At 39.9% G+C, this 219,447-nt stretch overlaps 3 protein-coding genes, 1 long non-coding RNA gene, 1 other non-coding gene and 1 pseudogene across 10 annotated transcripts; 2 read left to right on the forward strand and 4 right to left on the reverse strand.

The window, feature by feature from the left end:
• Positions 1 to 76,304: 76,304 nt before the first annotated feature.
• LOC109454613 (small ribosomal subunit protein eS4, X isoform) lies at positions 76,305 to 77,084 on the reverse strand (annotated as a pseudogene).
• A 26,221-nt stretch (positions 77,085 to 103,305) lies between these two features.
• Positions 103,306 to 130,427, reverse strand: RIOK1 (RIO kinase 1). 3 transcript variants are annotated; one of them, XR_012497330.1, is made up of 17 exons: positions 129,835 to 130,427; positions 126,585 to 126,804; positions 124,780 to 124,870; positions 123,818 to 123,887; positions 122,596 to 122,638; positions 117,049 to 117,141; positions 115,278 to 115,390; positions 115,091 to 115,171; positions 113,747 to 113,833; positions 113,204 to 113,341; positions 112,686 to 112,789; positions 112,358 to 112,464; positions 109,302 to 109,367; positions 108,261 to 108,444; positions 107,249 to 107,302; positions 105,517 to 105,669; positions 103,306 to 104,174 (listed from the first exon to the last, which is right to left on the reverse strand). XR_012497330.1 is itself a non-coding variant. In XM_019745413.2 (17 exons), the coding sequence occupies exons 1-17, from the start codon at positions 129,903 to 129,905 to the stop codon at positions 104,064 to 104,066; spliced, it is 1,722 nt and encodes a 573-aa protein (XP_019600972.2). In that variant the 5' UTR covers positions 129,906 to 130,163; the 3' UTR covers positions 103,306 to 104,063. The 3 variants fall into 3 exon arrangements, 2 of the variants coding, with proteins under 2 accessions (XP_019600972.2, XP_074191361.1); XM_019745413.2 differs by having other exon boundaries at positions 108,325 to 108,444; positions 129,835 to 130,163; XM_074335260.1 differs by lacking the exon at positions 103,306 to 104,174 and having other exon boundaries at positions 105,516 to 105,669.
• On the reverse strand, positions 104,533 to 104,662 carry LOC141572590 (small nucleolar RNA SNORA11). Its single transcript, XR_012497913.1, has one exon. It is a non-coding gene; the product is annotated as a small nucleolar RNA SNORA11 (small nucleolar RNA).
• A 1,385-nt stretch (positions 130,428 to 131,812) lies between the features above and the next one.
• On the forward strand, positions 131,813 to 168,632 carry CAGE1 (cancer antigen 1). Its single transcript, XM_074335262.1, is given in 15 exon segments — positions 131,813 to 132,620; positions 135,161 to 135,248; positions 138,317 to 138,358; positions 138,361 to 138,612; positions 138,615 to 138,826; positions 140,946 to 141,995; positions 143,999 to 144,145; positions 146,076 to 146,186; positions 148,115 to 148,195; positions 148,419 to 148,526; positions 159,790 to 159,894; positions 160,529 to 160,599; positions 164,163 to 164,231; positions 166,722 to 166,761; positions 168,239 to 168,632. Coding segments are annotated over 15 exon segments (2,550 nt in total). The 5' UTR covers positions 131,813 to 132,488; the 3' UTR covers positions 168,281 to 168,632.
• Positions 134,232 to 138,607, reverse strand: LOC109454625 (uncharacterized). Of its 2 annotated transcripts, none has more exons than XR_012497332.1 (5): positions 138,472 to 138,607; positions 137,823 to 137,878; positions 137,617 to 137,640; positions 136,337 to 136,548; positions 134,232 to 135,875 (listed from the first exon to the last, which is right to left on the reverse strand). It is a non-coding gene; the product is annotated as an uncharacterized LOC109454625 (long non-coding RNA). The 2 variants fall into 2 exon arrangements; XR_012497333.1 differs by having other exon boundaries at positions 137,613 to 137,640.
• A 10,857-nt stretch (positions 168,633 to 179,489) lies between the features above and the next one.
• SSR1 (signal sequence receptor subunit 1) lies at positions 179,490 to 218,956 on the forward strand. 3 transcript variants are annotated; one of them, XM_019745398.2, is made up of 9 exons: positions 179,601 to 179,783; positions 182,673 to 182,785; positions 186,688 to 186,775; positions 188,027 to 188,289; positions 190,230 to 190,306; positions 191,041 to 191,119; positions 192,627 to 192,720; positions 203,409 to 203,472; positions 218,116 to 218,956. In XM_019745398.2, the coding sequence occupies exons 1-9, from the start codon at positions 179,705 to 179,707 to the stop codon at positions 218,138 to 218,140; spliced, it is 882 nt and encodes a 293-aa protein (XP_019600957.1). In that variant the 5' UTR covers positions 179,601 to 179,704; the 3' UTR covers positions 218,141 to 218,956. The 3 variants fall into 3 exon arrangements, with proteins under 3 accessions (XP_074191362.1, XP_019600957.1, XP_019600958.1); XM_074335261.1 differs by lacking the exons at positions 203,409 to 203,472; positions 218,116 to 218,956 and adding an exon at positions 193,003 to 194,782 and having other exon boundaries at positions 179,490 to 179,783; XM_019745399.2 differs by lacking the exon at positions 218,116 to 218,956 and having other exon boundaries at positions 179,603 to 179,783; positions 203,409 to 205,721.
• Positions 218,957 to 219,447: the final 491 nt, after the last annotated feature.

The following is a 219,447-nucleotide window of genomic DNA, read 5'->3' on the forward strand; positions in this document are numbered from 1 at the left end:
CTAGAAATTGCAAACTTCCAGACCCAGACCCAGTTTCCAAATTTTGTAAAAGAACGTTGGGAAAACTTGTCTCTTATGCCCCTGAGCACTTTCTCTTTAGACCCAGCCCTTTAGAAACTCAGCCTTCCTGGGACTTCAGCCTCTGAGAGCAGCAAAGAATCCTGGATAGAGATCATCCACTGGGTACAGACATTTAACCCTGAGCCAGAACATTCCAGCGACTTCTCCCAGGACCCCTCCCAGTTAGTAGCTGTGAACTACACCAGTCTCTATGATTCAGGTTTATTACAGATCCAGTCACACCATCCATAAAAAAGCTGTTTTTTGTGTGTGTTTTTTTATAATTTGGTAAACTTAAATTACTCTTTAATAAACATTTAAAGATCTTTATAATAAATATCTGTCATCTTCCCAAACAATGCCAGTTAACTTTCTTAAACGGTGTATTTCTGAAGTGTTTATGAACTGAAAAGAACAAAAATGGGCCTATGTAATACAAAAATGTATTTTGCCATATAATGTGCACTATAATGTGCCGTATAATGTGCACTTTCTTGCGCAAATTTGTGAGGGAAAAATAAGGATGCGCATTATACCGCAGTAGTACTAATGCTGTATTTATGTAAATGTTTTTAATTCTTGTATTTATGCTTATGAGTTAACAGTGTAACTCTAGAAATCAATACTGATACCCATATGCAAAATAAGCTTAGAATGTGATCATTGGTTTTGTTTAACTTACCACGAGGAAGAGTTCTTGGCCTTCTATGATGCGTAAATATCGTGAATTTGTTACGGGTATACAACATTTCTTGAACTTTGTATCTGTTCTTGTGTTTTGTAATTATTTGTTACATAAAATTTCTTGTACCATAATATGTTAAAAAATAAATGCTAAAATTCCTTTATTATACAAAAACAAGTACCTAAGTGTAAACAAAAATTTGAATTAAAAAAATTAAAACAAAAGATTTTTTTCCCCTGAAAAGTATGGGCCGAAAACATGAGTGCACATTATACTCAGGAACGCATTATACATGGCAAAATATGGTATATCATTTGCATGTTGTAAAGAGTGTGGAGAGACTTTTCTAAATGTTTCCATATTATAGCACCCCTAATTACACCTTACTTTTTAGGCACAAATCTTAGTGTCCTCTTCTATTTCTTCGCAATTGACCACAGAGTTGACCAGCTTAAATCCAAGGAGCCAAACATACGAAGAGATAAACGTTAACCACTGTTAGCACACCCAGTAATTCCCATCATTATCTCAATTTCCTCTCATTTTTAATAAAGGCAAATGTGATAAAGTGTTCAAATGATTACACAAACACTGGTGTATAGACACGAACAGTGTTTCTTCTGAAATTGAATCAATGGCTGCAAGTCAGCCCCAGCACAAATGGCTCAGGATATCTATTGTTTGGAAGGGAGAAAAGCCATTTGGGGGTGTCAGTGCATAATGTATAAAATTTGATTTAGGATGTTTTCCATCTATGCACATCATTTGTTCAGCAAATAGTTATAATCTACAAGACGGAAGGGCCAATGCTAGACTAAGGAAAATACAATGATGAATAAGGCACAGTCACTGTCCTTAAAAACGTTATAGTAAACCTTGAATTTTAAAAATTCAGAATTCCTTTATTCCAGTAACACGTATTAAGAAGATTATGCAATTGCATACTAGAATTCTTGAAAACAACACACATCTATGAACCTCCTCCCATTGATGACAAAAGAAAGCTCCACTCAACCCAGGGGTCCCTTTGGGAGCTCACATTGGGTAGTCACAGACCCAAACACCGCCCAGACTCAAGAGCTGTTCAATCTGTTTACAAAACAGGAAGAGATGAAAAGCACAGCCCACCAATTACACACCTCTGGCTGCCAGTGCCCCCTCGCCTACCTCTTTGCTCCCTGTACTCCTTCAGTTAACCAAATATGCCAGGTCTGGGGAGATGATGACTTTCATTTACTATCTTTGTCTAAGAATGATAAGGGAAGATAAGTGGATAAAATAAACAGAATGACATGATAGATGGAATCCAGACTACACACAGTTGGCTCCTGTCATGAAAGGGCCCACAGTAAAAGCTGCGGGTCAGATGCCATCGTTCTGATCTTAGTGCTACAATTTACTTGGGCAAGAGCTCAACTTCCTCATGTACAAAGTAGAAATAATAATAATTGCCCTGCCAACTTTCCAGATCTGCAATGAGGATCAAATGAGATAAAATATGTGAACATTCTTGAGAACTGTGGAACATTATATAAAGCTAATGTACCACCCAATTAAACCAAAAGCTCTTTGCTGGGTGTGAAATTTTGACCTTTTCCTGTTCCCATCTTATCGCTCATGTGAATCAGTAAAACTCCCTCTTGGAGACATTTAACATTCATTCATTGAAAAAGTAGTTATTAAACTTTGACTATGTTCCACACATCAGGCTCAGTGGGGGTCACATGCACGTGAATGAGGCACAGCTCCTGGCCCGTAGGATATCCAGTCTGCAATAGGAAAACAAATCATTCTAACACAATGTTAGGTATGCTATCATAAAGGTCTGTTAATAGAATCGTGGGAGCACACCAGAGGGTTTTAAAGTAGCTCATTTCTTACAACTAGGTTTTAAAAGTTCAGAATCTGAAGTCTGGCAGAGTCCTCACTAGCTGACTAAGGTCAGCTATTTTTTCCCAGCCACTTGTAGATACCTCCCCTTGTACTGTTAGAGACAGATCACTGACATGTAACTTTCCCTCTGTCTGACCTTAGAAATGACCTTGTGGTTAGGAAACGGCATCAATAATACCCTGAACATTTTTTTTTTTTGAAACTAAACAGAGCACCTTAACTTCAATGAGCTGAAGAGGGATCATTTACTTAAAATCCCATGGGAACGCTCTCATATCGCTTTGTTGGTAAATGATATCTTTTTGCCACAGGAAAGGTTTATAGCCCGTTAATTAAAAGAGCTGTTCTGCCTGCCAGGGGAGTTGTATTTTAATATATCAGAACTACAGAAGCTAGGATTGGAACTCTAATGTGAGATAAGGAGAATGCCTAATGGTTGAAATGATTATTGCTTAAAATGGCAGACAATTTAATTTTTAGTAATTATGTATAGCTTTACTCTTTCTTTCTTACTCTTCTAATTTATTTTTTGTATGAATAAATTATAATCCTCCACAAATAATGAAATATGGATTCTCAATATCACAAAATCAGATTGATCTCTCCTAGTTAAAATAGTTGGAATCATTCAAAGCTTTCATTGAAAAAAGCAGTTTGATAAACCACATAAATTCCACTTCAGAAAAAGAAAAATGTTGGTGAAATATATGCATTAGATCAGAACTATCTTTATTTTCCTTAGTTCAACTGTCCTCCAGAACAGGATGATTTTTCTGTTTGTAGTGGGTTTTTTGTTTTTGCCAGGAAGGGTGGTTAACTATTAAAAAATTAAATTTCAAATATATTTTCTGTCACTGTAGTGATGAGATTTTTTTGTTGTTGTTGCCACTTGTTTTAGTTTCTGCACAAATAATATCTAATAAAATGTTCTATTCTTTTGTGGTTTAAGAGAAGGTGTTTTGACTGCCTTTAATTGGATAACATGGATAACAGGAATTCACCCACAAATTCCTGCCTGATCCTCTTTCACTAAGAACCCAAGTTTGCAAGATAGGGGAGGCTGGATGTTAAGGGTACAGATGATGGAGAGCTCATGTATGAACCACACAGGGGCCACCCTAGGCCAAGAGACTTCTAACCCACCAAGCTAAACAATAACTCACATTAATTTTACTGGGCAAGCCACACAATCAATAAATACAATACAGGAGCCAAGTAAGTTAGCCTATTTTACATAGTCTCCAAGTAATTTTTTAAGCTTATGATTGTGAGGGATTGTTATGATGGGATTGGAACACTTACTTGAACTTCTATCAATATAAAGTCAAGATGCAGATTATTGCTATAAACCCAGTTATCAGCAAACACTGTGTGGCTGTATAATGTGCTAACCAATGTGAAGAAAATTATAATAGCTATTCAGCTTTTATTGCAGGAATTCAAAATTTATATTCCATAGAGAATTTCAGAAATGAAAGCTGCCTTAAAGAACTTTTCTATGAGCTATTTTTAAAACTTTTACAGCCTCAGAACTCTTTCTACAAATGAAAGCCTATAAGGACAGCCAGTAGCTGAAACAGATGATAATGGTGTCAAGCTGGTTGTAAATTGGTGGCAGCCCAGTCCCCACCCTGGACCATGCCTTCTGATGTTCTGTCCCCCACCCCCATCATTTCCCCAACCAAAGCTCCCTATAAACCCAGACCCACATCATAATAAAAGAAAAGGGTGAATCCCACAGAGATTAAGAAACTTCCCTGAGTTACTTAATATCTAAAATATCAGAATTCTGTCTGTTTCTACCTTCATGCCCTCTCTACTATGTCAAAATTCCTGTCCAATCAGACATGAAAGAACACTTTTCTGAGCAATGATTTGGTATCAATTTGAAACCAATAAAGTATTCTACCAATTGTTATTTTCCTACACTAGACACATAGGATGTGAGAAAATGCAGTAACTATAAAGTAATCAGCCTGCTATGCAGAAGTCATACCCCCCAAAACATTATTCTTATTAATTTTAATCATATTTCTATAGGTGAAGTGATTGTCTTTTTTGGCATCCTCAAATTATAGTGTGTGTTTTTCTTTTGTTTTGGTTGTTTTTTTAAAAAAATATAGGTTCAATCACTTAGAAAAAGCGGAATTAGAGCTTCAGGTACAAACAACATAAAATCAGAATGGAAATGAAGCCATAAATCATCTGATATCTAACTTTGGGTAGAGTATAATGCAAAGTGTTACCTAGTCTCTGAACTGACCATCTTTCAAAATGTAGACATTCATAAGCAATAACAATTTCCCACAGCCATTATCACTTTATCACCATGAAGGATTTATTGCACATACATTGTTTCCCTGTTGCAGACAGAAGGGTCAGAATAAGGGTGTTCAAAGAATAAGTTCCTATCTTTAATTCTCTTAACATTTAAATCATCTAAAGCAGAATACAAAATAGGAAACATACACCAACTGGCAGTAAAAAGTGAGCATCTAAATATAATTTAGCAGGAGCTGGGGGAAAAAAAACAAACGGCATCAACTGAGTCTCCTGTGCTAGGGTTGATGCAACAGTTAAATTTTGTCAGAGAGGTGTTAAGGTCATGGATCATAGGGAAGAAACTCTATTCAAACTCCTCACTGTACACAGAGAAAACTGAGGCCATGAGAATTTGCGTTTTTTGCCATGGTCTCAGCCTGTGAGGGGCAAAATCCAGATTAGAGCTAAGAGTTTACTAGCAAATCAAGTAAGAGACTTGCTTAGAAGGTTGAATCTAAAGTTGGGTTATTCCTCCCCATTTTAAAAGTATGTGTGTTTGCTGTAGAATACTCAGAAAGGTAGAAAGGAATGTAGAGAAGCTAAGAAAATTTCATCTATAATAATACCATCCAGACAAGGCAACTGTACTAAGTAAGCATTTTGGGTAGATTTCCTTCCAATTTGCTTTTTTTTTTTAATGAATTTTTTTGCCTCATTGATTAACATCACTTAATACAAATTAGTGTCCAGCTACTTAATTTAGCATTACATCATGAGCAGTTTTCAACCGTATTTAAAATGCCTTGTTAGCATTGCTTTATAGGATGCATACTATTTTGGTTTTTTTAAAAGGCTCTGTCTTTCAAAGTGACAAAGTGCAGATCCTGGAGTTATCCACCCGTGTTCTAGAACTTTTCACATCAACGGCAAATAGCATTCACTGTGACGGGAAATGAAAGAGGGAGGCAGAGCTGGAGCGGTGAACAATCACTTCATGGAAGGCAGTTAGGACAACCTGCAAACCGGTGTATAGGAAAATAATCCCGCCCTGCGTGATTCAGGCGTGTCCTGGTAGTCTTCCCAGCAACCCTTCCGGAGCCCTCAGCGTCGGGCTGCAGACGTCAGAAACCAGTTTCCTCCTGAAACCTTTAGCAACCCAGGGACCGTCCGCGCTTGGGAAGAGACTGCGGCTACTTAACCAGCTCCTCGCGATTTAGCGAACTGACTGAGGGCTCAGGCTCACCTCCCAGTGAGAAAGCTTCCATTCAGCCGCAATTGGATTCAAGAAAAAGCCATGCAAAGCAGGAAGACAGCCTAAACGATTGTTTCTTCCGCTATAAATTAATGCTCATGACAGCAAATCTAACTTGATTCGATTTATGCATTTTTTACTGATTTGCAAAATTTTAATCTGAAACATTTAAGCCATTCTGAACATCAGACAGAAACATTTCAAATGTAGGAAAAGGTTATAGAGCAGTTCCACAGCAGTTTCAACAAACCCGTAAAGCAGTTCTGTCTGGCAGGGGTGGGTGTGGACGGCCACGCATTGGTATTATTCTCGTTAAACCTGTCTGACTGCTCCCTTGAGTTTTAACTGCTTAGCAGTTTGGCTTTGGGTGGAATCAAGAAAAGCGTCTGGAGTTTTTTCCCACCACGGTACTCAGAAGAAATGTCATCTGTCATCTCTCAAACAACCTTTATTTTGCTTTACTGAATAAAGAAAAAATAATCTTATGATTTAAAATAGGAATTACTGTGTTCTTAAAACAAAAATCAATATACTTATTTAATGTATCCTTGAGAAATATATAATACACAAAAGGAGGGCTTTTTTAAGCCTCCTTTTTAACTGCAGAGGGACTTGTCATTACAAGAGGGACTTAATATGAAATACATCCTGACCCCAGTTATTAAAAATAAATGTTAAGAAAATGGGTGTGTTTATATAGACTTGGATGAAGAAAGACAGCAAAATGTAAAGTTATTTTAAAAGACAATTATTAAGCCATATATATAGTGTGGTCAGATTTTTTTTACATTTAGATTATGTTTAAAAGAGACATATAAAAATGATCTTAAGGCATAGAGGCTATCGATGAAAGATAGGTGTATAAGAGACTTATTTGTTAGAGCACACATTTCTAGTAATAGAGCTTTCAAATAAAGGTATGTGATTTTTCAAGAAAAAGGTAGTTTTCATATCTGGTTTTGAAAATGAAAGTGAGATCCCTAACACATGAGTCTTAAAAATCTGACACTTATCATTATGAGAAAAATAATAATTATTCTCTTCATTTGTATAGCACCTTACAGGGGTTTTTTTCATTTTTAAAATTGTGCTAAAAATGTATATAACATAAAATTCACCCTTTCAACTGTTTTTAAGTGTACAATTCAGTGGCATTAAGTACATTTACATTGTCGTGCAACCATCGCCACCATCCATTTTCATTTTCCCAAAATGAAACTGCCCCCATTAAGCAATGATGCCCTCTTTCCCACCCCACCCCTTGGGAACCTTGATTCTACTTTCTGTCTCTATGAATTTGACTATTCTAGGTACCTCATATAAGTTGAATCATACGATATTTGTTATTTTTAGCATCTGGCTTATTTCATTTAGCATAATATCTTTAAGTTTCATCCACATTGTAGCATGCAACAAAATTTTCTTCCTTTTCAAGGCTGAATAACATTCCATAGTAGGCCTACACCACATTTTGTCTAGCCTCTCTTCAGTTAATGGGCATTTGGGTTGTTTCCACCTTTTGGCTATTATGAATAATACTGCTATGTTGTTTTTGTTGTTGTTGTTGTTGTTTAAGATTTTTATTGGGGAAGGGGAACAGGACTTTATTGGGGAACAGTGTGTACTTCCAGGACTTTTTTCCAAGTCAAGTTGTTGTCCTTTCAATCTTAGTTGTGGAGGGTGCTATTCAGCTTCAAGTTGTTGTCCTTTCAGTCTTAGTTGTGGAGGGTGCAGCTCAGCTCCAGGTCTAGTTGTCGTTGTTAGTTGCAGGGGGCGCTGCCCACCATCCCTTGTGGGGACTCGAGGAGTTGAACCGGCAACCTTGTGGTTGAGAGCCCACTGGTCCATGTGGGAATCGAACCGGCAGCCTTCGGAGTTAGGAGCACGGAGCTCCAACTGCCTGAGCCACTGGGCCAGCCGCTATGTTGTTTTTTTAAGTAGTGAAATTATTATAAACTTTTCCTTTCCTTTACAGCTTCCACTCCTCCCAGAGTTAACAACGGTTTTTTTGTTTTTTTGGTTTTTTTTTTGCTTTTGCTTAGGTGCATGTTGTTATTAATTTATCCCCAAAGTCTCTAGTTGACTAAATATTTTCTCAACACAAACATTCACATCAGGTATTCTATTTTATCTGCTTGAAGAAATTCTTCCTGGTGGGGGTTGGGGGATGGGTAAAACAGGTGAAGGGGGTCAAAAGGTACAAACTTCTAGTTGTAAAATAAGTCATGGGATGTAATGTACAGAATGGTGCCTATAGTCAATAATACTGTAGTGCATATTTGAAAGTTGCTAAGAAAATAGATTTTAAAAGTTCTAATCATAAGAAATTTTTTTTTTTGTAATTATGTGTGGTGACAGAATTTAACTAGACTTATTGAGGTGATCATTTTACAATATATACAAATATCGAATCATTATGTTGTACACCTGAAACTAATATAACTTTATATGTCAATTATACCTCAATAAAAAATTAAAATAAAAAAAGGTATTGTAGCTTAAGGAAAGAAGGAAGGGAGGGAGGGAGGGGAGAAGGAAAGAAAGACAGACAAGAAAGAAAGAAAGAAGAAGGAAGGAAGGAAGGAAGGAAGGAAGGAAGGAAGGAAGGAAGGAAGGAAGGAAGGAAGGGAGAGAAGGAAGAAAAAAGAAGGAAAGAAAGACTTCCTTGAATATTCTGACTTTTTCACATCTGAGCTGACTGCTCTCCAGACCTGCTTCTTCATTGTTGATGCAGGAGTTCCCTTCACCTTCACTGTGTTAAACAAAAACTGTCAAGGTATCCTGAAAGAAAGGATTTGTTGAGCTATATTCTAGCCAGCAGAAGGACCAGGTCCTGAGACATGCTGTCTAAACCACCAGCAGCAGGACTAGATGGAAAAGGTAAACATCTGTCATCATGGGGTTGAAGGGATTTTTTTTATACAATTAGTTTGGGAAAGAAATATGCACGTTGTTTTAAATGAATTTATATTGACTATAAATAAAGGGGGCAGGAAAGGGTGAAGGAGGGAAAGTTCTGGGATAGGTCAATAGTCTGTAAGGAAGAAATACTTGATGCTTCTGGATTGGTTGTAGGCAACAGTCTGGAATGTCCATGCATAAGCAGGATGCAATGGCATCTGGTGGTTGGCTATTCTTTCTAGATAATCACTGAAATAGCTTGTCTGGAAGTTGATTCAAAGTTTCAACATACGTTTTCAGGAATGTGAGCATTCTTCTGTTGTTTTCAGCTCTGGTGGCTGCTTAACTTTCCTTTGTCACTTCCTCCCACCCTCCAGCCTGCTGTAATTAAATTTAGAACGTCACAGAATTTTTCTCTTGTCAACTCTAAAGGTTCCCTTTGCCTGCTATGGACCCTCTGTTTTCTGGATCCCATGTCTTTCACTCTCTTGCTTTACTTCCTTATTTTAGGGACACACATCTTCCACCAACTTTACTGAGGAAGAGTACATGGGAGATAAACTTTTTGAGAACTTTATGTCTGAAAGTGCCATTATTGCATCACACACTTAATTGATAATTTGGCTGGGTGTAGGATTCTAGACTGGAAATAACTTTCCCCCAGACTGTTGGAAGTATCACTCTATTGTCTTCTCTTTGCAGAGGTGCTATTGGGAGGTCCAAAGCCACTCTTGTTTGTTGTACATCTTATGAAACCTTCAATAATCAGGATATTCTATCATTTACAGAACAGAAAACTGGGGGTATGGTCAACCTAAATGTCCTTCTTGCTAGTCCAATGCAGGAAAAAAAGAGTATATTATGGACAGCAGAGAGTTGCTGCAGCAAAAATGTCAGCAGTCAGTAAACATGAAAGTTAGAAGAAAAAGAAAGTGGATATTTTTTAAATTTAATAAATATGGTAAATGAATGAATGAATTCCCATTAAGAGTGGGGAAAAAAAGGGCCCTTTTCTTCCTTCCTCCCCTCCCCTTATTTCTTTCTTTTCTTTTCTTTCTTTCCTTCCTTCCTTCCCTCCTTCCTTCCTTTCTTCCTTCTTTTCTTTCTTTCTTTCCCTGTATTTCTTTCCAGCAATGGTTCTTTTATCTTGAAAGAATAACTTCCTCCACAGAGAGACAGACCTCTTTCCTGGAAATGCAACAAAAGCAGGCATCCTATTCTGGCTCCATTTCCCAGGCATCATCTGCTTCCTAGTTAAGTGAGAGTGGAGTGGCAAGGGGGAGGTCCACAAGGCCAGCTCAGGTGACAGAAGAAGGGGGAATGGTCAAGTCTAGCTCTCATCCCACCAGGCTTCATCTCTTCATTACTGGGGGAACCATCCAGCACCTTCTCTCCACCTCCTCTATCAGGCCGCCCTGTCTCCCCACCTCCAATGGACTCCCATTCTACCTCATCCAATTCACCTTTCTCCATGCAAATGAGTCTCCTGTTGGTAATTTGCTTCCCCAGTTCAGTTTTACATTTCATAGTTTAATCCATTTCCATTTCCTACCCTAACTCTAAACTCTGTTTATCTTCCCAAGTCTCTAAGAAAAAAAAAGCCAGCCTGGTCCTCAAATCACCATGACTTTTTGATTCAGTTTATGCCACATGCTCCACACCCATCAATCCAACGCTCCAATTTAAGCTTGTCTCCTCTCCAGCTAAACATTCACCTGCAATGATTTTCAAAAATGTCATCTTATATATTTCAAAAGCATCAGCATGCATGTTGGTAAATGGTTTAAATGGCCACATTAAGAATTCATAGCGAATAGAGAAGACTCAGGGACTGTTGCCCTTTCCTTTGTCTCTCTTTATTTCCATAGTGTGCTGGTCAGGGACTTGACAATGTCCCACCTCGAATGGATTGCCTGTTCTTTTTTCTACTCCATACCACACACCAGAACCAGAATAATGTTCTGAAAATTTCTCTCCTTGTGTCGGTCTTCTCAAAATCTTCACTGACTCCCCACTGTCAGCAGGTAAGATACATACTCCACTCATTCTGTTAGACTCACATTAAGTGTTGCTTCTCCCTGAGACCCTCTGAAGTCACCAAATCCCATGGTTCATTTTTTAAATTCATTCTACCATCGATCCATTATACCCCCCATCTATCATTCAACAAACTTTTCCTTTTTTTTTTTTTTTTTTTTTTTGAGTACCTGTTACAAGCCAGGCATTTAGTTAGATTCTGAGGAAACAAAAATAAATGTCATATTTTCATTACTAGCAGGATTGACAATCTAATAGAACAAATAATAACTACCATTAGTTTGCTCATACCATATAGCAGCTGTAGTACAAAGTGTTTAAAATACGTTGTAATAAATTACCTTAACAGTAACACTGTGAGGGAGGTATTATAATCTCGATTTTATTGACAATAAAACAAAGGCCCAGTAGGATCATGTGATCTGTCCACAGTCATTCTCTCTCCTTGGGCAAGGGAAACAAAAAAATAAACAAATGGGACTATAACAAACTAAAAAATTTTTGCACATCAAAGGAAACCATTAAGGAAATGAAAATACAACATACTGAATGGGAGAAGATGTTTGCCAATGATATATCCAATAGGGGTTAGTATCCAAAATTTATTTAAAAAAACAAAAACAAAAACTTATGCCACTTAAGACCAAAAAAGTAACAGTCCAATTAAAAATGGGCAGAGGAGCTGAATAGACATCTCTCCAAAGAGGACATGCAGATGGCCAGCAGATACATGAATAGATGCTCAACATCTCTAATCGTCAGAGAAATGCAAATAAAAACCACAATGAGACATCACCTCATACCTGTCATCAATAAATCAACAAAGAACTAGTGCTGGGAGTATGTGAAGAAAAGGAAACTCTTGTGCACTGTGGGTGGGATTGCAAATTGGTGCAGCCACTATGGAAAACAGTTTGAAGGTTCTCAAAAAATTGAAAATAGAGCTACCTTATGACCCAGCAATTCTACTTCTGGATAGTTATCCAAAGAAATCCAAAACACTAATTCAAAAAGATATATGCACTCCTATGTTAACTGCAGTGCTGTTTACAATAGCCAAGATATGGAAGCAACCTAAGTGCCCATTAAAAGATGATTGGATAAAATAGATGTGATACCTATATACAATGGAAATTACTCAACCAGAAAAATGAAAAAAATTTTACCATTTGTGACAACATTGATGGACCTGGAAGGTATAATGTTAAGTGAAATAAGTCAAACAGAGAAGAAAGTACCATATGATTTCACTTATTTGTGGAATCTAAAGAACAAAATAAATGAACAAACAAAACAGAAACAGACACACAGATACAAAGAACAAATTGATGGTTGTCAGATAAGAGGGGGTAGGGATGATGGGTGAAAAAGGTAAAGGAATTGGTAGTTTCAAATAGTCAAGGGGATGTAGTCAATAATGTTGTAATAACTATGTATAGTGCCACGTAGGTACTAGACTAATTGGGGGGATCACTTGTAAATTTATAACTGTCTAACCACTGTGCTGTACACTTGAAACTAATATAAAATAATATTGACTGTCAACTGTAATGAAAAAGAAAAAAATATAAAAGGTGGGTGCTTCTCAGCTCACCGAGTATGCAATATAATTACAAGTGTCAATGGGATTTGCAGTAACAGATTTGGTGGGACAAATTAAAATACATTTCAGCAAGTTCATTTTACCTGCCTCTTACCTCTCCATAGTCTAGATCTTAGAGAAATCTAAGTTAACAGGTTTTAGTTCAGTCAAAGCTGGAAATGTACAAAATGTCAACTGATAATAGAATGCTTGGGAGGGGAAAAAGAGAATCACCTCCATGCCCTCTGTTGAACCTTTTATTCTAAGTCTTCTTTTATCTAAAGCAAGGGTGTGTTATTTGGTTAGAGAGTGTCTCTGAATCAACCTGCAAGAAATCATTTGAAGCACAAAATATACGACTATTGCATAACACGAAAAGGTTATTCAATATTTTGTTCGTACATCTACCTAATGCTTCCTTAAAGAGGCCTAAAGATCCTTCTGACATGAGACTTTAAACCATACGCAATATACAAATGTAGACCAAGGTTCTCATGATCACAAAGCTGAAAGGAAAGGGTGCAGCCTAACAGTAAGCTGTTACTCCCAAAAAGAAACAGGCCCACCCCAAAAGGACTGCAACACATTACTGCTACTTCACTGGCAAAAAAGGTTTAATTTAAAAAGTAATGATCGGGATTCATTTAAATCTAACCAATCCAGAGTTTGTACTGATTTATGGTGCAAAAATATTCACAATTCTATTATCTTCATTCCAAAATGTATTTAGAGTTCTTATTATGTACATGGCATAATTAAAAGCAACAATATTCTATTTAAGCAATTAGGTGTTTCTTGTATTTTAAAAGTCAGATCTATAAATACCCTATGCTGGCTTCCAAGTGTTTCTCGATGTGAAGAGCAGGCTTCCCCCTTGGAAAGTCCAGCCTCTAATACAATGCCTAGCACAGAAGACTCCCCAGTAAAAGAGTTAATGAATAGGATGCCTGTGGCTTTAGCAAACAAGTGTATAAACACACTCAATGAAAACTCAGGCGTGAACCACAGGCAAACAATCACAAGGTCACACATTCTAACAGCTGGCTTTACTATTCATTTTCCCCTTCCAGGTCTAAACTTCTTAATAGTCTTTACATCAAAAGTAGAAGTAAAAAGGGGATTCTCCAAGATTGTATGTGCCTTTTGTGTGATAAATAGTAAAATCACAGGGCAGCCAGATGGCTAGATTGATTAGAGCACGAGCTCTGAGCAATAGGGTTTCCGGTTTGATTCCTACATGGGCCAGTGAGCTGCACCCTCCACAACTAGATTGGAGACAACAAGCTGCCTCGGAGCTACCAGAAGGGTGGAGGGTGGACAGATGGCTCAGTTGATTAGAACACGAGCTCTCAACAACAAGGTTGCAGGTTTAAGGGATGGTGGGCTGCGCCCCCTGCAACTAAAAATTGAAAACGGCAACTGGACCTGGAGCTGAGCTGCACCCTCCACAACTAGATTGAAGGACAACGACTTGGAGCTGATGGGCCCTGGATAAACACACTGTTCCCCAACATTCTGCAATAAAAAATAAAAAGTAAAAAAAAAATAGTAAAATCAATTCAAGGCTATGAGTGCAGCAGTGATGAATTCTAGAGAGCAGAATTTGTTGAGGAAGGTTTATGTCTTGTTGAGATTGGTCCACAAATAAACAGAGAAATGCACCATCTACTAAAGAGATATTCACAGTACATCTTGAGTCTTCGGCGGCCAAAACATTAAAACGACTGAAGCCCATCCGTGGGAAAGACATTTTAGCCTTTGAGCTCTATAGCAAGTTAGTTCAATTCACAAAGCACAAGAGAAAATAAATAGCATTCTTCAGAATTATAATTGGTGAAGTAAAAATATTAACAAAGAAGCTCTCTGTCCATTGGAGCAGATTTAAACTGGTTAGCTTTTAAAATTTGAAACGTTCTAAACCAGACAGTATCAGTGCATGGCATTAGAATTAGGGTAACGGTTACCTTAGATGGAGCATGACTAGGAGGGGCCAAAGAGGGGGCTTTCTGGTGCGAAAGCAACCTTCTATTTCTCGACCTGGAGACACAGTGCATACATGTGGGTAAAAATTCATCCAACTGTACTCTTAGGATTTGTATTAATATATATTTATGTATGTATATTATACTTCAACAAAAAGTTTACTGAAAATGCCTATATAGAAATATCAAGGTTACTCCATTGGCAATCGAATCTATATAAAAGAATAAGCAATTTCAAAACTATATGTATTTTCTTTAAGAAGGTGGCTAATGGATAGACTGCTAACAATTAAGAGAAAGAGTACCTATTCATGAGTCAAGTGTTTTGAGCTTCCCAAGGAGATGAGAAACTAGTGCCTCATAATTAAGGGAAATATGGGGCTACACTTACTATCGAGCCAAAACCGATTGGCTAGATAGAAGTCTCGGCCTTGGCAGGTCATACGGTCATCCAACCTATACTTTCCTAATTGTTTTCTTCTCTGGTATCATTAAAGGTCTATTAAGCTACTGGTAAACAATGACTACAGATTAGTGGCCATTAATCAAGGTCCTGGGTCACCTAATAGGGGTGGCTCAGTGGGAGGTTTCTATTGGTCTTACTCAGTACTTGATTGATCATCAGGGATGCCCAGGTCTATTATTACAGCTGCATCACAACCAGACTCTTACTCAGAGGAAATGCTCCCTCCACTCACTCTCCACCTCACACTTATGGATGAAGAAGGCAAACACAGCATAGGAACACAGAGGTCCCATATTCGGACCTACTGGGTCTTCAGATATGACTGCTGCCCTCTTTCATGACTATTTCACCCAAGGCCTCACCTCCCCTAATTTTTGTGGCAGGTTCTGAGAACTATCAGCATCTAAAATCTGCACTGTCAGCTTCTACCCCTGTAGCTTGTTTTCTCCAATCTCAACAATTGGCAGAACTGACAAGTAATTCCTCTCTCCCTGGGGGAAAAAACCGTAAGAGAATTTTTATCATTTTTCATACTCAAAGGTAAAATCATTGTGACATTACATGATGAAGAGGTGGGATTTTCAAGTCAAGTTTATCAGCATTCCACAAAAGTGCATGCCCACTTCAACAGGGACAGTTTCTCCTCTTTTTCTATCCAATGTTGGATTCTGTACAAGATTTCATGAATAAAAAGGAGTCCTGGTGCTTTTACAAAGCTTGAAAACAGAGGCCCCAAGCAGCTCAGTAGTGGCCAGAGAGGAAATGTCCAGCCAGTTCAGTTCTGTAAAGACTCTCCCAGTGCTGTCCCTACAAACACCCAGGTGCTCCCCGCATATCCTCTCCAAGATACCCAGGAGAAAGGGCAGTCCAGCTCAAGAGGCAGTAAGGGGAGAGCCCAGGGAGAAACTGGCCAGATATCATCCAAACTGCTCCTGCAAACATTGAAATTAATGTAAAACAAAAAAATCATCAGGCAAAAACAAAAAAGTGCGGACAAATGGGAAAAGAGAAATAAAGGAAAAAAGTGAAAGTGACCAACCAAGCAATTAAAGACTCACAGAAAACAGAGAAGCCGAAGCCAGGAGAGGCCAGCCAGCCTCTGATGAAGCAGGAGAGAAAGAAGCCAAATCTGACCAACATCATAAACTGAGTCTCCTCCACCATCTCAGTAATGCTCTTCTTGAACAATCCAGAGGAACTGTTTTATCAACTGTCGTGTAAATGCAATTTCTAAGTTCTAGAAATACACTTTTAGGGAATAAGAAACCCATTCTATGCCTTAAAATTTTTTTTTAAGTTGTTTTTTTTTTTTTTTTTTTAATGAGTTCATGGGCTGGTTGTTTATATTTTCAGCACAACCAGAAATTATTGAAATATCATTAAGGGAGGCTTTGATTATAGGCTGGGGGGGGGCAGGTGTGCTGGAATTTTTTAAAATCAGTAACAAGAACCATAACCAAATACCAATTTGAAGTGAAAATCATGCATTTAACTTATTGTAAGCATTTTATATTACTTAACTTTAGTCCCTACTGTCTTTTGGTAGAATTATTTATAAAACCGTTCCCTGGTCTTGGTTTCCCTTGACAGAATTGGGTACTCTCTGTAACATCTTTGTTCACGGTAGCCCAGCTTTTCCTCATAACTTCGTTAATGTGCTATGCAAGAATGGAAAATTTTGAGCGTGTAGTTTGTAGGATATTAAATCATGAATGTATGGCATTTTAGACCTAACAGATTTTCAATGGTATGAGATCATGGTATTTAAGAACCCCTATGTTTTTTCCAGCTTTATTGAGATACACTTGACATGTAACATGTCTGACATGTTTAAGGTGTACAACGTGGTATTTTGACACACATATATATTGCAAAATGATTACCCCAAAGGGTTAATTAACACCTCCATCACCTCATATAATTATCTTTCGTGTGTGTGGTGAGAATATTTAAGATCTGCTCTCTTAGCAACTTTCAAGTACATAATACAGTATTGCTAACTATAGTCACCATGCTGTGTATTAGATTCCCCAGAACTTATTCATCTTATAAGTGGAAGTTTGTACCCTTTGACCAACATCTCCCCACATCCCTCATTCCCTAGGCCCTGGCAACCCCTATTCTACTCTCTGTTTCTCTGAGTTCAGCATTTTCAGATTCCACACATGACTGAGATCATGCAATATTTGTCTCTCTCTGTCTGGCTTACTTCACTTAGCATAATGGCTTCAAAATCCTTTGACAGCTTCTTTAAGAACAATTTGTCCAAATTTTAAACGGGAAAGGCAATAGAATAACTGTTTGGAAAAGAATTATAATTACATTGCATTTTATATTTTCAGTACTTGCATTAAGAATTACATGTAGGGGCCAGCCCGGTGGCTCAGGTGGTTAGAGCGCCATGCTCCTAACTCCGAAGGCTGCTGGTTCAATTCTCACATGGGCCAGTTGGCTCTCAACCGCAAGGTTGCCGGTTCAACTCCTCAAGTCCCGCAAGGGATGGTGGGCAGCGCCCCCTGCAACTAAGATTGAACACGGCACCTTGAGCTGAGCTGCCGCTGAGCTCCCAGATGGCTCAGTTGGTTGGAGTGCGTCCTCTCAACCACAAGGCTGCAGGTTCAACTCCCACAAGGGATGGTGGGCTGTGCCCCCTGCAACTAACAATGGAACCTGGAGCTGAGCTGCACCCTCCACAACTAAGACTGAAAGGACAACAACTTGAAGCTGAACGGCACTCTCCACAACTAAGATTGAAAGGACAACCACAACTAAGATTGAAAGGACAACAACTTGACTTGGATAAAAGTCCTGGAAATACACACTGTTCCCCAATAAAGTCCTGCTCCCCTTCCCCAATAAACAAATAAAATAAAATAAAGAAAGAACTCCCCCCCCAAAAAAGAGAATTACATGTAAATTGATCATCATGTTTACATACTGAACACCAAATAAAACCCAGTGTGGGGGCAGAGCCCCAGAAATTAGTTTCCAGGCTCTCGGCCTCACATAGACAGGTGCTGGCTCAGGTAGTAAATGGCCAACTGTGATTGCATGGCCATCAGCTGTGGCTAGTTGGCCGTCAGCTGTAACCAGTGAGCCATTGGCCACTAATATAACTGCTGTGGCTGTGCTAGAAAGGAGGAAGAAAGAATGGGGGTTAGCAAGAAGATGGCGGCTGGGCTGGCAAGCGTGGATGGCGGTTTGCGGACAGTGTGGATCCAGCCTCCAATGAGAGTATAGTGCCGCCAGAGAGAATATAGTGGTATGACTCCCCCATCTATGGCTCCGTGGGTGTTCCTTTTTGGCCTCACCATGTCCTGCGTTCTTGTATGGGGAGCGGGAGCTGAGACCCCGCAGGCCGCCCCGCACGACAAATGGCGCAGCGAGCAGGGTCTCCCGCACGACAACCAGTAAAACATCAATTAAGGAAGAAAGAAATTCTGAAAATACTAGGTGTGGTAGAAATCGTAGGTAGGTGGACAGGTGCTCCAACCCAGAGAGGTTCTGTGACTTGTCTCACATCACATAGCAAACCTTACAATAGTAAACCCAGACCTGAACCTTGCCTTCAGGTCCCTTGAGACCTTTTCAGCCCATTGCTATTTTCCATCACCCCAGACAGCCTCCCAGAAGTAACTCATCACCCCACAGGCATACATGGCTTGCAAAGCCAAAGAGCCAGAAATGGGTTCAAATCTAGATTTTTCTCATTCACTAGATTGCCTATAGCAATGATTCTTAACACTTGTGGTGTACCAGATCATCTGAAGGAGATTTGAAAAGATAAAGTTGTCAGACTCCTTTTTCAGAGATTCTGACTCATTTGTTCTGGGGTGTGGCCCAGGCATTTTGATTTTTTTAAATCTCCCCAGGTGTTTCTAATGTGCAGCCAATGAGATGAAAATCACTGCTCTATGGCACTGGTTCTCCACCCTGGGTACATATTGGAATCACTTGGAGCACTGAAAGCTACCTGCCTGCATCCCATCTTCGAAGATGCTGATTCACCTGGTCTTGGGTGCAACCTCAGCACAAAAGCTTCCCAGGTGATTCTTAACATGTAGCCAAGGATGAGAACCATCACTCATGGGCTCCCGAAACCACACATCTCTGGTCTAAGTCATATCCCAGGGAAGGTTTTCAGGGTCATGATCATTGCCATTCTTAAAATTCCAGTGCAGTCAGTGTTCAATAAATGCTTGTTGATAGAATTGCCTAATGAAGATCAATGTTAATGGGCAGGTGAGAAGAAAAGGGCACGCTCAAGAAATAATGAGCATTTAACATGAAAATGTCCTTTGAGTGGGTTATACGGTCAGTTAAACAAATATTATGGTAGTTTGTAGATTATTTTACAAGCGCACAAGTGACCCTCTTGGGTAATGAAGACTACCATCCTAAGCCTAGGATATTCTTGTCCCCAAGGATATTTCGAGAATGGGAGTAAGCGGATTCTACCTACCGTAACTATTAGGTTGGTGCAAAACTAATTGCGGTTTTTGCAATTATTTTTAACCTTTTAAACCGCTATTACTTCTGCATCAACCTAATAATTCCTACCACAGATAGAATCACGTTTTACTGAGTCTAATAGCAATTTCAGCACAAGCCTCTGAAAAACAAGGTAATTCTCTTACCAAATGCTGTGGCCAATAGGTGATCACGGGTGGCAATTCAATCCCACAGAAGAGCTATTTTCCTGAATGGATTTCAGTAGGCTAAGAAAGAGAAATGATTTCTCCTTTTAACATTATGTAACAAAAATGTTAAGTGAACAAGTAGGACAGCAAAGCTGCCTGGACTGCAGAACCACACATTTGTAACCAACATGCTGGGAAAAAATTTTATCAAAATATTAAAGGGCTTATCTTCAGATAGTGGGATTATGATGATGTTTATTTTCTCCTTTTCTATGTTTTCTAGATTTTTTAAAATCAAGTGCAGCTATTACTTTGTAATAAGAGAAAAGAACACAACACCTTAAAAAAAATTTAATTGTGCTCAAGCTTGGGGAATGATTGTCAAAAGCATTTCTAAACCTGTTGGCATGTAGGTGAGGAGAAGCAGGTTTGTCCTGCAGTTTGAAAATTCAGCAGGTCCATTTGTGCTTTCATAAGCAGTTGGAAGTTTTGCAATCCTGACTATGTACTTCCCAGGCTCAGCAAAGCTGGTATCAGACAGATGACCCGTGAAGATGAAGATCCTAGTAACCAGGCACTCTGTCCATTTGTTGCCAACCCTGACAAGATAGGAATGAATTAAACACTCTTTCTATTGGATTGCTGCCATTGACTGAGAATGTGAACTTCATGGAGATGTGAAGAGAAAATGCTTGGACAGATTCATGATCTAACATCCCCAGACATGGACACTTGACGAAGTTGGCCTCAACATTTATAAATCAGATGCAAATAAATACGTGATTTGAAAATCAGAAGATGCAAATGACATGTGGGTGAGCCTTTTCGATAAATTCTCGTGTTGAGCTTGTGTGCTTGGTTTACCTGGTAAACCCAGTGAATAAAATGGGCCGTGGGGCCTCCCCAGTAAAACCTCAAATCCAGTAATGAGGTTCTCTTAACTCCATCAAGATTCTCTTTCCTCAGAAACCTCCAAATATTCACCACCATCTACAGACTCCTTTTGAAGAAGCCTGATGTAGTGTCCTTTTCCTATCTATCCATTTCTTCCACCTCTTTCCTGAGTTTTCCAGACTCTTCTGTTGTTTCACAGGTATTCTTCTTTCAGTACTTTCCCGAAACAAAATTCTTTCTCTTAGTATCCTCCACCTGGAAAAGCCCCTCAACAGCCCTTCAATACCCACGCCGTTTCACTGCCCTCAGAAACATTACAGTCGGGAAGTTTTGTTTTCTGCCTGACTAAATGCTGTCTACTATAAATCGAATTATAGACAATTCAAGGGAAGAAATCTACGTATTCATCTTCATATCCCTTCAACAGCATATAGCTATAGAAGGTTATTATCCATTTGTTGAACAAGTGAGTTTTCATTCAGAAAAACAACAGTAGCACTCTATAATGATATCCTATGTTTATGTATATGGAGCCATTTTCAAAGCTTGTGAGACTTGCAGCTCCAAATGCGATTCCCCAAATTGCGGAATTGACATTTCCTGGAAATTTGTTAGAAATGAAGTATCATAGCCTCCTGCTTCCTCCCTCTGCTCCCTCCCCCTACACACACCTACTGAATCAGGGTTTGAGTATTAATAAAATTGCCAAGCAATTCCTTCCTATGACGTTCAAGTTTGAGAAACCTTGGTCTAGAGCAGGGGTGTCCAAACTGCGGCCTGCGGGCCAACTGCGGCCCGCAATCCATTTTTTATTGGCCTGCAGCAAATTCCAAAAATATATTTAGTTTATTTAAATAAACCAGGTGAGGCAATACGTACTTCACCTCGAGTGAGTGGCCCGGCTGTTTGTGTATTTTACCGCATATGGCCCTTGGTGAAAAATGTTGAAAAAAGTTTGGACACCCCTGGCCTAGAATATGGTCTCTCAACCTAGGCTGCACATTGGAACCCTATGGGGATTCTATAAATACAAACGCCTGGGCTCTAACTCCCAAGATCCTGATTAAATCGGTCTGGATGACACTGGGAATTAAAATTCTTTTCTTTTTTTTTTTCCTTTTTAGGAGGGCGCAGCTCACAGTGGCCCATGTGTGGATTGAACCGGCAACCTTGGTGCTATTAGCACCGCGCTCTAACCAAATGAGCTAAGCAGCCACCTCTTGGGAATTAGAATTAGGGGCACTTGAAAGTGGAGCTGGGGTAAGAACCCCTGTGAGTGTCCTTGCTGGAGATCCCCAAAACTCCCACAATATTTTGTTAGCCCAGAGCCTCACCTATATACTAGTGATTTCTCTCCTCTTTCCTACTCAGCCTTCCCTTAAGAGTGTATTGCTTCTCATCTTTCAAAAAATACCTGCTGGTTTCATTTGTCAATACATGTTTATTGAACACCTAGAATTTGCATAAACACAAAACCTGTTCTTAAACCTCCTTTTGCGGTAAATTATCTAAATTCTCTTTCTTAGGCTCTTTCTTCACTAACTCTATTTCCTAATTTTGTAAGCATTGTTTGTGCCACTATAATTATGGCTTGCAGTTTCCAGAACAGAGGAAAAGAAAATTAACTACCTTTTGTCCCACTTTAAAAACAACCTAAGGATTATTTGGAGTCACAGAGACATCAAAAGCTGATTATATTTGAAAAGAAATATAGTTTGTTCTTTAACCTTTATAAATATCCCAATGGCCACTTTATCATCCTCACTGTAACAGCTAACATTCCCAGAGGGCTTGCAATGCGTCTAGTACTGTGCTAACTGACTTACCTATATTACCTCAGTTAATCCACCTACCAACCCTGGGAGATACACGCCATTGTGCCCCATTTTTTGGATGAGAAAATAGCAGCACAAAGAAGTTCAGTAATTTGCCCAACGTCCCACAGCTTGTGTCCTGAAGGCAGGATTGAAACCCAGGCAACAGACACAAAACCTGCTTGAAACTGTTCTGCCGATTGTTCCACTGTGGATGTTGTTTTGAGAAGATATGATGCTGTAGTTTAGGATTCTGTCATAGTTCTCCCAGACGGTTACTCTCTTCCAGCCTTTTTCCCACTTTAATCTGTGGCCCATAAAGCTGTTTCTCAGGTATAATCCACTGTGAAGTTTAAAGGATTTCATGTTTGGACAAATTCCTCCTGAGTGTTGAGCAAGATAAGAAACAAGTTCTGACAACTACAGTGACAGTCTAAATAAAGAAGCCTTGATAGTTTATACAGAAATGTTCTCCTCCTAAGCAAATCCAGTTTTAAATGTTAATGTCTCTGTTGCAAAAAGAAGATAAATAAATGTAATAGATGTAGACTCTGGTCACAGTGTGTGTGTGTGAGAGAGAGAGAGAGAGAGAGAGAGAGAGAGAGAGAGAGAGAGAGAGAGAGAGAGAGAGAGAGAGAATAAAAGTAGAAATGATAAATGTCAAATAGTATACCAAAGCCATTCTTTTTCTTTGGGCTCTTCTACAAGCATCCCATTTTAGCAGCTCTTTTCTTTCATCCTCCTCTCAGCTGGGGAATGTTTTCTGTTAATCCCTTGGTTGCTGTAGAGCAGGGTTCCTTAGCCTCAGCACTACTGACAGTTTAGGCCAAGTACTCTTTCGTCGTGGAGGCTACTCTGTACATTGCAGGATATTTAGCAGCATCCCTGGCCTCTACCCACTGGATGTCACCCCATGAGTTGTGACAACCAAAAATGTCTTCAGACATTGCTACATGTCCCCTGGATGTGGGGAGTAGAGGGGCAAAATCCCCTCCAGGTGAGAAGTGTTGTTCTGAAAATATTCATTGGGATTGTGACATGACACATACATATTTTGCCATTTTTCATCCCTAAATATTGTCTCCAAGAGTTCAAGTCCGCACATAAGATCCCCCTACTATTATTTCTTTGCTTTTCTCCTTGGCTAGCCCTTCTTGAGCCTTCATCCCGTGAACTTCCCAGGCAATTTCCAGAAGGCAGCACACTGGTTGCCTCAGCAGGGGCACAGAGATGGCCTCGGAGGGGCCATGAGTGTGATGCTGGAGTAGGGGTCAGAGGCACGCCCTGCCATTGTTGTTACCTTCACTACAGACCTGGCTTAACTCCTGGGTTCCCTCCTTTGAAGCTTATGTGGAAACACCGTAACACCTCAGTCGTGATTCTAGCACTTCCTCATAGAAACCAAATGTCTAATCTTTGGTGGTATTGATAAACATAAAACATCTCTGCCTTAAAGGTAGTTTGCCTAAGGGTAGAGCGAGACTGATATATTAGCAGAAAAGACAAGTTTAGACTACATGGAATAAATATGCTGACTAAAGACATTAGCTTGCTTTACTGATATGTATGTGGATCTTAATGGTGCATGTATTTTGTGGATATGAATATGTGTGGTGAGAACTTATTGTTTCATTTTTTGGGTGAAGTGGAAAGTGACAAGTTAAACAAGACTGCCCATGGCCAGCTTCTAGCTGACCTTCAACCACGATGCCTGAGGACTCGGCAACAGCAATAGCTACCATTATCGAGCACGTAGTATGTGCCAAACACTGTGTCAGGTACTTTACCAGGGTTGTTCCATTTAAACCTTAAGAAGTATGCATCATTATCATCTCCATTTTATAGATGGCAAAGGCTCAAGTTGGCCGAGTAACTTGGCCAGGTTCATATTTCTAACAAGCCGTGAAACAGGGATTCAAACCCAGAGTTTGTCTCCTTTCCAAGGGGTGTGTGTGTGTGTGTGTGTGTGTGTGTGTGTGCACGTGTGTAGAATTTTTTTTGATTGTGATAAAATACACATAGCATAAAAATTTCCATCTTAACCATTGTAAACATACAGTTTTGTGGCATTAAGTACATTCACATTGTTGTGCCACCGTCACTCCCATCCATCTCCAGGAATTTTTTCATCATCCCAAACTGAAACTTGGTACTCATCAAATAACAACTCCCTACCACTACATCCCCGCCCCCTCCCCCTGGCAACCATCATCCATTTTTTGCCTCTATGAATTTGATTACTCTTGGTACTTCATATGAGTGCAATCATACACGATTTGTCTTTTTGTGGCTGGCTTATTTCACTTAACATAATGTCTTTAAAGTTCATCCATGTTGTAGCGTATGTCAGAATTTCCTTCCTTTTTAAAGCCAAATGATATTTCATTGTATGTATATACCAGATTTTGTTTGTCCATTCACCTATCGATAGATACGTGGGGTGTTTCCATCTTTGGATATTGTGAATAATGCTGCTATGGACATGGGAATATAAATATCTCTTCAAAATCCTGCTTTCAATTCTTGTGGGTATATAATATATCCAGCAATGGGATTGCTGGGTCATGTGGTAATTCCATGTTTAATTTTTGAGGAACCACCACACTGTTTTCCACAGTGGCTGAACCATTTTACATTTCCACCAACAGTACACCAGGGTTCCAATTTCTCCACATCCTCACTAACATGTATTTTTGGTGGTGGGGGAAGGGGATTGATAGTAGCCATCTTGATGGGTGTGAGGTATGTCCCTAAGGTTTGAAAATTTACGTATATGACAAGTCTTTCTTTTCTAGACCTTTTCTTCTTAATTCAATAGCAGTCGCAGGTGCGCACACATATAATGGAAAGATCTTTATCATCGTATGGTAACTCATAAGGATTCGTGTTTATTACACTCCTCACTGCATTCAGCTTGGTTTCTTTAGTAAGCTGGAGAGGAGGTTGGCTGGGAGGGCATGAGTGGATAATGTAAAACCACCTCCCTCTCTCTAACCCTCAGCCTCCTGGGGTGTCAAAGTATGCTTCTCCCTCTTTTCTCTCTTCTACATTTTCAGGGTTCTCTGTAAGCGTTTAGGAAACAGAAAGAAATCACATTTCAAAAGAGATCAGCCTATTTTGGTTCTATTAATTTTAATGGGAATGATCTTTCCGGAAACCTGTTCTAACTTGATCAGGGGAGCTTGGCGTAGCCAAATTCTCCACCTGGCATTCAGAACTTGGACAAAAGGTGTGGCTGCCAAGACAGACAAGACTGACTCACACTTGCTTACAACTCAGCAAGGGCCCAGCCCTAGGTGTGTTCCTTTCTCTTCGTTCCTGTTTTTTCTGTTTCAGGCTCTCAAGCCCTGCTTGCTTCCAGACACCCTAGGAAACGGTGACTGAAATTACATGGCGATGAGTCATCATCTATCTGACTACTCAGATGAAGGCAGGAGCAGCTCTAGAATGACTCCTCATGTTTCTAGACCCAAGTCCCCCACTCTTAGCCATGAGTGCTTCAGAGCAGCTTCAAGTTCAAAGGCCTCCTGACCAGAGCTGCTTACTCAACAGGGAGGAGAGCTCTGAATCGACCAGAGCCAGCTTTAATCAGGATGCTGATGAACTTCAGTGGCAAGTGAGTGCTGTTAATTAGGTTTGGGGTGTATCCTGAAAATTTAAAAAAATCATTCAGTGCTGGAATCATAGAACAGTAGCCTCTTAAGGCTAAAAGGGATTGCAGGTATATAGCATCAAAGAATTTCAGGATTAAAACTATGTGTAGTATCGATCTCATCCAGAGTTGTGCTGAAACTGGCTTGTGTTTGTCTCACCAGAGCCCATTGTTAAATTTTCAGGAAATTTGTGAGCCATTTGAGTTCAAATTGGTAGCTTCAAATGGGCCTTTTATGGGATATTTACACCACAGAAATTGACAAACTCAACAAATCAGGCTTTCCAACAAACCAAGAGCTCGTTGTTTAAAATTTTACCCACACGTCATTGATCTTATCCAAGCCTTTGATTTATAGATGAGAAAATTGAGCCCCTGAGAAGGGAAATGACTTACCTAAGGTTACACTACTAATTAGCGTCAGAATTTGGGACCCACTCTGCCCTCAACAGTGTGTGAATCGTCCAGTGAATGGTTCCCTAGAGCAAAGCCCTGGTACCCAAGGCCCAGCATCCTGCCAAAATATAGGACCATGAACAGGGTATTCCAATAACAGAGAGTGAGAGATAGTTATTTAAATATGAGGTTCTCCAGAAAAAGACATTACCCACTGTAACACCCATCCTGAAAGTCCTTCTAATAGTTTAAGCTGAGTAATGAGCACTATTCTTGTCATACTTATGTGAAGCGTAACAGCGACACTTGGACACAATCATGTATTCGTGTTATCCTAAAAAATAAGAGGCTTGGTAGCCTTTGAGGGAAAAGAAGTGGCATATTTGGTAGCTGTTCATCACAAGAGACAATAGAGCAAGTCTGATGACGTACTCTAAATGATGGATTTTCAGGCTATAAATCTTAGTCAGGCTGTTTACCCTTTGTGATAAATGTGGTTCCAAAACAAAAGCAAATGAACTTTGATGTTTGCACATTTATTCCAGTCTGCTCTTCCTGTCCTTGCACAGATGAACTCAATGCTCTGGTTTAGGACTTTCATAGGATGGCAAAAGTAGAGAAGCCATGGCCAGCTAGTACACAAAGCAGCAGGCAAGGAGAGGACAGATGGAGGAGATGGAAACCCAGACTGGGGTACACATTCCAGACGGGCCTCCAGAGCTGGTGCTCAGAAGGGCGGAGGGGCCCCCACTCCGCAGAGGGCATGAGCCCGGAAGGAACAGAGAGGCCTCTGGTTCTGCCTGGTTGAATCCCCCAACAAGTGATACCTACCAGAGCAGGAACTGGGAGCAACCACATTGCTTGGGATGCAGGAGAAAGGAGGAATCATGATACTTCTGAGGGAGGAGAGAAGAGGTCAAGTGTCTCCAGAGGGGCTGTGGATTCCACCCCCCTCACACTCCCTCTGTAACTCCTTACAGTTGTTCTGGTCACACCTGCCTTTCTAGTAATGTGCTCGCCGTACTCTACCAGGGTCTTCTCATCATGTCCTAAAGGCTCTTTCTCCATCCCAGCCTCCCCAGTCTTGACAATGTTTGCTACATCTGAGTCTGTGAAAACACTGACTCCCACTTTTATACACCCCAATCCCACACTTTGTTCCTGTATCCTTTATAAGCTTTCACAGTTGTTATCTCTTTAACCTATCATTGTACTCTTGACCTTGAGTACAGTCAAGGTCTCACATAAAGAGTGACATAATCACTGACCAGGACAAGAAGTCACTTATGATAGGAAAAGGAAAGAAAAGCCCCAGCTCTGGCTGAGCAGCCCTCGTGTACAAACTTCAAATGCCAGGTGTAAAAGAAGGGGTTCCTATGTGAGGGTTGCAGACAGAAGCCAGTCAAGTGGAAATAGCCAAATCCTTGGAAGGGGGAAGCCCAGACAAAGACCCAAAGAAGCTAGACTACCTCTGAGGACAGTGTGTGGAGGGCCCAGCTCCACTGTGGGACGTCATCGATGAGCCTCACGGAACAACTTGGTTGTGCTAGATTAGAACCGTATACCTTGCAAATCCAATGTTTACTGTGTTCTCTTTTGTCCTGTGTTAATACTTGGAAAATTCTTTTCTTGAAAGTCCCAGCCTATCACAATGGTAGTTAAGGGGAATGGTTGTATCTACTCTTTGGCCAAAATACTAAACAAGTGGCAACATGCTAAATCATCAAGGTTCTAGGTTTCGAAATGAGTTTTCATTTACGCCACCTCCTCTTCCGTACTGCAGAACCTCTCCGCTGCCCTCATTCTCCTTCGACAGCTTCCTGTCTTCCTGGTCACCTGTCACGCTCCTCTTCCTCCTCCCCCACAAATGGGCTGTTTCACAAGGTGGGGCACTCTGCTCCCTTCTGTTCGGTCTCTTCACTCTGCCCTCAACAATGTCATCTGTGGTCAAGACTTCAGTTATAATCTCCATGAGGATGATTTCAAACCTTTATCTCTAGTCTTAACCTTTCTCCAGACAAAGTTTCCATCTTCTTCTGGGCCACATGGCCCAGATAGGTGATTGCTGCTTTAAATCAACATTTCTAAAATGGAATTTATTTTTTTCAACCCAAGCTCAAAATTTTCAAAATGATCTTAGGCAACCTCCCCACCCTCACATCTAGTAAAGCCTATTAATTCTGTGTCCACTGCTCCTTTTACATGACCTTCTTCTTTTCAATACCTGGGTCCTCACCCAATCCAGGCTCCCATGACCTCTCCCCTGCATTATTGCAGAACCCTGCTAACTGGTCTCCCCACTTCCAGCCCCTACCCATTTGAAATAACCTAGATCAAGCCTGACAGGTTTTCCTTTGTCAATCTCAATCCAGGATTTCTATTCCTCTGCCAAAAATGCCTTGCTCTGGCGGCCATTCAAAGTGACCAATGGTGACCTTCATCAACATCTACTATTGCCGCTCCCTGAACACAACCTCGAGCTTCCTTGCCCTCTGTTTCTTCTCCCTAGAATGGTCTCCCTTGCAACATTACCTGCCAAAAGCTTTTTCATCCTAACCCAAAATCCATTTTCAATGACACAGCCTGCTTGGAACTTCTCTGAGACCCCCAACCAGCTGCTCTGCCTCACTCTTGAAGCACGTGAGTGCTGTGGGCTCCCCGTGGCACTTACTCCACGCTGCCCTGCGTCATAACATTGCGTGTGCTTGCTGTGTTTCACCTCCCCCTTTCCCCCACCTCAGCCAGGACCACGATCTCTCATTGTTCAAGCCAGAAACTTAGAAAATCGTCCCGATTTCTTTCTCTCCCTCACCCTGCGCTCGAGTCCTCTCACATCTTTCCCATCTGTCCCCTTCTGTCCATCTCCCCTTGCCCTGCTTTAGTTCGGGCTGTCCCAGGAGCTGGGACAGGACTTTCTACATGGCACTCAGATAGGTAGCCCCCCATCTCCATCCTGCTCACCACCCATGGGACCTCAGGGAGTTTACTTAGCTTCAGCTTTTCTGAGCCTCAGTTCCCTCACCTGCAAAAGGGGATTAAAAAAAAAAAACTCTCTAAAATGTTGCATACACACACAACATATAAAGAGAGAAAGAGGGTAGACACTCGTAAAATTGTACATTTATGATTTTTTTGCTTGAATCAATAAAACAATTTCCTAACCGGCCTCTGGCTGCAGCGACACATGAGTAAAATCCAGTGCTCACTATGCCATCAGTAAGCTCTGCACAAACATGTCATCCCACATGTAACTTTTCTTTTATTGGCAATAGCTCTCAGAATAAAATGTTGTTGGTTGTTTTTTTCTTAGCTTAGCCTGTAAGGACATGAACATAGTGGCCCAGCTGTACCTCCTACTTCTCTGACCTGCCCCCAAGAGAGACAAGCGAGAAGTCCCCCAAAAGCAGTGAGCCCTTCCACATGCCCAAGGCCTATTAATCCTCCCCAACCCACCTCCTCCCCACTCCCCACTGATTTCCATGTCTACTAACTCTCCTCCTCCAAGTTCTTCAAGACACAACTCAGCAGTCACTGCCTCTGAGAAGCTACCCTGGCACCCCCAGATTTAGGGAGCTCTCCTCTGTATTCCAATTGTCCCAGCACTTAGGGTATGTTCCTTTACCACGAACTGACCTAGCTGTCCTCTCTGCTGGACTCAAGGTCCCTGTCTTACTGGACTTGGTGTCCCCCGTGCCCAGCTCTGGACCTCAAATGTATACACAAATAATAATCTTGTACTGAATGACAAAAATGACACCCTTTCCATATATTACAAGCTCATCAAAGGCCAAGGTTAAATCTGCCTTGAATTTCTTCTACCATCTGCCAGTTGGTTTTACACAAAATAGCTTCTCAATTAATATCTGGCTATTTAAGGAACAGCAAGGTGGAGCATGTGGCAAAAGCATAGTGAGCAAAGGGAAGAAGAACAGCAGGACCCGGAAAGGACTGGAGCTTTGAGGCCGTGGTGGAGTGTGGGCTTTGTCGCAAGTGTACTAGGAAGTTATTCGAAGGATGGAAGCAAATGAATATGATCAGATTTATGTGTGTTTTTTTAAAGCCAGACACAAAAGGCCATATATTTTATGATTTTGTGTATATGGAATATTTATCATGCTCAGAACTCCACCCAGGAAACACTGGTCCTCACTTTTCTCGTCTATAAGATGAAGTTAGACCTCTAGGATCACGCCGAGTTCTATGTTTTTTTATTCCTTTTTTGATTCCTTGTTAGTAAAAATGACTTTTCAATAGGCTAATGGAATGGAACCCAACCCGGGAAGGGACTCGTGGTCTCTCTATTTCAGCAGTACTCTGGTATAGTGGGAATGACCCTGGAGGTTTGTGTTCTTCCACTGGTTGGAGCATTGACCATTCCAATGACTTTTCAAAACGTCATTCACTCCTGCAGGCCTTGGTTTTACATCTCTAATGTATGGGAGTTCTAGGAGCTGGCTTCATGGTCCTTCCCACAGAAAGTTCGTGTTCTAGCCCATCTTCACTTTCTGAGGGCAACCTAGACCAGTCTTTGAATACAGGACACACATATTCACTCATAATATAGATTCTAAGAGTATTCATAAAATTCATGTCATTGATGTTTTTCTGTTAAAAAGACTGAGGGAAGTACATGGAATACTATGCCTCTGTGAAAAAAACTGCTGTAGCAGCAAGATGTCCCACGAGTGTTGCTAAGTTAAAAACTTGAGTCACAAAACAATATGTAGAGTGTATCATTTTTATGAGGAAATAATGTATGCACACACATACAAATACCCAAATCTTCTCCTCCCTAAATCTTGCCCCTCTCACTATGCACAACAATCTATCTGGCTTGTCGAGGCAAAAACACAGAAATAAGTCATTCTTGGTTCTTTCCTTTTCTTATGCTTGCCTCTTTTTCTTCATAGGAGATAGGGGGAATGTCACATGGACATTACCCTTGGTAAGTTTTACGATCTAGGAGAAAACGACAATGCACAAAAGAGGATTAGAGAATAAATTGGAATAGATGTTGTAATCACAGAAGAGAGAGCCCTGAGGGTGGGGGTGGTCAGAGAAAAGACATGAAGGAGCTGAGTTAGACTTGAGGAGTGGGTCTGGCTAGCTGAGGGAAGGCTGCAGGGGCAGATGCATGAAGAAAGCAGAGGGAATGAGGGTGGTGTGGGAGGCGAGGGAGGCCGCTGTAGAGGAAGGCCTGACACAGGTGCCTGTGTTAATTTGCTAGGCTGCCATAGCAAACGACCTCAGACAGGAATTTATTTTCTCACAGTTCTGGAGGCTGGAAATCCAGGATTAAAGTGTCAACAGGGTAGGTTTTTCTGAGACCTTTCTCCTTGTCTCGTAGATGGCTCCCTTCTCCCTGTCCTCACATAGTCTTCCCCTTGTGTGTGTCTGGGTCCTGATCTCCTCTTATAAGAGCAACAGTCATACTGAATTAGAGTCTGCGCTTCTGACCTCATTTTCACTTAACCACCTCTTTAAGGCTCTATCTCCAAATACAGTCACATTCTGAGGTACTGGGGCTTAGTACTTCAACACATGAATTTTGAGGGGACATGATTCAGCCCATCACAGTGTCTAATGCCTGAGATGTAGTAGACGGTCAGGAAATGGTTGAAAAATTGAATGAAGGAAGGAAATGCAATAGCTTTATTTGTAGGTACAGTGGGAAATTTGTGAGACACTTACAGTGGGGAAGACCATGGAGAACCTCGAGCACTGGAGAGAGAAGTCCAGATCCAAGTTCCAAGAAACCCTCGAGCAAAAGAACACCGAGATGTTGGTGTTGTTGCAAGCACAGATGTTGGTGTTGTTGCAAGCACGTTAGACGGCATTGGTTTGCCTTATGGTTTGGAGCAGAGGTGAGCCTGGGGGCAGGGTGAGCCAATGAGAGGCTGTTTCTGTCATTCTAGGTGTAGGGTGACAAGGGCCTTGACCAGGGTGGTGGCCACAGAATAAAAGCTGGAGACAGATGGGTGTGCCTGAGGGTTGCTTAACCACCTACACCCAGCTAATGGTCTGTGAGGGCTACATTCCACCTTCACTTTGAGAACAATGAGTCCTCTAGAAACTAGAAAGGCAATCATTAGCAAAGCTGTGTAAGATGAGCTCATAGGTCCTGGAACACCAATAATTCCAGATAATTCCTTTTGATTCAAAGCTGTCTCAGTTGGACCCTACCTTAGCTCTGCACCTGGGTCTTCTCTCCCCTCCAACATGAGTCGGTTACACTCAAACGGATTCTTAGTGGTTCGAGAGGCTTTAAACTCACTCTTTCTTGTTGTGGATTTTGTTGTTATCTCCCCTCATCACACCATTTGCACCTACTAGGATGTCCTCTCTTTTCTTCCCTACCTCTGGAAATCCTACCTGGCTTTTCAAAGTCCTGTTTATGCACTGCCTTTGTTCACATACCCCTTGGTGGCACTACAGCTCATGTGGCACTCTCCCTTGGCTGAATCCTAACTACACATATTTATACTATAAGATACACCGTAATATTAAATAATGTGGGGCGGACGGGTGGCTCAGTTGGGGTGGCTCAGTTGGTTAGAGTGCGAGCTCTGGGCAACAGGGCTGCTGGTTCGATTCCCATGTGGGTCAGCGAGCTGCGCCATCCGCAACTAGAATGAAGTCAATGAGCTGCCACTCAGCTCCCGGGTGGCCAGATGGTTCAGTTGGTTGGAGCGCAGGCTGTCAACCACAAAGTTGCCGGTTCGATTCCTCGACTCCCGCAAGGGATGGTGGGCTGTGCCCCCTGCAAACTAACAATGGCAACTGGACCTGGAGCTGAGCTGCACCCTCCACAACTAAGATTGAAAGGACAACTTGACTTGGAAAAAGTCCTGGAAGTACACACTGTTCCCCAATAAAGTCCTGTTCCCCTTCCCCAACAACAACAACAATAATAATAATAATAGTGTATCATGTCTGTGCTTGAGATGTTTGGAATATTCATATGCCATACAAACTCCCCCATGAGACTAAACTCCTTGAAGTTAGGAATTTAGGATTTCTTATGTATTTGTTACACTGCCAAAGCCGGTGCACATTAGGTACTCAACAAATTAATGCTGAGACAATAGCCAACACCCCAAAGGTCCATATAGGATTTTCCGTTGGCCCAGTGAATGAGCAAAAAGGGCAGAGATAGAATATAAACATGTTCATCTCGACCCATAGAAATAACTGCTGAGTCCCAACCCCTTACTCCCTTAATGCAGCTCAAAAAACATTAGCCCCAAACTGGAAGGGGTTTTTAGACCTCTAAAAGGAGCTTGACACTTATAAATTCAAAGTTGACTTCACCTCATATGCATGTTGATAAAAGGGTTGAGCTGGAACAGGCTCTTGGCAGTCTGCATCCAAAGAGGTGATTAACTTGTCCTGGGGGGCAGGTGGGACCAACACTTGTGATAGGGATCATGCAGAGGGCCTTCGGGGAGCTGGCACCAGGGTGGCCTTTGGGAAGGAAGGCAGGTGTTTGAATGCTCTTTATGAGAAGAAGACAAATAGAGTTGGCAGTTTTGGGGAGAACTATAAAAGCTGATCCTCAAATTCACATAGAATTACAAGGGGACCGTAAATAGACAAAAGAATCTTCAGGGGAAAAAAACAACAAAGTTGGAGGACTCACATTTCACAATTTCAAACTTACCACAAAGCTCCAGTGTGGTACTGCCATAATGATAGACATATAGAGCAATGGAATAGAATTGAGAGTATAGAGATAAACTCATGAGTCTATGGTCATGTGATTTTCAGTAAGTGTGCCAAGTCCAATCAATGGGGGAAAGAAGAGTCTTTTCAACAAATGATGCTGGAAAAACTGGATTTCACATGCAAAAGAATGAAGTTGGGCCCCTATAATATACCATATACAAAAATGAAGTCAAGTGGATAAATGACCCAAGTATAAGCTCTAAAACCATGAAATTCTTAGAAGAAAACACAGGAACAAATATCCATGACCTCAGATTTGGAATGGAGTCTTAGATATGACACCAAAAAGTAAGCAACAAAAGAACAAATGGACAAATTAGATTTCAAAGTTAAAAATTTTTGTGCACCAAAAGACATTATCAAGAAAATAAAAAGATGACCTATAAAATGAAAGAAACGATTTGCAGATCAAATATCTGATAAAGGTTTAGTATCCAGAATACATAAAGAACTCCTAACACTCAACAACAAGACAAATAACCAAATTTAAGAAATGGGCAAAGGACTTAAATAGACATTTTTCCAAAGAAGATGTATAAATGGTCACCAAGTGCATAGAAAGATGTATAAAATCATTAGTCATGGGCGGCCGCATGGCTCAGTTGGTTAGAGCACAAGCTCTTAACAACAGGGTTGCTGGTTCAATTCCTACATGACCCAGTAAGCTGTGCCCTTCAAAATTTGATTGAAGACAACAAGCTGCCGCTGAGCTGCCGAAGGGGCGGTCAGATGGCTCAGTTGGTTAGCGCGAGAGCTCTTAACAAGGTTGCTGGTTCAATTCCCTCATGGGATGGTGGGCTGCACCCCCTGCAACTAAGATGAAAAACGGCAACTGGATTTGAAGCTGAGCTGCTCCCTCCACAACTAGATTGAAGGAGAACGACTTGGAGCTTTTGGGCCCTGGAAAAAACACACCGTTCCCCAATACTGTTCCCCAGTATTCCCCAATTAAAAAAAGAGTTCTGGGGTTAAACCACCTGCATCCCTGCATCAGGATTCTAACTCTGTACGTACCAGCAGTACAGTACAACCTGGAGCATATTACTTAACTTCCCTGCCCTAACTCCCCATATGTAAAATGCAGATAACTGTGCCTATAAAAAAAATAAATAAATCATTAGTCATTATGGAAATGCAAATCAAAACCACAGTGAGATACCACTTCTACTATGATGGCCATTATCAAACAAACAAGCAAACAAAATAAGAAGTGTTGGTGAAGATGTGAAGAAATTGGAACCCTTGTGGAAATGTAAAATGGTACAACCACTGTGGAAAAGAGTTTGGTGTTTCCTCATAAAGTTAAACATATAATTACCATATGACCTAGCAACTCTTCTCCAAAAGAATGGAAAACAAGTGTCCAAAGGGATACTTGTCCACGAATGTTTATTGCAGGATTATTCACAATAGCCAAAAGATTGAAACAATCCAAGTGTCCTTTGAGATGAATGGATAAACAAAATGAGGTATATGCATACAGTAGAATATTATTCAGTCATGAAATTGAAGTTCTAATACAACATGGGTATACCTTAAAAACATTGTGTTAAATGAAATAAGCTAAACAAACAAGGTCAAATATTGTGTGATTCCACTTATAGGAAACACCTAGAATAGTTAAATTCATAGACACAAAGTATAAAAGAGGTTACTAGGGCTGGGGGAAGAGTGAAATGGGGACTTATTGCTTAAGGCTTGCTGGTTTGGGGTGGCGAAAAATTTTGGAAATTGATAGTGGTTATGCCATACAACATTGTGAATGTACTTAATATCACTGAATTGTACACTTAAAAATGGTTAAAATGGCAAATTTTTTGTTATATCTAGTTTACCACAATAAGAAATGTTTTTAATAAAAATGAGAATTGGCAGATGTGAAGAGGAGAAGCCAAGTGTAATGTGGATATGGCGCTGCATGGAGTGGGTCGTTATTGGGAGAGTGGGAGAGGATGGCCAGCTTTTTATTCCAAAGATCTTTTATGTCAGACACCAAAATATGCCTGAAAACAAATTTTTAAACAATCATAGGCAGGGAAGATTTGCTCTAGCAAATACAGAAGCAAAATAGAACCTTGGAGTTAGGAGACTAACCAACAGGCTTTCTGGGCCACCCGAAGACGCCGAGATAATGATTTCTAAAGTGACTTTTTACGCCCAAGTTTTGTAATTCTGGTGGCATGTACTTCCTCTGCCATAATGAAGCTAAAGTCCCATATGAAATATGGGAATCTTATTTTTAAAAAATTATCTCGCTAAGCGAAATAAGTCAGACAGAAAAAGCAGAGAACCATATGATTTCACAAATATGAGGTATATAAACTAAAAACAACAAAAGAACAAGACAAACAAATGCAAAACAAAAACTCATAGACACAGACAATAGTTTAGTGGTTACCAGAGGGTAAGGGGGGAGGGGGATGGTAGATGAGGGTAAGGGGGATCAAATATGTGGTGATGGAAGGAGAACTGACTCTGGGTGGTAAACACACAATGGGATTTATAGATGATGTAATACAGAACTGTACACCTGAAATCTATGTAACTTTACTAACAATTGTCACCCCAATAAACTTGAATTTAAAAAAAAATTATCTCAACTGACAGATGCCTGAAAGCTTGCTTAGCTAGAAGATGTTTTCTCTTCCAGCCTCTCTTCTGAATCAAACAAAAGGCACCGTGGCTTGCATAGCCCTTCTAATTTACTTTTTAAGGCAAAATGTGTCCATTTCCTATCCTCCAGCATTACAAATTCTGTTATAAGAGAAGGCTACATTGAGTCACAGGGATTTGACTTTAAATCTTCATCCTGGGGTATTCAGGGATTTACCGGCTGTACCAGGGTAGTGCTGCCCGACGCCCTCCTAGGACACTGGCTCCAGAGTTCCACTCATCTCTAGAAAGGCACCAGCGTGTGGACCAATGTACTCCACAGTGCTTGGCGTAGCGGGGATTCACAAACTCATTTTGAGCATCCCAGTTCCCTATGAGATGGAGAAAGAAGCATGAGAAGATGACTGTGAAGAGAGAAAAAAAAAAAAGACATCCAATACGTTTAATTTTCAGACAGGGACGTGTTTAAAAGAGAGCACATACCCTGTTTCCCCAAAAATAAGACCTAGCCTGACCATCAGCTGTAACGCGTCTTTTGGAGCAAACATTAATGTGAGACCCGGTCTTATTTTACTATAAGACTGGATATAATATAATATAGTATAATATAATATAATATAATATAATATAATATAATATAATATAATATAATACCAGGTCTTATATTAATGTTTACTCCAAAAGACGCTTTGGAGCTGATGGTCTGGCTAGGTCTTATTTTTGGGGAAACATGGTATGGTCCTTTTTTATTTCAAGCCTCTTTGAATATCTCTGCAATTTCATTTGGATGATTTTAAACCTACAGTTGGATCAGAAATTGATTTTCAGGGATATCCACTACTGAATTGAAGAGTGAGCCACCTGCAAATCAGACATGTCCTCAAATATTTAAACCTCCTAAATGAAATAGGCCTTTGGAAAAGCACAAATTAAAAAATGGGATGAATACGTCCAACTGTTTAAAAATTAAAAGAGAGCCTTTAAAAGCGATATGTACCTCTGTATATGTGACATTAGGATAGATGTGATAGGATGGCTAGTTTGCTTAGTTTTCTTTTATTTTGGTTGCTTTGTCTGTTTAAATTGTACAGTGCAAGATACACCACATAGCTGGTGCTAAATACTAATTGCTAGGAGACAGACAGCTCTTGCAGGCAAGTCAATTCAATTAGCATCACATCTTTAATTACACAGCATATTATATACTTCACATGTATAATTATTTATTTTATGGCATCATGCCATCCTACAGATAAACAAAGACTTTGAGAACATTTACTAGCTTTTCTGGGAGTGTCCCCAAAAGGGTATAATTTTCATTCTAACTAATAACTAAGATGGGAATAACCCTACCAGTAAATTGTTAACCTGTTGAGGTACAATAAGTTCTGAAATTCCCCCTCATGCATTTTTTTCCTCTTAACATAAAATTACAGAAACATTTATCACACCCACATGTACAAGGGATGGTCATAGTGTTGGAAATACAAATATGAATAATCTAGAGATTTTGTTTTCAAGGAACTCACAGTACAGCATAGGGGACTGACATATAAGTAAATCATTAAAATAAAAGTCTGATGAAGGCACAAAAAGAAGGGAGTAGGGAGGGGTTGGAGGGTGGTGATCATCTTCACGAGGGTAGGGAAAAATCAAAAGTGAATACTGAAGAACGAATAGGCATTTTTATGACATACGAAAGTCAGGAGATCATTCCAGAACGAGTGAACAGCATGTGTGTAAAGGTGGGTTTGGACCACTGCTTGCAGATTTATATTGCTGTGAGTTGGTGGAGGGAAATTAGAGGGAAATGAGACTGAAAATGTAGGACCTGAAGTAGAGTAAGGCTTGAGATTTCTATATTTGTTCCTCCTCGAGAAGTAATAATAAAGGAGACACTGCATAGGTAATTCATCTTCATCTTAAAATACACAACATAAATTGGGTTATTGGATTGTAAAATATGACTGAGGTGGATGGAGCGGTCCTAGGAGCAACTGAACCAAGAATCTTAAAGCTCAGCAATACTCTACAGAGAACTAGCCACATCAAAAGAAGACCCTCTCTTGCCACACCACCATCCCCAATTTTTAAAGTGTCAGTTTATCACAAGCAAGCCAGGCAGAACACAGACAATTCAGAAGTGGATGCTGTTGGGGCATTTCCCAACAGGCTGAGTGACATCAAGGCCCAGCTGTCTGCGTGCTGGTGTCCTGAGTCCAGACTAAGAAGCAGTGGAGGCAGAGTAAGGGGTGCAGCAGGTAGGACAGGATGCACAAGGCAAAGCAGTCTGGAGAACTGATCTTTTTCAGGCAATAGAGTCAAGCTCCCGGCTTGGGGTTGGGGGCGTTCTCTATTCTCTAAGGATGGCTGTTGCTGGCAATTCTTATTCCACACATGGCTGCTTCCCTGCCCGTGGCTCTGTTTTCTCTTTTAATGTCATCCAGCATTAGAACATCCTCTATTCAAGCCCTTAGAGTGATGATTCTATGCAAAGCTGCCTGGTGTCTGTCATGGGCCACCAGGGTGCTCTGAGTCTCCCTGCTTCTGTTCCCTCCCCATTTCCTCTGCCGTTTCCTCTCCCCAACCTCCTACCAAAAAAAGATGAGAAATTCCCTCTGACTAAGGCAAAGTTCATCTGAACATTCAACAAGCTATATTCTTTTTGTAAAATAAATATAGTTTTAGTAAATTAGCACAGCATCGAATTGAGGAAGGGAATGAGGAAAGAAGATAATATTTATATACACACTATGTACTTGATTCCACTGTGGTGGGTGCTCTAAGTATATGTCATGCAGGGTATCATGCGGGGTCTCTGTCCCGCTCCCCACATAAGAACACAGGATATGGTGAAGCCAAAAAGGAACACCCACGGAGCCATAGATAGGGAAGTCATACCACTATATTATCGCTGGCGGCTGGGTTGGAGACACAGGAAGCAGAAGCCACACAATCTGCAACCTGCCATCGGCTTCTCTGCCAACCAACGCCTTGCTAGCTGCAATCTGCCGTGCTAACTGCAATCTGTGCTAGCTCAACCACCATCTTCTTGCTAGCCCCCATTTTGCTGCTAGCGTAGCCACGTAGCTATATTAGTGGCCAGTGGCTCACTGGTTATAGCTGACGGCCAACTAGCCACAGCTGATGGCCATCCAATCACAGTTGATGGCCATTTACTACCTAAGCCAACACCTTTCCACGTGAGGGTGAGAGCCTAGAAACTGCACTCCTGGCTCTGTCCCCACAGTATATAATCTCATTTAATCCTGTGAACATTCCTGGGAGAGAGGCTTGTTCAAGCCATTTTACAAGTGTGAATATAGTCACCAAGTCCATGTTCTTGGGAACTCTAGCAACCACCCTTACCCAGCCCAGTTTTGAGCGCAATGGTCTAGCCAAGTATCTAACAGAGGAGATGACTGATAAATGGTAGATGGGCTCCACTGAATCCTTGTCCCTGATCACGTTGATAAAGTCTTTCAACTTGTTTAACTAGTTTTTCAACTAGTTTACCTAGTTTTTCCTGCCCTCTTGCCCCTAGCAATTATCATGCCTTCTTTCAGTACTCAAAACATATTGGTGGAGAACAGAAAGTTCTGCATACTATATTAGGCTCTCTAAAGGAAAGTCAAAATCTTAGGAAATATTGGGGAACAGTGTGTTTTTCTAGGGCCCATCGGCTCCAAGTCATTTTCCTTTTATCTGGCTGTAGAGGGAGCAGCTCACCTCCAAGTCCAGTCACCATTTTCAATCTTTAGTTGCAGGGGGCACAGCCCACCATCCCATGCGGGAATTGAAGTGGCAACCTTGTTGTTAAGAGCTCGCGCTCTAATCAATTGAGCCATTGGGCCACCCCTCCATTGGCTTTTGATTTTAACAAAGTGAACATATAAATTTTGGGGTGAGGGGAAACAATTCGGTCCATAACAGGCAGTGTTTTCTTCACTATAAACTTGAATATACACTTGGTGTGACGGCAGAGCCCCAGAAAGTAGTTTCCAGGCTCTCGGCCTCACATAGACAGGTGCTGGCTCAGGTAGTAAATGGCCATCAACTGTGATTGGATGGCCATCAGCTGTGGCTAGTTGGCCGTCAGCTGTAACCAGTGTGCCATTGGCCACTAATATAACTGCTGTGGCTAGGCTAGCAGAGAGAGAGAGAAGAGAGGGAAGAATTGGGGCTAGCAAGAAGATGGCAGCTGGGCTGGCAAGCGCGGATGGCGGTTTGCGGACAGTGTGGATCCAGCCTCCAGTGAGAGTATAGTGCCGCCAGAGAGAATATAGTGGTATGACTCCCCTACCTATGGCTCCGTGGGTGTTCCTTTTTGGCCTCACCATATCCTGCGTTCTTATGTGGGGAGCGGGAGCAGAGACCCCGCCTGGTCTCCCGCACGACACTTGGTTAAGGGCTTTGAATGATAATTTAAGAAGTACCATCTCTCAAGTGTACGCTGCCCTTCCTTACATCATGATCCTGTGTCACATGGAGTGTCAGGCGGGGTCTCTAGTCCTGCTCCCCACATAAGAACACAGGACATGGTAAGGCCAAAATGGAACACCCACGGAGCCATAGATAGGGGAGTCATACCACTATAGTCTCGCTGGTGGCTGGTGTAGCCACAGCAGTTATATTAGCAGCTGGGTTGGAGACACAGGAGGCAGGAGCCACACTATCCGCAACCTGCGTCCACTTGTCTCTGCCAACCAACCTCACTTGTTAACTGCAATCTGCGCTTGCTAGCTCAGCCACCATCTTCTTGCTAGGCCCCACTTGGTGCTAGCGTAGCCACAGCAGTTATATTAGTGGCCAATGGCTCACTGGTTATAGCTGACAGCCAACTAGCCACAGCTGATGGCCATCCAATCACAGTTGATGGCCATTTACTACCTGAGCCAGCACCTTTCCACGTGAGGCCGAGAGCCTGGAAACTGCACTCCTGGCTCTGTCCCCACATCCTGTTAAGTTTGTCTTCAGCTAAACACGTAAGATTTGAGAGTTCACGCTCTAACAAACTGAGCCATCTGGCCGCCCCTCTGGAAGCTCAGCGGCAGCTCGTTGTCTTCAATCTAGTTGTGGAGGGCGCAACTCACTAGCCCATGTGGGAATCGAACCAGCGACTCTGTTGTTCAGAGCTTGTGCTCTAACCAACTGAGCCATCCAGCCGCCCCAAGTCAAAGTCTTATATGTATTTATTTATACCCCCTTTTCCCACAAAGGATTTAAAGTGATTTACTATAAAAAATACATTAAAATAACATAACTAAATATAAATAAGAATAAAATAACAGGATAATGGATAACATAAACATAAGTAGCCAAAATAAAAGTTAATAGCAGAAGAGGGGAAGAAAAGTCATAAACATGCAGGCTATGAGGAATTATATAGTTGCTATAATTAAGCCTGAATTTTTACTTTTTCCTCACAAGCAGCCAGACTGAAAAGGGAAACTTGGTCAGTTACATAGCTTACTTGTTAAATAAGAAAAGAAACTTCCTCAGGGGAAGCTTAGCTTTCTGGAACACTTAGTTCTAAAATATATACTTTATGCAGTTTCATATTAGCTTCTACCCTCCCCCACCTCGTGATAGAATCCATCCCAATCACGCATTCCTATAGTAAAAGCAGTAAGTAAAGCAAAGCCTTCTAGTAAAGGTTAGGAGAGAGGTTCTCAAGCTGGGATACACATTTCATATCAGTTATCCATTGCTGTGTAACAAATCACCCCCAAATTTAAAACAAACACCATTTTATTTGCTCACTATACAAGGGTCAGCAAATCGCGCTGAACTCAGCTGGGCAGCTCTACCAAAGCTCAGGCCTCACACTCCAGAGATCCCATTTATCAGCAAATGAGACCCAACTATCAGCAGCAGTTACAAAGTTCCCCAGGTAGTTCTTAGGTATTGTCACCCTGAAGTGCCATTGGCATGGTGCATAACCCTAAATCACAACTGACTGAAGGCAACTCTTCTCAGGTGAGGTAAAGTTAAAGAGGGCTTTAGGAAATAGAAGACCTCGATTAGCCAAAACAGTATTGAAAAAGAAGAACAAAACTGTAGAACTCATACTTGCTGATTTTAAAATCTACAAAAAGTAACTCAGAATGAATCATAGACCTAAATGTAAAAGCTAGAGCTATATAACTCTTAGGGAAAAAAATCTTAGGTTTACACACCATGACCAAGTGTATATCCCAGGAATGCAAGGTCTTTTTAACACCCAAAATTTAACTAATGTAATTCACTATTAATAGAAAAAGGGACAAATGATATGGTCATCTCGATAGCTACAGAAAAAATATTTTGCAAAAATCATTACAAAATCCAATTTACATTCATGATACAATTTCTCAACAAGCTAAGAATAAAAGGAATCTTCTTCAATTAACATTATATTTAATAGTGAAAGACTGAACATGCAATGGAATATTATTCACCTTTAAAAAGGGGAAATATTCTGACACATACTACAACATGGATGAATCTTGAAGACATTATGCTAAATGAAATAATCCAGTCACAAAAGATAAATACTGGATGATTTCAATTATACAAAGTACCTAGAATAGTCTAATTCATAGAGAAGGAAAGCAGAATGGTGGTTGCCAGGGGCTGAGAAGCATGGGGATGGGGTATTACTGTTTAATGGTATAGAATTTCAGTTTGGGAAAATGAAAAAAACTCTTGAGATAGGTGGTGGTGATGGTTGAACAACAATGTGAATGTCGGGCGCCTGTTAGCTCAGTTGGTCAGAGCGCGGTGCTCTTAACAACAAGGTTGCCGGTTTGATCCCCACATGGGCCACTGTGAGCTGTGCCCTCCACAACTACTTGACTTGGAGCTGGTGGGATCTAGAAAAACACACTTAAATAAATAAAAGTTTTTTTAAAAATGTGAATGTACTTAATGCCACTGAACTGTACACTTAAAAGTGGTTAAAGTGATAAATTTTATGTTATGAAATTTTGTATTTCACACAATCAAAAAAATAAGTAAATAAAATAGTGAAAGAAGGAATGCTTTCCCTGTAAGACTGTAAACAAGGCAAAAATATCTGCTCTCACCATTGCTTTTATTCAGCATTGTCTTGGAGTCTCTAGCCAATGAAATAATGCAAGAAAAACAAATAAAAGGTATATGGATTGGAAAGGAAGAAATAAAATGGCCTTTATTCACAGACAACATGATCGTATATATAGAAAATTCTAAGGCATCTCATAAAACTTACTAAATGAATAAACTAGACCAGCAGGGCCACAGGATACAAAACCAATAAACAAAATTAATTGTATTTCAATATACTAACAATGAATAATCCAAAAATGAAATTAAAAAACAATTCCATTTATAATGGTATCCCAAAGAGTAAAATACTTGGGAAGAAATTTAACAAAGAAGTACCAGAAGAGGTAGCACAGTGGCTCAGGCAGTTGGAGCTCTGTGCTCCTAACACCGAAGGCTGCTGGTTCGATTCCCACATGGGCCAATGGGCTCTCAACCACAAGGTTGCCGGTTCGACTCCTCGACTGCCACAAGGGATGGTGGGTTGTGCCTCCTGCAGCTAAGATTGAAACGACAACTTGACTTGGAAAAAGACCTAGAAGTACACACTGTTCCCCAATAAAGTCCTGTTCCCCTGCCCCAAAGGAAAAAAAAAAAAAGAAGTACAAGAACTCTGCCCTAAAAACTGTGTAACATTACTGAAATACTTACCTAAAGATCTGAATAAATGGAGAGACAAACCATGTACCTCAATTAGAAGACTCAGTATTGTTAAGAGGGCAGTCCTCCCTAAATTGATCTAGAGATTCCACACAATCCCTATGAAAATCTCAGCAAGGTTTTTTGTAGAATTTTGAAAACCTGACCTTAAATGTTATACGGGAATGCAAAATACCTAAATGAGCCAAACAATTTTGAAAAAGAACAAAGTTGGAGGACTTTTACTACCTAATTTCAAAACTTACTATAAAGCTATAGTAATCAAGACAATCTATGTAATAGGCAAAGACATATAGATCAGTGGAAGAGAATGGAATGTCCAAAAACAAGCCCTGACGTTTATGATCAATTGAGTTTCAACAAAGATGCCAAAGGGAAAAAAGAAAATATAGTTCTTACTTTGCACTACAAACAAAAATTCATTCATAGACCTAAAGGTAGGAGCTAAATAATTATTATCTATGCTAATGCCAAAAATGAACAAAACAAAAAAAATTCTGACTAAATAGCTCTTTGCTTTATTTCACTTAAGCAAATGACTGGGGCTAAAAGTAGGCCAAACTCTCGAATATTTTACCGATATTTCTTACTAATATCTTACCAATATTTTTTTCTCTGTGACCAGATTTGTCCAGCTGAGTTCCCTGGAAGGAAACCCCATCACAATACCCTGAGGAACATCTGCAATGGAAGAAAAGGCAGTGGAATTTTTAGGTTGCTCACAGGTACTAAAAAATCCTAGGTAAGTTCTGAACTCAAATTTTTGTTTTATAGAAAAATAATTTGTTTTCCACCTAGAGAATTTAATTGAGTTGTGCCAATAATTTCTCAAATTTAGCTGTGATCATTTACCCTAATTTATTTTGAAGACGTGACAAGGAAAAGAAAACCTACCCAGGGCTGTTTGCTACTGGGGTGTTTTTGGCCCTGGAGGACTGAGAGTCTACAGACTTCCAGGTCAGCAGCTGTGTTTTGGAGTTTTACATACTGAGGTGCCCAAGTGTGTCTATCCCACAGCCTGGAACATTGCAGATCAGGGCAGAGCCTACTTAGGGGAAGTGCCTCCAAGGCCAGCTGTCCCTCCATTAATCTTCAGCAGACCTGAGAAATGAATGGACACACCTCTCTCTCAAGGGACAGGCTGTGGGTTTGTCCATGTCTTCTGGATCCCTTCCAGCTTCTCTCGCCATTCAGGAATGGGTGTGGAAAGCAGCAGCTTCTCTTCTCACCAGTGGCAGCAGCATATTCACCCACCTGCTGACACAAGCGGAGACTTGCAGGACCTACTACATTTCACTTCTTTTGTTTAGAGATTTGGGACAAAGAAGAACAGGTCCCTTCCCAGGAGGCTAATAAAAGGGAATTGCTGTAACTTCACTAACAATTATCACCCAATAAACTTTAATTTAAAAAAAAGGGGAATTGTGTTTAAAACAAGGATGTGTACCCAAAACATGACTTTCATCTCCCCTTACTCAGTAAAATTTAAGAATAGCCATGCATGTCTTTTAAAAAATTAACTTCCCTCTTACCAAATGAATTAAACTTAAAAATTCTATTTCAGTTAGTAGTGACTTTTCTTTGTTTTAGAATGTGCCACCCTCTCATCAGATACAGCAGACCTTTTTCTTTTCATGAATAAAAATGTCACAATGAAGAATTACAGCTCTTAGTATTTTTGCCCTCATAATCCACTTTCTACCTGAGAATATCAAGACAAAATTACATGTCACATAATAGGAAAATGTAGATAATAGCTATGTGCTATTAATAGATTCTGGGCAAGCCATTTTCCTCTTCTAGAGAAAATGTGAGCAGGGGTTAGCACACAATCACAATCTTTTTCAGATCTACTATTCCTCGGTTTTATGATAAATAGATTAAAGAAAATGCGTAAGACCATTCCCATTTTGTGACAAAATTAAGCATGGCATGTGATCCCTAATTTTCCAGTGTTACTTCTGAGTATTTCTCCTACCAATGTTCTATGTTTCACCATTTTTTTGAATGAAGCGATGTTCTCATCATCCTGCCCCTTTTTGGTGTTTCCTTTTACTATGTTTTAAAAATAGCACCCTTTCTCAGGTTATAAAATACTATTCATGACATAATTGTAAAATATGAAAACTTATGAAAAAGAAAATCAAATCGTCTATAATCCCTCCAAGAGATAATCACTGTTAATATTTTTGTTGTATTTCTCTTTAGGATTTTTATGTATAACCACATTTTCCCCCAAAAGCTACACAGCAAATAAATCAAAAGCAATTTACCTATTCTCAGTCTATCTCTGTGTGAGTAAAACCACTTAGGTGTGGTCCCTCAGTGCTACCAGCCTGGGTTTTCTGGTCCCTGCCTGTGATCTGTTTCTCCAGGTTCCTCAGCTGGGGCTCCACTTACACAGGACTCCAGGTTCAGGTTCTGACTATTTGCCTCCAATGCTGTTTGACCCCCTTGGACCTTGAGAATGAGATTGTAAAAGCAAAACTCCCCACAACTGTGCACCAATATAACACAAATCAAGTAGGACTTTATTAAAATCTACATTCTTTGTTGTTTTGATGCTTTGGAAATTAGAGTTTTATTCTGCCTTTTTAAAGTGCAGGCATTTCAAAGACACGAGCTACTAGAGAGTAGGAACCGTATTTGTAACTCAGGCCCATGACCTGTAGTACCATGTTTTACTGTGTATAATGTGCACCTTTTTGCCCAAATTTGTGAGGGGAAACATAGGGATGAACATTATACATGGGTAGTACTAATTCCATATCTATATAAATGTTTTTAATTATTGTATTTATGCTTAAGTGTAACTCTAGAAATCAATAACAATATCAGTATGCAAAATAATACCCTGGAGTACGACAATCGATAATGGTTTTGTTGAACCTACACTGAACTTGCAACAACGAAGAGTTCTTGGCCTTCTGTGATGCATAAATATTGTACATTTGTTACCAGTACATAAAATTGATTGTATTTCGTATCTGTTCTTGTGTTTTGTAATTATTTGTTACATACAATTCCTTGTACCATAATATGTTAAAAACTAAATGCTAAAATTCTTTTATAATACACAAAACAAGTACCTTAAACAAATAAAACATTTGAATTAAAAAATCAAAATGAAAGATTTTTTTCCCCCTGAAAGTTTGGGCCAAAAACATGGGCATGCATTTTACACGGGAGCGCATTACACAATGCAAAATATTGTAAGTGCTCAGTAAATACCATGTTTCCCCAAAAATAAGACCTAGCCAGACCATCAGCTCTCATGCGTCTTTTGGAGCAAAAATTAATATAAGACCCGGTATTATATTATATTATATTATATTATATTATATTATATTATATTATATTATATTATATTATATTTCATTACATTACATTAGACCGGGTCTTATTTTAATATAAGCAACTTTTTTTTAAATATAAACAATTTTTGCTCCAAAAGACTCATTAAAGCTAATGGTCCGGCTAGGTCTTATTTTCAGGGAAACACAGTATCACCTGAGTGCTTAAATAACATTTACAGAAGTCTCGTTTCCTGTCTGGGGGACTATAATCAAAGCTTGAGGTTAATAACAGCAACAGTCAGTAATGTGGTCACTTGCTCTTCATCCTTCATCAGCCAGAATTACTGCTCTTTAATTACTTAAACATCTCTGTTCCCTTGCTGGCTCTCACCTTGACCACTGGCCATCTCCTCCTGCAGCCACGGACTTAATCTGCCTTCGTGACTGCTGCTTCCATTGACTCTCCCTGGTTGACTCTGACTCTGACTTTGCTCTCCCACCAAGCATGCTTTGGCCTCCCCCTTCGTTGCCTCACACTCTGTTCTTCTCACCTGCCACCATTTCACCTACTGCCCTAGGCTCCCATCTCCATCTCTGTACTGAAACCATTCTTGACAAGCTCCATGACCACTTTTAAGCCTAGTTTTATCCAACCTCTCCTAGCCATTTGCCACACTTGACCTGGCCCTCCTTGAAATTCTGTCTTTGAAGTACATGATTCCTGCCTCTGAGTTCTTGTACCTCTGGCAGCGCCTTCCCAGCCTGTTTTGCAGAGTCCTCCTCTGTCTGAGCTGTAAATGTGAAAATTCTCTGAGTTTTCCTCCTCAGCTCTCTCGTCTTCTAACCACGCAGATTCACCTTTCTGATCTCACTCATTCCCATTGATGTAGGTGATGTTGGATCTGCTGGCAGTTTCTGAGTGTGGGCCGGGATGGTGTCTCGTGAAGCTGAAGAATGGAAACACCAACCAGGGAGAGGCAAAAAGTTTTAAAAACAGGATAGTTTATTAGACGCAGGAGAAGAGGTTGCCGCTCCCAAGTGGGAGGGGGTCCCGAATGGGGGGTGCCCCATGACTGAGGCAAAAGCGCCTAGTTTTATACCTTCCCTTGCCTGTTTGGGGAAGGGGAGCTGTTTGGAGAAGGGAACTTATTTGAAGAAGGGAACTGGCGCCTTCTAATGAAATACGTCTACCAGGTTTGTTCTGCTTGCCCATCCTGGAGGAATTAGCAAACTAACCCATTCTTTTTCTATCAGATCAGCTCCATTTGTCAGGCCAAAACGAATTTTATGATTAACCTCAAGGCCTACTTACATTATGTCCTGGAGCGAAGGAGTGATTTTAAAACCTGAAGTTTTAGGATATGGCTGTCTTTTCTTTATTTTACCAGGGGCCTCCCTATCTACCTAGCAATCATACTAACTAACCTGTCTCACCATGATTTCTGCACCAACTGTAGATCCTACATGCCACCTGTGAGGGGAATATCAAGTGCCTGCTGAATAATTTCCCTTGAACATCCCTCAAAATCAACATCTGATCCTTTCTGTCTGTAACATCCCATTCCTCCTATAATAATAGGGCCTTTGGAATCGGGTCCCTGCTTACCATCCCTTAATAGTTCCTGTGTTCCCGTCATAACCACCTTCTTTTTGTTCATTCAGAAAGCCCTGACGTCTCCGTCTCCCACCTCCAGGTAGTTGCACCTCCTTCTCCACTCTGCCCCTTCTGTCACCTGGCCATCCCCTGCTCCTCCTTTAGGTCTTAGCTTGGACATAATTTTTAAGGAGGGTTTTCAGAAAGTCTTTCTGAAGCTCCAAATCTCTTGGAATATGCTTCTGGTATATAAGCTCCAAAAATGCTCTGTACCATTTCAGCACTTACACACAAGCTGTGAATACCTTTGTGCTTGCCTGGACTGCCAAGCAGGTGTAAGTGCTGGGAGGCAGGCCCCAAAGTTGCCTTGTTTCTCTTTGAGTCCCCTGCATACAACACAGCACAATGCTAGCACATAGTAATAGATAGATGCTCAGCAAAAACGCTGAGTGAATGTCGCATTAGAGAATGAATGAAGGAATGACTAAATGAATGTGTTTCTCTCTGTGGGGACAGAGGAAGGAGTGTAGTTTCCAGGCTCTCACCCTCACATGGAAAGGTGCTCACTCGGGTAGTAAATGGCCATCAACTGTGATTGGATGGCCATCAGCTGTGGCTAGTTGGCCGTCAGCTGTAACCAGTGAGCCATTCGCCACTAATGTAACTGCCGTGGCTACGCTAGCAGAAAATGGGGGCTAGCAAGAAGATGGTGGCTGAGCTAGCAAGCGCGGATTGCAGTTAGCAAGTGAGGTTGGTTTTCAGAGGAACGGTCAGCGGGTTGCAGATTGTGTGGCTCCTGCTTCCTGTGTCTCCAACTCAGCCAGCAGCAAGACTACAGTGGTCTGACTCCCCTGTCTATGGCTCCGTGGGTGTTCCTTTTAGGCCTCACCATATCCTGCGTTCTTATGTGGGAGTGGGAGCTGAGACCCCCGCATGCCACCCTGCATGACACTCTCTTTTGTCAATGCCCTTTTTTTCATCTCTTGCCAGGATAAAGCAGATTTCTAACAGACGCCCCCCCCACACACACACTCCTATTCAATTTAGTTTCCACATTCACATTCAAGTTAGCTTTCTAAAAATAACCCCTAATCATGTCATGTCCTGGTTTAAAATCAATGGCTGTGCATTTCTCACAGGATAAAATGCAGGCTTTAGCATGGTTTTAAGACCCTTTATGATTTAGCTCCTACTTACCTCCTCTCTCACCACCCCTCCCCCAACCAAACACTAAACCCCAGCTCTACTGACCACTCTTGGCTCTTCCCACAAGCCAGGCTCTAATGTGGCTCTGAGCTTTTGCCCATGCCCTTCCTCCCTCTCCCCTTCTGCCCAGCCCACCCCCACGTGATCTTCGGGACCCAGCTTAGGAATCACTCTTCCAGGAAGCTACTGTGAGTCCCCAGTTCCCTGACAAGTAGAACTTGGGGCCTTTCTGCGGTTCCCATGTCCTTCATCCAGCCTTCAGTCACAGTCCTCCTCAGCCAGTAAGTGTCTGCCAGATGATTCCATCCAATTCTCAAGAGCTCAAGAACAGTCTTTCAATACGTGAGGAAAGTAACAGATGAGTAGTGAGATCATTAACAAAGAGTTATTTGCAAAGTATTTTGAGAACAATTGTGACCTCTGATTATAATCTTGTGTTAATATTTCAGCAGTGACATTACATTGTCTGTGGTGGGAGAAGAAGGGGACCAGTTATGCAGAGCAGGGAGCAGGGAGGGGATAAATATGAGAGGGGCCTCCCAAGACTCAAAATGACACTGACCACAAACAGAAGGATAATTCATTCACTTTCTGTACCTTAAACTTCATCCCACCTTTACAGTGTAACTAACGATCCTACAGATTTTACCACAGTCTTTTATTTATTCCAGTTATCTAAAATTTGGGCATAGATTGTTTTCTGATAAACAGCATTACATTTTTAAATACTGCTATTTAAAAGAACCCAGACACCTCATACCCATTAGGAATACTGGTTGCTGGAAAACAGGTTTGTGTTATACACATATGCCACAGGAAAAAATTCAAGGACGCACTGAGGTAAGCCAAGCAATCAGTGGATTTATTGAAAGAGGACAGTACACTCCAAAATTGGTGGGAGCAGGCAGGCCAGGAGAAGAGAGACTGCACTGAAGAACAAAGAGGCTTAGGAATTACCTTCAAAATGAAGGTGCAAAATATTCGAAATTTAGGGGTGGCATTATAGGCGTTCCCAGGAGGGTCCTCGCTGACCACTCCTTCCTGAGGGGAGGTGGGAGTTTCTTGTCCTTATTTGGCCCTTGACAGAACTGTCATGGTGTCCGAAATGCTAATAATATTATCATTCATTATAATTACCTAAAGTTCACTTTGAGGGGCAAGATGGAATCCTGGATTTGTTCTTGGCCACTGAAATCTAGTTCTGGCCAGTGCAGTAGCAGTACTTTTTCTTAACCTTTTTGCCGCAACCGTTGGAGATATCCGAATAAATATTTCCATCTGCTGACTGCAGATGGAAACTTCCAGAAAGGAAATTTAGGAAAGCTAATATACATTTTTCTATATTTTTGTGTGTGTTTTTTAAGAATGAATAACAATAGGAAATTTGTATGCATAAAAATAATGTCAAAGCAGCTCAAATTGTTATTAAATGCATTAAATAGTCAAAATATCAACTTTTTGTTTTTTTTGTGGGTTTCTGACACATTTTGAAAAAAAGCAAAACTTGAAATCAATCAACGCAGGGAAACTTAAGGATGACCTCATCTCCTCCCTCCTTTGTCTCTCCTTACTTCCTCCTTCCTTTCCTCCCCCCTCTCTCCCTGTGGCCCTATTATTTCTGCTTAGTGTAACATACCCATTAAAACACACACACACACACACACACACACACACACACACACACACACAGAAAATAATGTGTTGGCAAGAAGGGGGAGAAATTGGAACTGAAACAGTATAGCAGTTTCTCAAAAATTAAACATAGAATTACCAGATAATACAGTAATTTCACTGCTGGGTGTACACCCAGAAAGAATGGAAAACGGACTCAAAGAGGTATTTGCCCACCCATGTTCATAGCAGTATTATTCTCAATAGTCATAAAGGTAGAAATAAAGCACCCATGGATGAGTAAATAAACAAAATGTCATCTATACATATAATGGAATATAATATTATTGGGGCTAAGGGAGAAGAGGATGGGGAGTTAGTGTTTAATGAGCACACAGTTTCATTTAGGGACGTTCTGGAGATGGATGGTGGGGATGGTTGCACAACAGTGTGAATGTGCTTAACGCCACAGAACTGTACACTTAGTGGTAAGTACAAGTTAAGATGGTAAGTTTTATGTTATGTGTATTTTCCACAATTGAAAAAAAAGAGTTAGGGGCGTCCGGTTAGCTCAGTTCGTTAGAGTGCGACGCTTGTAACACCAGGGTTGCTGGTTCTATCCCCACATGGGCCAGTGTGAGCTGTGCCCTCCACAACTAGATTGAAGCAACTACTTGATATGGAGCTGATGGGTCCTGGAAAAAGAAAATTAAAATTAAAAATAAAAAAAGTTAGAAAAATTTTAAAAAGAGCTCATAGCTGAGTCCCTTTGTAAAGCAAAAATCTTTTGTATGATGTGAGGAACCACACCTCCTCCCCCACCTAATTTGTTTTGGAAATTCAGATTTATGGGTATTGAATTACCTATTGCCACACATACCTGAGATACTTTTGCTCTGGGAGCTGCCTAATTGCAATCACTTCTTCAAGGAGATTCTGTGACGGTCACTCATTGACAGACATTTTATTTCACGCTTGTGTCTAAAAATTACTTTGAGAGTCAGAGACATTTACTCACCTCCATTACTATGTGCTGACACGTATATGACAACCAACCTGCTGCTTAATAATGTCATTCTGTAATCGCCCCTACCGCAGGGAAACTGGGATAGATGGATACGTATTTTTCCATAACATCACAAAAGTGCAATGAGAAACTCCTGTTTCTCTCAGCAATCAGTGGGAGTGCCAGGCGGGATGAGTAATGGACCTGCCAACCACAAATGAGGCTTCCTCTTACTCATCCATGCACAAAGCTGCTTTATCTCCCTGGTCCCACCCATATGCCCTCCCTGTCCTTTCCTCCAGAGAAGCCTGGGACTGAGATGAAAGTGGGCACACTGTCCCCCAAGTGCAAGGAGGCTGTGAATCAGGAGCCCGCCTGGCCCTTGCAGCATGGGCCCCAATAACGCCTCCTGCCTGGGCCATGCCTTTCTTCTGGGGACCTCAAAGCCCTTAAAAGCATTGACTATGAATCCTCACAGGCCTGAGCTAGGGCTATGGCAAGGTTGGGGAAACTAAGACACAAGGGTGTCACAGTCATGATGAATACCACGCAAGAGGATGGTCCAATGAGAATTCGGGACATCCATGTTATCTTTACTGCCCCCCTCACACACACACCCTTTTTCCTGCTCTTTTCTGGAATCGAATTCATATTTTCAATGGATGGGGAAAGGGAATAACAACCTTGCACAAAATGTAATCCACAAATAGCAACCCAGTACTTTGAGACAGCCCAGAGAATCTATGTTTGCATGGTTTTCAGAAAAGCTTTTCTTCCTGAACTGAGTGTCTCTCCTTTCTGAAAGCTTTATTTCTTACAATGCCAACTTTTTTGTAAGGCAGTCACCTCAGGCTATTATACTTAGTGTTTTCCGAACTTTAATGTGCAGAAAAATCAGTTGGGCCTTATTAAACTGCAGAATCTGATCCAATAGTGCTGGGTGGGGCCTAAGACTCTGGATTTCTAATAAACTCCCAAGGACCACACTCTGAGTAGCAAGTAGTAGCTAGCAGACAGAGAAAGCCACCTGTAGACAATAACCCTTCTTGAAAAAACACTTGGAGCCTATTCATTCCTCCCTTAACAGCAGTTTTCTGGGAGCTTAATTATTCTGAGTCTTTAATTATTCTGCCTCTTTAGAGTCTAATTTGCAAACGGTGCTAATGTTAGCATATCATAGCACTGCAAGGAGGTAAGAAAGTTGTGGTTGTTTAAAGACTATACAAACTAGGGAGATGGTGCTATCTCTGATCATACTTAACATAGTTAATAGACATGCTCCTTTAAAGAATAGTATCGGGTATAATTGTTTGCTCAGCAACATTCCAACACATTAGACTGAAGCAATTGTAAACTTAATAGGAGGTCACTTGGGGTGAAAAGAAAAAATGACTTTCAAACCAACCATACGATGCATGTCAAGTACATAGTCCAGGGGTAGAAGAGGTTTTACTACATATGTTTATCAGTGTCTGACCTGACATTTCACCTCCTCCATGTAATTCATGTTCCCTGCTGTTGTCATGACAACACTGATAAGTAGCTGGGCTTCTCAACACCCATGGAATGCCAGTCACCCAGGCAGTCTAATTTTTAAGTCTTCCAGCCTGTCACCCTATAAGAGGCGGTTGAGGCTCTGGGGCATGATTTCTAAATAATAAGGTGTACTGCAAAGTCTAGGTCCTGCCCAGATGGCAGACTTCAACCCGAGGCTGGCCCTGAACAGGAACCGATCACCATAACAAGAGCTTTGTGTCTGGGCTCCTCTGGCCCAAATATCAAGGATAGGGACAAAGGGTACAGCTGGTAATATCTACTGCCCGCCAGCACCTCCCGTCCTCCCCCACCTCACTCCCCACCCTCTCTACGCCCACGCCGCTGTGTGGGCAAGATGGCTGAGACAGCACTGACCCACAGTCCACCAGCGTGCTTCCATCCAGGTGTGTGGAGGGGGCTGGTGGTGGGGGGGAGGGAGCAGCTCCTCCAGCTCTGGCTTCTGCTACACAGCAGATTTTCATTCTCTTCACAAATTCCTTCAGCCTGACAACATAAGAAACGATTGTACAGGCGCAGTTAATATTCCCTGTGTACTCCTCCCCAACTTTCTCATCCTCTTTCCAGAGCTAACTATTATCATGACCTTGCTATTGCCATTCCGATGTGTATCTTACACTATTACTTCATATGTTATGTCATAATAAAAATACGTTATTGTTTTCCCTGCCTTTATATAAATGGCATCCCACTGTATGTATCTTAAAAACTTGATTTTTTTCAGTAAACGTTATCTTTGTGAGATGTGTCCATGTGGATACATATAACTCTAATTCATTCATTTTAATTTGCTGTATAGCATTCTACCGCATGGATTTAAAACAATTTATTATCCATTCTCCTGTTCATGGGCACTGAAGTCACTTCATTCCCACTCTTAAAAATACGGTTGTAATGCAGGTCTCTGGTCCCGCTCTCGGCGGGTGGACACAGAATATGGTGAGGCCAAAATGAACAACAACGGAGCCATAGATAGGGGAGTCATACCACTATATTCTCGATGGTGGCTGGTCGACACACAAAAGGAAACATCCGCCAGTACTCCAGCAAGGCGTCTTCCTGCAGCCCAGTCTCACTGGCAGCCGGGCAAGACACAGGAAGTAGGATCCACACGATCCGCAATCCACCATCCACGCTAGCTAACCCCACTTGCTAGCTGCAATACGCTGCTCGCTTCTCTGCCAACCATCCAACCTCCTAGCATAGCCACGGCAATATATTAGTGGCCAATGGCCAACCGGTTACAGCTGATGGCCAACTAGTTACAGCTGGTGGCGTCTACTATCCGATCTTTCCATGTGTGGTCGAGAGCCTGAAAACTGCTCTTTGGGACTCCATCCCTACAATGGTTACCATGAACATACTTGTAAAGTCTCTTTGTGCACGTGTCCTAGATTCTTTACCTAGGAGTGGAACTGTTGGGCCACAGTAGACATATCTACAACTTTCCTGGAAGTTGTTATTTGCTGTTCCAAAGTGTAGCAGCTCGTACTCCCACGTGCAGTGGGAGTTCCTACCTCTCCACATCTTTGCCAACACAGAACAGTCAGAGTTTTTACTTTCTGGTAGTCTGGTAGCAAGGAATGGTATCCCCACCCCCTTTTAAGAACAGCCTATAGCTCACATGCCATACAGTCTGCCCACTTAAAGTGTACAATCCAATGGTTTTTAGTGTAGACACACAGTTGTGCCTCCATCACCATAACTGACTGCAGAATATTTTCATTACCCTACAAAGAAACCCAGTTCCCCTTAGCCATCACCCCCATTCCTCCTCCCTTCCCCATGTCCCCAGCCCTAGGCAACCACTGACCTACCTTCTATCCCTGTAGCTTTGTCTATCTATTCTAGACATTTCATAAGTGAAATCATACTTTCATTCTGTTCACAAATTCCGACAACAACAATTCACTTTATGTCTTTCACGTTGGGAAATATTTCAGTAAGTTGTTGGTGCCCATTTTAATTTGAATTTCCCTAATTACTAGTGAGCCTCATAAAGTTTACATATGCTTACTAGCCATTTCTATTCCTCTTTTCAAAATTTCCAGTTGACATTCTTTCATCCATTTTTAAATAGCGTTACTTATCTTCTCCTTGTGTATTTATAGGAGTTAAATATTCTGTATATGAATCCTTTTTTGGTTGTGTATGTTACAGATGTTGTTGGAAGGCAATCCTCCTTGGATTTCTCAGTGCTCCTGCACTGTCCAAACCTTTCAAAGCAACAGATATGGACATGCTACAAAGGTAGAGAAGGCCTCCTTTCTCCCCAGTGCCCTCCCCAGGGCCCTTTACTCGTTATTTTCTAAAGGTGATGAAGGCATAGCCATTTGTTTACTAGCCATTTGTTTACATTCCAAATGGTTATAAAAACCCAGAGACCTGCCTCTCCTTTCCCAGAGAGTGGATTTGTTTACATTAGAGGGCAAAGGTCTCTCCCTCCCTGAGAGTGGGAGGGACAGATGTGCCGAAAGCATGTATGCATGTTCTGAGATCCACGGTTTTGTTGTTGTTGTTTTAATTTTTATTGGGGAATACTGGGGAACTGTGTGTTTCTCCAGGGCCCATCAGCTCCGAGTCCTTGTCCTACAATCTAGTTGTGGAGGGTGCAGCTCAGCTCCAAATCCAGTTGCCGTTTTCAATCTTTAGTTGCAGGGGGTGCAGCCCACCATCCCACCATCCCATGCAGGAATTGAACTGGCAACCTTGTTGTTGAGAGCTCGCCCTCTAACCAGCTGAGCCATCCGGCCGCCCCTGAGATCCACAGTTTTAGAGCTCTTTCCTATGTGACAAGCCCTGTGCATGCTGGGTACATCTGACTCTCACTGTGTTGCCTGTTGGGAATTGGCAGTAAGACCAATATGTGAGGAAATAATTGATCTGTTCTCTGATCCAGAAACTTCATGTTTCCAATAAGGTGTATAGATATACCCAGGGTAAATATATATAGATATAAAAACTTAGATATCTTCTCTTAGTCTGTAGCTTGTCTTTTCCCTTTGTTTATGCTTTTTTTTTTCCATTTTGGTAAAATATACATACATAAAATTTACCATTTCAACCATTTTTTTAGTGTACAAATCAATGGCATCAATGTATTCACAATGTTATGCAACTATCAAGACCATCCATTTCCAGGACTTTTTCGTCTTCCCAAACTGAAACTCTGTCCCCATTTAACACTAACTGCCCATCCTCCACTCCCCCAGCCCACACCGTTCTACTTTCTGTCTCTATGAATTTGACTCCTCTAGGCCCTCATGTAAGTTAAATCATTCAATATTTATTCTTTTGTGGCTGGCTTATTTCAGTTAGCATGATGTCTTCAAGGTTCATTCATGTTGTAGTAGCATGTATCACAATTCCCTTCCTTTTATTTTAATTGCAGTAAAACACACATTACATAAAATTTACCATCTTAACCATTTTTAAGTGTACAGTTGTGTGGAACTAAATAGATTCACATTGTTTTGCTATCATCACCACCAATCATCCACAGAACTCTTTTCATCCTGCCAAACTGAAACTCGGTACCTATTAACAATCACTCCCAATTTCCCCCTCCTCTGAGCTCATTCCTTTTTAAGGCTGAGTAATTTTATATCCATTGTGTATATATAACACATTTTGTTTATCCATCCATCCATTGATAGACACTTGGGTTGTTTCCACCTTTTGGCTGTTGTTAATAAAGCTGCTATGAACATTGGGTATGCAAGTATCTATTTGAGTACCTCCATTTATTCTGTCTTTTGACCAAAAATAATAATAATAATAATAAGTTTTAACAGTTCACTTTTTTACCCTTTCCTTTATCATCTGTGGTATTTGTTTGTTTTTATGTCCCATAAGTATCATTTAAAAAAATTTCCCACACATGCTACAATGGTCAGCCTGGTTTCTGGTTCCCATTGCCCTGTGATCATAATGCTGAGGCTGGTCACCCCCAACTCAGGCTCTAGGCCAACCCCACCCAAATTACAGTAAACAGACTTTATGCTCTGGACCCTGTTATTGGGGTCCCCCATTAGCATTCCTTGGGTCCAACTCCAGTCTAGTGACTCCAGCCTTGTGTCTGGTTCCTCTTGGCTGAGTCCCATCCACGCTCATTGGTCTTCTAATGAATACAGTCTTGTGCCTGAACTCAACCCCAAGGTCCAGGGCCTTGTTGTGTCCTATGCATGAACCACCCACCCCTGCTCAGATTGTTTGAGTTCTAGTCCCTTTTGTAAACCCCTCCCCAGGTCAGTGAGGTCTCAGAGAACCAGTGTCTTGGGGTCACTGCCTCCTCCCCACATCTGTTTAGTCTACAACCAGAGGTGCCTACATTCCTCATGCAAACAAACTGATCATTATTCGTTCTACCTTTTTTCATACAACCTACTATGTGCCAAGCACTGCTTGGATACAGGCAGACAAGACCCATGTCCTCATGGTGCTAACTGGGCAGTTGGGGAACAGGAAATAAATAGGAAAACATGTGAAGACATGAATTACTTAGAACCTATAATAAGGCTCTAAAGGTTATAAACAGGGTGTTGTGCTAGAGAGTAACTTGGCCATGGGGATGCTGCACCTATGGTGATTAGAGACAGCCTCTTGGAGGAGGAGCTAGAGATCTGAGACCTAAAGGAGGTGAAAGAGCTGGAGAAGAAGTATGCTAGACAGAGGCTCACTGCAGCTGCAGGATTCACAGGCCAGGAAGAGAGTCAACACACTGCTGCCTGGGGTGGGCCTCAGCTCCTGAGGCTCAGCTGAGCAGCCCCAACTCTCCAGCTGGGCCCACATCTCCGCAACCAGCTCTGTTACCTCCAGGGCACTCACTGACTGTGTGGCCTGGTCCAGGACCCCTCATCTCCACTTGGACCTCCCAGAATCTCTCCACTGTGGCCCTCAGCCAAGCTGCTGCGGCCATTCCCACTGCCAAGAAACTCATGTGACAAGATGTTAAATAAGCATTTATTGAGTAGCTAACACATGGACAGCCCGAAGTTGCAAAAGTAAATAAGCAAAATAATTCAAATCAGGGTGTTGAAGCAATATTTGCATACTTATAGCAGCACTCTTCACAAAAACCAAAAGGTGGAAAATACCCAAGAGTCCATCGATGGATGAATGGATAAACAAAATGTGGCATATACATACAATAGAATATTAGTCAGACTTTAAAAGGAAGGAAATTCTGGCATGTGGTACAACTTGGATAAACCTTGAAGGTGTGAAAATTAATCAAGAAGACTTCAACCAAGACTGGAGTTGTGAAGGACTGCAGGGGGAGCACCCACACACTACCATTCATCAAAGTTTGCCCCACAGGGGAAGAGATATGCCTTACATCTCCAATGGGAAAATGTTTTCTACTCTACTACCCCAGCAGGAGGACAGAAGATTTTCTCCTCCCCCTGACAACAACCTAGCCAATGAGAGACTGTCACAACCCAGCCAAAAAGAAATGACGTCGAACCTCGGCTTTTTGTCTTGAAGGAATGAATTCAATCAAGAGACAGAATTTTGTGCAGAATAAAAGAGCCAGAAATTTATTAGGAAAAGAAAAGAAAGCCCACTCCAAGACATGGAGCGGGCTGATGCAAGAAAGGGAAGCAGCCCCGCTTTACATTGTGTGAGGGCTTTTATTTCTATGGGTAGAATTGCCTCCCCCTCTCACTTCTTTTATCTCTCTCCCTCTGAGGTGCCTAGTCCTCTGGCATTTAGCAATGCATTTCTTTTATTTAGGGTCCTATGTAAACACCCCCCCACCTTGGTTTTGGGTCATATGTAAACACATCCCTTTGGGGTATGTGAGAACCTGTAATCCTGCTGGGTAACTGCTAGGGTCTTCACCCAAGTAGGAGATGCAGCAAGGGGCTTTCTAACCAAGGCTGAATTTCTCCTGCTGCTCATTTCTGTCTACCTACCTACCCTATCAGACTCTTTGTTTATAATAGCTCCTCCAACTTCCCCTTTCCTCTATAAAAGAATAGTCCATTCCTCTAGATTTGCTTATGGTTTGGCCATATAGCTTGCATGTCCCAAATTACAATTCTCTGCTATTCTTGAATAAACCCATTTTTGTTGGTAAAATAACTGTTTTATTTTTCAGATCAACAGAGAGTACTACACTAAGTGAATTAAGCCAGTCAAAAGCGACAAAAACTGTATGATTTTAACTGTACATAGAGTGGTAAAATTCAGAGACAGAAAGTAGAATGTTGGTTTCCAGGGATTGGGGGAAGAAAGGTATGGGGGTTAGAGTATAATGGGTACAGAGTTTCAGTTTTGCAAAATAAAAAATGTTCTGGCGATGGAAGGTGGTGATGTTTGCACAACAATGTGAATGTATTTAGTGTCACTGAACTGTGAGAACTCCATAAACTCAAACCCCTGCACTAGACACTTGACCAAACGCTAGCATGGCTTCTAACAGCCTAAGGCCTGATCACAGGGAAGACCCACTCCCACCTGGAGAGCCTGTCTGGAAAATCTCAAGGCTGCCAAAAGAATTTACCCTTTGTTCCCAGCCAACGTCTAATTAATCCCTTTCTTAGAACATTTATTTTAAAAAGCTTATAATTATAAATCTTTCCTCTTTTCAAATATGTATGTTTCTGCTACAACCCAGGAGTCTTTCTGAAGGACCTGAAAACCATTCCTTTTAATGTATCATCAAGAAGGCTAGGGCCACTCACCCCCAGTGTCTGGGAAGGGGAAAAGCCTAACTTTGGTAAATGCCAGTTAGAGGACACAACTGGCCTAGCTGCATTTACACTGATCAACCCTTTTCCAGCTTTTTGAAATGTTTCATTCACTTTCCTCCCTGCTTGAAGCCCTGCTCCCACACCCTCCCTTTAAAATGCCCAGTCATTTCTGGCAAATCTGAAAAGAGCTGAGCTGTTTCCCCTACTGCAGTAGTTACTGAATGAAATTTATTTTCCTGCTTTAACTAACATCCAGCTTTGTTTATCTTTGACAATTGTACATTTAAACATGGTTAAGGATATACATTATATGTTATGTGTATTTTACCACAGTTAAAATTTAATAGTCATAGTGGAAACATTTTACTTAAAAAACTAAAACGGACTTTTATTCAAACAGCTTGCATTCTAATGGAAGAAATTTGACATCTGAGAAAGATCATGAAATTGTCATATCTGAGGTACAGAAGAGGGTCTGGGAGTGTTTGGAGGAGAGACAGTCACTCCTAGTGGCAGGGTGGGGAGGAGGACAGAAATCAGGGAAGCTTTCATAGAGATACACGGGAGAAGAGCATTCCAAGAACCCAAGGGGCCAAAGCTCCGAGGTGAGAAAGCAAAGGAATGCTCAGACCACAGCAGGTATTTCCATCTGGTGGGAGCTGGAAAGTTTCAATCTGAGAGGAGCTTGCCAGAAGGAAATTTTGACAGGGAGCAGAGAATCAAATCAGATCTTGGTTTTGCTCTGTAGGCCAAGGGGAGTCACTAATGGTTTTTAAGCAGGTAAAGTGAGGGATCTAACTCACACTAAGGGGATTCAGAGTTTGCAGCCCTAAAACATACATTTGGGGATATTGATTATTTTAAGAAACAAAAGACTCAGAAAGAAATTTTGAACCTCCCCCTTTACCTTCCTAAAGGAATTCAGAGATAAAAAACTGCTTAAAGGAAGAGCTACCACCTCAGCATCAAAATATGAACTAAGCGTGTGGCAGTCGGAAGAATCTAGCAAAGTCTGTTTGTTAGACTCCGTTGTTTCTGGGTGGCGGGCAATAACTGGTTTACCACACTTTTGCTCTTTCTCATCTCCCTGTGGATGGCCTGCTTTCCCTTTGAAGTCCCAGACCCCTGGCTCCCTCTCCTTAGTCCAGAATGACATATAAGCCTCAGCTGCCTGATTCCTTTTCCTGTCGAATATTCTCATGGAACCCCCCATATGTACATGCATAATAAATTTGGTTATTTTTCTCCTTTTAATCTGTCTCATGTTAATTTGATTATTAGACCAGCTGTAAGAACTTAGAAAGGTAAAAGGAAAATTAGTTTTCTTCCCTCACGATACAAAAGGCAGAGGATACCAGAGGTCTGGTGGTGTGTACCAGAGAGAACACAGAGGCTGGGGGGAAATTCTGAGAGCTAACACCATTGTCCAGGTGAGCCAGTAGAGAAAGGAGCATAGAGAGAAAGGCCACGGTGGGGCCCTAACAAATAGCTGATGTGAAACATCCAGAAGGAAGTTGGAGCAAAGGAATGCCCAGGATCAGGGGAGGGCAATGCTAGTTCCAACAGGAAGATAAAATGCAAAAAGAGGAATGTACTGGGGGCAAAAGCTGAGCAGTTCATATTTAAACTGGTTGAGCTAGAGAAGCCAACAGGATATCCATTAGTTTATAATACACGTCTAGTACTGATTCATTGAATAAAAGCTGCTTTAATTGTTAATCTGGAAGGGAGATGTCCATGGTAGGGTTCATTGGGTTAATGATTTGATAACCCTTGCCCAGCTCCCCTCCCTCTAATGAAACTCAATTCCCTGGAAATTGGGTTCATACTCTAGATTGAGTGAGGAGAGAGAGAGAGAGAGAGAGAGAGAGAGAGAGAGATAAAGAGAGAGAGAGAGAGAGAGAGAGAGAGAGAGAGAGAGAAGGAGGAGGAGGAGGAGGAGGAGGAGGAGGAGGAGGAGGAGAAAAGGAAAGGAGGGAGGGAGGGAGGGAGGGAGGGAGGGAGCGAGGAAGGAAGGAAGACAGTAACTCCAGTAACTCTATTTGTAGGAGTTGCATTACCAGTTCCTGGATAGGAGGGTTTGGAGTTTGTGACTAGACTGGTGGTTCCCAAATTTTGATGTAAATGTGAACCCCCTGGGGATCATGTTAAAAAGTAGATTCTGACTGTGTAGGTGAGTGGAGCCTGAAATCCTTTGTTTCCAACAAACTCCCTCCCTGGTAATCTGGGTGCTGCTGCCCTGGGAAGCATATTTGAGTAACAAGAGGCTAGAACACACTACTGAGATGTTGAGAAGGCAGGAGGGGAAGAGAAGGGAAATGACTGGAAACCTACCTACTCAGCCCCAGAAGTCACCTGTGCAGCATCCATCCTGCAAATGCCTCTGAGTCTGAGATTGCCCCGAGGGTAGATGGACAAGTAGTGATAAGGAAAGAACTGGAAGAGCTCTGAAGTCAGGCGGGAAGAGCTCTGAAGTCAGGTGCTGAAACTTACTAGCAATGCAACATTTGGCAAATTATTTCCTTCTAAGATTCCTCAATCTGTGAATGACACAATAAGGGCTACTTCCCAGGATGGGAAATATGAAAGGAGGTAAGAATCAAGCCCGGTTCTTGCCATGACTAAGGATTCTGTCATAGCTAAAAGTGTTTTTCCTTTTAAATCTAAGGGGAGTCTACTCTAAATACCCCTCAATGGACTTTGTTAACAAGGAAAGGGTACATACAGATGAGGTGCTGACTAAGCTAGTGAGCTCTGGAGCCAGCCCATATGGGTTCAGATCTGAGCTCTATCACTTATTCACTGCGTAAAGTGCTCAGACTTCAGAACTAAATGGAGATGATAATAATGGCACATCTTTCGAACCGTTATAATGAGGATTAAATGTGCTAATGCACTGAAAACAATGTCTTGCCATGTAGAAAACCCTCAGTACATGACAGCAGTAGTTGTTATTATTTGTTTCAGATTAGCAAAAGTGATCTTTCATAAGAAAGTAGTCAAAGACCATCTTTGTGCTCCTTGGCTGACCACCACCCTCAATTCTATTCAAGAGGTTGAAGACTCCAAAAGGGAGTTAGAGATTGTAGAGAGAATTTCTTTGGAATAATTCTTGAAGTGCTTTGGCATTTCTCACTCCCTCCCCACAATGGGGTAGGTAGAGGGGGCGGGCACCTCCCCCTTGCTTCAAGACCAGTGGGAGGACCTTCAAGAGGACCAGCTGGGGAGCTTGACCTGTGTCCCCTTAAGTTAATGGGATACAGTGGACTGATGCTGGACTAGGACTTGTGTCTCAGAACCCCTCAAGGCAAGAAGCCATGGCTGACACGGAACAGCTTGCACTTTCGGAGTCTGTGAGCTGTTCACATGGATAAGAGATAGGGCATGTCTAGAGAAAGCTGGCCTGAAGTTGTCACAGAATCTGCCCAAGAAGGTTACCTGGAGAAGCAAGGAGAAGTGAGCGGACAGAAGCTGCCACCACCAGCTGACGGAAATGCCTTCACCTGTGCTAAAGAAAGTTCAGTGAGAGTCCCTCAGGGATCCCTCCTCCAGCATTTTTACAGGTTAAGTATCACTAAAAATCTCATGAAAGTGTTTTTTGAGATAGAATCAACTATAAACATCTGCCAAGCCCAGAGAACTTCGATGCCAGCTCAAGATAGATCTATTCCAGGAAGACTTCTCATTCCCAACACCCTTACTTGTCTAGCCTACTATCTCCTCTCCACCTTGCTTTGATCCTGGAGGGGTCAGAACCCATGGTTAGCAAGCTGTAGGAAGAAGGGTTGAATCTCCAGGTGAGGAAGTAGTGACGTCTCCCCAAATCTCTTTCCTACTAGTGGCAACCCGTCTAAATCATACCAAAACTGTGGGAGAGAAGAGGATTAATTTTCAATGAGATGCAAAGATTTTGAGTTTTGACTGTTACACAAAACTGGACCATTGAATTCCTAAAATGAAACTGATTTGCAAGACTTGAAGTAACTAGAGATTTTTTGTCATCTGAGACTGACCAGACAAGTCACAGGATCTGTCCTAAATTTCTTCTGAGGGGTAAGGAAGAAAGAGTCCAAAGAGTGGGTTTGAACAGGCTGGGGGCAGGGGGAATATAGCTGTTTCTGTTGACAATAGCAATGGTCAGTGTAGCACAAGAGCAGGAAATCAACATCCCCTGAGAGACTGCAGAGCTCCTGGCAGCAGCTTCCATTACGTGGGTGAACAAAACTGACTCCTAAGCCATACACTAACTCCTAAAGGGAATAACTGGGGAAGAGGGGAAATTTAGGAAAATACCAATACTCCAAGTTAATCAATTAGGTGTCAGTTCAGAGCTTTAAAATTTGGGGTACTGTTGTACTTCTGACACATTTATACCCAACCATGGGAGATGTCAGAGGCACACAAGCTACAGGTGATGAACTTCATCTCAATTGTAATTTATAAGAATAGAGACTGTACTGCTCCATAACAAATTACTCCAAACTCAATAATTGAAACAACAATGCACACTAATTATCTCACATAGTTTCTGTGCATCAGGAAGTTGGAAAGAGCTTGGGTGGACAGTTCTGGCTCAGGGTCTCTCATGAGGTTGTAGTTAAGATGTCAACCAGGGTGGTAGTCATCTGAGGCTTGACTGGAGATGGAGGGCCCACTTTCAAGATGGCTCAGTGATATGGCTAGGGCAGAAGGCCTCATGTTTTCACCATGTGAGTCTCCTCAGAAGGCTGCTGGAATGTCCTCACAATATGGTAGCTGACTTACTTTAGAGCAAGGGGTTCGAGAGAGTGAGAAAGAAGCCACCATGCTTTTTGTGACTGTTTGGGAAGCCACACACCATCAAGTGATAGCACTATGTTCAATAGAGGTATCACTAGGTTCAGCTCAAACTGAAGTGGAAGGGAACTAAGCCCCACTTCTTAAAGAGAGAGCGTCAGTGAGTCCGTGGCCACCACGGAGAGTAACTTCTCTCCCATGCAGAGAGAAGAGGGAGACAAAACAGGAAGGAGGACATGCTGAGTGGAAGGGCAAACAGGCCCGTCAATGAAGCTGGGACCCTAAAGCACCAGGTAAGGCAAAGTTATGACGTATGCCAGATTTTGGTGAGGCCCTTAGAGGACGATTTCAAAGTCATGAAGGGACCTCAAATAAATCACTGGCAGGAGTCTTTATAGAAAGAAACTGGGGAGCATAGCTGACAGTATTACAGGACAGAGCTATCAATCAAGGACTTCATGAAATGTTCCAGGGAGGCACCCAGATAACCCAGTGTTCTGGGTCACAAACCCACAGTGATTAGATACTGGTTCAGATGGCAAATAAAAAAGAAAGAATTGTTTTAAATTCTGGATACAAAGAGCAATGAGAGCAGACTAGGCCGACAAATATTAAAACATATTTTAAACTTACAATAATTTTTTCAGTGTGATGATGCTGCATGAATAGATAATAAATCAGAATATAAAATCCACAAAAAGATCAAATGATAAGAATTTAAATATATGATAAAGGCAGCATTTAAAATCTTTGGAGAAAATATGCACTGTTCAGTAGGTTGGTATTGGGAAATCTGCAGAACTAGTTGGTAAAGAAAAAGTTGGGTTGCTATTTCGACAAAATTAATGCCTCAGAGATTTAAATTTTAATAAATAAATAAATAAGTAAATAGGGGCGGGCAGATGGCTCAGTTGGTTAGAGCGTGAGCTCTCAACAGCAAGGTTGCCAGAAAATGGTGACTGAACTTGGAGCTGAGCTGTGCCCTCCACAACTAGATTGAAGGACAACGACTCGGAGGTGATGGGCCCTGGAGAAACACACTGTTCTCCAATAAAAAGATTGTTTTAAATAAATAAATAAATAAAACCACGAAAGTACTATCTAGTAACTAGAATAAAGCATGAGAAAAATATTTTATCATCTTGAAATAGTTTCTAAATATGACTTCCAGAAACCATAGAAGATCTATCAATTCAACCTCATGAAAAAAAAAAAATCTTCATAAGAAAACCTATCAAAGTAAAACAAAGTACGAACTGGGAAAGAAATATTTGCAACTCATATCACAGACAAAGATATAGACAAAGGCTCTTAAAAATTAAAAAGAATCAGACCAAACTCCATAAAATAATGGGTAAAGACAGCTCATAAAAAAGGCTCTTTACATTAAAAAATTTGTCAATCTCTCTGATAATAAGAAAAAGCCAAGTTAAAACCCAGTGAGGTAACTTTTTTCACCATGTAGATTGGCAAGATCAAAATGTGAACCATGTGTTGACAAGTATCTGGGGATGAGTACATTCATATTTTGCTGGTAGGAGGATAAACCAATGCCCAAATTTGTGGAGAGATCTTGAAAATATCTACCAAAATTACAAATGCACTTCTAAGAATTTAACCTACAAATATCGTCATATATGTATGTATTGGGGAAGGGAGAATTCCCCTCCCCCCCTTTAGTTCTTACAGCTGGACAAGTAATAAAATAATAAAAATTGACACAAGACTAGGTTAACAGGAGAAAAACTAATTTAACATGTGTGCATGGGAGAATCACAATACAATGCTCAGATCATAAAATGAGGCTCAAAGAAATGATCGAACCAGGCACCTTTTTATACTATTTAGGTAATTTTAAAAAAAAGAATAAATTTGTGAAAAATTGACAGAACAAAAAAAAAGTGCTCATTTGAAAGGAATCTAAGCAAGGTTGGGTATTCATTAATGAGGAATTTAAACAAAGTGGTAAATTAGAAAAGGTAGTAAGATCTCAATATACAGACTCTGGCTCTGAGTTGTTTAACTCTAGCAATAAGGGGTTTCTTCCAGGTACAGGACACCTTTCACGTGGGGAATTTATTTGCTGCATTCAAGGAGACAGGGAGGGTCAAGTGTCCTCATGGCACTAGCTGCTGGTCAAGTAATTTTAATTCAAAGTAATCAACAACATGCCATTGTGGAATATTTTGGGGTGACCGCTCTTGGGCCCCAAATTGTCACATCACATATGAAGTAATTATTCATTGAAATTCCAAAGAATTGAAAAGATCCAAATGTCCATCAATAGTGGACTTTTTAAATGAAATGTGTACTATTACGCACAAGTTAGAAAATGGCAGAGATCTGCATGTACTGATGTGGGAAAGACTTCAGCCGGATACGTTGTCTAGTGACATAAACAAGGTGCAGAGCTGTGTGAATGTCACTATTTGTTTAAAAGGAGGAGGGACACGAATATTTACATATATATTTGCCTGTGTACACAAAATCTGTGAAAGTCACACAAGAAGCTGGTAACACTGCTTACTTTTGGAGAAGGGAACTGAGTAGCTGGGGGGGGGGGTGAAGGGGAGTGAGAGAAAGACTTCACTTTATTTCATGTTATATCTTTTGAATTTTGAAACATGTGACTAAAATACTATTAATAATTCCAGGATGGGGAAAATTTAAATAAAAACAAAACAAAACAAAAAGAGTAGGTCCCAAATTGAGAAGTGAAATCATGAACATGCAACATTCTTTTCTTATTTTTTAAATTGAGATATAATTCAGATATCATGAAATTCATCATTTTAAAGTGTACAGTTCAGTGGCTTTTAGCATAATATATACAAAAAGGTGTGCAATCATTACCATTGTCTAATTCTGGAGTATTTCATCACTCCAAAGGGAAACCCCATATGTTAGTGGTCACTCCCCAGGTCCCACTAGTCCCAGGTAACCATTAATCTGCTTTCTGTCTCTGTGAATTTGCCTATTCTGGACATTTCATATAAATGAAATCATACACTATGTGATTCTTTGCAGCTGACTTCTTTCACTCAACATAATGTTTTCAATGTTCACCCAGGTAGCAGCAAATGTCAGAACTTCATTTTTTTTAATGGATGAAAAATATTCCATTGTATGGATATTGTCGTGCGGGAGACCCTGCTGGCTGCGCCATTTGTCGTGCGCGGAGGCCTTCTCACCGCGCCATCTTTCAGGCGGGGCGGCCTGCGGGGTCTCTGCTCCCGCTCCCCACACAAGAACACAGGATATGGTGAGGCCGAAAAGGAACACCCATGGAGCCATAGGTAGGGGAGTCATACCACTATGGTCTCACTGGAGGGTGGGCCCACCGTACGCCGACCTGCCGTCCGCTTTTCCGCCAACCGACCGACCAACGACTCTTCTCCACTCTCTCCTCTGTTCCTCTCTCTCGGCTCTCCTCTTCCGCTCTCCTCGGCCCTCCTCTTCCGCTCTCTTAGGCTCTGCTCGGCTCTCCTCCGTAGTCGCAGCAGTTATACCAGCGGCCAATTGGCTAACCGGCCACAGCCAACGGCCAATCAGCCACAGCCGACGGCCATTCACCACCCGAGCCAGCACCCCTCCAAGTGAGGCCGAGAGCCTGTAAACTACTCTCTGGGGCTCTGTCCCCACAGATATATATACCCTTTTTGTTTATCAGTTGATGGACAGTGGGTTGTTTACACTTTTCGGCTATTATGAGTAATGCTGCAGAAATGCAAAATTTTCATCTACATCGATTTCAAGATTTCCTAATACTCAAAATGAGAATTGGGCAGCGTGTATTGCCACATAATGGATATTTTCTGTACACATTTTCAAATACATTTAAAATACATTCTGGTCCAACTATGAAAAAGTCAAATGTTCATTTAAATCCAATCTTTCCTTTTCCATCCCATGCACTGCTCACCCACCTTCCTCATCTCTTCTCGGTTTTTCCTGTCTTCTCTGTCTGATGCCCTGCCCCTCTGTGCAGTCCCAGTCGCCCTTTCTTCCTTTACGGTGCATTTTTCATCCCTGCTCTGTTTGCCAACATGTATAATCATCATTGCCAAATTAATTCATCCTGGAAAATTTTTAAAAGCTGACACACCCCAACTTTCTTTGAATAGTCATTTTTGCCATTAGCTCCTTGCCTGTAGGCCAAGAGGTTTGTTGAAACCCGCCCTGCCCCCCTTCTCCCGCAAATATGAAACTCTGGTATTTTTTAAGCCCAGATTGACTGAGCCCCAGAGACTCTCTTAACAAGAGATTAGGTTTAGCAGCAACTGGACGGCACTTAGCTCCAGATAAGATCTGGAGAAGCACCACAGACGTCTCACACACACACACACACACACACACACACACACACACACACTCCCTCCAGAGAAAACTTTTTGCCTGGAGTTTCCTGAGAGTCAGAGTAAACACGAAAGATAAGAGCTGCTCAGATTCTTCTGCTGCCATCTTGGTTCATCCAGGCTCCAGAGAGAATTCCCTCCGAGTGTGAAGCACAGGCCTTATTTACAAGAGTGGATACTTAGTAGTGAAAGTTCAGAGTTTTAGATCAGTCCTTGCTCAGGAGCTGAGGTCATTCTGTTACAGCCTGAAGGAAAGTTGTTTGGATTTTAAAATTATAAGTGTCATTGTCCTATAAGTGACTGAAACACTCTTTAATGGAATATAGACACATATATTTTTTAACTGTATGTTTGCCTTTATATTCCCACTTGGGAATGGCCAGCAGCCTGTCTCACCTGAATTACTGCAACAGTGTGAATTGCTCTCTCCGCCTCTCCCCTTGCCCGTCCTGTCATCCTACAGTGACACAGGTTGATCTCCTCCCACATTTTTCTGTCAGTCAGACCCATGTTCTAAAGCATTCCATGTTTCCCTGGTACGAGGAGGACAAAGTCCCGATTCTTAGCCTGCTGCATGGACACATACAACGTGCCACCTTTGGGTCCCCATCTATCTGTCACTGCTCTCACACACACCCTCTACTCCAACCAAACAGGTTCACTCTCCTCTGAACACCCCAAGCACATCCCGGCCTTGGCTCAGACCATACTCTCTACTCTCTGTAAGGCTCTTTCTTCCCTTATTCAACAAGTATTTACAAAGCCCCACTATGTACCAAGAGGTGGGACTTCACAGTGGCATGGAGAGTGAGGGCAGCAGACAAGGCATCAGGCAGTTCTAACACAGTGAGAAGACGGGTGGGAGTGGAGAGCAGGACTCTGGAGAAAGAGTCAACCAGCTGAGGGTGGGGGGGATGGGGGAGAATAACATCAGCCACACTCACTGAGTGCTTTCTGTTAGGGACAGCCGGAGGAATGAGTCACGGGAGAACAAGATTGGTCTATTAGAATTTATTTGGTGTGTGTGAGCTGCCGGAGGTCAGGCCAGAGCAGAGGGAAAAGATCATAACCTCCCCAGCAAAGAGGGGTATGGAGTTTTATAGGAGGGGGTAAACGAGGCTGTTCCCCCTTCAATGCTTCAGGGGGTTTTCATTGACAAAGGGTTTCAGGGCATGACCAAGCCCTCCAGCTCCACACCCTGGCCCCAGGTCACCATCTGGACCGCCCAGGCTCACCCAGGCCCACAGATCACAGACCCCTAGGAGCTAAAGCAAGACAGAATCAAGACAAGATGGCTTTTAAGATAAGGTTTCTGCTCCTGGCCTAAATATGGCTTAACACTTTCTACAACTGTTGTAGGTAAAGGTCTCCCCATTCTAGAGAGGCTGAGAGCCAGCAAGTGGCAGAGGGTTACGTGGGGCAGGCCCCTCTGCAACACCCCACTGGGAGGCCCACCTCCTCCACCAGCCTCCCAGGTCAGACAGGCCCAAGTGATGGCTCTGACAACAAAAGCTCTTACCCTTTGCGTTTCATTTAGTAAGTCATGGCATAGGCGCTTGTTCTTTGCAGTGGTTTTAAACTTTGTGTGCATGTTTTATCTTGTCTCCCCAGCTGGCTATGTCCCTGTGGGCAGGCCATAGTTTCATACACATTATTTTGTACAGAGTAGGCAGCCAATAAATATCTGTTGAATGAATAAGTGAATGAATGTACTCATAGCACCTGGTTATCTATCCAAACTATCTGTCCAAAAAATAGCTCCTCAAAACAGAGATAACTGCTCTTTCCTACTTTACCAGGGATGTTGAATAGATTAATTAATTTGTGTCTTTAATAAGACTTGAAATCTTTCGTTGAAAAACTCTAAATCTTGCTGGCTGAAAAAAAAAGCTTATGAAATAAAATATATTTTACCTTGTAATAGGGCCTCAAATACTCTCCTTTATAAGCATAACATCTCACTTAAACTCAAATTCAAACACAAAAGGTGAAGAGCATAGAATAAGGGGAAAAGGCTGATGTCATGTCTCTTTTGTGCGGTGTCTAGAATGATTTCTGAGCGCCGGATGGATGCTGCCCACTCAGAAGAAATGCACAAAGCAATGCCCCACTCAGAGTGGGCCTTTTCCTGAAGGGTGGATGGCTCTGCCCATCCAAAGCTGGGACACCAAAGCTCTGGAGAAGCTTCTCACTCAGCAATTAAATCTGCTGGAGCTACGCCCAGGCCCCGAGCAGCCTTCAGCTTTGTCTCTAGAAGAAAATGCTGCTGAGCACCTACGAAATCTGCAAGGAGATTAAAAATAATTGAACGAGAGCCACAGCTTTGCTCTCCTTGCCTTCCCCTCTGGGCATGTGGCTGCCTGCTCCCAGAATGCCGCGTGCAGCATGGGAGGTGGCCTTCCAGGGAGGACTGGGCATGGTTGTCCACACCCTTCTTTAAAGTCTGTCCTCTCTCTGTTTGAGGGACACTGCCCTCCTTCTGGCCAGGTTTCCTGTCTCCTCCACCGTCTCCCACCCCCATCCTCATTGTTCTACCCGCCTTCAAGGTTGGAAGCCATGTTCTCTTTCATTCTCTGCTCTTCACACTCTGTCCAAGCAACTCCCTTATTCCTATGGTGTCAAATACCCACCCCAAGTGGCAAAACCCCCAAATCTTACATCAATTTACACACTTGCCTGCTGAGAGTGCAAACTCATTATGCCCCAAAGTATTTCATTCCTGATTGTCTCCTGATTTCCCATCTTGATGTGTTGTACCACTGTCTGCCCTGCTACCAGGGGAGCCAGAAACCTGGGAGTCATCGAGACACTCCTCTCTTCTCTGCAGCCACATGTGCTGTGAAGTCCAGTCCTTTTCAAGTCCAAGCCTTTCCATTCCAACTACCAGGGCCTTCATTCAGGACCCGGCTTTGAATCCCTCAACTCCCAGCTCAGGGCTGGCACATAATTAGTTCTTAATACATATGTATTAAATTCATGACTGTAATGAAGAGTAATATGAGAAAACACATGATTTCCATGTTAGAGAAAAAGAAACTATAGGCCCAAGGTGGGGCTATTTACCCCCAGGACAGCAAACCCAGATTTAATTGCAGTTTCAGCCCCTCCCAGGAGTGGAATTTTAAACTGGAATTTCCTGATCAGCGCTGGTGAGGTAATCTGCCTGATAAGACCCTTGTGCCTTCCCCCAGACAGGCCAGACTTGCCTGAAATGATCCTTTCTTCTTCTCTTTTGCTAATAACTTTCTTGTCCTGCCCAGTTTCCTATAAGAACTTTCTATTTTGCACAAATCCTCACAGCATCTCTCTGGGTACTGGATGGGATCTTGCTCTATTCGGGAATCCTCCAATAAAGCCAATCAGGTCTTCTGATTTACTTGGTTGAATTTTGTTTTTTAACACACATGTGGAATTTTATAGAGATGAAATAAGATGCAGAGCTACATACAATTTCTAAAGTTTTAAAATTTCTGAAACCCCAGAAACTTTCAATTTTCTGCCTGAAGTCTAAAATCTCCACCTCACTCTACAAGACTTTTTCCCCAGCATCCTCAGCTAAAACCGCCAAGCAGTAGTGTGTTAAGGGGAAGGAGCCATCAGCTTGGGTGCAGACAATAAGGGGTGGTTTTGGCTATAAAGATTTTAAACAAACCAATTAAAACCCTCTGTTTTTTATTATCACCATGTGCTGGCAATTCTAAACAATGTCAGTGATAAAATTCTACTTGTCCCCCTGCCCACCCAGTAACCCTGTCTTTTTGTGGTTTTTCTTTTCATTGTTGTAAGGGAAGCTATATATGATCTTTAAAGCTCTGTCAATTAAAGAGAGAGACCAGAAAAAGCTCTCAATTGATTCAAAACTACCTTCTCCTCTACCTTCCTTGGCCTGCTTGAAAGATTCTTAACAGGATATGGAGATGAAAGAATTAGGCATTCATCTAAATAAAGACTTTGTAAATTTCCTTTTCTCTTAGGGGTTATGGGGGCTAAAAAAAAAAATTAACAATTTTCCTCCCAACTTCTATGTTCTACTAGCTGGGATAATAATCGAATTAACAGAGATTAACAAGGTAAAATCAAAACTTTAATACATGCCCATGGGGAATTCACATAAGCATGAAAATTCCAAAGACAGTGAGGCAACATTGGGTATGCATAACGTTTTGGACAAAGGAGAAAAAGGCATGGGGGATGGGGTCTTAGATTTCAGAAGTGAGAATGGGCAATTTACAGGTAGTTAAGGAAGACTGGAACGTACATGGCAGGCAAATTCTTGCTGGGCAACTCAGAAACAATGGGACACATTGGGTATCTGGCTAACAGAGTTGGAGTCTTCCTGACTAATCTAGGATGAAGATTTCTTAATTACCCAAGGCTCCCTTCCTAAAGCAGGTAGAGTTCTCTGTCTGAATCTCTCAGGTAGGAAAGGGAAGAGGTTCAAATGTTCTTTGAGTCCTCTGTTTCTTAATAAATAGCTTAAAATCAATATCCCAAAGGCAGCTTCAGAATGGCAAAGTTTTTGGGTTCCCTTCAGGGCTTATACCAATGAAATAAAAGATTTCTAGGCCATTTCTGCAGTATTCCTATAGCCTTAAATACAATAAGCAATTGTTACAAACACGATGTAGTTTTGGGTAAAGATACACCATAAGCACACGCATCTCATTTCACTACCTTCTGAAATGCTAAAAACGAAACAAGTAAAACCCACATAGGGGCAGGGAAAATGAGAGAGAAAACAAATGAAACTTTGGAAGCTGGAAAACAGATGGACCAGTGGGAAATGATTTAGCTGACCTGAGAAAGTTGAATGCTAAACAAATGGGGAAAGCTGAAAACAGCTTGATTTACAGCTCAGAATCCTTAGAAGACGCAGGAAACATGGGTAAAGGAAGTATGCCTTTCATCCTAGGGAGACTAAGGTAAAGGCTGTTTAAGAAGCAGTAAATCCATGTATCCCCTCCCCAACTCCAGGACAGCAGAAGGTGGGAGAGCTATTCTCAGAAGAGGGGAAAGGAGAAGTTCTCTGGGATGCCAGGCACAGTTAGGGGTGAGGAGATTCTACTGAAGGAAGAAATGGTGTGAATGTTTACACACTGAGGAATGAGGCAGTTAAAGTGTCCCGCTATAATAGGCTTCCAGATGTTGGCAGCCAGGCTCTCACTCCAAGCAGGGTGCTGCACTATCCTGGGTATGTGTGTGTATGTGTGTGTGTGTGCATACCTAACCCAGCCAGCCCCAAAGAAAGAACTAAAGATATGGACCTAGCAGTTCCTCGTCAAAGGGCCCATGCAAATCATTCTAAAGTATTGTTCTCGGTCAGCACGACCTATCTGTTCTCAGGGGTCCCAATCAGGGGCTTAATTCCAATTCTTAATTAGGAGCAGGGTTAACTGACATCTAAGGAGAGACTCTAATGTGAAAGAGACCAAAACAAAGAAAGAGGGAAACAACCTGGAGGCAATAGGACGCTGCAGGGAGAAGATAACTTCCAGAACCCACTTTAGCATTAAGAGGAGCTGTCCAGCCTCCAGCCAGGGCCTCAAAAAGGGGTCAAGACACCATTTTATTTTTCATGCTATATTATCTTTAATTAGGGATGAAGACCCTTCCAATCGTGTCACCTAGATCACCCACTGCTCTGTCTAACTGCCTGTCTCTTGTCTCTTTCTTCCGCAGTGGTGAGGCGGATACACTTCCCGCGGGGAAGAGAAATGCAAGATTTGTTGCCTTTACCAACAGCTAAATGTTGGAGAGCAGGTTGGCAAAGCTGTTGCCATTGGCATCTTTCACATGCACCATATCAAAAAAACCACGGTGTCTCTCTTTATGGTGATCACATCAATTCCTCCCAGGTTAGCACCGCCAGTCACCATGCACAGGTTATCAGTGTCAAGCTTGAAGAAATAGTAATTTTGCTGGTCTCCAAATCAATCTGAATGGTGTCATTCACCTTGATGAGGGGTCAGGGTAGTGGAGGGTGCTAGCATCATAGGTCATGAGATGCGGGATTCCTTTTGTGCCCACAAAAGTATTTCTCACTTTGTACAACTTGTACATGGCCTCCTCAGGTGTAATATGATCCAACAGCAAAGCGACCCTTGTTGTCATAGATCAGACAGAAGTTCTCTCTGGTCTTGCTGATACTGATGGCATGCATCAAACCAGCGGGGGAGGTCACATCAGCTTGGACCTTGCCGTCAATCTTAGTAAATGCCTGCACGCAAACTTCTTTACTTCATCTCCTGTTAGGGCATATTCAGTCTGTTCCTTAGGGAGATGATGAGAGGGAGACATTCCCTCAGCTTGTGAGGACCGGTAGACGGATGAGGAGCAAACACATGAGTCCGTTTATCCAATGTTTTGGATCCATTACATGCTTCAGATGCTTGTTGGGATCACGAGCCATGGCTGCAGCATTTTTTAAAAACAGGAGGCAGCATTTTTTAAAAACAATGTTAAGTGATATACAGAGAAGAGTGCCTATTTGTGGGAGGAAGTGGGAGGATATCAAAAAGTTGCATCCAAAGAATAGAAGAGGTGCTATTAGAAATTGAAACTATATCAGAAATTGAAAGTTCACAGTAAAATTGGAAATCTTCCAGGGCAAAAAGACAAAGAGATAAAAAAATAAATAAATAAATAAGTCAAAGAACTGGTGATCCAACGTAGGAGAGAGGTGAAGGGAATCCCATAAGACGGTGAAGGGAGACCCCAGCATAACAGCCATGACAGCATGAGACCCCAGCATGCACCTGCCCAGGGGCAGCCAGCCCAGAGAGCTTTCATGAAGATGAAATCCATAGGATGTTTGATGAAAAAGAACATTCTGGAAAGGGATCTAGACCATAGGCCGAGAGTTTGGGATCAAATTAGTTATAGCCACACAGAAAAGTAAACAATTCTTTTTTAAAAAGATAATTGATAATTGGGAAAAACTAATAGCTGGACAGGAAAGACAGACAACAGCTCAGGCTCTGCTCTGATCAGTAGATAGTCCCACTAGAGTGAATACCGAAACTGACGTAAAATATGACAGTATTGGGAGGAGGGGAAGAAGAAAGGAAGGGTAATGTGTGGGAGGGGGCCAAGGGAGGAACAACAACTGCATCTTCATCTTTCATGGAAGAAAGAAAACATGGAATGCCTTAAACTGAAAAATAAAGCAATAGCAATATAAGACTAGTTAATTAGAGATCTAGAGGTAAACACCAAAAGAATCAGCTAAAAGCACATAGCTGACATGAAGGAAAGAGAAATTGGAGAGGAGGGAGAACGGGAAGTGATTTAGGACTATTTTTTGTGTAACTTGATGATTTAATTGACTTTTGAAAATAAATATATACTGTGTTTTGCCATGTACAATGCGCACCCATGTTTTTTGGCCCAAACTTTCAGGGGAAAAAAACTTTCGTTTTAATTTTTTAATTCAAATTTTTATTTGTTTGCATTTAGGTACTTGTTTTTTGTATTATAAAGGAATCTTAGCATTTATTTTTAAACATATTATGGTACAAGAAATTTTATGTAACAGATAATTACAAAACACAAGAACAGATACGAGGTATAAGAAATTTTATGTATCAGTAACAAATGTATGATATTTACGCATCATAGAAGGCCAAGAACTCTTCTTTGTTGTAAATTCAATGAAACCAGTTATCGTATTCCAGCGTATTATTTTGCATACGGATATCCTTATTGATTTCTAGAGTTACACTTTCAACTCATAAACATAAATAAAAGAATTTAAAACATTTATATTGACATGGAATTATAGTATAATACTATCCATGTATAATGCACATTCTTATTTTTCCCTCACAAATTTGGGCAAAAAAGTGCACATTATACATGGCAAAATAAAGTACATACATTTGATAAAAAGTAAAACAAACAAATATGGGATTTATTTGCAAGAGGAAAAAATGTTTATTCTAAACTAAAGCAACTCATTAATATTATGAACCCTGAGAAGGGCTCCTGGTGGTTAACTGGGCTCAAATTAAAAACAAAAACAAAACCAGAGCCTAGCAGCCGTTTCTAAACAGGGGCTTCTCATGCAAGCTGCACTTTAGGGAGAAGCCTATACTAAACTGCACTGTATTCCTGCCTTTTGAGCCAGCCCTTGTAAAGGAGTTCCTGGAATCCTATTTCAACGAATAGGACTGAGCCTTTCCACATCCAGTTAGAGCTGTGGAACTATATCCCCATCAGCATATTCACTAACCAATCAGAGGGGCTCTATTCTGACTAATCAGAAACTGAATATTAACTGAAGCAGCAAAACTCTCCAATTCTAAAGACATGTTGGGCTGAACTGGGTTGCCTGCAAACCCTGAAGCGTTTAGTCAAGGGCTGTTCACTCCTCAGGTTCTATCCGGGTGCTGAGTCCAGAGCCCATGTCTTCAGGAGGCTGCCTAGCTCAGGACAGGAATACATTCAGAGGGTGTGACATTGTGATTTATAATAAGAAATATATATTTGGTCTTCTTCCCAGTTTCTGGTTCACAGTTCCTCAAACACTTGGTATTTCCTAAGAGTTGAGAGTGATAAAGTTGTCTTTTTTTTTTCCAAGTTTTACTCATACGTTTTATTTTTATTTTTATTTTATTGGGAAACATTGAGGAACAGTGTGTTTCTCCAGGGCCCATCAGCTCCAAGTCATTGTCCTTCAATCTAGCTGTGGAGGGTGCAGCTCAGCTCCAAGTCCAGTGGCCATTTTCAATCTTTAGTTGCAGGGGGCGCAGCCCACCATCCCATGCGGGAATTCAACTGGCAACCCTGTTGTTGAGAGCTTGTGTTCTAACCAACTGAGTCATACGGCCGCCCCTCTGGAAGCTCAGTGGCAGCTTGTTGTCTTCAATCTAGTTGTGGAGGGCGCAGCTCAGCTCCAAGTCCAGTTGCCATTTTTCAATCTTTAGTTGCAGGGGGTACAGCCCATAATCCCATGTGGGAATTGAACCAGCAACCTTGTTGTTGAGAGCTCGTGCTCTGCCCAACTGAGCCATCCAGCCGCCCCTCCGGAAGCTCAGCAGCAGCTCGTTGTCTTCAGTCTAGTTGTGGAGGGTGCAGCTCACTGGCCCATGTGGGAATCAAACCGGCAACCCTGTTGTTCAGAGCTCCCGCTCTAACAAACTGAGCCATCCTGCTGGCCCTAAAGTTATCTTTTGTTATGGGAATGAAGTGATTTTTGGAAGCACCTAAGAATGGGGTCTGGTTGCCAGAAAAACCAAACATGTGATTAGAGAGTTGGAACTCTCAGTACCCCCACCTCATCTTCTGGGAGGGGCGGAGGTTAAATCAATTGCAAATGGCCAATGATTTAATCAATCGTGACTACGCAATGAAGCCTCCATAAAAAGCCAAAAGGAGAGGGTTTGGAGAGCTGCCTAGTTGGTGAACACATGGAGATGCAGAGAGTTGTGTACCTGGAGAAGGCATGGAAGCTCCACATGGAAGGCTTCTCCATACTTTGCCTTATGCATCTTTTCTATCTGGCTGTTCCTGAGTTATATCCTTTTACAATAAACTGGTGACCTAGTAACATATTTCTGAGTTCTGTGAGTCGTTGTAGCCAAATAATCAAGCCCAAAAGGGGCATTGTGGGAATCTCTGATTTGCAGCCCGTTGGTCAGAAGTACAGGTAAGAACCTGGACTTGCAATTGGCATCATGAATCGGAGGGGATCTTTGGAACTTCCAAATTATAGCCCATTGGTCAGAAGAACCTGGGCAGGCAGCTGGCATCTGAAGTGTGTGTGTGTGTGTGTGTGTGTGTGTGTGTGTGTGTGTGTGTGTGTGTAGGGGGTGGGGAACGGACAGTCTTGAAGGACTGAACCCTTAACCTGTAGAATCTGATGCTATCTGCAGGTACTGTCAGAATTAAGTTGAATTCTTGGACACCCTGCTGAACTGGGTCCAGGAACCAAATTTAGAGGGCAATGCAGCACATCCATCCACATGTAAATATGTGCACACTGGACAACACAGTGTCTGATGGCAGAAGCATTGACTCATTTTTAGCATTGTTTATCCATCAGCAACTCTGTTGGAACTTCACACTGACTCTGGGCCACAACATGTTTCAGTTTCTATCCTTCCTCTTCTACCTGCCCAAAATGACTAGCAATAAGAAGTGAGGCAAAACTTTTAGTATAGGAAGTAAATAAATGGGACTTTATTTTAAGTGGAATATAAAATGACTATAATCTCTGTAAACTTTTCAAATAATCCCATCAGGAGGAAATGGTAAATTATACCACCTTTACTTTAAAGTAATATGTCAATAATGCCCACACCAAACCCTTCTGTCTCAGTCTGTTCAGGCTGCTACACCAAATACCACAGACTGGGGGGCTTATAGAGAACAGAAATTTATTTCTCAGAGTTCTGGAGACTGGTAGTCCAAGATCAAGGCACCAATAGATTTAATGTCTGCTGAGAGCCCTCTTCCTGGTTGAGAGACGTCAGTCTTCTCACTGTGTCCTCACAATGAGGGTCCAGGAAACTCTCTGGAGTCTGTCCCCTTTATAAGGCCACTAATCCCATTTCTGAGGGCTCCACTCCCATGACCTAATTACCTCCCAAAGGCTCCAGCTTGTAATACCATCACATTTGGGGATAGGTTTGAACATAGACATTTGGGTGGGTGGGTGATACAAACATTCAGTCTATAGCATGTACCTTAGAAGAGACTTTTATGGATTGATTAATTAACTGAGTCTTACTATCTTCCTCCTCAGTAGTCTAAGAGAACAACAACAACAACAAAAAAAACACACACAAAAAAACATTTCCTTCACCAAACCACTGGCATAGGTTTCCATGAAGACCAAATAGAAAAGGACCACTACCCTAGCGTAACTCTAACACCGGGATAATAATTTCTTTACTTTTCTTTACTATTTTACCACCGCACAGGCTTTTTTACCCCCTTATCCACAATTTCACTTCCTACGGTTTCAGTAACCCATGGTCAACCGAGGTCTGAAAATATTAAATGGAAAATTCCAGAAATAAACAATTCATAAGATTTAAATTGCATACTATTCTGAATAGGGTGATGAAATCTCATGCCATCCAGCTCTGTCCTGCCTGGGAAGTGAATCATCCCTTTGTCCAGCATCTCCACACTGTATAGCCCCCCACCAGTTAGTCAGTTAGGGCCCATCTGGTTATCAGGTTGGTTATCAGAGAGAGTAAGAGAGAGACAACATTCATATAACTTTTATTACAGTATATGGTTATAATTGTTCTATTTTATTGTTAGTTATTCTTGTTAATCTCTTATTGTGCCTAATTTATAAATTAACCTTTATCACAGATATGTATGTATAGGGAAAAATAGTATATATAGGGTTTAGTATAATTGTGTTTCAGATATCCACTGGGGGTCTTGGAATATATCCCCTGCAGATAAGGGGGTATTACTGTATACTAAATAATATAGTAGAGTTTTGCATGATTTTAAACTTTGCATGGATGGGAAATATGTATGATAATCTATCTGTATGTATTTTTTGTATCTTGTTCCTTTTGCTCAATCTTACATATGTGAGATGCATCCACTTTGCTGCATGCATCTCTCTTTACTCATTTTCAGTTGCATAACATTTCATCATATGAATAAGCCTCTCTCCATTCTACTGTTGATGGACACTTAAACTGCTGATAGTTTGGGGTTATGACAAACAGTGGAGCTAGGAACATTCTTGTTTATGGCTCCAGGTGAACATGCACACAAATTTCTCTAGGATGGTGCTACCTGGTAGAACTTTCTGCAACGATGAAAATATTCTACATCTGTGTTGGACAATACAGTGGCCATCCGCCACATGTCGCTACTGAGAATTTGAAATGTGACCAACGTGACTGAGGAACTTAATTTTTATTTCATTTTACTTATTGAAAATTTAAATAGTCACATGTAGCCAAGAGGCTACCATATCGGACAGCACAGGTATAAGGTACATACGTGGAACTGGTGAGTCTTCAGATCATAACTTCAACTCTACTGGATAATGTCAAACCATTTCCAAAGTTCCTGGTCCAGCTACTTATGTGTTTATGTGCAGAAGAAATGTCATAACATTGCCAAGCACCAAGCAGCAGTGGACTTCTTGGGAGAAACATGGCTATTGAGTCCTCAGGAACCTCAAGTGATATGTTAATTTTGGTTTATGAATATCATGTTTTACAACATTTACTAACTTCCTCAGCAGGTTACTAGCAAGTAGCCTTCACCATATTTAACAATGAAATTTGCTGGAATTGTGCTTTATTCACCCACGAAATCAAAGAGGGGACTCAGGTTTTTGGATTAGGAAGATGTTTGAGAGTGATTAGAGAATCACTGGTATAGTTGAAAGAAAACTAATTTTGGATCCAAAAGCCTTGGATTCAAATTCTGATATTGCCTCTTGGTAGTGGTGCAAATTTGAGAAAGCCACAACCCTTTGAGGCTCAGTTTATTCTCTCATTCAACAAACATTCACAAGCAGGCATTGTGTTGATGTTAGAGGTAAAAAGACAAAAAAAGGCTCTTAAGTATCTCACTGTGTATTTGAGGAGAGAGCCATATGAACTATTTATTCAATTATTCATTTATTCAATTACAGTAATGAGTATAAAAATATCTACCTTATAGTAACAATAAGTGAAAAGGCAACGTACAGAACGGGAGAAAACATTTGCAAATAATATATCTGATACAGCATTAATATCCAAAACATATAAGGAACTTCTACAACTCAAAGCAAAAAAAGTAACCTTATCAAAAATGGGCAAAGACTTGAACAGACAATTTTCCAAAGATGACATACAAACATATGAAAAGATGTTCAACATTATTAATCATAAGAGAAGTGCAAATCAAAACCACAATGAGATACCACCTCACACTCATTAGGATGGCTACTATAATATCAAAAGGACAGAAAATAACAAGCGCTGGCAAAGATGTAGAGAAATTGGAATCCTTGTGTACTATTGGTGGGAATGTAAAATGAAACAGCCATTATGGAAAACACTATGGAGGCCTCGCAAAAAAAAAAAAAAAAAAGAAAACTAGAAGTATATAATTATATATCACATAATTATATAGAATTACATAAAGTCGTGTGTAAATATTAATAGAATTATATGATCCAGCTATCCCACTTCTGGATGTATATCCAAGAAAATTGAAAACAGCACCTCAAAGAGATACTTGCACACCCATGTTCATGGCTTTACTATCCACAATAGCCAAAAAGTGGAAGCGACCCAAATGTCCATCGGCAGAAGAATGGATCAAGAAAATGTGGTGTATACATACAATGGAGTATTAGACAGCCTTTTTAAAGGAAATCATGGATGAACATTGAGGACATCATGCTGAGTGAAATAAACCAGTCACAAAAGGGCAAATACTATATGATTCTACTCACATAAAGTATCTGAAGTAGTCAAAAATATGAGAAAGAGAAAGTTGAAAGATGATTGCCTAGGGGCTGGAGAAAGGGGAAGGGGGAAATTAGTGTTTAGCGGGTATAGAGTTTCAGTTTTGCAAGACGAAAAGGTTCTAGAGATCTGTTGCACAATAATCCAAAGACAGTTAACACTACTGAACTGTACAGTTTGAAAGTGGTTAAGATGGCAAATTTAATGTTCTGTGTTTTTGTACCACAATAAAAAATACCTAGATGTCATAAAAATGGTGGTGTGAAGTGAGTCTCTGGAAATCTCCCCTGGAATTTACAACAAATTGAAAAACTATAACTCCACAAAGGACTCCCTGCACAGCAGACAGGCAAGACAAAGAGTCTCACTATCAAATTCACCTAAAGGTGGGTAAATTGCGTGAGTGGGGAGGAGGGAAGGGAGAAGTATGGAGACAGGACCACGGGGGCGCAGGACGCAGACCTAGCTCAGTGCTCTGAGCTCGCTGCATCCGGGAACCACTGCAGCTGTGGGAGAGGGAAGAACTCGGACTTCTAGGACTCCGCTTATGGCCCACAGGACTGAGGGGACAGCATATACCACAGCTGAACCCAATGCTCATGGCAGAGACCTCGGAGCAAAGACTGAGGGAAAAAGGCTGAAAATAGTGGTTTAAGCCCTCACTGCCGAGCAGAGAATAGAAGACTTAGGCACTGAGACTAGCTGCCACCTCCCTACCCTCCCAGAGCTCACCCTGCCCCCACCTGCCCAGTGCTACAAGAGGAACAGTAGCAGTGTCAGATCAAAAGAACAGAATATTTGCAGTTCTGAGAACTGGCGTCCACAGACATGGACTCGCAGCCCAACTAGTTCCGGCAATGGAGAGGGAACCGTGGTAGCAGCACTGGCTGTGTTGGTGGTCACTGCCATTGCTCTGGGACACCTCTCGCAACCCACCCAGCCCCTGTCCCCACCTATCTGGGCAGATCCCTGCAGGAGTAAACAGAGCTGCTGAAACACACGGGCTCTGAATCTGGTGCAGGAAGAGCTTTGGAACTTCAGAAGCTCTCCAAGTCCCCCCATGGAGGCGGCGCCCTATAACCCAGGAGAACTGTTCACAGAGGAGAAGTCTGCCTTCCAGGAAATCCCCCATTATGTGAGAAGCTGGAATAGTGCAAATAAAATATAACACTACAGTGTGAGAGAGAATAAAAGGCTGCAGTCGGACAGAAAATAAAACATTCTATCAACGCCTACTGGAAAACAAATGAAAGACTTCTTTCTATCAACCTGTTGCAGAACCTACTCCTTTAGATGTCTAGGAAGAGAAATAATAAATCATTAACTGCCATGAATAACCAAGGTAACAAAACAGCTCAGGAAGAAAATGAAAAGTCTCCAGAAAATGAACTTAAAGACATGGAAATATGTGACTTAAATGACAAAGAATTCAAGATTGCAGTTCTTAAAAAACTCAACGAGATGCAAGAAAACACAGACAGGCAGTTTAATGAACTCAGAAACACAACCAAAGGACAAAATGAACTTTCCCCCCTCTTTTCCTGCCTCCCCCACCCCACTGTGGTTCAAGCCGTTGTTTCTCAGTCTAGTTGTGTAGGACACAGCTCCCTGGCCCATGCTTATATTATGAGCCTTGCACTCCCCCTGGCTGAGGCAGTCGGTCGCCAGTCATGGGTCAGATGCTCACAGAACCTCACGGCAGCTCTCGCTGGCTGCCGGCCACTCACGATGGCACCACATAGTAGCCACTGGCCACTCATGGCAGCACATGGTAGCACACAACAGCCCACGGCAGCACACAGCAGCCTGCAGCAGCTCACACCAATCTCCGGCTTCTCACAGTAGCCCAGTTCCAAGGAGACCTGTTGTTCACAGTCTTAGCTGCAGAGAGTGCAGCTCACTGACCCATGTGGGAATAGAACTGGCGACCTCAGCATTAGGTGCATGGCGCTCCAACCACCTGAGCCACCGGTCTGGCCCCAAAATGAACATTTTACCAAAGAGATTGAAATTTTAAAAAATAACCAAATAGAATTTCTGGAGATTAAAAACTCAATAAAAGAAATGAAGACTGAAATAGCTATCTTAGGGAGTAGAGTTGAACAGATGGAGGACAGAATCAGTGACATCAAAGATAGAAATCTGGAAATGACACGGATGGAAGAAAGAGACTTGAGACTTAAAAGAAATGAAAGAACTCTACATGAACTTTCTGACTCCATCAGAAAGAGCAATATAAGAATAATGGGCATACCAGAAGGAGAAGAAAGAGAGAAAGAAACAGAGAGTATATTCAAACAAACAGTCAACGAGAACTTCCCAAACTTGTGGAAAGAACTGGATCATCAAATCCAAGAAGCAAATAGAACACCTAATTACCTCAACCCCAACAGGCCTTATCCAAAGCACATTGTATTGAAGGTGTCAAAAATTAACGACAAAGAAAGAATCCTTAAGGCAGCCAGGGAAAAGAAGACCGTAACCTACAAAGGAAAGCCCATTAGATTATCATCAGATTTTTCAGCAGAAACTCTACAAGCCAGGATGGAGTAGAATCAAATATTCAAACTATTGAAAGAGAGAAATTATGAGCCAAGAATAATATATCCAGCAAAGATATCCTTTAGATATGAAGGAGGAATAAAAACCTTTCCAGACATACAGAAGCTGAGGGAATTTTCTAACACACGACCTGCATTACAAGAAATACTGAAGGAGGCTATTTGACCAGCATAAATAAGGATAATTTGTGACAAACAAAACATAAAAGGTGGGAGAGTAAAGGCCTGAACCAAAATACGGGAATGGAGAAAAATAAGCATGCTGAAGAAAATGGAATACTCTAAATATCAAACTTTCCTTTATATAAACTTAATGGTAACCACTCAAAAAAGAAAAAAATCCAGAACTGAAATATATACTGTAATAAAAGAAGAAACAGAGGGAAACATCATAGAATACCACCACACAGAAATAATAGACAACAACAAAAAGGCAAAGAAACAATGGAGACACAGTCTTACAAGAAAACTAAAGATAGAATGATAGGAAAGCCTAATATATCAATAATAACCCTAAATGTAAATGGACTGAACTCACCAATCAAAAGGCACAGAGTAGCAGATTGGATCAAAAAACTAACCCCAACCATATGCTGCCTCCAAGAGACACATCTCAGCTACAAGGACAAACTTAGACTCAAAGTGAAAGGGTGGAAATTGACACTCCAAGCAAATGGTATCCAGAGAAAATCAGATGTAGCCATAATGATATCAGATGAAACAGACTTCAGGATAAAAAAGGTAACATGAGACAAAGATGGACATTTCATAATGATAAAAGGGACTATAGAACAAGAAGATATAAATCATCAATATTTATGTCCCCAATCAGGGAGCACCAAAATATACCAAGGAACTACTAACAGCACTAAAAGGAGAAATTGACCAAACGTAGTTATAATAGGGGACCTAACTATATCACTGACAGCTATGGATAGATCATCCAAACATAAAATAAATAAAGAAATAGCAGCCCTAAATGACACATTAGATGAAATGGACATAACTGACATTTATAAAGCACTTCATCCTAGAACATCAGACTATACATTTTTTTCTGGCGTCCATGAAACATTCTCAAGAATAGACCAAGTATTGGGACATAAAACTAGCCTCAGCAAATTTAAGAAGATTGAAATTATACCAAGCATATTCTCTGATCAAAAGGCTTTGAAATTGGATATCAACTGCAAAAAGAAAGCAGGAAAAAAACACAAATATGAGGAGATTAAACAACATACTTTTAAGGAATGACCAGGTCAAAGAAGAAAGAAGAGGAGAGATCAAAAGATACATAGAAACAAATGAGAATGAAAATACATCCTACCAAAATTTTTGGGATGCAGCAAAAGCAGTTGTAAGAGGGAAATTTATATCATTACAGGCTTATCTCAAGAAACAAGAAAAATCCCAGATAAATAACCTCATGTTACACCTTAAAGAACTAGGAAAAGTAGAACAAATGAAACCCAAGGTCAGCAGAAGAAAATAAATAATAAAAATCAGAGCAGAATTAAATGAAATAGAGAACAAAAAGACAATAGAAAAATTAATGTGACAAAGAGCTTTGAAAAGATTAATAAATTGAAAAACCCTTGGTTAGACTCACTAAGATAAAAAGAGAAAAGACATTAATAAACAAAATTAGAAATGAAAGACAGATGCCACAGAAATACAAAGGATCGTCCAAGAATACTATGAAGGAATATATGCCACCAAATACAATAAGCTAGAAGAAATGGACAAATTCTTAGAAACTTATAGCCTCCCTAGGTTGAATCATGAAGAACTGGAAAATCTAAATAGACCGATAACCAGTAAAGAAATTGAATCAGTCATCTGAAACCTTCCCCAAAGCAAAAGTCCGGGTCCAGATGGCTTCACTAGTGAATTCTACCAAACCTTCAAAGAGTATCTAATACCAATCCTGCTCAAACTCTTCCAAAATATTGAAAAAGAAACAATATTCCCTAACTCATTTTACGATACCAACATTACCCTGATACCAAAACCTGGTAAGGATAACACAAAAATGGAAAACTACAGACCAATATCTCTGATGAATACAGATGCAAAAATCCTAAATAAAATTCTAGCAAATCGAATGCAACAATGCATTAAAAACATTATATATCACGACCAAGTGTGGTTCATCCTAGGGGCACAAGGATGGTTCAACATATGCAAATCTATCAATGTGATACATCACATAAACAAAATAAAGGACAAAAATCATATGATTATATCAATTAATGCAGAAAAGGCATTTGACAAGATACAATATCCATTTATGATTAAAACACTTAATAAAGTAGGTATAGAAGGAAAATACCTTAACATAATGAAGGCCATATATGACAAGCCCTCAGCTAATCTCATAATTAATGGTGAAAAACTGAAGCCCTTTGCTCTACGTTCAGGAACACAACAGGGCTGTCCCCTATCACCTCTGCTTTTCAACATAGTGGTGGAAGTTCTTGCCAGAGCAATCAGGTAAGACAAAGAAATAAAAGGCATCCAAATTGGGAATGAAGAAGTTAAATTGTCACTCTTTGCAGATGACATGATGCTATATATAGAAAACACTAAAGACTCCACCAAAAAGCTATTAGAAACAATAAACGAATACAGTATAGTTGCTGGCTACAAAATCAATGTACAAAATTCCATTGCATTCCTATATACTAACAATGAAATCTCAGAAAAAAAATCCTTTTCCAATTGTAACAAAAAAGAATAAAATACCTAGGAATAAACTTAACCAAGGATGTGAAAGACCTATATGCTGAAAACTACAAGACATTTTTAAAAGAAATTGAAGACACAAAGAAATGGAAAGACATTCCGTGCTCATGGATTGGAAGAATCAACATAGTTAAAATGGCCATATTACCAAGCAATATACAGATTTAATTCAATCCCCATCAAAATCCCAATGGCATTTTTTAAAGAAATAGAACAAAAAATCATCAGATTTGTATAGAACCACAAAAGACCCCGAATAGCCAAAGCAATCCTAAGAAAAAAGAACAATACTGGAGGTATCACACTCCCTGACTTTAGCTTGTACTACAGGGCTACAATAATCAAAACAGCATGGTATTGGCGGAAAAACAGACACACAGACCAATGGAATAGAATTGAGAACCCAGAAATAAACCCACATAAATATGGACAGATAATTTTTGACAAAGAAGCAAAAAACATACAGTGGAGAAAAGATATCCTCTTCAATAAGTGGTGCTGGGAGAACTGGAAAGCCATGTGCAAAAGAATGAAACTGGACTGCTATCTGTCACCATGTACCAAAATTAATTCAAAATGGATCAAAGACCTAAGCATAATACCTGACACAATAAACTGCATAGAAGAAAACATAGGTACTAAACTTATAGACCTTGGGTTCAAAGAGCATTTTATGAATTTGACTCCAAAGGCAAAGGAAGTAAAAGCTAAAATAAATGAATGGGAATATATCAAATTACAAATAGAATTACCAAATGACCCAGAAATCCCTCTCTTGGGTATCTACCCAAAAAATCTGAAAACATTTATCCATAAAGACACATGTGCTCCAATGTTCATTGCAGTTTTATTTACTGTGTCTAAGACATGGAAACAACCAAAATATCCTTCGATAGATGAATAGATAAAGAAGTTGTGGTATATATACACAATGGAAAACTATTTGGTGGTAAGAAAAGATGAAATAGTATCGTTTGTGACAACACGGATGGATCTTGAGATTATAATGCTAAGTGAAATAAGGCAGACGGAAAAAGTAAAGAACCATATGATTTCACTGATATGTGTTATATAAAACTGAAAACAACAAAAAAACAAAACATACAAATGAAGGAACAAAAACTCATAGACATAGACAATAGTTCAGGGGTTACCAGAGGATAAGGGGGGAGAGGGGAGTGGGGCTCTAGAAGAGGGTAAACGGGGGCTAATATATGGTGATGGAAAGAGAACTGACTTTGGATGGTGAACACACAAAGTGAGATATAGATAATGTGTTACAGAATTGTACACCTGAAATCTATGTAACTTTACTAATTGTCACCCAAATAAAATTTAATTCAAAAAGAAAAATAAATACTTATTCCACAGAATTCTTGTGAGAATGAAGAAATTAAATGAGATAACCTGCCAGACGAAATGCTTCACACATGACTGGTGCTCTAACGTTTATTTCATAGTGATCCAGACTCTTATCATCTTCGAGCAACATTATTTCCACAGCTTCCCATCTGGTATCCATGCCATCAACCTTTCTGCCTCCCAATGTAGTGAACACACCACTGTAAAGAAAATGACACTTCCGTTACACCACCTGCCCGAGAGTGGTCACTTACTGCCTGTGCAGAGTACAGCCCATCTGGTGCTCAGTTACATCATTTCAGGGATTCATGAGGATTCAATGACATAATGTATGTAAAGTGTTTGGAATCCTTGGGGACTGGTGGTGGGATTGTAATTGAAATAGCCGTTATGGAAAACAGTAGGGAAGTACATAGTAAGTGCTCACCAAATGGTCATTATCATTTCTCGAATGGTTCTACTGATTAAATCAGTTTCTCCAGTTTCTTCTATTAGTGGGTCCATATTACTTCATGGCGCACACTGTTGGTTGCCTACCCAACGCCATTTCTCTTTTCCCCCTGAAAGAACCCCAAGTTTGTCCAAGTATACAAACATGTGCTTCAGGAGAAGTAGCCCCTCATTCATTCCAAGGGATTTGTCCTCGCCATTCCTGTGCCAGGGACTGCAGTGCAGTGCCATTCCCATGGAGATCTGAAGGGAGACTTCTGGTAGACATATCCTTGGCTGATGAAAAGAAAAACAGTCCTTTGTTCCACCTCTGCATTTTGTCATAAGAATGTGATACACTAATGATGGCAGGAGAGAATACTATAAAGGACCAGGTCCTTGATGAAGACCTTGGACTACTGAATTCACCACCCAGAATGGTCCTACCTCTAAAATTCTGTGTGAGAAAATAGATTTGTCTTGCTCCACGCTCATATTCAGCTGGTACACACTGGACCAACCATATGGGTTGCTAGCATATTGAAATATTCCCGTGCTGCTTTGTTAATAGTTGCTGTCCAGTGCCCCCTGAGTGACTCTATCACCCCCATCTCTTAACCCTTCCCTAGAATTTTCTAGACTTCCCCTATCCCTCCACAATGGGTCAATAAATGCTGGTCATAGCAGAGGCCTCCAAAACCCTACTCCATCACTATGGCCAGGGTTTATTCTGATTGGTTATCACATTAAAAACCATGTCGAAACAGTTATACAATTAAAAAATAATTTTTGTCCTTACTGTTTCAGTCACTCGAGTCAGGGTTTACTATTACTTGCAACCAAAAGCTTGCTAATTGACACTTTTATCCACCCAGTCAGAGCAGCTCTTCTAGGATTGCCCTCTGCCACGGAACTCAGCTTTTCACTCTCATATGCTCCAACCCAAACTCACCCAACCCTCAATCTAGGCTCCAGCCCCACCGAGCCACCCCAATCCGTACAGTTTGCTCTCCTCTCTGTACGTCTGTAGCATCCATTGTCTGTGCCACACAATGTAGCACTTGAAAAGTCTCGCATTATTTCCTAATTCTTTTTTGTGTATGAGCACGCGCGTGTGTGTGTGTGTGTGTGAGATAATCCGTCAGAAAACAGTAACATTAAGGGCAGGAACTAAAGTGTATCCCGTGTAAGTCCCTCAATAGCGTGTCATCAGTAGGCTTAGAATAATATTAATTTCAGAGGGGAAAAGTGAATGGACTATATGGTTACTGTTGATTTTCATTGATTTTCTATTTGTTTTTATTTTCTTTTATTTTTTGGTGGGGAATGGGAGTTGGGAAAAGAATCTAAGGTATGCAAACCTATTTATTGTAAAAATTTACCCCCAGCTCTCAAACCTGCTTGGTGACCTCAGATCCATCTCCCCGTGGTCAAAGCCTCTCTAAGAAAGCAACATGAAAGATACATAGACCAGAGCCCAAGGAAGGCTCTGAATGGTATTTCATTCTGCTGTTCATATTTTCTACTTAAAAAAACCAAACACCACAAAACCCAGAACAGACTCACGGGCGTCTGTGTGGCCTGTGGAGCCCAGGAAGCAGCCCCAGAGCAGCTTGGCGACTCCTGTGGGAGGACAGACAAGCTTCCACAGTCAGACTGCTGCCCACACAACAGGAGCTGAGACTGACCATTGTGTCTACCACTTTCCGTTTTCTCCTAGTCTTCTTGGAATTGTGTGTGACAGAGAGCCTCTAAAGTCCCTTTAAGAAATATTCTAAGAGGTCATTAAAAAGTGGACCTCATTTCCACATCCAGGGCACAGATCCTATGACAGCCTTGCCCTAAGCTGGGGTCAAGGAAATGGGCGGCAGACAGGAGGCGCCTCAAGGCTCCTCCAAGTGCCTGGACCTCCAGAGTTTCCTCACCTGCTTCAAGGAGGTGATCTGAAGAGGGGGGGGAACACTCTAAGAGCAGCCCAAGAGGCCAGACCATCAAATACAAGGCTGCCTGATCCTCACCACTCCCACCCACCTAGGGGGCAGCTCAGGCTGTGTGAGGCTGGCCTCTGCCTGCAGTTTCTGTGACCATCCACAGGCACTGGCTGTGCACATCCCTAAAAGCCACGGGTCCACATGGTTCTGCATCACCCCTGCTCCCACGCACTGGGGGGCCTTCTTCATTGTTCTTTATTGCCTGGAGACAGTGGGTTTCCATGCACAGGGTGGTGCAGGCATTGCCTCAACGTGACTGTAGCTCCAGATGGCAGCATGCAGCACAGCCGACCCACACCCAGCCTCCAACAGGTCCATCCAAAGCACCCCTAATACACCTACTCTGATTCTTCTCCCCCTCAACAGACCTGATTTGGGAAGACAGACTCCCATGCTTGCTGGAATGCTGATACCAGCTGGCACATCGCCCACCATAAGGGCTGAGGGCCCCAGGAAAGAGCCCACTGAGGTTGGGGCGGGGGCTCCCTTGGGCTTGAAGATAGAAGCAGCTGAAATTTCAAACCCAAAATGCAACCGTTCAGAGATTTTTTTTCTGCACTTGCCTTCTTGTAGAGGCTTGTTCTTTCTTTGTTGCAAAAATGTTTTTACATCTTAAGATCTTTGAAGGATTTTTTTTCTTTATCTTTTTTTTTTTCCCCCCAGAACTGCCTTGCCTGCAGCAAGCCTGTTCCAGTCAGAGAGCGAGCTAGATTTCCCCCTGCGTGACACCTTTGGAAACTTTGCCTCACTCTGGAGAGCTGTCGCCAGAGAACCCACTCTTGGTTCCCCATCCCCAGATTTCAAAGGCAGGAGCATTTAAATGCATTGGGAGGCATCCAGGGACTTCCCAAGGCTAAAGGTATTTCCGAGATGCTGGGAGAGAGAGCCCCGCTGATGCCCAGTACTTCACTCCTTTTTTGGCGAGGACACTTTCTTGCCTGTCGGGCTAAAAGCAGCAAGCATGAAATGTGCCCTCGTTCATAAATCTGAAAAGAAGCCCTGATGCTGCTGCAGGAGGGAGGGGGGAATCCTAACCGGAGCTGGGCTTTCCAATAAAAGGAAGACCTATCAACTCTCTACTCTCCACTGAGCTGGCTAACTAGACTCCCCATAAGGGTTCCATGAACCTAAAACAAACAAAACAAAACAAACAAAAAACAACCAAAAAGTAAAAATAAAACCAACCCACTGCTCTACTTGAGAATCCTGATTACAGCTTGGCTTGCATGCCCAGAGGAACTCCGAGTCCCAAAGGGACTCGATGCTCAGCTGATTTCCCCACTGCAGCCCCACAGCTCTGAGTGAGGTGGGCACACACCTAATTGGGAAGGCATCTCCTACTCAGGTGCTACATAAGTGTGGGTGCAACCTTCCTGAGCCAGCTCCACCTTAGCCCGAAGCACATGCTCAGATCCGTGCTTTCCTAATAGGATGGGAAGGTCTGAGAGCTAACCATTTCCTCTCACTGTTCCAAACTAGGGCAGGGCCCGCCCCACATCAAACCTGAGGTTAGGAAGTTTGGCTTTTGGACTTCTCCACCCTCTCCTTTCTGCACATCTCTGTTCACTTCCCACCACACCCCTTTGGGCATTCCACGGCCCTTTGCCTTGTTAAGATTTGCTCAATGGGAATTAGCCATTCACAAATTAGTGTGAATTTATCTCCGATTAAAATAAACCCCTTGTCTGCTCTTAAAAACATTTTCCAGCAGCAGAGTGTTGGTGGTCAAGGTCATTTTCTTGGTGAGCCTCCCTACTTCTACAAGGGTCTGTCCGTGGACTTGACAGACCACTCTCTCTGGATGTCTTGATTTTCACCTTCCAGGTGATCCTGTTTGTAAAATAAAATGTATTCATTTTGGAAAAGGGTAGTAGAGCAATAAAGTGATACTGCAAATGAGCTGGAGTTAAAATTTCCTAGAATTCTTAGGGAAAACCAGCATTAATTGAGCACTTTCTAAGTGTCAGGTTTGAACTTTCATTGACTTCAGATTTGACTTTCATACTATCCTCCTTTCAGAGAAAGGAACAAGTTCAGAAAGTTTGCTTCATCCAGCTAGCAAATACTGGAGGTGGAATTTTAACCAGGTTGTCTGACTTGCAAGTTCAGTGCTTAGGAATGGAAGCGGTCTTAGTAATTACCTGGTCCAACCTCCTCCTTATGGAGATGAGAAGACAAAGGCTTTTGTCTAATGACTTTTCCAAGCTCACTGATCCTAACCTAACAACTCAGGAATTCACCAGGCAACAAGTATATGAGTCTGTAGGTTTTTGCTATAGTAACTTCTCCCTTCCTCCAAATGGCTTTTCTTTTCTTATTGATAGTATTGAATATGCTGTTTACTGAAAACCATTTAAAAATTCCTTATACACAGTGTGTAAATTATAAGTAAAATTAAAGAGGAGTAGCAGACCCTGGACTACAATTCAGGGTTTCTTAATTCAAATCTAGGTCTTTGTGAGTAGTTGCACATGGCCTCCGACTAATACCTGCATAAATATTAGCGAAATTGTAAACGAAATGCCGTGTTTCCCCGAAAATAAGACCTAGCCAGACAAACAGCTCTAATGAGTCTTTTGGAGCAAAAGTTAATATAAGACCTGGTCTTATTTTACTGTAATATAAAACCAGGTATAATATAATATAATGTAATGTAATGTAATGTAATGTAATGTAATGTAATGTAATATAATATAATATAATATAATAATATAATACCGGATCTTATATTAATTTTTGTTCCAAAGGACGCATTAGAGCTGATTGCCCAGCAAGGTCTTATTTTCGGGGAAACACGGTGGGTATCCTGTAGACACTAGAGCAGTCTTGATACGATATTCTAACTTAAAGTATGCTCCTCTGGTCGAGTCAACATTTTCTAAGAAAAATCCTTTGGCCTCGATCCTTCATTTCCACGTCAGGGTACCTATTAGGAACCAAATGAGAAGAATAACCAAGACTTATTTTTTATAAACATTGATTGTGTGCTAAATGACTTATAACCATTATACCTCATACAACCTTACTGTAATGGAGACTATTATCCTACAATATACAAGCAAAAAACCTGCCACACTAGCCTCACTAGCAGCGGACTTTGAAGTCCAATTAGGAAGTGCTGGTGTGCCACAGGGAAACCTCAGGTTAATACGGGTCACTGTTTCCTGGAGCATCAGCATTACTGGATGGTAACTTAAAGCTTCCCAAACAGTTTTTCACGGGAATTTATTATGAAGTGGAATGCGAAATTTCCAGGGACTTCATTTAAAGCTAAAACAAGATTTTTGAAAGAAATGTCGTGCCTAGAGGTGGAGTAGAAGGCAGCTTGGGGCCATGTCTTTCTGTCCCAATGAGAGTACATTTGATAGAAAATTTTGAGGAGCAAACTAACAAAATAATGTTGGGAAAAAGAAGCCCCATTTTCACTCATACAATGTATATACTATCTATACTTAAACCAATCAGAATGGTAATTTTACCTTCACAAATAGTAAATATTCCTGAATATGAAATTTTAAAAGTATCTTGTAGAAGATTGGTTTAGGCAGATTTGAAGGGGAACCTTGCTCATTTCTTCACTTGTACGTTGCTCTAAACTACACACCGCATATTCACATATACAATTGAAAATTTTCTGCCCCACAAAAAAAGTAAAAATAGGTGAATTTAATTTTAATATATTTTATTTGACCCAAGATATGCAAAATATTATTTCAACTTGTAATCAATACTAAAAATTTATAGTAACTTTACTTTTTTTCATACTAAGTCTTCAAAATCCAGTGTGTATTTTATACTTACAAGCTAGACTCGCCACATTGCAAGGGTTCAGTAGTCATGTGACTATGGCAACCATAGTGAAAAGTGCAGCTCTAGAGCTATCAGAAACTTCAACACTCCAACATTCCTTTTTTATAGGTGAGGAAACTGAGGCCCAGAAAGATGAAGTGGGTCTCAGCAACTTAATAACTTGTCAGACTCCCCAGACTCAGGCCCTTTGCAAGTCTAAATTTTTGCGTGGTTGCCTTTTTTCTTGAAGTATTCTGTATTTTAAACTAAAACAAACAACTGATTAAATGAGTTTACAGCTTCTGGAAAACATTATTGGGGACTTATTTCTTCAGGAGTCCTTTAAGAGGACTGATGTAACAATCAACCACCAAACATGCACCTGCTATCCTCAGGCGCAGTTCATGTAACCCTTCTTTAAGGGGCATGTAAAGAGATGAACTTGACTAGTCCTGTGCATCCTGTGCTGTCTTAAAGTTCTGGCAATCAACAGCCTACCCACCATTCATGCAGCTGGCATTACAGGTTGATAATTAGAACTCAAGAGCATACCTCCCTCTAGAGGAGCAAAAATTACTGCAAGGACAACGAACAGAATTCTTAACGCAAAATTAAAATGGCACCCAGGAAGAAAAATCTTGGTTATGACTCTGTATAACGCAAACCTGCCTTGTGTGATAACTGGCACCTTAACCCCATTTATTATATTTTTCATAAACTCTTGTAATTCTAACCTGGTCCGTTGGCCTTTGAAGGGTTTTCTCTAAATCATTGATCTGTTACACCTTCTATTTGCAAAGAAGAATTTTTTAGAAAAACTTTTATTTATTTAAGTGTGTTTTTCCAGGACCCATCAGTTCCAAGTCAAGTAGTTGTTTCAATCTAGTTGTGGAAGGCGCAGCTCACAGTGGCCCATGTCGGGATCGAACCAGCAACCTTGTTAAGAGCACCGTGCTCTAACCAACTGAGCTAACCGGCTGCCCCGCAAAGAAGAAATTTTATGACCATGTGGTCCAATGCCCTCAACCTACAGATGAGAAATTTCCCCCCAAATGAAAGTGGCTTGCTCATCCCTCAGCCGGGAGAGGTATCCTGGGCAAATGGCTCCCCCAGCCCTGGAGCAAGGCTTGGCAGTGCTGACATGCTGGGGCAGCAGGAGACAAGTCCCATCATTACTGCCAGTATCGGTATCATTTAACGCAAGACCAAATACCTATGAACAGTCCTTTCAGTCCCTGGGGCTGGGGTACTATTTTGTGCCCTGTTAAAGGAAAGAATCATGATGATGGATCACTGTGGAGTTTGTCAGCTTCCCACGTAAGCAGAGGCCTTGTTTAAACTCAGAACCATCTCTTAAAATCAGTGTTTCTTAAAAATGTTCAGTCTGTATTTGGGAAGAGATGGCAAAATGGGTGAATCTAAATGTCGGTTTCAATTAATTCATCAGTCAATCCATTTTTGGCTGAGTACTCTGATTAACAGTCAAATGGTTTCACACGGTCAGTCAAAATGACAATCTAGTTTAAAATGCATCCATTGAGTACTGTACTAATGCCAGGGGTCTGACGACAAGAGTGCTACAGCGGCAGGTGGACTACACATAGCTCAGGCAGGTCACCATAAAATGGAGCCACTGGCCACTGAAGGGTAGGGCTAGAGGGCACAGATAAATCTATGTCAACTCCTAGTTTTCTTGTCTATGTAAGGGGCACATCCAATTGACATATTTATTGAGTATTTGCTATGTTTCAGACACCCTTCTAAGGTGCTGGAATACAAAACTGAATGATAAAAATCCCTGCCTTTACAGAGCTTACTTTCTAGTCAGAGGTAGGAAGGTGAGGGAGGACACACACTGCACAGATGATCCTTGAACAATACTAACACGGTGTGTGTGTATATGTGTGTGTGTGTGTGTGTGTGTGTGTGTGTGTGTGTGTGCGGGCAGGGGTGGTGCTTAGGGGCACTGAACCTCCAAGCAATAAAAGGTAACTATGCTGGCCCTCCGCATACGCAGATTCACACTCGTGGATCGAAAATGTGTGAGTAAATTCAATACGTAAGTTAGTTATAGAGCTATAGAAAAATAATGTAAAGGTAATAGGTGTGTAGGCTGTAGGGAAGGGGGCAGACCACAATTCCAGATAGAATGGTCAAGATACGTCCCTGAGGCAACATTACATTTTAAAACAGGGATCAGGTTTGGCAGAACTGAAAATTCTATCAGCATTTGTTCAATACACAAGTTCTCTAACTGCATCCACTAGTACAATCTAAATATTAGAACCAAAAAGACATTTCAAGTGACACCTCGCTAGGCCAATACCAGTAGGCATGACAGCCCTGCCTAGATCTACCTTTCTTGCCCACGTGATTAAACCTTGATGCCTCGGCAAGAAAAGTGACTGAAAAGTAAGAAGATAAAGATAACAGAGATTGTATAATATAGTACTACTATGTGACAAGCCCTGCTTTAAGTACTTAATATACTTTAACTCACTAAAAAAAAAAAAGCTGTTTCTTATAGAAATTTTATACATAGAATTAGAGAAAATAGTAGGAATCCTACATACACATTACCCAGCTTCAGCAACTATTAATGTTCTGCTATTCTTGCTTCAGCTACCACTTTTCTGCGGGCATAGGGACCGGCATGGAGTATTCTAAAGCAATACAGGCCTCCTGTTCACTTCCCACACAAAGACTTTAGTCCACACTCTGAGAGAACAATTTTTTTAATGGCATAATAAAACTGTCATAGCCAATACGATGAACAATTCCCTGCTATCCCCTAATATCCGTCCCACTTCTAATTTTCCCTATTTGCCCATCTTTGCAACTGGTCTGACCTCATCAGGGTCCAAATGAAGTCTACAGCCTTGGAATATGCCTCTTGGACTTTTTACGTTTTATAATAGTTTTCCCTCCCTTTTCCCCTTATAGATGCTCCCTTATTCCGGATTTGGTTGATTTTATCTTTGTAGCATCATTTTTTTCTATTCCTGTGTGCCGTGTATATCTTGTAAACACTGGTTACACCTAGAGGCTACGAAGATTCAGGTGCAACATATTTTGGGGGGGAGGCAAGATACTTTATAGGTGGTTCTGTGTACTTCTTTTTACATCACACCAGGAGCACCCAGGTGCCTGGCTGTTCCACTTTTAATGACTGAGCCGAGCAATGGCGTTAGCCTGATCCACCCCTTAACCGTCTCCCCAAAGCTCTCCCGAGCTCTTCTCAACAGCTCTACCAGGCGGGCACCACCATTATCTCCACAGCAGTTAGACGTTTGCCTACATAATGGAAGCAGATTCTGCAAACCTGAAGCATCCAGCCCACATGGGGCCTGCACCTGAGCTCACAGATGCCCTCCCACCTTTCTAATTCCTGAAGCGCTCCCAGTGCCCATTGGAACTCCTGGTCAGAACCCAGCAAAAAGCCTGTGTCTTCAGCTTCTCCTCTGAGGGTTCCCTTTTCTTACTCCATCTAAACTGTGGCTTTCCTTACAGTACGGTTTCCCTGCCGCCCTCTTCATCTCATGTCATCAGACACTCCTCACTTCCCCTCCGTGCTGCAGGTATCGATGCTACTCCCTCTTCCTGTCCACTTCCTCTCACTCTCTGAAGAGTTAAGCATGTCTCTCACTGACACGCTAAAACGAGGCCTGTCCTAACACAGATGACCATTCCAAAACCCCAGCCTCAGTTCCCTGACCTTCTAGTTTTCAACACACTTGTCTGCTTCCCTACTGCAGCCACCCACACGATGGCGGTACCCTTGACATTACCAAGGGCCACCCTCTGTAAGTACAACTATAAATGACCCATTTTCGGACCTCCAGTCTCTCAGCTATGCACTCTAGCATCCTGACTCCAACAATTCATCGGCCCCAAGGACCTACTACTTTGTCACTGACAAGTTTCTGACCCCCTGAGAGCTATATACAGACTTTATAAAGGCTAAAATTTCATCCAAAGATGACAGTTAATCAGCCTTTAAATAAAACTGTTAAGTAGCACTGATATGAAACATGGAACCCCCTCAGAGATCTAGAGATAGGTCTGCTCACACATGACAGCTAATCAAAGGAGGATGTGGATGACACAGAAAATGATCAAAGACGAAAACCAAAGTTAAGAATTCCACAGATTCAACTCCGGAGGTTTCCACAACACTATCAACCAGGACTAAGACCTCTGGGGAACACAGATGCAAGAAAGGCAGTTTCCTTTGGAAACTAGCTGAAATGATTTGCTACCTGACGTTACAATTTGCCCCTGGAACATTTATAAAAGCCTTCTGTCTGAGGCAACACAAACCCAAAGGATACGGAGTTAAAAACTCCAACCAAAATGTAGGGAACGTGACAACCTAATCCAATTCAAGAGACAAAACATGGAGAGCACTTCTTTATGATCTTTAATGGTTGAAAACCTATCCATTTAATGTGGTCACACAACATCTTTATGAGAAACTACACTTTGAAGAGTAGAATCTGCTCTACCTGCTGATCCTTGCAACTCTTTTATCATCAAACAGTAACCCCCAGGAATCAAAGTAAAGCTCTTGATTGTTCATGGTCTTTATTTACTATGTGTATAGAAAACAAAGAATTAGAAAACCTGTCAAATTTTTGAACATGAAAAGGATTTTTTTTTCTTTTAAAGATTTTTGTTAGGGAATATTGGAGAACAGTGTGATCCAGGGCCCATCAGCTCCAAGTCATTGTCTTTCAATCTAGTTGTGGAGGGCACAGCTCAGCTCCAAGTCCAGTCGCCGTTTTCAGTATTTGGTTGCAGGGGGCACAAGCCCACCATCCTATGTGGGAATTGAACCAGCAACCTTGTTTTTCAGAGCACATGCTCTAACCAACTGAGCCATCCGGCCACCCCTGAAAGATTCTTTAGAAATGTTGCCAGAGTCCATGACACTTGAGATGTCCTTACAATGAATTTTCATCAGCTTCTGAAAGAACTTTTTTCAACTCATTTTCTGAGCCAAAAGGTTAATGAAACCACAGCCACAAAACAGGATAGGCCTACAACCAAGAAACAGCAAGCTGCTTGCACTGAATTCAACAAAATATTCACGAGAAGTGGAGATCTTCTCAAACAACTCTACAAAACTAGGAAGTTTTTCAACCTCTTGAGTCCATCTTCATCAAGTTATAGAGAAACCAATAGAAAACTTGATGTTAGCCCAGAACCATGGATTCACACTTGGTCAGACAGAGGCAACCAGCTGCCATGGTCTTAGCCCTTCACTCCAAGGCCATGGTTAACTGCTGGAGCTCCTGGGCCAGTGAAAGTTCTGCTCCTAAACTGCATTATCAAAGGAAGAGGAAGAACTAGAGCAGCATAGGAAATAACTGATTTTGTGCTTCAAAGAAATTATCTAGATTTCTCATAGAATACTTTTAGAAACACCTGCATTATTTGAAGGGATTAGGAAATCAACAAAATATGATAGAAAATTGATACATCTACAATTGACAAAATTATGTGCCAGCCTTTGGGCCGAGAGACCCAAACCTTCTCTCTTCAAATGGAAAGTAACTGTACCACCAATAATTATGGCCACTAAAACGTCAAGCACTCAAAATTCAATTGCAGCCCATCAGCAGGTAGTCCTGGAAGCGTGCCTAAGAACAGGCTCCTTCTTCCTAGCCTTCTGGGGAGCCAGGCAGTACTGAGCGAAGTAGAGTTTCAGACAAGTTTGGCAAGAATACTACCAGTGCTTACTACATTCCACAGCCGAGGGCCCACAATCCAAACAGGGAAACAGACACATCAGCAAGAGTTATGAGAAAAATGGTCCTCAAATAGAATCCCTGTATAGTAACAAATGTTGGCATTTTACAGGCCACTTCCTCCCAGCAGCAACGTAAATGAGAATGAATTGTCCCTAAATCCTGCCGACACGACTTTTGCCCAAGTGAAATTGATTCCAAACTTAGAATTTTATTAGATTTACCAAAAGATGTAACAGCTCTGAGGAGCTTGAGCACCCGATTCAAATACACCTTGTCAGAGTGAGACCAGACAAACACAAGAACCAGAAGATGCGAAACGTAAAATCCCAAAGTGTACAGATTGCTACGTCTGTTTTGTATTCTCTTTGGTTGTTTGTAGAATATTTTAGAGGGGTGACCACTGCATTTCACTGAAATTGTTTTGTATTTTGAACTTTTTTAAAGTCAGGAAGGGAGGCTATTATGAACCTAATAAATTCGACTTAAAGTTGTAAAAGCTCAGTTAACTCCTGCCCCCCCAACAATAACCCACCAACTCTCAAACAATCAGCTGCAAGCTTCAGTTTAAGGGAAACTAAGTTTATTGACAAAAATTGTTTCTGACGTAGGGGCTAAAACAGGCATTACTAATATAAAGCATATGGTAAAAATAAATAACTTGAGCATTTCTTTCAACATTTTGTGCTGTTACAATCTCACCCTACTCCCTCTCTCACCTGCTCCACCCACATCCCTTCTGAACACAGTAAGTGGCAATTCCAATAGACTCAGTTGGTTAGGTCAGAAAACCTGACATCACGTCAAAGCATACAGAACAAAGCTGTAGTGAATGATTACGGTGACAACCAACTGAATTCTCTTCTAAGTGAAACTCCCTTTTATAGAAACCATGGCCTTTTAATCAAATGACTTCAGATGTGCCTTTGGCATGTACAAATATAGCAAAAACAATTTGCCTAAGTTTGTCCAAAGTGCCTTTGCATTTACATAAAGGTTGTGGATGTTCGTTACATTTAAATATTTACGATGCCTCAAAAACATATTGGAGAAAAAATATATTAAAAAAATTGTACAAAGTTCTTCATTAAAATAGCTTAAATAAATCCTCTGTCAATACCAGACAGAGCCAGTGACTGAATCTGGACAACAGAGCTTAGCGCTTTTTACGTAATTATATGAAAACACTTGAATCAGTCTTCATAGACACCGCCGTAATAACCATTTGGTTAAAATCAATGTCGTATCTTCCAGATGCAGCTTAGAGTGCAGGCAAGGAAAATATGATGAAAAATACTGGACATAATATACTTCTGATTCTATTTGCCCTTTTTCGTCTTGGCTGTCTTCTCCTTTCTTTTTTTCACATGTTTAGGAATTTTGTTTTTTCTTTTCTCTCTCTGGGCTTCCTTGACCATCTTTTTTCTTTCCTGTAAAACAGAAACAAAAATCTGAAATACAGATAGACGAGAAAAATAGACTTATTTGAATAACTTCACACTTATTCTATGAATAGAATTTCAAGTAACACTTATTGTTAATCCAGTCAAGAGGGAAAACGATATTTAAGCAAAATAAATTTTAATTTTTTCTGCAGTTCAGTAGTTTATAAAGCAGCAGGAAGCACTTTTTTTTACTTTATGTCTAAGACCACCCATGGCCCACTCATGCACGGACTAGATAGGCTCCAAGTGGCAACATTTCCCACTAAATACTGCAGCTTTCCTTCTAATATTGAGCCCTGTCCCGTTGGTCCTGCCAGCAGCCATGTAGGGGGGCAGGGGGGACACATGTAGGGTGTTTGTTCATAGGAAGGCCACACGTTTTGTGCCCCTTGTCACAATGACCCTGGATTCCTGTTGGGTGTGTTGTAAACAGAGGAGCCATTTCTTCAGGCCCCCTGCTCTGAGCACACCCAGGAAACATTTTTTTAAAAGATGAGGTTTTCTTTTTATAGGAAAATTCCATTCATTTGGAATATTCATATTATTGCTACAATTAAAGAAAAAGATATATGTAAAAGGATAAAATGAGTGTAACATGAAAAAATAAAAATGACTATGGCTTGGTGGTGGAGTTTCGGGTGAAAACTATCTTTAAGTATCTTAATAAAATTTGAAGATAGCCAAACAGAAATATCCATGAGGATGTGTGCAGCTACTTTTCTTTATAAGTTTCATATTCTAACAGAAATGAAGGGTGGAAAGAGACAAAATATTTATTTCCAGTAGATAAAGAGAAAAAATGTAATAGCAAGTTGGGTCTGTCTCGCCACGGTCTTAAGAGCCACACTTTCCAACACTCAAAGGATTAAGCTACGAATGAAGAATAATAGTTACACAGCTGTCACGTATCTTTCCATCAGTAGTGTCTCTTCTGTCTATAGCTAGGAGTGGAAGAAATAGTCTTAGATGCGGGAAACACTGGGCGGGGCTATAAATCCCCCTGAAATGGCTCTTCAGTACCTCACCTTGGGGCAACTCCAACATCATTTGTACCTGAAGTGAATGACCATCATTCCTAATCAATATACTGAACTTAGCGTGTCCTCTCCCCGTGCACTGCCCAACGAGCCATTTAGAGAAGCCCAGTCTCTAGAGAATGTTACCACCGAAAGCAAAGTTCACACTTAAGAACTGAAACTACAATTAGAGGTACGTATTAATCAATATGATGCTTTCAGCCACCATCATCTAGATACTTGAACAAAGAGAAATGAGTGTGGCTATGCTGCCATGTTAAAGAACAAGGAAATTTGTGTTGTTGGCAAACCTTTTTATCAACCTCAAGGTCAGTGGTGGGTTTCTTGGAGCAGGCATGGTCTCCTTGCTCTTCAGAATCTGTATCAGAACACTCAGCGCTTCCAGCATCTTCTGAATCAGAACAAGTCTTTTCCCTAACTTGATTTTCTAGGAGTGCAGGGACCTTGAAAATATTACAGAACCATGTTATTCTAAACCAATCAGTTATCTATTGTATTAAATGTGTTAATGCCAGAATTCAGATGTCAGCTTGTCAGATATACATTGAAAAAGAACAGCCTGTGCTGAAACATCAAAACGACAGAATCAACATCAGAGAGGAAGGGTGAAAGTAGCCATTCCAATAAGGACCAAGAAGATGCCCAAATGAAGAAACTGGGATGTACCCCGTGACCTAGAGCAATAACAGAACTGTTCTACTCCAGCAAAGGAGGTAGGCTGAGTTGGGATTTGGAAGCACAGTCATGCGCTGCCTAACGACGGGGATATGTTCTGAGAAAGGCAGTCAGGAGATTCTGTCACTATGCAAACATCACAGAGTGCGCTCACACACCCCTAGGAGGTGCGGCCTACTACTGTAATTGTATGTGATGTACTTTTACTTGACTGTTAGCGCAGGGGGTTTGTTTACACCAGCATCCCCACAAACACGTGAGTGATGTGTTGCACTATGACACTGTTACGTCACTAGGCGATAGCACTTTTCATTGTAATCTTATGGGACCACAATCACACATGAGGTCCGTCACTGAAAAGCTGTCATGCGGTGATGACTGTGAAATACAGACAGAAGTAACAAATACTTATTCAGATAACTTCACAGCTGTTTTCCTCTGAATCAAATTTCAAGTAACACTTATTGTTAAGCCGATCAAGAGGAAAGACAATATTTAAACGAAATAAATTTTCACTGTTTTCCTGAAATTTAGCAGTTTTTAAAGCAGCAGGAGTCACTATTTTTAAAAGATGAGGTTGTCCTTTCAAGAAAGGACAAGAAAAAACCAAACATTTGGACAAGAAAAAAACCAAACATTTAAAAGTCAACTGTACAAAAAGATTTCCTATCAGGTTGAAACAAAATATTCATGCTGTGGAATTCAAAGCACAACTGCCCAATAATACCTATTACATATAATTCAGAAATGCAAAATACTGGAATTTTCCTAATTCAATTTTTCCCATAAAAGACACAATAAATTTTCAAAAAACAAACTGTGATCCTTCATGCGTAAGCCTTTAATTAAAAACATTAAAAGGAATAAGAACTACCTTTATGATTACTTAAATTAGAATTAATCCCTGCTGTTCTAAAATGCAAAACAAAACAAGATTGTTTTAAGAAAAAACACTATAGGAATTCAGCACTGCAAGACTGCTAAACTCATGAGACTGGTCTTCATACATACTAGTATGAGACCAGATTCCACTGTTTTTTTAAGTTATTTATAAAAACATCAAGAAGCATATGGTTATCATTAATAACTTCACAAATGAAGACCAGGATACAAAAAGGATCAATGCTTCAGCTACCATAACAGACAATGCAGAGGCAGAATGAAAAGTAAACCATAACTTTCCGTATTTCAGTCTTATGTTTAAAAAGAATGAACACAAAAATGGCATTTCTGAAAATGCCCACAGACTTTGAAAGCATCTCTACTAATAATTATATCATTGTTAATTTAATTCTAATAATACTTTACATTCATTTTATACCCTTACAAGAGTTTTCACATAAATACCTTCTGAACGCCTGACAAATCTTTCTTCAATCCTGTGACGGTTTGGTACAGAATCTTGCAACCAAAAAGAAAACAAAAATCAACAACAAAAAAAAGTAGACAATGAAATAAAACAATCCAATATTAAGAAAGAATGCTGTAGGCTAAATGATATCTTGTGGATTATAAAAATTTATTTCACTGTAACAAAGGAAGTTCACGGCATGGGGGTTATTCTCCCTCACCAAGCCAAGTCTAGCCCACAGGCCGAATCTAACCCACAGCTTGATGTTTTTACTGCTGAACACTCACAATCGATTTGATGATGGAAAATTCTAACTTTGAATCTCAATTAAATGAAAGGTATTCTCCTCCCCCAGATAACTCCATTCTCCTCTCATTAGACCTGTATCATGAAAAGTTACATTCATTATTATTAGTGTTTTTAATTTTATCAATAAAAATTTTGGGGAAATTTTTTTTCTCTTTTTATATAATGACATATATAATAGCCTCAATTTTGCTTCTTGTCCTGCAAAGTCTAAAATATTTACTACTGGCTCTTTAAAAAAACTTTCCAGACCCTGAAATATACCAAAAAATGTATACACATTTTAAGAAAGGAAAAAACTGTGTTAATTGTAGTACTCAATATATACCAATAACAAAAGATGAATACAAGTCACGTTTGACTTCTGCAATTACAAGAGGTGCTCAAACTGGTTACCATCAGCATCCAGACACTTCTGATTACGGCAAACTACTGCTTGAGCATAGATAACATCTCTTAAACTGTGTACATATTTTTTTTTGGCACCCCCGGTATATGTTAATGGATCTAGTATAAGAATCATTTATATGCTAGACTTCTATACAAATCTTCCTTCTTCTGCAATTATAGTCTGTTGTACTCATTTGAATGTGTCATTTCCTTTCATAAATACCAATGATTTCCCTTAGGTCCAATGTGCACAGAGGACATGTTAATGCAAACGGAATCAGCCATCTCAGTAGGTTAGAAGGGAACACTCACGACTGCAGGTTTGGGATGGGAGCTTCTCTGCAAAGCTGCGTGCTGTACAAACCAAGCCACTCACATTGTCTTGTTGGGCATTAATGGCCATGTCCTCTTCCTTCAGTTTCATCATTATATCCACATCCCTCTCATAATTTTTCACTTCATTCAAGGTTCTAGGAATATATGCTCGCTTAAACACCTAACACACACAGAGGAAAAGTAAAATCGAAACTGTTTCCCACATACTTCTCACATTCGCTCAGCATCCTCATGCCCATCGAGTCATAAAACCACCTGTCCTCACCATCTGCAACACTGCCTCTAGCCAGGCTGCTTGCACACGCTGGAGCCCTGTGCCAACAGTACTTCGTTATTAATGATAAAAGACGAAATACAATTTAAGGTTTCCCTTAGCCTAACTTCTCTCCCCTCATCTGATTCCAAAAAAGCTTTTCTGAGTGGGAGAGAAAGGAATGGAGCTGCCTGGCTGTGCCTTACAAAGGAACATGTTCTAACATTTTATAACTGTGCCCTGGTGAAAAAAGGTTCAGAACTGCTGGTGAGTGCAGGATACCTTACATTCATCCATCACACTAATAGCTGTGAGATATTATGGATCATATGGATAGCTTATGGATCATCTTCACAAAAAATACGCTGATTCCCAAGATTAAAATAGTTTTTGTCTTTTTTTAACCAAACAAACATACATATTTAAAATCTACAATGTTACTGGAATCAATATTTAAATCATTTAAAAATTCACATTTGCAAACTAAAACAGGCTCCTCCTTCTTGAATCATATACTCCAACAGGTTCTTTAAAATGTCCCTCTCTAGGACAATGGGCTAATAGGCTGCTGAGTGGAATGATGTAATAGAATGTTGAGTTAAACAACAATTACATAACATAGTACATCTCAAGGAAATATTATCATCGTTTTAAAAAACTGCTTATTAAAATCAAGTTCATGCCCTAACAACAACAACAAAAATTAAAAAAAAATCTCAAAACACAAGTGTTTCCCAAAGCTATGAATACATAATAAATCTTACCTCTTCATCCACATGGTCTTGGCTGGACCTTTCTTCCTTGGTCCTTTGAGATGCTATTTCCATGGCCTTAGAAAGAAAACAAAAATGACTTTCCTTCACATTCAACCTATAGAACCTAACATCCATTTCCCAATTTTAGTATCCATCTGCTCTAATCTTCGTAGGTATGAGCTCTTCACACTTCTGAAAGGACTGGGTATCCTCTCGTGGTCAGATCAGCTCTCCACGTTAGTCCTCAGCAAAAGGGTTGCCATCAACCCCAAAGTAAAAGAATAAATCAAACTCATCTAGTCTCAGGGGATGCCTAGCTCCTTCCTCATAAGTAATACTACTTTTACTAATTTTTAAATTAGCAAAAATATTTACTAAAGGAAAACTGAGACCCAAAGAATGAAAGAACCATTCCCGAATTCCCGAGCAGTCAATGACGGGAATCAAAGAGAAGGTGGACTGCCCTCTAATTGTTAGTATATGGCTCTAATGCTGCTGCAGTACAAACCACCAAAGAGAGCAATCTGAGTAAACAATGACCAGCACGAAGAATGTGACAAAGATTCCATAGGATTCTTTTGGCTTGTTAAACTGTAAAACTGAAGATTTGTTCTCTACTCTATTCAGAATATACAGAAAAAAGGAAAGAATGGTGGTACCAGGTAACTTTTTGTTCTAAGGAAGAATTTAGGAATAAAAATAATGTGATATTTATTCATTCAACTCACATGTGATCACTTACTATTGCCAGGTGCTGATTAGGTACTGGCAGAACATGATTAAAACTCCTCTCCCTTAAGAGTTCATAGTCTAGCAGAGGGTGACAAAATTTCAAACAACAAAACAACAAAAAAACACCTTAATATAGAAACAATACAGAGTGACTACTTCTATTATAGAGCCACATACTATGAAAATACAGTCGGCTCCTTATCTGTGTATCTGCATCTGTGGGCTCTGCACCCCCAGATTCAGCCACCTTAGGATATAAAATATTCGAAAAAGACTGTTAACACCATGTTTCCCTGAAAAGAAGATCTAGCTGGACAATCAACTCTAATGCATCTTTTGGAGCAAAAATTAATATAAGACCTGGTATTATGTATTTTATTTTATATTATATTATATCATATTATATTATTATATGACCCGGTCTTAAATTATAATGAAATAAGACCGGGTCTTATATTAATTTTTGCTCCAAAAGACGCATTATTGCTGATTGTCCAGCTAGGGCTTATTTTCGGGGAAACACGACATTGTTGCTGACGTGCACTATGTAGTTAGGTCTATGATGGCTGCATCTGTGCTGAACACGTACAGACTTTTTTCTTGTCATTATTCCCTAAACAATAGAGTATAACAATTATTTACATAGCATTTATGTAACATTAGGAATTACAAGTAGTTTAGAGATGATTTAAAGGATAAGGGAGGCCTGTGTAGGCTACATGCCATTTTATACAGGAGACTTGAGCATCCTCGGATTTTGGTCTCCATGGGGGCCCTGGAACCAATCTCCCTCAGATACTGATGGATGACTGTACACCTTTGGAAATAATTATCTCTGCCTGATTTCTCCTCGAGAAAGTTTTCTGAACTGAGCTTTAAAGTTCATTAGGTAAAGCAAGATGAAGAAAGGCAGAAATGGGAAGGCAGTCCAGGGAAAGGGGAAAATGTGAAACGGTATGATGAAACCTGAAAACCTGTGTAGGGGCATACATTCATCTGTTCAGTATTCTATGATTCAGAGGTAACAGAAAAAAAATGAACTGGACATCAAAATTAAAAACTTGTGTGCATCAAAGGATGCAATCAACCGAGTGAAAAGGGAGCCTATGGAATGGGAGAAAATATTTGCAAATCATATCTGGGAAGGGATTAATAATATTCAGAATATGTAAAGAAATCCTTTAACTCAACAACAACAAAAAACAATCTGATTAAAAAATGGACAAAAGACTTGAACAGACATTGCTCCAAAGAAGAACATACAAACGGCCAACAAGCACATGAAAAGACGCTCAACTTCACAAATCAAATCTATGGAACACTACCTCTCACCCATCAGGATAGCTACTCAGAAAAAAAACCACCAAAACAAACCAAAAAAACCCCAAAATAAACCAAAACCAGAAAAGAACAAGTGCTTTCAAGGATGTGAGGATGTGGAAAAAGTGGAATCCTTGTGCATTGTTAATGGAAATGTAAAATGGTACAGTCACTAGGGAAAACAGTATGACTATTACTCAAAAAATTAGAAGTAGAATTACTATATGATTTGTACTCCCTTTGTACATAGCAGTATTATTCACAACAGCCAAACGGTGGAAGCAACCCAAATGTCCATCGATGGATGAATGGAAGAAAAAATGTGGTGTATACATACAATGGAATATGATTCAGTCTTCACACAGAAGGAGATTCCGACACATGCTACAACATGAATGAACTTTGAGGCCATTGTGCTTAGTGAAGGAAGTCAGCCAGGAAAAAACAAAGAATGTATGATTCCACTTATATGCTTCCACCTAGAGTAGGCCACATCACAAACACAGAAAGTAGTGTGGGCGGGTGAGGGAGAAATGGGGAGTTTGTACTTAATGGGTAGAGTTAGTTTCACAAGATGAAAAAAGTTCTCTAGATGGAGGGTGGTAATGGCTGCAGAACAATGTGAATGTACTTAATGCCATTGAACTGTACACTTCAAAATGGTAAATTTTATGTTATGTGTATTTTACAATTTTAAAAAGTCTGTGATTCAGAAAGGCCTCTGTGAAACAAGGGAAAGGAATCGATGGCCAAAAGCTAGTAAGTTTCTTACTACACATGCATGAACTTTGACAGTCTATGCAATATGGCCTGATGATTAGCCAAGAAACCTGGCTCTATCACTGGCTTTTCACTGTAGTTTTGATTCCCCATCTGTGAAATCAGAAGAAAAAGGTCTGAGGAAGTTGTCAAAATGAACGAACATTATGCTGAGCTATTTGAGTTCCTAGGAAGTGCTACATAAAGACAAATGACTGTTATTTTCTGTTCTTCCCGTTCCTTGCCCGTCTCACCTTAGACAGATACGCGTCCATGTTCTCCTGTGTGATTGACGGATCTGTGACAAATTCAAAGAGCTCCCGCACAGTCATCACAGCAACACCTCGCTTCAGAAAGAAATCTGTCAGCAGGAAATGTAAGAGAGCTTTACAAGGGAAAAGGTGATTGTCCCGACAATTTTATAGAGAAACAAAGAAATAAAAAGGTACCACTCTCCCAGAAAATGGTATTAAGTATCACTGCATCAGATGATTCAGCGCCAATGTTTTATCTCAACAGTTTAACAGAGTCCAGAATTCACACACAGCAACAAGGTAGTAGAATATTCCAGCTTCCACTCACCGTTGACATTGGTGCAGTCTTTCCTCAAGAACTCCAGGGCATGTGGGTGGTCATGCTCCACAGACTGAGACACGTCGATGATATACACATCCCCACCGCTGTACCTGGGGGCCAGACGTGCGGGGACCGTGACACACATCAGTCATGTGCACGCTTCCACTATGGAACCCAAGGGCCACACATGTGGGGAGGGTGGGATAGCACTACTTCCTACGTTCTTTGTTTAAACAATTCTCTTTTAAGAGCAAGGGAGATAATTAGTAAAATGAACAAGGTGGGGAAGGAGAGGAGGCCACTTTGACTAACAAGGGATGCAAATTCCCCAAGTCCTTTATGATCAGAGTGCTCCATTCAATGACGAAGGTCACCAAAGGCAGGAAACACACCCTATACTATGACCATGTGGAAGCCAACTTTAAAACTTCCAAATTTAGTATGACATCTTGGATTGGGATTTTATTTTTTTAGAGGACATGAAACAACTTATGGGAGGTTCCTAAGGGAGAGAACGTACTCACAGCATGTTAAATTCACTGAGATCTGCATGGACAAGTCTGGCATCCTGGTACATTCTCCTCATGTACTGAATGACCTGCAGGTACAACTCCCGAGCCTTGGATTCCGATAACTGGATGTTTTTCAAGAGTGGCGCTGGCCTAGCATAAAAAGAAAACAGACAACTGAGAGAGACTGACCCAGAACAAGCTTTCTTGTTTCTGCTACATCAGTACATGCACTTCCCTCGTATAACTCATCACTGTACCATCTGGTCCACTACAGATGCACTTTCTAAAAAGTTGTCAACAAACAGGTCCTTTCCCAGCTTCCTGTATAAAATATTCCTCCAAAACAGGGTGAACTTTGTTAATCTGAAGCATTCTGAGACTTGAAAAGGTAGATGAAATTAGTAACTCTATGCACTAATACAATAAGAAAGTCATAAAAAAATCTTCCAAAATGAAAGAAGCCATTTAAATCAGAAATAGTCATATATTGGATAATTCAGAGCACTTAAAACTACAATTTTGAGCACGTAATTATTAGGCCTTCCACATACTCACATGTCATCTTTACCAATGAAACCCATGACAAGAACATGACTTCTTAGCAGGATAGGCTCTGGGCATGGGATCCCCGCTGTGTTTAGCCTATGATTAAAACATAAAAGGACAAATGAAAAGTCGAAACAGCATCTAAAACAAATTACAGCAGCTACAGCACACAAGATTAATATTACTGTTAGGAAACAGCAGCAGGGCCTCTCAATTTTATTACTATATTTCATAAAATCTAAGACACCAGTGTTTTAAGTGGCACCACCAAGAACGACAAAATACTGGCAATTCAACTACAACATCCTGTAGCCTTTAACATCCAACCTAATTCCAGAGATATTGAACTATGAAAAAAAAGTGCATCTTGGAGTTGATGAAATACAGCAGATATGTCCACAATTATCTTTGGAGTTGATCAGCCTGAACAACAGTTAGCAAAAATACCTGGACTCATACCTAATAGCTAACTGAGCACAAGATTTCAGAAGGACTTTCAAAACAAATACCATGTTTCCCAGAAAATAAGACCTAGCCGGACCATCAGCTTTAATGTGTCTTTTGGAGCAAAAATTTATATAAGACCTGGTCTATAAGATGATGATGATATGATATAACATATGATATATATGATATGATATATATAATATAATACTGGATCTTATACTACGTTTTGCTCCTAAAGACGCATTAGAGCTGATGATCTGGCTAGGTCGTATTTTTGGCGAAACACGGTAGTAGCACTTAATACTAAAATATCCAGTGTATGTCACCTATGTACAACATATAAAACATTCAAACATATTTGAAAGAGGGAAAAACAAATCTTCAAATTTTTGAAAAAACTTGATCTCAACTAGGTAAGACGCCTTTACCTGATACAAATGTGTCAGTGCAAACAAAGAATGTATAAATGTGTCCAAAACTGGGCTGAAATAAGAAAAGGAAACCAATAAACAAAGAGTTTAGGACCTAACAAGACTGTCTAAAACTCCAATACCTATTAAGAAATGACAAGAGATTCTCACCATCTGATTAAGTCACTTCCCTGCTTCAAATCCTGTAACAGCTCCTTATTACCCTCAGTATAAATTCTAAATGTTTTCACATGGCTTCCAAGGCTTTTTAAATGACCCAGCCTTGCTGAGTAACTGCGAATTATAGCAGAAGTCTTCTGTCATGGGTTCTTAGCGCAGGTAAGGTAGTCCTCCTCGTCCAGAAATTGGTTACTTCTGCTCACCCAACAGACCTAATAGAACTGAGCAGCCCCCCGCGTCCCTGTCCTTGCAGAGAACACACTGGGATCTGCGGCCAGTGTGCGGGCACAGCCCAGACACACACCCAGACACTCACCTGATCAAGTTCCTCATTTCTTTTTCTGCCCAAGTCTTCACCATTTTTCTGGGGTTTCCTTTACAATAGCCGTGGCGAAATCTTGAACGAGAAAAATATTTGTCATCTGAATCATTCCACTATTCTAGGGTTTATTTTTTAGGATATAGAAATTAAGCCAGTTGAAAATAAAAAAATCTGAGCTCACCTGAATTCCCCACTTACATACTTATCCCGATCTTTGAACACCAAAATAGAAGTTTTATAAATTTTGATTGCTCTGCTCTCTCCATTTGTTGTGCTAGCATGATATACATTAGCCTATGTTAAGTCAGAAACAAAGAAAATTAAGTTTGTGTTTAATAACTACAAACAGTATTTCACTTTTTCAATCTATTTGATTCTAACCTCAAAAGTTAAAAGTCAAGTGAACCGAAGTAAACATAAGGAACACGATCATCTTTTGAATGTGGCTTAAAGTATGAAACATCATACCAAAGAATACAGTAAATAGATCTCCAATTTACATAGATAGTAAAATCCAATTTAAATACACGTGAGAAGTAGTTTTAAACATTTTTTATATCAAGAATATGGAAAATATTTGATGGTATTCTTACTCATACATCTCATGATTTATAAATTGAATTTTACTGAGAACTGCTTCTCATAGAATGAGTTGCTAATTTAAAAACACCATGTTTGGTGGCCGGTTAGCTCAGTTGGTTAGAGTGTGGTGCTGGTAACACCAAGGTTGCTGGTTTGATCTCCGCATGGGCCACTGTGAGCTGCGCCCTTCTTATAAAATAAAATAAGGGGCGGCTGGATGGCTCAGTGGTTGGAGTGTGGTGCTCTTAACAGCAAGGTTGCTGGTTCGTGTCCCACATGGGCCAGTGAACTACGCCCTCCACATCTAAATTGAAACAATGACTTGACTTGGAGCTGAGCTGCGCCCCCCACAACTAGATTTAAAAACAATGACTTGGGGCCGGCCCAGTGGCTCAGGTGGTTAGAGCTCCTAACTCCAAAGGCTGCTGGTTCGATTCCCACATGGGCCAGTGGGCTCTCAACCGCAAGGTTGCCGGTTCAATTCCTCAAGTCCCACAAGGGATGGTGGGCAGTGGCCCCTGCAACTAAGATTGAACATTGCACCTTGAGCTGAGCTACCGCTGAGCTCCCAGATGGCTCAGTTGGTTGAAGCGTGTCCTCTTAACCTCAAGGTTGCCGGTTCGACTCCCGCAAGGGATGGTGGGCTGTGCCCCCTGCAACTAGCAACGGCAACTGGACCTGGAGCTGAGCTGCGCCCTCCACAACTAAGACTGAAGGGACAACAACTTGAAGCTGAATGGCACCCTCCACAACTAAGATTGAAAGGACAACAACTTGACTCAGAAAAAGGGCCTGGAAGTAGACACTGTTCCCCAATAAAGTCCTGTTCCCCTTCCCCAATAAAATCTTAAAAAAATAAATAAATAAACAAATAAATAAAAACGACTTGACATCCTGGAAAAAGTGTTCCTCAATAAAAATAAAATAAGATAAAATAAAAACATCATGTTTGTCTTTCTCCACATCCATATATAAAGAAAAAAAAGAAGAAAAAGACATTCACTGACTCATAGTAACTAGACCTTAATCCCATCCCTATCAGTAATGATCTGATTAGCACGGAGGCCTGCAGTAACCTGACTGTGTAGCTTACTGCGGCGCACAAGTAGCTGGACTCCATGACACAGTAGAGGAATGGGAGTGAAGACAGTTATGTGCACAACTTTCTACCTAGTCATAACTAAGAAAGCCATTTTTACAACACTGATTAAACTGTCCTGACTTGTGATTAGCTTTTTCTTTTCTTTTTAAAGGCACAATTTATTTACCAAGTACCTTAGTTTCATTTGGTATCTAAAATAAGAAAACTAACATGAAAACATTCAGGCATCTAAAACAAAAACCACTCAGGCATCCCAAGAAAAGCTCACTTCCTTTCCTGTGCTAATGCAGCCATTTATCTCTGATATGATTCCTCTAGTCAACATCTTGAATAATATCATTCGTGTTCTGGGATCCAACACCTAAAAAGAAATGTAGAAAATGGAAAGCTCAGAAAGAATAATACCAAATATTTCTCAATTTGTAGTAAAGAAAATGTGAGGTGAAGGCCAAAGGAACCAGAGAGACAATAAACCAACAGGTTCATCAGTCATGGAAATGAAAGGCTCCCAAGTCCAAGGGAAGCAGAAACTGACTCCAGACCAACATTAGCTAATAGGAATATAATACAAACTACATAGGCAATTTTACATTTTTCAGTTATCACATTAAAAGAAGTAAAAGGTAACAGGTACAATTAGTTTTAATGTACTGTATTTAACCCAATACATCTAACGCACTATCATTTCAACATGTAATCAACCTAAAAAAGTTATTAGTGAGAGATTTAACATTCTGTTTTTTACCCTAAGTCTTCAAAATACAGCGTGTAATTACGTTTATAGCACCTGTCAATTCAGAACAGCTCCATTTCAAGTGCTCCATAGCCACTGTATTGGATATGTACCGTATTTTGTCATGTATAATGCACACTTTTCCCCCCTAAATTTGTGAGGGTAAAACAAGGATGCACGTTACACATGGCTAGTACTACTACAATTCTGTTTCCCTGAAAGACTGCACCAAAAACGTGGGTGAGCATTATACACGGCAAAATATGGTAACTTTGAACCGGGGTCAGCATCCTATAGATCTTAAGTCAAATCCAGGCTGCAGACTGTTTTTCTACAGCCTGCAAGCTAAGAATGGTGTTTACAGTTTAAAATACTTAAAAAAAAAAAAAAAAAAAAAAAAGAACTGTGAGCTATAACGCTTAAAGTATTTATTCTGTAGGCCTTTAAAAGAGCTTGCAGTTTCTTGCTATAGATGAGTAAATCAGGGAAGGGGTCTCCTTTAAAGTCAGGGCAGTCAATTTTGAGTAAAAAGGATCCCAAAATCCTCTTTAACAAACAGAAGGCAATGAATGAAAGCCTGCTCCTGTCCATGCCTGAAACTGAAGCAGCCACATATTTACGTGCAATTTCAAGGGATACTCGCAGTAGATCCTCAGGGCTCAGGCAGCCTCTCTAGCTCAGTGGAGTGAGACAGCGTCAAGAAGCGAAATCTAACTACTCTAGAGTCTTCCTTCAATGAGATGATTGCAATCATACCAGAAACTTAAGGTTCACAGAAACAAAACAACCTTAAAAGGCTGCAGGACTGAAACCCAAATGATTAATACAACCATTACAACTGGAGGAAAATGAAAGCTGAGTGAGTGAATGGCCAGTAACTGCCATTCCTTCTCTACCACACAGGTAAGTAGTGGGGGCGGAAGCCCGTTGAGCAGAGCACTTCTGATAGAGCCCAGAGCTTCTACAAAACTGGCAAGTAGCCAAGTTAGGGGCATACAAAGGAGCAGTGTAGCAAAATAGCTTAAACACAAAATATGGATTGCCTTTTCGTTTCGTTGAAGGTTTCTTTCTTTGTGCAGCTCTTTAGTTTGACACAGTCCCATGTGTTTATTTTTGCTTGTTTCCCCTTGCTTGAGGGGAAGTGTCCAAAAAGATATTTCTTAGACTAATGTCAGACAGTTTACTTCCTCTGTTTTCTTCTAGGAGTTTATGGTTTCTGGCCTTACATTTAAGTCTTTAACTTATTTTAAGTTATTTTTATATACTATGCAAGAGCGTGGTCCAGTTTCTTTTTTTGCATATCGTCTGTCCAGTTTTCCCAACACTACTTGTTGAAGAGACTGTTGCTATTCAAATGTATATTTTTACCTCCTTTGTCATAGACTAGCTGACAGTAAACTAGGGTTTATTTCTGGGCTCTCTATTTTGTTCCATTGACCTATGTGTCTGTTTTTACACCAGTATCATGTTATTTTGATCATTATAGACTTGTAGTATTGTTTGGTATCAGGTAGCATGATACCTCCAACTTTGTTCTTCTTTCTCAAGATTGCTTTGGCTATGTGGGTTCTTCTGTGGTTCCATATAAATTTTAGGATTATTTGTTCTAGTTCTAAGAAGAATGAACTTGGGATTTTGATAGGAACTGCGCTGAATCTGTAAATTGCTTTGGGTAGTATAGTCATTTTAACAATATTAATCCTTCCAATCCACGAGCATGGTTTATCCTTCCGTTCATCTGTGTCCTCTTCAATTTCTTTCTTCAACGTCTTATCGTTTTCAGAGTACATACAGGTCTTTTATCTCTTTGGTTAAGTTTATTCCTATGCATTTTATTTTTTTTTTTGATACAATTGTGAGTGGGATTGTTTTGTTCATTTCTCCTTCTGATTGTTGTTTATTAGTGTATAGGAATGTGACAGATGTTAATTTTATATCCTGCTACTTTACCGAATTCTTTTATTAATTCTACTGACTTTTGATTTTCTATATATAGTATCATGTCATCTGCAAACAGTGACAGTACTTCTTCCTTTCCTATTTGGATGCCTTTTATTTCTTTTTCTTATCTGACTGCTGTGGCTAGGACTTCAGTGGGGAGAGTGGGCATCTCTGTATTGTTCCTGATTTTAAAGAAAAAGTTTCAGCTTTTCACCACTGAGTATAATGCTAGCTATGGGCCTGTCAAATATAGCCTTTATTAAGTTGAGGTAAGTTCGTTCTATACCCACTTCATTGAGAGCTTTTACCATAAATGAATGTTGAAATTTTGTCAAATGCTTTTTCTACATCTATTGAGATAATCATATGATTTTAATCCTTGGTTTTGTTGATATGATGAATCACATTAATTGTTTTGCAGATACTGAATGACCCTTGCATCTTTGGTATAAATCCCACTTGATCATGGTGTATAATCCTTTTAATTCTGGCACCTATGTTTATCAGGGATATTGGCCTGTACTTTTCTTTTTCTGTAAAGTTGTTGTCTGGTTTTGGTATCAGGGTAATGCTGGCCTTGCAGAATGAGTTTTGAAGGAAACTTTCAACAAAACAGAAAGGCAACCCATTGAATGGGAGAATATATTTGCAAATGATATATCTGATAAGGGGTTCATATACAAACTATAAAAGAAACTCATACAACTCAATTACAAACAAACAATCAGATCGAAAAATGGGCAGAAAACATGAAAAGACATTTCTCCAAAGAAGACATACAGATGGCCAACAGACATATGAAAAGATGCTCAGTATCACTAATCACCAGGGAAATGCAAATCATAACCACAATGAGATACCACTTCGCAGCAGTCAGAATGGCTATTATAAAAAAGTCAACAAACAAGTATTGGCAAGTATTTGGAAAAAAGGGAACCTATGTGCACTGCTGGTGGGACTGCAAATTGGTACAGACCCTATGGAAAACAGTATGGCGATTCCTTATAAAACTAAAAATGTATATACCACATAACCCAGCAATTCCACTTCTGGGTATTTACCCCCCAAAAAACCGAAGCACTAATTCGAAAAGATATATGCACCCCTATGTTCATTGCAGCATTATTTACAATAGCCAAGATGTGGAAGCAAGCTAGGTGTTCATCGATAGACGAATGGATAAAGATGTTTAAATAGTAGTAATATATAGTATTTATTCCATTGTGGATGGAATATTATGCAGCAATAAAAAAGAATTAAATCTTGCCATTTGTGACAACATAGATGAATCTAGAGGGTATTATGCTAAATGAAGTCAGGCGGAGAAAGACAAATACCATATGGTTTCATTTATATGTGGAATGTAAAAACAAAAGAAAACAAAAACAGGCTCACGGAAACAGAGACCAAAGGGATAATTACCAGAATGGAGGGGGTGGAGAGATGGGTGAAAAGGGGAAGGGGAATATAGCCAATAATACTGTGATGTTTGCACGGTGACAGATGATTCCTAGACTTAGTGGGGTGTCACACTGCAAGGTATAAAAATGTTAAATCACTACAGTGTACACCTGAAGCTAATATAACCAATATAAGATTATGTACCAACTATACTATATACTTAAATAAAAAAATAAAATAGAAATATGATAGAATAAACTTACATATTTATGGTTCATAAAGACAGCTTAAGACTCAAAATGTACACGCTCATTGAAAATAAATTTTGAGGGGTGGCCAGATGGTTCAGTTGGTTAGAGCACGAGCTCTGAACAACAGGGTTGCTAGTTCGATTCCCACATGGGCCAGTGAGCTGCACCCTCCACAACTAGATTGAAGGACAACAACTTGGAGTTGATGGGCCCTGGAGAAACACACTGTTCCCCAATATTCCCCAATAAAATTAAAAAAAGAAAAGAAAAGAAAAGACAGCCTGGTTCCAGGGACATGACCTCCAAAGCTTTTAAAAAAAAAAAAAATAGACAAATTTTGAAAGAGAAAAAGAAAGGATTTCCTGTCTGAGTTATTTGAGGCTCTTTGAAAATTAAAACAGCCTCATCTCTCTGAGCTGGACCACACTTTGTTTTCTCTGAGCTGGACCACACTTTGTTTTCAATCGCAAAAAGAAATCACACAAAATAAACAAATTAGAGGACAATGAAGACACAGATCCCAGATCCCCTCCTGCCCAAATGTGAAATTCTTCAATTGTGCAAATGGTTCTAGAGCTCAGGCTGAGTGTTACTCCCTTGGGGATTGAGGTAAATAGAAGGGGTGCTTATGTCTGAAACCAAGGACCTGTAGGTGAAAGAGGCTACTATTCCAAAATCTGTTTGTGGATATGTGTATGGGTGGGGAGAAGGGAGGTAGAGTGCATAGCAATGTTTTGACCCTTTTAATCACTTTGTTCACATCAGAAATCCGGATTGGGATGGCTGGATAGCTCAGTTGGTTAGAGCACGATGCTCTTAACAACAAGGTTGCCGGTTCAATCCCCACATGGGCCACTGTGAGCTGTGCCCTCCACAACTAGATTGAAACAACTACTTGACTTGGAGCTGATGGGTCCTGGAAAAACACACTTAAATAAATAAAAGTTTAAGAAAAATAAAAAAGAAATCTGGGTCAATGTTAACATCCAATTACAACCCTCTACATGTGGGAAAACTAGGGGCAGATTTTCCCCCATTCTTGAATAGAAAGAATCAAAGAAGCATACTTTCTAAACCAAGTAAGGGATTGCTCATTGAAAATTTTAAGGCATTACGTGTCTCTCTCTCTCACACACACTACCACCAACCCTGCTGTGTGGCAGATACATGATCTGTCGTCTAGGAAAGTTCACAAAATTCCTGCAGATCTTGTTTCAGAGGTCTTATAGTCAATTCTGCTTCCCCCCAGAAGATGAAAGCATAGCATGGTGGCTTCACAGAGGGTGCATGACTCGAATCTGTCTAATAATACTCCTAATATAAAAAAAGCAAAATGTAGATCTCTAAACTCTGTAAGAAGGAGTAATTTTATATAGGAGTCATTTTAGGGAACATAGCATTAAGCAAGAGGGATGAAAGCAAACCACAATTCAAAGAAAAAAGAAATGCTACCTTAAAACAGTAACTTGTAAACACATTTAAATTGTACCTGTTCTACAGTTGCTCTGTCCGCCTTATCTTTGATGCGATACCTAACCAAACACAAAAAAGTATAAGTGACAGTCAAAATTCAGCCAGAGAAGCCAAAATAAAACTTTCTAATGTACATCATTCCAGTCAATTCCTAAGTAGGCAGTTTCTTTAATAAGAGATTTCATGATTTCAATGTATTTTCATCAATCACTGTAACTTCTTTCATTTTCCCTTAATAAGCAATTTAGTTCCCTAGGGCAAAAGGAGCATATCTGCAGCAAGGAAAAAAAAAAAACACCTCTATCCATATTTTGGAAGCATTAAATAAAAAGAACAGCTGGGATAAAGTGAACTATGCTGGAAAAAAAGAAAACATTGAGCCAATAGTGTCCTTAAAAACTTTAATGATTCTATTAGTACAGAATTACAACCATTTATAAGGCTTTCTCTAGAGTCCTTTTCTACAAAGACACAAGACATCACTTCAAGACAGTTACTGAGTTCTGTATTAAAATGCAGACTCTGATTAGCTTCGGCTCATACACTAATTGACTCAATTAACACACTAACCTAAACTAGTAATAAAGATTCAAACACTTCAATGAAATAAATGACTATGGGGTTTCTCAAAAAGCTAGTATCTCTTGGGTATAGCAACAAACCAGAAAAAAAATTGGCTTTTAGTCAGAAGAAAATTTTAAGTTCAGTACTAGCATTGCTACTTGTGTCAATTTCTATAATAATATTGTTAATGTCTTAGTTATTAGCATATAGAAATTAGCCAGATCTTAAAAATGGGTTTTGAGAACAGAGATGTAAATAGAAACTGTTTTCAGTCATATCATTATTTAATTTTAAATTTTCCCTTAAAATTTTAAAAATAGATCCTGGAAGGGAACAATTCTTAATAAATTCTAAAAAGGGAGTTTTTTATGCTGTAAGATATTAACCTTTTAACAGTTTAAACATTTCAACAGAAATTTACAAACACTGTTATCTTCCTGATAGCACATCCATGAATTTCATAAGATTAGTTTTACCATATATTTCTTAGTAAAACTCATTTAATATTTTCAACTTACAAATGCACAAAATACCCTCATTTAAGCTTTAAAAGAAAAAGGTTTAAGTATATAAAAATCCCAAACCATCCTTTGCAAAAGAATTATGACCAAGATGCTAAATTTGTCTAGAATTAGTACCTATCAGCCATGGTTTATAGTTAAAGTATTACTTACATTTCTGCTTCCTTTTGTCTAGATTTTTCCGTGACTTTATTTATGACAGAATCAGTAACATTTAACTTATCTAAAAATAGAAAAAAATCCACAATGTAAACAATATGTAAAACAGAAAGACGTTAACAGTCCTTCTGAATAGGATCCTTCACCCCTCCTCCTCTTCTAATTTTCTAAATGTTTTACTATACATAGAATATATTTTAGCAATGAAAAAACTGTTTGTTTTTAAAGAAACACTAAGTTGTGTTTCCTCAATAACGTGTCACTTTCATCACTATAGTTATAATTTTTGAGCCATAGAAATGTAGACCCAGAAACCCCTCAAAAATACTATATTTGCATATGTTGAATTTCAGACACTTAGTATTTTGTATGACCAATATAGATAATATAACTGCCCAAATTCCAAGTTTAATTCTAAAAACGTCAGTGTCATTCCAAATTATAGGTCCATGATAGGCAATGATAGGGTGTGAGATGCTGTGCTAGGTTTATAACAAGTCAATGTCTACAAGAGAAAGATGACCTTGTATTTCTCAAGAGGTGGTAGCTCAAATTACCATACTGATTCTTTGCATTCAGGAGCTCACTCAATGATTAATGCCTACATAAAAAGTCTCTGGTAAACAAAATGTAATTATATCGAATATCCTAATATTTTCAATATCCTATGAGATAAACCGACTACAAAATCTAATACAATATAGACAGTAACTTGAATGGGTATCTGCAACTTTGTATTTGTACAACAGCCTAGAAAACAGGACTAAAAAGGCATAATTTAAAGTCCTTCCCTTGAAGCAATGCTTTAAATTACTAAGTTTTTATTTTCTCTAAGCATTATTCAGTCAGTAACGCTGAATATATTAATTTCTTGAGCTAAAAAACTTTCACAACACTTCATGGTTTTGGAAAAATTTCCTCATAGCCCAGTCAAGAAATGTATTTTACAAACTCACCTAGATTAATTTTATTCTCAAATTTCCGTAAGACTTTGTCTGCTGGAGTAGACATTTTGGCTGAATTGTAGTTGGAAGGCTGTCGATTTGCCTAGAAGAAATGAGTTCCAGAGTATAAGGCGCTAGTTATAAATACAAACCTAAGGTTCACCATCGCATTTTTTTTTCCCCTTGGTTCATAGCTAACTATTAAAACATCAATACTTAAGAGGAGTACCCTAAGAATCAATCAAATTTGCTCAAGAAATTTTTTTAAAGGCATTTGAAACAGAAGGTTAAAGTTACTGGTGAAAACAAAGAGTCTATATAATCTGGATTTCTTTTTTTTTTAAATCTCTTTACAATGTATTCCTCATTATTACAAATGAATTAAAATTTAATGCATTTTTCTGATTTGGCTGGTTTACAGATCTAAAATTTGAGAATGTTACTATACCCTCAAAGTGTATAATATAGAGCTAAGACCATTAATAAACAGGTTGTAAGAATTTCATTTTGGGCCTAATAGCTCAAGAAAAGGAAAGATTAAGAATGAGGCTTAGCACTCAGACTAGTGCTATACAGAAACTTAAATAGCAAAAAGAGAAGAAAGGGGAGAAGACATCCAGAACCCACAAATATAAGAGAATGGAGTACAGATAAAAAGGGCCTGTAACAATTACTGATTCAATCCTGCTATCTAAGCCTGGAATCTATAGGCTGAGTTGTTTGTTTGCATAAAACTGTTAAATTTTTCTATTAAATATAATTTTTAAAGTAAAATTTGAGTTAAAATAATACATGTTCACAGTAGAAAACACAGGTAAAATTTTAATCACCTATAATTCTAGCACTCAAAGATAATACTTAACACTTAGGCACATATAGCTTTCCCTAGCTTTATTAAAAGAAATTATACTCTTACGTTGAAATTGCTCAATGTCTTACCAATGAATCAATGGAGGAGTTACCAAAACAAGATCACAAGTGTGAAATTTCTTTAGTTATTTTAAAAACGCATGCATTCTAGTCCACGATATAGCTGTTTTAATTTTCAAAGAAACATTTATGATTTTTTCCCCTCCCTATCCTTTTAAGAACATTTATGCTCCAGTAAGAGGCACCACGTTAATCCTACGGCTCTGGAACACTTGGTACTTCAGTGTGAGCAGGCTCTACATGGCTTGTTACCTTGTGCTTAGCACGCTGGTCTAAGATGGTAGATCATGAACATATCTCCATGTCATGAATATAGTCTTCCACTGGAACCCATTTTATGGCTGCATAATATTCCATTGTACAAACCAACCCCATAGTAAATTTAGTCAAGGTTGTTTCCAACATTTCTCTACTAGAAACAATACTGGAGGATCATTCTTGTAACTAAGTCTTGGTACACTCCTAAAAGACTTGCCGAGTCAAAGTGTTTATTTTGTAAGCTTTCAAAGCTTTTATCACATACCAGTTTATCCTCCAAATAACTGTATGTATTTAGTGAACCATCAGTTATATATTTTGTGTCTATGTCAGTTTCAGAAGTGAAAATATGGCATCTCTACATAGTCAATCTGCATTTTTTTAATTACTAATAAAGTTGAACTTTTTCTCCATGTTTCTTAACCATTTGTAGAAAACTGCCTGTCGTGTCCTTTCATATGCAGATTTTTAAGTTCATTATCTTATGACAATTTAAATAACTTTTAAAATTTACTTATTATAACCTGAAGAAAATCTTTCTTACTCAATTCCAGAATTACAAAAAGTCCCTTTATACAAGAAGACATAAGCAAACAACATGAAGATGTACAGAATCGTTTATAAAATACCTGTGGGTTACTCCTTCCAATCGACATACAACCCTTGGTGAGTTTTCCAACTCCATCATCCCAGTCCCAATCATCATCATCATCATAATCTTCCTCCTCCTCCTCCTCCTCCTCCTCCTCCTCATCTTCTATCTCACCTTCACCCATCTTCTCATTATTTTGAAGATCTTCAAACAGAACACCATCTTCCTCTTTGATTGTCTTCAAGTCAATGTTTTCACTAGAAATAACAATGTTTTATCATGTTTACACATACTCTAATTGGACTTACATATGAATCTATTCATGACATAATAGCTTAATCTATGCCAATAAATCTAAACATTTCCCTTATAACATATCTCCCAATAAACTCCATCGTAACACCAAGTTCTCCTGTTTTTCAGAGTTCTGTTCCAGTTGTTTGCTTATTCTCTGGGTCCTATTAAAGAGGTATATCAGGTTGAATCCACCTCTGCCTTCATGAAGTTAGAATTTATACTGTTACTGTTTCTGCTGAATGAACTGACTCTGATCAGTACGCCAGATCTGACTCTAGGAAAACCATTCAGATCTGTGTCAAGAGGGGAGAAAAAAATTTTCTGACAAAACTTGGGAATAAGTCTAAAGCAGCCTTACCTTGAACTCAATACCCCTTTACAACAAAAGGAGTTGTATTCAAGATTTGTGTTACACAAAGAAATCAGATCACCCTTATTCATGAAGGGAAGAAATGGTGACTATAAGCACCACAAATGAGAGAAGGAGGCTGGGTATAATTAAACAGAAGTGGGGATTGTCAAACCTAGAGAACAAGCCCCAAGTAGAGAGAGCACGATAGGGTCTGTTTTTGCCATATGAGAATTCAGACCCAGTGTTACCATATCTTCTTAGTTTTTCAAGAGAAGCCAGAAATCTGGATTTTTGTGTGAAATCTCCCCGTTAACTAGCATATTCAATTTTAACAAAACACTGTGCATACCAAACAAAACATGTCTGCAGGTCAGATTCAACAGAGGTACTACTAGTTTTGACCTCTCATGTGGAGAACAAGGTCAGAAACCATATAAAACAATTGATAATATGCACTACCAGCTTAAAAAATCAGATGTGAGTTTAAGTAAATTCAGATGATCGATCCTGAATTTTTTTTTTAAGTGTGTTTTTCCAGGACCCATCAGCTCCAAGTCAAGTCGTTGTTTCAATCTAGTTGTGGAGGGCGCAGCTCACAGTGGCCCATGTGGGGATCGAATCAGCAACCTCCTTGTTAAGAGCAGCGCGTTCTAACCAACTGAGCTAACCGGCGCCCCAATCCTGACTTACTAATTAGCCATGGCTTACAGGACTCCAAATCTCCATGGACATGGGTGGAAGAGAACAAACAATCATTAGGCAGCTGCTATTTACTAGGATTTTATAAACATAATCCATAAATTAATCATTCATTTGCCAATGACCTAGAGTGGCATGTTAAAGTTATTCCTTCAATTGTACTAGGGCTTCTCAACCTTGGTGGACAATTCTTTGTTGTGGGAGGTTGTCTTGTACCTCATAGGATTTTTAGCAGCATCTCTAGCCTCCACCTACCAGATGCCACTAGTGCATTACCATCCCCAGTTGTGACAAACAAAAATGTCTCCAGAAATTGCCCAAAGTCCCAAGGGCAGGGGGGTGGAGGCAAAATCTATTGGATTACCTTTATAATATCCAGTGATGGATGGTAAACCAGTGTACACTCATTACCATTAACTATGCATCAGTCACATAGGCTGCGTTTCTTTTTTCCCTTAACTTCTTCACTAAGGTCTTTTGCATGCTCATCTGTAAACGTAAGTCTGGAATGCCCTTCTCATTTCTCTGGCTAAATCCTACTTATCCTTCCAGTATTAGCTTACTATCACTTGCTCAGGGAAGTCTTCCCTATTCTTCACCCATTTCTCCTTTATACTACTTTCTAATACAAATCATTTGTCTAATTATTTAATATGTTTCCCCTGCTAGAGTGAATCTCTGTGTCAGAGTGGTTTACTAACATATCCCTACCAACTAACACTAGATCTGACACATCGAAAGCCATCAACATATATTTACTAAAAATCTCCAATTGATTAATAAAATGGCCATGTAATGAAATCTTAATGTAAACATAAAGTAAAAATCATATTTTTTGGGGGGGGAGGGGATTCCAAAATAATTCTGGTTCATTCTGCTTTCAAGTAAAAGTTATCCTTAATTCCTTTTGTTTCATACCTCACATACAATCTACCAGCAAACTGTCACTTCTACCTCCAAAACATATCCCTATGGTCCTATCTCTAACTCTCACCATCTTTGAACTGAATTACTTCATTACTTTGGAACAGCTTCCACTCTTGCCCTCCAAAACCATCCTCTCCACAGCACAGTAATTCCTTTAAATCATAAACCAGATGTCATTCCCCTGCTAAAATCCTTCCTATGGCTTTCTATAAGCCTAGAATAATATCTCAGTTCCTTACCATCATTTGTAAGGCTCTATACGATCTGGCCCCTTCTCACATATATATTGTTTACCCACCAATCTTCTCAAGTACCTCTGCTGTGCTCTAGGCACAATTACCTCTAAATCTTCCTTTTACAGCCAAGAGGGATCTCACAGCTGGGACTCTGCAAGTGCTGTCCCCTCTTCCTGAATGGCTCTTCTCTCTGCTCTTCCCTAGGTTAGCTCATTGTTGTTGTGTTCTGGACTTAACCCCTTCCTGACCAAATCATAACTTGGCCTATCAACTGATTCTAATTATCTGCACAGTATATATTATTACCTGATTTTTGTTTTTTAAATGCCGCTATGTACTTGTCTACCCACCCTCCCAAGTAGAAAGTAAAATTCAATGACAGTAGGGACTTAGTTTATCTTGTTCATCACTATCTCCAGCGCCGAGGACTGAACCTGGCACACATCAGGTGCTCACATATTTTTTGAACGCTGAATGTAATTAAAGCTCAAAAACCTGTTTCCCAACCGCTATCCCCATCTCTGCCTCTCAGCGATGCTAACCAACCAACCTGGGAGCCCTGGACTCCCTAGACAAGTGGCTGTCATTGACTGCCGTAAACTAGGACGAAAGTCACTGCTGGGATGGAGAAAGACGCGAAACGCTGTAAAAAGAGGCCCCGAGTGATGAATTATCAGTCTCCCCCTAAACCACAAACAAGTGTTAACTCCCAAGGGAGCGGTGGCGGAAGAGAGAGCAAAATCCCAACAAAGTCGGTGTACTCAACCGCCGTCTACCTGTCGGAGGAATCCGCGTCGTCGAACTGCCCGGGGACGACCCGACTCATCAGCAGCCGCCGGTAGTCCATGACCGAGAGCGCAGTTTCAGCGCCACCGAAGGCCGCCGGGCCTGCGATGGGACAGGAGCCGCACAGAGACGGTTCTATGTGCGGCCGACCCAACAGCCTCTCCGCAGATGGCCGCCTCGCAAACCACTCAGAAGCCCTCACGCCAAAAGTGAGCGCCACGTGTTTTGATGAATTGGGACCTACAGCCCTCGCACTACGGCCTGCGCTCGACCGGAGGCCCCGCCCCTACCGGAAAGCTTGGCCTACCGGAAGTCCCGCCCCGGTGCCGGGTTGAGAGCTTGGAGCTTGCGCGGGTGTGTACGCGAAAGCGATACGTGAAATGTTAGGCGAACGTGAGAAGCTGTTCTCGCTGAGCCAGTGCTGGCCGTTCCGTCTGGAGTTTTAGTTTCTGCCCCTGGCTTTGTGTTTCCTGCCGCAGAAGGACGCGCCAGCCAGCCCACAGATTGTTTGGCCTGGGGGCTCACACCCACATAATTTCCCAAGTCTGGAAGAGAGACTTCGAAACCCCTTGGCCGAAACCCCTTGGCCGCGCCCGCGGGGAGCGTGGGAGCCCGGGAGGCTTCCCCGCCGAGATTGGCTGGCGCGGGCGGGCGGACGTCACACTGGGACGTTCCAGCGCGCCTGCATCCCAGCTGCGAGTTTTTAAAAGCCATCCGTGGAAAAGGTTGAAAAGTGTGCTCCCTGCCACACAACGCATTGCGCGGGGCGGAAGCACGAAATCCTTATTGTGGATCCACGAAACTGCATGGACCCTGGAAGTGAGCACGCTTTTGCGACTTAAAAGAGTTTGGTGCATTGTTTTGAGGTGAAAATGAGTCAAGTGCTTTTAGAATATTGAAGTTTGTCATACAACTGAAAAGAATCTAAAAACAAAACCTTAGCGTTTTGGCCAGTAACTCCAGGGACACCTCTTTTAACACCCATCTTAAAACAGCTTTAGAGTGTCTCTGGAATATCTCTCGAAACATTTCAATAAATATTTTTAAAATCCAACATAAATCTAGTAAGGGCAGAATGAAAGATGGCAACAGTAAGCCTAACTTAAAATATATGTATAACTGGCAGATTGGGCCGTGTGAACAAAGTTGTAAACGTGTAATTGGAAGTTCTGGGTTCACAGACAAATTTAACAAATAAGGCCTTGCGTTTTTTGCATTTGGAAAACAAAACAAGGATTTTTCAGATCCCCCTCACCACAACACAGACAGCATTTATGTGTTTGCAAAACGGAGAAGGTAAGCGTCAAGTTGGGCCAATCTCCAATCCTGACTAACCTGCTTAGCTCAGTGGCTTTTTAATATCTTATTGAGGATGACGTAAATTTGAAAAAAAAATTCCTCAGTAAATTATTAATTTAATAATTCAATAAAGTAATCCAGGCAAATGGGTAGTGACTATAGATTGAGATGGTTTAATAGAAATAAATCATTGGAGTGCAGGATTTAGTGAATATTTACTCTGGACAATACTGGTCTGTTTGATGTAGGGGGTATGGAAAAACCGTAAGTGGACTTCTCAAAGTATGTATAATCAGTAAATACAAACACATACGCTTGAAATAATGGCTAAGATTAAAACAGTAAAATGAATAGGTGCTGAAATGTGAGATAGAGATTTAGACTAAAGACCTTGTAGGAACTTTTTAAAAAATAGATGAATGGGTAGGTAAGGAAGTTTTAGGAGAGAGAAGCACTTGCCAGGGCAGACTAATGAACTGGTAAGGAACATGATCTATTTGCAAAGAAGTGAGCCTGATCATACTAGAGCAGGAGGACTGGGTAGGTAATGTGGGTTCAGGCTATGGAAGACCTAGAAAGTCAAGCAGAAGAATTTGAAGTCAGTGTGATTGACATGCTTTCCATCTCTATTCCCCTGACAGACTTGAGGGGTCACAAGAATGTGGACCAGTGTGTTGACATAAGGGATGGGAAGAAAGCATGAGTTATAAAAAACATTTTTAAAAGAGAAATGGACAGGACTTGGTAACTGAATAGCTCATGGATAATGAGGTAGAAGGACGCCAAGTTTTGAAACCCGAGTGCCTGAGAGAATGTGGCATAAGGAGGTGAGGGAAAATTAATTTACATTGTTGGATTTAACTTGATAATGAGATATTCGAATAGCGATTGTCAAGTAAATAGAAGTACAGTGTTGATGGAACCTAATAGTAGGTATCAGGTAATATTTTGTGAATATTTTTTGATTAAGTAACTTAGAGATTCCTTCATCTTCTCAGTACCCACATCTTTTAGGTTAATTATTGGATAGTAGCCACACATATTGATTTTCTTTTGTCCGAATTAGTATTACTACCATACAAAGTTACCATGGTATATTCAGACTAAAATTTTTTATTTTTCCAATAACTTGACAAATGACATTTTAAAATTTAGGACAGTGAACTTTGCTGCTTTCTTAATGTGAGGAAGGATGGGGGCCGGGGGGAGTTTTCTGTTTGCATATACTAACAGACATTAAAATTATGTTTTTTAAAGAGGCCTTCCATCACTCAACAGTTAGGAGCAAGGACTATCAGAAAGTTTGGTCATCACTTCAGATATAATACTGTACATTTTGAAGTGAATGCTTTTCATAAAAATTAGAAAGCATGGCCGTAGCAGATGCCATGAATTCAGAAGTTTTTCTCAAGACTTAACTCACTCAAATTCTCCCTTCTAAATAGAAACCAGCAGTACTACTTGAGACTTGCCTCAGGTGTGCAGTGCTTAAAAGTTCTGGGAGGTACAGACGTATTTAGCATTCACATTGTTTTCCATATGAAATTTCTTCAAAATTACGAGGAACAATGAAAGAATCTCTAATGGAATCATAGAAGAGGGGAACACAGGGTCTGGTTTTCCCAGTTCTACTAGTATACAAAGAAGGCTGAGAATTTTACTGACAGAGAGTATTAAAACTGACCCTTCCTGGTCTTCGTGAAGTCCCATGAGTACAGCCAGGGGCCATGGCCGCAACAACTCAGTCACAGAGTCAGGACAAGAACCCAAGGAGCTTGACATCTGGTCTAGAGCATTTTCCACTATGTCAGCATGCAAATGATTCACATGTTCATAATGACATTGACAGTAAATGACTTCCTATCTGCATGAAAATTCCTAGTGCTGTTTGTCACAAAATAAAAGAGATTTTTATGTCCCAGGATCTTCATGAATGTTATTCTAAATATTTGACAATTATTAAGCAAGAGTGTAGGGAAATAATAGGAATCTATTAGGTTTGCCACATAAAATTGCCTTTTTGTAGTTCAAAAACAGACAAATATTGACAATTCGTATGGTTCAGCCCATAAATTCGCACAATCTTTCTAAAAGGCTGTTTAATGCTAGGAAATCCAGAGCTAACTGCACATTTTATTGTTAATTTTGCCCCAGGAAGTATACAAATGAGATATATGCAGAATAATTCATAACATTGGAAACAACCTAAATTTTCATCAGTAGGGGACTAGTTAAATTATTCTATATATATATACAGTGGATATGTAAACCTTAAATATGATAATGCAGATACATATTTGTTGACCTGGAAATATGGTCACATTGCTTCTCACTATGCAGAAGACTTTTTTTTTTTTTTTTTTAAGATTTTATTGGGGAAGGGGAACAGGACTTTATTGGGGAACAGTGTCTACTTCCAGGCCTTTTTTCCAAGTCAAGTTGTTGTCCTTTCAATCTCAGTTGTGGAGGGTGCTGTTCAGCTTCAAGTTGTTCTTTCAGTCTCGGTTGTGGAGGGCACAGCTCAGCTCCAGGTCCAGTTGCCGTTGCTAGTTGCAGGGGGCACAGCCTACCATCCCTTGCGGGAGTCGAACCGGCAGCCTTGTGGTTGAGAGCCCGCGCTCCAACCAACTGAGCCATCTGGGAGGCAGCTCAGCTCAAGGTGCCGTGTTCAACCTTAGTTGCAGGGGGCAGAGCCCACCATCCCTTGCGGGACTCGAGAAGTTGAACTGGCAACCTTGTGGTTGAGAGCCCACTGGCCCATGTGGGAATCAAACCGGCAGCCTTCGGAGTTAGGAGCATGGAGCGCTAACCGCCTGAGCCACCGGGCTGGCCCTGCAGAAGACTTTTGAGTGTTTTTCACTTTCTTTTTTAAACAATGTTCAAGATTCTTTTTTATAATTATAGAAAACTTTTCATTTTGAAAAAATACTTTGGTCATAGTATTATGATGTTAATCAGGGCCCAAGATACTATGTACTGAATTATAAAAAATGAATGTCTTAAATTATTTACGTAAGGAGGTCCTCCCTCCTGGATTTCACTGACCATTTTATTCTTTATAAAAAATTTATAGACCTAAGTAAGAAAGGGCATATTTCAGTTAAACACAGTAATGTTATAGAAGACTAGAGTTAGACGTGATCTCTGAAATTCGATGAGTAGTGGAGTCAGAAGTCTGTCTAAACATCAATGCATGTGAATAATGCTATTTTATTTTTCAAGTATATTATTCTTGATACTTTAAAATCTAATTAGGAGGAGGAATGGTCTGAATTAGCAAGAAGTCTAAAAGACAGATTGTTATAAAATATAACTCAGTTCTTACTGTACTTCAGATACATTCAATAAGTGGAACAATGCTATAAAAAGCATATTGAATAGAGGTTTGTAACCAGCTGACTTTACTGAGAGATATGAACTCTTATAGAGTATCATTTAGGTCCACATATTTGGTATACTACTCATGATTAAACCAATGTGTTCTTTAAACATCTAAAATATTTTTCTTACTATCTTACTTACTTAATAAGCCTATACTATTAATTTACTTAATAAGCCCTTTCATCTTAGATTACATGAAGGTAACTTTGAGAATAAACCCTACATGAATTTTTATATATTTATATTTGAAGAATTAGATTTCACCTCATTACTAGAATCCTGTTTCATATATCTTCAATGTTAAAAGATGAATAACAACTACCCTAATGTTGTATAGAGCAGATTTAACGAACATCAAAGAATTATCAGTAAGAGATATATAGGTTATCACATACCCCTATGTTTATAGGAACATGATTTGACTTACAAAAAAACCCAGAATATTAAAATAGCAAGATACTTGTTTAATAAGGGAAAGTCAGCTATACAGTGGGGAAAGATGGTAGGAAGCACATTCTACCCATGCAACAAAAAATACTAATAAAAATTACATAGCAATGTACATACACTTTTACAAGAGGCTTATGATGTTTGTTTGAGGAATTAATATTAACGTCCCATTGATTATTAATACAGAATGAAATAAAGAATATAAAAAGGGAAAATGAATCCAAACTGACACTTTCCAAAGAAATTTATAGCACACTAGATGATCTGTTAGGTGGTGAGTATCTATCTCTTTGTTAGCAATATACAGAGAAACTAAGACTTTTTTATATTTTGTGATGATGATGATGATGATAACAGCCACGTACTGTGATAAGCATTTTATACACATTATTACTTTTAAGCCACAAACAATCCCATGAAATAGAGCTTTATTTTCCTTTGTAGATAAGGGCTGTTTTAACTTCCATTTTAAAGATGAAAAAAGTGAGGCTCGGAGTAACGAGAACTACAAACTAGAATCAACACATTTGACTATATTAAAATAAAATAAAAACTTCTGTGATCAAATTATAATCAACAAAGTAAAAAAAAGCCACAATCTAAGATACATACCATGTATTAACAAAGGATTAGTATCCAAAATAAAGAACTCCGATAAGAAAAAGACACATATAACACAACAGAAAAACAGGCAACATGTATGTATTAGTTTGCTAGAGCTGCTGTGAAGAAATGCCATACACTGGGTGGCTTCAACAATTCAAATTTATATTCTCAGTTTTTGAGGCTGGAAGTCCAAGATCAAAGTGCCCTCAGAGTTGGTTTCTCCTGAGGCCTCTCACATGCTGCCATCTTGTGTCCTCACATGACCGTTTCTCTGCCTCCTTGGTGTCTCTTCTTCCTGTAAGGACACCAGTCGTAGTGCATTGGGCCTGACCCTTATGATCTCATCTAACCTTAATTGCCTCCTGAAAGGCCCTATCTCTAACTACAGTCACGTTTCAAGATACTGGGGTTGAAGCCTTCAACTTATGAATTTTGAGGAAACACAATTCAATCCATAACAGTATCTAAGAGGCAGAAAAGGAAACCTGCAAGACCATTAAATACCTGAAAGGATGTACATTAAAAAGACCACAAAATACCATTTCATACATAGCAGTTTGATGTGTTGGAGGGATGTAGAGCAAAGGAACTCTTATGCCTCTGGTAGGAGTGTAAATTGGTATAATCACTTTGGAGAGTAATTTTGCGGTAGCTAGTAAAGTTAAAATTAATGTATTTTCTATAATCCAGCGCTACACTTCTGGGTAGATATGTACCCAGAGCCTAGATAAAAATTCTTTTTTTAAGAAAACTTACATTAAGTATTTTATTGTATGCAGCCTTCTTCAGTGTCCAGCTTTTGCATGTGGACATAGAACTTGGGAATACAAGCGTGTGGACGATCTTAGCCTTGGTCTCTTAATAACACATCTTTGCTCTTGGCAATCTTTCCTAATTCTTCCATTGCTGCTCTTCGAGACTCAGCTTTCTTTTGATTTCATGGCTTCAGTCTCCATTTGAATTGATGTCTGAACCAAGATAAGCAAAACCTTTAACAGCAATTCTGACATCTTCATTGTCTATGTTAAAGTTGTGTATTTCTTCATGATTTTTGTCTTCTCGATGTTCAAGTGCAGTTTTTTGGCACTTTCTTCTTTCACTTTCATCAGAAGTCATTTCAAATCATTATTACTTTCTGCCAGTGAGATGGCATCTCTGTATATCTTAATTTATTAATATTTCTCCTTCCTCTGAGTCTAGCCCAATTTTTCATACATGTTCTGTGTATAGATTAAACAGAGATAAAATTGTATATGTATATGTTTATACAGAGGGTGCCAAAAAAATGTATATACATTTTAAGAAAGGAAAAAACTGTATTAAATCTGTAATACTCAATATATACTGATAGCAAAAGATGAATACAAGTCATGCATATACATTTTTTGGCACCCCCAGTATATACACGTATATATACATAATGATGCTGTATCCATAACATTTTGAAACAGAGAACAATAGTGTGTATCCACAATTTGCCTAGGGTGCTGCGGGATATTTTGGAATTTGAAGGAAACAGTGGTACTGGACGTCTGTTGGATCCCCACACACTACTAGCTTGAGATAGTTCACTATTTCAATATAAAATCATACTACAATCCTTTCTATAACATCTTATTTGCAAAGCTGGGGTTTGGGATGATGGTGTGATAAAAAGCAAGTTGAACAGGAAGTGAGGGTTGGCTTTGCCCCATCTGACTCCAAGGTTTGAGACATGCAGTGCCCAACGGTACATTCAAGTAGTAAGTTTAGTTAAGAGTGAAATAAGATGTGATATTTTTCTTTCAGTTTATGTATGTGTATTTTGAATCAGTTATTAAGTGGGTGGGACAAATACTTGTTAAGTTGTTTGAGCTTAACTACTTAATAAATGGAACTGTTAGGTACTTCTTTTGGTCTAGGGGTTCTGTGAAAATATTACCGAGATGTTAAGGTGTCACAGAATGAGAAAGTCTGGGAACTTGATATATATTATTTAGAGTACATAAATGAGCAGTAAAAGTAGAAAAATATGGATGGGAAGAATACATACATACTAGCTTCAGTAATCGTGGTTATCTCTGGGGAGGGAGAAAGAAAGGAATTTAGATAGAAGGGACAGGTCATTAATTTTGCAGTACTATTTCGTTCTATTTTGCCTTATTTGCTTCTGATTTTTAAAAATATATTAAATCTGGGTAATTTGTCATATTGAGAAACTATATGTAGCATACCATTTAGAAGTAGTATTCTGGAATCTTACCAGCTCTCTGACGTTAGGCAAGTGACATAACATCTCTTATGTCTTAGTTTCCTTATCTGTAAAACAAGGATAATAACAGTACTGACCTTATGGGATTGTTATAAGATCAAACAACTTTATATGTATTCGATATTATACTATTCACGGTGCTTTTATATTCTTTTGAAACATTTTACAATTAAAACATTTTAAAATTACAGTACAACAAAAGAGGTTTGAAGATATCTTCCACTTTGTTGTGATGGTATTTGACCAGAATGATATATAACATGCTTTTTCTAGCAGTCATTTGAGAACAACTTTCCCTCCTGTTAAAAATTATTTTGTTTTGTTTGCTAGCACAAAGCCATGCCAAACATCTACTCAGTACAAAAGGTTGAACTATACATGTAATTCTTAAAAGGCTCAAAAAGTGTATTTCATAAATGTTAATGTAACTTGACATAAATCTACGGTCAGCTAATTCTTATTTCTGTCTTTCTCTTTCTACTGAGATGTCAGCAACGGAGATCACTCCCAGGACTTACTAACTCAGCCACTGACGCCAGCATTTCTTCCTTCAGACAGTTTGAACCCATTCTCAAATTTCATGGGACAAAAGCATTTAATGATGAAACGATAACATTTCAAAATCGGACAGGTGGCTTACCTTATACAGAGAAGACAGAATTGGAAAGTCATGTATATAATTACACAAAAGACAACGACATAAAGGAAGATTCATTTAAGGAAGAAAATCCAGTTGAAACTAGCACTTCCAGAAATAAAGACTGACTTGCCCATGAATGTGTCAGGCGCCTCCGAGAAGCCCGCCTCTAATCTGCTGCAGTGGATAGACACTGCAATTCACGGAAATGTCACTGGCTAAAAATACTGCCCTCAATTTGAGTGAACCTCAAAGCTGTCTGTGTAAGGAATGTGTACACAGTGATGTTGAAAAACCATTTTATACAGACAAAAACTTTAACCATCTTGATCTGATAGCTAATTATAGAACAAAGGAGGTAAGATTTTTAATGGTCAGTAGAATATTGAAGGATGTGTTTTTTTAAAAAGTGTATAATCTAGGACTTTCCCAAATAGTGATAAATCATCTAATCAGTACAAGGGACATTGCTTCTCTGGGGAAAATACCTTCCAGATCTTGAACCATTTAGAAACAAATTTTTCTTTAAAAAATTCAAGTCTATACTTGGAAATTAGCTCTACCCAATGATAATTTCTTCGAAGATCAAGGCTCTGTCTTACTCCTTTTATGCACCCTACCATCTGCATGGTGCCTTGACTAAAATGTACTTTTACATTTGGGGAGCCAAATTGATTGGAACTCAGACTTTACATTAAGAAAAAGTTTACAAAGAGAAAGAAGTACAGAGGTATTAAATTATTTGACAAGGAGAGCTTAAGATTTTTCTATTATGTGGGATTTCTATTGACAAGCAAAAATTACTTTTTAGCAAAGTGAAAACATTAATTTGTGTTGTGATTTATTGATTCTGGGCATGCGTGTAACATCCTAATAGCACTGAACATGCCAGCAGTATCAATTCTATGTGCTCTAAACAAAAAAGTAAAAATTTTAGGAATTGGTGTGGGCAAATAGATATAATTTAAACATAGCATAAATAATACCTTTTCATCATAAGTTTGATGAGAAAATCTTTGATTATTATGTTTCATTTGCAAGTATGACCAGTTTTTTGTTGTTGTTGTTGTTGTTTATTTATTTGGAAGCAGCATTTAAAAGAGAACTTTATTTCCCTTTTCCCTATGTTGATTTCTGGAAAATGACATTTTAAAAATCTGTTTAATTAGCATTTCCCAAAATTGTTCCTTTTCATTTCCGTTGTGTTTAGTCATTCAGTGATTCAGTCAATAAACACTTTCAGGCATCTTTTATAAGCTAGGCCCTGCATTATGTGTTGGTTATGTAATGGTTAAAAAAACAACAACAAAAAGATATGGTTTTTATTGTCATGAAAATAACATCCAAGTAGAGGAGATAGACATTAAACAAATAATCACACAAATAAAGGTAAATTTTCAATTATGGTAAGTGCCCTGAATAAAAGTCACAGAAAATTATATAACGTTATATAGAATTACATATAAACTTGCAGTTGTGATAAGTGCTGGAGTAAAAGTAAGATGGGAGGTTTACTGTCTTGGTCAAGGAGTTTGGAGAAGGCTTCCTGATGTAGTGGGAATTGAGCCGAGCTCTGAAAGATAGTTGGAGTTAGTACGGTAACAGGATGGGAGAGATTCCATGTAGAAGTAACATGTGCAGAAACCCTGTGGCGTCCACCTGAATGAAGCCCAGTGTTGCTGGGTTGGAGGCAGCAAGAGGGATGTAGTAGAAGAGGATGGAGAGGTAGCACGGGGCAGGTGTCAAGATCCGACAGCAAGCAGTACCTTATGGGCCTCAGTACAGATAGTTGTCTTTACCCCAGAAGTATGAGGAAACTTTAGAATACAGAGGTCTAATATCTAAATTCTAGAAAGTTACGCAACCCACTCCTACACAGATATCTTTTACTGGGTTCTTATGTCATATTCATTTCAGTGTTTTTTTACTACAACTTACTGTCTTTTTTATATCCCCCAAAACCTGTATTGTGGGCAGCAAATCAATCTCAACCACAAGACACATTCATCTGGCATTCTAACATTCACAGGAGTCATAGCACAGGGAGGTAATGGTTCAATGAGGAATAGAAAAAAATGTGTATTCAAAAGAAGCCTCAGGGACTGCAGGGTAATTGATAACTTTGTTTTAATTCCTGTGAAGTCAAATGAAGTATCTCCCATGTGTCCAGAAAAGTTTGCATCATAGAAAATGGTGAGAGTATCAAAGTTTAATTTTTCTTTTGTAAAAGTTAATGTGATACATATCTTTATCATATATCTGTCGTTTGTGCTCTGCTATGCTGTTAGGTGCTACACATACATGTCGCAATTAACACTTAAGTACTCGTATTTTTGTTAAGTGAGCATTATTATTGGAAATAGATATTATAGTTGTTACTTTATAGCCCAAACTAGGGATCTACAGTTCGAGGCCAGCTCTGACTTCAAAGTTCAGGATAATTCTACTCTTTCATACTTATTTACTATAATTCACAGATTACCGTTTCTTCAAAAGGAATACAGAATTCTGGGGAGATGTCAGGCAATCACCAAAAGGAAGTCACAGTGGATGGCATGGAGACTTCAGGCATTGCCACAGCTTGTTTTTCTGAAGACATTTCTTCGAGTGGTGGAGCCTCTCAGGAGGATTGCAAGACACCTGACACAGAGCAAAGTTTGGAAAGCTTACAACCTCCAGAGAAGGATATGGTTTTAAATGAAGTCTTGTGGAAATTGAAACATGCTAACAAAAAGCAGCAAACTCTGATCCAGAAGCTGCAGTGCAGTAACATTTATTTACAGAAGAGGGTTGAGGAACTACAGCTGAAGCCCACCAGACAGCAAGTGTTCGTTGACATCCTGAATAAGCTGCAGGAAACTGCCGAAGCATTAATTGAAGACAAATACAGAGTAATGCTAGAGAAGAATGATGCCGACAAGACCTTGCAGAATTTGCATGACATTTTAACTAACACCCAAAAACATCTTCAGAAGTCGAGGAATGAAAAGGAGACCTTACAAGCAGAGCTTAAGAGGAACAAGAGCAATTATGTTTGTTTACAGGAAGGGTTCATAACTGAAATGAAACAAAAAAATATAGCTGTGAGTCAGTGCATAGAGATGGGCAAAGCCTTAAGCAAGAAAGAAGAAGAGGTAGAGAGGCTGCAGCAACTCCAAGGAGAATTGGAAAAGGTCAACACTTCTGCTTTGAACTTGTTGAAAAGGGAAAAAGAAGCCCAAGAACAAGAGTTCCGGTCTTTACAGGAAGAATTTCAGAAACGTGAAAATGAAAACCTGGAAGAAAGACAGAAACTGAAATCTAGAGTTGAGCAATTGGTAGCGCAAGTAGAAGATTTGCAATTCACATCTGAAAGTGAAAGGGCTAAGAATACACAACTTCAACAGCAAATCAACGAAGTAAAGAATGAAAATGCAAAACTTCAGCAGCAGGTTGCCAGGAGTGAGGAGCAAAATTATGTCCCTAAATTTGAGATAGCTCCGTTAAAGGAGCACTTGGAGGAAGTAATGGAGTCAGCTATCACAAAGGTATTGTCACAAATTCAGTCTCTAATGCAGAATTTCAGGAGTTTCTAACAGGCCGGTGGTGCGTATTTAGGCATAACACACAAATTTGTTTGCAGAAAGAATAATTAACCAAAAAGGAGAGAGAAAATGGAAAATGCACCATAGTTTTGGAGAAGGTTCTTTGGTTCTTGGGTACTTACACTGAAGAACAGCCATTTCTGTCGCCTTTTAATTATTATAGTAGAGGTGAAAATTTACATGGGAATTTTGTGGGGACCTCTGACCAATCATCTGAAGCATCCTTTAAGAAAGGATATTTCTAAGTGGGGATCTCAATCTCTTCATACCATATCTGCCTATTCAACAATAAAAATGAATAATAAAATTGCATATTTGGTTTACAAGGTAAAACCTATATTATATCACATAATAATTTGTAAAATTATAGACACTTTTATTGAGATAAAATTGAGATAAAACATATTAGTTTCAGGTGTGCAACATAATGATTCGATATTTGTATATATTACAAAATGATCACCACAATAAGTCTAGTTAATATCGGTTAAAAACAGCGTGAGAGCCTCATATCAATATTTTTGGAAAGGCTGTAATTTCGTATTCTCTGTAATTCAGATGGCTTTTTTGGCAGACAACCTGGTAGTGATAATTTTCACAAGCCAGGACACATCTATTTCAGTTGTGTAGGTCCACCTTAAAATACTTAATGATACGATCTTATTACTTCCATTTGGAAAGAAGGCTAATCTGAGCTAGAAACATGTATAAATTTACTTTTGTATTTGTTATAATAATTTGATCTGAGCTGAAATGTTGCCTTGAAGATGTCCTTAGTGGACTCTTTCATGAATCTGTAATCGGTACATGTAAGTATTATTTACAAGTAAATAATTCTATTATGTTTAATGATTCTTAGGAAAATATTATTCTCTATGTTTAAAATTTTTTCTCTGTGATCTTTTCTCCAGAACAAAGGAAGGATTATCTAAGCCAGTGGTTCCCAAATCTTAGCATTCATCAAGCTGGAAAATGCTGATTGTTGGGGCCCACCTCAGAGTTTCTGATTCCGTAGGTGTGCGGTGGGGCCCAATAATGTGCATTTCTAACAAGCTCTTCATCTCACTGATGCTGCTGGTCCAGGGAGCTCACTTTGAGAACCACTAACCTAAGCAAAGATGACCTTAAATCGAGCTGCTAACCAAATCATGACAAATTTTGAGTTGGTAAACTCTGAATGAATTAGTGTAGCTGTACAGAAGTTTATCACAGTGTATAATATTTTTCTTGAGCTTTCTTTAAAACAAACAGTAAAGTTCTTTGTTCTATCTTGACTAATCCATTTCTTTAATATCCCCAAATCATTCTTACCCTGCTTTTGGTTTTGCTTTTCATTAACTCTAGGTCTGTTTTTTCAAAGTGTGGTCTGGGAGTATCTGTGAGGTCAATAGTATTTTCATAGTAATATGAAGACGTTATTGTATTTTTCACTCGTCATTCTTTCACAAGTATCCAGTGGAGTTTCCAGAAACTATATGACATGTGATGCTGTAATTGTTTTCATGGCTGATACAATGTGTAAAGCAAATGTGAGAATCCAGCTGCTTTCTATTGAGCCAGCAAAAAATATTTGCAAAAAATGTTAATAGTGCCACTCTTTTCACTAATTTTTGTTTGGAAAATGTGGTAATTTTTAAATTAAGTTGTTATTTATATTGACACATAATAGATTTATTGTTATTTAAATGGATTAGTAAACAAATATTTTTAAATGTGCTCAGTTGTAATTTTTAATGCAATAAATATTGATAGATATAACCTACATAAACAAAAGGTTGTTGAGGTCCACAGTAATTTTTAGGAGTTATAAAGGGGTCCTGGGAATCAAAAAATTTGCAAACCACTGTTCAGCAGTTTTAAAAATGGTATTTTACCCAGCATTTTACTTAAAAAGTAATCCAGATTCTTTGTCTTTATTGTGACAAACCTGAATTGTGTACACATAGGATGCAAAGATGATACATTCTAATTTGTTCCTGAATTGTTCACCTTGTGAAGGAGAGAGCCTGAATCCCCTAAATGTGAAAAATTCTCAGCTGGCCTCCAAAATCCACAATCTTCTGGCTCTGACAGTAGGACTTCTCACATGCCAGGTAATAAAAAAAAAAATAAAAAAAATTCATATTTTTTATTGGGGGATAGAAAAATCGAAAACCAAAAGAGGCAATGGAAAGTGACAGAATTAAGTTGTAAAAGAAAAAAATGGAAGACAAAACAGGGACCTTTAAACCAACCGGTCAAACCTGTCATCCTTTCCTTCCCCCTGCTGCTTCTTCCTATTTATTTTTCTTCAACACATAATTTCCAGAAGTCTACAGCAAGGGAACGTAATAAGAGAAAAAATAAAGACATCAGGTGAAACCCTTCATTACCTGAAACCCACGTTTCAGGAAAGCTCTCTGAGAGCAATAGTCTTGTACTCGGAGTCAGTCTGCTCCTGCTGATTAGCGATTGTTGACATTAATGAGCTGTTTACCCAAACAGAGCCAGCCCTTGGGCGGGGGAGGGCGCTGTGGAGCTGTGTATGTTAGTAGAATGAAAAATGAATTTAGTGTCGGGTGAGTTCAAATCCTGACTTCTCCACTTCCCGGTTGTGTCACTTGGCCAAGTACCTTCACCTTTCTCAGCCTTAGTTCCCTCATCTTAAATAAGGGAAATGATACTTGCTGCTGCCCTGGGAGTCACAAGCACTACATTTAATGAGAGAACATATTAAAGGACGGGACACTTGATAGTTTCTCAAATTAGCTCTCTCTTCCACTTTCTTTCTATTATGGTACATTTCTTTGATCTTAAGTGTATTCATCTGAGCCAAAGTTGCAGGGCATGGGTTTGTGATGTTCTTGAAGCAACACAAACCTTATTTCTATTTTGTTCTAGCAAAAATTTGTTAAATACTAGCCTTTATTGAATGCTAGAAACTGAGCTAAGTGTTTTATGCAGAGTTCACAAAGTGGTGGCCCACAGACTGTATCTGCCTAAAGTTTTGTTTTTAAATATTGGAATTTGAATGTGGCACAGACTCTTCTTTGCTGCAAACCTTTTCACCCGACCCTGCCCCTCAAACATTTGCTTACTCACCATATTTGCTTGGTTTTCTCCCATCTCACTGGAGGCTGCTGTTTTCAGTCTTCTTTGCTGGTTGCTGCTTCTCTACCAGACCTCTCACTGATGGAGTATATAGATCTTCCTAGTAGATCTCATCCCATGCCACACAAATGTTATATTTGCTTATTCTGTGTCTCCCACAGCACTGAAATGTAAGCCTTCAAGATGGGAGACTTGGTATGTTGTATACTCTGTACCTAACGCACGTTGAGCTCCTGACAGACACTCAACTATTTGCTGAGTTCCCAACCTGTCTTTGGAGCCATTTAAGTTTACTGTTCTTGCTTTTCATGGATTATTTCTTATACCATTCTTTATATTATCAGCTCTTTTTTTTAACATGGAAAAACAAACCAGGGTTAGAATAGTTGTGTTTCTTATCCAAAGTCTCACTTGTGGTTAAATGGCAGAACTCAGATACAAACCCAGGCAGTCTGACTCCAATGTGTGCACTTGTGACCCTTGGATTATATTGGTACAAGTACCTTCATCTGGGTACCCTGAAAATACCTAGAGTTTCAGTATTGTTGAGCATGTCTGATTGTTCTAGTGTCAGTACAACATTTTGTCTAAAATTTTAATTCATAAATCGACTAGGCTAAGAGGGAATGCGGGTATGAATGATGAGTGTGTATGGTTATTAGAGATGCGTCTTAACCTCCCTGCGAGTATACTAATCTGTCCCAATAATAATTATATACAAGTTAAATCTATATGAATTCTTTCACACTAACCCTATACTGGATGTCTTATGATGAGTAATTCAAGAGTTGGGTTCAATATTATTTTACCTCCTTTGATTTGGTTACTTATTTTGAGAGGGTCACTTATTTTGTTTCATTTGTGTTTTGTCCTTCCTCCTTTTAGCTTTACTGAAAAAAATATTAATCCAGCTTCTCAAACTGTTACCCTTAGGGTACCAACAGTCCTGATGCTGAACATTTCAAAGAGAGTGAGAAAGTGAGTGACACAGTGGTACAAAAGTTGAAGAGCTTCTATCTTAAAAGGAAAAATTTAGATGAAGAGGTACTGTATGTATTCTGCATTCTAAAAATTGTATCATTTTTAATGAAAATAGTAGTCAAAGGTAATGTAAAAGTAGAAGGAAACTCCTAAAATTTGGATTTTTTAAAAATAATTGTTTTTGTGGACCAGATTAGCTTCACTGTAGCCCTCACTAAGGAGATACATTGTTCAACATTTAACTTATTTTGTAATGGAAGTCTGTATAAGAAAGTTTTGTTCAACTACCCAAAAATTGGTATGATTATTTTTTCACTTTTGCATGTCATTAGTGATTCCTGAAGAATAGTGTATTTTGATATTTCTGTAGTGATTTCTAACTTTATCACTTGGAATAATGGATAAACTGGATACAAGGGTAAAGGAAGAGGCTCCTGAAATTTTTTCAGTTATTCTTTTCTTGGTGCTACAGAGATTAAGGGATAAAAATAAGAGTGAGTTAAATAGGGAAGATGATAACAGTATATTAACTTGTGCAGTTTTTAATCTGAGAATAGAGAAATGACAAATTTATCTGGTTAAAGGTATAGAAACATTCAAATCTGGAATCCTGGATCACTATAACAAATTCAGTCCTGTACTACAGGAAATTACTTCTCTGAAGTGAGGTGAATAGAAAATTTGTTGCAGGTTTCTGGGGAATGTCTTTGTCTCCTAACTAACCTGTAGAGAAAAGGATCAAGAAATAAACAAACATGCACAGAAATTACTGGCCTCCACTTCTTAAACCAGCCTTCAAACATAAGCCCAGTTGAGGATTGGTGCAGGATGTTACAGAAGTACAATTTCAGATATTTATGGTTTTTTTGTAAATTTCTGTGCAATTACTGAAATATTGGCAGATGAAATAATATGACCTCTGACTTGATTTGGTGAATGGGGGTGGAGGGAGAAGGAAGTGGTTGGGAGTATAAATGATGCAAGATTGGCATGTAAATGTCTAACTATTATGTTGTTTTGTACATCTGAAACTAATAAAAAATAATAATAATAAGCTGTTAATAGTTGAAGCTGGGTGATAGTTACATGAGATTTGTTAAAGTTCTCCATTTTTTTTAAATAATTGAAATTTTTCATAATAAAAAAATATTCTGTCAGCATGCTTTACCTCACTGATACTTGGAGTATAATGAAGGAACAATGAACAAATAAGAAATGATTTTAAGTTGCATCTAGAAAAAGTTGGCTAGTTTTTTTTTATTCTTTAAAGAAGAATTTTAGTAACCTTATTGTAAAAACAATAGAATACTAGTTTAGGATAAGCTCCCTGGAGACCCCAAGCCCACACCCAGGTTCAGTGATTCGCAAGGACTCTGCTTACAGTGTACTCAGTTATGATGCATTATTAAAGTGAGAGGACACAGAGCAAAATCAGCAAAGGGAAGAAGCACATGGGGCAAAGTCCAGAGGACACCAGGCTCAGGCTTTCCAGAGTCCTCTCGCAGTGGAGTCACACAAGATGTGCTTCATTCCCACAGCAGTGAGCTGCGACAACACTTGTGGAATGCTGTCTACTCAGGAAGCCCATTTGAGACTCAGTGCCCAGGGTTTTCACTGAGGGTTGTTCACATAGGCAACACGTACCAAAACTTCCAGACCCTCCAGGTAGAAAGAGGTGTTCAGCATAAACCACAGTCTTTATACAAATAGGTTAGGCACACTGAGCCATTCCTATCAGGGAATGATGGAAACCCTCCCACAATCAAAGTTCCCAGATGCCAGTCAGGGGGCAGCCTGGCTGGCAGGCCTTTCTAAGGAGAGCAGCCTTAGACCTGCTGTGTGAATCTTTTCTGGACAAGAGCTGTAAAAACAGTGTATCTTTGGAGAGCAAGTATTGGACTGTGCATGGTTTAATAATTTTATTATAAATATTATAGATCATAGTTTTATTTCCTCTCCTTCTCTGAATTATAAAATGCCTTTTTTCTTAGCTACTGAAACATAAAGACAGAATCACAACGTTTAAAGAGATAATTGCTAATGAAAAAGCATTTCAAGATCAGGTTACTGAGGTGAGTTTAACATCTATGTACTGTCTTTAACTTACAAAAATACAATTTCAAGTGTTTATATTCTTTTGGTAAATTTGTGTAAATCATTCTAGCTATAAGTTCTATAATTCTATTATTCAAGCCACTGAAGATCTCTGACTGTTTAACTGATAACGTATTTATTGTCAAATGTTCTAAAGAGTGTGAAAGTAGTAGAAGTGAGCACAAATATGTTTAATCTCAGGTTACAGACTTGGATTCAAATGAAGCCAAAAATGTCAGAGATGTACCACTCTTATTGGGAGCCAAACTGGATAAGTACCACAGTCTAAACGAAAAGCTTGATTTCTTGGTAAGAAAGACCTTTTGCTACTTTGCTTTCATTTTTATACATAACACCATTTTGTTAACAAGTTTGAGAAATTATCAGCCTATGAAAGTTTTGCACATTAAAATGGTCACACGCTGACATTGTGGCAGTATTATTCATCCACAAAGTATAGAATTGAAGTTGGCATTTTCAGGTTTTGAAATTTTACGTATTATTCCATCTGATTTCTGTTTAGACTAATCAGATTAATTTTTTTCAAAATGTAGGAATCAACAAATGTGTGCAATGTTTCATAGTGAATGAAGCATATTTATACTGTTGCATATGCTACCACCATTCTTATAGCAGTAGCTGTTTATAACAACCATGATTAAAGGGTGCTTTGGGAAACAGCACTCGTCATTTACTTTAGATGGCATCTAAAGATAAGGCATCAGCACAGAAAAGAAATGGTCATTATGTGACTTCATGGAAATTAACTATTACAATGGTGGTAATCATTTTGCAGGATATAAGTGTATCAAATCAATACTTTGTACACCTTAAACTTACACAATGGTATATGTCAATTATATCTCAATAAAGCTGCAAAAAAATTAAGGCAGATAAAAACAGGAAAAATATGTTAGAAGAAAATGGAAACATGATCTTGGTATCTAGATAGTTACAGTTACAATCCAGTTGGATCCCACTTTAATGAAAAGGTGATTAATTAACATTTTTAATAGCAGTTAATTAAAGAAGTCTATCATGTTTCTAAATTATTAAAAATCAGCATTCTGCACTAAATTTATACATATCCATTTATGTTTAAAAGAAGAAAAAGTCCATTGCTGAGGGCTTAAAAGGTTTCTTCTTTTCCAATTCATTATTATTTTTTTCCACTAAATAAGTAATTATTGATTTTTCATCAAATATTAAGAATTGCTAGTCACTATGGATATAGAAAGCTAAATTAAACATAGTCTCTGCTTCTAGGGAATCTAGAAAAGAAGACAAAATACATAAATAACTATTCACAAGGAGGAAAGGAAAAGTTTCTTATACAGTGTCTAGCATCTAAGAGAGGAAATGTTTGGTGACATTTCTGAACTGGAGTTCAGAGGAACAGATGACATCCAAGTGGGACAATCATGGAAGATGTTGTGAAGGGGATGGGAGTTGGGCCCTGAAGACTAGTAAAATCTGAGCATAGAGTTAGATGAGAGCACTCAATGAGTTCTGTCATTCATTAGCTTCTGTGTGTCAGGCATAAAAGATGATAAGAGTGGACCTGAATCTTCCCAGCACTGGGAAGGTGGGATGAGGAAAAGGACACAAATGGAAGTGTGTCAGACACACTCTTTAAAATGTGCTTCAGTCTTTCTTGTACAAACCGTATCTCAGAGAAACCAGATAACTGATGAGAGAGAGTTCTTCACTGAAGAAAGTAAGTTATTAAAAACGGAAGACAAGATGCATTTAGAAAATTATATTTTGTACCTCTGAATAAAGTAAGGAATCTAGGCAAATATAATGGCTGCTAAACCTTTAAGTTCAAGACTGATAGGGAACTTCAAATGAATGGGTCAGACTGATAAATACCTGAGCCCACTGATCAATCACAGCACCACCAGTGGTGAGACAAGCAGACCTGTGCCCCCTGAAGTGATGCAGGAGGACGCACACAGCATTGTCTATGAAGTAGTCTCACCAAATCAACTGGATCTGAAAACAAACTTCTAGACATAATTACCAGTTGACAGTGGATAAAGAAACATTAAGTGGTACCATGAGAACAAATCCATGTGAAAATGTGAAAAATTCTAATCAATAAACACTGGGCATGAAGAAAGGGAGGGAGAGAAGAGAAATAGCTGTCATAGACTAAAAGAGATTAGATAATTAAGAGACAAATCAACCAAATGCAGTGTGCGAAATCTGTGTAGATCCTGATTTGAACACACCCACTATAAAAAGATATTGAGATAATATCAGAAAACTGAATACAGTCTGGGTATTAGATAATATTAAGAAATTATTAATCTTAATAGATGTGATAGTGGTATCAGTGTGTTTTTAATAGCCCTTATCTGTTAGTGATACATATTGAAAAGTATTTATGAGTGAATTAAGATGATGACTAGGCTAGTGTCGTGCGGGAGACCCTGCTCGCTGCGCCATTTGTCGTGCGCGGAGGCCTTCTCACCGCGCCATCTTTCAGGCGGGGTGGCCTGCGGGGTCTCTGCTCCCGCTCCCCACACAAGAACGCAGGATATGGTGAGGCCGAAAAGGAACACCCACGGAGCCATAGGTAGGGGAGCCATACCACCACGGTCTCACTGGAGGCTGGGCCCACCGGACGCCGACCTGCCGTCAGCCTTTCCGCCAACTGACCGACCAACGACTCTTCTCCACTCTCTCCTCTGTTCCTCTCTCTCGGCTCTCCTCTTCCGCTCTCTTCGGCCCTCCTCTTCCGCTCTCTTCGGCTCTGCTCGGCTCCTCCACAATCCTCCGTAGTCGCAGCAGTTATACCAGCGGCCAATCGGCTAACCGGCCACAGCCGACGGCCAATCAGCCACAGCCGTCGGCCATTCACCACCCGAGCCAGCACCCTTCCACGTGAGGCCGAGAGTCTGTAAACTACTTTCTGGGGCTCTGTCCCCATAGCTAGCTTTAAAATATTCCAGGAAAACAAAAAGGTGGCAGAGTGAGAGTGTGTGTTTGGGGAGGTGGGGTGGAGGGTAGGGGTGGTTGGGTGGTTGGAGACAGATGGAAAAATGTTGATAATTGTTGAAATAATGGGAGGTTCATTATACTGGGAGGTTTTTGTATGAGTTTGGAATTGTCTCTATTTTTGTATGAGTTTGGAATTTTCCAAAATAAAAAATGTTTTGTTTTCCTTTTTTTGTTTTTGAAATGCAGAAGTGTGCTCCAGAAGGCTCACTTCTCATTCTCTAAGGAACACTAGGCCAACAAGACTCAGTCTCCTAGAGTTAAATTTGATGGCTCAAACCTCCTCAGATGCTTTGTCATGTGGTTTTCTGTGGTCCTTCTGACCCCTCACCTTTGGTTCTTCACAATTCTGATTCTGCTGTCTGCTCCATTCACCTTCTGACCTCCTCCATGCTGAGACAGGGTCCTTGATCCAACTTTACCTTCTGGCTGGCTGTAGCATTTTGGATGTTTTAACTGTTGAGTATAAAATGTCACCTGGAATGTCTCCTAGAAGCCCTGGATAAGGGACATGAAAATCAGAGATTTGTTGTCCAGTCAACAGCACTGATGTTCAGGGTTTAAGTTGGGCTTTTTGTAATGATCCCTCAAGTTCCTCCTAAATCCCATCTTTAAAATATGAACCTTTTAATAAAAATACGATGTTCTTTAACCAGTATTACAGAAGATATTCTTTAGCCATTATTATGGAACAGTTGAAGATTAAAAACTGAAACACTGGATTTCCAGTCAAGATGGCAGAGTAGGTAAACACTGTGCTTACCTCCTCTCACAACCACATCAAAATTACAACTAAACTACAAAACAACTATCATTGAAAATGGCCTGAAGTCTAGCTTAACTGAAGTTCTACAACTAAGGACATAAAGAAGAAGCCACATCAAGACTGGTAGGAAGCGCAGAGACACAGAATGGTTTGGTCCCACACCTGCTTGTGACTATTCAAAATCGGGGGGATATCTCAGCTGTGGAGCCCCCTCCCAGAGGTGTGAGGGGTCCCAGCCCCATACCAGGCTCCTGAGCTCAGGGTTCCAGTGCCAGGGAGAGAAGTCCCCACAATTTCTAGCTGTGAAAACCAGCAGAGATTGTGGCTGAGTGAAACAAGGGCAGCTGTAGACCCAGACACTCCTCTTAAAGGGACTGCGTACTGATTTACCAGCAGATGGATTCACTTGCTCTGAGCTCTAGTGCAGGGGCAGCAGCTTAAAAAGTGCCAGGGACATAAGGGGTGGAACTGAACTGTCTGGCTTCAGAGTGAGGGCTAGAGGGGCAGCTTTCTCCCAGTGGAGGAGCTGGTGGAAGCAATTGTTTCTTTGTTAAGCCCTTCCTGCACCCAGCGTGCAGATGTGGGCAGCCACCATAGCTGACTCTCCATCAGCCTGGCTAGTACCGGTCTTTCACTCCACCCTGGTGATTCCCTAAGACCACACCCCACCCAACTTTCTGGCGCACTCAAGCCCCTTCCAGTGGCTTTTCCATATAAACAGACTGTCTTGACTCATGTTGCATATTTTCCTAAAATCTCTCAAAAGTTCACAAACCCCAAACAAGCATCATCTGGCTTCTGTATGTCCTGTACCTCTGGCTGAGCAGCCCTAAGTCCAGCATTAGCTGCAGCCAGCCTTGGTTCATGGCTTGGACTCTCAAGGCACCTCCAAGCCCAGTATATGTGGCAGCCATCTGCAGATTGCTTTGTGACTTATACCAGGTGGCACTACGCAGGGTACAGGCTGAAGCTGAACTTGGCCTGCAGCAGGTCCCCTCACAGGAGGCCCTGGGGCTGGCACTCCTGGTGGTCAGCTTCAGAACAAGCCAGAGCCCCACCTGCCATCTCCAAGGATGATATACCCAAAGGGCAGAGGGGGCAAGTACCAGAGCCCTGCTAAAGTGAATCCTGCTCCATATGGTCAGCCCCTGCACAACAGCTCCTCTACTGTAGTCACGGTCAGTCCTCATAGTGAACCAGCCCGAGGGTCAATTCCCCCCCCCATTGATGTGCAAACAGCAACCTAGGCTCAACTACAACAGGAGGGCACACACAACCCATACAAGGGACACAACTGCATCGCCCGGTTCTGGTGACCAGGGAGACTGTGCCATTGGGCCCCACAGAACACCTACTATCTAAGGCCACTTTACTGAGACAGGGAGATATAGCATCCCTATATAATACATAGAAACAAACCCAGGGAGGCAGCCAAAATGGGGAGACAAAGAAACATGCCCCAAATAAAAGAACAAAGCTCCATAAAAAGAAGTAAACAAAATAGAAGCAAGCAATCCATCAGATGCAGAGTTCAAAACACTGGCTATAGGATGTTCAGTGAGCTCAGGGAGAACTTCAACAAAGAGATAGGAAACATAAAAATGGAGATAGAAAATATAAAAAAAGAACCCATCAGAAATAGTACAATAACAGAAATGAAGAATACATTAGAGGGGATCAACAGTAGATTAGATGAAACAGAGGATCTAATCAGTGATTTAGAAGATAAGGTAGCAGAAAACACTCAAACAGAACAGCAAAAAGAAAAAAAAAATGAAGATAGTTTAGGGGATCTCTGGGGTAACATCAAGTGTATCAACATTTGCATCATAGGGTTACTAGAAAGAGGAGAGAGAGAGAGCAAGGAATTGAAGACTTATTTGAAGAAATAATGACAGAAAACTTCCCTAACCTGGTGAAGGAAATGGATATTCGAGCCCAGGAAGAATGGAAAGTTCCAAACAAGATGAACCCAAAGACGCCCACACCAAAGCATATTATAATTAAACTGCCAAAGATTAAAGGCAAAGAAAGAATCTTAAAAGCAGCAAGAGAAAAGCAGTTACCTACAAGGGAGCTCCCATAATACTGTTAACTGATTTCTCAACAGAAACTTTGCAGGCCAAAATGGATTGGCAGAAAATATTCAACGTGATAAAAAGCAAAGACCTACAACCAAGATTACTCTACCCAGCAAAACTATCATTTAGAATTGAAGGACAGATAAAGGGCTTCCCAGACAAGAAAAAGCTAAAAGAGTTCATCACCACCAAACCAGTATTAGACGGAATCTTTTTTTTTTTTAATTTTATTTTATTAAATTTATTGGGGTGACAATTGTTAGTAAAATTACATAGATTTCAGGTGTACAATTCTGTATTACATCATCTATAAATCCCATTGTGCGTTCATCACCCAGAGTCAGTTCTCCTTCCATCACCATATATTTGATCCCCCTTACCCTCATCTCGCACCCCCCATCCCCCACCCCCCTTACCCTCTGGCAACCACCAAACCATTTAGACGGAATCTTAAAGGGACTTTTTAAAAGATGATAAATAAATAGACAGACAGAGAGAGAGAGAGAGAGAGAGAGAGAGAGAGAGAGAGTATGAGTAATAAAATGGCAATAACTACATATCTATCAACAGCTACTTTCAATGTAAATGGACTAAATGATCCAATCAAAAGATATAGGGTGGCTGAATGGATAACAAAACAAGACCCATACATATGCTGCCTACAAGAGACTCACTTCAGATTGAAAGACACACAGAGACTGAAAATAAAAAGATGGAAAAAGATATTTCATGAAAGTGGAAACAACAACAACAAAAAAAGCTGGGATAGCAATACTTACACCAGACAAAATAGACTTTAAAACAAAGAAAACAAACAAGAGACAAAGAAGGACCTAGTAATCCTACTTCTGGGTACTTAACAAAACCAACCAAAATGGTACTTTGAAGGAATGTGTGCATCCATAGGTTCATTGCAGCATTACTTACAATAGCCAAGATATGAAGGCAACCTGGGTGTCCCTGAATGATGAATGAATAAAGAGAAGGTGGTGCAGATATCCAATGAGATATTGCTCAGCCATAAAAAAGAAGGGAATCTTGCCATCTGCAACAACATGGATGGACCTAGAGGGTATTGTGCTGAGTGGAGTATGTCAGAGAAAGACAGATGCAGTGTGATTTTGCTTATATGTGGAATTTAAAGAACAAAATAAACAAAACAGAAACTCATAGATACAGAGAACATTTTGATGATTGTCAGATGGGACAGAAGTTAGGAGTAGGTGAAAAAGAGGAAGGGATTAAGAAGTACAAATTGGTTGTTACAAAGTAATCACGGAGATGAAGGGTATAGCAAAGGGAATATAGTCAATAATATTGTAATAACTATGTATGATGTCAGATGGGTACTAGATTTATTGGGATGATAGATGGGAGGGCATGTGGGGGCAGAGTGAAAATGGTGATGGGATTAAAAAGTACAAATTGGTAGTTACAAAATAGTCATGGGATATAAATTAAAGCCTAGGGAATATAGTCAATAATATGATAATAACTATGTATAGTTCCAGGTGGGTACTAGACTAGGCAGGGGGATCACTTCTTAAATTATATAAATGTCCAACCACTATGCTGTACACTGGAAATTAACATAATGTTGAATATCAGCTATAATGGAAGAAGTTTAAAAAAGGGGAGAAAGGCATAGGGGAATAGAAGTTCAAATTTCCAGGTATAAAACAAATAAGTCTTGGGGATGTAATGTAGAGCACAGGAAATACAGTCAATAATGTTGTGATAGCATGGTATGGTGTTAGATAGTTGCTGGACTTATGGTGATCATTTCTTTAGATATATAAATGTTGAATATCTATGGTGTACACCTGAAATTAATATATTGTATGTTAGCTATGTTTTAATAAAAATCTTTAAAAAAGAAAAATAATTTAAAAGTGAAATAAAAATAAGCATGTAAAAAAAAGACTAGAAATAACAAGTGTTGGCAAGGATATGGAGAAAAGGGAATCTTGTGTGCTGTTGGTAGGAATATAAATAGGTGCAGTCACTGTGGAAACCAGTATGGAAATTAACTCAAAAAATTAAAATAGTACTACCATATGATCCAGCAATTCCACTTTTGGGTATTTATCCAAATATGAAAACACTAACTCAAAAAGATATCTACACCCCATGTTCATTGCAGCATTATTTACAATAACTAAGATATGGAATCAATCTAATTGTACATTGATGGATGGATGGATAAAGCATTTGTGGTATATATCTATTATTCAGCCATAAAAAATAATATCTTATCATTTGTGACAACATGGATGGACCTCAAGGTCATTATGCGAGGTGAAATAAGCCAGACAGTAAAAGATAAGCACCATGTGATTTCTCTTATATGTGGAACCAAAAATACAAAAAACAGCAACAACAAAAAAACCCAAGTTCATAGATACAGAGAACAGATTGTTGGTGATTGTCAGAGAGGGCTCGGGGAGTGGGAGGAATGGGTACAGGAGGTCAAAAATTAAAAGAAGATGAGACAAAATACATTCCCGGGACTTGAGGGGGTGGGAAAACTATGAAGGGGACATAGTTCAGGAAGGAGTGTCTGGGAGAGTGGATGACAAAGATCAGTTTGATCAGTCAGTGGAACCCATGAGGGTACAGAATATGTTTAGTTGCGAGTTGCCAGGGGAAGCCAGTGTTCGGGAAGCTGGGAAGGAATGTTTGGGCGAATAGCCCAATATCCCAGTAAAATCCAGACCCTGATCTTAAAGAAAAAAACAAACAAAAAACAACTGACTGACTATACCAGGGATTAGTGAGGATGTGATGTAATCACACCTCTCATGCACTGCTGATGGGAATACAAAATGGCACAACCACTTTGGTGGTTTATTAAAAAGTTAAACATACACCTACCATCATTCTACTCTTAGGTATCTGCCCAAAAGGAATGAAGGCACATGTTCATACAAAGGTGTGTACCTGAAGGTTCCTAGTAGCTTTATTTGTAATAGCCACAAACTGAAAGCAACTCACATGTCTACAACAGATGAATGGATACATAGACAATGACACACTACTCAGTAATAAGAAAAAGATGAACGACTGATACACATGCGACTGAGGGGAACCGCACAATAATTACTCTGAGTGAAAAGAGCCAGACAAAAGTAAATACTATTTGGTTCCATTATACAAAATTCTAGAAAATACAAACTGATCAATAATGACAGAAAGCAGATCTTTCTGTTAGAGTATGGGAGTCAGGGCAGACAGGCAGGCAGGTGGGAGGGAGTACCAGGAGGCAAAAGGAAACTGGTGAGGGGGGTGGTGATGGATACGCATATGTATGTTCACTATCTTGATTGTGGTGATGGTTTCATAGTTGTATACATATATAAAAACTTAAACTGCACTCTTTAAATATGTGCAATTTATTGCCTATCCATTATATTCTTGTACTGTAGCCGTTCAACTTTACACTCTTTAGCAGAAAATTTAAAATTTTGTATTTCTTTTTCATTGAAAACCCCAAAAAATTTGCTTACAGAGATATTCCTGTATCTCTAATATAAATATTCTTTAAGAAGTCTTTTATTCTTTCTTTAATAGGAGGTTAGCAAATAAGAAAATTCAATCTGAGGACTTAAAAGGTTATTACTTTGATCTTTTTATTTTTTTAATTTAATTGAATTTTATTTTATTGGGGAAGGGGAACAGAACTTTATTGGGGAACAGTGTGTAATTCCAGGACTTTTTCCAAGTCAAGTTGTTGTCCTTTCTTTTTTTTTTTTAATTTTTTTTTAATTGGGAAAGGGGAACAGGACTTTATTGGGGAACAGCGTGTATTTCCAGGACTTTTTTTTTTTTTTCCTAAGTCAAGTTGTTGTCCTTTTAATCTTAGTTGTGGAGGGTGTCGTTCAGCTTCAAGTTGTTCTTTCAATCTTAGTTGTGGAGGGCGCAGCTCAGCTCCAGGTCCAGTTGCCATTGCTACTTGCAGGGGGTGCAGCCCACCATCCCTTGCGGGAGTCAAACCGGCAACCTTGTGGTTGAGAGGATGCGCTCCAACCAACTGAGCCCTCCGGGAGCTCAGCGGCAGCTCAGCTCAAGGTGTGGTGTTCAATCTTAGTTGCAGGGGGCGGAGCCCACCATGTCTTGAGGGACTCGAGGAATCGAACTGGCAACCTTGTGGTTGAGAGCCCACTGGCCCATGTGGGAATCGAACCAGCAGCCTTTGGAGTTAGGAGCATGGAGCTCTAACCTCCTGAGCCACCGGGCCGGCCCAGTCCTTTCAATCTTAGTTGTGGAGGGCACAGCTCAGCTCCAGGTCCAGTTGCCATTGTTAGTTGCAGAAGGCACAGCCCACCATCCCTTGTGGGAGTCAAGGAATCAAACCCAGCAACCTTGTGGTTGAGAGCCCATTGACCCATGTGGGAATCGAACCGGCCACCTTCTGCATTAGGAGCACAGAGCTCCAACCGCCTGAGCCACTGGGCTGGCCCTATTACTTTGATCTTGAAAGCCATTAATGAAACTCAAAGTGTGCCATCAAATCTATAATGAAAAACAGAAGTGAGAAGGAATTCCATAAAAAGTGACTTCGGTAAAAAGTCACCAATTATGTGAAGCTAAGAATGGTTGAACTCCACCCTCCAGGGTGTAGTGAGTAGATGCAAAGGAATAGAATGGAAAAGGCCTTATTAATGGTTAATAAATGAATAAATGTGTCTTTTCCACTTCTAGACATATCCTTTCCAAAATCTTTTAAATTTTCTTCACCTTGATTTTATCTGTTAAATTGAGGTAATAATATCTGTACTCCCTACCTTAAATGTAGTCAGAGGAATAGGACCACTGACATGAAATTGTCCACATTCATTTACATAAGAGAGAAAAGACAAGAAAGTTGCTATTTCTGTAGCAAATTTATTTTGCCATTGCTTCCTCGAGGATATTTCACTACAGACATGTACTCATATAGAAGAAAAATGACAAATATTCCCATTAAATAACGATGTGAAGAATGTCCATCAATCTTCTAATGTTTTAAATATACTTACGAGTAATTGCTTTGAAAATAAAGGTAACTGCTAAAGGAACTTGTGAATACCCTTTCTTGATAATTAATCCTAGATATGACTTGTAGAATACAGTTTTAAAATTTTTTAAGGAAGGCGCAGCTCACAGTGGCCAACACAGGGATTGAACCAGCAACCCTGGTGTTATCCGCACTCCAATCAACTAGCTGGCCACCCCCAGTTTTTAATGTTTAATGTTTTTTCTGCAAATATAAATTAGACCATAAGTCAGAATATGACATACATTGAGCTGAACCTTTTTTAAAACTTGTGGTCATTTACGCAAGTGAAAATATTTATCAAATCTGAAAATGCGCTATCAAGCACAACATCAGTGCTTTACTTCAGGTAGAATCAAATATGTCTCTACATTGGTTACGTATGGAAAGAAGGTAGTGAAGATTTGGGGTGAATAAATATTTGTATTCACTAACAGGGTTTAATTATTTGTAAAGCTGTTTCATAGTATCAAATTGAAGAGAAAGCTGAAACATTATAATTTCTGCTCATCTATCCTAAGTGCAATCTAACTAGGATCTGGTTCATACAATCTCGATTAACCTCTGGTACAGCTCAGTTTGAGAGAATATTGGAAAAAAGTGTAGCTCACCATTCTCATTTGTTCTTAGCATCCATGCTTTCATGGAAATTTCCAGGTTAGTATTTTTACTGATGTTTCTACATAGATTGCAAAATTGGGAAATCTTCTAGAGTCAAAAGAAGACCACTGCAGCAGACTCATTGAAGAAAATGACAAGTATCAAAAACATTTAGGCAACTTAATAAATAAGGTACAAATTTTCTTACAGAAATATTTGTCTTTTAACTATGCCAAATGTTAAAATAATAGAATTTTGGAGCTAAAAAGAATCTGAGGGATGATATAACACATTTATATTTATTTTTTTTCCACTTTATAATGACATTATAAAATGTCCCCATTAAGGTCCCCATTAGCCTTTTAGCTGAAAGCTAACAAAGAACATTGTGTGTATCTATCCTTCTGCTGTCAGCAGCTTCAGGTTTTAGAATTGCTACTTCATTTTGAGGGTAATTATAAATCTTGCCAACGTAGTGTTCTAGTTTGCCATTCAAAAACTGTGTTAACTTTAACCAAATGGACTGTATCCCTTATTTGATATATACACGACTTGTCTGGAAGACAACTGGATCATGGTTGACACGCTATAATTGTCCATTTTTCGACACTTCACTTTCTGCATGATGAAGAGACACATTATATAATTCCATCTCTAATCGTAGTTCTGATTTCAAAATATAAGGAAGATGTTTTGCCTGTTGTAAAACTTGCGTTGATGGGACTTTAACTTGTAGAGATTTTTTTAAAGCAAAAATAATAAATAAAATTAAATAAAAATTCTAGAATTTATCCAAGAATAATTTGTTTAGCTTATTTTTTTCAAGATTACATCATATGAAGAAATTATCAAATGTGCTGACCAAAGGCTCGAGATATCTCACTCCCAGATTGCACAGTGAGTTGAAAAGCTTAATTTTTAATTTTGTAAACATTTGCTGTTATTTTCTTTTCTAGCTTGCTAAATTCATTTTTCTTAGGCTCCTAGAAAGAAGATAAATGGGCTGTTTTATAAATTAAGACCCTTCTTCAGTAATATATTCAGTTTGCATAATGTCTGGACTACTTGAACAATAAGATTTTAATCTTCCTTTCTCAAAGTGTTTTTTGATTTCAGGGGGCGGAGGTGGTGGTGAAGGAATTAGTGAGAAACATCCAAAAAACTTCAGAGGATATTGCCATGGTATTCAAGTAAAATAACTTTGCAATGTTTAGAATTTATTCACAAAATGTTTTTGAATGCACACCAAATGAAATATACATACATATATCAGTACCAAATAAGCTCTCTAATTAGAATGTGATTCAGCTTGAAACATTCCAAACTTAGTGTTTTTAAAATCTGCAAAGTTTTTCCACTTATTTATTATCCTCATTTCTCATATGCTTTTTCCTCCACCCTTCCTCCAATTTCATTTACACTGTGCTGGCTATCTCTAGAGCTTAAGCAACCCCCCCCCCCCAAATATGAACTTTCTATAGGGCTACTTACCACAAGATAATTGAAAGACAGTGTAGGTATTTGTATCTTCCGAGTTTGCTTTTGTTTTTCACTATTGTTTCTAAGAAGAAGGAATGGTGAAAACAATTTTCCCATTTTTCAGAGTAATGCAGGCAAGTTTTAAATTTAGAGGGGGTAAAGGGGATATTGTTTATTCAAGAGAAGTAAAATTAGACCCCTCCCTAGCTTAGAACCAAGAAAACTTGGCCCAGTCATCATGGCTCATGAATATAAAAACAAAGAATAACCTCATATTTTAAAAACAATATCAGACCATTACTTTGGCCTTATTGCTTTGCCCCAATTATTTTTAAAAGTAAAATATTTTTAAACTCATATTTTAGCCGAGTGGTTGATCTGGTTTGTGTTCAAGAAGAGACCTGGCGTCTTAGTTCTATAAAATTAATTGAAAAGGTTGCCACCAGTGACTGCTCATTAGAATTTCTTGGAGTGCTTTAAAAAAATATCCAACGCCCACACCTTAGTCTTAGACCAAATAAGCCAAAATACCTGGTGGGACCTGGACATAGGTACGAGGTGTGATCAAATAATACAGTGAATGTTTAAATTTAAAAATTTATTACAGTAAAAGACACATTGTCATTAATCCCCCTTAAAACACTTCCCCTTGCTTTGGACATGCTTATCCCATCCTTCTAGCCACTTCTGAAGCAGTTCTGGAAGTCCTCTTTTGTGAGTGTCTTTAGTTGCGCTGTTGTGGCTGCTTCCATGTCCTGAATCATTTTGACTTTGGGGAAGAGCCAGAAGTCGCGCAGTACCAGATCTGGTGAATAAGGTGGATGAGGACACATAGTAATGTTTTTATTTAACAGAAATTTCCGTGTATCAGAAGCAATGTGTGAAACAGAGCCTTGTCATGATGGAGGATGATTTACGCACACTTTAAAACACACCTTCTCTGAACCATAGCTCACACTCAACTGGCTGCACTGAACAACTTGACTGATTTTTAACTAATGTGCAAAGACAATGAAGTGGAGAAAGGATACTGTTTTCAACAAATGGTGCTGAAATTATTGGAAATCCATTGCAAAACAAACAAAACCAAAAAAAACATAAAACAAAACAAACTTTGATTTATACCTTGTGTCACCTACAAAAGTAACTCAAAATGGATAATAGACCTAAATGTAAGTGCTAAAAGTATAAAACTTCTAGAAGAAAATATGAGACATTTTATGTGACCTCGGGGTTAGGCAGTGATTTAGGTAAGACACTAAAAGCATGATCCATAATGTAAAATTTTGACAATTGGATTTCATCAAAACTAAAAACTGCTCTTAAGAGCATGGAAAGACTAGCCACAGTCTGAAGGAACATATTTACAAGTCTCCTTCCAGGGGGAGGAGAAGAATGAACCACAAAATACAAAAGATTTATTTCGTGCCATTTCTCTGATAATAAGATATGATAGATGCTGGCTTTTGGTATACAGAGGATGTATTTAATAAATATTGTCATGTATTCCTCAGTTGGACAACTTCTCCTCTTTACCCTTTGAAAACAAAAGCCTGAAAGCTCTGGACAATAAGGAAGAGGTTTCAAAATAACAGCCTATAAGTTATATCTTGAGGCAGATGTGTTCTTTTGGTCCATATGAGGTTTAAAATACTTTTGAATTACTGCCAAAGGACGATTTCCTGTGAAAATTTAGATTTCCCTCTCTTCTTTAAAAATAAGATCTGGCATCATTGCTGTAACATTCCCACATGGCAACAGTTGGCAAGAGCTGAATAGCAACTTCTTTCTTTAGGAAAAGGGGTATATGATCTCTGGTTTGTCGGAATGAACATTTATCTGGCTTCCATCGTGACATATACTTGCCTGACTCTCCCATAAGTATTTGAGCTTATAAGCCTTGCAATAGAATTTCCCATCCCCTAGGGGTCTGTTTGCCCTACGTAGCAGTCTAATGACCCCCAAAGATATCCAGATCTAACATCTGGAACCTGTGAATGTTTCCTTACATGACAAAAGAGACGTTGCAGATGTGATTAGGGTTCTTGAGATCTCCATCTCACCATTATCCTTGATTATTCACCTAAACCCTAAATGCAATCACGATCCATACAAGAGGGAGGCAGAGAGAAATTTGATGACAGAGAAAGGCAATGTGACCGTGGAAGCAGGGGCACAAAAGGCCATGCGATGAGGGACCATGAGCCAAGGAATGAGGACAGCCTGCAGGGGATGGGAAACGTAAGGCAAAGGATTGTTCTCTGGAGTCTCAGGAGGGAGCGCGTCCTTGCCGACACTGTGATCTCAGCCCAGTGAAACTGATTTCAGACTTCTGACCTCTAGAACTGTGGGAAAATCAACGTGTGTTGTTTAAAGCCACCAAGTTTGTGGTAATTTGTTACAGCAGCCCCAAGAAACTAATTTCCCTCTCTGGATGGGAAAGTGAATTTGGGAGGAAACTATTTTAATTGAATTTGCCCTTCTAGGGGCAGCAAGGGAAACCATAAGGATCTCTTTTGCTAAAAGCCATAAAAACAGAACACAAATCTCTAGCAGGCCACCGAAACACTGTGATCCTTCTTGTAACACTGTTACACGTTTTCCCATGGTAAAGCAGTTCACAGCTCAGGGGTTTTGTTTTTAACAGGTTACCCCCACAATCGTGTTGGATTTACTCATACAGAGTGATCAATTCTCTATCCACAGTGTAAACGAAGACACCGAAATGTCACTCTATAGGTTTACTACTGTGTACTTTCCTTCATCACCACTGGAACCTCTAATTCCAGGGAAAAACTCATTAAACAATTTGAGTTGCTAAGAAGAATCCCAAATACCCATATAATGACATGGATGGATGAACTGGAAAAAGCGAGACCACCATTTGAATTGATCTACTCAAATCCTCCAATGAATCTAACAAAATATTAGTTTAGAATAATCAATGTTACTCATAAATTTTTAATTGTTTCTTCTTTCAGTTTAGAAGAAAGAAATACATATTTGGAAGGTTTAATTAGGAGGCCCAGAGAAAAAGCCAGAAAACCAAGGTAAGATTTTTTTTCTTTTTCTAAATAATAATGTCTTTAACTTTAGAATATATGTATAATGATAAGTAATACATTAAAAAACTTTTTTCCTTATCTCAATTTAAAATAAAGAAGGTAAATTATATGGAAATACTTGGGTTTTTGCCTAGCATAAAAACTTGCTTGCTAAACGTTTTTTGTAGGACCTGAATTGGAAAGTCAGGTTCTGTGGCTTCATGGAACTTCTGATCACTTCTAAGGAAGATGCTATAAAGATTCTGAGCTAAGATTTTGTCTACAATAACACAGCTTACTCTGGTCTAAATATATAGCAGACCAGATTTTATCACAGGATTTCCTTACACTAATGTTAAATCTTATAATACATCATTTTAGAAGACTCAGTATTTGATGCTACAAGGTGTATTCACAAACCTAATGGGGTTGATTAAGATTGTAGTAGATGTTAAAATGGGACTGTTCCTGGCCTAGTGTCTTTGGTGCCAATAAAACATTTACTTGTTCCCAAAAGCAGAGTGTGTTTTCTCATGTGCAGAGGTTCTGAAGGAAATTTCAAAGAACTTGTTTCATGACTCATATCCAATATATAAAAAGTGTGGAGATGGGGGAAGATTGGAGAAGAGATTTCTTTGACTCTGTCATGTTGTGAGTTCCCATTATCCCCAAGTAATTCTACCTCTTTTACCGAGTGACTTGTGAGGGGATTTCCAGGGGATGCCTTAAAAAGCTTTGAAATGCTTTTGCTAAGAGTTGGGAAGCACAGAGGATCAGCAACTCACTCACGCCTGAGAAATGGAAAACAAGCTGGGAAGTGCAGCAGAGGGGGGCACAGGGGGGCCCTATTGAGATGGTCTGTTCTCCCTGAGATTGTCACCAGGACAAAGCATGTATTCCATAGTTTCTTCAGAACCATGCAGGTGAGAGCTGTGTTATTTTGGGCTCTGCCCAAAGCTGCCTGGAGGGCTACCAGCAGCAAGAAGCTGGAAGGGAACACCAAATTCTTGGGAGCTGATGAAGAAATATCAAGTGACCACCGGAGGAGAGATGCAGCAGCCCCGGTCCAGGGAACTGGAGGACAGAGGTCCTTATTTAGCAAAGGGAAGCAAAGAAAATGAGATGTCTTCTTTAGCAAAGGAAAGCTCCAGAGAGAGAATCAGTTGTGGCCATTTGCCACGCCCAGAGATTCGGGAGCCACCCAGCCAAGTAAGAATGTTCCACTGCCTTGCTTCGCCTCCCTCCCTGAGGAGGTTATGAGCAAAGAGAGGGCAGAAACTGACCTCTGCGGGCAGGCCGTGGCCACCAAGTTCTACTTTTGAATGAAGATTAAAGAAGGGATTGATTGATATTGAAGCCTGGACGTACTGCTCACTGAATTGACACTGTTTATGCCTCACAGTGAGGACTGACTGTTACCTTAAAAGTGAGCAAAAAAATCACTGGGCCTGCTTGGTGTTCAGCCAATGGCAACAGAAAAGCATCCTTGAGTGAAAAAGTCTAAAGTAGAAGGGGAGACAGACATGAAATTTGTATTTTGATTATATCATGGGTCATGTTTGTTTGTTCCACATACCATTTGAAAATCAAAACCCCTTAGCAGATGTATATACTAGTATTTGCAAAGTAATAGATTAACTACAATTTTTCCCCCTAATGTCAAAGAGTATGATCTGATGCATGATATATTACAGTAATTGCTAATTTAAACTGATTGAATCTTTTGAGTTGCTGAGAGAAACTGAAATATTTTCTTCTAGAATTATTTTAAAATAAGAAAATTTGCATATGAATTGACACGGTTCACTAGTTTAGATATTTGTTTACTGTGTAAATAACATGGCCTATTTTCACAATGAACTTGAGGCCCATTAGATGTAGCTTGGCCTTGAAGCAAGGGGGTGGAACAGAAGAGCTCTCAAGGCTGTTTCTGAGAAAACTTAAGACTTACTCAGCCTTCAGCCACCACTGTCCATGAAACCTCCCACTGACCGACTGACCTCAGAAACTCAGCGTGGGGACATGCATTGCTTTAGACTCCTTCTGCATCATTTCAAAATTATGGTGCTGCTTTTGCTAGTTGTGTACAATAGAGGAAGGAGTGGGAAATAGGGAGATAAAAGCAAGCACTTTAATAGTCTCAGATGTTTTATTTTGCCGCTACATCTTTATCACATTCAAGGAAACTTGTTAGGTTTTCAAGTCATAGCCAGAATTTTAGCCTAAGTAAATCTGTGAGAATGTTAAAATGTAATGAGACTGTGGCTCGATATATTTATTTAGTTACAGTGAGAATGATCCGTATATTACATACTGAAAAGCTTTATCTTAATCTTTTAGGGTCTTATAGTTCTATTCTAAATGACAATTTCTCCTTGAACATGAAGGAAAGACTATATTAAATAGCAACATACTTGTTCACTACATTCACTATTTTAGTGTTCCTTACCACCACATCTTTTTTTTTTAACATTATTGTATTTCTATTTCCTACAGACCAGGAAGATTAGAAAACCGTCCAAAGTCCATGACTGTGGTAGGTCATACGGATGATCATTATAAAGAATATTATGTTTCCCTGTAATTCGATGATAACACAAGATTAAATAGGAGTTCCTGAAGTTACGTTTCAGGAATGTTCAGCTCAGCTTCCCCCTCTGTCCTCAGATGAGGGCCTCTTTGGCCTCTGTTCATAGTTCTTTCTGTAATTGGAAGCCCCTCCCTCTGAACCTTTCCTTATATTGGTCGTCTTCACTTCATTCCTACAGCTTCTGCTTCATGTCAAGCCTTCATCATTTTTCTTCCGGCCTATTACAGTCATCTCCTAATTGGTGTTTCTTCCTCCCAACCTCCAGAGTAGATAGAGAGATCTTTCAGAAGCAAAATATGATTATGCCCCTTCCCTACATAAAACCCTTCGATGGTTCTCAGTTGCAGTCAGGGTCAAATCTAGTTTCCTTAGCTCAGCATAAAAGGTCTCTATGATCTAGCCCTTGCCTTCCTATCCAGTCTTCCCATCCACTGCTTCCTGCTTGCTGTCATACTCATACATACCAGCCATACCTAACCTTGCAATTTTCTAAACATGCTATGTTATTTTTATGCCTTCCTGTTATTGCCCATGCAGCCTCCCCTACCTGAGTGCTCTCTCATGTCTCCTTTTCTCCCCCTTACTTCAGTTCCCAGCTCAAGCTCCATCTCCTCTATGAAGCCTTTCCTGTCCTGTGACCCGGGTGGAACTGACTTGCTTCATCCCATGTGCCCACACTGTACCCTTTGATACAACAGCACCTACAACATTTCATTCCAGTTCTCTGCTTACATGTCCCTTGACTTGACTGGAACTCTTTTAGTGCAGGAATTCTCATATTCATTTTGGTATCCCCAAGCACCTATCCCACAAGAGTACTAAACAGTTGTAAATAATAGACGGGCTTGGGACCTGGGACCAATGCTACACCCTGATTCCTAATAGAAGATTCAGCCGCTGCTGGCCCTGTCCCACACAAGTCCATGGGGATGTATTCATAAATACTGTGACATAGGTCTGTGGAGGAGGGGTACAATCGCAGGTCTTCACTCCATATGCCCCTTTGAGACACACCTGTTGGAATGGTTGAGTTATGAGGACACCTTAATACTACCAATTCTTACCTATATTGTGCTGGTGAGTCGCTTCATGAATTTTTCAGATTCTCGCTTCTATTCCTTTTTCTTCATTCTGCCAATTGGCAACCAAACCAGGGAAGATGAAACTCAACCAACCTTATTCCTTGTCATGTTCCTTCATGGGAAGAAGATTGAAACAAAAATAATGATTAAAATATAGTATTGGTATTATCTGTGATGTTCACCTATCTGTAGGTTTTCCTTGTGTCCCTTTTCCGTATGTAATCCAGAATTAGCTGCTTATGGAATAAGAATTCAATAAGTAATCAAGAGTTAGCTGTTCTGTCACTGACTGCCTGTCTTTCCTGAAAACTTAAGAAACATTTTTTTCCTTTCATTTTTAGACGCCAGCTATTTTAGAAGGAAATAGAAATGATTTCAATTAAACAAGACTGAAGATTAAACATTGATCATTTTTGTCAACTACTCCAGGAGCAGAGTCACTACTAAGTATAGTACCCAGATCAATCCATACAAATGATACATTAAAATTGTATAAATGGTGAAATTTTACATTCCAAAAGATGTGATTACTTTCCTTCTAGTTCCATCCCAAAAACAATCAAACATATTCTACTTCAGTCCAAACAGATTAATATAGTGGCTTATTTTCTAAATCTCAACTCTCATTTTCACAGAATATCACTTCCATATTATCAGGCCTTCAATGACACAAAATAGTCATGTATCTCGTTTCAACTTGTTGCTTCCCCTGCAGGACATGCTTTTTCTCTCCAGGCAGGCAGGCTCTTCCTACTACCAACCTAATTTAAAAGGACACTACTTTTGAAATCCTTTGGAATTAAACCCCAGATGAAAAGAGAGGACTGGTCTTTTGAGACATAAGTCTTAAAATTTCCACCTTAACATAGTTTTGAGTAATTAGTTCTGAATTTAAACAAAGGAATCAGAGGTAGCTGATTTCGTGAGATGAATCAGAAAAATAAAGGAACATAACATCCATACCATCCTTTTGATAAATTCTAGAGCTAGGATGGAGGTGTAACTATTGAATCAAAAATATACCTTGAGTGAAAGGGAAAACATTATTTCTCTCACTGTAATTAGTTTTGCACTTAAATTAGTCAGGTAAGTACAAGGGGAAAATATATAGAGAATATATATCTGGCCCTGAAGGAAGTGCTAAGTAAATTAAAGCTATTATATGGGGCAGCTGGTTAGCTCAGTTGGTCAGAGCATTGTTCTCTTAACAACAAGGTTGTCAGTTCAATCCCCACATGGGCCACTGTGAGCTGCGCCCTCCACAACTAGATTGAAGGACAACTTGACTTGGAGCTGATGGGTCCTGAAAAAAACTCATTTAAGTAAATAAAAGTTAAAAAAAATTAAAGCTATTATTATTGTTGTTATTTTTGTTGAGGAATTCTATAAGACAGGTCTTATATGAATTTTGAAATATAAAATTTGTTAATTTCTCAAATTCAAAAAGTTGCAATAAAACTTAAGACAAACCATCAGAAATGCACAGTGAGTTTGCAGGCATAACAGTGTTTCATTTCAGAAAATTAAGCATTGAAAGCTTTGAAAGTGATTCAAGTTTTAAAAAGAGACATTATTATTATTATTATCAGTTTCATGGGCTCCTCTAGGGCAAATTATGATAGGAGAAAGACAAATATTAAGATAAAGATAGCTAATGAAGTATTTGGAATACGCACACAAAGGTGATGAAAAAGTTGGAATGGAAGGATTAACAAGTTGTCTACAACAGGACTGTGTGCCTCAGTGCTACATTTGCTGTGTGTGTTATTAGAATGTATGACCATTTATTTACAGGTCGTCTCAGCATGAGTGTGCCTCCTTTGGTGCATGGTTCAAGGATGCAGAATGTAGGCCAGTCCTTCTTTTAGTAAACATTTAGTGACTTTCAATAAATGATGTGACAGCCTCTGTGTTAGATGCCAAGGACTCAAAGAAAAATCAGGCAAATATCACCAAGGACTACATAATCTATTGGGGAAATTCTCGTCTAGAATGGTAGAGGTGTGACTGCCCATGGTGCTCTAGAAGCATAGATGAAATGGTCCTGGGCTGTGTGGAAAACCATGGGGAAGATTTTACAGAAATGATGACACCTGAGCCAGATCATCGCAGCTGACGAGATATTCCCCACGTGGATAGGAGAGGACAGACAGCAAGACGGCACACTGACAGGGTGGAGGCCTGAGATACCCTGTTACATTCCCTGAACTACAGGTGATGTCTAAAACCCACGTTCTTCCTATGGCAGGAGATGAAGATGATCGTGAATGGCGTTATATGCCGTGTTAAATTTGAACTTCATTATGAGAAGGTTTGAAGGATTTCATGTACAGGAGCGATGTGGTCAGATATACATTTTTGAAAGATCACCCTAATCATGATATAAAGCATTGGTTGATAGTGATGCTAGAATCAGAAGTACCAGTAAAATACTGCTACAAGAAAAACTGACACATGGAATGAAAATGGAATGCAAAGTGCTTTTAAAGGTAAAATGAAAACGATTTGGGAATTGGTTGGCTATGGGAGTGAATAGAGAGGAACGAACCTAGGAAGCCTTGCAGGGTTCTGGGTGGGTGGTGGCCATCTTAGCTGAAGGAGAGTATACAAGAGGGACAGTTGCTTTGCTGGGAAAGATATGAGTTGAGGTTGCTGTGAAACATGAGGAAGACATTTACTAATAAGTCGTTAAATATATGATGAGAGGATCCAGTGATTTGGGAAGGACCTGAAGATAGAGAAGAGAGTACAGGCATAATTGATGGATCAAGGTCTCTGAGGAGGTAAGAGGGAGTAGGTTCCACAGGGACACCTCCTCTTCTGAGACCAGAAAAAAGGAAATCAAGACAAGTACGTTCAGGGAAACTGAACTGTGATGTGCTACTCTAGGGAACTCATGGCTGAAAGCTTCACCCTTCTTACAGCAGGAGGGGAGAAGTGAAGGTTTGAAAGAGCCCAGCTTCTGCCTGCACAGAGCAAGCTTTGGCTCTCAGCGCAGGATATTACAAGGAGGTACAAATTCCTCTCCTCCTCACAATGCTTGTATTTTTACCCACTTTCTTCTCCTTCCCTCCATTCCCTTGTTGCCTTGATTCTGATTGCATCTTTTTGAGGACTTGCTCCATTATTAATTTTTACTCTCTCAAATCTTTAGTTTAAATTCTTTGCTGAATACTTACCCTAGCCTAAAAAAAGAGAAATCCTTCCTGAATTCTCTTCTCTTCTAGAGCTATCATGGTTCCCTTCTTTTCACTCACTATTATATCTTCTGAAAGATTTTTATTTCCAATTTACAAAACACTTTCACATATTAATCAAGTGGCTATCTCAACTTGATTGATATTTTTCCATAGCAGCAGTCTCAATAGGCCACTCTCATTTTTAAAGGCTGTATAATATTTAATGGACTACACACACGAGTTGCCCAAAAGAAGTATACAAGTGGACACTTTTGTCAACATCGCTCAAGCAGTAGTTAGCCATAATCAGAAGTGTCTGGACACTGATGGTAACCACTTTGAGCACCTCTTGTAATTGCAGAAGTCAAACGTGACTTGTATTCATCTTTTGTTATCGTTATATTGAGTATTACAATTTTAATGATTTTTTTCCTTTCTTAAAATACATATACATTTTTTGGCACCCTCCATATATATAATTTATTTAATTATATTTTATTCAAGTTTTTACTTCATCATCCAGTATTCACTGTTTTACACGCTGCGGCTCCAAACTACTTGTGTGACCTTGCCCATATTGTTTCCTTTTCTGAGAATGCCCTTCCCTGTCCTAACTAAACTAAACTTCCTCCCTTCCCCACTTTCACCACCTAATTCCTCATATTTAAAACATTTGTATCCTTTAAATCCTAATTTAAATGTCTCCCTCTCCTTTCTACTGAAAGATTACCTATCTCCTCTATTTTTATCTATGACTTTCTAGTGATACTTAGCACATTCTTCCCTAAATTATAGCACTTGAGAGACAGGATACTGCAGCAGAAAGAGCCCTTGACATGGCATGGTAAGAGTTAGGTTCAAGTCCTGGCTCCTCCGTACGAGCTGTTGTGAGAAACTGAGTTCATAGTCACAATATTTTAAGAACAATTATAGGACTGTGTTAATATTCATGTAAAAATGTAAATATTTTGTACTTATGTCTCTCTTTAAAAGATTATAACATTAGCCTATAAAAATACAACTCCTGGTATAAGTGAGTGACATACGTAATTCAAATTTAGCAGATCCAGTCTGAAATATACAAAGGACTTTGGGAGATAGTATGAATTCATGATTTTACCTCACTCGGGTAAGTTGTGAAACTGGACAAAGATCTTCCTGTATTTAGCAAGGCCATGCTTGCATGAAGAGCAATTAGAATATATTCTTCAAAAAAAATTTAGAGCGTGACATGGTGAACATTCAACAATACTGTAGTACAGTCGGGAATTCTTAGAGTAAATGAGGCCAGGGTCAAAGGAGACATCATGAACAGAGAATGTTCAAGATTTCACAGCACTACTCCCCTGATGCATTCCTCCACTTAAGTTTGGACTATAGAATTTGAACATCCCTAACCAAAGAGCTTTGGTACTGGAAGAATAGTGTTTAAAAAAAACTCAGTTCTTCCCCTCCTGTGTTCTTCCTTTGCTCTCACACTACTACCAGATTCACAACACTTCACACCAGATTCACAGCACTTCACACCAGATTTGTGGTGGCTTTTCCCCCACTAAGCAAGTCTCTGCAACCAGCTGGGTATCCTATAATTTATCAATTCTAACACAATCTACCTGGAGGAAACGTCAGATCCCACACATCAAGGGCTCAGTCCCACAAGACTGCCCTCACCCCACTTCAGAAGCCAATCCTAAGTCTAGGTTGTTACCTGTGCTTCTAACCAATCAATCGGCTATGAATCAGAGCTTCCCAACGACCTCCTCTTAGCGTGGCTCACAGAACAATCAAATGAAGAGACACACAGGATGAAGTCTGGGAGGGTCCTGAGCAGGAGCTTCTGTCACCCTCCCAGTACTTGGATGTGCTCACCACCCTGGAAGCTCTCTGAATCCCAAACTTTTGGGATTTGATGGTGGCTTTGTCACATAGGCATGACTGATCATTAACTCTGTTTCCAGCTCCTTTCCCTTGCCTGGAGAATGTAGTGTGGGGTTGAAAATGTCAAGCTTATAGTCATGGCTTGGTCTTTCTGGTGACCAGCCCCCATCTAGGAGCCACCCAGAGTCACATCATCAGAACAAAAGATGCTTCAAGTGCTCTTATCACGTAGGAATTTACAAGGGTTTCAGGAGCTCTGTGCCAGGAACCGGGGCACACATGCGTGTATACACACACACACATATGCATGTATACACATATATACACATACACGTATGCATATATTTGTTCTATTATCTCACAAATAGGTATAAAAACTACAGCACAAACACGAGGAATTACTACAATTAATAAATAGATTTTTTAATATACTCTTCCCTTTATTAAGGTATGATTAACATACTATAAAATACACCTATTATAAGTGTACAAATCAATGCTTTTTAATAAATTTATAGTCATACAATAGTCACCATATCTAGTTTTTGACTATATCCATCACCTCCACCCAAAAATTTCCTCTGGCCTGTTTTCAGGCAATCACTGCTTCCACCCCCAATTTCTCCAGGATTCTGGTCAGTCTTGTGTCTGGGGAACATGCAAGGGAAGGGTCAGTGAGAGAAACTGATCATCTGCTGTGTTTGAGCATGAGGCATGGAGACAGCTACTAGGTAAAACTTTGGTATTTCCCTGTCCACTGCTGTGATCCATCTAGCTTTTGTACAGGCTGGCTGGCAAATGAAGTTAGTTTGACCGAGATCACCTCCCCTCTGAGAGTGGCACACATCTCTACCATTCCCCTGGGATGTGGCTGTTTTTAATTTACCATCTTGGCTGGGGAGGGGAGTGGTGGTAGCAGTTTCAGAAGCTTCCATTGGCCTTTCATACTCTTAATATTCTGAATAGCTAGTACTAGGAACCAGTGTGAGGGTCTTTTCAACCACTGCTCCATCTGTACTTTCAGAGATCAGATATGGGTAGGGAGGTCTGTGATGACGAGCGGGTAAAAGAGAGAGGAGGGGCACACACTAGAGTGGGGCTAATGTATTTAGCAATATCCAATTTATTTAGCAATATGAAATAGCAAAAGAAAAAGGCAATTAATAGAATGTGCTAATGACAGAAAGTAAAGGTGGTTAAGACTAAACTACATTGATAACAATGTCATGTCAAAGGAGTACACATATATACAAGTTTAAGAGATCCCAACACGTTTACTATTGATCAAAAATCACTTGGCTAAATACACAAATAACCTCAGTAAGGAGTACCAAAAGCAGTAATAAGCCTATAGGATAGTAACTATTATAGTGGATGCCAAAAGCTCACCAAATGTGGGGAGAACAGCACTGGAAAAGTCATATATCAAAACCTTACCAGGTCTGCAGCTGAGAGAAACTCAGGCGTCTCCCACAGCACTGCTTGCTAGTTCCCAAGAATGCTGCTGCTGCTGTTGGCGTTGTTGTTGTTAGAAGTCAAGGCGTCTTCTGAAGCTATAAGCTGCAAGCTGCACATAAGTTCTCAAGGTGTTAACAATCTGAAGAATATTGCTGTTGTTGTCATTGCTGCTGTTGATGTTCTTGGAGGTTAGGAAGCCTTCTGATACTGCAAGCTGCAAGCTGCAAACAAGTTCCCAAAGATGCTAGAATGATGACAATTCACCAAGAAAAGAAGTCTCTACTGTCCATTGAGGCAAGTTCCGATCTTTTACTCTGAAACAATCCAATGCTGAAAAGCAGTCCTGAAACTGCAAATCTTCTGAATAGTAATCTCTTGAAACAGCAATCAATCAACATCAATATGTCACCTGAGGTCTGTCTTATGTATCTCTTTAAATGCACCCCAGAGCCAACTTTGTGTTCCTGCCTCCCCTCTCAAGGAATCGCCAGTTCCAGGAGGGTTTGGCAGTTAATGATAGTAATGTTGCACATCGGGCTGATGAAAATAATACCTGCTATTCTCTCCTGGGACCCTCAGCCCAAGGCCTTCCAAAGCTTGGTGACGTGCCTGTCACGTCATCTTGATATGACTTAGCTACTTCTTCATCTGCTGATGCGGGCGAAACAGACAGAAAGCAGCCTCATCTCATGTCTCCCCTGCCTGGGAGAATGAGACACGAGGGAATTTACTGAACCACTGATCACAGCACAGAAATCACATCATTTACAGGAACAGACAAAAGCTAATAGAAGTCAACACTAGCCAATGAAGGCAAATTTCCCCCAACATCTTTCCTACAAGGTCTGATAACCTGAAGGACCCACTGGTAGCTGGACCTGGCTGCAATGTACTCTAAAAGGGGCCAAGTTGGTACTTTGGGTCCCAGATATAATGTCAGTTCAGACCTTGTGGTCCAACAGTCTTCTAAAGGTCTGGGTGTTCCCTTTCCTCAATGCATGATTACTCTGAGTAAATGTCCATAGGTTCCTTTGAGGAAGGAGGGGGTATTCACTACCGAATGGCAAATGTTGTGGGGTTTCAGGGCTCCTCAGCACAGGAAGCTGGCTTCTGTTTAATTACTGGGTTCTGGGATTGAGAACTGGCTCAGGCCCGACTGAGGAAGCAATCATGACTTTTCATTGGTGTGACTGCCCTCGACCTCCTGATCTTTCTTGATTTATTTAATTACATAAATTAAGTAATAAGTTGAGTGCCCATCTATCTTATTAACCATGGCTCGCTACAGTTTACTCCTGCCCATTCCCCGTTACCTCTCCCTTATTCTGACCTTGCAGCTCATGGTGATAATTGTGCCCACCTTGTTTCTGATGGTTAAATGGTGCTACTGGCCTCCTGTCATCCCCATTGCTATGAGCCCTGTTCCATACTAGCATCTCTTACCCCATCCCGTCTACAGAGGACAGCTGACCACTGGTCTCAGTGAGGCTGGAGTCCCACTCACTGGTGCGTTCCTTATCACTGGTAAACAGTGATCTCCAGGTCATCCCACAGAATGTACAATGTTGAGTTTCCAGCCTTACATACTATATCCATTCTAACAGGCACACATTTAGGGGCCTGGCTGAGAAAAGGAGGGGCCTGTGAGGTGGAAGAAAACTAGGAGAGTAAAATTGTCATTGAGCCTAGCGAAACAAGTGCTAAAGAGGGGTACGGAGGGAGGGCTTCGATAATGACTTCTGGATTTAGCAAGATGGAGATGGTTTAGGGCGGGGTGAAAATAAAAACCCAGTTGGAACAGGCAGAGAAGAAAATTAAGACGTGAGCTACTGAAGTTTTACTGTGTCGGAGGGCAGAAAAAGGAAGGTGTTGATGACGGGGAACAGGGAGGGACCTTGGGAGAACTTTGCTTTTTAATATGGGCAGTATAATATTTTTATGTTGATGGGAGCAATGAATGGGAAAAGTAGAAATTTATGAGGAGGCAGAGAAGAGAGGGCTATTTTCAGAATCACAAGTTTTAAGCAGGAGATGGGATCCAAACCACAAATGATGGATAGCCTTTGATAGGCCTGTAAACATTTTTTATTGTAACAGCAAGGAGGGCAGAGCATGAGTGTACAGACGGAGGTAAGCGGTAGGTGAGGGATGAGGTGCTTGTGATTTTGTCTGTTATTTTCAAGGAAAGATGAACTGGGGAAAGGTGGGGTGGGGGGGTCTATGATTTATGAAGAAAGAAGACCAGGTGGGAATCATGCTCTAAGAGGGGTGGGAGGAAGGTAGGCCCTCCTTGTAAGTGAGGAGTTGGGAGCTAGGATTCCTTTGAAAGCCTTCCTTATTTTGTTTCTTTTTCCCATCATGCTCCATTTTCATAAGGATCACAAAATAAATTTTTTTCTTTTAGAGGTAAAGTATAGAATGCAACACCCAGCTCTTTTTTCAGCCCTTGCTAGGTGAAAGAACACTTAAGTCTTTGCTTGCATATAATAAACATAACTCTTTTTTTTTCTTTGCTTGCTATTTTTTCATTTCTTATTAGGTCTACAATGGAAATTAGGCTGTGGAGGAAAGATGTTCAACTTGTAGCAATACAACAAATTCAACAGATATTTTCTGAGTTACCACAGGGTGTCAGGTGCTATTCTATCACATTGACTCCAAGGCACAAAGATCCCTGGGCTCAAGATGTTCACCGGAGAGGGCAGGAGACATATAAACTGTAAGTTATGTCAGAAGATAACAAGTGCTGTGACAAAAAGGAGAGAGAGAAAGGAATGGAGAGTGTGGGGGAGAGGCGGTAGGAAGGCTGGCATTTTAAATTGGGAGGTGAGGGTGCGCCTCAGTGACAAGTGACGGTTGAGCAAAGGTTGAAAGGACATGAGGAAGTTCCTTGGCTGCACAGTTACCTGAGGGAGTACAACAGAACAAAAACTCGTGCTATTAGCACATTTGCTAATAATGATGAGAGAAATCTTAATCAAAGGGAAAGAGGGCTCTGCTTTTACAAATTCTAAGGGAATAAAGTAAGTGGAAAAAGTGGAGAATCAACTGCAGGTTTGCCTGAGCGTACAAAGAACACCCAGGCTGTGGTATATTCCTGGAGAACAGCTATCTTTAAGGAGGTAGGTGCAGAGGTGAGAGTGAAACTGGGAGGTATTTGGGAGGCCCGAAATAAATTAGTAGATGTAAAGATTGGAGCCAACTAAGGGGGAGAGCTCCTGGGTGGGCAGCCAGGGAAAGCTGCTTACTACAGGGAAAGTAGACCACAGTGACGCAGAATCTGTGAGAGCTAAAACCAGGGTGAGGATTTTATGCTCCTGATCCATAGGCTACTGCTTTTATTACCAGTTGGAGAAGCACACAGGTTTGTTTTCTGTCTGTATGTTTTTATTTTCCCTAAGTTTATCCCATCATTGACAGCCAGAGTAGGCACACTTTTATTTGTCCCTGCTGCACCTTTAGTAGCTGATTGCCTAAAATTCAAGTCCCCAAATAAAATCCATTAGTGATCACTTAACAACATTGGAGTGAAAGTCCCACTTTAAGCACCAACTGGACTATCCTCACAGGTTCAGGCTATGTCTAAACATGTCATGCGAACTGGAGAGACAGAACTACTGGGAATCCCTTTAACATAAGGAATGAGCATCCTCTCCGCCAGAAATTCAGTCCTCTGAAGGGAAAAGAGAGTCGGTGAGAGACCCCTGGTCCAGGAACAGAGAGAAGTGATTTTGAGTACAGCAGGATGTTTATCTTTTTTTACAGGCCACACGGGATTCTTTCTGGTGCAGGGGGAGGGCAGCAAGTTAAGTGGAAGGATGTGTTTGTCAAAGAACTGGTGAGACTCAGGAACTGAGCAGGTCTGATTTGAAACTCATGAAACAAAGTGCCTCCAAGTTGGGAAGGGAGTTTTTTCCTATGCTGGTAGAGTACTCAGCAAGGTTCAGACACATCAAAGTGGGGTCAGCAGTCCTGGTGGCTTTGGCACACTTTGTCAGCTTTGTTAGCTGTGCATAGGAATGGAGGCAGCAACCAAGTGGGAGGATGCCTTTGTAGGGAGTCCCTCCGCTTCTGCCTGCTGCCTTGGTGGCAATGGGGGTGGCACTGGTGTCCTGGCACAGTGGAGTGGAGCACAGTTGGTTCAGCCCAGCCCTATCAGGTTGTGACTTTAGCAGAGAGAATTAGTGGCAGCAGCAGCCACAAGCCGCCTTTACAGGGGCCCCTGAGCAGAGGCCATGCAAGAGTCGGAGAACAGCAGATATCCCAGGCCAGTAGGACATGGTGTCTAGAATCAGACTGTTAGGTTCAAATCTTGCCATCTGCCTGCTATTGACTAGCGTTTAAGCCTTGGGTAAATTACTAACCTGTTTGTGTCTCAGTTTTCTTCTCAGTAAATAATATCCAGCTTACTGGGATTTTTAGAGATTAAATTAGTTTATACATGAAAGCACAGTTCTAAGGGACAGTGATTTTGCAATAGGAAGCACACACAGTAAGGGTTAGCTTGTTTGTTTCATCATCCATATGACATGTCACACTGGTCCAATCCAACAGTACCTGGTATTCAGATTAATTGCACGAAATGCCATATTATTGGCAGCAACCCCCAAAACAGTCCGTACTACGTGAGAAGGAAACTGAAGGGTATTGTACAGCTGCCCCTATCATATACTTGCCAAATGCTTTCTATGTGCCAGGCACTGTCCTAGGTGATTTATAACTCTGGAATGTCACCTAAGAATTTAAGAACTGTCACTATGGGTGAGGACGTGGGCAGATAGAGAACCAGATTTACCACTGTATATTTTTTCTGCTTTTTGGGGTTTTTAAGACAATTATATTTTTTTCAATACCACATACAGTTCACGATCCTTATACCCCTATTATTTAAAATCATACAACGAATTTATCGCGCCGGGCACCAGGCAGATCGTCATTCAAATAAAGTAACCATTAATGATGTCAATTAATTGGAGCGGAACAGGCAGGGCGGAGCAAGCGTCAAACCGCAAGTCGCCAGCCCGCCCAAAGGCGGGAGGCGGACTCTCGCGGGAATCTCGGGGGCCGGCAACTGGCCACGTGACTCCCCGGGCCGTCCGCGTACCCCACAGCAGAGAGACCGTAGCCACGTTGGCGGCCTTCCCCGGCCAGAAGAGGGGGCGTGACAAATGTCCGTGCGTAGTACGTGCCCCGCCCCTCCCCTCCCGGAGCCCGGATGAAGAGTAACGCCATTACCGCCGGAGCCGCCGAGAGCATTCGCGGACGGGGACTGGACACCGGACGGGTCGCGCCATGAGACTCCTCCCCCGCCTGCTTGTGCTTCTCTTGCTCGTGTTCCCCGCCACCCTCTTGCTCCGAGGCAGCCCAGGAGGTGAGGCGAGGGCAGTGGGTGACGGGTCTCGGCCGGGAAAGCGACGGCAAGTTTGAAGCTGGAGGCGGCGGCGGCGGCGGCGGCGCCTGGGTCTGGCGTCTACCTCGCCGGCCTCCTTTCACCTCCTCTCCGTCTCCCGAAGGGTAGTAGGGGGCCGAAAGGCGCGCGAGGCGAAATCCCCCCGCCAGGGCCTCCGCACCTTCCACGCGGAGTGCGGGCCAGTGCCGAGCGACCTTGCTGGGTGGCGGCCGCCGGAGGACTTGGGCTTGCCCGCCTGGCCCCGGACCCGCGGCCGCAGCTGCAGCCGGAGCTGGTGGGTCCTCGGCTCGAGGGAGGAGGCGAGGGGCCGTTGGCACGGCTGTGCCCAGAGCTCGCTGCAGCCCTTTTGATTTTTTCTGGCTGCCTCCAGCGTCACTCCACCCCCATTCCGTCGGCTCTGGGCTGACGTGTCGTTAGTTTCCACGCTAGGAGCCCGCCTTCATTCATTTGCTGAAACCTTTGTTTTCTGAACACCTAAACTCTCAGTGCGCCTTTTTTTTCTGGTCATCTCCCCGTTTTTCATCACCTGGCCCGTGTGTGTTGCCAGGAGTCTTGATTTTGAGAACAATTCCCCATCCTTCCGTTGTCCACTCCTATACCTGTGGGATGTCTATTACGTGTGCCCCTTTTTCCCCTCTCTTTTTTGTAACCATGTTTTGTTTCGTGGAATTATCATATCCTGAAAAACTACAGTCTAATTTGAGTTTTACTTTTTTTAAATTTAGGTTTATTCCTTCCAACAGTTAATCTGGTACAAAAATAACTTAAATAGCAGAACATTAAAAATGTGGTGACTTGCCCTGCTTCTATCATGTAGTAAAATGTAGTCTGACTAAATGATCACTGGAATCCTTTGATTCTGTAAGTTTAAGCGCTGTGTGGCAAAATGAATGATAGTGACAGCTACCCACGCGTTGCTTTGCAAAGAAAAGTTTAGTGACTGGTTTCTATGTAGGGGATAGAAAACCAAGTGTGAAAATTAACCAGAACTGTTAACAAATTCATTTGCAGGTTGAGGGATTCTTTTACTTAACCAGTTGCTTGCTGGTTTGTTCTCACTTGCTTTTTAAAGAAAATTTGCCGATTCTACTTTTATAGAATCCGGACTATATTTTTTCATGTTTTAAACCGTTTTCTTTTTTAAGAAACATCATCAGTATGTAAACTGAACTGGTTTTCTTTAATTTTTTTTGTGAGGGATGATCTTTTCTTTCAAAAGATGTTTTCACTTAAATTTTTACAATTGAAAATGATTAGATGGGCCGGCCCGGTGGCTCAGGGTTAGAGCTCCGTGCTCCTAACTCTGAGGGCTGCCGGTTCGATTCCCACATGGGCCAGTGGGCTCTCAACCACAAGGTTGCCAGTTCAGTTCAACTAAGATTGAACACAGCACCTTGAGCTGAGTTGCCACTGAGCTCCCACAGTTAGTTGGAGGGCGTCTTCTCAACCACAAGGTTGCCAGTTCGACTCCCGCAAGGGATGGTGGGCTGTGCCCCCTGCCACTAGAAAATGGCAACTGGACCTGGAGCTGAGCTGCGCCCTCCACAACTAAGACTGAAAGGACAACAACTTGACTTGGAAAAAAGGCCTGGAAGTACACACTGTTCCCCAATAAAGTCCTGTTCCCTTTCCCCAATAAAATCTTTAAAAAAAAAAAAAAAGATTAGATTTTTATAGGCACAAAATTGTTATTGGCTAACATTAAAATAAAGTATTTAATGTCAACTGAAACATAGGGTTAAAAGCCGTTATGTCTCAGTCCTGAAATGTAAGTACTTTATGTCAAACAGACATTTTTATTACTGGTTTTTGAAATGACTTGTAAGTTATGAATGCACTATTTTAGTCTTTGTTCAACAAGAAATAGAAGCTGTTTTTCAGTTCATAATGTGTGATTCAGTGTTCTTTAATACTTTGCATAAATCTTAACAGCCATTGAGATCTCAAGGAACTAGAAAAGACTTAAAATGCGTGGTCCTTAATATATACTGTTTCTATTGGGTATTGCAGCATCTACACATGCTTCCTTTCCCACATTTTTCTCTTCTGAATTGCCACATCATCATTCTTTCTGAGAAATGCTGGAAGAGTTGCCAGAACTTTGAAATTTCTTTTGAGGGTCTTGCCTGAAATGGATTTAATGTGACTTATTTAGAGTACTTTTACCTATAAAAGTATGATTTATTATTTCTTGGCATTACACTCATATTTAACTTTTCCTTTGATATTAAGTGTAGAGGAAATAAAGCATCTTAAAACATGTTTGAAGTCATATACAAAAATCATGCTTTCTTTCTCTGCTATTAACTCTGAAGTTACCAATAAAGATTTTTTGGATGCCATACAAATATTTTGTTCCTTGAAATTACATTCTGTCAAGTTCTAAGAGTTTGAGCTGTAGTCACAATGTTTCTTGCATAGATATTGAGATTGCTATTTCCCTTTAGACCTGAGTTTTTTGGTGGTTTTTGTTTTGTGTGGTTAACGACAGGATTAAATTTTGGAATTTCTTACTTTTCAAACACACTTATTTTCCTTAATTTGCTTAACAAAATTGCTTGGATTCCTTATTTGGACTTCAGAACATCTTTAGTTTCAGAAGTTCATTTTTCCAACTTTTAGGTGCTTTTTAAAATTAAACAGCATTTCCCATTAAAATTAAACAGCAGTTGTTAAGATTACTAAAATAAAATCATGTAAATATTCTTAGATGCGTTGTAATTTGACATCATTCAAATGCACTGGGTGATGGAATTACTCCAGGGGGGAATTTTCATTGATTGTTCTTGAGATTGTTCGGTATTCCAGGATAGTTAACTGCTTGTTTTATGTTTTATGTTTTATTGTTAGGCTCAGTAGCAGTGGCTCAAGATCTAACAGAAGATGAAGAAACAGTAGAAGATTCAATAATTGAAGACGAAGATGATGAAGCAGAGGTGGAAGAAGATGAACCCACAGATTTGGTTAGTTTATGTAGGATTTAATGCATGTGCGTAATATGTCTAGAGTTTGTCCTTTTTATAGAAAAATTTGGTATTGAAATTCTTGATTTAGAGGTTTGTTACTGTGACCAATGTGGATTAAAGTTGGGAGACTAGGGACCAGTTCTTGGGGATGGATCATAAGTATTTTCTGGAATAGGAAAGGGAAACCACATGACATAACTCTATGAGGGTGACAGTGCAGTGGGAAGAGCACTGGATCATTTACTGGTAGATTTGGGATACACACTACTTAGTGTTCTGACCTTGGGTACCTTGTCTGTCTGGGTCTCAGTTTCCTCTTTCTTTTTTCTTTCCTTCAATAAGGAAATATTTATTATTGAGTCCCTTCTGTGTGCCAGGCACTGTTGTGAATACTGAGGTGAACGAACCAGATATTTTCTCTGCTGTGATGGAGTTCATGTTCTTGAGGCAGTGTTTGTGTGAAGAGTAAAGGGCTGAGAGAAGATCTCTTAGAGGTCTTCCAGCTCTGATACTTTTATTATAAAATTATAGTGTGACAGTAAGAACATTGAACTAGAATAAAGGTTATTGCAGTATGCTTCTAGCTAATTTAATTCCTCTCTTGGATTACTGTCATCTATCCTGCACAGTTACTTATTTTCTTTCTCTTTCCTTATCCACACTTGAATCTGGAAACTTATGATTCTAGATTTTGTCTTTTTTTTTTTTCTAAGATTAAACCATATCCCTATTTTTCTGTTATGTCACCATAAAAATAATTAGCCTCACATGTAGATTTCTGCTCCTCTTTTGACTTATCCTGATTTTTATAGAGTAGCTTTCCAACTAAGCTAGTCTGCCTATTTTGTTAGTGTATAAGTTACCGTTTTTATGCATCTGCACATATTCGTAGTGTTTCACTTGACTTGAACACCCTGATTAATTTTTGTACTTTTCTAATTCGCCTTCCTTCAGGAAACCTTTACTGATTGCTATGTGTCAAGCCTTTCATGTGTGTGTATCCCCATACTTTCAGGGTTTCTATTAGAGCTGTGCATCTTCAACCCAGTTCATTGGATGCATGACTTGAACTAATTCAGTACATTCCTCCATCTTTAGACTTGACTGTTCCAGAAGTTCCACTTATGGTAAGATAACTTGGAGTGAACATTGGAAGGGAATCCATCCACACATTGAGTATTAGAGATGGTATTTAGGGTCTGAAGTCAGGGCATGTACAGAAATTTTATAATAGATTATATTGTTAAAACTGCCTTTCTGAAATTACTTGGGCTCTCTAGCACTGGAATGTACTTGTGGAGGAAGAGAGTAGAGAAGAAAACTGTTAGATCTTTGTTACATTTACACTTTAGCCAGGACTTTCTATGCCTTGATCATCTCCCTTGTCTCCACTCCTTACCCTGGCCAGTTAGTTCAAAAGTCTTAGTACCCTTTGCTGTGTTGCCCTTCTCAAAGCAAGAAATGGTTAGGACATATTGAAGCAGGAAGGCAGGGAAAGTGTTTTCTTCCTTGGGACTAGACTATGCAGCAGTGGTAGGCTTGTGTGGGGCCATGTAAGCTAAAAAGGATAGGCCCCTAGGGCCAGAGGGGCTACAAAAGTTACCTCCAGAACTGAGGGTCCTAGAACCTCTTTTGTTGTTCCCCAGGATTTCTATTATCAACTTATACACAACTGCCTTTTGACATCAAGGAATTAGGGGGTATGGAAGGATCCTTTGCCACTGGGCCTGTGTCTGGAGTCAAGGGACAGAAAGGACATTTTCCTAAGATCTGAGATATCAACAGGTTTAGATGCAAGTTACTGGTTTAAAATTTTTCGGTGCAAACTTTTTTTAAGTCACCTTGGGCTTTTCTACCCTCTTGATTATCCTTTAGTCTCTAAAGCTGTGGGTGGTGATGGCAATTTTTGTTTTAATTTTTTATTGAAACAGGCCCTATCGTAGTAAAACTCCCAAATCAATCCTTCAGTCTTAGCAACATTGCCTTCAGTGTTGCCATCGAGTGTGAACTCTATTGAATTTTCTACTTTCTGTTTGTAAATATATTATTCACCCATCATTTTTACATTTTCTTTACCATCATGCTTCTTGAAAGAGTAAACTGTACAGTTTTTCCTTTCTGTTTAGTTCACATTTGTTCTGGTAAGTTGTATGGGCCCCTGTATCTAGTAAAACTGTTCTTGCTAAGTCACCAGTGAGTGACCTAGTTGCCAAATTCCTGGCCTGTTTTCATTTGTTATCCTGTTTGAGTTCTTTTTAGCATTTACTGATTACCCCTTCCTTCATGGTGGCTTCTGTGGTACCCTTGCCCAGCTGCTGCTACCTTCTCTCCTCTGCTCACCCTCTCGTTGATGAAACCTGTGATTTCAGCCACCCCCACCTTCTGTTGATGACTTGTAAATCTCAGTTCTAGCGGCCAACCTTACTGCTCCTGAGCTTTATACCTGTGTTTTAAGTGCTTTGCAGAGTAACACCATCTGGGTGCTCAAATTCTGCATGTACACAATGGAATTCAGCATATACTCTCCACCTCATCCCTATAAACTATTTCTTGTTTTCATATGGCTCCAGCTGTTGCCTTGTTGCTTCCATTTCTTTTTATTCCACAACCCATTAATCAGATCTTAGGGATGGTTTGTCTTACCCATTTCTTGAATATAACCTTTCCTTTTTATTCCTACAGCTTATTCCTTCCTGCCTTCCTGTCTTTGGTCTGTTTTCCTACTTGTGGGTCTCTTTTCCCAAAAGTAGAAAATCACTAACTCTTATTAAATGAAAATTATCATTAAGGACACTTAAAATGTAGTATATTATTGCACATTCACATAAAATACAGTATATTATTGCACATTCATCAAATGCTTAAGTGCCTTGTCTCAAGCATATGAACTGGGTGTGGTGAATTTTTAAAGTATAAAACAGTCTTTGTCTTTGCCCTTGCGAAGTCTGTCTATTGAAAGAAAGTATTTTATGTAAATGAAAAGTCAAAAACCAATAAACAATGGTGCCTATAAGCATCTCGATTTATTAAGGGTCTGGACACTTCAAATATATGAATCTCTGTACACTGGTGCCTGGAGAAAGGCTGCACTGAGGTTTTAAACTAAAATTTGTTCACATTTTTTAGCAACTTTATTGAGATATTTGCACATCGTAAGTCACCTGTTTTAAGCATACAATTCAGTTATGTTTAGTGAATGTACCAAGTTGTACAATTCTGCAACTTTAATCAAGTTTTAGGACACCTCCATGACTCCATCACCCCAACATGATCTCTAGCTGTTTGCTTGCTTTTTTTTACCCATTTCTTCCAGTTGTGTGACGAATTCTCACAGGAAAACTTTTCTCTTTATCAGGATGGAAATCTTTGTAGGCTGATAAGGTGTTGTAGAGCAGGGTCAGGAAAATGTGGCCGCACCAAATCCAGTGTTGTCTGTGTCTGCTTTCACACTGCAGCCACATCAGAGGCAGCACAGAGTTGAGTGGTTGCAACGGGGACCATATGGTTCTCAAAGCTGAAAATATTGATATGTGGTCCTTTACAGAGAAAGTTTACCAACCTGCACTTTAGAACCTTGCAGTTGAAAGTGTGGTTTGAGTACCAGTAACATAGCATTTCCTGGGTGCTTGTTAGAAAGAAAGAATTTCAGACTTTAGACCTAAATCAGATCTGTAAAAATCTCGGGGGTTGGTATGCACATTACTGTTTGAGATGCACCACTCTAGAATTTTTATTTTAACTGATGAGATACAATGAAATTCCTACCACTGCTAATCCCTACAAAGCGTTGGACAGGCAATATTTTATCCCAGATTGTAGTGAAATCATTATTTGTTAATGGTGGTTTGTTTCCGTCCTCCCCGCCCCCCACAGTAATCTCTTTTTAATGTTTTTCTTAGGCAGAAGATAAAGAGGAAGAAGATGTATCTGGTGAACCTGAAGCTTCACCAAGTGCAGACACGACTATCCTGTTTGTGAAAGGAGAAGGTAATAGAGAAATAGTTGTATTAACTCAGAGGAATTTTGTAAATGACAGGGTCACTTTTTTGGGAAGTGTTAGTAATGCTTAAGGTCTTTATTCATCTTCCTCTCTTACAAGTATAGTGTAAACACATTTTGAGAAAACCCTCCTATGTATTTATGAATACCCATGTCTGTAAGGTAGTATTCCTGGCATTTAAATTAAGGGGAAACATAAATACTACCCATTCTAACTGGAAATTAAATGTTCCTTTGAAAGAAGACTGCCACAGTAAAATCTCTCATATTTTGAGTGGAAGCATTAGTGAAATATTAAATCTTTACAATTAGGCCTTGGTTGGAGACTGGGTTTCATTAAAAGAAAATAAATATAATGGCTTGTATTTAATGAGGGCTATATGGCAGGCACTGTTCTCAGTAGCTTGGCTATATCATGTAATCCTAACAGAAATCCTATGACGTTAGTTTCTATTGCTGAACTGAGGTTTAGAGGGTGAACAACTTGTCCAGGTTACCCAGTTAGTAAATAGAGTGTGGAGACAGGTTCAGTCCCACGTGGGTCTGACCCCAAAGCCTGTGCTGTGCTGGGTGAAACTCAGCTCTGTAGAGTACGGTATAATTATTGAACACTTAACTATTTGAAGTTATTTTCTTGGTCTTCTTAACGTTTCTGTTTTATTCCCACATGTGTTCCAACTTTATGCCTACAAAACGTGTAATTTGATTAGAGATTTTTTTTTTTAATCCCCATTTATTTTGGTAGCTTCCTCCTTCTGTCTTAACCTTCAAATTTGCATTTTAACTAATTGATAATTTTTTTATGTTCTAACAGTTATTACAATATTGGTGAACTTCTTAGACTTTTATCTTTTTGTCATTTTCATTATTTGCACAGATAGCGGAACTGAGTTAGGGAAGGTGACTTCATCAAGATATATAGCCCCACTACAAGACAATGTTAATGCTAAAAGTATACAAGTCTTTCATAGACCACATAATTTGGATGTGATCTGGTCTGAAGTTGAGATTCCCAGTTCCACTGTTAAGTTGGAATGTTGACTGTTGGAGGACAGGGAAGGGTTGAAGTTTATGCACCAACTCCAGTTATTAGTGGATGGTTGGAGTGCTCTGTTGAAAGGGCTATGAAACCACGTCGACACACATCAGGAAGGGCACCAAAATCTATTAGTGATGTCTGGTTTTATTTATGCCCTCAGAACATTTTCTAATCTTTCTGCCTCTTTTCTTGTTTCTTAGATTTTCCAGCAAATAACATTGTGAAATTCCTGGTTGGCTTTACAAACAAGGGTACAGAAGATTTTATTGTTGAATCCCTAGATGCCTCATTCCGTTATCCTCAGGACTACCAGTTTTATATCCAGAATTTCACAGCTCTTCCTCTGAACACTGTAGTGCCACCCCAGAGACAGGCCACTTTTGAGTACTCCTTCATTCCTGCGGAGCCCATGGGTGGGCGACCCTTTGGTCTAGTCATCAATCTGAACTACAAAGATTTGAACGTAAGGCCCTCTAAACTTTGGCTTTGTTTTTCTTTTTTTTTTTCCTTTTTTTTTTTTTAAGTTAGAGATGGATGAGGACAACTGACATTTGGATATTCTTGTACTTACTCATTCAAGTGCCTGTTTTGTGGTTGAAGCTGTGATAGGTACCAGGGAGGCAAAGATAAATTGCACATCTCTGTCTTCAGGTCTGTAATCCACTGGGGGAGATGGATGTAAACAGACAATATCACAGCATGAGAAGAGGTACATACTAGAGATTAGCGTAAGGCGCTATAGTATGAAAGTGGAAGTGATGTGAGCTGGATCTTAAAAGGAAAAGCAGTAAGCCACACAGTCTATAGTTAGCAGTAAGGTTTATGGTTTACAAGAACCCAGTAGCCTAATATAAGCTCTGTTGTCTCTTGTGATTTTTAATCTATATGATATGTATCCAGTGAATGAATGAGAGAAGCCTACCACAATTGAACCGCTGGGATTTGACTGCTAGATGCCAATTGTTATGTCCACCTTCAGATAAGAGCTCATCTAAACCATTCCCTTTTCAAAAAGTTTTCAGAGCAGGAAATTTCATCCTCCCTTGGAAGCTTATTCAACCTTTCATCATCTTGGTATCAACTTGTTTACCTTATGTCTTAGTTAAATTTCATGTGCTACAATTAAGTTTTCCCTTTGAATTACTTAGTAGAGAGTAGGAATAGTAAGTACTACCTTTGTGCAAAGCATCAAACACTAAAAACAGCTATCGATGTATTGTCCCAGTGTTTCTGATGTAATTGAAAATTGAGATTGTGTTGAACTGACAATTGTTTCAAGATCATGACAGAAAAAAAAAAGTTTTAATTGTATTGGGGAATATTGGGGAACAGTGTGTTTCTCCAGGACCCAGCAGCTCCAAGTCGTTGTCCTTCAGTCTAGTTGTGGAGGGCTCAGCTCAGCTCAGCTTCAAGTCCAGTCGCCATTTTTCAATCTTAGTTGCAGGGGGCGCAGCCCACCATCCCATGTGGGAATTGAACTGGCAATCTTGTTGAGGGCTCATGCGCTCTAACCAACTGAGCCATCCGGCGCCCCTCCGGCAGCTCAGTGGCAGCTCATTGTCTTCAATCTAGTTGTGGAGGGTGCAGCTCACTGGCCCATGTGGGAATCGAGCTCTGTTGTTCAGAGCTTGTGCTCTAGCCTACTGAGCCACCTTGCCCCCCCCAACGAAATTATTTTGATCCTGAAAAATCACCAACCCATTTATTATAAAGAAATTGATTTTCGGTCCCCTGTTAATTTAGAACATGAATTTAACTTTTATTCAAATCTAGCTCTTAAAATGATCTGCTACTGCAGCTGTTGCCGTGTTTCCCTGAAAATAAGACCTAGCCGGACCATCAGCTCTAATGCGTCTTTTGGAGCAAAAATTAATACAAGACCCAGTATTGTATTGTATTATATTATATTAATACCTGATCTGATATTATATTAAAATCAGACTGGGTCTTATATTAATTTTTGTTCCAGAAGACACATTAGAGCTGATGGTCCGGCTAGGTCTTATTTTCGGGGAAACACGATGCTGTCATATTCATGCTCTTCCTTTCTTGATTTGGAGGATTACACACAATAGAATCTAGTACTTCTCGTTGTTAGTGTATCCTATGGGCTTTGTTTCTTCCTGCACATTTTGTCTCATTTTACTTCCCTAGTTCCTCAACGCCCCTCCCCCCCCAACCACCACCACCAAAGAAAGTGGGACACAACTTTGACAAACCTGGCAGCATTTTTTACTTTGTAGGAGAAAATAACACGTAATGTTGAATCCCTGGTACTGAGTTAGTGCTATTAAGTGATAAGAAAGCTGTAGTGTATCTCTTAGGGTGATGGTTTTAAGAAATCTTGTAAGCTTTCATTTTTCCAGTGCATTTCAGATTTGGGGAACATTTTTTTTTAAACAGGGTAATGTATTCCAAGATGCTGTCTTCAATCAAACAGTCACAATTATTGAAAGAGAGGATGGGTTAGATGGAGAAACGTAAGTAAAAGTTGAAATATGTAGATTTTGATCTCATTAAGTAGGACTGGAAGGCTGCTCCTCTCAACCATTATTAAATGATGAAAATGCAATGGGTTGTATAGATTTGGTGAAATCCTAATAATGTAAATCTGTACTTAGATGATTCTTATGTAATAATAATACCAAGTTAGGAAGGATAGTTGAAACTGACAAAAATTTGCTTTAAAAACATAACTTTGACTTTCCATCCTTTTTGTCTTCTAAATTCTTTTTCACGCCATGCTCTTTAAGCTGATCACCAGCCTGATCTAAGTTGCATGCCTCTAAAATCGCTATTGAAAACAAATTTACGGTTTTATCTTGAAAAATGTGTTCTTTATGAATGGTGAATCACTTCTTACTGTATACTCACATGCAATTCACCAAAAGTGCAAAATAATCTGATATTTGAGGGAGACAAGCCCTAATGCAATTATAATTCTATTCATTTTAGTACATATCATTGCTTTTTAAAATTGATGAATTGTTCTTAGAGATAAGTGAAAAATGTATCAAGCTTTTTACCTGGATCTATGTTGAATTTAAAATATTTTATCCCTTTTCCCAAGTTATTTGGAAAGCTTATAGCATGGTAGCATTATAGACGTAATTAACTATCGTGTTTCTTATAAGTTAAGACAGAATTATAGTTTTAATTAGCTGTGATGCTTCCTGTGAATTAAGACTCTTTATATTTTCTCCTTTTATGTCAGAATCTTTATGTATATGTTCCTTGCTGGTCTTGGGCTCTTGGTGGTTGTTGGCCTTCATCAACTCCTAGAATCTAGAAAGGTAATTACAGACGAACAACTTTTATAGACATACTTTGGAAGTCGTTACAGCACTAAATTAAATACGGTCCAGTTACCTGTGGCTTCTTGGCTTCACTGTGGGTTTGTACATTTACAGGTTTGTTATACTGCTTAAAAATAAAATCCGAAGGTGAAACTTTGGATATGTGACTTGGGATTTGTTTAGACTTTTCTACCCATATGCGATTAGTGTCCTTATGCACACTCTCCAGAGTGAGCTATACTTTCTTATTGTTATTGTAACTCTAAAGTATGCTAGACTGTATTCCTTAAACTCAGACATCGTTTTTCTGCTTACTGTACTTTTTCATGGACATGTTATTTCATCTGTAAACACTGCACCTTTTATATTTGCTTTAATATTTAACTGTAGGGATAATTCCTAATCAGCAATTGAGTCTTTTCACTTGAAAAAGAATAAATGTGTCTGTATTTGTTCTAATAGTTTAACTTTTGTTTTCTTGTTAGGGTAGTAAAGTGGCAACACTAAAGCACCTGCTATAATCATGGTTTCTCTGTCTGGACATAATAGCTAATTCCACCACTGTCCTCATCTCACTCCTCCCCGACCGTGCAAAACAAAACAACCCATACTGTTATTCTAAATGGGAAAGTATAACATGATTTGTGTTAACTATATTAATATCCACTATACCCTCATATTAAAACTAGCAGTTAGTGTTATTAATAAGCACTTGCTCTTTAAAAGAGAATATTCAGTGCTTAAGTGTTAATTTCCATTACTTTCTTTGCCTCATTTTCCTAATAGTCAACATTGTTGCTATGTTAGGTATAATGGTACCTCCAACATTTTTCCATTTGAAGGAAGCCATTTCTTAAATTAGCTGAGGTTACTTTTCTGTGTATTCAAAATTGAATTTTTGGACTGTATAATTAATACCCTCCTATGTTTTTATTTGTTTGTTTGTTTGTTTTAAGCACAGGACTAAAGAATGGAATTACTTTCTTTATAGCTGTTTTTGCCGAAAATACTCCAGAACAGAGTTTTAGGTTGTTGGCTTAAATGAGATTTTATGTTTTTGTTTTATGCCAACTGTTTAAGTATATTTAGCTAACAATACAGGTATCTGCCTGCATGCAACATTTCAGTAATTATCCTGAATTTTGTTGAATGTAGAAATAAGTTCTTTAAGATTTGATTCCCAAAGGGAAAGAAAAACATCGTTCAAGGTTCTTACTTGGTCCACCACTTGTGTAACGACATGAAACTATAGCACAGGAAAATGCCTTTAAAGGCTGAAAAGAAATAATTGTCGTGAAGATTTATTTTTTATTCTTTATCATTGGTGCTAGACATGATATCACCCCTCTGATTAATAAAAATTTGAGTTAGGAGTATGTTTTAAAAATAGAAGAGAACATGTAAGTTTATTAAAATATTTAAGTAGCTTGATAGGTCTGTTTTTAAAATCATAGTAAACAATATAATGAAACTCCTTTAAAGTAATGTTTTTATGTTCTCTTAGCGCAAGAGACCCATACAGAAAGTAGAGATGGGTACATCAAGTCAGAATGATGTTGACATGAGTTGGATTCCTCAGGAAACTTTGAATCAGATCAGTAAGTACTCTTATTAACTTGGCTGTGAACTTTTTCTCTTAAATGGAAATTAAATATTTTAGCTTTAGCAAAAGTGCTTGGTCAGTGCCATTTAACACTCATCTTTTTCATTATTTGTAAAGAACCTAATGTGATATGATTGAGTGCTTTAGAATTTTATTGTGTGTAATATTTTTATACTTTAATTTAGAAATGCTTCCAAATCTGTAGTTTATATGCAAATGTGTGAGTTCTCTATATTCCTAATCTTTTCCCTGTCTCTCTTCTTTCCTGTTGCTTCAGTGCAGAGTAGAAGAGGTGAGGCGATTAATTTTTTAATGGTATTTGCTGTGTATTGGGGGCTCTTGTGTAGCACATGAATATTTTAGAGTAAGTTTAATGAATAATGAAACAGTTTTCTAGCACTATATTTGTTGGGAGAACTATCCACTATAGTTTGAAAGAATAAATCTAAAGTACTGCCTGATAGTTTACTTAACAGATATATTTCAGTATTGCACATACAATTAGTTAAAATATTTACCTTTGTAAGAGAATGCAGAATTTTTCTCCAATTGTAAATGGACTTTTAAAAAACATTTATTATTAAAGCGATAAGACCTCATTGTAAAAATATTAATAGTACAGAAGTGAAAAGTTACTATGACCTCCTAGATCCACTAATCCCATTTTCCATAAATAATTGGAATTTTTGTGTTAGTCTCAGTATTTTTCTATACATATATTAACATATATGTTTCTGTACATATGTCAGCATACATTGTTTCTGTGTGTTTTACACAGATGGCATCATTTTGCACAGTGTTCTACCACCTGAGTTTTCATACCTTGGATATCTTTTTGTAATAGTTACTTATATATTTACCACGTTCTTTTTAATAACTAGATACTATTCTTTTATATAAATGTGTCGTGATAGATTAAGCCTATTCCGTATTACTGTATTGAAGAATGTTTGTTATTTCCAGTTTTTCACTCTTACAATTAAATCTGTAATGAGGAAGCTTGTCATATAGCCAATAAGAGGTGGAGCCAGGACTTAAATAAGTTCGTGCTACCTAAAGTAGTAGTACAAAGGTGAGTGAGGTATAATTATCAAATAGTACTAAGTGCTCATATGTAATCATTTATTTTTTTAAAATGGAATGAAGGTTCTTATATTTAAATTTACGGGATTTTTAAAAATTGAGATATGATTGACATATAGCATGATATTAGTTTCAGGTGTACAGCATAATGGTTCAATATTTGTATATGTTGCATTTTAAAAATTGAGATATAATTGACATATAGCATGATATTAGTTTCAGGTGTACAGCATAATGGTTCAATATTTGTATATGTTGCAAAATGATCACCACAATAAATCTAGTTAACATCTATCACCACACATAGTTACTTTTTTTTTTTCTACTCTCTTAGCAACTTTCAAATATACAATACAGTATTGCATCCCCATGACTGACTTATTTTATAACTGGAAGTTTTTACCTCTTAACCCCCTTCACCCATTTCACCCACTCCCCACATGGGATTATTTCTTAAGAGTAAAATGTCTAGTTCCAAGATGATGTATATTTTAATGTTATGGAAAGTATCCCATTTTTCTCCCAAAAGACAGGGCCAGTTTATGTTCTCATTAATGTACAATACTGCCTGTTTTTCCTCCACTTTCATTTATTCTCAAGTATTATCAAATGTTTTAATCTGTTTGTATGATACAAAATTGTGTCTCTTTTTCATTACAATTAAGAATGAGGTTTGGCTTCTTTACACGTATTTATTGGCCACTTAGTATTTCTTTTCCTGAGAATTGGCTTGGGTTCAAGTTCTTTCTGGGTTTACAGATTGAATTGTTTCCTTATTATTTTCAGTGAGCTCTATTGAAACATAATTACAGTGTGGTAGGTGCTTTATTAAAAGTGGGTACAAAGTAGAGGGTGACCAGTTAGCTCAGTTGGTTAGAGCGTGGGGCTAATAACACCAAGGTTGCCGGTTCGATCCCCACATGGGCCTCTGTGAGCTGCGCCCTCCCTAAAAAAAAAAATTAAAAAAAAAAAAGTGGGTACAAAGTAATAAGAGCATAAGAAGCACCCCTCCTCTAGGAGAGTAGGAAATCCTTCACAGAAGGGCTTGACATTTGACCAGAGTCTTGAAAAGTTGGGTGAGGAGTCTTCAAGGTTTTATGTGCTATGCTTAAGGACTTTTGACTTTCCGTCTAGGTACAAGGCAGCCATCAGATACTTTAAAGCAGAGAAATAATACATTTATGTTTTAGAAGAAATCACGATTATTTTGTGGGGAATGGCTAGCAAGCAGGAGCTATGGCAAGATGATTTAAAAAAAAAAACAGAGAAGACAGTAGGGCCTAAACTAAGGCAGTAGTGATGAGAGTAAAAGGGAGTAGAAAGATGTTTCAGAAGTGGAACAGTGTGGGCTTTTGGAGACTTGGGTGTTGTAGGGAGGAGTGACAGAGTTCTCTGAGCTTGGCTGCTGGGTGGAAGACGAGCCTATTAATGTGGGGAATCAGGGAGAGGAGTGAGAGTGTATGCGGGAGAGGTGAGGTGGGATTGGATCTGCTGAATGTGAGGAGCCTGTGGAACTCCCAGATAGGAAGCATTTGGAAGCTGTGTTTAGAACACAAGTGGGGCAGATGGGACATACAGCATGGGTGGTAGCTGAAGTTATGGGAGTGAATCTTCTGTAAGGACAAATCTCCCATGTCATCCTGACTTCAGTGCAGCAAAAAATAGAATTGGGTTGAAATGTAGACCATAACCTCTTTACAATGCATCAAAATTATGAAGCCTGTGGTATCTTGAAATACATGATTTCTTCAAATACAATTATATTTTAAATGTCTTACACAAAGTTAGCTGAAACTACATTTGAAAAGCATTAAACAATTATAATTAATTAAAGTCACTGTAACAGCTATGGAGTCAACCTCTTCAAAAGAATTTTTACACGACAAATAGATTGGGAGGTTGGTTTTATACTATCTTTCTCCCTGCCATTGTTATTGTTATTCATGAACTTAAATGCTGCAACTTGTTACATTTATAGAGCAAAATTCAAATCATGTACAATTATGTTTTCATTCGACAAGTACAAAATATCTACTGTCATAATTCTCTACTAGGTTGAGTGGTATGTTAAAAAGAAGTTAAGAAAGTTGCTATTTTCAAGAATTTACATTTCTACTTGAGGAAAATAATGCACATACATGAAATATTTGAATGATCATATAGTATGTGATTATGTGCTAGATTGAATAATATGGACAACTTACACGTTAGGAAAAGGGACCATATTAGAGTCAGGGGAGGTCTTGTTGAAGGATAGAATTTAACTTATGTTAGGTGCCTTCTTGTACTCTGCTGCAAGGTCAGCTGCTGTATTTCGTTGGTGAGAAATTGCTCCTAAGAAAAAGTAGCTTGCCATGATTCACAACTACATTTGCCTCATTCTAAAGCCCATGCATTTTCCCAATGAGACTTAATACTCAAAGATGGGTACAATTACAGTCACTAAATACGTTAACAGCACTTCCTTTTCTTGCTCAAAATCTGATTGTCTAGCCTGAGAACCTCCATGTTTTGCCACCAAAGACACTTTTATTCTTCCTTTATTTTCCCATTTAAGTGAAATTCCTTGTTTTTGAGAAAACTTCATGGACAACAGAACTTCTAACCAGCATTGAGCTAATCCAATTACCCATTTAGGGCGATCAAATGTTTTATCAAATCCAAGACGGCTTCCATGCTTTGTCTTCTGCGAGCTTATCACTGAGAGGCATGTTATTTGTTGATTGTTTTGGGGAATTTGAAAATAGCCAGAAAGCACATAACACCCATAGCTACAGTCTTTTCTCAGTATTAATTAATTTTATAGCAAACCCTGGGAGCCCCAGATAGAGCCTCATCCTGTGTGAAATCAAAGGGGTCCTGGGAGCATTTCAGAAATTGGGCACAGAGGTTAAGGAGAAGGGTGTGAAAAAATAAGTATAGTTGGCAAAAACATGATTTGCTCTTTTAGAGTATAGATTTCTTTTTTCTATACAAAAGCCATCTTTCTAAATTTGCTTTTTTTGATTTGAGATACTTTAAATTATAGACACAATGACACATGTCAATGTAAGAAAGTTTCAAACCTGTAGAGAATTTTTATGAGTTTATTTGAGCCTAATTGATGATATGCCAGGAAACAAGATCTCAAATGTTCTGAAGAATGACAGTTTGCAGTTTCTTTTATACATTTGAAATTAAGGAGGGAATGTAAGGAAGTGTATGTGAAGTGGGAGAAAGCAAGGCGGGGAAATATGATTGGATTACAGGATAGTTAGTTAACAAGACTGTGCTCTCTGGAGGGTAGTTACACTTTCCAGTGGTCTGAAAAAGGCATTTCAAAGATGTATTAAGCTAGATGCACAAAACAATAGACTGGGCTTTCTTAAGGCAAAGATAAGCCTTTTACTAGGGAAGTTATAGGCCTGAGGCGGGACTACCCACCGTGACCTGCCCAGTTAGGAATTTATGATCAGATCACCCTGTGAGGTGACTTTCAGTTTGATTTATTACAGAGCTCCTTTTTTGTCTACATACACTACCTCTAAAATATTTCAGTTTTCAAAGAAATACCATTTTTCTGACAGAAACATCACATTTAAAGGTTTAGTATTTTATTAATTATATGTAACAGCCAATCCATATTGAAATTTCTTTGTTTCAAAAATATTCTTTATAACTTTTTTCCAACATAAGATGATGCATTGCATCTGGTTGTTATATCCTTTAAGACCCTTTTAATTTTCTACAGCTCAAGAGATTGGCCACTTGTCCTGTAGAAAAGGGCTTCTCTAACACTAACTGTGTACAAATTTGGAAATCTTACGACGCAGGTTTGGATTCACCAGCTTTAGAGTGGGGCCAAAGTGTTGGTGTTTCTGATAAGCTCCCAGATGACCCATTGATCACACTGAGTAATAAGGTCCTAAAAATTCCTGCCTTCCAGATTTGTCTGATTGTTTTCTCCTGGTGTCTTTTAGCTAAAATTTACTTAACCTGGAAGATAAATCTATAGGTTTGATTGAATTAAAGTTGATCTTTTTTTGGCTAATAGCATACTAATCATAGCTCATGCGCACTTCTTCCAGTACATCAAGAAACAGTATCTTATTTTCCCATCATTCGTTAGTGACGCTAAATTGAGTGCTAGCTTAGGGTGGTAGCCACATGCACTTCCCATGTGACCAGGAAAGGTGAGGTCTTTTTGCTTCTTAAAGCCTAGAAGTTACTGTGTGGTACTTTGGCGTCACACAGATGCCCAGTTCTCTAAACCATTCACCAGTTTATAATCTCTCAGGAATCAGTGTTTCAGAGGTTGTGATGATTTTCAATAAAGATTTTGATTTTTACTAACTGCCATTCTTTTGTAAAGTAGAACTTTTCCGTCATCAAGTGGGACTTTTTGATTACCCACAAACAGTTATTACTGAAAAAGCAGGATAAATGCTGTTTTTCCCTTTATTTTCCATTTTCAAAGAGTCTAAAAGCCACCCAAAATGGTAACAAATGAGTTTTTCTAATTTTCTCCTTTGTTTTTTGATTATTGTTTCTAAATTCAGATTTTCGTAGAATCAGTATGTTTTAGTTAACTATATTATTGAAGCTCAAATTGTTATAGTTTTGGCTGTTGGCTGCCATTTTGAACTGCCTCCCTTGTCCCATTTACTATCTTTGCTGACTCAGCAAAATAATCCAAATTGTCATACCTTCTCTATCTAGACATGGAGCTAGCTGTTTCTCCAAGGACCCCTGGATGACACTAGAAATGAAAATCTAGACTTTAAGGATGTCATTGATACTTGGTGACATTGTTTCTAGACCCATCTATGAACAGACCTAGAAAATGCATATTTATTCAAATCATAAAATCATTGCTATTTTCAGCTTTTAACAGTATTTTTAATTTTGTATGCTTGTTGTTTTGTTTGTTTGTTTGTTTCCCCTCTTACATTTGATTCCTTGGAGCAGTCTTAAATTTTAGCATTCTTCAGAATTACCTGGACTGCTTGTTAAGCTTGCTGAGCCTCACTCCCTAGAGTTTCCAGTTGAGTAGGTCTGGGGTGAGACCCACGAATTTACATATCTAAGTTCTCAGGTGATTTTGAGGCTGCTGCTCCATACCACACTTTGAGAACCACTGTCTTAGAACGAGGTTTTCTTAGAGTAAAGGGGTTGAGCCAAATTGCAGGTGATTTAGGAAAAACTAGCTGTTTCTTTCAAAGATAAGAACTTTGCATATTTGAGACTAGAATGGAGAAAACCAAGAGGCTTTTTTTTTAAATTGGGGAATATTGGGGCACAGTGTGTTTCTCCAGGGCCCATCACCTCCAAGTTGCTGTCCTTCAGTCTAGTTGTGGAGGGTGCAGCTCAGCTCCACGTCCAGTCGCCGTTTTCAATCTTTAGTTGCAGGGACCATACCATGTGGGAATCGAACCAGCAACCCTTTTGTCGAGAGCATGCGCTCTAACCGACAGAGTCATCCCGCCGCGCCCCCCCCCCCCCCCCCCAGGTATTTTGAAGATAGTGGAGCAGAGGGTGTGCCTGGAAGCAGAAGACTTCTCGGGCTTTAAGGAGTTACCTTTGGAGAGGGGTGGTGTGAGAAGTAGGGTATTTAAGACACCAATATTTAATTTGGCAAGAGCTTTTTCATGTCTGTGTCTCAGCATGTAAAGGAAGAAGGGGTGGTTTGAAACAATTTGAATCTATTACTAATAAGTTTTTTCCTGATATGTTTTGTATTTCAGATTAGGGTACTTCAACTTCCCTGAAGTCTTTTTAACTATAAGTGACAGGTTAGCTGATTTTAATAGACAATTATAGGATATTTGCTTAATTATTACTAGTGTTCTAAGTATACTATACATAGGAAAACCTTAATCAGAAACTATAAGAATGAAGTCTTAATTTTAAGTGATTTGACTTTCTTGTTTAACTCATGGATCCATCAGAAAACGTGCAGTTTATATCTCAATAAAAAAGTCCATCTGAAAGCTGTTAGGTTGGTGCAAAAGTAATTGCAGTTTAAAAGGTGAAAGATAATTGCAAAAACCGCAATTACTTTTGCACCAACCTAATATTTAGAACTAATCCTCTAGTAAAATAGGGAATCAGATAGATTATGCAGTCTGAGAAAGGCAGGAGGGACTGGTTTAAGTTTCTACTAACATTTTTGCCTTTGTGTTCTGAAAAGGAATAAGTTGCAGTGAGTTACGATTTTACTATAATTGATTAGGCGTATTTCTTTAACATCTTCCCTTTAAATGGGCAGTGCAAGCAATTTTCAGACATGCCGCATTTATTTAACATCATCAAACATCATGTTTTTAAGTTTGGGTTTTTTTTTTTTTGTTTTTTGTTTTTTTTTACTTAAGTGATTTCTTTTTTCATAACATTTTTTTCTACCCTCTTGAAACCTGAAATGTTTTGACCTTAAATAATTTGTTGGATTCTTCTTCTTAAGTTTTTTAGGATTTGGAGGTGGTGGCGGGAAATGGGGGAATGGGCTGAAAAGAGTCATTGTACACATCTGTTATTGTTCTGTGCTGAAATAAAATGCCGTTTACTGGGCTGTTGAGATATTTGGAGCCATTTTCCCAAAAGTTGAGTGACTCCAGGATGCTCTCTTACTCTGTTTTTCATTTGTCTGCTGCTTAACTTTGATTTCTAGACAGGCAGTTGATGAAGGGTTTTTATTTTTGTTTTTTCCCCCCATGTATTCCCATATTTAAAAACCTTCTGCAGGTGGTTGAAATTGTTGGAAGTCAGTAATCACCACTTCACATCTGCATTGTAGCAGCTGTGTTCACACAGATGGCTGTTAGAGTCTAAAGTTCTTTTGAGTCCTCAAAAATTATATTCAGCATATTTATTTTTAAAAATTATTTAAAATTGGTCCACGTAAAGGCAGAAGTTGTAGGCTAATTCATCAGAAAAATGCTTCTATGCTCAGTTTTAGGCAAGTTGAACTCCCTAAACACAACATTACTATCCTATTTAATAAAGGTCAGTTTTCATGTGATTTGTAGACTCAGTCTTAATATTTCTGAGTCATTAACTCTAAAGCAGATTTTTAAAAAGAACTTTTAGTTTCTAAATATGCTTGATAAAAATCAATTATATGTTTTTAAATATAGGTATGATATAGTGATTTTGAAAAATAAAAATTAAAATCTTTTAGGCACATTTTTTTCATGGTATTATTCATGAAATGAACCCCATACACAGGCAAAAACTTTTTTCCCAGCCCTTCACTTTTTTTAAACTGGAAAAATAATTACAGTTTGTGGTTTGTAACTTACTCCGCAAAGAGAGCGTATCTTCCAAATACGAAAAGTACTTATACAAAATAAGAAAAAGACAATGGTCAGAGAGAAGACAGCCCTTCATTTTTTAAAGAACCTTAAAGATGACTCCTTACTAAATGCAAGTAGAAGAAACTCCCCAATTTATTGTTTACTAGACCCCACTAAGACGCTAACATACGATAAAGAGAAGGTAAAAAGATAATGTTTATCTGTGTAGGATTGTTTTAGTGTTGATATATACTGTAATCCTTTATCCTCTGCTTATTCCAGGTAAATTTATGAAATTGCCAATATTATGCAAACTACATAGCTACATTTGTAGATAATTGTCTTTAATTCATAACCAATATGTTTTTTTGAACTGCATATTTAATACCTTTTACGCTATTTCTTTTAATTAAAATGTATTGGGGTGACAATAGTAAAATTACATACTAGTATTCAAGTGTACAATTCTGTAATACATCATCTATATATCACACTGTGTGTTCACCACCCAGAGTCAGTTCTCCTTCCAGCATCATATGTTTGATCCCGTTTACCCTCATCGACTACCCGTTTACCCTCTCACCCCTTACCCTCTGGTAACCACTAAATTATTGTCTGTATCTGAGTTTTTGTTTCTTCATTTGTTTGTCTTGCTCCTTTGTTGCTTTCAGTTTTATATCCCACATATGTGTGAAGTCATGGTTCTCAATTTATTTCACTTAGCATAATAATCTCAAGATCCATCCATGTTGTCGCAATGGCACTATTTCATCTTTTCTTTCTTTTTTTTGTTTTGTTTTTTGTTTTTATTGGGGAATTATTAGGAAACAGTATGTTTTTCCAGGATGTCAAGTCATTGTGTTTCAATTTAGTTGTGGAGGGTGCAGTTCAGCTCCAAGTCAAGTTGTTGTGTTCAATCTAGTGGAGGGCACAGCTCACTGGCCAATGTAGGACTTGAACCGGTGACCTTGGTGTTATGAGCACCACACTCCAATCATTGAGCCAACTGGTCACCCTATTCCATCTTTTCTTATGGCAGAATAATATTCCATTGTGTATATATACCACATCTTCTTTATCCAGTCATCGATTGAAGGACACTTTGGTTGTTTTCATGTCTTGGCCACTGTACATAAAGCTGCAATGAACATTGGAGCACCTATATTTTTACAGTTAAATGTTTTCAGATTTTTTTGGTAGATACCCAGGAAAGGTATTCCTGGGTCATATGGTAATTCTATTCTTAATTTTTTGAGGAACCTCCACACTGCCTTCCATAGCAGCTGCACTGATCTGCATTCCTGTCAACATGTATGAGGGTTCCTTTTTCTCCACAGCCTCTCCAACACTTATTTGTCTTGATGATGATAGCCATTCTGACTGGTGTGAGGTGATACCTCTTTGTGGCTTTTACTTGCATTTCTCTGATTATTAGTGATGTTGAGCATCTTTTCATATGTCTGTTGGCCATGTGTACTGTGTTTCCCCGAAAATGACACCTAGCTGGACCATCAGCTCTAATGTGTCTTTTGGAGCAAAAATTAGTATAAGACCAGATCTTATCTAATATAATATAATCTAATATACCAGGTCTTATATAATACAAGACCAGGTATAATATAATATAGTACAATATAACATAATACTGGGTCTTATATTAATTTTTGCTTCAAAAGATGCATTAGAGCCGATGGTCCGGCTAGGTCTTATTTTCAGGGAAACACGGTATGTCCTCTTTGGAGAAATTCTATTCAGGTCCTCCGCCCATTTTTTAATTGGATTGTTTGGTTTCTTTTGTTGTTGAGTTGTGTGAGTTCCTTATATATTCTAGATATTAGCACCTTATTGGAGGCATTGTTTGCAAATATCTTCTCTCATTTGGTTGGTTGCCTCTTTGTTGATGGTTTCTTTTGCTGTGCAGAAGCTTTTTAATTTGATGTAGTCCCATTCATTTATTTTAGCTTTTACTTCCCTTGGTTTTACACTATTTCTAAAGTGTTTATTTATGCAGGTACAGACATGGTAAATTGTAGAATTCAAGAAGATTTTGGGGGGTTGGCTTCAACATTACAATAATCAAGATTAGATCTTTTCCCACCCTAATTGCAAAATTTCATTTTAATTGAGGTACCTCTTGAAGGATTATTTTAAAGATTAGTTAAAATACCTAAACTAGGAGAGAGGCATGTACTATTACATGATATTCTTGCATGTGTGTTCATTTTTTTAACTTAATTGTAAAGTTGAAGGGAAATGCTTTTTTAAATGTTTTTTGAATCCAATATACTTAAAATAGTCAGGCAAGTTAAAACTTTCTCTTTTCTTCCAGATAAAGCTTCACCAAGAAGGTTGCCCAGGAAACGGGCACAGAAGAGATCCGTGGGATCTGATGAGTAAATGTTCCTTTGTGCAACAATTCAGTCTTTACTTAACCTGCCCTAATGTTTTTCGGCCTGATGGGAATTAGTGCAGAGAAGCCATATCACCATAGAAGGCAACTACTACTTATGTGTGGACTGAGCAAGCAGAGTCTATGGCGATAATATTGCTGAAAATGCACTGCATTCATTTTTCTAAAGTAACAAATTTGGGTTTTTTTTAAACCATTAAAATCTATGTGTGTGCGTGTGTATGTATGTGAGCAGTTGGTCTTACCAGAATCATTGTTGAACTGACTGAAGGATACCTTTAGAATACTAAATATAATGCTCTTGTCTCTTGTTTTTTGGTATTTTCTCCCCCAAATCAATATTTGCCCAATATGATTATAGATGTCCTGCCTTAGACTGTTTTAAGAAAACAATTTGCTTTTCTTTTTCCTTAGAATAGCTCAAATGCCAGTTGATGGCACAAATTAGCATTTTGTTATCGTTGCTGGTTTACAACTAGTATTCTAAAGGCACAGCAGGAGTAGCTGCTTTTTAGCAATACAACTGTTTTGGTATTTTGCTGCTGTTTACTATGAGACGCACCTTCAGAAAACTTCCCTAATGAGTTCAAGAAATTTGGGATCTCTAGCAACAAAATTGTGAACCATGAAAATTCTGCTGATTTTAATATATAAAATCAACCTCAGTCTCTTTTTTTATCAAAAAGAAAATGGTATGTTTGTGGAAACTGAGTTGTTGTGTTGTCCATTGTTGTTTTGTTTCTGATCCAAGGGATAACTTTGGAATGATTTTAGACCTACTTAGTTTTTAGTTTTGTTTTTTAAGAGATCATTTTTCTCTCCTTAATAGAAACATTGTGCTTAAGAAAAGTTGCCTTGGTCTACAGACTAAGCAAGAGATCAATTTATAGGGGCAGAGATATATTCCAACTAATTCTAATTTGTTTAAAAAACATTAGTTGGGTATTTTTAAAATGGCTAACTAATTGTTTTTATCTAATCTTTTGGGGATTTTGGTTGTTGATATAACCTTTTTTTAGTTAATCTGAAGAATTCCAGAACTAAGCACTTAAGATCTAAGAATCAAAATGAAATTAGACTTCATAAAATCCTCTTAGAGAGTTACTCTTGCCCTACGTAGTAAATTAAGTTTGGCGTTATCGTCAGACTGGATAGAGGGTAAAATATAAATAGTATGAACAAATAAGAGGCATTTCCCTCTGTCTTTAAGCCATATTTTCCCACCTATGTTTTGTAAGGAAATGGTAAATGAAATTTTAGTGGCTCCTTAATTCCTGATTGTCTTCATTATAATGAACCGACCCATCTCCATTATAATTCCCACCTCCACCCATGCCTACACAAAAACAACGAAACAAAATACAAAAAAAATCCAAGCTGTTAAGTATTTAAACGTCTGAGCCAAAGCCAAGGATAATAAAATAAAAGTTACTGTACAGTTATTAATCGCATTGCAAGTAGGAGCAAAGGGTGTCAGATTACCTGTGTTGACGTTGCTGAATTATAAACTTTCTATACCTGTAATATACAGTGTTTGAGTTTTTCATTGGGCTGTATGATCCGTAGTTTATTTTGAAAAGGCTCTATGAGCTCTAAGAAACTGCATGGTTTTTTGTTTAATGTAACATAGGAGACCCTCCAGCTTCTCAAGGAATATGTTCAGAACATTATTGTGAATGTCCAAGTTTGTGAAACTACTAGAACATAATGCAGTGAGGTGTAATTACAAAATTTAAATGACCTCTGGAGAGTTCTGTTGAATACCTGGTGATACTGAGGCAGTGGCAAAGCCACACTGAGTTACAGGTGACGGCCCTTCTGACTCCTAAGTAATTTGCCTTACATACTAGCCCTTCCACTTCCGAGGTTCAAATCAGTGCCTCTGAAATTCTCATGTTTTATTTTTTTAGCATAGATTGGGAACACTTGAAAACTCAGATGCCAGGGGTCTTCTCTAGTATGTGTTTAGCAGAAACTAACTCCATACTAAATGGAATTCAATTCCACACATGGTTTGTTCAAGCACACTTAATAAGTAGCCTATTTTTTAAATGTAAATATTTGGATGAAGTTTTTGTTTGTTTTGATATATCCATTTGCTACGTACGTCAACTATGGTTTCAGAATTTACCTTTTGAACAACTTGATTTGAGAATCTGTAAAATGAACTAAGAATCTTGTATATCGATTCAGATGTGTGAGAATAATGTGTTCATAAAGCATGGATCTTGCTTTGGTTGTATAGCTTCATCATTCATTTCATGGTCTTGCATACATAGTAAGTGACTTTTACGACTTCCTGCCCTCTAAAGTGTTGGATGGGGAAAGAGAAGTGGGACCTCCAAAGTAAAAGCTTGAGGAAAACAAATCAGAAGGAAAGGAGCCTTGACTTGATTATAGTGAAGTTTTTAATTTTAAATAAGCTTCAGAAAATAGTGACTTTGATAGGAAAGGGCAAATTTAGATCTTAAAAAAAAATCCAAAATATTAAAAAGCTGCTGCCTTGAAGGTGTGTTTGCAGTGCATCAGCCAGAAGTGTATTTTGGAGTAGATGGGGGTAATGTGACAGTGAAACCTTTATTTAATGACTTGCGTTGTTTTGGCGCTACAGCAGTAGGTACATGTGATAATAGGCAAGGCTCTTACAGAGCATTCGTCTTTTGTGGCACAGTGATACCTACACCCTTGGTATGAAGGAAAATTTACTTGATTAATGCATTTAAATAATAATGTAATTTTTTTTTTTTTTTTTTTTTTACCATGAACTCAGCAATACACATCTCTCATCAAGACTTTGATAGGTTGCACCCTTGATTTTTCAGCTTTAATTTTAGTCCAAACTTAGATGTTAGCTTACATTTCAAAACATTTCCAGGCACACTTGAAGTAATTTACTACAGTTTGGGACAGCATCATTTATAGCTATAAAGTTAATGAATTTGTTCTAATTTTATTAAATCATTTTTTTAACTTATCTCCAGCTTAGTGAAGAACAAGCTGACATACAAACAAGACCCTTGTTACTGGTGTAGTGGAATGTTAGGTTTAAGCTGATCCTTTTGTAAGAACACCCTCTGGCGTTTTTAGAGGACATTAGGAGGGAAGAACAAAACTTAGACTTACAGATATCTAAATAATTGTTTTTTTGGGACTCTTACGAACTGTACTAATTAGTATTTGCATGATTTTTATCCTTTTTCATTAACACAAAAGCTTGAACTTTTACAGTAATTATGTAATTTGAAGCTCTGGAGTTTTTCTAGATTTGGGGATTATTTAGGAATATGGCAGTACGGTTTGGGTACCATTTAGCTGCCTTTTTTCCCCTCAGGCCGTAGGAGAGGAACTCATTTATAAAACATCATCAGCCCGCACTGTGTTGTGCTGGGACTTTTCATTCATCATCTCAGAAGCCATGACACCCCACTGAAGGAAGGTGGTACTGTTCTCATTTCATAGATATAAAAAGCAAAGCCTCCTGAGTTCAAGAACCCTGCACAAGGTCGTACATTGAATATGGATTCCGAGCTGTCTTATTCTAAAACTCGCACGTTCTTTTTCTTGCACTATGTTTAAGATAGAAATGTTGTAAAAACCAAGCATTTGGGCAGCTTACAAACACTTAGTTTTCCAGAATCCAGCAATCTGTTCAAATAACCTCCATACTGAATATGTATAATACACACACACACACTTGCTGTACTGTACAGTACTGCAAACATGCCACTCAATTCCAGAACACTAAAACCCCAGAGTTCTGAGCTATTATAAATCAATTTATGTGTTGTTTGTGTGGTATGGTTACTATATAATTGTTTGAAATTTGACACTTCGTTTTTTATAGAATACAGTTATCCACAATGCCCTATTTAAGATCTCTAGCAATGACACACCTCTTTAGATGTCCCCCTGATTAACAAAATCATTGTCTTTGAAAACATTTTCTTTAAAATAGATTCCTAATTTGGGCTTTCAAATTATAAAAGGTTGAAAAATGCACCTTCTTGGTAGAGATGAGAGTGAAGTACCTGTTCTGGGTTATACAGCCGGATAGTGATAGAACTGGGATTATGTTCGGCTTCTGTCTTCTTTCTGTTCAAATAAAGCTTTCTTTTACTCTGGCACCATGGAGCGTTAAAAAGAAAATCTATCACCTAGAAAATCTTATCACCTAAGGACAGCTCTTATTTAAAGTCCATAAATCACAGCCAAAGATGATATGACTAGGGCTTTTTTGTTCCCCTGCTGTCCTTTACGTAGCAGTACATATGACAATCTGTCATCCTGTTGACCTGCCTATCTCCTGCTGGACTGTGAGCTCTGTATCTTGTTTGACTTTTATTCTCAGCTTCTAGTTCGCAATTATCAGTGGAAACCTATCACAAGTGTTTAAATAAAGAAGAAAATGTGGGCCAGTGTTTGTTTAGGATTGTGTTCAGAAATATTCCCAGGAATGGCCTGTTTCATTGGCAGCTCTGTGAGGTTAAACAAAGGTGGCATGCTTGGGGATGCTTGGGGATTAGGACGTGTAGTCAGCCCTGGTCTCAGACCATCAGTGACCTTCCGAAGGCAGCTCACCTCTGGAGTCGTCGTGTTTGCTTTTTAAATTGAGAAATACTTGAGGTGTCAGTCCCAAATTGTCTGATTCTGTTACCTGCATACCTTTACGTAGTACAGTGTTATTAAGTGATTCTTCCTTAATTATAGTTTACTGAGCAAAAGAAACGAACTAGGGTGTAGAATGGATTCGTGTCAGGCTGCCTGAGTTCAAATCCGAGCTCCTTCCACTTAGTTGGAGGCAAGATACAAGCCCACGCTGGGCTTCAAACACTGGTACATAGGAAGCCATGTAAGTGACTGCTGCTGCTGTCGTCACAATACCTGTGCGGCATGTGAGGGGGGAGTGAATATGGCACTTTTTGGACTTGGATGTGCAGTGACAGTTACATTCTACTGAACAGAAAAGTGAAACAGTATTTTTTAACTAAAGAGCGGAAGTATTTAGGTGAACCTGGAACGTGGGTCACTCTGGACTTAATGACCAAGAGGGATAGGGCTTCCAGGGGGAGTGTTTGTTGTCGTCACAAATCTGTCAGGGCCTGAACAGCCACTCAAGAATTATCCTCAGAGCACTGGGAGAGACGACGTGTTCTCCAGAGCTGCCATTGCTATTCAGAAACAGTTTCGAATTTCTTTCGGCTTCAGACTGTGAGCCACCCAAAGAGAAGCAGTCGTATTCTCAGAAATCCATTTATTTGTCTGATCACCTGTCCTATCGACATTTGTCGAAATAGGTGCTCACGCTCTAAAGGCTTTTAGAAAGCAGTGCGAGAAATACGTTAGTCAAGAATTGATTGAGCAGATGTGTGTCCCGCATTCACTCTGTGCTCTTCCACGTACACTGGCATGTAACCCTCACAGCTACCCTAGACGGCCCCGCCATCTGCGGTGAAACAGCCTTGAGGAGACCAGAGGCCGCTTTGGGCCGAGGGTCTGTCCAGCTTTGTTGGGAATACTTCGTCAGGGAGCACATTCACGTTAATGCACAAAATAGACACACCTTTTAGGACTTGCTTGATCACTTTCCCTGAGCGAGGCGTCTGTCACTGCCCACAGTCAAGCCACGTTTAGAAATACTCTCATCAGCGGCTCTCCTGAAGGGGTCCGTTGCCGTCATTCTCGGTGGTCCTCAGTACAGGTGGGAACAGGACTTCTCTCCCCTTGAACTCTGCTGGGCTTATTTAGTTGCACACATTTTAAGGTCTTGCATGTAATGTCTCCTGTTCGTAATCGAGTTACCTTTTCAGGGCTAAAAGTGCTGTCCCATGTTTTCTGAATTTGCCCCACCAGATGATGGCAGTGTCTCCACTAAGTGGGAAGTAAGCTGTACAGCGGGCGAATGTGCTCGTCCCCATGCTGTCTGCGCACAGTGGAGGGACGACCACTCAAAGGCGCATGCGAATGTTTTCGCTTGACTGGAACTTGGTTGAATTCCACCTGGATAACACATCTGGTTTATATGAAGCCACTGCCTAGAATTACTCTCATTCTGGTCACTACGATGGCTTCTCACATGTGGCTGACGGCCCGGTAGGTCTGGTTTCCAGAGGTCTTGTACATGTGCTGCCGCAGTCGTGTCTGGACAGTGGAGACCTCACTGTACCCTCACAGCTGTTACTGACGTACTCCTTGTCACCAGGTCCTGTCTAACATGCTTGAGAGATTTTATCGCCAGACGTGCACCTCCTGTCCCATCGCCCTCTCCACCTCTGGCTTCTTTCCTCTTATGTCCACCTATATGAAAACCTTTCTGTCTTGAGTCTTTTGCATGATTCCCTTGGCCCCTCTAGCTGCGTTTCTGTTTTTGGTTTTGTTTTTTCCCTTTTGTCAGAATATCTCCTAAGCTGTTGGCTTCCTGTTCTTCACCAGGCTTTCAATCTTGTAAGTTTCCTTCAATTTAGCGCCTCCTCCCTCTGAAACCTGTTCTCTTCAGGGTCTCATGGCTCCCTGCTTGCCAACCTTCTTCAGTCTCCATTCTCCAGCCCTGACTTATGCATGTAACCTATTGAGCACCAGCCCCCCAGGTTCCCCATGGCCTCTGTGACCTGCTCTGATCTCCTTTTCCTGTTTCATTGAGTTACCCCAACCTCAGGCTCATTGTCTCTCTGTCTGGCCTTGGGAGAGTTCTTGTGGCAGTTGTTATTTATGGCTTCATCTGTTACTATATTTATTACCTACCTCAGTCCTAATTTCCTAGACCTAAATAATTTTCTTAGTGCCATTCTGTGATTAGTTTTCACTTAATTTTTTTATTGTGACCGCAGACCAACAAATCACAGCTGTTTGTTTCCCCCCATAAACTCCCCCCATGTTGTCTTTCTTCAGTAAGTGACTCTCCCTTTTACCCAACGTTAAATCTTACACCCAAATGTGGTGACTTACACAGAAGGATTTCATAAATTCCTAACTGATTTTAGCTCTGCGATGAATTAAATTCGATTTCAGTTCTCTTTTCTCCACTTCAAAATCTAACAATTTAAGAACTTAAAGAAATCTGAATTCATTCAGTATAGGCAAAATACCTCTGGTTAAAAATATATCTATATTTCCTAATTCACTGCAGGAGGTCTCGGGTTTGCTGTTTTAATTCTAGCGCTTGCACACTCGAAATGTGGTTATTTATCAGGTTATTTATGATAAAACTTTCATAATCAGGTTATTTATGATAAAACTTTCTTCTGAAGTGTGAGGTTTTAACTGTTGACTGAGAATGTCATCTGGCTATATTTTAGGACTTTCTATTTAATGAAAATGAGAGTAGTGAATCCATAAAACTTGTGCAGCTTTGAGAAATGTTCCTGTTCTGTAAGTATCTAGAAATAACAGTTTTTCCAGTTTTGTAAACCCCAAAGCACCTTTTTTTCTTGGTTGCTTCCATCAGTCTGACCTATCACTAAAACTGGTCTGTTGTCCTGTCAAATGTATCTTTTTTAATTTACATATTCCTTAATTAAAGGTGACCTTCAAAGTATTTGTGTGCAATGTGAAATGTTTCCTAAAGTGCAAATGCATATTACTGCTAGGTCTTAAAGATGAGAAGCACAAAGTGTATCTAACATATTAAGCAAAATAAAAGAAAAATAACAAAAACTACAACATTGATCTTAATTTTCCCCTGGAATTTGTAAAAAGCTTCACACATTTTCTGCATGTAAAATTTAGACATTTTAAATAACAAAGTCTTGTTTTATGATAAAGACGATTTAAGATAAGTATTGTATGTACTCTTCGGCTGTCAGCTCGTTGACTTTCAGATGATGGTCCTAGGAACCCCCACACCCGCCCCACACGCGTATTGAGAGTTTAGGTTCCCAGTAATTGTGGAGACAGCATCGTCTGACCACTTAAACATTGTTAAGCAAGCAGAGCTGGGCCTTTGATTTAACTTCCTCGTCTGTATATCAGTGAGTCAGTAGTACCTAGACTTTCCAAGATTGTATTGTAAGTGGTAGAACTGAATTATGCGTTCTTCATAGAAAATGTAACTTTTGATTAGAGGCTGTGCAAACTGGAGATTTAGTCTTTGTAACTAATTAATGTTTTCAGTAGTTTCTGCTGAAAGGAAAAAAATCATTTAATTATGACAGTAAGAACCAGCATTTAAATTTCTTTTCTACACTATTTGAAATGTTCAGTATTAAATAAATTTCAGATTCATCTAAAATCTATCTGAAAAAAAATACATACAAAATGATAAAGCAGCTCTTGTGGTAAGGTAGTGGCTTTTTTTTTTTTTAATGTTTGTAACGGGCATATATTTTATAACAGAAGAAATAAATGTAAATGTTAAGTTTACCTGAGCCTCTTCTGATAAGTATGATAATCACAGTGGTGTGGGCAGCTTCTCTGTAGCCCAAAAAGAAAATGAGCCCATTTTTAAAACTTGAGTGTATTGTCACTTGACATAGTCTAAGAAAGTCAAGACAGATTATTATTGATGGAAGATACTTGAAATTAGTTTTCTTTTAAAGGAACCCAAGCTTCCCGTCTGTTATTTTAAAAAATGAATAAGTCCCCTGTATGTACAGCTGGGTTTGTGCCAGGCACTGAATGCCGCCCCTCCTGCCCCACCCTTTGCCGCCCAGGCCCTGAGCACTTAAAGGCTGATGGGGCCAGTCCTGCCTCTACCGGCTGGAACCCTCCCCTCCCTCCATTGCACTTAGATGAACACAGAGTCTCCACTATCACCCGAAGACCCTCCAGGATCTGGTCCTTGCTGTCTCTCACCCTTCCGCTTCCCTCCAGCCCCGGCCTTGGCAGTGCGTCCCTCTGCCCATGTCTCAGCCCCCACATTTGTCACCTGCTGGTCGTTAGCCTTCCCTGACCATCTCACCTCATCGAAGGCAAGCACCGCCTCATATCAATCTGTTGTCCTCCCCTCACCGTCTGGAATCACCTTGTCCTTCACCTGTCACCCTTTTCAGATGTTAGCTTCACGACAGCAAGTATTTAAGTCACCAGATCACCAAGTCTAAAAACAGTACATGGCACATGGTAGATGTTTAATAAATATGGATTACTTATCACAACAACACACTGAAATAGATACACCCCCCTTTTTCAGATGAGAAAATTGAACACCCAAGTTAAATAACTTCCTAAAAATCACTCAACTACCATGTTTCCCTGAAAATAAGACCAGGTCTTATATTAAGGTTTGCTCCAAAAGACACATTAAGGCTTATGTTCAGGGGATGTCATCCTGAAAAATCATGCTAGGGCTTATTTTCCGGTTAGGTCTTTTCGGGAAACACGGTATTAAGTGGCAAAGCTGAGATTGGAACACAGCCTTCACCTGGTTCCGCTGCTGCCTTATAATATGGAAGTTTTCCAGGTGGCCCCCTGGTCACCCTTCACTGAAAACTAAGGAGAAAATAGGTTGAATTGCCATGCTTTGGGCACATAACGCACAAAACTAGAGGCTCATGCAGATGGCTGCACCTTGATTCTAGAGAAGGAGCAGTTGCAATGGCCTCTTGGTTGTACATGGCAGCTCCAGCAGGAAGCGTTTACGAAAACAAAACTAAGGAAACTGGCCAGTAAGTGCCCAAGAGCTGCTATGAGTGTGATTCGTGTGAAATCCCTTAGGTGAGTTCTAGAAAAGGAAGTGAGACAATATGGAGGTCACAGCCAGAGCTTCGAAATGAAAAGTTAGTTCCTAAATTGAGTGAATTGTAACCTTAAATATTTTCCCCTTAAATTCATAATGACAAGCTTAGTGAATTATATCAAGTTGAAACAACTAAATAAGCCCTCCTGGGTGCACAAAAGCTGCCCACCGACCGTTACGAGAACGTCATGCAAAGGAAACAGGACGTGCTAGCCTCCTTCAAGTGGTGTTTCAAGTCTAGAGACTGTCATTAGGATGCTTTTAAAAAGGCTAATTTCTAATAAGGGAATAATTCATTACTTGCGGCTTTGTTTTTGTTTTCATAATTTTGTTTTCATAATTTCATAATTTTAAATCGGTTGTACTGCTTTGCAAGAATTCTCCAAAGGATACGCAAGTTTTTAAAGCAAGACTGCCTTTCCTGGCTCCCCTGACACCCGTCAACAGGAATGTGCTTTGCTGCCCTCTGCTGCTCATGAGTGGTACAGCGGCGAACAACCCACTCCCATGGCTGCCTGCCCCTGGGCGTTTCCAGAAAGGTGGAGAATTGGCAGGAAGTTAAGACTGTGTGTTAGGAACTGTTCTCCCCTAAAGCACACTGCTTACTGCAACCAGCCAGTGCTTGCCTGTGCTCCCCGCCCACCCCTTAGCGCGTTTGCTAAGACGTCAATGAAATGATTTGGATTTTTAAGCCATTTGAATGGTGCTGTCAGTAGAAAAAATGAGTGCTGTAAGAGACACCCCTGTGGGGCTGTAGAGCTGGCGGACCGCACTCAGAATGCCAGCCACCCCTCTACTTGTAACTCCATCGTGTCTATATATACGTATGTGTTTATTTTGGATGAATTAACTAAATATTTTCACTCATTGGACATCAGTATAATACGATGGTTAATAGCTGTTGGAATTAGCTCTTGTTTGAATCAAGACTCACCTACTTACTGGCTGCGTAACCTTAGGCAACTCACCTACCTGGTTACCTCGGCCTGTTTCTTCATCTGTGAAATGGGGATAAGAGCAACTAGAGTTACTAGTTATTAATATCCAATGAATATTTATAAAGCCTTCACTATAGGTCAAGTGTTTTAGTGAATTTTTAAAGATACCTCATTAAAAAACAGTGGGAAAAAAGGTGATCCCAAAGCCTGGCCCAGAATAACCTAATTTTCACTATGAGGAATGTGTCTTTTCCTCATTACATAAGCAGTACTCATTTGACAGCCAACTAAAACCCATCATCAGCAACTTTTTTCCCTAGAACTGTGCAATTCTGTTTAAAAGGTGTGGTCCTCTTATTTTACTCTGTACTGATTGGAGCCTCATATAAAAGTCACCCAGTCCATCATTTCGCCCAGTGCGGGACGCCGTAGGGACACCTTCCCCTGGCTGGGTGTCGGTGGCCCATCCTGTCTGTGGACAGCTCAACTGTTAGACAGTTCTTTCTTGAACCCAAATAAAGTACCTTGTGGTCTGTGCCCTAGTTCTGCTCCCTAGGCCATCTGAGAAAAACACCCGCTTTCTCTACCTCGTGACCGCTCTTTATATATTTAAAGAGATCTATCACTGTTTTGTGTGTGTGTCAGAAATCATCTTTTGTTCAGGCTAAGGTAGAAATAATAATCACCTCGACCTACATGGATCTTTTTTCTAAAATACCCCATAGAGTAAATTTTTTTTTTCCAAGGAAACAGTGCCATTATTAAGATGGGGCATAAGCCTCACATATTTTATTGAATAATATAAATTAAAGGGTCCCAGATGATTACTTGAGATACAGGGTAACAATAATTGACATTAGTTCTTTCCTTCCAAAATGCATTACTTCAACAATTCTTGATTTTAGGCAGCATTCAAAAACTGAATTGCCTATAAGATGAGAGGCTGGTGGGGCAGGAAGAGGTGAGTTTGAAGAGCAGAGTTCAGGGTGCCATCCCCAGAGTTGCTGACTCTAGCTCTGGGCTGGGGCCCAGGAATCTGCGTTTTTAATAAGCACCACTGGTCCTCCCAAAACCACACTGCAGAACATTCCTCGGGGGCCTGAGGGCACTGCGTGGCTGCCACATACGAGCAGCCCTTACCTAGCCCAGTGGCAGGAAAGCACATGGTGGTAGGGAGCCTGGACCGGAATCATCCCTTTTCCTTGTCCAGAAGTGGGGTTGCTGCACTGGCCCCTTCTGGTTTTCCTACCGTCATGTGAGATGCCCGAGAGGCCTGCTGAACTTGGTAGTGGAGGCAGTTGACCCTTCTGAGCACTTCCTCTGATCCAGGGACTCTTCTAAGCATTTTACTTGTGTTCACTCATTGCATTCTCAGGGCAACCAGCCCTATTTATGCAGCTTATGATATCACCATGTTGCAGCTAAGGAACTTGAACTGAAGCACAGAACGATAAAGCAACTTGCTTGTGGCCACACGGCTAGTAAGAGATAGGAAGGCCCCCCGAGAATTTGGACACAGGCTGTGGGGCTCCACGAGTCCTCCTCCCGTCTGCTCGGCCATAGCTCCTGGACCTTTCCTGGGATCCTCAGACCCATCCAGCCAAGTACTCACTGTCACAAAGGCCCCTCAAACTTAACATGGGAACTGGACATCTTTCCCTAAACTGCTTTCTCCTTCAGTATTTGCTCAGTTGGGCCCACCTTCCCACAGGAAACTCCCCTTTCACAGGTTCTCCTGCATCCTCCTACCTCGCAATGGTCCCTTAAGTCCAACTCTGCTCTGTCCTTGCACTGCCGTGCTGCTAGCCCTCGTCCTGGGTACATGGGAAGCCCTCAGCTCAGTTCCTGCATATTAAGGACGTACTTGATGAATGCGGAAGCCCCACGTGGCTGTGGTGCTGGCGTGGCCTCAAGTGCAGTGAAAGCTTCAACCCAGTCTCCTGCTGCCATCTCATCCCCTTCAAACCCACCATCCACAAGCACCGCGGAGATCAGCTTCAAATGGCCTTGTTGCTCTTTCCCCTGCTTCAAACCTTTCAGCGGTTCCCCACAGACTGCAGGATGCGGGCCAAAACCTCTGCTGTTTGCCTCTGCCAAGCCTTCGAACCTGATCTCTCACTAAGCCCTGCCTTGAACTTGTGCCCCAGCTGAACTGCTGGTCCCTGCCACCCCACAGACCACACCCCTGCCACCTCCCACCCTTGCACAGCCTGCCGTCCTCCTAGGTGGAAGATGCTGACACCCTGCCCAGTTTGGGGGTAACCTTTAATTTTGATACAATTTTAAACTTACACAAAAGTTGCAAAATAGTACAAAGAAGTTTCCTATACCCTTCACTTTCACCCCGATTATTATTATTATTTTTTAAGATTTTATTGGGGAAGGGGAACAGGACTTTATTGGGGAACAGTGTGTACTTCCAGGACTTTTTTCCAAGTCAAGTTGTTGTCCTTTCAATCTTAGTTGCGGAGGGTGCTGTTCAGCTTCAAGTAGTTGTCCTTTCAGTCTTAGTTGTGGAGGGCGCAGCTCAGCTCCAGGGCCAGTTGTCGTTGTTAGTTGCAGGGGGCACAGCCCACCATCCCTTGCGGGGACTCAAGGAGTTGAAACGGCAACCTTGTGGTTGAGAGCCCACTGGCCCATGTGGGAATCAAACCTGCAGCCTTCAGAGTTAGGACCATGGAGCTCCAACCGCCTGAGCCACCGGGCCAGCCCCTTTCACCCTGATTATTAACATTGTGACACACACACACACACACTTTTTTTCTGATCTATTTGCAAGTAAATTGCAGACATCATGCCCCTTTACCCCTGAACATACCAGAGTTTATCTCTGAAGAGCAAACACAGTCTCTGACATAACCCAATTACGGTTATCAACATCAGCAAATTTAACATTAATGCAATGTTTTCTAATCCACAGGCTATGGTCAGATTCACTAATTGTCTCGATAATGCCCATCACAGCTGTTTTTTTCTGGTTCAGAAGCCAGTCCGAGATCACGTGTTACATTTAGTCGGCATGTCTCCCCAGTCTCCTTTTAACCTGAGACCTCCAGGACACGCGTTTCCAAGGACTGCGAGCTAGTTGTTTGCAGTGTCCCCAGCTAGAGCTTCTGTGCTGTTTCCTTGTGATTTAGATTCACGTTAATCCTCTTGGGCGGGAACAGCCTGGAAGTGAGGCCACGCCCTCTTGCTGCAGCCAATCAAGAAGCACCTGGTGCCGCCGATTGTGATGTTGATACTGGTGGCTTGGGAACAGTGGGGTCTTGTTGAGTTTTTCAACCTTAGTTTTCTTGTCAACTTCTCGAAGGAAGAAGGAAGCTTTCTTAGGACCCCCACTGCCCCACAGCGGGCACCCACAGTTAGGTCAGGAGTCTGTTCCCATAATGCCTTGGACTGAGTCTCCATTCACAGTGGCTGGTTGCATTGTGGTGGCGGTGTGCTTGTCTTTCCCACTCTGCTGCCAGTTCCATGAGTGCAAGGACCACGTCTTGCTCACCATAGCTCCTTAATAAATATTTGTTGAGTGAATGAAGGAATGACTGAGACTATTTGGGGGCTGATTCCGTTACAAAGCAAAAACCTCCAAATCTCTCCAGATGAGTCTTTGTGGTTTTTTCTGCTTTATTCATGGAGCATGGCTAAGTTTTTAGATTTCTTTTTATGCCAGATTCTCACTGAATGCACGAAAGTCTGACTAAATCCCAACAGGGAAGCACAGTATTTATTCTTCCTTTTGGGAGTCCCAGAATGGACTAATTTAAAAAACTTGGAACCCCAATCCAGGATTTTTCGTCTATTTCTTCATGGGAGGGAGGGTGGGAGTGAGGGGAGATTCTCTGGGTCTGTTATCGCAAGAAATATTTGGACTCATAAGAGCTGTATGAAAGGCCTTTCTTAGTAAGACAGGCCCTGGCCCCGTTGCCATTCCCTACCCTACTTGAATCACCGGTAGGGAAGTGATTCAGGGCGGTCCTGAATCCTCTCCAGAGATCACCTTCTCCCTTTGTTGTTTCAGGCGCAGGAAGCGGGAGACGCACTGATGCTGCTATCAGACCTCTCCTGCAGCCCTGCCATCTTATGGTGCCCAGATGCCAGGACTGCACACTGCGCCAAGGCTGCTACAGGAAAACTCCTGGACGTGTGGTTCCTGGACACTGGCCATCCTTTCAGCACTGTTTTGCTATTTGTGAAACTTAGGACAGCACCAGTCCTCTCAGCCGGATCCTCAGCTGGCTCCTGTGACATGTCACCGCTGGGAATGGCTGTGTAACCAGCGTGTTGTGGCTTAGGAATAACAGCTGTTGTGCATTGTTTCTGGGTGGAGATTTTGCAGTCAATCAGGCCGTTGCTGGCCAATAGGAAGGGGGATGTGGGTCCCCACCAGCGAGGACTGGATGAGCCCTGTGACCCCAGCTGTTAGTTCATTCAGTTCAGCTTGCTCTTAGCCCATCACATGGATGCTGACTGAGGTCAGGAGAACAGTGGCTCTGGGTGAGGCGAGCTCACCAGCCCCTGTGACATGATGGTTGCAAAACATACCTTAGCGGCTTCCAGTATCATCTTAAGGAAATGTTCAAACATGAGCTGGGTGGGGAGGGGCCTCAAAAAGGCTTGGGCAACTGCAGCAATCAGTGGGGCCTCAGGTGGAGGAAGAGCTTGGTGCAGAAAGGAATAATGCTTCATGTGAATACAGGTCATCATGGCGTCTCAGTGAGTAGGGTCCTCCCTCAGGCCTGGTTTCCGTGCGCGGTGCTCAGGATGGGCTCCCAGGGCTCTTTTATTATGCTGACATGAATTGAGTTGCATTGCATTGGATTGAATTGGACTGAAATAAATTGAATTGAAAGATGTACAAACAAGTATGGATCTCTTGCTGAGTGCCTGTGGGAGTTGGGGGTGGGGCGGGGGTGGATCACAGATGCATAAGACACTTTGTGTCTTCCCTGTAGCTGGGCCTGTAACTGTAACCCCGTGGGCTTGTGGTGAGAACACTTTTGGGAATGGCAGGTAGAACGGGGAGGGAGGAGAAGAGGCTTCAAGAGGAGGTGATCTTTGAACTGAGCTTTCAAGTACTGAGTGGGAATTTTGGACACGAGGGGGAGGGGGTAGAGGTAAGGACATTACAGACCCAGGAAGCAGCAGGAGCAACTAGAAGAGAGGCGGCAATGAAGCAGATGGTAGCTCTCCAGTTGGCAGGTGATACAAACAGACCTGTGCACAGACACAGTCACGTGGAAAACGTGCATCTCAGATGTGGCCTGTAAACCACGCGTGTCAGAATCACGACAGCAGAATCTCAGGGAGCTGGCCCAGGAATCTGCATTTCAAAACAAACTCCATACGTGAA

Source organism: Rhinolophus sinicus, linkage group LG06 (genome assembly GCF_036562045.2).
Source record: "Rhinolophus sinicus isolate RSC01 linkage group LG06, ASM3656204v1, whole genome shotgun sequence".
Lineage (NCBI taxonomy): Eukaryota > Metazoa > Chordata > Mammalia > Chiroptera > Rhinolophidae > Rhinolophus > Rhinolophus sinicus.

Bases quoted from the DNA above. Each gene is read 5' to 3' on its own strand.
- RIOK1 (XM_019745413.2), bottom strand. From the start codon at position 129,905: ATGGACTACCGGCGGCTGCTGATGAGTCGGGTCGTCCCCGGGCAGTTC. The intron at 115,391-117,048 runs GTGAGCTTTTCT...GACTTAACATAG, and splicing joins GCATTAGCACAGGAAAGGAA to GCTAATGTATATCATGCTAG. The intron at 113,342-113,746 runs GTGAGTATGTGG...TTTTTATGCTAG, and splicing joins TTCATTGGTAAAGATGACAT to GCCAGCGCCACTCTTGAAAA.
- SSR1 (XM_019745398.2), top strand. From the start codon at position 179,705: ATGAGACTCCTCCCCCGCCTGCTTGTGCTTCTCTTGCTCGTGTTCCCC. The intron at 188,290-190,229 runs GTAAGGCCCTCT...TTTTTTAAACAG, and splicing joins TGAACTACAAAGATTTGAAC to GGTAATGTATTCCAAGATGC. The intron at 190,307-191,040 runs GTAAGTAAAAGT...CTTTTATGTCAG, and splicing joins GATGGGTTAGATGGAGAAAC to AATCTTTATGTATATGTTCC.